This window comes from Carettochelys insculpta, chromosome 26 (genome assembly GCF_033958435.1).
Source record: "Carettochelys insculpta isolate YL-2023 chromosome 26, ASM3395843v1, whole genome shotgun sequence".
In the NCBI taxonomy this organism is placed as follows: Eukaryota; Metazoa; Chordata; order Testudines; family Carettochelyidae; genus Carettochelys; species Carettochelys insculpta.
Window position 1 is genome coordinate 12,340,649 of NC_134162.1, and position 288,358 is coordinate 12,629,006.

General features: G+C 45.9%; 2 protein-coding genes across 4 annotated transcripts; one reads left to right on the top strand and one right to left on the bottom strand.

Moving 5' to 3' along the window:
- Positions 1-4,125: 4,125 nt before the first annotated feature.
- On the top strand, positions 4,126-126,584 carry LOC142001740 (complement receptor type 1-like). The gene is made up of 36 exons (XM_074977262.1): positions 4,126-4,256; positions 9,822-9,915; positions 15,610-15,695; positions 20,482-20,673; positions 20,917-21,013; positions 22,274-22,359; positions 23,837-24,031; positions 24,990-25,169; positions 25,964-26,146; positions 26,267-26,449; positions 30,853-30,882; positions 32,354-32,423; positions 34,527-34,591; positions 36,464-37,946; positions 51,079-51,641; positions 52,233-52,418; positions 55,186-55,279; positions 61,919-62,004; positions 62,874-63,068; positions 63,414-63,593; positions 72,680-72,776; positions 74,971-75,056; positions 76,880-77,059; positions 77,705-77,887; positions 83,684-83,713; positions 84,789-84,858; positions 90,337-90,399; positions 98,756-98,883; positions 103,894-103,987; positions 110,695-110,780; positions 111,654-111,848; positions 112,861-113,040; positions 118,746-118,931; positions 119,346-119,372; positions 120,471-120,537; positions 124,120-126,584. The coding sequence occupies exons 1-36, from the start codon at positions 4,181-4,183 to the stop codon at positions 124,169-124,171; spliced, it is 6,048 nt and encodes a 2,015-aa protein (XP_074833363.1). The 5' UTR covers positions 4,126-4,180; the 3' UTR covers positions 124,172-126,584.
- Positions 126,585-209,281: 82,697 nt separating this feature from the next.
- On the bottom strand, positions 209,282-233,738 carry CD34 (CD34 molecule). Of its 3 annotated transcripts, XM_074977452.1 has the most exons (9): positions 233,467-233,738; positions 223,099-223,260; positions 221,892-222,121; positions 220,157-220,237; positions 217,132-217,273; positions 216,479-216,528; positions 213,973-214,137; positions 213,704-213,759; positions 211,899-213,602 (listed from the first exon to the last, which is right to left on the bottom strand). In XM_074977452.1, the coding sequence occupies exons 1-9, from the start codon at positions 233,543-233,545 to the stop codon at positions 213,539-213,541; spliced, it is 1,029 nt and encodes a 342-aa protein (XP_074833553.1). In that variant the 5' UTR covers positions 233,546-233,738; the 3' UTR covers positions 211,899-213,538. The 3 variants fall into 3 exon arrangements, with proteins under 3 accessions (XP_074833552.1, XP_074833553.1, XP_074833554.1); XM_074977451.1 differs by lacking the exon at positions 213,704-213,759 and having other exon boundaries at positions 209,282-212,041; positions 233,467-233,737; XM_074977453.1 differs by lacking the exon at positions 213,704-213,759.
- Between the last annotated feature and the right edge of the window lie 54,620 nt (positions 233,739-288,358).

The window sequence follows — 288,358 nt, forward strand, 5'->3', positions numbered from 1 at the left end:
CCCCTTCTTTGTGGGTATTCCCATTCTTGCAATGAAGTTCTTGAGGGGAAAATGCAAAGCCATAGCATACTGCAGCTGCTTCCATTAGATCCCTATAGCAGTTTACTTCATCAAATTGCTCTTCACACAGCACCAGACTGTAGCTTTTAGATCTCCTGTCTTCCTGCCCTTCTGCTGTTTGTCTATGAAAACACCTTGCCTGTTGATTTCTGAGAGAAGCAAGACACAATGCTGCATCAAGGATGCTTACTCTTGAGATTATGGTCTGTCCTTCTTTTACTTTCATGGAACCTCTTGTGATGAGCAGCTGACTAAACATGCTGTTGTTTGGAAGAGATGGACACACAAGCTGCAGAATCTGCCTTGACAAGAAACCGCAAGAACAAGACCCAGAATTTCCTCCTGACCATGCTGCATTAACTAACTGCCTCAGCTATCTTCTTGAAAACTCTGTGGCTATGTCTACACTAGCATTCCTCTTTCAAAAGAGGCATGCAAATGAAGGAAATTGAAAATGCAAATAAGGTGCAGACTTACGTAATAAGCACCTCATTTACATATTCTTCTTTCAAAAGAAGAAAAGCCATGCAGACAGCTCTTTTGAAAGTAACCCCCATCTTCAAAAGAACCATTCTTCCTATTGTTTTAGGATGAAGGGTTCTTTCGAAGATGGGGTGTACTTTCAAAAGAGCCGCGTCTACAGTGCATTCTTTTTTTGAAAGAAGCTCTTTCAAAAGACAAATATGCAAATGAGGTGCCAGATAGTAAATCTGTTAGTGTAAACGTAGCCTCTGTGTGTGTGAGAGAGAGAGAGAGAGAGAGGGAGGGGGGGGGAGTCATCTTTAATTTTGAAGAGTTGCTGCTTTATAAAAGGACTTCACAACTCTTCAAAGACAGCACTTGATATTGCTAGCACGAGATCAGAGAGGTAATCAGCTTCTTTTTCAGCTCTTTTATTTTCAGAAGGGTTAAAAATTACAGACTAGGATGATTTTTTGTCTTTGATATTTAATTTTTTTCTTCTTGGATGACTATGGATCTGATGCTATGGATTAACTTGTTAAATCAAAAGGTTTGTTTAAAAATTTGTCTGGAATTTATTATATATTACAATCTCAGGGAAATAAATATTTATTTAGAAAAGACATTTGTGAATTTTTGCAACAGATTTTTAAATCAATCATGTTACCTTTGTGCTGCAGAAACTGACAATGTCTATTTTGGAGACCATGCCCTACTTTTCTGGATGCTGAATGTCTGATCTTCACTACAGTTAAAAGAATTTGTATACGAAGAAGCAAATGCGTCCCTTAACCCAACTAAAGGAATGATCATGCAGTTGTTCAGAAGAATCAGTTATGCATCAACTGAAGGCCTTTGTGAATTTCAGCTACAGTACTAAGAAGGTGTTATGATTATTCGTGTCCTTAAGCCAGGGATTAACCAACTGGCAGTTCCAAAAAACGTGCCAATTTGAGACCTCTTATGTTACCAAAGAAAGATTTGTAACAATTATAATGGGTTTGTCTGATATCAGTAAATAGTCTAATGGGTATTGTACATGGGGAAACTGACTGACTATAGCAAAATACCTGTTCTGGAACAAAACAAAGAGCGGGTAGCTCTTTGAAGACTAATACTAACTGGGCTTGTCTACACTAGCACCCTACTTCGAAGGGAGCATGGTAAGGTGTTGGGAGATTATTCATGAAGTGCTGCGCTGCATATGTAGCAATTAATTAAGCTAATTCTCCCCTGCAACAACTTCGAAGCGTTAAACTGCATATGCAGCACTTCATTAATAATCTTCTGACCCCCCACTTACAATGCCCACTATGTAGCAATTTAAAGACTAATATTTTGTTAGTCTTTAAAGTGCTACATTTCTGCTCTTTTGTTTTGTTGGAGACAGACTAACATGGCTACCTCTTTGTTACTGTTCTGGAACTATTCACATTCTGGTATGAGTCTCTCATGGATTTTCTACTTTGGGGTTGTCCATCTGTGACTTAAGGCCTCGCTATTCCTGTGGTGTTTACACTGCGTCCTAGGTATGTGTGATTCTTTGACTAAGTAAAACAGATTTTCTCTTCAACTAAGAGCTTTCAGATTAAGATGTGCTACAGGGAGATGTCATCAGACAAGAGAGTCTGCAGTCAAGAACCTTTTCTTCTTGGCTTTTAGTTACTTACATTTGCCTTATTGACTATGGGTTCTGTATTTTTTCAGTCATCTTGTAAGAGTATTAAGTTGGAGTAGGGGTCAGCATTGGTGTGAAGTTTAGTAACTGACAGGCAGGTGGAAAGATCAGACAAATATGTAGCAACTTACATTTTCAAAAAAGTTAGAGGATATATAAAACAAATAAAATGGGAGTTGGTAGATACTGAAACATATACACTCCCTTATAGGGGGGTCCTCTTTTTTGAAAGTTCAAATATGTTAACCCTAGAAAATGGCCAAGGTGAACAATACAGCCTGAGCCTTTCACTTATCTGACTAATGAACTCATCTTTCTCCATCTTTGTATTTTAAATGTGGTTTTATAATTTCTCTGTTAGCTGGGAAGGTAAGTCAGCTCAGCTGCTGTCTGACTCAAGCATTCTTACTCTATATGTCAATTGGCTACCCTGTGGCATTAGGTTTATTTTTTGTTTTTGTTTTTTTTTAAAGAGGAAACAAAAGCCATACTTGCTTGTTTCCTGAATGGGTATGACATTCGTTTTTGTTTTTTGTGTTTTTTTTTTTTTTATAACTGAACAAGCCAGGTTCGAGTTAGTAAGGATTCTGATAATCAAAACTAAGAGTGTTTTCAATATAATAGCTGTCCTGTGAACAAACTCCAAGTAAGTGCCTTGATTAAAGTTGGACAGTGGGGAGAAGGGATTAAGAGTAGGAATGAGGAAAGAAACAGATATCAAAGTGTCTTTTAAGAGTTGGTTGTTCTGTACTTAAATGAGCCCTTCTGCATATCAGTGCCATTTCAACCATCAGTATTACCTAAAACGGCCTCACTACTGTAAATTAATTGCTGTATCGACGACTAGAAATTTACCTAACTTTGCTTAGGCCCTTAACTCATTTTGGGGTGTTTTGGAAAATAAAATGAAAATGTACATGCTTCATTCAAATCAATGCTCTGGGATGGAGCTGTGGATACAGAGGACAGGGGCCAGGCGGCTGGGGAAAGACTACGCCAGCCCTCTCTCACAAGAGCAACTTGCAAGCAAGTGAAAAGTGCATCTTCAAGGCTGCTGCAGTGCCAGGGCATACATGTCCCCTGACTGAGGCACGTCTAGGTTCCTCTACCTCCTACCTTCCCCAAGCAGGGTGAGAAATGCAGCACATTACACAATCTGCCTTGGCAGAGAAGCAAAAGCCAGCAAGGTTCCTGCACAAATGGCAGTCGGGGCAGCCGGGGGAAGAGGAGAGCACATCCCGTGTGCCCTTGCCCTCGGTCAGTGGCTCGTGGGCGTGTGAGACTGTGGCCTAGGGCAGTCTGGGCCGAAGACGTGGGTTCCTAGCCAGCCTTCTTCACCTCCGTCTCCTTTCTGTAGACATTTGTGAGATGCAATCTCATCTGCTGGCCACAACCCGCCCCCCACCTTCCTTTCAATCCCGGGTGCGCAAAGTCTGGGGCAGGCCCGGGGGGGGGGGTGGCGTGAAATTTCACGTTTCTCATTCAACACGTTGAAATCGGAGACAGTTTTATGTGCGTGTATTCACCTTTGTGCACCGACCCACGCTGGCTCCTTCCGCAGACGTACTGCCTGACGCGTGCCAGAAGGGTTTGTGTTTGTCAGGTGAACGTAACCCACAGGTCCCCCACCAGGCGGGAGGGGGGGAGAAGGGGCAAAAAGTGAGTCCCGGAGTAAAAAGTTTGCTCGCCCGCTTTAAGTTAGAAGAAGCAAATCTCCTCCCCGCCCCTTCTTCCGGCCCTTGAGGCAGGGCAGCGACGCGCGCCCCAGGCCCTCTACGCACGAGCGCGCACACTCACACTCCGCCCCCTCTCTGCCCCTTAAAGTCTGAGGCGGCGCCCGAGCGCGAAGGCCTCGCCCTCCAGCGCCGCAAAGCGGATACCCAACGCACTCCTCAGCCAATCAGCGGAGGCGCTTCCTGGCGCGGCGCAGGCGCAGTGGGAGGCACAGAGCAGCCGCGGTCGGGTAGGGGCCTCGGCGCGATGCTGCTGCGTCGCTCTGGCGGGGCTCCGCTTCTGGTGGCGCTGCTGCTGCTGCCGCTGCCCAGAGGAGCGCTGGGTGAGTGCCGCGTGCGGGGGTGTTGTTGGCTCTCCGTTCCCCGGTTTTCGCTCCTCTTCTAGCTCCTCCCTTTTGCCCTGCCCTAGCCCCTCCCCCGATCTCCGGCCCTCTTCATTCCCCGGCTTCCTGCTGTTCTCCCAGCCGCAGTCACGCCGCTTTCCCCACCGCGGCGGGAGAGGCCCGTTTCCACGGTTACAGCAAGAACGGGGCTGAGGGCTTGGAGTCCCGGGTACCTATGGGCGGGTGTGGGGGAGCGACACTGAATCCGGCCGGGGGAGGCCGGGCTCTGGTCCCGTTTGCTGGGGAGCTGTTGCCCGTTGACACATGCCTCGGTGCCCCCTGAGTCTGCCCGCCAGGATTACAGAGGGGCCTCCGAAACGAGTGGTGGGGTCCTTTGGCAATCCGTCATCTCTGTCATTTCCGTCGGGGGTCTGGCGGGCGTCGCCTGGGTGTCTGTGGAGGCTGAAAGTGGTGTCAGTTGTTTTGCACTCTGAAATGTTTAAATCCTATGGGCATCCTTCTTGCCTAAATGATAGAATCACAGACAGGGGCCAGATCTCATAGACACATAGTTTAACATTGGACCAGGGTCAGTCGGCGATATTTATTTTATGTCTTTTCATCTAGTGTTTTGCCTTTGTAAGCAAGTAAGGGTATAAGTGTAAATAAGTAAAGGTTATTAGTCAGAGGACAGCATGAGATGAAACAAAATATTAATTGGGCCCAAGTTCTGTGTAGTCTAAAGGGTAGATTATTCATGCAGCATGGCTCATTTTCTCCTACCTGACAGAGAGGGAGATTTGGAAATGTCCCATGTTTCAATTTTTTTGTTTCAGGTTGTTTCTAATTCAGTATGAATTGGACCAAAGATGTAATATGAATCTCTGAGTTTTGGTGGGTTGTGTAGCTACCTTAGGTATTTGTTGCACACCCTTGTTCAGTGCTTGCCTGCAGAGAAGAAGGGATTTAGTCACCAAAAATGCAAATTGCTCTTCTTCATGTCTTAGGTCAGGCTGTGGGAGTCCCCAGTTCAAATCCATGATCTTCAAAGGGCTTTGAACAGGGGTGTCCCGTCTTAGAGGGATCTCTTGTAGTTGCTCTGTTCCTAATAATGGAATACAGAACTCAATTATAATTAATTGATTATATGAAAAGTAAACCTACTAATAACAGCATCAGAGAGGTAGCCGTGTTAGTCTGTATCTTGAAAAACAAAAAGAAGTCCTGTGGCACCTTGTAGACTGAGATGTTTTGGAGCAAAGACCCCCTTTGTCAGATGCATGAGTATGGGGAGTAAATCCTCCTCTGAAACCTCCCCACTCGTGCATCTGATGAAATGGGTCTTTGCCCATGAAAGCTTATCCTCCAAAATACCTGTTAGAATAGTAACAGTGTCTATTATGGACTTCTTTCGTAAGGCTGTATACACTGTATTTGAAGCAGTAGTCCATAGTAAATCAGAACGAGAAAGGATAGGTACAGTTGGATGCTTATGAGCTTAACTTTGCCTAACATACAGATGGAACATTCTTGAATGTCCTTATTTTCACAAGGCAGCATGCCCAAGTAAGTGAAGCTATTTTATGTACAAATCCAGATTTAGTAAAGCACTTAGGGAGTTCTTAAGATTCAGTCACTTCAGTCGGACTTGATTTTTTGAATTCACCAAACCTGAGTAAACAGGTTGCAATTTTTACATGACTTGTCTGCATTGACATATTTTACCATCATTCACTGAGGTCTTTTGTTCCCATAAAACTTTTTAAATTTCATAATTTATGCCATCTATATTTTTATTCCACATAATGTTTTTTTTTTTTAATTTGTAATTGCCACCCACTGAGGTCAGTGGGTCTTCGCACATGAATATGCACCTGAGTTTTCCGGATCTGGGCCTTACAATGTACAATATGAATATTTGCGCTTACAGTAAATCTGCTAAGGAATCTTGATTCTCTTGTTTAGGAATACAGTAGACCCTCACTTTGCATGGACTTGACTTACACGTTTCATATTAACATGAGTTGAGTCCGGGGGGGCACCCTACTTTTCCTGTATCCCACCTCTCCACTTACCTCTGTGCTGCTGGCTGGCTCAGGGGCTCCTGAGGAGGCAGCTCCTGCCTTAGGGCTGCCTGGCACTGCCTCATCAGGTGTGTAGAGGGGCAGGCAGAGCTGGAGCTCCCCAGGGCCAAGCTGCAGAGCAGCTGGAGCAGCCCAAGGCTCCAGCAGTGCAGCTGGAGCTGCCGCTACCCAAGTAGCCCTGGGGCCAAGCTGTGCCGTGGCTAGGGGGCGGCAGGGGTACCATGTCTGGCAGCTGGAGCAGGAGGTGCCCTGTCCCGAACCTAGCCCCTGCCCACCCTTGGGGGAGCCAGAGCCACTGGCTGGAGGAGAGGCTCCAGCCACCTGCTTCCCCCAACCAGGGGAATTCCAGGGATCTTCCAAACTTCTCCCCCTGCCCAATTTATGCAAAATTTGATGTGGAGGTTGCCCAGGATGCAACCACTGTGTAAACTGAGGGTTTACTGTAGAGGAATTGTGGTGGGAAAATACATGTGATTGGAATGTTGGTATTGAAGGGTACAGCCTGCTTAGGAAGGATACACAGGGAAGAAAAGTGGGAGGTGTTGCCTTACATATTAAAAATGTACACTCTTGGACTGAGGTGGAGATGGACGTAGGAGATGCACATGTTGAGAGTCTCTGGGTTAGACTAAGAGGGGTACAAAACAAGGGTGATGTCCTGCTAGGCGTCTACTGCAGGCCACCTAGCCAGGTGGAAGAGGTGGATGAGGCTTTTTTTAAACAACTAACAGAGTCAAGCAGGGCCCCAGATTTGGTGGTGGTGGGGGACTTCAGCTATCCAGATGTATGTTGGGAAACTAATACAGAGGGGCACAGATTATCCAGTAAATTCTTGGATTGTATTGGAGACAATTTTTTATTCCAAAAGGTTGAAAAAGCTACCTGGGGGATTTGATTTTAACAAATAGGGAGGAATTGGTAGAGAACTTGAAGGTGGAAGGCAGCTTTGGTGAAAGTGATGATGAAATCATGGAGTTCACAGTCCTAAGGAAGGGTACAACAGAAAACAGCAAAATAGAGATAATGGATTTCAGGAGGGCAGATTCTGGTAAACTCAGAGAGCTGGTAGATAAGGTCCCATGGGAAGCAAAACTGGGGGGAAAAACAGCTGAGGAGAGTTGGCAGTTTTTCAAAGGGACATTAAGGGCCCAAAAGCAAGCTATCCCGCTGTGTAGGAAAGATAGAAAATATGGGAGAAGACCACCTTGACTTAACCAGGAGATCTTTCATGATTTGAAAATAAAAAAGGAATGGTATAAAAAATGGAAACAAGGAAAAATTACAAAGGATGAATATAGGCAAACAACACAAGAATGCAGGAGAAAGATTAGAAAGGCCAAGGCACAAAATGAGCTCAAACTAGCTACAGGCATGAAGGGAAACAAGAAGGCTTTTTATAAATATATTAGAAACAAGAGGAAGACCAGGGACGGGGTAGGGCCATTGCTCAGTGAGGAGGGAGAAACAGTAACAGGGAACTTGGAAATGTTAGAGATGCTTAATGATTTCTTTGTTTCAGTCTTCACTGAGAAGTCTGATGAAGGAATGCCCAACATCGTGAATGGTAGTGGGAAAGGGGTAAGGTTAGAAGTTGAAATAAAAAAAAGAACAAGTTAAAAATCACTTCGGAAAATTAGATGTCTGCAAGTCACCAGGGCCTGATGAAATGCAACCTAGAATACTCAAGGAGCTGATAGAGGAGGTATCTGAGCCTTTAGCTATCATCTTTGGAAAATCATGGGAGACAGGAGAGATTCCAGAAGAATGGAAAAGGGCAAATATAGTGCCCATCTGTAAAAAGGGGAATAAGAATAATCCAGGAAACTACAGGCCAGTCAGCTTAACTTCTGTGCCAGGAAAGATATTGGAGCAGGTAATTAAAGAAATCATCTGCAAGCACTTGGAAGGTGGTAAGGAAATAAGAAACAGCCAGCATGGGTTTGTAAAGAATAAATCTTGTCAAACTAATCTGATAGCTTTCTTTGATAGGGTAGTGAGCCTTGTGGATAGGGGAGAAGCGGTCGATGTGGTATACCTAGACTTTAGTAAAGCATTTCATATGGTCTCTCATGATATTCTTATAAAAAAAACAACTAGGCAAATGCAATTTAGATGAGGCTACTATAAGGTGGGTGCTGGATAACCGTACCCAGAGAGTATTCTTAATGGTTCTCGATCCTGCTGGAAAAGTATAACAAGTGGGGTTCCACAGGGGTCTGTGTTAGGACCGGTTCTGTTCAATGTCTTCATCAATGATTTAGATATTGGCATAGAAAGTACGCTTATTAAGTTTGCAGATGGTACCAAGTTGGGAGGGGTTGCAACTGCTTTGGAGGATAGGGTCATAATTCAAAATGATCTGGATAAATTGGAGAAATGGTCTGAGGTAAACAGGATGAAGTTTAATAAGGACAAATGCAAAGTGCTCCACTTGGGAAGGAACAATCAGTTTCACGCATACAGAATGGGGAGAGACTATCTAGGAACGATGACAGCAGAAAGGGATCTAGGGATTATAGTGGACCACAAGCTAAATATGAGTCAACAGTGTGATGCTGTAGCAAAAAAAGCAAACATGATTGTGGGATGCATTAACAGGTGTGTTGTGAACAAGACACGAGAAGTCATTCTTCCACTCTACTCTGCTCTGGTTAGGCCTCAGCTGGAGTAGTGTGTCCAGTTCTGGGCAGCGCAGTTCAGGAAGGATGTGGAGAAACTAGAGAGGGTCTAGAAAAGAGCGACAAGAACGATTAAAGGTCTAGAGAATGCGACCTATGAAAAAAGGTTGAAAGAATTGGGCTTGTTGTGTTTGGAAAAGAGAAGATTGAGGGGAGACAGGAAAGCGGTTTTCAGGTACCTAAAAGGGAGTCATAAGGAGGAAGGAGAGAACTTGTTCTTCTTGGCCTCTGAGGATAGAACAAGAGGCAACAGGCTTAGCAAGGGAGGTTTAGGTTGGGCATTAGGAAAAAGTTCCTAACTGTCAGGGTGGTCAAACAGTGGAATAAATTGCCAAGGGAGATTGTGGAATCTCCATCGCTGGAGGTATTTAAGAACAGGTTAGATAGATAGTACTTGGTCCTGCCATTGTGGCAGGGGGCTGGACTCGATGGCCTCTCGAGGTCCCTTCCAGTCCTAGTGTTCTATGATTCTATGATTGTGTTGGATGAGAAAGCATCATCCTTCTTCCTGTTCACCTCACTTTTCCTGGGCTTATTACAAAATTATCCATCATATGGGTTTTCAGCTTTCCTCTGTAGCCTTTGGTGCTGACCTCTGGATAGATCTTGGATTCAAAGATCTTTGGTTTGATCTGCATTTATGATGTCAGGAGGTGCAAGCTATTCCCTTTTTCTCTTACAGGCAGTGGTGGGTACTGAGGTGAAGAAGGTTCACCCATATGGCTCAGTCACAATTATTGGTTGTCCATCCCTGCATTGAAGTATTATGAGGTAACGCTAATATTAGTCTTGCTCTCTTTTAGGAGGACAATGTACAGCACCAGAAATAGAAAACGGCAAGGCTGAGTTCACCAGTCTCCAGGTTGGTGCAACAGCCAGCTTCTCCTGTGATGAAGGGTGAGTGGCAAGTTGCTGCGTTTAACTAATTAACAGAACCTAGACTGGTGTAAAACTGCTGGTGAAGTCTGGCAAAATGAGATTAAAAAGCCTGCTTTAACTTGAAGAACATAAGTGAGGTTTTTTTTCCCATAAATTGTGAGCCCTGGCCTAGGCTCTTGCGAAGAGTTACGCCTGCAATTTTCAAAAGAGTCTGTAGGGTGAAAATTCCTGCACTAAAGACCCCCTATTAAATTTTTAAAGTCTGGAGTAGGCCTATAAAATAAGAAACCCAGCTAGCATGAGTGGAAAAATACCTCACTGGGACCCCTTCTCCCTTATCTCCCTCACAATACCCAGAGAAGGGCAGGAAGGGCCTTTAAGTCTGAAGGGAGGAATAGCTGCCTGAGCAGCTACATTCCAAGGAGAGGCCCTGCATGTGGAAACCAGTTGTTGGTGCTGTTAATGATTTGTGCTTTAAATCGTCTGTGTAAACCCTCTGGTGCACCAGTGTGGAGGCATCACCACATCCCCTATTCTATCTAGACATGAACTGGTCATTGTGTAGCTGTTTTGTTTACCATGTAGAGGAAACCACTTCTACTAGAGATAAGATGCTGTATAAGCTATAGGGGGGATACCCTGCAACCTTTTTAGATTATTGGCTTACTGTGCTCATTTCATCTTGTTGCTCGAACCTATCCAGGCGTGAGTGACCCCCATGTCGTAGTTTTTCTCCCACCCATCAATAATCTATATAATCAATTGTAATCTGTTGTCTGGCAGTGTTTCACTGAGTCCTGATGGGCGAAGCGGCACTCCACCAGTGCCATGCGAAATAAACCTTCCTGCTTGATTCATACATGGTGTCCAGACTTTGTTGCAACAGAGTCAAAGGAAGAGAGCTACCCAGCTACAGTTGTCATTCAGTGGGAGACAAGCACCTGACTTGCTCAGGTGGTTCTGACAATCCGAGCTTAGAGCCCCCAGATGTTCGTACAGCAGGTGTTGGATCATGTGTCATGAGTCCCATTTTTGGGTATTGTGGCACTTGTTGACTCGTGCCATCTTTCCCTTGTTAAATGGGGTTGTGTCTGGGGGCTGGGAGCTGATGGCAGGTTATTGCCATAAGATGCAACACCAGCTAGAAGCAGATCTCTTCCTGCTCCATGATAGCAAATCTTTGTCCCTTCCTTACAGATGTCAGTATTACCCAGGATAACATTGAGTGCGGTGGTTGTTGTATCCATAGGGGTTCTGCTGCCAAGCCTTGGAGAATCAAAAATTGCTTGTGGCTTCATTGCACTGAGCATATGGCTGTTTGGATTTTGATTTGCCAAGTTTAAGGCCAGAAGGGGCCACCAGATCATCCTGTCTGACTTCTTGCATGTCACAGGCCCCCAACACTGCCCAGGGACCTACATACTTAAACTCAACAAAAATTAGTCCAAAATAATACAGCTCACAGGGGGTTAGACCATAAATGTGCCATGAATAGAGAATAGAAGGGCCTTCAGGGCCCCAAATCCTCAGGCCCCTTTCATGGCAGGGAAATGATAAAGTGAGATAGGCAAATTTAATCCTGCCAAGTGACCTCCATTCACACCTACAGAGGAAGGCAACCTCTTCTGCCTCTCCTCTCCCACAACATCTTAGCCACTCTGACCTGTGAGGAAATTTCTCACCAATCTTACATACTAGAGCCTGAGCATAAAAGCAGAAACCAACAACAAGCTAAGTACTGTGGTGAGGGTGCTTGGTGCCAGCTCCGAGTCCTGGCCCTCTCCATTCAGTGTCCTATTTTCAGCCATGTTCATCCCCAGTAGTTCAAAGGAAGGAGATAAAGGAAACCAACTCAGAATACCCCAAGTGAGAGTGGGTAATAGCTTCCTGACTGCTGCTTCTATGACGAGGTAACAAGCTCTGTGGACATGAGGAAGTCAGTGGATGTGATATACCTTGACTTCAGCAAGGCTTTTGATACGGTCTCCCACAACATTCTTGTCCATAAGTTAAGGAAATATGGATTGGATCCTTGGACTATAAGATGGAGAGAAAGCTGGCTTGAGGGTCAGGCCCAACGGGTAGTGGTCAATGGCTCAATATGTGGATCGTCGTCTGTTTCAAGCGGAGTGCCGCAAGGCTCAGTTCTGGGGTTGGTGTTGTTCAACATCTTTATTAATGACCTGGATGAGGGACTGGGTTGCACCCTCAGCAAGTTTGTGGATGACACAAAACTAGGGGGAGAGGAAGATATGTTGGAGGGTAGAGAGAGAATCCAGAGGGACCTGCATAAATTGGAGGATTGGGCCAAAAGACATCTGATGTGGTTCAATAAGGAGAAGTGTAGAGTCCCGCACCTGGGGCGGAAGAATCCCAAGCATTGTTACAGGCTGGGGACCGACTGGCTCAGCAGCAGTACGATGGAAAGGGACCTAGGGGTTATGGTGGATGAAAGGCTGGATATGAGTAAACAGTGTGCTCTTGTAGCCAAGAAGGCTAATGGCATATTAGGGTGCATTAGGAGGAACATTTCAAGCAGATCTAGAGAAGTAATTATTCCTCTTTATTCGGCACTGGTGAGGCCACATCTGGAATATTGTGTCCAGTTTTGGGCCCCCCAGTATGAAAAGGATGTGGATTTGCTAGATCAGGTTCAGCAAAGGGCAACAAAAATGATTAAGGGTCTGGAGCACAAGACCTATGAGGATAGGCTGAGGGATTTGGCTTGTTTAGCTTATAGAAGAGAAGACTTAAAGGTGATTTAATAGCAGCCTTCACTTTCCTGAAGGGGAGCTCTAAAAAGGAGAGTGAGAAACTGTTCTCAGTGGTGTCAGGTGGCAGAACAAGGAGTAATGGCCAGAAGTTGAAGAGGGAAAGGTGTAGGTTAGATAGGAGGAAAAACTTCTTCATCAGGTGGGTGGTGAAGCATTGGAATGTGTTCCCTAGAGAGGTGGTGGATTCTCCATCCCTTGAGGTTTTCAAGTCCCGGCTGGACAAGGTCCTGGCTGGGATGACTTAGGAGGGGTTGATCCTGCTTGAAGCAGGGGGCTGGACTAGATGACCTCCTGAGGTCCCTTCCAGCCCTGGGATTCTGTGACTGGCTGAGATCCTGCAGTGTGAGCCATTAGAAATGCATAAACAGGAAACAAATACCAGGGTGTCTGAGCCTTCCCGTCACAAGCAACCCTTCCTACAGTTGCTCTCATAAACTTGTCCAGCTGTCCCTCACATTACTTGAGTTGTCCTCACAACTACTGTTGGGTGACTGTTCCTGGGCCTAACCCTTCCCGTGGTTAGAAACCTTCCCAATTCCAGCCTGAAGTTGCTCCTGGCCAATTTTTACCATTTCTTCTTGTGGCAGCACTATACATAGTTTAAATGCTGTTATCCCTCCCTGCTAATTTTTTGGGTTGCATTGCATGGGCCTACAAGAGACATGACTGCTGATGTTGTGCAGAGTTTTGTTTTCCTGTGTCCCAATTTAGGTGGCTTGTCCCAGCATCAGAGATAGGAATTCCAAGGGACGCTCAGGGTGAGGGGGAGATGTTAAGACCAAGTCTCAAATAGATGTATATGGGGGTGAGGAGGTAATTTTCTGGGGTAAGGCTGGATCTCCAACTCCACAAAGGTGGGAGTAAAATCCTTTATCCCATAGACTGACCATCATCCTGCCTTCTGAATGAAGTGGGCTTGATCCACAGAAGCGTCTGAGCTCTTGCTGAAGGACTTGGTGCTCTTTGTGTGGTATCTTAGAGGGGGGCCCAAGCTTTTGAAATGTGGAGAGCTATGAGGTCTCTGGGCTTAAAGAGCAAAGGTGAGCTTGTGAATAGTTAAGATGCTTGAATTTTGAATACGGAACAGGGAGGTGGCAAGTGTGTGACTGCTCGTGGCAGCCATCTTGTCTCCCACTGTTGGTGTAAGCAGGCAGGAAAAGGTTACAAGAGCTGCTTAAGCTGAGCCAGCATGACACAACTGGGCATTCAGAGAAGAGATTTTTAGTACGTGCAGAAAAGCATGGCAATTCTCAGGTGTAGAGTGGCAACGGCTCAAGCACTTCCTCCTATGTGTTAGAAACAGGATGAGACGCAGGCTCCTGCTCAGCAAACGCAAACACCTTTTGCATGAGAAACCAATGTGAGCAATGATCTGTAAAATTACTGATTTTCTTGCCATTTGAAGAGTTCTGTTGCAGCGGTGGTAGGGCCTTCTGTCGCTTATTGGTGGCGGGAGTGCACAAATCTCAAACTGAGAAGAGAGGTAATTTATTGCTGTTTTCAGAGGATGAAGGTGCACTCTCAAACATCTGATAAGCATAGCCCAAAAATGAGGTGTCTCTCCTGCTTGCACTTTGGGGAGCTATATACCATGGCTTGTAGCTGTTAATTGCCTTTAACTACACGGGGCTTGACTCCCATGTACAGTGTGGTATACCTTGGTTGCTGTACAGTTGTAAATCAGGATACCCCTCTAATAATGGGAGTGCCTCTCCATCAGCATAGCAAATCTAGCTGTTCAAGAGTGCTAGATGTTTTGGAAAGTGATGCTCTTGGTATGCTTTAAATGAAGCACACGAGATCTTTTACAGGGGAAAAGGCAGTACACCGCATTCATTGAGAATATAACAGTAGCATATGCTTTTCAGTCACACACACACACCATGCGCACAGTCCCGCCAAACGATGTGGTAGGTACCAATCCAGAGCCTGGATCAATCTCGTGGCCAGCGAGATTGATCACAGAGGGAGAGCAGGGCCTTGTTTGTTGCGATGTGATGCTCTCCTGGAGTTGGTGGCAAGACAAATCCAAAGTCCCATGGCAAAGCACCCTGCTTTTATAATCCTTTCCTTCGTTGAAGTCTGCTGTGTCAGTCTGTGGCTGGTATGTTATCTTTTGATACCAGTCATTCTCAAAACATCTGCAAAAGTGTCATCCTGTAATCAGTTGTCCTTAGGGATGCCTGCTCCATGCTTTAGAGTCATCAATCTGCTAGTCCAATCACATCTTGACTGTGGGTATGCACTGATGGTCCTTCTCTGACGCTGTGAAGTCTGTTGTCACCCATGCTTCGCCCCTCCTGTCTTGGCCATCTGGCTCTGGGCTCTTCGCACCTTCATCTCAACACAGACATACCACTTTCACATGAAAACAATTCTTACAAGGGATCTCAGAAAAAAGCAGAGCAAAAGGCATTGTAAATCGAACAATTAAGGTTTCAGCCTTCAGCATCATCCTGTAATCTTATTAACATAGACATAATGCCAAAACTGTCTCTTATTTACAAAATGCACTGAACTCGAAAACAGGAGACATATATTCAATTAAAGAACTTAATCAATAAAATTTTGCATGTGTTAATATGTTACCTTACATTGCTGCCTTGTTAAGCTTAAAATTAAAACTTTAAGAGGGCATATAAGAGAATAAAACCTGCAACTCCAACACTCTCTTGTTGGCATAGTACTGTCTATATGGGGGGTGGGGGTAGTAGTCCAGTATAACTCCCTCAGAGGGATGATGTTTTCACACCCGTGAGCAACATAGTGTGTAGCGTAGACCTGCCCTCAAGTCTTCATTGGTCTTCTGATGTTAGAGGTGTCCCTTGTTAATGGTTTGTCTCTACCTACTGGCTGAAAGAAACCATGTTCCATCTTTCTGGACTGTTAACTAGTTCTTTGATTACTTGAGTAACAAACTTGAATCTTTTTTCTTTAGGTACAGATTAATTGGACCGACTTCTGTCCAATGTGTGCGTGTGGAAAATGGAGTTGATTGGAACGAGAATTTTCCACACTGCCAAGGTAAACTAATTGAATGGTTTTAAGAACAGTTCACATCTTGAACTGTATTTTCCATTTGTGCATCGCGAAGCTGCATATTTTGTGTGAGTCAGGGGAGGTCTCTGTCTGAGAAGAATGAATAAGAATTGTGCAAATAAAAGCATCTACTCATAACAGGAAATCTTTTTACAGAGGATTTTATCTATCGGTTCTTGATTCCGTCATATGTCTCTGGCTGCATCTACACGATGAGATAAATTCAAATTTCAGGCATTTAGCTCGATATTCTCACATGACTGTCTTCACTGTAAATACTATTAGCTCGATTTAGGGAGCACTAATATTGAGATTACAATATTGCAGTTCCCTGACAGGTAGACTGTCAAGCTCGAATTCATGAGTTTGAATTCATGAGTTCGCCACATGTTAAAATCTAATTTATTAACCTCCAGAGGTGTCCCATATGTAACCCACAATGCCCCTCACTGCTCCACTCTGGCTGCTGCTCTCCAGTTGATTAAGTAACAAGAAGACTGTGAATTTCAAAGTGGGAGCAGCAAGGCTGTGGGCTCATGAGAGTCTGAGAAATGTCTTTTTTTGCTGTGAGTGCATCTCCCCATTACCAATAGTCCTGCAGGGAGTTTGTGGTTCTGTCTCTACACTTATTTGAATCTGCACTGCCTGACACCGGTGGCTTCTTCACCCCACTACATCGCAACAAGGCTGTTATGGGGGTCATGCTTGCATAAGACTCCGAGAAACTTCTTCTCAGTGGTTCACATTTGTGCACGAGCTTCCTTCCCTCCCCGACAGGCACCATGCAGTGTGGGTCTTTCCCGCACTCAGCCACTCACCTGGGTAGCCCCCAACCCAACAACAGGACGTGCCTGCTGTTCGGTACTGACCATCCTGCCAGGCAGCACCATGTCTAGATTACACGTGTTTAGGGCTCCAAGGGTGGGTAAAGATATTCGGGGGCTTGCTGCTACCGGGGAAGTCTCCCCTGGCAGCTAAGATATTTGGGGGCTTGCTGCCACTAGAGGGAAGTCTTCCCGGTGGCTTAGATACTTGGGGAGTACCACCTTAACTGGCCCCCCACTGAACCCTCCCATGCTCATTGCATGGGACCATTGGGGCTTGCAGCCCCTGGGGGGAAGTCTCCAGCAGCTAGGATATTGGGGGCTTGCTGCCACTGGGGGGAAGTCTCCTCTGGCGGCTAAGATATTTGGGGAAGACAACTTCATCTGGCTCCCCCACTGGCTTCCCCCCCCCCCCCCCCGACCTATAGGGTGGGACCACTGGGGCTTGCAGCCGCCAGGGGGAAGTCTCCCCCTGTGGCGAAGGTAGTCAGGGGAACTACTTCAACGACTTCAGCATTCCAAGCGGCTCTGCAGCTGCAGACCACAGCACCCTCCCGTGCCCCACCAAAAATATTTTCGGGAGCTTGTGGTCCATTGAAGACACCGTCTGGTTTTATATTTCACTTGTAAAATCTTTTTAGTAACCTCTCCTATCTGTCTTCATGCTTTGACCCCCTCAGAAACACAGGTGGTGGTGATGGTGGTTTGAGGATGGGGGAGCTAGTTGAAATTCCTGTTTGTGTTATAAGTTCAGTGTATGATATTTCACTGCCATCACCCCTGTTGGCAATATCTGTGTGGTGAAGGGGAAGATCAAAAATTCTTTTTTCCTAGACTTTTCTGTCCTCTTTCGTCTAACTTTGAGAATACACTCAGGGCCCCTGTATTCTTTTCAGGGATCTGATGCAATCACAGGAGGGGGGACACTCAGTGGATGGTCAGCTGAGAATTCAGTTACAGAAGAAAGACATTTCTACAAACATTTTTGTCAGCTGTATGGATGTCCTACTTTTCTTTCCTTTCAATGGGGAAAAATAGATGTTTGCTTAGCACAGGAGGGGAATGAGGAAAATTCAGTGTGGGAAGATGTCAAAGACCAGCGAGTATATCCAAAATGCTATGGGGATGAGAGAGCTGTGGGATAGGTTCCCACCATGCACTACTGCAGTCATTGATGTTTGCCAATTTGAGTGTGGCAGCAATGAGTCGACTGTGTGAGGAGCACGTGGGAGGTGGGGATGGTCATATTTGAACTTATGAATTCCAGAATTATAAAATCGATATTAATAAAGTTGAATTTATCTCATAGTGTAGACCTAGACTATTACAACTTATGTGTAGTAGAACACCTGGAAAAGGAGCCTTCTTCCAATGTTGGGTTATCTTGGGGTAACCCATGGTGTCCAGTGTGCCTTATAAATGCTGTCATTTGCATGATTATTTTAATTAACTATTTTTATTTGATTTACGGTCTGCCCTAAGGTACAAAATGTTGTTGTACCATTATGAATGAGATGGCTGTAGTTTGCTGGTATTCATAAATCTTCACACTTCATTTCTCTTCCTATTATTCCTTTCTGGAGATGAACACTGGTACCGTTATTTCTGTTGCTGGGTGACTAAACATTTTTAAAATTATTCAGTGAGCACAGATCTTATAAAGTAATATACTGGAATAGCTTAAGGTATTTACTGTTGATATGGTTCATCTTATGCCATGTCCTCTTTCTCCCCACATCTTCTGCTTTACTAAGTGTTGAAAACTGTTTGGGAAACTCGAGCTTTTCTGTTACTGTCAGTGGTGCCATGTAAAAAATTATCTTCATGAGGCTGATACTTGACTTAAATAGTCAAAGAAATGTAGTTAATGTCATCCCCTGGTTACTGTTGCTTTTTTTTCATCAAGAATTTTTTGGTGGTGTACTGGTGGCTCCTGGAATTTTTTCCATTGTGACATACAAAGCTTGCTCTGAGGAAAAAGTGGTGAGCCAAAATGAGAGACAAAAGATGTTTTGCTGATTCTTCAAAGTAGTCTTTCATTTCTTTCTTGCAGTCCTTCAGTTGCTGAGTGAGCTAATATCTGCTGAGGGTTTACCCGAGTTTTTACTGATGTTTAGCAGCCTACATCTTTTCTTATATATACTGGAATACCAGGAGAAAGCAAGTTCATGGGCTCTCCAAAACAAGAGTAGTATGCAAATCTGAAGCTATCGTTTGCTGGGCTCGTTCAGTTTAGTGGGCTAGTGGTTTCATAGCTAGGACAGATGGTTTTCTTTAAAATCTAAGCAAGTTGCGAGTGAGTGACTGAGTGACCTGTTTCAGGGAACGCATCACCCCAGATGCCTCCCTGGCCCTCCCCTCTCTGGCCCTAGATGTGGAACAGCACCACTATTGTGGGAGACTGACATCTTCTGTACCTTTTCAGTTTTAGAGGTTTTTTCATGTTGCCACAGAAATCCAGAATGCAAGACACGTAGCTGGACATGGCCCTGTCTGTAGACCCAGGGATGGGGTTAGGTTTGAATGTGATCCTCACTACGCTCTGAGTGGTAGTTGTCAGATTGAGTGCTGAGATTATGTAACCTGGGATTCCCCCCTCTACCAGTCTCTGTACAGGCTACTCATGAATCAAGGGTGACTCCTGGGAAACTGATGGTCATTATTTGATAGGGATGTGCTTGGAGGCTAAAATGTGTGTCCCTGCAGTCAATTTTCAGCTGTGAACAGAAAAAATACAAAAATTCTTCTACCACCTAGTTTTGTGAGAGTATTTGCACTATGCTAGCTGATCGTTTGCATCCCGCCCTGTCCTGCTGACAGAGATCTGGCAAGAATCTGTCTCTCTGCATGACCCATAGGTATGAACAGAAACACAAATCTGCAGAACTTGTTCCTCTCTCAGCAGATGATTTTTTGGCTTCTTTAGGAGGTGGAGGGACATTTCTGTAGACAGAAAAGTAACAGAACTGGACTATCTTGAGTACTGGAGTGAAAAGGAATCTAGGTTGGTGATTTGTAATCTTTTCAGTGTGTGTTGCATCCTTGGTTCACTGGTATTTTGACTGAACACATGTAGCCTGGGTTTTCCCCCTCCCATAGATCCGCCTATTTTAAGCTCATTTTGAACAAGATTGATTTTCCCTCTAATAGTCTTCTTCCGTTCTCCCACTTTTAGCATTGCTACATCTGCCACCGTTTGCCATTTCCAACGGGAAGCACAATTTTAAGCCTTTGGCAGCTTTCCCCAGTAGAACATACGTTAATTGCATCTGTGAATTCAACTACAGTCTTGGTGGAGAGGCTTCTGTATATGTTACCACATATGGAACTCAGTTGACATCTGAAACTCTAACATAGGTTAAATTGCGTTTTTTTTAAGTGAAACTGTGCGTGCTTAGAGCATAGAGAAGCTGGCTCTGAAGGCTGCAAGACACGATTATCTTAAAAAGGATTTATCAAAGTGTCTGCAGGAAGATGGAACAGAAATGGTAGAAATACTAATGAAAGTTAACATTTTGGAAAAGAAATGGTCTCTCTATATAAACTCCCCATGATACTCTCAGGGCATGAGTACATGTACATATTAGAGCAGTTTTAGTAATGGTGCAGACCCAGAAAGTTGATACTGTAACAATACAAAGGTGTCTTTATGGGGCAGTTGCATATGAAGATTTAGGTGAAAGAAATGACACTGAATGCAGTCATCAGAATGGGTTTGAAAGCTCATGGGGTGCGACTCGGGTTGTGTATAAACTACTAGGTATAATGAGAAGACTGTTCTCATGGTGTAGGTGGTATGATGAGTGGTTGCTTATGTTCCTCTGTCTGCCATAGGTGAGGTGTGCATGTGTTAGCCTCAGCCTACAACTGACATGTTACATACCATGACCAGTACCGTACCAGTAGGTAGGTAGTTATTTTTTCTCATGTGTTTCTTTTCTTGCTAGGTGGCTGTAATGTCCCACCGAGGTTAAGGTTTGCTGAGCTGAAGGATGAGTATAAAAATCAGTCATACTTCCCTGTTGGGAAGACTGTAAAGTATACTTGCCTACCTGGATACAGAGGAAACCCCCAGATTCAACACACTATTACATGCCTTGAAACGCAAACATGGTCTGAAGCCCTGGAGTTCTGTGAAAGTAAGGATCTTCATGGATTTTGATTCTGTTAGAGAAACATTTTAATGGCAAGAGGTTGTGTCCACAGTGCAAAATCTAGCATGTCTTTAAGTAGCTAAAAGTGACTCGTAAAACTCTCTATTTTTGCCCATTATGGGCCCTTCTAAATGCTGTCTTTCCAAGGCATGTTAAATAGGGACAGGTCCCCAGGATAATTCCTGCATTGAAAGACAGAAACCTAACCTCAGCTTTATTCTCTACCAGGGAAATCATGTGGTCATCCAGGAGAGCTAGAGAATGGAGGAATTATTGAAACAGATTTCTTGTTTGGGTCAACTGTCCATTTCACATGTGATGAAGGGTAAGTTTCTGACCTACTGAGCTGACTACTTGTGTGTAGCTTGCAGAGGTGCAACATGAGTGGTTATCCTTGTATTCCTTCAAATCCTGTAAGCAGATCACTGTTTCATAATAAGCCAGCACTTCTGATTGGCTCAGTGAATGTGACTTTGACAAGAAAAGAAAGCTGGATTGGTGTAAGTCTCTGTTTCCCTTGTTCATGCTTTTCACAAACTATTGTTGCAGTTTGGCCACCAGAAAGGTCTGTCTGCAAGTGCTGGGTGAACACAGACATCTCTTAAGGAGAGTAGGAGCCAAGTGAGCAGGGCAGACCTTGGAATGTCTTTTTTAATCTGCTGCGGCCTGGGAAGAGTAGTTCTTCCGAATGATTTGAAATGGCTGCCTTTCCTAAGGACCATGTAGAGAAGGGGCCTAATGCCTAACTTCCCATCTGTCTGCAAGGACAAGCCCAGCATGGAGGGCTATGAGTTACAGTTGTAGGGGTAGGGTGGTAGAAGGGCTGTTGTCTCCCCTCTCACTTGACAGTTTAGGGTTGTTCTTTGATGACCTGGTAGGTGAAGTATGCAGTTGCAGTACTAGCTGCAAGGTTTGTGAGATGTCTCCTGTTTGGATTGGAAAAGGAGGAATCTCTTCTTGCATCAAGTCCCATTTCATAGAAAATGGCCATAATGTCTACTGGTGCTGAACTCTAGACCCAGTCGGTGCTGGATTATTCAACAATATCTGTACATATGGACCTCCTATAATCTCATTGCTTATAGCACCTGCATGGGTTAAGAGTCACCTGATGAATTATCTTTCATTATTTAGACTCCAGCTTGGTCTGCCTGCCCTCTTTCTATAAAACCAATCTATGCATATATGAAAAATGTAGAACCACTGAGGAGCAGGCATAACAACAACCTCCCAGCAGTCTTACCAAAAGTGCAGATGTTAGCAATTTGGCTGTGGCTTATGATTCCCTGTCTAGGAATGATCCTGCTAATGTGGTGTTGAGGAGTAGATGGCATAGGACCAAAGTATGGATCCTCTTTTTCAAAAAATACAGCTCATTTGGCCTGCATGGGATTCCATGGTTTAATTCTAGGGGAGACTGGGGAGTTCTGAGATGTCCAAGGACTTTCTCCTATGATTATCAATCAAAAGTCAGTTGTGTTTATTCCCATCTGCTGTGACTGAGGAGAGGAGCTTCCCAAATAACTGATGTTCTCAAACTCCAGAGGAACAAGTAACAGCTGTTAACGCCTTTGCCTAACTCCAGGTACCGGTTGATTGGACGGCATTACAGACAATGTGAAATATCTGACACACGAGTTGCATGGAGTGGTGATGTGCCTATTTGTGAGCGTGAGTAAATTACGAATGTCTGCTCAGCTGTTTACATGGCCACTTCTGTCTCTTATCTGCTTGCGTCTCAAATGTTAATACCTAGGTAAGGAAGCATTACAGTCCCTGCCTGAGAGAGGGAGAACTAAGAGACAGAGATTGTGACTTGTCCAGGGTGATATAGGGAGTAGGTCAGAAGTAGATCCAAAAATTTATCCAAATCTCCAAGTCCTGGGTGGATACCTTAACAAAAAACAGCATCTTGTTTGAAAGATGCATGGGAAGGGGCTTTGACCCCAGAGAGAAATGTCATGTTGCTGACAATGAGAGTTTGTACTTTCTTTGACAACTAATTGAAAAATACAGTGAGCTTGATACGGTAGCACTGTTCTGCCACTGTGGTTATTGGCCATTGTGGGTTTTTGGTTTTTGTTTTTTTTTTTTCTTTAAAGTAACAGTTGTACCTCATAGGTATTAATCCAAAACCATAGAGAGAATTTATTAGCTGCATGTCAAGGCACAGTTGTGCTCTGGTAATGGGCATGCCTGCTTGTGCTGCAGGAAGATTGTGTATTTTCTGTTCCAGATGGGTATGGAAAAGCTTGATATTCAACCAGTGCATATGGAAGTCCCTTCCTTAATAGAGTACTATATTATAATTTCTCTAGAAAACATGGAGATGGAACATTGTGTGTTAACTAGGCCAGTGGTTCTCAACCTTTATATACTACTGTACTCCTTTCAGAAGTCTAATTTTTCTTGCATATCGGACACGACATCTGTCATAAAAATCAACTTCATTACAAAATCAGGCATAAAAATACGAAAATGTTGTAGCACGCAACTTTTGAGAAATTGTTTCCTTTATTATGTTTACCATATAATAAATCCAGTAAACTGGAATATTCACATTGTTCTTACATTTCAGTGTCCTAGTATGAACAAGTTACTGTATGAAATTTTCAGTACTTACTGAGTTTGGTAGTGCTTTTCATGTAGCCCATTGTAACACTAGGATATTTAGAGGAGTAGATTTGTTCCCCTGAAGATTTCTGTGTACTCCCTGGTGTACACATACCCGTGTCTGAGAACCACTGTACTATGTAATCTTAATTGCTAAGACACACTGGTCTATCCCAGCAAGTGAAGCAGAAATAGCTCATGACAGAGCCACCCCAAGCTATAGGTAGAGAATAGTAGCAAGATTTGTTCCCTTATTTCTGTGAATAGCTTCTATTCTTAATCACCTATGAATCTGGAAACCAGTCTGTGTGCCAGGAAGATACTACAATTAGCAATTGTCTTAATTAGTGAGTTTGCTGATTTATATAACATCAGTTCCCAAGCTATTCAGGAACCCTGGGCCATCACCTGTTGGGCTACTTTATTTTTTGGCTTCATAGGTAGGACAGATACCTGATCTGCTAAAGAAAACTAACTACAACTGCTTCTTTACCAGGTAGGGATTCTCAAACACTCTCATCCTGTCTCTGTCCAGGTATTCCATGTCTCCCCCCTCCAGACATCTTCAACGGAAGGATCACTGGGTTGTTGGTCAGTGACTTCTCTTATGGGTCATCTGCAACTTACACATGTGACAGAGGTTACCATCTCATTGGAGAGGCCTCTATTCACTGCACAACGAAGGATGGGCTAAATGGAGAGTGGAATGCATCTCCCCCTCAGTGTGAAGGTGGGGTATTGTTTGTGCAAAACCCCTTCCAACTCTGGTGTGTCATGTAGAGAGAGTCCAGGTTCAGATAAACCCAGAAAAGTAAGACTCCATTTAAATCCCTGCACTTCGTATGTCTACCCTTAGCAATATCTCCACAGGGTTTTCCAGGATTCAGTTAGAGACTGAAAAGCACTAGAGCAGAACTCAAGTTTTGAGATGGAAACTGGTGCCACTGGCAGGGCCACCCTGAGTGGGAGCTAGGGCAACCCCACTCTGTCCCATTCTGCATCACCCCACCCCTGCTCCACTACCACTATGCCTAGTCCTCCAAATCCCATCCCTGCTCCACCTTCTCCCATGTCTGTTGCATCCTCTTGGAGGAGTGACATGGGTTGGAGCCGAGTCACTCCACTTACTCTTTACATAATAAAGCAGCGGGGAGATAGTATCCAAGTGGGGCAGGCTTCTGGACACTCTCTGATTCTCTCTCACTGCCATGGTGTGTGTGGGGAGACTGACTTTGGCTGGGTGCTGGGCCCCACAATAATCCCATAGTCCACCCTCGGAGCCATGGGCTAAGTTTAGCATGGGGGACTGTCCTGATGTTGGATCAGACTGTCAGATTGCTGAGTTCCTTCAATGTCTGATGTCAATGGCTGTGAGGGGGGTACACAGTTCCTCCTAAGACTGAGCTTCTTACTCTTAGTGTGGATTGCTCACATGACTTGGCGATTAGTGCCCAAGACACATCTTGAGTAGAGAACCGTTAAAAAGTTTCTAAGAAGGGAGCTATGCTGTTACCAGTGTACCTCTCCTCCTCCCAACATAGCTTTCCACATTTCTCACAACAATCCGTATTTGGAAGTGGGAATATTATAGACTAGTGCAACAAGGGATGTGGAAAAAGGCTGTGTAGGCTGCGGAGATTTTCCTTCCTATCTGGCCCTGCGATTCAGCCAAAGCTTTCTTTTTTCAGAGGATGGATGCCGAGCTCCACAAATCCTGAATGGAAGAGTATCTGGTCACAGACTTATATATTCACATAAAGACAGCATCACTTTCGAATGTGATCCTGGCTACTCCATGAAGGGTCACAGACTAAGTCAGTGCCAAAATGATCACACGTGGCATCCACCTGTGCCAGCCTGTGAGCCAGGCAAGTGTCAAAACTAATTTGTTCATATTATTCATTCACAGACAGGTGTCCTCTGCTGCCTCGCCCTTCAGCACCTCAAACATGAACCCAGGCTGGATCTGTGCTACCCATTGTTTACCTAAAATCAAGAAAGTTGACAGACAGGATTCAGGGGAGAGGTGGACAGTCCCAGCAGAAAAAATAAACCATGTTGGGAGTGGTGCTTGAGGAGGTCTGAGAGACAAGGGGGTCCTAGCTGAGAAATTGTCACTCTTCTTTGCTGCAATTCTTGTATTTTTCCCCAGTGTATTTGGGGTTCATGATTCCTCAGACTGCAAGCTGTGAGACCCAGGGTGGCAAAAGCAATGGGAGCCACTTTCAGAAATGTATTGTTGAGCAACCAACATATGTAGTTCATCTGAAAAATGCAGGCCTAGACTTTAAACTTGCCAGATGCCTTGTCTTTGAGAGCAACAGTCACAGTTCCTACAGGTTAGGTGTAAATATGATTAGCAAGTGAGCGGGACCATTGTATTCACACCTGACTTTAATAAGCTGTAGTAGAAAATGTTCTTTGTTCCCTGTCTATACTTGGGCAAAATGGCTTGTTTCCTGGTATAGGTAACTAGTACCTGAATTGATCGTATTTATTATCAAGAGAAACTGAAGAATATGTTTCCTAGAATTATTTGTATTGGTCATAGAGCTGTGGGTTTTGGTTCATTGGCCACTTGATATTTAATGGGGAGTCCTAGGTGTTTTGTATTTACTTCCTATTCATACTTATGCCTATGCAATGTTCCTTCTTCCTTTAGTGAAGCAATGCCCCTCTCCTCCAGCCATCGCTCATGGAAGACCCAGCATCCAGGGCGTGGATGTGTTCAGGAGTGGGATATCTGTAAATTACAATTGTGATCCAGGTTATTCTGTTCATGGGGAGGTGACGCTTCTTTGTACAACCTCGGGAGAATGGAGCAGCACCCCTCCTCAATGCAAACGTGTGTTTTCGTTCTGTCCACTGCTTCCCTTTGCCTCCCTCAGTGTGTAGTGTGTCCGAGGTGTTTTATATCCACTTTCTATTGATATTTATGCTCATAGAGTGTTTCTTCTTCCTTTAGTGCAGCAGTGCCCCTCTCCTCCAGCCATCACTCATGGAAGACCCATCACCCTGGGTGTGGATGTCTTTATCAGTGGGATGTCTGTAAATTTCAGTTGTGACCCTGGTTATTCCCTTCATGGGGAGGCGATGCTTCTTTGTACAGCCTCGGGAGAATGGAGCAACGCCCCTCCTCAATGCAAAGGTATGTTTTTGTTCTGTCCACTGCTTCCCTTTGCTTCATCTTGTGCATGAGACACACATGCATGTTTATATTGAGACCAAGAGAACTTTGAGGCTAGTCACCAAACCAACAAATTCCACAACTAGGGACTAAAGCTCCAGTGAGACATATGGCTAAATTCCCTGCTGGCACAAGGAGCTTCTCTACTTTCAGGGGCATTGCATCCAGTTGTACCAGCAGTGACAGGTTCTATGAGTGCACAGGGGTAACTTTCATGCTGAAAGAACTGATAAAGGTGACAAGAGGACATCATAATGTACAAATATTTATGAAATGAAACTAAGACATGACTCAGTGGGCATACTGTCCATTCCATCCCATGCCTGCATTGGATCCTAAAGTGTTTCTTTTAGGATCATCAGACTTAAAGGAACCTCAAGAGGTCATCAGTCCAGTCTCCTGCAGACGTGGAAGAACAAGGCATCACCTGGACACTGTCTAACTGATGTTTGTCTAACTGTCTTTTAACAATATCTCCTCAAATGTAGATTCCCCAACCTGCAAAAGCAATTTATGCCAGTGTTTTACCAACCAAACCTCCTTGGCAGCCATTTAAGTTCATTGCACATTGTTGTATCATCAGAAATTAGGGACAACAATTCTTCTCCTCCTCCCTTGTAACAATCTTTTAAAATACTTGAAAGCTGTTTCCATATCTCTTCTTCGGGTTCTTCTCTTTTTTCCAAACTCAACAAATAAAAGTTCTTTCAATCTTTCCTCATCGGTCATATTTTTTTCATGTTTTTCAGTGGAACTTCTCCAGTTTGTCCACATATTTCCTTAAATGTGGCATTCAGCACAGGACACAGTACTCTAATTGAGGCCTGATGAGCTTTCCATGGGATCTTACCTACCAGTTCCCTGAGTTTGCTATAGTCTGCCTTCTTGAAATGCACTGTCTTTCTTTTGCTATTCTCCCTCCTACCATTCCTTCAGAATTGTGAACTCCAGCATTTCATAATCTTTCCCCAAAGCTGCCTTCCACTTTCAAATTCTCATTCAATTCCTCACTGTTTGTGTAAATCATATCTAGAACAGCCTCCCACCCACTGATGTTCTCCACTTTCTGAAGTTTAAAAAAAAACAACCCTGTCTCAAATACATTCCAAGGACCTGTTTGATAAGACTAAGCATCTTTGTACTGCGACAAAAATCAGGCAACATCATGCTAGCATTTCATGTCTCCTCCTGAGTAGTTCCCATGAATGCATGAAATGAAGCCCTCGTCAAGTTCATTGCATTCCAAAAGCCCTAGTAAATAACTAGGCCTTGAAAAAGAGGAGACCTACGTTCTGTGGGTCAAGATGGATTGAAGGGGGGTTAATTCAGAATGTGAGGGTGCTCCCAGAAAATGCTTCAGTGCCAAGTATGTTTTGTTCTGAGAGTTCCAGTTTGAGCAGCTCTTTCGGTGCTGCAATACAGAAGAAGAACCCATGTTTCTGCCAGGCAAGTTTTAACAATTTGGAGCTTGCTGTATTAGAACCAACACCATAAACTGGAGCTTGCAAACAGTATACAGTGCAGAGCACTGGGTCCTGTACTCCTGTTGTGTGGGTCCTTTTTACAAAGCAAGCATGAGCTTCACTGTGTCACACTGTCTTTGAGCAAGTGTCTGCACAAACTCATTAGTTCTCCAGCGCATGACTAACTGAATCTGGACATGTGTGGTAGCCTAAGAGACATGGTCAGGTTTCAGTGTGATGCTGGCTACACCCTGAATGGCAGTCATGAGACTCAGTGCAAGCCAGTGGGAGCTTGGATCCTCCTGTCCCCACATGTGAATGTGGCATGTATGAAATGGACCAGGATGTATGGTTAACTTTCATCCCATTGGGATGCATAATAATCCAAAGGGTTCTGAGGAAAAGCTAATAAAGACATTTGGGTTGCTTGGCAATCCAGGAGCCAGCTTTCTGATCTGAAAGTCGGAAAGTAAAATAACTAGACAAAGACTTATAGTAGTACCCCATTAATTTGTGTATCAAACTATTGAAGATCCATTTCTGTAAGGACTTAGAGTTAAACACACATTTTCTCTTTTCCTGTAGAACTTGTGTCCTCCATCTCCCCCATCACCTGTCAGGACCCAGTGGACAGGATTTAGAATTCTTCCCCACTGGAACAGCTTCAGATTAGATGTGTGCTGGGTTACTGTGTTTATTGTGTAGCATCTGGAGCTTGGAGCTTTCCCTTCCCTTTATATGAAACATCCTTTATTTTCTGTTAACTAGAGTGAAAAGGAAGAAGTTTAGACCCCCAATTTTTAACTTGACACAATCTCACCAATGCAGCAGAATTAATGGTAACAGCCTTTCATGATTAGACACAAACTGGAAGAAATGCATTTGAAAATAAAGTTAAGGATGCTCAAATGGAAATAAGTCAGTGGGCAAATTCCTCAGTCCACCAAATACTTGCTTTTTATAGTCAAAATCTTTGACGTTTTTAAAAATGATTTTAAAGGTTCCTTTTTTGGAACTTTCTTTTAAAGAGAGGTACTGTGTTTGCCCTTCACCAGCTCTCTGTGACCACATCCATGCCTTTGGACTTCTTGAATATAATTGCTAAGAGAGCTTATGTGAGTTTCCTATTCACTCTAAGATGAATTTCATGAAGCCCTTCTGACTTGAATATGTGTAACTTCTCCAAGTATTCTTTATTCTGTTTTGGCATCTATTCCTTCCATCTTCCTGCTAAAATTGAGTATCTGGTCATTGTGAACCTTTTCAGTGAAGAAAGAAGCCAAACAGGCATTAAGCATCTCACCAGATTTAGCCATACTAGTGCAGCTTTGAGTGTGAGTGCTCAGAGCAATTCCAACCTGCCTTATATCAGCTTAGTCTAAAATATATATATAATAAGTGCAAGCTAAAATGTTAAGAATTTTAATTAAGCGTGTCCATGCATGGGCTTACACAAGGTTAACCAAATTGATTTGAAGACTGATTTGATTTAAACCAGCGTGATTTGTGTGTGTGTAGATGGTCCCTAAATATGGAAGGATAAAAAGCAAGCACTCAGTTTTTGAGGCCTGTCTAAAATGTCCTATGGTGTCTTGCTATGGTTTGGGTTTTGAATATACAGACTACTAGTCAGCATTATCACTGAGCATATTATTTTACTGTGCAGACTGGCTCCATAAGGCAGTTTCTCATGAGAAGTTATGCGTGTTCTGTGTAAAATTCATTGCATTTAGTTGGATGTTTCAAAATATCCCTAAGGGAGTAGGTATTCTCTCAGGCACTTTTGGAAAATGCCCTTAACATGTTTCTCCCTATCAGGAAAAGGCAGTTCATCATTGTTTTCATGCCATAAGTTTCCCTGCTGAAAGGGAACCAGGTAGATGAAAAGTGCTGGTTTGTGTACTCAATTAAGGTCACAGGGCTCAGGGTGAATTTACCTTTGAAGCACTTACATCCTGAATGCAAACAGTGTCATGAGGGCAACTACCCCACAGTGCAGCTTCTAATGGGAGAGAAGGACGATCACAAGGCATACGGGGTCACTGCACAGCCTTCTCTCCTCAAATATGGGTTACATGCAATAGGTCAGCATTGCTGCAAGCTAAGAATTATTTGCTCCATGGAGCAGATATTGTCACCTGGCCACGTGAAAAGTGGGCACTTGCCGAGAAAATCAAAAAGGAAGTTTCAAAGTTCCTGGGGCTTTACACGGGGAGGGGCAGATGTCTGCTTACCTGGTGTTGGAGCAGCAAAGGTGCTGGCTAGAATGGTCATCTAGGCACTGAGAGTTATCTTCAATAGGCTAAAACTTCTGTAGACAGCAAGAATGTGCCTTCACTTTCACATCACTGTAAAAGCATCACAGGTAAGAGCTGTAGGTCCCTCATGGAGCTTGTTTTCTTTTTGGGATGAAACTTCAGAGTTTCACCACAAAAAGTCATTGGCACCTTTAGACACTACCACAGTTTTTATTTAAAAAAGCAGAGAGATGCTGTGAGCAACAACTTCATTCTTCTAGCTTAACTCATCCAGTGTGTGATGTGCTCCCAAAAACTGTTGACGAGTGATTGATGTAGCAGGTGAACTGAAAGAGCTTCTTTCTGGCTCAGCCACTGAGAACAGTGCTGAGCTCTCTCATCTGCCGAAAGAGACTATTATGTTACAGTGCTTGATATCCTTTCAAAAGTTGGAAGGGCCTTTCTGTAGAGCTGGCAGTACAGGGAGCACTGTTCATACATTTTCCTTTCTAACTCTAACCTGTAAAATCTGTAACATGCCTGAGATACAGAAGAATGTATGGATCAGTATTTTTGAAGAAATCCTGTGGCTGTGATTCTTCTTTCTTTTTAAAATAGTTGAATTATTTTGTTTTTTTTTTCTCCCCTCTCTCACAAATTCTAGATACAATTATCATCATCGCAGCGATCCTCGGTAAGTAGTATACTAAAAGGACTGTCAGTAAGAGTCACAGCTTGGGGAGATAGGAACAGCTTCATTGACTTCAGGGGAGCTATGCTGATTTACCGTAGTTGAAACTCTGACCTGCTGTAGCTAAAACTTCTCTGTAGTGTCAGTTGCCCACCTTTCAAACCTTTGATTCTTCACAGAGCTGCATTTAATCCAGGAGAAGTACAGTGTTTCCATAATTAGACTCTTCGAAAAACAGTGGTCCCTGGTGGAGTTCCATAAGGCTTGAGTTTCCATTGTTGAGGTCCGTGCAACTATTTTACGTGCAAACAATATGTAACAAACCACTTGAGCCAAGATTTTTGTCATATTTGTTAGCATTCTTCAATTTTGCTGTACAACTTCCTGTAGAGCACCTGGCTTAGGTCTGGTCTAAGCTAAAAAATTAGCTCAGTTTCACCTGTGTCAGTAAGGGATGTGAAATATCCGTACTTGTGGCGTTGTTAAGCAGACAGAATCAAGTTCAATAGATCGGAGGGGTAGCCGTGTTAGTCTGGATCTGTAACAGCAACGAAGGGTCCCGTGGCACCTTATAGAAGAACAGAAAAGTTTTGAGCATGAGCTTTCGTGAGTGCAGACTCACTTCATCAGATGAAGTGAGTCTGCGCTCACAAAAGCTCATGCTCAAAACTTTTCTGTTAGTCTATAAGGTACCACAGGACCCTTCGTTGCTGTTAAGTTCAACAGAAGAATTCTGCTGATGTAGCTAATGCCTCTTCGCAGGCAAATTACTTACACCATTGGTGGTAATAGGTAGCGTATACACTGAAGCCTAGAGCAGCACTGTAGCTTGTCTTGTATTTTTGATATACTAGAACACAGAGCACTTCAAACTGCTTGAAATTATGGGACTAAGTTTTGGATCATGGGTTGTGAATAGTGAACCATTTGTACATGATGTAAAATACATTTTCCTTATGCTAACATGAATACACATTAATACATGGACACTGATGCCCTTCCTCCCAATAGGAGAGGGAGACCCCACAGAGTATGGGTAGATGATATAGTAGGTTGTTGTGGAGCTAGTCTACAGAAACTAAGCCACTCCTCACTGGACAGTAAAAGACGAAAGGAAATGGGGAGGGAGGCGTTGGACACCAGTGGGCATTGAGCCCATGGTGGTGGTTGATGATCGAGATGCTGGTCTTACTGACAGTGAACTTTTTGAAGGCACTAATGCTATACGTTTGTCTAAAGATCAAATCCTGAGGAGGGTATGCTATGATACGTTAAACTATGTAAATACAGGCAGTGGCTCAGAATTCAGAAACTCTTCCTGCACAGATGGAGGAATGCCCATCACTTCTGGTCAGTTTTATCCCAGGTTTGTTTGGGATTTATTGAGTTAGTAATAGCAGCCTTTGCAGATGACTTATGTCTGTGTGTCATAGTCCCATTTGTAAGACTAATGCAAATCTCTCCTTGTTCTTAGGGAGCATAGGCGGAGTGCTGCTTCTGTTTCTTGTGATCATCTGGAGACATACAAGGAAAAAGAAAGCAGGGTGAGGGATTTTTCTAAACTTCCATTCATTTCAGTGTGTATGGTTGATTGGTTCCACTGTTTAGTGCTGGCAAAACATTTCAGTAAATGAATCACCATCTCCATATGCAACAGTGGGGCAAAATAAATTGGTAATCACAAGCATAGTGTGAATTTGCAGCTGGAAAATTCTTAGTGTATGTTACATACCAATCGTAAAATCATTGGGTTGAAGAGACCTAAGGAGGTGGTCATCAGGTCCAACCCTGTGCTCAAAGCAGGATGAATCCAGCTGAATCATCCCAGCCAGAGCTTTCTCAAGATGGGATTTAAAACTTGTAGGGATTGAGATTGCATCAGCTCTCAAGTTAATCTATTTCAGTTCTTCACCATCCTCCTAGTGAAATAGTTTTTCCTGCCATCCAACCTATAATATCTAACCAATATTTTTATACCGTTAAAAATAAAGATTTCTCTCCTCATTAACCTCTTTGCTTATGAAAATGCATAATAATGTAGTTTCACAAACGTAAACCCAAAACATTCCTTTCTGTATGCATGATACAGAGAAATAAGGCTCATGATGGATTTGTCACATCCAGATCTGAATGTTTCGTGGTTTTTGGCATCTTTGTAATATGCTAAGACTTGAAAAAGTTGGGGAAAGATAAAATGTGTGTTTTCCCTTTCTATTTTTATGCATTTGAAATGTCAGTGATATAAGTGGTCTCGCCAGGTTTTATTGGAGGATTCTCTGGGATTTAAGGGAGATCTCTCTGAAAATGTGTATTTTTGAACACTTGTATTTTAATTGCAGGAGCAAGTGCTGTTTAAATATTTCACCTCCCCCCAACCCCTGAATAAGAGGATTTCAAAAGGTGCGGGGTCCTTTTGAAAAGGACCCCCTGTATAGCCATGCTGAGCTGCATGCATTCGAAAGCGGCACTTCCGAAGCGCTGTGGCTGGAAGCATCATCATGCTAATGGATGCTGAATATTCAATTTAGTGCCTCATTAGTAATCTTCAAAATGGCCATTAGCATGACCATTTCAAAGATTTGTGCCTGTGTAGACACCCTTTATGTAACAAAAGCACGTGCCCTCTTTTTCTTTCTTTGCTTGTCATCTTTAAATGAAGATTTCCCTCCCCACCCACACCATCTCTCTTGAATCAGAAGCTTTGAGATTGGAACATTCTAGGTTTCTAGGCCTGGTAAATTTATCTGTCTTGGGGTCCTCTGATGCTATCAGTGAGACTTCATATACCTTTAAATCAACTTTCCAAACATCACCAGGTGTAAAACTCTGAAGTTAATTTTGAGTCTGAATTTAAATTTATTTCCAGCCTGCCCTTTTAACACAGGGATGGGTGACCTATGGCCTGCAGACTGGATCCGTCTCTCCCAGCATTTCTGTCCAGCCCACTCAGCTGATTAGCAGAGTGTGCCAGCTGTGTGCCCCCTCAGGTGTCCCTTCCCACACCTTGCTCCATCTTGTAGTGGAGCTGTTCCCAGGACCCTCCTGTTAGTTGTGCAGATGGGCAAGGGAGGGAATGGAGAGGGGAATGCTGAAGTAAGGGTGATCCCCTACGCCAGTAGTGCCTCTGCAGAGCTGGGGTTGGCAGGAGGGGGACACAACAGCTGCTCCCATCAGAAGTATGGTGAGTGACTGAGATGAGTGCCTGTCTTAAGTGGCAGCACTCTGTTTTATAGATTTATTCAGCAGCCAGTACTCTCACACACACTTTCGCAATTTCCCCATCCCATACCTCATCTTTGCAGGGGTGAGATGAGGAAAAACCACACAGCAGCACGGCTTTCCCTGTCTTAAAAGCAAGTATGCATGGTATCTCTCAGAAATAATTTTAGTAGCAGCCAGCACACGCTGTTACACCCTCTCCCAATCTCTGCACCACAGAGTCTGTTTCTGAAATACCCAGTCCCTTCTACTTTCCAGCCCTGCTCTTTCTGCCCAAGACCCCTCCCTTTCTAGGAGCCCAAAAGAGACCTCTGATGATTAACTAAAATTCGTGGAGGCCCACCTGAGAAAATTATTGCCCACCTCTCTTTGAACACAGAAAGTAGAGCTTTCCTTTGAAACTTTTTATTTTTCCTCTCCACCTTCAGCTATTCCTGTACAAATGAAAATGAGGAGTACCAAATAGCTATGAACCGTGTAAATGAAAACACTTGACTTGCACTCTGGTAGGTAAGGGCTTTAGAACACTTTTTTTTTTTTTTCAGCCTAAAAATGTCAAAATTCTGGTGAATAATGTCAGATCTCATTTACTGTAATGCAGTGATCCTCAGACTGAGGCTTGAGAGTTGCAAGTGGCTCTCTGGTTCATAACTTTCATGTGTGCAATCAGAATACTTTGACTATTGTAACCAGTTACCAAGTTGGATTAAGTTATGAACTTGTTGTCGGAGAAAATAATTATTTCTCCACAACTGGGGCTCGTTTGGGTCAAACTGATAGCTCATTTGGGTCCTGAACCACAGAGGCACTGTTGCATCTCGTGAAGTGGGTCTGAACACAAAAGTTTATGCTCCATTAAATCTGTTAGTGTGTAAGGTACCTGCGGACTTCTTGTTGTTTTTGGAAAAATGAAGACTAACATGACTACCCCTCTAATACTTGTCACAGAGGCACTGTATGTCAATTGGAAGATGACTATTATTCTCCCTTCTGGGGTTACTTGAATAAAAACAGTGTGTGCTGTAACCCCAGATACTTCTGGTTTGGCTAAGCTTTCATTTGTAGCAAACAAGCAGATCACATTTGCAATGTCATACCACTCTTGGAAGCTGGAACAGAACCAGTCTAAAGCCTTACTTCCATACAAGTATTTTTCCATCTAATACAGAGGAAGATGGAAATCATAGACCAAATGTTACCTGCCATATTTTGTTTGTATAGTTGTGGGGAAACCTGCCCTCTATACATTTTTATTTCTAACCAGCAAGTTCTTCTTCGAGTGATTGTTCATTTGCATTCCAGTTTGGGTGTGCGCCGTGGGCATGCCCAGTTGTCGGAAACCTTTTGCCTTAGCCGGTAGCCTTAGGGTCAGTGCAGCGCCCCCTGGAGTGGCGCCTGTTTGGCCACCCATGTATGCACCGCCCAACCTGTCCCCCAGTCAGTTCCTTCTCACCGCACTGTTGGTTGCTGGAGCTTACCTCTTCTTGAGAGTTCACTGGTGGCCTTTGTTGTTTTAATTAGTTGTGAATAGTTTAGTTTGTTATCTCTGTAGGAAATTAGCACTTCGTAAGCTGAGGTGGGTCTTTAACCCCCTTGGCGCCTTGCCGCCAGGCAATGCCTTGATCTCCGGGTTTTAAAAACTGTTCTAAATGTGGCAAACGTATGCCCAAGAGTGACCCGCATAAAGCTTATCTGGGCTGCCTCGGTGAGGTTTATCTCCGAGAGCGTTGCTCCATCTGCAAGGCCTTCAAATCAAGGACTCTAAAAGATAGAGGTCAAAGACTAAAAGTTCTTCTGATGGAGTCAGCCTTGCTCCCGGAGGGTTCCTCGGCGGGAATGCAGAGCGCTGCATCTTTGGTGCAGAGCGCTCCGGCACCGTTGGTGCCGTCAGAGGGCTCCTGGTGCCAAGAGTTGGACTCAGCACCTTGTGCCTCCCGGCACCACAAGAGCCACTCTCCAGTGCCTCACAAGACAACGAGACGGGACTGGGGCTGTTCACAGGAGAGAAGAGGGCGAAGACAGGCGTCGGGAGAGTCCGCCAAATTGCACTGTGAGCGGGGTCACGAAGTGCTGGCGTCGACTTCAGCGCGAGGCAGGAGCCTGTGCTCTCCCAGACTGCCCTCGATGCTGGAGGCCTTTAGTGCTGCTCAAGGTCTCCTGCAATTTACGGTGCCGCTACAAACGCTGCACCGGGAGCCTTCGTCACCCTTGCTCCGGACACTGGGTCAGGCTCCAGGGAACCTGGCACAGCTCCCGACGCTGGGGAGACCTCAACAATCCATTGGCACTGTGTAGATGGCACAGAGCATGCAGGAACCAATGAGAAGTATGGGACCTTTGGCACCACCATGGTCGTTGGTTTCAGGGTCCGTGTTGGAATCGGACTCCCTTTACTCCAGCTCGGTGAGGAGTGAGAGTACAAGGTCATCCCGATGTAGCGGGCACCAGTGCCACTCCCGACGCTCCCTGGAAGGAGAGTGGCAAAGGCACCATCAGGGGGCACCACAATGGCCCTTCTGGACCCCGTGGGCAATCCACAAGGAGCAAGGGCGAGTTGCTGGACTCCTGTTCAGGGTGCCAGGCACTCCCCAGGTGCTGAGCTTGGCGCTGACAGCATCTCTGGGAGCCCTGCCGAAGGAGCAGGGGGAGTCATCGGCACTGGCTCCGATGGCGGTACCGGCACCATCATCGGCGTCGACATTGGCACCGGGTCAGTTAGAAGCAACCCAAGCATGGGTGCCGCCCGTACAGGCACCGGGAACTGTGGTGCAGTGGATACCGGCACTGATTGAACTGGTGCCGTCCCAGGTGCAGGGTGGCCCTGATTTGATAGCACCACACCAGGGACCACTAGGGGGCCCTCCACCCCGGGCACTGAGCATGGCGCCACAAATTGTGGCGCCGGGGACTCAAGTAGCAGTGCCAGAATCCTCTCTAACAGATTTGGAGGGTATGTTGACCTCATCTTCGTCTTCTCCAGATGAGGCATTAGCTGGGTCCTCTGCATCCCCAGTATTGGAGGATGGAGGCGCGTACCAGCAGCTGTTGAGGAGGGTCACCCAGAGCCTGGGGGTACAGGCTGAAGAGGTCAGGGATGAAGTAGACCCGGTCACAAACATCCTCTCAACCTCTGGACCGTCTAAGGTGGCACTGGCTATTATAAAGACAATTGCCAACACAGCTAAGACAGCGTGGCAAATCCCGGCCTCAGCCTTGCCCACGGCTAGGAAAAACGAATGCCGGTATTTTGTCCCAGCGTGGGGAAATGAGCATCTGTTCACCCATCCTTCCCCCGACTCCCTTGTCGTGGATGTGGTGAACAACAGGGAGAGACAGGGGCTTCAGGGGTCCTCCCCAAAGAACAAGGATGCCAAAAGACTAGACCTGTATGGTAGAAAAGTTTACTCCACAGGTGGTCTGCAGTTGAGAATTGCTAACCAGCAGGCCATGGTTAGCAGATATGCATATAATACGGCCAGTGCCATGGACCGTTTCACTGAACTGCTTCCACCGGATGCCAAGACATACTTTACGACCCTGGTAGCGGAGCAGAGGCTCATATCCAGAGCAGCGCTGCAGGCCGCCCTAGATGCAGCTGATGCAGCCACTAGGGTCATGGCCTCAGGTATTGCCATGCGAAGGGGAGCATGGCTTCAGGTCTTGGGACTCTCACAAGAGGTGCAGCAGTCCATTCAAGACCTCCCTTTTGAAGGCCCCTGTCTATTTTCAGAGAAAACGGATAAGAGACTTCATGGCATGAAAGACTCTCGATCCACGTTACGCTCACTGGGTCTATACGCACCAGCGACCCAAACAAGGCAGTTTAACCCTAGGCCCCAGTTCAGACAGTACCCCCAGCAGCAATGGGAGGGGAACAGAAGAAGGGGCTGCCATAATAGGAGGCATCAGGGTCGCCAAACACAGGACCAGGGCCACACTAAAACCCTTCCTGGGCCTAGACACCAGTTTTGACGGGGCGGTCGAGAGCGTTGTACCATCCACTCCCATAGTTCCAGCCCAAGGTTTATTTTCACTCCGCTTATCTCCATTCTACCGGGCATGGTGCAGTATAACTTCAGACCAGTGGGTCCTCTGCGCGGTAGAAAAGGGATATGCTATCCAGTTTTCTTCTTACCCCCCTTTGCAACTGCCTTCCCTGTCCCTCTTCAGGGACCCCTCTCATGAGATAGTTCTGAGACAGGAGGTAGGAATCCTCCTCCAAAAGGGGGCTATAGCGGAAGTTTCCCAGGAATTCCGGGGACAGGGATTTTATTCCCGCTATTTCCTCATTCCGAAAGCGAAAGGGGGTCTGAGGGCCATCTTGGACCTATGAAATCTCAACAAATGTGGAAAAAAGATAATTATTCCCAGGGATATCATACGAAACTATCCCACTGCTGGAACGAGGGGATTGGTTCACCACTCTCGACTTACAGGACACACATTTCCATGTAGCAATTTATCCACCTCACAGTAGGTTCCTCAGATTTGTGCAAGGGAATGACCATTATCAATTTACTGTCTTCCCGTTTGTACTCTCCTCAGCCCCAAGAGTCTTTACCAAATGCACGTCGGTAGTGGCAGCCATCCTACGCAGGTGCATCTGTTCTTGTACCTAGACGACTGGCTGATCAAGGGTCGGTCACAAGGACAGGTGTCGAAACATGCACAGCTAATAAGAGCAACATGCGACATATTAGGCCTCCTAGTAAATGAGGCGAAGTCTGTATTAGTCCCGACTCAGGTCATAGAGTTCGTAGGCGCTCGTCTAGACGCAGAGCAGGCCAGAGCATTTCTGCCACACAGCAGGGTCCAGGCAGTGGCGGCTTGCATACAAGTCCTAATAAGGTTCCCAACCACAACAGCCAGGGGATGCCTCAGATGGTTCGGACACATGGCGGCGTGCATGTTCGTAGTCCAGCATGCCAGGTTACGAATGCGCCCCTTTCAAATGTGGCTTGCCTCAGTATACAGACCTGTCAGGGACAGCGTAGACATGTTTGTCACAGTCGTCTACCCCCCCGCCCCCCCCGAAGTGTTGATGATGCTACACTGGTGGCTTGAGGATGGGTCAGTCTGCATGGGGGTACCCTTCAATCCCCCACAACCTTCCCTCTCCCTGGTCATGGGCGCATCGGACCTGGGCTGGGGAACACACTTGGGGGACCGCCAGACGCAGGCCCTGTGGGGCAAAACGGACGCTCGTCTCCACATATATGTGAGAGAGCTCAGTGCAGTTCATCTGGAGTGCTAAGTATTTCAGCATGAGTTGAAGGGGCACTGTGTAGCAGTCAGCACAGACAACACCTCAGCAATGTACTATATAAACAAACAAGGGGTACACGCTCGTCACCCCTATGTCTAGAGGCCCTCGCGCTTTGAGATTTCTGCACCCAGCCCCAGATTCTCCTGAGGGCGTTCTACCTGCCTGGGATTCACAACTCTCTGGCGGACCACCTCACAGGTCCTTCATGGACAACGAGTGGTCATTACACACAAGTACTGCATTCAGTTTTCCAGAGGTGGGGGCATTCCCAGGTACACCTCTTCGCCACGCATCTTAATGTGAAGTGCAGGACATTCTGCTCTTACCAGAACCAAAGTCCAGGTTCTTGGGCAGATGCCTTCAGCATCCGTTGGTCGGGCCCATTGCTGTACACCTTTCCACCGATGCCGCTCATCCACCAAACGCTGCTGAAAATTCGGTCGGATGGAGTGTCAGTAATCCTGGTGGCCCCGGCCTGGGCTTGACAACATTGGTACTCGGCCCTCTTGGAGATGTCCACTCATGCTCCGGAGACACTCCCGCTGCACCTGGACCTGCTGACACAGGAGGAGGGGAGACTGCGGCAACCCAATCTCCAAGCGCTGCACCTGACAGCATGGAGGCTCCATGGCTGAGACCGGTTGAGCTGGCCTGCTCCGAACCTGTCAGGGAAGTGTTGCTGAACAGCAGGAAAGCCTCTACAAGGGTAGCATATGTAGCCAAATGGAAAAGATTTACCATGTGGGCCACCTAAAAGGTGATGTCCCTGGGAGAGGCCACAATACCAAGTGTCCTAGATTACTTGCTGGCTCTGAGCCAGGCGGGGCTGTCAGTATCCTTCCTAAAGGTGCACCTGGCAGCCATTTTGGCGTTCCACCCAGGGGACGGGAGGTTTTAGGTCTTCTCAGACCTGGTGGTAAAAAGGTTTATGAAGGGGATGGAGAGAGTTAGACCACAGGTTTGGGCCTCCCTGCCAATGTGGGACTTTAATTTGGTTTTGTCTAAGCTGATGGCTCCCCCTTTTGAACCTCTCGCTTCTTGTTCTATGTTTCTTTCTTATAAGGTGGCATTCCTGGTGGCCGTTACCTCAGCCAGAAGGGTGTCAGACCTAAGGGCCCTGATAGTGGACCCAATTTATACGGTGTTCCACAAGGACAAGGTAGAACTAAGACCCCACCCGCCATTTCAGCCTAAGGTGGTCTCCCCTTTCCATATTAACCAAGACATCACCTTACCAGTGTTTTACCCAAAGCCCCAAGCTTCCCCTAGGGAACAGAGTCTACATAGTTCGGATGTACGGAGGGCACTGGCCTATTATATGGATAGGACCAGACCCATCCGGAAGTCGCCGCAGCTGTTTGTGGCAGTAGCAGACAGGATGAAGGAGCATCCAGTCTCCTCTCAGCGGATCTCCTCCTGGATAGTAGCCTGTATCAGTGAGTGTTACAAACTGGCGGGTGTTCCCCCTCTGCCAATCAGGGTGCACTCCACAAGGGTCCTCTGCGGCGTTCTTAGCCAAAGTCCCTATCCAGGACATCTGCAGAGCGGCCACTTGGTCCTCCATTCACACGTTCACAGCGCATTATGCAGTTACACAGCACGCTGGGGAAGACGCTGCAGTGGGCAGGGCTGTCCTGCACTCCTTTTGGGGCTCGGGCTCCGACCCCACCTCCTAGGCACTGGTTTGCATTCACCCAAATTGGAATGCACGTGAGCAATCACTCGAAGAAGAAAAGACCGTTACCTGTTCCGTAACTGGTGTTCTTCAAGATGTGTTGCTCATGTCCATTCGAAAACCCTCCCGCCTTCCCCTGTGTCGGAGTAGTCGGCAAGAAGGAACTGAGCGGGGGGGGGGTGGGGGGCGGTGCATATATGGGTGGCCATACGGGCGCCACACCGACCCTAAGGCTACCAGCTAGGGCAAAAAGCTTCCAGCAACTGGGCGTGCGCATGGCACACACCCATATTGGAATGGACATGAGCAACACATCTCGAAGAACTCCAGTTATGGAACAGGTAACTGTCTTTTCTTACACTAGCTAGAATAAGGCCCAAACAGTTCTTCGCCTCTGTGTGCTTAAAGGTGTTGCAGAAGCTGCTTTGCTTAGAGATAATCTGCATTTAGTCCCATGGCTGTACATGACTATGATGTAAATCAGCTTTGGCTGTCATTGCTTCTCTTCAGAATTTTGACACTGAATTGTTGGTGAAATTATCTGCCTTATATGTCAGAAATGCCTGCTGCTTCATGTATGTGCATTTTTATACAGCACACAATATAAAGTCCCTGACATGAACAAGTGGACAATGTGGTAATTATTTTTACTTGTAAATTATATTTTAAAAAGTAGGCTGAGCTGACAGTCTTTCCCTGTTGAATACAAAAATGTCCAAAATTATATTTTTCCAAGTGAAAGCAATAAAAATGCAATAAAATGTTTCTAAAGATTGCTAGAAAAACAGAGGAGGTTAGTTTTAGCATTGGTATATCCCTTCCTACAGGCAGGAAACAGCTTTTGTGCTTTTGTCTTCTTTTGTGTGAAGAACATGAATGTATTTCCTTCACCACCTCTGTAGGTATTTTACATTTTTGTAATGATATTCTCCAGGGGATGCTAGACTGTAACTTTTAAACTGTCGTCCTTATGTTTTGTGCATAAAAATGGCTTGCCTGCAGTCTTGTGCCATGAACAAGACACTGCAGAATCAAAGATGTTTACTACTCAGATTTATGCTCTAGCCTTCTTTCCCTTTCATGGACCTCCTAGACCCTGAGCATTTAACTAAGCAATCTGTGACCTGGAAGAGATGGACACAAGTGCTGCTGAGCCTGCCTTGACTACAGACTACAAGAACAAGACCCTAACTTTCTTCCTGAGCATGCTTCATTGACCAGTTGTTACAGCTCTCTTCTTGAAAACTTGAAGAGGCTGTTTGTGTGAAAGGGGCCTTTAATTTTAAGAGTTGCTTGATTTGTAAAAGGGCTGCATGGTTACCAACTGTATGTCTTTAGTTTTACGTGCTCTTTAAATGGACACTATCCTTACACTGGAGTAGAAAGACCATCAGCTTCTTTAACAGCCATCTTATTTTTAGAGGGGTTAAAATTTACAGGCTACGATGAAACTATGCCTCTAATTTTTCTTTGATCACTTATTTTAAAGTGACTTATGGGCCTGATACTACAGATTAACTTGTTAAATCAAAAGCTTTGTTAAAAATTTTGTTTAGATTTATAATATTGCTATCTGGGGGAAATAAATACTTGTTTAGAAAAGAGATTTGTGAATGTACAGCAACATATTTTTAAAAGCAACCATGATACCTTTTGTGAGGCAGAAACTGCTGATAGCTCCATCTTTGGAGACCTTGCCTTATTTTTGTGAAGAGGTTCCTATGCTGAACTTAAACTCTTTACTACAGTTAAAAGGACCTGCTCTAGCCAGACAGAACCCTCCCTCTTTGCTCTACTCCATCTTGCCTTCCCTAGGTGCTTCAGAGCACGAAAGGGTTAAAAGAAACAGCCCAGCCCTGGAATGCCCGAGAGCGCAGATGTGCTTATCTTAGCCACAGTCTTTGATGCTCCGGAGCAAAGCTGACAAGAACACTGGGCTAATAAACAGCCGGGCCTCAGACTGCCCTTGGCTAATTACCATCAGTTGATTCGCCTGCACACTTGGTCCCAGATGGAGGAAAATCTCCAGCCCGTTAAGAAACAGATGCCCTCAATTGTCTCTGTTTGGCAGGTGTGAACTAAGCCCTTGAACTCCCTGTGAGAATCAGCATCACAAGACAGTTGAATACAATTGGCACTTTTTAAAATAAGGAAGAAGCATATGTGACCCAATGGGTATAAAAGAGGGGTCTGGCAGACCCCCTATTTGAGCTCCAGTTACCTTTGCCTGCCAGACAGGAGGGTCATTGTCTGCCGAGGTCCAAGGGGATGCCTATTTCCTGGCTGAAAAAAAAAGGCTTCTTCCCAAGGGATTGAGAGCAGATGCTGGTCACACCATGTTGGTAATGCAGGGATGAGAATAAGACCTGCTGGGTAACTTAACTTTAGATATTTTACCTTTTATTTTTCCTTTGCGCGCATTTAACAATAGATCTATGACCTTTCTTGAAGTACTTCTTTAATACACATATGCTAGCTATTTGTAACTAAATATAAACATTGTAACCTTTTGTAACCATAAGAGTTAAGTATCCTTAGTCAATAAATAAGTAATGGATTAAGTGGTAACCTGACTCTTCCTGTTACTGTGCAAACGCAACACAAAATAAAGAACCCAGCTGTTTTCAGCTGCTCTAAGCCTGGTCACTGGTGAAACGTGCTGAGAGCCAAGCGTTGAGTCGTGCTGCCTCCACAGAGCAGGCTCTTGGGGCACCTATCAGCCAACCCTGGCTGCCTGCTGCAAAGAGATTTTATCCTAGCAGTTAAAGTCTTGGGTGTAGGAGGCTCTCAGTGCATCCTTGGGGCACCCGTCAGTCAACCCCGGCTGCCCACTGTGAAGGAACTCTGTTCTATCAGTAAAAGACTTGGGTGTTTAGGACCCTGGGGCATCCGTCAGCCTGCCCAGGCTGCCTGCTGTGAAGGGGCTTTTGTCCTAGCAGTTAAAATCTCGGATGAAAACAAGGGCATAGTTGGTATTTCACCCAACCATCGGCTAACACCTGCATATTGTGATACAATCCCAGGCTTGTCCCCAGGGGTCCCTGCACTAAGTGGTGGTTTAAAGGTAGCTTCAGAGGCCCACTGTGTCCCTCACCCTGCCTCCTGTATTTGCAAGGGCTCGGTTCACAGCATCACTGAGCCGTTCTCCTCATTGGCCAGTCCAAAAATGCAGTCTTCTCAGGGAGGAGGCCTGCGCCTTGCCTCCTGCCTGTCTAGGGCTGGCCTGATGCATAGGGTGGTCTGGGGGGAACCTCGTCCCCTCCCACATGACTCAGGTTCCAGCCCGAGGTCCCTAGGCAGCTGTGGTAGGAGGGGCTTACCTTCCTGGACCCTCCTAGAGCCACAGTCTGCCTCCCTGTAACACAACCCCAGTACCTTCTTCCAACAACTTTCAAGGGCTCCACAGGCCTTGATGGGCTGCAGCTGCTTAATTAGTCCCAGGTGTTGACTTACCCTGGTGTTGCAGGCTGCTCCTTCCTGGGCCTTAGTCCTTGGGGAACAAGAAAGGACATACCCAGCTGCCTGTATATTTTCCATCCCACAAGGTGCTGCAGCCAGTTGCGGACCTGGGTCTGTCACAATACAAAGAAAGTGATGCCTTCCTTAAACCATATAAAGGGACTGATCATGCAGTTTTGTTGAAGGCTCCCTGAATTACACATTGACTGACGGTATTTGTGAGTGCCAGCTGCTGAACTAAAATGGTGTCTTGACTCCTTGTGCCCTAGATCCAGGAATTAAGCATTGACCATTCTACAAACCGTATATAAACTCCAGGCCTTTTAGGATACCAGGAAGAGATGATTTTGGGAGTGTCTGATACTGGCAAGTAATCTCATGGGTTGTCTGCTGGGGAAACTGACTAAAGCAGAATAACTGTTCTGGAGCACTTATGTTCCAGTATGAATCCATCACATAGACACTCTGTTGTGGAATAAGAGTGACTGTATTCTAGAATTATTTACTTTCAAAGTAATTTTTTTGAAATAAGAGTACTCTTTCACAGTGAGTGTCCTCAAAAGAATTATACGAGAATTCCATCACATCTATGCAAATCAGCTTACATAAGCAAGCTCTAAATGCAGTCTTTCTCTGAATTAAAAATGAACCCCAAAAACAGACTGTTGAAACTAAAGGCAGTAGATTTATGTCTCAATTCTGGTGCCAATGGTGTTCTTGGCAGAACTGTCATTGATTTCACTGGGCTAAAGATTTAGCCTTCACTGTGCAGACTTTCCTTTCTATGCTTTGTTGGCTACTGTAGGTTCTCCAAAAATGTGTAGCATTAAAACAATTAAGGCATCTATTTTCCAAGCATCTGGATGCATTTAAGAAAGGGGTGGAGAACCTATGGCTTGGGGTTGAGCCCACCTTCATCCCACATGGCATGAACTGACCCTGGCTCTCGGGCCAAGTGGGCCCAACTTGTGCAGGCCAGGGTCAAGACTGCTTGCAGGCTCTGCCTGGTAGGAGGATGAAATAGCTTTGTACATGGAAGTGCTCCTTCTATCCCCACATCAATCCCATTGGCTGAACTGTGGCCACTGGGAGAGGTGGGAGGCATTGTGGCTCACCACCCTGTTGCTACACTCTCCCCCACACTGCTTCTGCACTCTACTTCCTGGCCAGACCCCACGCCCCAAGTTCACTTCTATACCCTATCTCCTTCCCAGACTTAACGTTCCCACCGCAGCCCATTCCTGGCAGCCTCCTTCCATGCACTGAACCCCTCATTTTGTCCCCATCCCAGAGAGACTATGGGGACCCACACAAAATCTAGTTCTTGTCCTCCAAGGCTCCTTTCTGTGACTCCCGACTGATGTTTCTGTGTCAATGTTTCCCAATCCAAAAAAGGTTCTCCACCCTTGGTTTAAGACCTTACTGTTCTTGTGGTGTTTGCACCTATAATTGAGTGATTCTGTAGATAAATAAAAGAACAGGTAAAGGAATAGGTCTTCTGTACACTGAACCAGACTGAGGAGCTTGCAGATTAAGACGCTGCAGAGAAATGTCATCAGGCAAGCAGTGAATGTAGGTGAGAGCCTTTTAAGTCTTCTGCTACTTATTTTTTGCCTTACAGATGAGTCACTCCATATTTTTGAGTATCTTTTAACAGTATAAAGCTGTAGTGTGGGTCAGCACTGATTAAAAGTATCTTTGTAAATGTAAAGAAGATTGGAAAGATCAGACAAATGTGCAGTGACTTACATTTAAATGAACTTGTGGAGAAAAAGGCTAAGTGACAGGCCCATTCTGAACAGAGAAGTGAACAGACTAACTCATCTGACATCTTTTTTTTCCTTACATCTGAATTCAGACTGCCATTTTTAACTTAGATGGTAAGTCTTCTCTCTGACACAAGCATTCTGCTATATACTTCAGTGTACATTTGTGTGGCATTAGTGTTTAAGACAAACATATCCTAAATGGATGTAACATTCTATCTTTCATCCCTTTTGCAAGAACGGCTACTGTTTAATAAAACAAAAAAAGAGCTTGGAACAAGCTCGTAGGAAGGAGCTTTTTGGTTGACGAGCATTCTGAAAAGTAGAACGAAAAGATGGGTTTCAATATCGTTGCTGTGCTTTTGCCAAATCACAACTAAGTATTGTGGTAAGAGTTGGACAATGGGAGCTTAAGGGTATGGAACAAAAAAGACAGTTTCATATTTTGCTTCTTGTGCATGTTCAGTGTCTAGAGCAGCAATATTCAGCGCTCAGGAGTGGAGGAGCCAACTTCATCATCATCATCAATAACTGTGGGCCCAGCGCCCGTTGGTATCTGATGCTTCTCTCACTATTTCCTTCCATCTTTCCCTATGCAGTGCAGAGTGGCTTAGTTTTTGTAGACTAGCTCCGCACCAATCTACTACATCATCTATCCATTCCCTGTGGAGTCTGCCTCTCCTTTTCGAACCATCCATTATGCCAAATACTAGGGTCTTGATTTTTCATTTGTCGTTCATTCTGCAAATATGTCCAAATAGTTGTAACTTCCGTTTTATAACCTTCTGCAGCAAGTTCTTTTGGCTGTATCTTCCTATATAATTCCTGACCTTCTGCATCCATCCTACTCTCAGAATCTTTCTACAACAACTCCTTTTGAATGCAAATATTCTTCTTTTTTCGAATCTTTCGTTATCACCCATGTCTCACATCTGTGCAATATGCTGCTGAATACACATTTTCAAGATGCCCAGCTTCGTTCTTAAGCTAATTGCTTTGCTTTTCCAGATCTTATCCATCGCCTTCAAACTCACTCTCGCTTTTGCTATTCTAGTCTATATTTCCTTCTTACAGTCTAGATCATGTTATGTTGCTCCCCAGATATGTGAACTTTTCTACATTTTCTAGTTCAATACCATCAACACTGATCTTCCTTCCTATTTCCTTATCTCCAAATACCATTGTTTTTGTTTTATCGATGTTCATAATCAGTCCATACCACTTCCCTTCTTTAACACCCACACCATTTTCTCTAGCTTCTCCTCATCTTCCTCAATGATAACTATAATATCCGCGAACCTCAAGTTGTTAATTCTTGTCCTGTGCACAGATAATCCCTTCTACCTCTTCCTTATCTTGTCCATCACTCTCTCCATGTGTGCAATGAAGATACTTGTCTATATTGGATCTCCTTGTCTCATACCTCTACTTGTTTTAAACCAACTTCCCAACTCCTCACATGTTCTCACTGCTGCCTCCACGTTATCACTGGATATGTTTCAACAACTGTATCTGTCTGCTATCCACTCAGTATGACTCCAACACCGCCCAAGTCACTTTCTGATCTATACCGTCAAATGCCTTTTGAAAATGGAGGACGCAAGTGTATATGTTTTTTTTTTTCTTTTGTCGAGCTTTCTCTGCTATCAGTCTTAGTGCCAATATCTGCTGTATGGTATTTCTATCTTTTCTGAACCCCGTTTGCTCATCTGCTATATGTTCTTCTATCTGCGATCTTAATCTCTCAGTCAGTATCGTCATCATCATCAGCAGCAGCAGCACCTGACCTAGATGACTCGTTAGGGCAATCGTTCTGTAGTTCTTGCACTCCATTGTACTTCCTTCCTTGGGTATTGTCACTAGTACAGATCTTGTCCATTCCTTAGGCACCATCCCTTCTTTCCATGCTATATTACATAGTTGGTGTATTTCCTGAATTATGCTTTCTTTGCCGTGTTTGATCATCTCTCCTGTGATCTTATCATTTCTAGGGCTCTTGTTCTTTAGTCCTTTGACTGCTTTTTCTACTTCCTCCTTCGAAATATCGGTCTCGCTCTCAGTGCTCGGGGGAGATATCTCTTTGGTTCTTCAATCAGTGTCTCTGAGACGCTTGGGTCCAACTGTGCTTTGTATAGATCGGTGCAATATCTCGTCCATCGCTGCATAATCTTCTCCCTGTTCATGAGCACTTCTTCATTCTCATGTTTGATCGCCATCTGCTTTGGTTGCCATTTCCTCTTAATATTCCAAATTGTCTTATACACCTTCCTGGTCTTACATTCGCCATAATGCCTCTCTGTCTTTACATTGCTCCTCTAACCATTTCTGCTTATCCTTTCCAGCTGCTTTCCTTACCTCATTGCATTTCATCCTATACTGCTGTTCTGCCATCTCAGAAACATCTTTTCTGATCTTCAATGCTCTTTTGTTTTGAACCAACTTCAGTATCTTCTGGGTAATCCACTTCTTATTGATTTTTTTCTTCTTCTGGAACAGTCGGCTCAATTGCCTCTTCTATAGCGATGGCTATCCTTGCAACTCTTATCTAGGTCTTTCTCTGTGGTGATATTCTTAATCTTCTCTTTGAACGCTGTTCTGTATGCATTCCCTGTTTCTTCCTCACATAGCCTCACCACATCTCTTCTTTTCTTAAATTGTTTCTTACATTTTCTTTTGAGTTTTATCTTGATGTTTGCGATCCCTAGATTGTGGTCTGAGTCTATATCTGCTCCTTGGACAGTTTGGCACTGCTGTACTGATGTTATCCATCTTCTTATCAAAATCATATCTATCAGGTTCTTGGACTTGCCATCATACGATCGCCACGTCCACTTCCTTCAGTCCTTTTGTTGGAATCTCGTGTTGTAGATCACCATCTCATGCTCTGTAGCAAACTCTAACAGTTTCTCACCTCGTTCGTTACTTTCTGCATATCCAAACCTTCCCATGACTCTCTCCCAGCCTTCATTATCTGTTCCAACCTTCATGTTCCAATCTCCTCTGATGATCAACACATCTTTCTTTGGTATCTCCTCCACCGTCTTTGTCAAGTCTTTATAGAATAGCTCAGTCTCTTCATCTGTACTTTCCAACCTGGATGCATACACTTGAATGACTGAGATGTTGAATGGTTTTGCTTTGAATTGCGTGACCATCATTCTTGCTCTTCTAGCTGCTCTTCTAAGAAGGAATCCAACTCCTACTTCATGCTTCGTTTTGTTTCCTGCCCAAATGACTTCGCAACCGCATCTCTCTCCTGATCCGGTCTGACCCATCTCTGCCAGTCCAAGTATATCACATTGGTATCTCTCCATCTCCTTCCAAAGCAGCTCTAATTTTCTAGTTGCCCACAGTGTTTGGACATTCCATGTTCCAATGGACAGCATATGTGCTAGGTGTAACTTTCTTTCGGTAGCCACCTTATCGACCCAACCTCGATCGCTCGATTGGTATCACAGACGTTGTTTTTCTGGGTGACATCTGAGTTAGCATCTTTTAACATTTAGTTTTACTAGCATCAGATTTCATTTGTATTGTTGTTTGACCTTCAGCACATCAACACACATCTGACCAACCCTCCTCCTTCATCTAGGCTTTGGACTGGCATGGAGCTCTCAGTGGCTTCTTGGCAGAGTTAGAAGCCAACTTCGTTATTCTTATACACAAGAGCCATAGTAATGTGAATTCATGGCTCCATGAATTTATAACCCTATGTTCATATATAAACATGAGAAATAGTGTTTTTAAAATATTGTCACAGAAAGTTGACAGATGAAGTAGTGTTATTTTATTAACTACCATTAACAAAGCACGCTGTCTAAGGGGTTAGTTATTTAATCACAGTGTTCAAACATATGCTTCAAAGAGCTGCTAGTGCTATATCTAAGAGCTGCTTCCAGTTCACCACATTCAGTTGGAGTATCAGTCATAACCTGTTAACGCACTACTCCAGAAGATGGATCCACTCAGGATCGATTTTTTCATGATTTTGTTTCATGTGTGCTTGAAGGTGTGTTTTCCAGGATGGACATAGACCCCCCCAGAACACTTCACGAGCAGCGAGGATTAAGAAGGGGCGATGGGAGAAATGGTCCTGTTGACCTCCTTCCATAAGGACAGCTGTAACAGTTTACTACTGCTGAATCAATTTTTAGCCATGCAATGGGCCTAGCTAAAATTGTGTATCAGTGGTTGACTGCTATGTCAACTATAGATATAACTTCAGAGCTATGGGATTCTGCGCTCCAAGAAAGGCAGAGGTCAGGAAGGGGCAACTTAGGTTAGGGAGTATGCTGAATGTTTGCTCTGTCTCAGAATGTCTGGTTGTAGCCAAGAGGGTGTCTCAGGAGAGGATACTTTTGCTAACTGCTTGCATACCGACACTTTCTGGGATGTGATGATTGAACTCAAGCAACACTTTTGTATGCATGTTTGCAGGTCATGGCTGGCAGTAAATATTATTGTGTGTAATCAGCATGCACCTCGCTTCATGTGCTCTTGCTTGATGAGGGTGACACTTTGGTAATCTCAATAGGAAAAATCTCAAGTGGAGAGAAACAAGTGAAATGAGGCAACCCTGCACCTGAGCAATGGTAACTGAAAGGCCTGGTGGATGTATTTAGAAGCAGGGCGGGCCGTATGTTGTCCTTCAGCGGTCTACGGACTGACTGCAAGTGAAAGTAGGCACCTATGTCCCACCACGCCACCTGGCTAAGAGCGGGCCAGGGCACGGCTCTGCACTGCAGGTGCAAGCAAGCCACCCGCGTTGCAGGGCGCTCTCCCGTTCTGGGTTCCTGCTGGCACCCCTGTGTCAGAGAGGTAGCAGTGTTTGTACCGCCACAGTGCAGAAAACCAGCCCCCCAGCACTTTGAGGCTGACGATATAATTTATGAGGCGATGGGCTCGGGGGAGACAGCCCCACCTCTTCGGCGCTGGAGCTACGTCATTGCTTCCCTGTTCCTCCGGCAGCAGCCCACAGCTGGGAGGGGCCAGCGGGGCGGGCGCGGTCGCAGGCGGGCGGGCTCCCCTCCGGGCTCTCTTGGTGCATGTTCTGCTGCTCTCTCCCCCGCCTCCCCATCCCAGCCTGGGGGACAGGGCACGTTCAGCGCCTGGCGCGCAGCGCTGGCGGAAGGAGCGGGAGGCCGGACGCGTTCTCACACCACACCGCCCGCGCCAACGGCCGCTCCCAGCCCTGAAGAACCGGCAGCGGCGCGCGCCCTTCCGCCAATCGGCGGCGGCCACGCCCCTCCGTGCAGCACAGGCGCAGTGGGAGGCGAGGAGCGGGCGAGGTTCGGCGACATGGAGCTGCTTCGGCTTCTTGGGGCTCCGCCTCTGGTACCTCTGCTGGTTCTCGCGCTGCTCGCCAGGGCAGTGCTGGGTGAGTGTCGCGGGCGGGGGTGCCCGGACCCCGTTCCTGCGTGTCCCTTTCCTGCCGCCCCGCCCCTGTGCGGCCTTGTCTGCCCGCCGCTGAGCAGCGCCCGCTCCCGGGGCCCGACGGCGGGGTCGGTTCGGTTGCCGACCCCGTGCGGTGTAGAAGAAATATGAGTCCCCATCTCCAGCTGTGGTGCTTGTTTTTACCGCCCCCTGCGTCGTGTGCTACGGGGAGGTGATTCCTTCGTGCCTTCGCCATGTTTGCCGCTTTCACGTAATTCTGTGTGCTTGCGACAACCTCTGATTACAGCTGCGGGGAGGTGGAGTCCCGTCCTTTGCTCACTGTAGTCGCCTTACATTGCCGTGTGTATTTCAGGTGATGTAAACATGGTAAATTAGGTAAAACCTTAATGTACTGCCGTTTGGTATCAAGCTCATTCAGTAAACTAGGTTCAAGGCTCCAGTGAAAACAAGTACGTCCAAATTGTTCCTAATACAATAATTTATGGCTTTTCAAAAATGAGTATTTTGTTACAGCAGATTACTGCATAAATTTCAGGGTTAACTTTTTCTCCTTGTTGTCTGTCTCTGCTGCTAGGAGACTGTGGTCTTCCTCCAAGGTTCCCTTTTGCTGAGCTCTCTGAGGCAGAAACTGATTTCTCTCCTGTTGGGACCAAACTGAAATATTCTTGTCGCTCAGGATATTCTCCGAACAGTGGAAGGTCTCCTTATGTTACGTGTCTTGCAGATTCAAGGTGGTCATCGGACCCTGACTTTTGTATTGGTGAGTGTTGTTGCTTTTCCATTGTAGTTGCTGGGCAAAGCCCCTTGACACAGTTAGGCATCTATTTTATTGTGTAAGTGAGTCACAGTTTAACATGGGTATCCACAAACACTTTTTAAATATTTTTGGACAGTTCTTTGTTTATATTAGAAGTTCACTTTAAAAAAAAAAATGGCAGAATGCTTCCCTAACTTTGGAGTCTATTTTAACAGCAGCTAAAATACAAAATTGCGATAACTTCAGGCTTCTGTGCTGTATACTGTCAGGATTAATATAAGGGATAGGTTTACCATGTTTCTCTTGATTTTTTTTTTTTTTTTTTTTTCATTAATGTCAGGTGTTCCATACCTGGTTTACTAGAATGTGAACGTCTTGTTATCTAGTAGTAGATGTAAACTGAAGGCTAGTGCGGCTCTTGTGAACTAGAGATCCCCGTGTCCACACTGTTACTGTGACTGAGAGGCATTCAGTGCACACCAATTCAGTTACAGGAGTTTGTGTGGGTCAGCTTAGAATTGGAAGTATAAAATAAAGGATAAACTTTAGCTCTTTTTAGTTTCTGTAATGCTGTTAGTTCTTACCTTGTCATATCTTTTAACTTCATTAACGTGGTTGCTACAGAACATTGGAGAACTACAGGTTGCTGAAATTGAATTAATAGTCTCAGAGGGGTAACTGTTAGACTGCAGCTTCACTAATAAGCGGTTTTGTAGCACTTTAACAAATTTATTAGGTCATGAGCTTTTGTAGGTAGGACCCACTTCTACAGATGAGGAAGTGAGTCTTACTCATGGAAGCTCGTGACCTAATAAACTTGTTAGTCTTTAAAGTGCTACAGGATTGCTTGTTGTTAAGTCAATTATGTTAATATTTGCTGTTGATAGTATAGGTAGCATCAAAAATATTTTGATACGCTAATGCACTTTGGTATGGTGTCTGTCTGTCTTGGAAAGTTCTAGTTCTTCTATCATTAATAATGAAACACAGGAGTCAACCTTCCCTCTGAATTCACTGTGTTAAAAGCAAACCAAGTATTGAATATTTCTTGTTTTTCAAGTTTAGTCAAAGTACTAGCACATAATGAAACTTAAAAGAATGGTTTGCAATACATGTACAAAACGTATAAGAAATTCATGGAATATACTGAAAGCAGGGGCCCACTGCCCCCCCCCCCCCAAGTGGTGCACAGATAAACATTTACCAACAGCAGCTATCAGCATGTGCGCTCCATCAGCACATACAGTTAGCTTCCCCGCAGAAGTTTCTTGTTGCTACATTGACGGGGAACTGCCAATGGTAAGTGCTTCCCAGCCTGAGCCTGTATCTTGTACTACCCCTCACACTCCCCCTGCCCACACCTTAACACCCTGCTGCAGACCCAGTACCCGTCCCAGACCCCATGCCTTCACAGACTCTGCACATCCTCCTATGTGTCTGGCCCACATCACATCTGCCTACTGCGCCAAAACTCTGCACCACACCAGATATCCCTTCCTTTACTGTAGCAAAAAAACTGCTGGTGGGAGCTGACAGATTTTACTGGGGTCAGGGATAGAGTAGCACAATTTCTCAGCTCCCATTGGCTAGTTTCTGGTGAGTGGGCACTGAGAGATTTTGCTGTGGGTGGGGGCAGTGCCCAAAGCCTCCCCTCACAATGCAGAGTCATGTGGAACAGCCACCCATTTTGAGTGGTCTGAGGCAGGCCCAAGGGAAGCATGCCTGAGATGCTGCTTGCCATGAGCTGTGTGGTTAAGTGCTTCCTCCATGCATCGCACCCCAACTCCCTCCCAAACCATGCATCCCTCCCACATCCCACTCCTAAAGCAATAGACCCATCTGGACTCTGCACGCCAGTACCCTGCCTCAGGGCACAACCTCCTCCTTCACCCAACCTCCCTCCCAGACCCAACCCCCGGTCCCCTGCCCTGAGCTCACTTCTGCACCCAACCTCAATTCCAGAACCCATGCCCCCCCTCCATTGAAATGTGTAGCCCTTGACCACTGGCCAGAATCTTGGAGTGCTCCCTCCCCCACCAAAAATCATTGGTCACCCCTACTCTAGGTTGTGGGTATGGGTACATTCTTTTATGCTAGAATTATTTTTGTTCTTATGAACTTTAAGAAGCATCTCCTTTATTGTCTGTAGCTTTCCCAGTTGTGATACTTAACTGATGACTTGAGCTTCTCATATCACTTTTTGCTTTTCATAACATCTAATTTATGTCACGTATCCTTTTATTCCATGTATTATGTGACTTTTGAGTTGTAATTGCTGCCTGTTGTGGTCAGTGAGTCTCCCCACATGAATTCAATATGAACATTTGAAATTACACTAGTTCTTCAAAGGGATCTAAATTTTCTTGCTTCAGGATGCAAGACAGCCACCCTCAGTGTGGGACGAAGAAGCATCATTCACCTCACCCCACTTAGAATCATAGAATACTAGGACTGGAAGGGACCTTGAGAGGCCATAGAGTCCAGCCCCCTGCCCCAGTGGCAGGACCAAGTACTGTCTTAACCATCCCTGATAGACATCTATCTAACTCTCATGGTTATATTACAGAATTATCCGTGATGAGGGTTGTAAGCTTTCCTCCATAGCCCTTGGTGCTGACCTCTGTATTCCAGGGCAGATGCAGGACTCGCACATCATTTGCTTTCATCTGCTGTCGTATTTTATTATGGTAGTGGATGCGAGTTAGCATATCCCTTTTTTCTTTTTTCATTAACACAATGAGTTAATGGTATTACATTTGTCCTCTTTTAGGAAGACCATGTAAAGTACTAGAACTAGCAAATGGCAGGGTTGGTTACACTGATATCCGGTTTGGTGCAACGGCCAACTTCTCCTGCGATGAAGGGTGAGTACCAAATTGCTGCTTGTGACTAATTAATAGAGTTTAGAAGAGAGTAAAGCAGCTGATGTCTGGCAGAATGGTTCTAGAAAGTTTGTTTAAACTTCAAGAATATATAAGTGAGTGCACATCTTCAGCAATAGGGTAAGCCCTTGTTAACAATTAAATGTGCCAGTATTTTTTCCCCTAAAGGAGGTGAAAGAAAAAAGCCAGCCAGCCACCGTTGTTCAGTTGCTCAGGTTCTTTTGCAATCCCAACCTTGAGCCTTCAGGAGATGATCCAGTTGGATCATGAGTCATGAGAAAGAGGGTCCCTCGTCAGGTGTAATGTGGCACTCAGTGAGTTTTGCCATCTCTCCCTTTGTGGAGGGGTTTCTGTCTGAATGCAGAGAGCTAATGGCAGAACGTTGCCCCTAAAATGCAGGACAAGGTAGCAGCAGATCTCCTCCTGCTTCACAAAGCAAATAGTTGTCTCTTCCGTATTGATGTCAGAATAACCCAGGATAATACCAAGTGCAGCTGTTGTTTTTTATCCATAGGGGTTCTGTTGCCAGGCCTTGGGGTATCAAAAATAGCTTCTGGCTTCATGACACTCGGCTGGTGTTCTTTTGGATATTGAGGTCTCGGAGTTTAAGGCTGGAAGTGGCCACCATATCATCCAGTTTGGCCTAGGGATGTAACAGAGTATCCAGTTAATGGACTAACCAATAAGCATCTGCTTAGTTTAAATATGCTTTCTTATAGTTACTTCTGCTGGTTACTTGCACTCCCTCCTCCCTGAGTAAGTAGGGAGGGGCTGGCTTAGCCTCAGTCCCAGTTTGTTGGAATCCAACAGGTTCCCTTGCTGTTCTACATTTAAAAGGCAAAACTGGCTCGCAGGCTGGGTCAGCTTCTGTTCCCATCTTTGGGAGCAGGCTCTTCTGCCCTCTGTAACAGGCGAAAGCCTGATGCCCACGGCTTTGGAACTGTGCCGGCTTATGGGGTTTCAGAGTTTAAAGAGCAGTTCTCAGATCTTGGTTAATAAGGATGCATGAATTTCATATATGGCACAGAGAGATGCAAAGTGGGTGTCAGCGCAGAGCAACCATTTTATCTCCCATTCCTGGTGTTGGTTGCTTGCCTTTTTTTAAATAAAGGATGAGCTGCTTGGTCAGCATTTGTTTTTCTGCTCACTGTTCCCTGTCTTCACAGGAGATTGAAGGGATAGAATTTGCAGAAGTGAATGTAACTGAATGCTTAGTGTGTTTGATAGTGAAGACCAAGTGTCAGCTTTGCCAATATGTTTGCAGCTTTGTGTGCTGGGTTTAGCTGGTTACTGAGGTAGTTGGATGAAGAAGTGCAGTGCTTCTGAGTGTCCAGCACTGACAGAATTGGTAAAAGCAGGAGTAACAAGAGCTGCTTAAGCTGAGCCAGCATCACACACCCGGACATTCAGAGGGGAGATTTTTAGTTCAAATTAGGACTGTGGATTGATTAACCCACTGAATCGTGCAATTAAACAAGGATACAATACCATTGATTTATGTATTTTAGATGTTTTCTAGCTTTCCTAATATTTTCACTTGTTACTATGCAGTATGCAAAAGTTATGGTGATCACTTTATATTTTCATTACAAATATTTGTGGTGATAAAAGGTTTTTCCATTTCCTCATTACACGTACCCCAATATCTTTTATCGTGAGAGTTAAACGTACAAATGTTGAACATTTATTTAAAAAAAACCCTGCATTTTAAAATAGAACAGTGTAAAACTTTAGAACCTGATAGTGCATTCAATCCTACTTCTTGTCCACTCAGAAGTACAAGTTTATTTATATTTGTTTACCTGAAAGTGAAGCCAGTTGTTTTGTATGGTATGGTTGTAGTCAGCATTACAAAATATTAAAAACCGGATGCACTAAAAATTTGTATGTCTTACCCAGGGTGTACTGATTTAAATCAAGAGAATTTAAATCCATTGATTTAAATTAGTTTAAATGACCAAAAAGAATAATTGATTTAAACTATGTTACCAACAAACCTAAGACTGACTGTGCTTAGAATACACTTAGTTTTGGAGTAATCCCTCCTATTGAACTCACTGTCATTTCTGTATTTTGAGAATTGAAGTATAGAATAAGGTTCGCTTGGAAACTTGTTATGCTGAAGTAAAATAGACCGAGAGCATACCGTTATTGTATATGTCCAGGGTGTTAGGAAATAAGGGGCGTGTATTATGTAATATGAAACAAGAATGTGGCACGCCGTGGCAGCAGCCAATTCCAGATTTCTCTTATGGCAGCTTTCTGTTTTGTATGCTTGAGTGATAGATTCTAAACCTAGTTAACTAATAAAACAAGCCATAAAATTTAACAAAGTTAAATTATTTTTTCTAATGACATCCAACACAGCAAACAGCTTGGGAATTTAGTTGTCAAATCACACTTACACCGAAAGGCACTGAGAAGGTATTGAAAAAGATGCATTGCAAAGTGACTTAAGTTACTAACCAGTTGGTCCAGTCAGCCATATCCACATCATTTTCTCCCAATAAGGAATTTTCCTTGTGATTTTCCCCCCCCGCCCCCAATACTTGAAACTTGGTCCTGGATCATCTTTCTTCACTACCTACACTTGACATGTTTTTCTTTTTTTTACCTGTGGAACAAATTTCTTTAAAGTATTCCCAGACAGTGTCTTTCTTATGCCCAAAATCCATGGCAGTCTTTCTCTTTCTAGTTCCCTCCACTGTTCCTTTCTGTGCTGCCTCTGTTTTTCCCTATATATTGTCTGTCTGAAAACAATGTCTTAACAAACTCCTCTGCCATGCTTGGCCAAGGTCTACCACCGTATAAGCACAGGAAAAAAAATGTCCTGTGTAGCTTGTGTCTGTCTTAGCACATGTTACTTTTTAGTTTGTTTGAGAAGCAGCAATGGAAAGCCCAGAATTTTGAAGAAGGGGAGAGCTACTAGGTAGGCTGAACTGAGTAGAGCCATTGATTAATTTTTTTTCTGAGACTAAATGTAGATGTAACACTTTTATGATTGGATTTAACTACCGTATTTAAAAATAAGTTGAGTATTTTAATTGTTTAAAAATTAAGTGGAAAATTTGATTACATCTAGAATGAGTTTTTCTCCCCGGTCTCAACCACTACAGCAGAACAGAGGTCCATATAGCTAATGAGGTCTGCTTGATAATGATCAAAAGCAGTGCAGAACATGACATGTTGATTTTCAGTTTCTGAGCCAAATGCCACCAACAGAGGGCTGATTTTGTTTTTGGTTGTTCAAGTTGTGTGGTTTCTGAATTAGTATTGCTTGTTGAAGACTTCAGAAAGCATGTTCCTTGCCTTGTCCCTTTGATTTTGGTAGTCAGTTCTTATCTTTAAATCTTGGGTCAAGTGCTGTAGGTATCTTAAGAAATCTCATATTGATGCCATTTTGCCTTTTGTCAAATCTGCAGTGAAGATATTTTTAAAACCAATGTGTGCTGGGTCATCATCTGAGATTGGTATAACATGAAATATATGGTGGAATGCAGGTAAATGCAGAGCAGGAGACACACAATTCTCCTTCAAGAAATTTTAAGGAGATTAAATAATGCACTGGTGTGTCTGTGTTTTCCGAAGCCTTAGCGTCATGGAAGCATATCTTGTGGAATGGCAGCGGAAGCACAAAGGCTGTATGAATGATAGGCTTATCTGACATGTAAATGCCTTGTGCTGGCTGCTATAGAAATATGATGGGAACACCTGTTCTCACTTTGAGGCTTGGTTATTCACCCTTTGCACAAGATGATGTCTGTTACTTATTTACACACTGGTTTCTCTTAGCGATGGGCTGAACATTAAAAGGAACTGAGTGGACTTTGAGGCTATAAAGTTGTATATTGATTTTTTTTTAGTGTATTTATGTAATAATCTACATTTGTAAGTTGTAGTTTCACTGTAGACACATCACACTACAGGACTTAGGTGAGGTAAATAGAAAAATACCTTGTCTGGTATATAATTTTTACTGTTCAGATATTTGCAAATATTTAAACTCTATTAAATGTATTTTGTGTTGTAATTGAAAGTGTGGTAACAATCCAGTTGTTCTTTTGAGTAGTGCAATTGAAACGCATGAATTGCCATGAATTTTTTGTTAGTAGTGTCGGTTACCTGCAATTAATCAACAGCCATCGCACTTAGACAGAGGAAAGCATAGTAATTTTTAAGGTGGAGAATGCCTGCTGCTCAAACGCTTCCAGCTGTATGTTAGAAACGTAGGATGAGGATCAGCAAGTTCAATCCCCTTTTTCCATGAGAGAGCACTGAGCAGTGTTGTGTAAAATAACTAGTTTTTTTGGTCATTTGAAGAGTTCTGTTGCAAAAGTGGCAGGGCCTTCGGTCACATCAGAGTGCTCCAATCTCTAATTTTGAAGAGGGGTAATTTTGTTCTCCTTTTCACGGGATTATTAAATATTTCTAAACATATGATAAGCAGAGCTCATAAAGGTGGGCTCTCTTCTTTGTTTGTAACTCTGTTGCCTTTAACTATACAAGTCTTGGTCATCTTTGGCCACACTGCAGTGATTCACCTGTTGCATCATATGGCTGTAAATGAAGATGCTCCTCTAGGAAAGGGAGATGCTTTCTAGTCAGTACAGCTAGTGCATCTCTCCAAGAGGCACCAGGTCTGTTGGCAGGAGAACTTCTCCTGCCAGCATAGCTTTGTCTACATCAGGGGACTGCTTGAGGGGTGCGGGGGAGGGCAGGAGTTAGTCAAGTACAACGGTCACTAAGGGAGATGGATTTTTCACACCTTTGTACAGTGACTTTATACTGATCTAGTACCAGAGGTGTAGCTCTGTTGCTCTGTGTCCGCAAAAACAAGGAGAAGTCCTGTGGTATCTTTTATGCTCTAAAATATCTGTTAGTCAATAAGCTTGCCATGGGCAAATACCCACTTCATCAGACATGGATCTGGCCAAGTGGGTGTTTTCCCATGGTAGCTTATTCTTTAAAATATCTGTTAATCTATAAGATACTGAACTAGGTGTGTAGGGTAGACCTGACCTTAGTATTCCTTTGTCTTGTGGTGTTTGACAGTTCTCAAACTGTGCCTTACAGGTGAGTTGAAAGGCTTGGGGTACACCTCCCAACCCTTGGTGGTGAGCCCATAATGGAGTTTCAGTTCTGCGGTACCCCCTCCCCTCATGCGGTTCGTGCCCAGCATCAGATATCTGCTGCAGGGGATAGTTGGGGCAGGCTTGTGCCCTGCAGGCTGGCTCCAGCTTACAGGGTAAAGAAGATGCTGTTTCCCCCAACCAATGGTTTCCATTGCACCAATGAAAATGACTTGTGGGAAGGTTTCCCAGCTGCTCCCATAGGCCATATTTCAGGACCAATGGGGGGACCACAGGTCAGGTAAACAGCCCCCCAGTCCCCTCTGTACTTCCATTTTCCTCACATACCACCCTGCTGCCCAGCTCTCCCAGAACCAGTTTTCTCCTGGATTCCCTAATCCCCTAGTTCCTGGACCTCCAGTCCCACCTTTACCTGCCCACCTAGCCAGATACTCTACCCACAACCTGCTTTTGCACACTCCTGTTCCTGCACTCTCCCTCCTGGCCAGACATCCCATCTCCAGCTCACTCCTGCACCCTCCCATATTTCCAAACACGCTGCCCTTGACCCGCTCCAGCATCCTCCCTCCCTGGCCGGATGTCCACTCCCAGCCTAATTTTTCCATAGATCGTGACTGACTCCTGGCCCAAAAAGGGTTCCCTACCGCTGCCATAAGTAAAGACAACATGGAAACTTTCTTTGACCATAAATTAATATTTAGTTTTATTTGAAACCAAGTTTGGTAAACTAACATGATGTTAAAGCGCTTAATTTGTTTAATTTTGATTTTGGTTATTAATATTTATTTTCTTACCACATATGTATGCTCCTGTATGGCATATCTCCAGTAGCCTAATACGAATTATTTAGTATATAAGGTAGTTAGAGGTAAATTAAGGCATTTTATCATCATGGGTGGTCGGCTGGTGGTCCACAGACAGCTTTGTGTTGAGTGTGGTGGTCCATGGACCAAAAACATTGAGACTCACTGCCTATGTCTACACTTGCCCCCTTCTTCAAAAGGGGCATGCTAATCAGGGTGATGCGAGATTACTAATGAAGTGCTGTAATGAATATGCACCACTTTATTAGGCAAATTCTCCCCCACAGCAACTTAGAAGTGACAAACTTCAAAGTGCCGTCATGAGGTGTAGCCGCGGGTGCTTTGAAGTGCCTGCAGTACTTCCAAATGTCTTCATTCATCAAAAATTTGGGGAGTAAAGCCACATTGAAGTAGTGCTGGCACTTGGACGTTCCAGCAGCTACGCTGCATGCCGGCACTTTGAAGTTTGATAGTTTGAAGCTGTTGCTGGGGAGAATGTGCCTAATGAAGTGCTGCATGTTCATTGCAGCACTTCATTAGTAATCTCCCATTGCCCTGATGACGATGTCTCCTTCAAAGAAGGGGGCAGGTGCAGACGTAGGCACTGTGTTAATGTATCTGTTATTCAGTGGTTACCACCTACTAGCAGAAAGAACGAGGTTCCATCTTTCTGCTGTTGACTAGTTCTTTGCTTGTGTAAGTAACAGACTTGAGCCTGTTTTCTTTAGGTACAGATTACATGGGTCAGCTTCGGCCAAATGTGTACTTGTGGGAAAAGAAGTCGATTGGGATGCGAGCGTTCCATTTTGTGAAGGTAAACTAATTTATTTTAAGAATTCACCTCTGGAGATGGCGCCGCAGAGCTGGCGCTACAGTGGAGTCAGTCTATTCTTTCTTTGGCATTCAGTCCAAATTAGAGTAAAATTTGAGTATGGTGGGAGAGAGGAACAAACTCATTCTGCAATTCCCTCTGATGTTTGGATGACTCCTACAGAAGAGATGTTTTTAAAGAGACCCTTTGTAGTGTTAACCTGGCGTTGTTCAACATGCATTATCCAACAGGCCTTGGGATGCCTCTTGGCTCCTGTGCCTGTGTAATCCCTGCTGTTCACTAAGCAAAAGTCACGATCACGACCTCTTAGGAGGCTTGACTCTTCCCAGATCTGACAGTCCAATTACAACGTGAGCCTCGTTTGGCATGAATCACGATTAATTTGCCTGTATGTTAATTTGATCTCTTGGATGCTTTCAGTGCATCAGTCGTGCTGCTGATGTGCAGACCAGAATCTGGTGCTGCCTCAAAAGAGATTCTTAGTTTTCCTCTGGTGGAACAAAAATGCCCCACAAGATGCCGTGCAAGAGGCTCTTGTTCCCTGAGGGTGAACTTGGTGGCAAGCCTGCTCTGTTCAGGTTATCCTTCGGGGCTGGTGGTGTATGAAACATCCTCCTAAAGCAATGGCTGGACTGGGCTGGGTCAAGTCTAAAAGCAGACAACCTCCATGATCTGGAAGAAGTTCTGTTTTGTGTTGTTAAAACACAATGTTAAGTGTTCTTCCAAATGGCTAAATTGCCTTTTTGGGGAAGCACGTGTGGGGGAGGAACTGAGACAAGTTTCTAGGTGCAAACTCTTCAGTTCATATTCAGTGCAGACTTAAATTTTCATATTGACGTTCTTTGCTTCAGCAATACCTTGTGATCAACCTCCTGATATTGCCCATGGATCACATAATCGTCTGGGTGAAGAAGAGTTTGTTGTTTCTTCAGGAGTTACTTACAGCTGTGATCAAGGCTTCTCCCTCATTGGAGAGGCTTCAATTCATTGTACAACAATAGATGAAGTCAATGGAGTGTGGAGTGGACCAGCACCTGAATGCAAAGGTGGTTATCACTAGTTTTTTATCCCCTTTTTATTCTACTATCTTCTCCCAGGAAAAAATGTATTTTGATTGCTAAGCAACCCAGAAACCTGAGGAAATACATGTAGCACTTTAATAGGCCTAAATGTCTATCATGAAAACTAGTTATTGTTGGAAACTTAATTTCTGAAGAATAACTGACCCTTCATACACGCGTCATTCTTGGAAACGATTTTGCCTCTAATATGCACAGTATTTTTGTCTCCCTTCAGCGTTTCAAGACAATAGTTAATTGTTGTATTGCAAACAGTTGCTTTTTTTGGTGGAGATTAAAAAAAGTTCTTACGCTGGTACATTTAATTTTCAGTGGTCAAGTGTCAAGAGCCGGAAGTCGCAAATGGTAAAATGCGATCTGGATTTGGATCTCACTATTCTTATGGACATGCAGTGACATTTGAATGTGATTCCGGGTACGCCCTGAGTGGCAGCAGCTCAGTTAAATGCGAAGCTAATAATTCATGGGTTCCGTCTTTACCCACCTGTTCAAGTAAGTATAAGCAGTTGTGTGGAATGTATACGTGCTAATGTGTAGGAAGGTCACTGCTTTTGAGTAGCCACATTAGAACGATGTGAAGTTGCACTATGTCTGTGTCCCTTTTTTTGTCATAGGCATAACACACACTACGCCTATACCTTCTCTGGGAGGAAAAAAATTACCTCAGGGACATTGAAGGAGCTTTTGGCTACTTAAAACTGAGAGATTTTTAGCGTGTAGTTTCTACACGACTGAAAAGTAAAGTGTGAAGTTCACACAGTATATTTCATATCCAAGTTCTTGAGTTTAGCCAGTCAAAATTGATCATATAAACTCTGTTTTCTTCCTCAAGTTGTAGAGCTATGTATATTTCTTTATCCACTCGGTGACAGGATCCCTGTGGTGCAGCCTAGGACTGTGGGACTGCTGTGCCCCCTCATTTTTGCTGGTTAGGCTCTTTCTCTCAATGCTTTGCTAGTGACTAGCAGCAAACGGCATCAGGAGCCCTGATCACTCAGCACTTGAAGTCCCACGCCCACCTAGATTGCTTGAATGCTTTCAGTGGCTCTCACGAATCCCACAGGGGGAGGCACCATGTAAATCCTCTCAGCTCCCAGCACTGTACTTCAGGAATATACCCTCTTGCACTGCTTAGGATAAGCAATGAAGATTTATTAATTATACAGCCACTTCATCAATGGAGAGCCTACACCCACCAGATTTTGGAAAATATGAGCAGATTGACCAGGTACTTCAGGCAAACTCGCTGGTACAGATGAACAGTCAAACGTTATTTAGACTATAAAAGCGAGTTTTAAGTGACTGTAAGTGATAGGAAATGAAGTATAAGCATGCATTCGAAACTCTCCAGACTGACAAGTAGTGTTTCTCATCTTCACTGGATGTTGTAGTCCCTAATACACAGTCTTAAAACCACATCAGAAGGGTAGCCAAGTTAGTCTGTATCTTCAAAAACGACAAGATGTACTGTGGCACATTATAGACTAATAGATGTTTTGGAGCATAAACTTTCATGGGCAAAGACCCGCTTTGTCAGATGCAAACCAGGCCAGCCTCCTCTGTTGTATTCTTCTTTTTTCTCGGTGGCCCCCTTGTGGGCCAGATCGGCAGCAGGCAGGAGAAAAGACCAAGCATGGGCGACCCCTCTTGTGTTTTTTTTGCACCCTCAGTGTCTCATGCGTGCAGAATGCAAGTATAGTCATGTCTAGTGGGCACTGCTGAGTCCCCAGGTCAGCCTGAGCAATTCTGCTGATGTGGTCTGATTAAATTGTTCCTCTGTTGCTGGAGAATTGCTGTGGATTGTTGTTTGGACACCTGCCTGTAGTTTGGTTATTTTCCTCGTTATCCTGGGGTGCTAATGTCCAGCCGATTCCCCAACTTACTGCATGCTTTAGTAACAACCCTACAACACAGTCTCATAACTTGGTATGTAGTAAAGAAGTACATCAGGACTGGCCATCTACAGCTCTTCATCCACAAATGGCTCTGAGTGAAGAAATGCAACTTGTGCTCCAAGCCACACGCCAGGAGTACTCAACACCAGTCTGTGCATGTGCCCCTCACTTGGAGGGAGAAGCATGTGTTGGCTCCAGTGAGTCATTGGGTTTGGGGGGACCAGGAGGTGCCTGGCTCTGGGGATGGGTTAGAGTCAAAGCAGGGGGACCCTGGGAGTGCCTCGCTCTGGAGGAAGGGAGAGGATTTGGGTTAGAGCAGAGGGCTAGGGGTGCTTGGCTCTGGGGGAGTGGATCAGGTTTGTGTTAAAATGGGGGGTTGTGGGGACCTGGCTCTCGGGGAGGGGAGTGAGAATGAGTTAGAGCGGAGGTATTGGGGGGTGGGGGGGGCGAGAGGACACTGAGCCACCTATTACATATTTCTTCTTCGAGTGATTGCTCATGTCCATTCCAATTTGGGTGTGCACCGTGCGCATGCCTAGCTGCTGGAAGGTTTTTGCCCTTGCTGGTAGCCTTAGGGTGGGTGTGGCGCCCCCTGGAGTGACGACCATATGTCCACCCATATATGCACCCCGTACTGCCTCCGCGCCCCCCCCCCCCCCCCCCCACCCGCTCAGTTCCTTCTCGCTATGCTGTTGGTTGCTGGAGCTAGTTCGCTGATAGCTTTTATTGTTTTAATTTGTTGTAAATAGTTTAGATTGTTATCTTTGTCGGAGAGTAGTGCCTTTAGCACTTAGTTAGCTGAGGTGGGTCTTTAACCTCCTCCACGCCAGGTGATGCCTGGCTCTCCAGGTTTTAAAAACTGTTCTAAATGTGGCAAACGTATGCCCAAAAGTGACCCTCATAAAGCTTGTCTGGGCTGCCTCGGTAAGACTCATCTCTGAGAGCGCTGCTCTATCTGCAAGTCCTTCAAACCCAGGACTCTAAAAGATAGAGCTCAAAGACTGCAAGTTCTCCTGATGGAGTCAGCCTTGTACGCAGAGGGTTCCTCAACGGGGACGCAGAGCGCCGCATCTTTGGTGCAGAGTGCTCCGGTGCCATCGGAGGGCTTCTGGGGCCGAGAGCTGGACCCAGTGCCATAAGAGCCAGTCCCCGGTGCCTCGTAAGAAGAGGAGATGGAACCGGGGCCGTTTCCAAGAAGGAAGAGGGCAAAGACAGGCATGAAGAGAGTCTGCCAAATTGCCCTGTGAGTGAGGTCACGAAGTGCAGGCGTCAACTCCAACGCGAGGCAGGAGCCTGCGCTCTCCCAGGCTGCTGTCAATGCCGGAGGCCTTTAGTGCTGCACAAGGCCGCCTGCAATTTATGGTGCCGCTACAAATGCTGCACTGGGAGCCTTCATCACCCTTGCTCCAGACACCAGGTCAGGCTCCAGGGGACCCTGGCACGGTTCCCAATGCCAGTGGGATGCCAACAAACAATTGGCACTGTGCGAACAGGACAGAGCCCACAGGTGCCAGTGAGAGGTACGGGACTCTCAGCACCACCAGGGTCATTGGCGTCCAGGTCTGCGTCGGAATCGGACTCCCTTTACTCCAGTGAGAGGAGTGAGAGTACAATATTATCCTGATGGAGCAGGCACCAGCGCCACTCCTGATACTCCCTGGAAGGAGAGTGGCAAGGCCCCATCAGGGGGCACCGCAATGGCCCCTCTGGACCCTGTGGGTGATCCATGAGGAGCAAGGGCGAGATGCAGGACTCCTGTTTAGGGCGCCGGGCACTCCCCAGGTGCTGAGATCAGTGCCGACAGCATCTCTGGGAGCCCCGCCGAAGGAGCAGGCGAAGTCGTCGGCACAGATGGCAGCACTGGCACTGTCGTCGGCCTCGACATCGGCACTGGGACAGAAGCGACCCAAACGTGGGTGCCGCCCATACAGGCACCAGGAACTGTGGTGCAGTGGGCACCAGCGCCAACTGAACTGGTGCCGTCCCAGGTGCAGAGTGGCCCTGGCTTCATAGCATCATACCAAGGACTGCTGGGGGTCCTCCACCCCAGGCACCGAGCATGGCACCACACATCGTGGTGCCGGGGACTCAAGTAGCACTGCCAGAATCCTCCGCACCAGCGGGTTTGGAAGGCATGTTGATCTCATCTTCATCCTCTCCGAATGAGGCATTAGCTGGAGCCTCTGCATCCCTAGTATTGGAGGATGGAGGCGCGTACCAGCAGCTGTTGAGGAGGGTCACCCAGAGCCTGGGGGTACAGGCTGAAGAGGTCAGGGATGAAGTAGACCCAGTCACAAACATCCTCTCAAACTCTGGACTGTCCAAGGTGGCACTGCCTATTATGAAGACAATAGCCAACACTGCTAAGACAGCGTGGCAAACCCCGGCCTCAGCCTTGCTCATGGCTAGGAAAAACGAACACCAGTATTTTGTCCCAGCACAGGGAAATGAACATCTGTTCACCCATCCTCCCCCTGACTCCCTTGTTGTGGATGTGGTGAACAATAGGGAGAGGGGGCGGGGTGGGGCGCGGTTCAAGGGCCCTCCCCGAAGAACAAAGATGCCAAAAGACTGGACCTGTATGGTAGAGAAGTTTACTCCACAGGTGGTCTATAGTTGAGAATTGCTAACCAGCAGGCCATGGTTAGCAGGTATGCGTACAATACGGCCAGCTCCGTGGACTGTTTTGCTGAACTGCTTCCACCAGACACCAAGACAGAATTTATGGCCCTGGTAGCGGAGCAGAGGCTCATATCCAGAGTAGCACTGCAGGCCGCCCTAGATGCAGCTGATGCAGCCACTAGGGTCATGGCCTCGGGTATTGCCATGAGGAGGGGAGCATGGCTTCAGGTCTCAGGACTCTCACAAGAGGTGCAGCAGTCCATTCAAGACCTCACTTTTGAAGGCCCCTGTCTATTTTCAGAGAAAACGGATAAGAGACTTCATGGCATGAAAGACTCTTGGTCCACGCTACGCTCACTGGGTCTATGTACACTGGCGATGCAGAGAAGACAGTTTAACCCTAGACCCCGGTTCAGGCAGTTCCCCCAGCAGCAACAGGATGGGAACAGGAGAAGGGGCCACCATAATAGGAGGCGTCAGGGTCGCCAAACACAGGACCAGGGCCAGGCTAAACCCCCCCCCCCCCCCCCCCCCCCCCCCCCCCCCCCCCCCCCACACACACACACACACACACACACACACACACACACACACACACACACACACACACACACACACACACACACACACACACACACACACACACACACACACCCCCCCTGGGGACCAGACACCAATTTTGATGGGGCAGTTGGGAGCGATCCACCGTCCACTCTCATAGTTCCAGCCCAGGGTTTATTTTCACTCTGCCTATCCCTATTCTACCATGCATGGTGCAGCGTAACTTCAGACCAGTGGGTCCTCCTCACAGTAGAAAAGGGACATGCTATCCAATTTTATTCTTACCCCCCTTCCCCGTCCCTCTTCAGGGACCCCTCTCACAAGAGAGTTCTCAGACAGGAGGTAGGAATCCCCCTCCAAAAGGGGGCTATAGAGGAAGTTCCCCAGGAATTCTGTTCCCTCTGTTTCATAATCCCAAAAGTGAAAGCGGGGCTGACGCCCGTCTTGGATCTGCAAAATCTGAACAAATTTGTAAAAAAGATAGTTTCATATGATATCCCTGGGAATAATTATCCCAATCCTGGAACGAAGGGACTGGTTTTCCACTCTCGACTTACAGGATGCATATTTCCATATAGCAATTTATCTGCCTCACAGGAGGTTCCTCATATTTGTGCTAGGGAAGGACCATTATCAATTCAGTCCCCCCATTCGGACTCTTCTCACCCCCGAGAGTCTTAACCAAGTGTATGTCAGTAGTGGCAGTCTTCCTACGCAGGCGGGGGGTGCATCTGTTCCCTTACCTAGACGACTGGCTAATCAGGGGTCGGTCACAAGGACAGGTGTTGAAACATTTAGTCTGAACCGGTGTATTAACATGCAGAAGTTGCTTGGTTTTAAACACTGCTGCTTAGGCAGGATAGTAATACTAATTTGTTACCTGTATTCTCGGGAGAGGGTCACGTTAGGTAAAAGTGGCAGCTATGCAGTTCTTTGAAAAACAGGACCCAAAAATGGACATGAGGCTGCTGGGTTTCCTGAAGAGTCCTTTGAAACCTACCTCGGTTCAGAGTTGTCTGGTATTTTTATCTGAGACATGCAACCCAGAGAGTTGTTGAATTCAGTACTAGCCACTGTAGTGTTGATACCAATGCAGTTACTGTTTTGGGCTGGGAATCACCTCCACTTTGGCACTGCTGTGTATTGAGATTCAGTCAGTGCTGTTGATACTGAAGGCAAGTCCTGCAATTATATAGAAAAGGAGGAATCTCCTGTGCAATTTGCTGTCATAATCTCTGTTCTTCCAGTCTGCCATACCAGTTGCTACCCTGGTTCTATGCACAGAGCTTTCTGGGCACTTGTCTTGATACCATCTTTGGTGCAGTTGGCCTTTGCAGTACTTGCCTCAGTATAATCAATATAGAAACCACTATTGCTCTGCAAGCTTCCAGTTCCTCCATGGGTACTGGGGTCCAGGCACTTCTCTCATTCTGTGTTCAGTTGCTGCTCCTGCTACTGCATCAACGTGGGCAAGTGATTATGCCTTCTCACCATCTAAATCACAGCATATTTCGTGGCTTGCTTTTAATGTATAGGAGAACTTGAGCCTCTCCTACTCCTTCAAGAACATTTTTAGAACTAGTCGCATCAAAAGAGTGGGTTGTAAGCACCATGGGATTGTTCATGGTCTTCGGTTCCCCATGCAGCCCCATTCACTAGTCCTTTTTCCATGGACTACTTTCATAAGTGTCCTCATGCAAGAGAGAGGCAAAGAAGACAATGGGAGCAATGGAAGAAGTAACTCCATGCTTTCAGAGTAAGCAATTTTATTTCTTGGTATTTCCTTATACCTATATTTAAAGGGGGCCTGAGGCGCTTGTCTTAGACCTGAGAAAGTTGAACAACTTCATAAAGAGAACCAAGTTTCTTGCTGTTTCTCTCTTCTAGCATGCTTCCCCTAGATCCTGATTGATAGGTTCTTTTTGACTTACAGTCTGTTCCATTTGGCTAGCCAGGCAGGTCATAGCAAATTCATCATGTTTAGGATAGGAGGCAAATTCACATATTTTCCACAGTCTTCCCTTTTGACTTGTCATCAGCTCTCAGGATATTTACAATGTGCATGGGCAGAGGATTGGCTTCACTCAGGAGAATCAGTGATTGGTCCTTGCTGTATCTGGACACCTGGTTGAGTAGAGGCAATTTCAGGCAATTTGAGAGATCCGGTTGCTATTTGACATTTCAGGCCTCTTGCTGACACAGTGAATCTATCCTTTCTACAGTGCAAAGAATAGCATTCATGGGGGCACTTTTCTCAGGGATGTTGGCATTAGCCTGTCTCCCCCAGACCAGATTTCAAGCACTTCTAGATCTCCATATTATGATATACGCTTATCATCATGTCAGTCTAAGACTTTGTCTACGATTGTTGGGACATATGAACTCCTGCACTTAAATCATCCTTGCATGTGCCTCACGTGAAGTGTGTCAACAAATAAAACATGCCCTGTGCATGCTGATAAACATATTTGTCAGGTTTCTAAGAAGTAGAGGGTGACCCTTTCAGGTGTCTACAAAGAAGTGATTTTCTTGCTTCCACTTAACCACCATGAGGCTGTTAACTACATCATTCTGTAGGCTTGGGAGCTCAGCTGGGGAATCTTCTGTCCTGAAGATTGTAATGGATTTAACAGTTGAGCCTGCATAGAAATGTACTGGAACGTGAGGCAGTGTCCAGAGCTTATCAGTGCTCCTAGCCTATATCCAAGGCAAGATGGTTCAAGGCCCATTGGACATCATTGCAGCAGCCTTGTACTTAAACAACCTGCTCTGCTGGGAAGCAGTCAGTCTTTGGAATTTGTCTAGAATGCATTATCATCTAACGCCTCCTGTCTTTTGGGAGTACAAAACTTTTCTAGCAGAATATCTTGTCAAATCATTGAGGATGGATGGCAAATAATCCCTGAAAAGTAAGCTATATCACTATTCCTGTCTGAGGCCCACCCGGGGAATTTGCCTTGTGCCGCAGAACAGAAAGTTCCATTGGTTCTATTCCAGAGTGCATTATGGTCTGGGATCTCTCCCAGGTGCACTTCTTTTCTAGGGACCATCCAATTTGCTCTATCTACTTCTCTAGCCTTGTAGAGCAACGAAGGGTCCTGTGGCACCTTATAGACTAACAGAAAAGTTTAGAGCATGAGCTTTCGTGAGTTAACTCACTTCTTCAGATGCTGGTCATTACTAGTGTAAATCTCTTGTCTTATTTTAGTAAAGTTCAGCGGCGTGGAAGTTTGTGTTGAAGGTTGGTTATTGATGAAAGACTCCAGATTAGAGAGCTCTTTTTTTGATGTTCTCCTGTTTGTTGTACAGGACGCTGATCAGGTGGTTCCTCAGTTTCTTTGAGAGTGTGTGGCATAATCTCTCACTGTAGTCTGTGCAGTATGTAGATTGCAAAGGATTTTTCACCTTCAGTCCATTCGGTATGATGTCCATTCGTTTGCATTTGGAGAGAAAGATGATGTCTGTCTGAATTTGTGCAAGCTTCCTCGTGAGATTGATAGATTTCCATTCCATACGGCTAAATGCAGTGCCTTGCATGTTGTCAAGTATCAGAGGGGTAGCCGTGTTAGTCTGGATCTGTAGAGCAACGAAGGGTCCTGTGGCACCTTATAGACTAACAGAAAAGTTTTGAGCATGAGCTTTCGTGAGTTAACTCACTTCTTCAGATGCTGGTCAGCATCTGAAGAAGTGAGTTAACTCACGAAAGCTCATGCTCAAAACTTTTCTGTTAGTCTATAAGGTGCCACAGGACCCTTCGTTGCTCTACAGATCCAGACTAACACGGCTACCCCTCTGATACTTCTCTAGCCTTGTGCATCTGAACTTTCTCAACTTCGACATGCTGTGGAGCAACAAGAAAAGCATCCACCAAATCCGTATCCCTTATGAAATTTTTCTCCCTGGTTGTGAAGATAGAAACATCTCTTCATTTGCTGTTTAGAATTGTGCATGTTTTGGGGTATGTATTCCACCTAATGGAATCAGAACTTGGAGTTCGTTCCATTGAAGTGTGATTGGCTGTAATTTCAAACCGCCCCCCCAGGCAGGGTGGCTTAACTTTTGTGTAAGCCAACAATCAGGCTTCTAAATGGTATCAGTCAGTTAGGGACCCAGCTCTGCCCTAAGCTTCGAATCTGGTGATGGTAATGTTCATATATACACACTGAGCCCTTAGCTGGCAGCTCATTTCTACATCTTTAAACTAGAGTAGCTGCCTTAGCAGTTACCCCATCAGCTCGGAGGGTTGGAGAGCTGCAGGCTATTTTTCACTTTTCATCTATGTTTTTAAATTAAACGTGTTTTCTCCGCAACCTCACCCCAAATTTTACACAAAAGTGAAAACTTCTCCATCTGACAGCTTATTTATCTTTATAATATCACAAGCTTCACAGTCATCGCTCTTTATCTGTGCCCATCCGGGAATGTTAAATATAAATGTAAGCTTGGAATGATTTGTTGCTTTGAAAAACGAGAAGCCTAACACTAGCCTTTCTCTACCAGGGAGATCATGTGGTCATCCAGGAAAGCTGCAGAATGGCAGCGTTACTGAAACAGATTACCTATTTGGGTCGATGGTCTACTTCACATGTGATGAAGGGTAAGTTTCTAACTGCTTGTGCATAGCTTGCAGCTGTGTAACATAAAAGGATACCTTCATATTTCCCCAACTCCTGTAAGCAGATGACTGTTTCATAATCAGCCAGCACTCTTCCTCCTTAGCAAAATGAATTTTACTTTGACAAGAAAGCAAAGCTGAATTGATGTAAGTCTCTCTGTTTGCCTTGTTCATGCTCTGTTGTGTATTTCACCAACTGTAGTTGCAGTTTGGGCAGCGGAAAGCTCTGTCTACAAGTGCTGGGTGGTCACAGCCATCTCTGAAGGAGAGTAGGAACCAAGTGAGCAGCGCAAACCTTCAAGTATATCTTGGTATTAAAATCTGCTGTGGCCTGGGAACAGTTCTTCTGAATGATTTGAAATGGCTGCCTTTCCCAAGGGCCATATAGAGAAGGGGCTTCATAGCTAACTTCCCATCTGTCTGCAAGGACAAGCCTAGCTCTGAGGGCCGTTTTGAGTTAGAGCTGTAAGGATATGGTAGAAGAAGGGCTGTTGCCTCCCATCTCCTTTGGAAAAAGTAGGGTGGTTCTTCAATGGCCTGAATAACCAAGGTCTGCCATGGCAGTACTGGCTGGGAGGTTTGTAGGGCTCTTTGTGCCTATTGGAAAAGGAAGAATCTCTTTTTTTTGCATCGTCTTATTTCACAGAAAATGGTCATTGCTTTGACCCAAATCCAGCTCTGCATTGGTTTACTCAGCAATATCTGTACATCTTGTTACGCCTAAACGAAGCACACAAGGTCTTTTGTAGGAGAAAAGATAGTATGCGTTTATTGAAAATACCTCAGTAACATATGCTTTTTAGGTACTTGCGCACACACACAGGCACCATACACATACATGCAGTTTTGCTCGACAATGTTGTAGTTACCAGTTTAGAATCTGGATCAATGTAGTGGCTAGCTTGAGCGATCACAGAGGGGGAGCAGGGCCTTGTCAGTCGCGATCTGATGCTCTCCTCAAGTTGATGGCAAGACAAACCCAAAGTTGCATGGCAAAGCACCCTACTTTCATCATCCTCTTTTTTGTTGAAGTCTATGGATTTGGCTGTGTCAATCTGTGACCAGTGTGTTGTTTCTTTGATGTCAGTCATTCCCAAAACATCTCCAAAAGGCTCATTTTGTAATTAATCATCTTTAGGGGTGCCTGCTCCATGCTTTAGAGTTGTTAATCTGCCAATCTGAACACTTCTTATACTGATGGTTTTTCTCTGATGCCGTTAAGTTTGTCTTTACCCATGCTTCGCCCCTCTTTTTTGGCCTTCTGTCTCTGAGGATAACCTTTTGCACCTTTATCTTGACACAGACATACCAGTTCTACACGTAAACACAATTTTTACAAGGACTTTGGAAGAAAAGCATTGTACCACAGTATCATATTGGGCAAAGCAAAAGGCATTATAAATCAAACAATTGAGACTTCAGCCTTCAACATTCCTCTAATTTTATTAACATAGACACAATACCAAAACTTTATCCCTTTACTTACTAAACTTGAAGCCAAAGAGGCGTATATTAAAGAACTTAATTGTGAAATGTTAAACTGTTAACATGTTACCTTACCTTGCTACATTATTAAACCTAAAATAGGAATATAAAAGAATAAAAACTTAAAACTTCAGCAATATGGCCGCTCTGTGGTGTGGTGACTAACAGCAACTGCATGGGTTAGGACTGTCCTGATTATCTTTAGCTAGCCAGATCCCCCCACCCCCAGCTGAGTCTGTCTGCCTCCCTCCCATTTAAAACTGTCTGCTTAATGGCAAAATTGTAAAACCAGTACGGAGCCGCCAACCCCCACACTCTATCTTCCCACCACCCTGCCCGAAAATACAGTTGTCACTAGTTTGCCTGTGGCTTGTGATCCCCTGGGGGAGAATGACCCTGCTAATGTGGTGAGGAGGAGTAGAGGGCACAAAAATATAGATGCCCTGGTTCCAAAAAATACCAACTCCATTGGGCCTGTGTAGGATTCCAGGTTTTAATTATAGTGGGGCTGGGGAGTTCTGAGTTGGCGAAGGAGTCTGTTCTCCTATGATCATATCTCAAAAGTCACTGACCTTGATAACCACTAGCTGTGACTGGAGAGAAATAATAGACAGTTAATTGAGCTTTTCAGGAAGGCTTATACACCAAAGGGACGTGTAACAAACTGATAACCTGCTCTGCCTGACTCCAGATACCAGTTGATCGGGCCTCGTTACAGACGATGTGAGATTTCTGGCACACATGTTGCATGGAGTGGTGACATGCCCTTCTGTGAACGTAAGTAAATTAGTGTCTGTTCAGGTGCTTACGTGGGCACTTCTGCCTCTTCTCTGCTTGCCTAAGAAATGTTAGTAAACAAGTAGGGAAGCAGTGTGATCACTGCTGAAGAACTGAGACACAGATGAGGTGATCTAAGGAGTTGGTTAGGAAAGCCAAAATATAATCTGAATCTCCAAGTCCTGTGTGGGTACCTTAACCACAAGAGCATCTGAGAAGAGTGTTTTGTCATGTTCTTGACCATGACAGTTTGCACTTTGACAACTGACTAATCGTGGAAGACGCGGGGTTGTTGTGGCAGCAGATTTCCACCAAGATGGTTTTTGGCCAAAATGCAGTTTTTAGAAAAGTGAAAAGTATGCCTGATAGGTATGTGTATTAATCCAAAAGCACACCATAAGCTTATTACCTCGACTTCAAAGCATGAGTGTGCCTTGGTAATGTACACACCAGCTATTATGAAGGAGGCCAGTAATGCATTTTATCAGTAATTTATAGCTTGATATGAAAACATTGCATGTTTAAGTCCCTTCCTCAGTAGAGGGCTGTGTAAAGCATGGAGATGCCACATTTTGTGTGTACCAGACCAGTGACACTCAGCCTTTCCATACTACCATACGTCTTTCAGGAGTCTGATTTTTCTCATGCATATCACAAGCTGCATCTCACTTAAAATGAACTTGCTTATGATATCAGCCATTAAAAATACAGAAGTATTCAGATCCTCAACATATTTATACTTCAGTGTCTGCAGCAGTGTAAATAAGTTATTGTCCGCATGTACTGGTTTCGCTAGTGCTTTTTTGTAGCCTTTTGTTATACGAGGAGAATAGCTAGAGGTGTTGATTTACCTGTTCCTGAATATCTGTGTACCCCTGGGTTGAGAACAACTCTGCTAGGCAGTCTGTTTCTTAGTTGCTCTGTCTGCTGGCAGAAAGAAGCACAAGTATCCAAGACAGGGCAGCCTTGCACTACAGATGTAGAATAGTAATAAAATTTGTGGCTACCTGCTCACTGGAGAGGCCTCTATTCACTGCCTAATGAACAACAGGCTGAATGGAGAGTGCAATGCACAGCTCCCTTGGTGAAGATGTGTGATCTGTGAATATGCAAAACTCCTCCTGTAGTTGTGCTCTATTTTCCATTAGTATGGGAATTTCTGTTCTTAGCATTTTGAAGGGACAACTGAATCCACATGAGAAAAATCTTAAAGTTAATCTTCCAAGATTTCTGTATGCAGAACTCTCTGAGCATTCAGTTGGAGTTCCTTCAGTCGGAAGGCAAAATGTGCCCTGTGAGTGAAAGGGACAGCTTTGCTGGGGAATTGGATAAGCCAGACTGAGTTTTATATATGGATGATTTTAGTATTATGAAGGTTGAAAGTCCCTGGCACTTGTAACTATAACGTGGAAAGGGTGTGTGATGGGATCAGCTAGTTTGCTGAACCATCGTGAGCCAGACTGTGCAGATTGCTGAGCTCCCTCCATATCTGATATCAAAAACTTCGGCTCGTGATAGGACTGAGGTTCTTGGCTTTCCATGGGTTGCTTCCATCAACTGGAAGTTGATGATACACAAGATCCTCCTTGAAGAGAACCATTGAGAAGATTCTGTGAAAGGACTTAGGCTGTTACCTCTGTATGTCGATCTCCGAATATAGCCCTTCACATTTCCCACAAGAATCTGTATTTGCAAGTAGGATTGTTGATACTAGTGCAACAACTGATATGGAAAATGTTGATGGCCTAAAAAACGCTGCATAGACTGCAGAGATTTTTGTTCCTACCTGGCCCTGTAGTTTAGCTTAACCTTTCCCTTTTCAGAGACCGGATGCCCAGCTCCACAAATTCCAAATGGAAGAGTATCTGGTCACAGACGTATCTATTCACATGAACACAGTATTACATTTGAATGTGATCCTGGCTACACCATGAAGGGTGACAAAATGAGTCGGTGCCAAACTGATAATATGTGGCATCCAGCTGTGCCAGTCTGTGAGCAAGGCAAGTGTCAAAATTTCTCTGTAGTTTTCTATAATGGGACAGGAACAAGAGTTGTTACACGTGAGTACAAGATTAAAAAAAGGAGCAGGCCTTTAGCATTTACAATATACCTAAGTGTGCCTAAATTGTCTTATAATTTAGATAACTCAACTTCAGACACTTAAAGGTGCATGGCAGTACTGAGTCATTTAGCTAATGAAGCCACTTTCAGAAGTCTTTCTTTGAGCAACTAACACCTGTAGTCACTCTGAAAAATGAAGGCCTAGACTTTAAACTTGTCAGAGCCCTTCTGTGTGAGAGCACCAGTCACAGTTCACGGTGGGTGTGTGTAAATATGATTACCAAGTGAAAGAGACCATTGGGGTCACCCGATTTTGATAAGCCATAATAGAAAATGTCCTTTGTTCCCTGTCTTTACTTGGTGCACAGAATGGTTTGTTTCATGGTGTAGGTAACTAGTATCTGAATTGATCATATTTATTATCAAGAGAAACTGAAGAATATTTTTCCGGCATTTATCTGTATCAGTCATAGAGCTGTGGGTTTTGGTTCATTTGCCACTTCCTATTTAATAGGGAGTCCTAGGTGTTCTGTATTTGTTTTCAGTTGATACTTATTCTCATGTAACGTTTCCTCTTTCTTTAGTGAAACAATGCCCCTCTCCTCCAGCCATCTCTCATGGAAGGCCGAGTACCCAGAGCGTGGATATCTTCACAAGTGGGATGTCTGTGAATTACGATTGTGATCCAGGTCATTCCCTTCATGGGGAGGCGACACTGCTTTGTACAGCCTCGGGAGAATGGAGCAACGACCTTCCTCAATGCAAACGTACGTTTCTGTTCGGTTCACGGCTTCCCTTTGCCTCCCTCAGTGTGTAGTGTGTCCTATGTATGTTACATCCACTTTCTATTGATAGTTATGTTCAAGTAATGTTTCCTCTTCCTTTAGTGAATCAGTGCCCCTCTCCTCCAGCAATCGATCATGGAAGGCTCAGCACCCAGGGTGTGCATGTCTTTACCGCACGCACGCACGCACGCACACTCTTTTTTAAATCTAGACCAAGAGAACGTTCAGGATAGCCACCTAATCGGCAGATTTCACATCTGGAGACCAAAGCACCAATGGGAAAAGCCAAATTCCCTGCTAGCACAAGGAGCTCCTTCAACTTCGGGGGCATTGTATCCAGTTGTACTAGCAGTGAATACTTGTGTGAGTACAGGGTGTAACGTTCATACTGAAAGCATTGATGAAGATGACAAGAGGACATCATAGTGTAAAAATACTTATGAGATGAAAGTAAAAGACATGACTCAGTGGGCATACTGTCCATTCCATCCCATGCATGCTTTGGAGTCCAAAGTGTCCGTTATCATAAGACTGAAACGAACCTCAATCCTGTCTCCTGTAGACATGGCAGTACCAAGCATCAGCTCCACCTTCGCTAACTGATCTTCTCTTAAAAAATATCTCCTCCAGTGGAGATTTCCCAACTCATGTAGGCAATTTATTCCAGTGTTTTACCAACCAAACCTCCCTTGGCAGCAATTTAAGTCCATTGGTTTTTGTCCTATCATCAGAAATTAAAGACAGCAATTAATCTCCTTCCTCCTTGAAACGTTTTTAAGTTACTTGAAATATTTGAAAGCTATTATCATGTCTCAGAGTTCTTCTTTTTCCAAACTGAACAGGTACATGTCTTTCAGTCATCCCTGAGAGGTCATGTTTTCCTAGACCTTTAATCATTTTTGTTGCTCTTCTCTAGAACTTCTCCAGTTTGTCCATGTTTTCTTGAATGTGGTACCCAGAACAGGACACAGTACTCTAGTTGAGGCATGATGAGCTTTCCATAGGATCTTAACAACCAATTCCCTGAATTTGCAAAAGTCTGCCTTCTTGAAATGCACTCTTTCTTTTGCTGTTTTCCCTCCACCATTCCTTCAGAATCATGAACTCCAGCATTTCATTATCTATCTTTCACTGAAACTGCCTTCCACTTCTCATTCAAGTCCTCACTATTTGTGTAAAGCATATCTATAACAGCCTCCCCACTAGTGGTGTTTTCACCCTCTGAAGTACACAGTTGTCCCCTATACATTCCAGGGACTTGTTTGCTAATACTAGGCACCTTCATAACAAGGCATAAAACCAAGCAACATCAAACTAGTAAACTCAATGCTGCAAGGCAAAAACGTTTTTTGTCAGTCAAGTTTTAACTGTTTGGGGCCTGCTGGATTAGAACCAACACCATCAACTGCATCTTGCAACCAGCATGCAGTGCAGAGCTCTGTTTTGTGCCCCTGCTCCGTGGCTACCAGTAAAAAAAGCAAGCATGAGCTTCAGTGTGTCTCACTGTCATTTCAGCAAGTATCTGCACAAACTCATTAGTCCTCCAGTGCATGACTACTTGAATCTGGACATGTCTGTAACCTGAGACACGTGGCCAAGTTTGAATGTGATCCTGGCTACATCTTGAATGGCAGTCATGCGACTCGGTGAAAAGCCGATCGGAGCGGTGATTCTCCCATCCCCACATGTGAATGGGGAATGCATGAAATGGACTAGCATGAATGGTTAACTTTGATCCCATTTTGGATGTAATAATCCAAAGAGCTTTGAAGGGAAAACGAATAAAGACATCTGGGTTGCTGAGCAATCTAGGAGCCAGCTTTCTGATCTGAAAGCTGGAAAGTAAAATAACTAGAGGGAGGCTTCTAAAGGTGTGAGTCTTGCCTGCCCCCCCCCCCGACACACACACGCGCACGCTCTGTCTCCACCCCTCCCCACCCCCAGCTCCACTGATGTTTCTGAACTCCCTTGACACACAAAAAAAATACTGACATCACCACCTCCCAAGTTATAATAGGTGAGTGAATAGTAACAGAGAGCCGTACTAGTCTTCTTACAATCAAAACAAAAAAGCAGTCCAGTAGCACTTCAAAGACTAACAGAATAATTTATTAGGTGATGAGCTTTTGTGGGACCGACCCATTTTTCAGACTGTAGCCATACCAGAACAGACTCAATATTTAAGGTGCAGAGAACCAAAAATAGTCATCAAGATTGTCAAATCAGAAAAATTATCGTAAAGGTGAGCAAGTCACAGAGCAGACATTCATAAACCTGAATTACCCACCAAGAGAAATAAAAAAACAAATTGACAGGGCCAGATGAATACCCAGAGACCAGCTCCTCCAAGATAGGCCCAGAAAAGCCAATAACAGAACAGACAACCTCCCACCCTTATGAGGATTCTTACCAACAGTCACAGACTACACCACAGGAATACCAATCCTGGAACTTTTCCTTGCAAAAGGCCCATTGCCAGCTTTGTCCACATCTGTTCTGGAAATAACCATCACTGGACCTAACCAGGTTATTCACAGGATCCCAGGCACATCTCGTGTTCCTCAACTAACATCATATATGCCATCATGTGCCAACAATGTCCACATGCTTTGTATATTGGATAGACTTCAGACTCTCTTGGACAAAGAATTAATGGGCATAAAACACAAACACTCCTGATTCACAAACCTGTCAGCCAGCACTTTAATGTAGTGGGCCATTCTATTAATGACCTGAAAGTCTGTGTTTTACTGAAAAGCAACTTTCACAGCCATTTGGAAAGAGAGGCTGCTGAACTCTTCTTTTTTTATATTCAAATTTGGCACATTAACATGTGGTTTGAAGGGGGATGGTGTTTTTCTAGCTCATTATAGGGGCTCTTTCACATACTTTGCTTTATCTAATTCTTGTTCCCCCCCCCCCCCCCCCCCACACACACTCTGCTCTCTAATTTGTCAACCTTGATTACTATTTTTGGTTTTCTGTGCCTTAAATATTGCTTCTGTTCTGGTTTCAATATAATCTGAAGAAGTGGGTCTGTCCCACGAAAGCTCATCACCTAATAAATTATTTTGTTAGTCTTCAAAGTGCTACTGGACTGCTTTTTTGTTTTGGTAGGTGAGTGAGGTGCATCAAGTTATTTAAGATCCTGTTTGGTAAGAACTTAACGGTTAAAGACACATTTTCCCAGTTCCTCTAGAGATTCAGTATCCTCCTGCTAATACCAGTCAGGAACACAGCAGACAGGATATATAATTCTGCCCCACTGGAACATCTTCAGATTATGGCTGTGAGATAGGTTACTGTATTCTAAAGAAGAAATGTATTTATTGTGCAGCATCTGGAACTTAGAGCTTCCTTTCCCTCTATATGAAGCATGTTTATTTTCTGTTAACTACAGCCAAAAGGAACGGGGTCAGACACCCACCCCCCAACCCCATGCAGCAAAATTAATAGCAACAGCTTTATATGATTAGACACAGCATGGAGTAAATACAAATGAAAATAAAGCGAAAGGTTCTCAAGTGGAAATAACTCAGCAGCCAAATTCCTCAGTCCACCAAACATATGCATTCTATAGTCAAAATTTTTCTAACAATTATTTTTAAAGGCTCTTTTCTGGTACCGTCTTTTAAAAAGAGGAGAACTCACCCATCCCCTTGGACTTCTTCAATACAGTTGCTTATATTTCTTAGAGGGCTTGTGGTAGTTTCCTGTTTATTCTAGGGTGAAATTCATCAAGCCCTGCTGACTTGAATACATGTAACTTATCCAAGTATTCTTTATTCTATTCTGTCCCTGTTTTGGCTTCTGTTCCTTCCCTCTTCCTGTTCACGATGCAAGATACTCAAAATTAACCTTTTCACTGAAGACTGAAGCAAACAAGGCATGCAGCACCTCACGAGATTTAGGCCAGGTCTACACTAGGAAAATAAGTCTATTTTGATATGCAATTCTAGCTAAGGCAGTGGTGTAGCTAGAACTGACTTTTATCTGAAATCAACTTTCCTGGCCATTCTTTCTGAGGATAGAGATAGCGAGGAGTACAGGGGTTGAGTTCCGATCCCTGGTAGGTTGATTGTACACACCCCTACCAGATGAGCTAAATGAAACGCCAGAAGATCAACCCAGAGCAGGTTGGTGTTGTGTAATGTAAATATGGTCTTCATCATACTTGTGCAGCTTTGTGTGTGGGTGCTCAGAGCAATTCTAATGTGGTTAATATCCATTTAGTCTGAACATACATATAAGTGAAAGCTAAAATGTAAGAATTTTTAAACAGGTGTAAGTGTGTCCGTGAATGGGTTTCCATCAAGTTAACCAAACTGATTTGAAGTCTGATTTATCTTAAACCAATGTAATTTGTGGTTCTGAAAGACCCTACATATGGAAAAGTAAAAGGTAAAGTTCCTCTATTTGAGTCCTGTCTAAAATGTAATATGATTTGCTGTGGTTTGGGTTTTGGATATACAGAGGCCACCAGTCAGCATTATCACTGTGTATTGTACCACCAGTCAGCACTATCACTGTTTGTTGTTCTGCTGTGCAGACTGGCCCCATGAGGCAGCTTCTCATGACAAGTTACATGTGTTCTGTATACAAGTCATTGCATTTTGTTGGATGTTTCAAAATATCCCTAAGGGAGTAGATATTCTCTTGGGCATCTTTGAAAATTTCAACTAATGTTTTTCCCTTTTAGGAAAATACAGTTATCTATGATGGTCTTTCCACTTGTAGTGTTTTCATGCCATCAGTTTCACTGGTGAGAGGGAACACATGCACAAAAAGCGCTGGTTTGTGTATTCAAGGTTACTGTACTTATGGCTTCAGAGTGAATTTACCTTTGCAGCACTTGCATCCTGGATGAGAGCAGTGCCCTGAGGGCAGCTATCCCAGAGGGCACCTCTAGTGGGAAGGATGGAGGTGATCACAGGGTATCCTGGGTCCCTGCACATCTTCCTCTCTTCAAACACAGGTTAGCTCCAATAGCTCAGCATTGCTGTAAACAGAGGATTATTTGCTCCATGGAGCAGGCATTGTCACCTGGCCAGCTGATAAGTGTGCACTTGCTAAGAAAATCAAAAAGGAAGTTTCAAAGTTCCTGGAGCTTTGCAGGGGGAAGGGTGGATGTCTGTTTGTCTTGTGTCAGAGCAGCAGAGGTGCTGGCTAGCATGGCCATCTTGGTACAGTGGGTATTCTCAGGATGCTAAATTCTGTAAACAGCAAGAATACGTCTTCACTTTTACATCACTGGGAAAGCATCATAGATGAGAGCTGTAGGCCTCTCATGGATTTTTCTCTCTTTATAGGGGGGAAGTTTCATCTCAAAGTCTTGGCAAACATAGATACTTTTGAGGTTTTTATGCAAAAAAGCAGAGAAGTGCTATGAACAACAGCATTGTCCTACTCGCTTAACTCACCTGGTGTGTGATGTGCTCCCAAAACACTCTTTTGGCATGTGGTTGATTTTAGCAGGTGAACTGAAAGGGCTCTTGTTTCTGGCTCAGCCATTCACAACAGTGCTGAGCTCTCTCCTCTGCTGAAAGAGACTATTGTGTTAAAGTGCTTGATATCTCTTGAAAAGATTGAAGGGCCATTTTATATACATGACAGTACATGGAGCACTTTTCATATGTTTTCCTAACTCTTACCTGTAAAATCTTTAACATGTCTGAGATACACAAATTATATGAATGAGTATTTTTGAAGTGATTCCTGTTTCATTTTGTAATAGTTGAATTATTTTGTTTTCTTTCTCCCCTTTCCCATAAATTCTAGGTTCCTTTAATGTCATTGGAGCAAGCCTTGGTAAGTAATATACTAAAAGGACTGTGAGTCAGTCACAGCTTGGGGAGAGAGAAGTAGCTCCAGTGACTTCAGGGGAGCTATGTTGATTTACCATGGTTCAACTTCTGACCCACTGTAGCTAAGCCTTATGTATAGTGTCAGTTTCCCAGCTTTCAAAACTTTGCTTCTTCACCAGACTGCACGAGAGCCAGGAAGAATACAGTATTTCCATAGTCAGACTCTTCACCAAAAGAAAAAAAGTGCTTCCTGTCATAGTTCCGTACAGCTTGAGTTTCCATTGTGAAGAGCCATACAGCTATTTTATGTCTAAACAGTATGCACCAAACCACTTGGGCCAAGATGTTTGTCACCATTGTTAGCATTCTTCAATTTTGCTGCACAGCCTCTTGTAGAGCACCTTGTTCAGGTCTGGTCTAAGGTAAAATTTGGCTCAGTTTCACCTGTGTCAGTAAGAGGTGTGAAATATCCATACCTAAGTGGCATTGTTAAGCTGACCAAAGTGTAGATGGCACAAGATCAATGGAAGAGTTCAAGTGACATAAGTGAAGCCTTTTGCGAGGCAAGTTACTTACAGCAATTTGATAAGTAGTGTATACACTGACACATTAGAGCAGCATTCTAGCCTGGGTCTTGGATTTTTCGTATACTAGAACAGAGTCCCATCATTTCAAGCAGCTGGAAGTGCTTTGTGTTTTAGATAGTGGATTGTGACCCATTTGTACAGGATGTGAATCACATTTTGCTTATGTCAAGATGAATTCACATTAATACGTATACACTGATGGCTTTACTTACAGTGAACTTGTTGAAAGCACTAATGCTGCACTTTTGCCTAAAGATCAAAAACTGAGGAGGGTGGAATATGACATGTTTTAAAATGTGTGAGTACAGATAGCGGCTCAGGATTCAGAAACTCCTCTTCTACAGATAGAGGAAGGCCCATCATTTCTGTTGAGTTTCATCCTTAAGTTTGTTAGGGATTTAATGAGTTACTAATAGCAGCCTTTGTAGATTAAATATGTCTGTGTCATAGGCCTATTTGTAAGACTAATGCAGCTCTCCCCTTGTGTCTCAGGGATCACAGCCGTGGTGATGCTGACTGTGTTTGGCATCTGCATGATCATTAGGTGGAGGAGACGACAGAGGTATATGTGTAAAAAATGCAGAATCTTGGACTTTCTAAATTTCCATTCGTTTAAATGTATGTTGCCCATTTTGGTTCTACAATTCAATGCTAGCAAAATATTTCATTACGTGACTATCAATCTCCATATGCAACAGTAGGGGAAAATAAATAGATAATCATTTGCCTAGTCTTGTGAGATTGCAGCTGGAAAAATCTTAGTGTATATCAAATACCAATCATGGGGTTGAAAGACCTCTGGGCAGGACTAATCCCAATTATATCATCCTAGCCAGGGCTTTTTGAAGCTGGGGCTTCAAAACTTTTAGGGATGGAGATTCCATCACCTCTCCAGGTAGCCTATTACAGTGCTTCATCACACTCCTAGTTACATAAAAACAAAAAAGGCAGTCAAGTAGCAGTTTAAAGACTAACAAAATAATTTATTAGGTGAACTTTTGTGGGACAGACCCACTTCTTCAGACCATAGCCAGACCAGAACAGATTCAATATTTAAGGCACAGAGAACCAAAAACAGTAACCAAGGTGGACAAATGAGGAAAAAAAAATTATCAAGGTGAGCAGAGAGTAGAGGGGCGGGGGTTGGGGGGGGGGGGAAACAAGAATTAAATAAAGCCGACTATGCAAACGAGCCCCTATAGCGACTCAGAAAATTCCCATCCCGGTTCAAACCACGTGTTAATGTGTCGAACATTTCAATTTTGAAAAAATTGCCAGCTTTGTCCACATATCTGTTCTGGAGATACCATCACTGGACCTGACCAGGTTATTCACAGAATCACGGGCACATTCTCATGTTCCTCAACTGACATCATATATGCCATCATGTGCCAACAATGCCCAGATACTATGTATATTGAACAGATTTCAAACTCTTAGACAAAGAGTTAATGGGCACAAAACACATACACAAAAACATGCCTGATCCACAAACCTGTCAGCCAGCAATTTAATGGAGTGGGCCATTCTATTAATGACTTGAGAGTCTGCGTCTTACTGAAGAGGAATTTTCACAACAGTCTAGAAAGTGAGGCTGCTGAGCTCTCTTATATTCAAGTTCGACACATTAACACGTGGTTTGAACTGGGATGGGAATTTTCTGAGTCACTATAGGGGCTCGTTTGCATAGTTGGCTTAATCTAATTCTTGATTATCCCCCACCCCCCTGCTTCCTCCCCTCTACTCTCTGATCTGCTCACCTTGATAAATTTTTTTCTGATTTAACATAACATAAGAATGGCCATACTGGGTCAGACCAAAGGTCCATCCAGCCCAGTATCCCGTCTGCTGACAGTGACCAATGCCAGGTGCCCCAGAGAAGGAGAACAGAAGACAATGATCAAGTGATTTATCTCCTGCCATCCATCTCCTGCCCTTGTACTGAAGGCTAGGGCACCATACTTTACCCCTGGCTAATAGCCATTTATGGACCTAACTTGCAAAAATTTATCGAGCTCTTTTTAAAACCCTAATAGAGTCCTGGCCTTCACGGCCTCCTCCGGCAAGGAGTTCCACAGGTTGACTGTGCTGTGTGAAGAAAAATTTCCTTTTATTAGTTTTGAACCTACCACCCATCAATTTCATTTGGTGTCCCCTAGTTCTTGTATTATGGGAAAAGGTAATTAATTTTTCTATATTCACTTTCTCCACACCATTCATGATTTTATATATCTCTATCATATCGCCCCTCAATCGCCTCTTTTCCAGACTGAAAAGTCCCAGTCTCTCTAGCCTCTCCCCATATGGGACCCGTTCCAAACCCTAATCATCTTAGTCGCTGTTTTCTGAACCTTTTCTAATGCCAATATATCTTTTTTGAGGTGAGGAGGCCACATCTCCACGCAGTACTCAAGATGTGGGTGTACTATAGTTTTATATAGGGGAGATATGATATCTTTAGTCTTATTATCTATCCCTTTTTTAATTCCTAACATCCTATTTGCTTTACTAACTGCCGCTGCACACTGCGTGGATGTCTTCAGAGAACTATCCACTATAACTCCAAAATCCCTTTCCTGATCTGTCGTAGCTAAATTTGACCCCATCATGTTGTACGTGTAATTTGGGTTATTTTTTCCAACATGCATTACCTTACACTTACCCACATTAAATTTCATTTGCCATTTTGTGGCCCAGTCACTCAGTTTGCTGAGATCTTTTTGTAGTTCTTCACAATCCCTTTGGTTTTGACTGTCCTGAACAACTTGGTGTCATCTGCAAACTTTGCCACCTCACTGCTTACCTCATTTTCTAGATCATTGATGAACAAGTTGAACAGGATCAGTCTCAGGACTGACCCCTGTGGAACACCACTAGTTACCCCACTCCATTGTGAAAATTTACCGTTTATTCCAACCCTTTGTTTTCTGTCTTTTAACCAATTCCCGATCCATGAAAGGATCTTTCTTCCTATCCCATGACCGCCTAATTTACATAAAAGCCTTTGGTGTGGGACCGTGTCAAAGGCTTTCTGGAAATCTAGGTATATTATGTCCACTGGGTGCCCCTTGTCCGCATGTTTATTAACCCCTTCAAAGAATTCTAATAGATTAGACACGACTTCCCTCTGCAGAAACCATGCTGACTTTTGCCCAACAATTCGTGCTCTTCTACGTGCCTTGCAATTTCATTCTTTACTAGTGTTTCTACTAATTTGCCTGGTACTGATGTTAGACTTATCGGTCTATAATTGCCAGGGTCTCCTCTAGAGCCTTTTTTAAATATTGGCGTTATATTGGCCGTCTTCCAGTCATTGAGTACCGAAGCGGATTTAAAGGATAGGTTACAAACCACTGTTAATAACTCCGCAATTTCACCTTTGAGTTCTTTCAGAACCCTTGGGTGAATACCGTCTGGTTCTGGAGACTTGTTACTATTCAGCTTATCAATTAACTCCATAACCTCCTCTAATGTCACTTCAATCTGGGAGAGTCCTCAGATTTGTCACCTAAAAAGGCTGGCTCAGATTTAGGAACCTCTAACATCCTCAGCCGTGAAGACTGAAGCAAAGAAGTCATTTAATCGCTCCGCAATGGCACTGTCTTCTTTGATCGCTCCTTTTATATCTTTGTCGTCCAAGGGCCCCCACTGCTTTTTTAGCGGGCTTCCTGCTTCTGATGTATTTAAAAAACATTTTACTATCATTTTTTTGCATTTTTGGCTAGCTGTTCCTCAATCTTTTTTGGCTTTTCTTACTACATTATGACACTTAATTTGGGAGTGTTTGTGTTCCTTTCTATTTTCCTCACTAGGATTTGACTTCCACTTTTTAAAAGCTGCCCTTTTCTCTCTCTCTGCCTTTTTAACATGGCTGTTAAGCCATGGTGGTTCTTTGTTAGGTCTCCTACTGGTGTTTTTTTTATTTGGGGTATACATTTAAGTTGGGCCTTTAGTATGGTGTCTTTAAACAGTTTCCATGCAGCTTCCAGGGATTTTAGTTTAGTTACTCTACCTTTTTAGTTTCTGTTTAATTAGCTTCCTCATTTTACTGTAATTCCCCTTTTTGAAATTAAATTTGTCCACCTTGATTCCTGTTTTTTGGTTCTCTGTGCTCTAAATATTGAGTCTGTTCTGGTATGACTATGGTCTGAAGAAGTGGGTCTGTCCCATGAAAGCTCACCTAATAATAAATTACTTTGTTAATCTTTAAAGTGCTACTTGACTGCTTCTTTTGTTTTAATAGTATATAGACTAGCACGACTTCCTCTCTGTTACTGTCATAGTCAAATAGTTTTCCCTAATGTCCAACCTATAATAGCCAAACCATATTTTTATATAACTTAAAAATAAAAAACCTCTCCTCTAAACTATTTGACAGTGAAAAACCATAATAGTGATGTTTCACAAAAATAAACCAAAACATTCTTCTCTGTCTGCATGATACAGAAAAGTAAGGGTCATGATGTATTTATCCTCTCTAGATTGGAAAGTGGTTGTTTCTTATATCACTGTACTATGCTAAGATTTGAAAAGAGGGAGGGAAAAGATAAAAGGTTTTCCTTTGTTTTGTTTTATTCCCCTTTTTTTATATTTGAAATGTCAGTGATCTAAATAAGAAGTGGTTTTGCCAGATTTTGTTGGAGGACTGTCTGTGATTAGTAAGGGAGACCTCATTTTTGGGGGGGAATTTTTTTTCCAACCCTTAAATTTTAATTTTGGGGCAATTGATGATGTTTAAAAATTATTCCCCTTCCCTTCCCTTCCCTTCCCTTCCCTTCTCCCACACCCCCCAAAATCTTCTCTTCTCCACACTGTTTGCCAATGGCCTTAAATAGTTGTAAATAGTGTCTTGAACAGTCTGTTCCAAAATATTTTCCACTCTCTCACCTGCTAGGGGAAAGTTGAGTCTCCTTCAAATGTCCTACTGCAACCTTACTAATTTTGCAGTTGCAGATAATGGGTTTTCTAATATCATTCAGGCTGCTCTTAGATGTCACAAAAGAGTATTGCAGCGTATATGCCATCTTTTTTCCTATTTTGCATGTCACCTTTAAATGAAGATGACGCTCCCAGCCAACACCATCCCTCTTGAATCAGCTTTTTGATTCAAACCCTCCAATTCTCTTGGCCTGGTAAATTTATGTATCTTGGGGTTCTCTGATGCTATCATGAGACCTCAGCTATCTTCGGATCAACTTTCCAAGCTTCAACAGCTGTAAAACTCTCAAGTTAGTTTTGAACCTTAATGTAAATTTATTTCTAGTTTTTTCTTTTAGCACAAAGCTGGGTGAAGTAAAGCCTGCAGACTGGATCTGGCTTGCCTACCATTTCTGTCTGGCCCGCTCATCTGATTAGCAGACTGTGCAGGCTGTGTGCACTCAGGTGCCCATCTTGCTCCATTTTGCAGCGGAGCTGTTCCCAGGACCCTATTAGCTGTGCAGATGGGAGAGGGAGGGAATGGAGAGGCGAATGCTGAAGTAAGGGTGTCCCCCTTGTGCCAGTAGTGCCTCTGCAGAGCTGGAGTTGGGGGGGCACACACAACAGAGCTGCTGTTGTCTGACGTATGGTGAGTGACTGAGATGAGTGCCTGTCTTAAGAGGCAGTGCTCTGTTTTTTTTAGATTTCTCAAGTAACAAGCACACTGTCACACTTTTGCATGTCCTCTCCCCTGTACCTCATCTCTGCATTGGGGGAGGGTAGGGAAGGGGAGATGACGACAGAGCAGTACCGCTTTCCATATCTTAGAAAAGAGTGTGCATGGTATCTCTCAGAAACTGACCCAGCAACAGCCCGCACATGGTTACACACCCACACACTAGTCTATGCCACATATCCTCTTCCAGTCTCTGTGCTACAGTGTCTCTTCCTCTCTCACAGTGTCTTCTAGTCCCCAGCTCTGCTTTCTGCCCAAGACCCCTCCCTTTCAAAGGGCCTGAAAGAGGCCCCTGGTGGCTTACCCACGTAAGAAAATTGTTGCCCTCCTCTGTTTTAAGAAAAACTAAGTTCTCCTTTCAAACTTACTGTCTTTTCCACCATTCAGCTCTTCCTATAAACATGAAAGCAAGAAGTACGAAAAAGCTTTGAACCAAGTAAATGAAATATCTTGAATTGCACCCTTGCAGGTAAGGGCTTTAGAGCACTTTTCTCAGCATAAAAATGTCAAAGTTGTGGTGAATAATGTCATATCTCACTTACTGTATAATGCAGCAATAGTCAGACTGAGGCTTGAGAGTTGTAAGTAGCTCTTTAGTTAAGTACTCTTGTGTGCAATCACAATGTTTTTTCTCAGGTAACCTGCTACCAAGTTGGACTAAATTATGAACTTGTTTGCTGAGAAAAGAATTATTTCTCCAAACTGTCGCTCATTTGGGTAACGTTGATTGTTCATTTAGCTCTTGAACCTCAGAGGCACTGTATGTCAAGTGGATAATGGCTGCTATTCTTCCTCCAGGGGTTACTTAAATAAAAACAGTGCGGCTTATAACGCAAAACACTTCTGGTTTGGCTAAGCTTTTATTTGCAAATCTGATCTGCTTGTTAGTTACAATGACATATCACTTGTGGAAGCTGAAATAGAACCACTTTTGAAGCCTTACTTGTAGGTATTTTTCCATATAACACAAAGGAAGATGGAAATCATGGACCAAACGTTACCTACCCTGTTTTAAGTTGTGGGAAAACCTTCCTATACAATTTACGTTCACCAGCAAGTTCTTAGACTAACTAGAATAAGGCCCAAACAGTTCTTCGTCTTTGTGCTTACAGATATTGCAGAAACTTGTTTGCTTAGAGATTATCTACATTTTAATCTTGTGACTGTAACTGTCCATAATGTCAATCAGCTTTGTCTGACACTGAGTTGTAGGTGGTGTTATATTATCTGCCTTTATATGTCAGATGTACCTACCACTTCATGTATGTGCATTTTTATAGAGCACACAATGCTGACATGAAAAAGTGGACAACGTGGTATTTATTTTGACTTGTAACTAGATTTTTAAAAAGTAGGCCAATCTGAAGTCTCTCCCTATGAAATATAAAAATGTCCAAAAGTTACACTTTTTCCAAGTAGTAAAAAAAAAAAAAAAAAAGGGGGGGGGGGGGGGCGGGCAATAAAATGTTTATAAAGATTGGTAAGAAAATAGAAGAACCAAGTTTTATTTTACCATTGTATACCCCTTTCTGCTGGCAGGAAACTACTTCACCTCCTGGTTTTGCAGTTTGCTTTTTTTGTAGGAAGACTATTTAAGCATTTCCTTCACCTTGTCTGTGAATAGTTTACGTTCTTGCAGTGACCTTCTCGAGGGGAAAATGCAAATCTGTAGCATACTGCAGCTGCGTCCATCAGATCCTTACAGCAGTCCAGTTCATCATGTTCAAATTTTAGATTTCCTGTCTTCATGCTGTCTTGCTGTTACTCTGTGAAAATGCTTGATGAGATGAGTAAGACACCCTGCAGCATCAAGGATGCTTACTCCTCAAATTACACTCTGGCCTTCTTGAACTTTCTGTGGAACTTCTTGTTCATGAGCAGTGTGTCACCTGGAAGAGATTGACGCAAGTGCTGCTGAGCCTGCCCTTGACTAGAAGCTGCAAGACCAAGACCCTGAACTTCCTCCTAAGCATGCTATCTGCTTGAAAACTTAAGTACTGCCAGTCCTACTCTCTTTCTTTTACTTGCTTTTCAAAGACACAGCACTTAATATGCTCAAACTGGTATAAAGAGACATTCAGCTACTTTCACAGCACTTTTTATGCTTAGAGGACTTAAAAATTACAGACTACAATGAAATCATACCTTCTATATAAATTTGAGAGCTTTTTTTTTTTTAAGATGACTATTGGATTCATGAGTTAATCCTAAAATTTGGTTATAATTTTGTCTGGAATTTATAATATATTACTATTTGGGGGGAAATAAATTTATTTACAACAGACATTTGTGAATTTGTAGCAACACAATTTTAAAATCAATCGATACACCATCATGCGGCAGAAACTGATGACACCTCCATTTTTGGAGTCCAAGCTCTATTTTTGTGCTGATGTTCCTAGGTTGAACTGCTAATTTTCACGACAGTTAAGAGAACCTGCATTCAAAGAAGCAGAAGCCTCTTTTAAATTGGGTAAAAATCCCTTGGCAGCAGAATTCAGTCTTTAGATTTCGGGTTTCATTTGTGATTCCCTTCCCATCCCATTGTCAGTCTCTCCCCCCACCCCCACACTGCAAAACTCACATTGATTTCAGTGGGCTGAAGATTTGGCCTTCATTGTGCTGCCTCTTCTTTTTGTGTGTCATATTGGCTGCTGCAGGGTCTCCCAAGAAATACATACTGTAATGTAAAACAATTAAGGGCTCTAAAATGCAGCACATTTTCCAAGCATGTGGACTTGTGTAAGACCTTTACTGTTCTTGTGGTGTGTTACGTGTAATCTTGGGTGTGCACTTGATTCTCCTTCTCCAGTGCCTTAAAAAACAAACCCCAATTTTCATAGAAAAGTCGCTGGAGCCCTAGAATTCAGTCTCTAAGGATTTTCAGCAAGGGTTGTACAGGGTCATCCTTCACACTGTCAGGTCTTAAGAGAAACTAAAGAAATGAATTTAATCAGATTAACTTGGTAAAAATCTCATGATGAAGAAACAAACTAATTTTTACAAACATAAGAATGGTCTGACCCTGTATGCCCAATGGTCCACGTAGCCCAGTATCCTGTCTTCCAACAGACTAATGCCTGATGCCCCAGAGGAAGAGAACGGAACAGGTAATTAAGAAAATTATCTTTATGCTTAAAAAACAAAAGAACAGTCCAGTAGCACTTTAAAGACTAACAAAATAACTTATTAGGTGATGAGCTTCCGTGGGACAGACCCACTTCAGATCAGAGCCATACCAGAACAGACTCTTGCATTTGGAGAGAAAGAAGATGTCTGTCTGGATCTGGGCAAGTTTTGTCATGTAGTTGATGGATCTCCATTCCAAACAGCTGAATGTAGTGCCTTGCATGTTGACTAGTGATAGAGATAGCGGTGTTCATCTGTATTCTATCAAAACAAAAAAGCAGTTAAGTAGCACTTTAAACACTAACAAAACAATTTATTAGGTGATGAGCTTCTGTGGGACAGACCCACAGAAGCTCACCTAATGAATTATTTTGCTAGTCTTTAAAGTGCTACTTGACTGCTTTTTTTTTGTTAGGCTGTATTCTATCTCTGCCCCACTGCCTTGTGGGTTATCCTGGGAAGGAGCAAGACTAAGGGACTAAACCCTGACAGAAAATCCGGAGGGGAGTCCTAAGGCGGTTCTGTGCCAACTTCTGGCATTGACCTGGCAACTGCTGCAGCTGAGCTGGTACCAGATGCAGAGGTTATCCTCTCCTTTGGAATATATCAGTAAAGCTGAGAGGAAACACTGGCGTCTGGGCAGCCCAGGGTCCCGAAAAATTACCCAGGCTCGCGCCTGGAGAGGTACTCCAGCATCGCTTAACAGCGTTGAACCAACACAGGAGGCAACAGATACCGGTTATAAGCTCTTGCTCGATTGGTGTAGAGAACAAGCGCTAGGGGTTGCCTTTGATGGTGGGAGAGATGGTTGCATCTCACTGGACAGTCACTGCCTGCCTCAAGCTGGGCAGCCCCCAGCCAGTAGGGTACTGTCCTGCCACAGTTCACCTGCCTCACTGCATGCGTGAAGCTTAAGGTTCCCAAACCTGACAAGTGACTGAAATTTGAGCACCAGGCAAACCAATAGGAAAATCAACAAGAAAAGGAAACCATCAAAGTTTTAAGCTTGCTTGCTGGAGTGTGCGGACCATGCTTGCTGGAGTGTGCGGACCATGCTGACTGGTTTGACTGAATATCTTCAGGACATCAGTGACACCCAAAAGACTGCTGTCGTCAATGAGGAACTGAAGAGGCTCCAAGTTGACGTTGCTGCTCTGCAAGAGACGCGACTTGCAGATTCGGGATCTCTAAAGGAAAAGGACTACACCTTTTCCTGGCAGGGTGAAGCCAAAGAAGAACCCAGGGAGCATGGTGTTGGCTTCGCCATCAGAAACACCCTTCTACAAATGGTGGAGTTAGTCATGGGTGGATCAGAAAGACTCCTTCAGGTCACACTTCAAACTTGCACCGGTCCTGTCCACCTGATCAGCGCTTATGCCCCAACCCTGTATGCCACACGGCAAGTACAAGACAAGTTCTGTGACATGCTTAGTGCTGCCATAGCGCAAATACCTGCTCGTGAACAACTGTATATTTTGGGTGACTTCAGTGTGAGAGTTGGAGCCGATCATGACTCATGGCCTTCCTGCTTAGGCCACTTGGATGTGGGAAAAAATGAATGAAAACAGACAGCGTCTTGAACTTTGCATGTACCACAAGCTGTGCATCACAAACACATTTTTCCAAACCAAGCCACAGGCCAGAATGTCATGGAGACACCCATGCTCAAAACACTGGCATCAACTAGACATGGTCATCGCTAGACGTGATAACCTCAAAAACATTCTTCTGACACACAGCTATCATAGTGCTGACTGTGATACAGATTGCTCGTTAGTTTGCTCCAAACTCAAGGTGATTCCCATGAAGCTGTACCACTCTATACCAACTGGAAGGCCCCGCATTGATGTCAGAAAGACGGCAAACTCAGAGCCGAAAAGTTCAGAGACACCCCCGAGGAGAATCTGCGCAGCAGCCCTGGGGGTGCCAATGTGACATCCAGATGGCAGCATCTGAGGGATACAATTTACAACACAGCCTTGTCGGTGTTTGGAAGAAGAGCTAGAAACACAAATGACTTGTTGGAAGCTAACTCCAATGAAATGATTCCAGCCATCGAAAAGAAGCGCGCTGCACTCTTGGAGTACAGACGTTCGCTGAGCCTGAGTACCCTGCAAGCGCTCAGGGCAGCCAGAAAAACAGTACAGCAGACGGCCAGGTGCTGTGCCAACTACTACTGACTCGAGCAATGCAGCAGCATCCAGACCAGTGCTGACTTTGGTAATCTCAGGGGAATGTACGAGGGCATCAAGAAGGCATTCGGACCCACCCAGAACAAGATGGCACCTCTGAAATCCAAATCTGATGAAGTCGTCGTTGACAAAGTCAAACAGATGGAGTGCTGGGCCGAGCACTACTTTGAGCTGTACTCATGTGAGAACATTGTGGTTGATACAGCCCTCGATGCTGTCGAGCTCCTACCAGTAATGGATGAACTGGACCAGGAACCAACTGTAGATGAACTACTGAAAGCCATCGACAGCATTGCAGTAGAAAAGGCCCTGGGCCAGGATGGTATACCACCAGAGGCAATCAGGTGTGCCACAGCCTCTCTCCTGGAACCCCTACATGAGCTACTGTGCCTGTGCTGGAGAGAGGGAGAGGTTCCACAGGATATACGCGACGCTAACATCGTAACCTTGTATAAGAACAAAGCAGACAGAAGCGACTGCAACAATTTACCGTGGAATCTCCCTCCTAATCATCACTGGTAAACTGTTCGCTCGCGTCATCCTTGGCAGACTCCCGGCATATTGCTGAGAGGGTGTATCCTGAATCAGTGTGGATTCTGCACAGCGAGATCTACTGTCGACATGGTCTTCTCTCTGAGGCAGCTGCAGGAGAAATACAGGAAGCAGAGGAAGGCACTGTGTGTGTGTTGCCTTCATTGACCTGACCAAGGCCTTCAACTTGGTCAGCAGGGATGGACTGTTCAAACTGCTCCACAAGATAGGCTGTCCACTACGATTACTCAAGATGATCCAGTTTTTCCACGAAGATTTGAGGAACCATCCAATATGATGGCACATGATCGGATGCTTTCAGAATCAGGAGCGGCATCAAACAAGGATGCGTCCTTGCTCCGACATGGTTTGGGATCTTTACGCTCCTCCTGAAGCACGCCTTTGGATCTTCAACAGAGGGCATCTTTTTGCACACAAGATCTGATGGGAAACTAAATCTTGGAAGGCTGACAGCTAAATCTAAACCTTAGCTTTCAGAGAGCAGAGAGATGCTGTTGGCAGGTGACACTGCTGTAGTGTGTCACATAGAAGACGAGCTTCAGAAACTGCTTGATCGGTTCTCTGAAGCATGCAAGGACTTTGGGCTTTCCATCAGCCTAAAGACGACAAATGTACTTGTTCAGGATGTTGCTGAACCTCCATCAATCAGCATTGACAACTGTATGCTAGAGGTCGTCCACGAGTTCTTTTACCTCGGGTCCACCATCACTGAAACCCTGTCATTGGAGTCTGAGCTAAATCGGAGGATCGGAAAAGCAGCCACAACTCTGTCCAGACTCAGTGAGTGTGTGTGGAATAACATCAAGTTGTACACCCACACCAAAACACAAGTCTACAGAGCCTGCATCCTCAGCACCCTCCTTTACGGCAGTGAGTCTTGGGCCCTGTACACCTTTCAGGAAAAGAGGCTGAACGTCTTCCACTTGTGCTGCCTCAGGCACATCCTTAGAATATGGCGGAAGGACAGTGTGTCCAACACTCCCATCCTTGAGCAAGCTCGAATCCCAACCATGCACACCCTCCTCAGGCAGTGGCAGCTCCGCTGGCTTGGCCATGTCCAGAGGATGAATGATGGAAGGATTCCAAAAGACATCCTGCATGGTGAGCTAGCCTCTGGTAAAAGACGTCCTAGATGCCCCCCATGACATTACAGATATGTTTGCAGGAGGGACCTCAGGGAGGTAGATATTGAGCCGCACAGCTGGGAGGAGCTGGCACATGGAGGCAGGAACTACACAAGGGCCTTCAGAAGGGGTGAGATGAGGATCAGACAGCTAGAAGAGGAGAAGCGAGCCCACAGAAAGCACAGTAAGGACCTGCCAGACTCCATTACGCAGGCAACAGATGCAGCAAGGACTGTCACTCCTGGGGGGTGGGGGGGGGCTTCACAGTCAGTGCTGCAAATGATGATCCCAAATGGAACTACGAATAGCGCGATCCATAGCCTATGTAGACTGAAAGATGCTACTATTATTCTGTCTGTCACTGATCTTTATGCTGACATTTATTTCCAACTTCTGACAGAGAGAGGCAAAGGACACCATTCTTACCTATTGTGGCTGACAGCCCTTGATGGACCTATGTACAAAACATAACTCTTAGAAAACCAGACATTATTTTGACAGCTACAATACACAAAAAAGGAAAACAAGAAATGGTGAGCTCTGTTTTGGTTTAGTTCACGTCACACTCTTCGATCATCAAATGTGTGCAATTTGCTGAGTTTGAACCATCCGCGCTCTCCTTCCCTATATGAATGCAGGTAGATTTTCCTTCCCTGTGGATCACTGCTGTACAGCCTACAGATTTGACTGAGGGGTTAGTTCCAAGTTTACAAAAAAATACAAAAACTGAGAATAACTAAATAAAAGTGACTCTTTCCCTATTGCTTTAGTAACACTGCCCCTTCTCAGTTATAAGGTTAACATCAGTAACTGCTGCAAACCACTTTGAAATGAGAAATACCAGGATCCTGTTTTGATCCTGAGCTCAGTTCCTCCCTCTCAGACAAGACCCAGGCCCTTAGAAGCACAGCTGCCTTCTCTCCTTTTCCTCGTGGAGAATGACCCTCCCAGCACACAGGGCCTACTGAAGTACCTTTGCCTGCTTTTTTTTCTGTTTGTTTCTTAAGAGCTGGTCTTGTTTTTCTTTAGGAGTGTGTAAAAGAGCTGTTTCACTCCTGCAGTGTTTCCCGAAGTGTGGTGTAGGTGTAAGGATTGTAGGCCCTACCAACAGAAAATAAATTACTAAAAATGGATGCAGATGGGCACTGGGAGCAGCGGGATGATGACAAGATGAAAGTGCCACAACAGGTACATGAATGTTCAGGGGAAACTGCGCTCTCCGCTATTCCCACGCTCCTGGTTGGGGGGGTAAGCTGAGGAACAGACCTTCACCCTGAGGGGTGACAGCGCAGCTGGCAGGTGCAGACACGCTGCGGAGGACTGTCACGAGGAGAGCCTTACAAGCTTTCCTCCGGCTCCTTATTTTGCCTCAAGTCTCGCGCTAATGGTGCCCGTGGAGTATGGGCGCTGTCTTTCCTCCCGACTCGTAAGAGCGCGCAGCTGGCGCGTGGGCCGCTCTGGAAAGCGACGCGGGATGGCCAGATCAGCCCGGGCTGCGGCGACGCCACTGTGCAGGAACGCGTGGAGAAAAGGACCCGTGGCAGGCCCGCTGTGTGCAGGGAAGTGACCCGACTCAGCGCCTCCCTCGTCTCGTTTTCCCGTCCCTCGGGCTGCCGGCTCTTCGGACCATCTTCGAAAGCGGGGCGGCGGCGCTGGCTACTGTGCGGCCGGCGCTGCTCCCCGCTCTCTCTGCGGGAGGTAGCGCGGTCGCGCGCCAGTGGTCACACCCGGCCCCGGAGAAGCCGCAGGGGCGCGCGCGTCCAACGGACCCTCCCGTCCCCCCCCCCCCCGGGGTCCGGGGCCGCGCAGGCGCAGTGAGAGACAGGAAGCGGCCGCAGCCAAGCGGGGGCTCGGCGCGATGCAGCTGCGTCGGGCCGGGGGGGCTCCGCCTCTGGTGGCGCTGCTGGCGCTCGCGCTGCTGTCCCGGGGAGCGCTGGGTGAGTGCCGCGTGCGGGGGCGGGGGGAGGTGCCCGAACCCCGTTACTCCGTGTCCCTTCCCCCTTCCGGCCCGTAGTCCCGCCCCTCCCCTTCGCTCTCCCACTGGTGTCCCACTTCCTTCACTGGCTTCTCGTGGGCGGCGGCGCCCGCTCCCCGGGACCGGCCTGCGAGGTTGGCTCGGCCGTCGGGCGCGTCCGCTACCCGGCCGCCCCTCTGCCAGCCTCGAGCCCCGCCCGGGGGAGCCTGGCTGGGGGCGTGTGAACTCCGCTCCCGCCCGAGCCCTGTGCCTCCCCGGCGTGGGGGCTCGCTGCGGCCCGCCCGTAGTGGCGCGGGGCTGAGGAGGGACAAAGCCGCCGCTGCCTGCCAGTGTCCGTGAAACCAGCGGCGGGGATGAGACTGACAGATGCGAAGAGGGGCCGCTGCTGGGACTGTGCCCTCCGGTTGTGACCCCACAGAAATAGATCCGAGGGCCGTAGAAACATGACAGTCCCCGTCTGCCTGAGAGCGCGCCAGTCCTTCGTCTGTGCTTATTTCTAACTCCCCTGTTTCATGCCGTGGCGGGAGATGAGTCCTTGGTGCCTTGTAATCCTGTGCGCTTGCGGCCCTCTCTCTGAGCCGGTGCTATCTTAAATCAAAAAGTTGTAAGGTGGACTCACTTCCTTTGCACAATGTACTTATCTTGCATGACAGTCTGTATTCCGTGTGATGTGAGCACAGTAAATAAGGTAAAATTCTAATGTTGTGCCGTTTGATATTAACCTCATTAAGTAGATTAGACTCAAGGCTCTAATGAAAGCAAGTACAGGCAAACCCCAGTTATCCGGCCCCCCAGTTATCCAACAGTCTGTTTCATGCAACACTGCCTGAGACGGTGGGGGATGAAACAGAACGTTGGATAGTCTCCCCCAGCAGTGCGCACCCCATCCTGGGCAGCCCGCAGCTCCACTGGGACTGGCTGGAGCTACTCGCCTAGTGACGGCTGGGGCTCTGGGCCAGTGGTGGGGATGGCTGCCCAGCTGGGGTGGCAAAGGCTGCTCACCCAGGGAGCCAGCCTGGAGAGATGGCACTGGGGCTGCTGGCAGCTCTGCACACCTGGGGTCGGCAGCAGCTCCAGTCCTGGGAGAAGCTGGGACTTGGCCCTGGGACCAGATGGGTTCTCAAAGCCCCGAACGGGAGGGAGCTGACTGCTCGGGGAACTATCCCCAGGGAACTGGTCCATGATGGCTGGCATGCTGTAGCCCACCTCAAGAAGCCAGCTGCCAGCTCTTCAGAATGGGCCCATGTAGGCCCCGGCTCCAGCCTCCTGCTCCACGATGTCCCACCCCAACTCTGATTATCTTACATTTTCGGGTATCTGACCATCTGCTCCCATTTATGCTGGATAACTGGGGTTTTATTGTACATCGAAATTGTTCTCAGTAAAATAATTTGTGGATTCTCAAAAGTATTTTGTTACAGCAGACTACTGAGTATCTTTCAAAGTTAACTTTTTCTCTTTGTTGTCTGTCTCCATTGCTCTTCCTCCAAGGTTCCCTTTTGCTGATCTGTCTGAGACAGCAACTGCTTCCTCTCCTGTTGGGACCAAACTGAAATAAACCTGTAGCTCAGGATACATTCTGAACAGTGGAAAGTCTTCTTAAGTTACATGTCTTATAGATTCAACGTGGTCATCAGACCTTGACTTTTATATAAGTTAGTGTTGCTTTTGCATTTTAGTTTCTGGGCAAACCAGTTTGACAAAGTAAGGAGTCTCAATTGCACGAGTATTTCACAGATCAACAGTGGTATCGGCAAACATTTTCTAAATACTTTTTGGACAGTTTGTTGTTCATATTAGCTGACTTTAAAAAAAAAAGTAGCAGGATGCTTTTTTATCTTTGTAGGTTTCTTTAACAGCAGCTGAAATACAAAACTGATAACTTCAGGCTTTTACTCCAAATACTCTCAGATAGGAATAAGATGGAGGATAGGCTTACCACATATCTTTTTGATTTTTAGGGCATACGTTGAATAACTCTTTTTTTAGAACATCAACATCTTGTTATGTAGTAGTAGATGTAAATTGAAGGATAGTGCAGTTCTTGCATACCTTGTCCACGTTATGTTGCTGTGACTGGGAGACATTCAGTGCACACCAGTTCAATTACTGGAATTTGTGCTCTACCTGTGTGAGTCAGCTTTGAAATGAAAGTATAAAAAGTAGGATAAGCTTTAACTCTTTTTAGTTTCTCTAATTTTATTGGTTCTTACCATGTTACATCTTTTTACGAGAGAACTACAACTTGCTTCAGTTAAAATAATCGTCTCAGAGGGGTGGTTGCGTTAGTCTGTAGCTACCGTAATAACAAGCAGTCCTGTAGCATCTGAAAGACTAACACATTTATTAGGTCATGTGCCTTCCTGGGTAAGACCCACTTCTCCAGTCTTTAAGGTGCTACTGGACTGCTTGTTATTTATTACATTAATCATCTTCGTAATATTTCCTGATGATAGTATAGGAAGCATCAAAAATACTTCAGTAAAGTAACAGACTCTGGTATGTTGCCTGTCTTTCCTGAAAAGTTGTAGTTCTGTCCCTAATAATGAAATACAGGATTCAGCCTTTCCTCTGAATTAACTGTACTAAAAGTAAGCCAAATATCAAATATTAGTTGTTTTCCGAGTTTGGTCAAAGAACTTGCTCACAACAAAACTTAGAGAAAAGTCTGTAACACATTTACAATATGCGTAACAAATAGTAGTAGTAGGCATCCTTCAGTCTACGTAGACTATGGATCGCGCCCTTTATAGTTTCAATTTAGAACTTCATTTACAGCGTCTACTGTGACTATGAAGACCCACACGAGAGTGACAGTCCTTGCTGCATCTCTTGCAGATGTGGTGGGTGTCTGGCAAGTCCTTAGTGTACTTTCTGTGCGCTCGCTTCTCCTCTGCTAGCTGTCTGATCTTCATCTCGCCCTTCTGAAGGCCCTTGTGTAACCCCTGCCTCCATCTGCTGCGGTCGTCTGCTAGTTCTTCCCAGTTGTCCAGCTCGATGTCACAAATCGTAACAAATACATGGACTGTATAGCTACAAAACGAAAGCCAGCCTACAAGAGATGTGAATGCAGGCACCATACAGAGGCCTACTGCCCTCTTCCCCCCAAAAGGTGCACAGAGACACGTTTTCCTACAAAGGCTTTGAGTGACATTTGCGTCATTAGCAAATGCATGTAGCCTGCCTGCAGAACTGCCCTGTCGCTCTGTTGACTGGGAGTTGCCAATGGTAAGCGTTTCCCAGCCAGAGCCTGTATCTTGAACCACTCCTCTACACCTTTAATGCCCTACCACAGACCCTGTACCCCCGCATACCCAGTCCCTTTCCAAACTCTGCACAACCTCCTACATTACCTGCCATGTCAGCCCCTTCTCGTGCACACAAACTGCCAGTGAGAGCTGAGAGATTTTTTACTTGGGGCAGAGGCAGTGTGCAAAACGTCTCCTCAACGGAGAGAGCCAAGTGGAGCAGCCAGCTGTTTTGAGCGGTCTGAGGCTGCTGGCAGGCAGGGAAGCATGCCTGAGAATGCTGCTGGCCATGAGCTGTTTAGGTAAGTGCCTCCAGGCCAGAGGATGCCCCTGACACCCCATCCCAATTCCGTTGTAGACCCTGCGCACCTACATCCCACCACCCAGACTACAGTTTTCTCTGGCAGCAATATTCCCTCGTGGATTGTGCACCCCATTACCCTGCCTCAGGTCACAACCCCCACCTTCACCCAAACTCACTCCCAGACCCCACACCCAAATCCCTTACCCTGAGCTCCCCCTCTGTAACGAACCTCTGTCCCTCAACCATTGAAATGCACCGCACTTGACCACGTCCAAAATCTTGGAGTGCCCCCCATCAAAAATCATTGCCCTCCCTTGCTCTAGGGTGTGGTTATGGGTACATTCTATTATGCTAGGATTTCTTTTGTTCCTAATGACATTCAAAAAGCTTCTTATTGTCCATAGCCTTCTCAGTTGTGAGTCTTTCCCTGATGACTTTAGCTCCTCATATCATTTTTTACTTTTCATAACCTCTGATTTTTGTCATCTAGCCTTTTATTCCATGTGTTATGTTACTTTTTATTTGTAATTGTTGCCTGCTAAGGTCAATGGGTCTCCCCACATGGATATATTTGAGTTGTCAGGATATGGCCCTTAGAGTGGGTAATATGAATATTTGCACTTTAAATAACTCTGCAAGGGAATTTTAATTCTCTTGCTTCAGGGTACAAGGCAACCACTGTCCATGTTGGATGAGGAAGCGTCGTTCACCTCACTTCATTCTCCCTTCTGCACCCAACCTCTAATGCAGAACTCATGGCCCCTCCATTGAAATGTGCGGCCCTTGACCGCTGGCCAGAATCTTGGAGCGCCACCTCCCCCTATCAGAAATCACTGGCCACCCCTGCTCTAGGTTGTGAGTATGGGTACATTCTTTTATGTTAGAATTACTTTTGTTCTAATGAACTTCAAAAGGCATTTCCTTTATTGTCTCTAGCCTTCCCAGTTGTGACTCTTACTGATGACTTGAGCTTCTCATATCACTTTTTACTTGTAATTGCTACCTGTTGCGATCAGTGAGTCCCCCTACATGCATTCAGTTATGAATATGAGTTTTCAGGATATGGACCCTCATATCTGCAATATGAACATTTGAAATTATACTATCTCTTCAAAGGGATCTTAATTCTCTTGCTTCAGGATACAAGGCAACCACTCTTAGTGTGGAATGAAGAAGCATCATTCACCTCACCTCAATTCTCATTGTTATATTACAAAATTATCCATAATGACGGTTTTAAGCTTTCCTCCATAGCCTTGGGTGCTGACCTCTGGTCTTCCAGGATAGATGCAGGACTCACATATCATTGGCTTTCATCTGCTGTTGTATTTGCTATGGTAATGGGTGCAAGTTAGCATATCCCTTTTTTCTTTTTTCATTAACACAATGAGTTAATGGAATTACATTTGTCCCGTTTTAGGAAAACCATGTAAAGCACTAGAACTAGCAAATGGCAGGGTTGATTACACTGATATCCAACTTGGTGCAACAGTCAACTTCTCCTGCAATGAAGGGTGAGTACCAAATTGCTGCTTGTGACTAATTAATGGAGTTTAGAAGAGTGTAAAGCAGCTGACGTCTGGCAGAATGGTTCTAGAAAGTTTGTTTAAACTTGAAGAATATATAAGTGAGTGCTGTGGTACACATCTTTAGCCACAAGGTAAGCCCTTATTAACAATTAAACCTGCCGTTATTTTTTTCCCCTAAAGGAGGTGAAAGAAAAAAGTCAGCCAGCCACCGTTGTTGTTCAGTGGGAGATAGGAAGCGAACTTTTTCAGGTTCTTTTGCAATCCCAACCTTGGGCCTTCAGGAGATGATCCAGTTGGATCATGAGTCATGAGAAAGAGGGTCCCTCGTCAGGTGTAATGTGGCACTTAGTGAGTTTTGCCATCTCTCCCTTTTTGCAGGGGTTTCTGTCTGAATGCAGAGAGCTAATGGCAGAACATTGCCCCTAAAATGCAGGACAAAGTGGAAGCCGATCTCCTGCTTCACAAAGCAAATAGTTGTCTGTCCCTGCCATATAGATGTCAGAATAACCCAGGACAATATCAAGTGCAGTTGTTGTTTTTTATCCATAGGGGTTCTGTTGCCAGGCCTCGGGGGATCAAAAATAGCTTGTGGCTTCATGACACTCAGTGGTTGTTCTTTTGGATGCTGAGGTCTTGGAGTTTAAGGCCAGAATTGCCACCAGGTCATCTGGTCTGAGCTAGGGATGTAATAGAGTATCCGGTTACTGGACTAACCCATAAGTGTCTGCTTATTAGTTACTGCTTCTGGTTACTCGCATCTCCTCCTCTGCATCTAAGTAGGGAGTGGCTGGTGTAGCCTTTATCCCTGCTTCTGACAGAATCCAGCAGTTTCCTTGCTGTTGTTCTGCATTTAAAAGGCTGAGCAAGCACATAGGAAGGAAAAAATACCCCTGTTTCCCTGCTGATTGTATCTGGGGGGGGACTCTTCTTTCAAAGTCACAGATTAAACCTTGAGTAAGAACTAGCAAAAGCCAAGCTGGTAGATGGCCTATCTTATGCCATGACCACCACCCCGATACTTCAAAGGAAGGAGATAAAAGAAATAAACCCAGAATACAATCGGTGAAGGTGGAGAATATCTTCCTGAATGCTACAGGTGATTGGCTGTGCCCCTGAAGTGTGAGCCTTTGCGAATACAACGCAAACTCCAAATGCACCCCAGCCACCCCATCACAAGCAGCCCTGTCATACAGCTGCACTCATGAACTTGGCCAGATCTCTCACGTTAATTTAGTTGTCCAGAGAAGTATTGTGGGATACTGGACCTCATCCTTTGGTTGACTAGAAACCTTATGCTAAGCCTGAAATGGGTCTGGGCTAGTTTTTACCTTTTTTTGTTTGGCAATGTTGTACTTAGTTCAAATACTCTTCATCCTCCCTGGTAATTGAATGGATTGAATTGTCTGGGCACACAAATGGAATGCAGGTATTTTGCAGAATTCTGGTTTTCGGTATCCTAGTGCGAGGTGGCTTGGCCCAGCAGCAGAGATTGGAGTTCCAATGGATGTTCAGGATGGGGAGAGATATCAAGGCCCACTGTCAGTTACATGGATATGCGGGTGCTTATGTAAGTCCGTGAGACAGCTCTGGTTCTCTAGATCTCCCAGACATGGGAGTTAAATTCCTAATTCTGTAGATTGCCTGTCATCCTGCTTTTGGTTGATGGGATTGAATCCACAGAACTGTCTTAGCTCTTGTTGAAGGACTCTGTCGCTCTCTATGCAGTAGCTCAGCATGCCTCAGGCTTTGGAATTGTGCTGGCCTATGGGGTTTCTGAGTTTAAAGAGAAGTTATTAGATTTTAGTTTGAAAAGATGTGTGACATTCACATATGGAACAGGGAGATGGCAAGTGGGTGACAGCTCAGGGCACCCGTTTTATTTCCCATTCCTGGTGTTGTCCGGTTGCCTTTTTTTTTTTTTTTTTTTTTTTGTTTGTTTGTTTAAATAAATGATGATCTGTTTGGCCAGCATTTGTTTTTTTCCTCCTCACTGTTCCCTGTCTTCACTGGAGGCAGAAGGGAGAGAACTTGCAGAAATGAATGTAATCGAATGCTTAGTGTGTTCTGTAGTGAAGATGGAGCATCAGCTTTGCCAATATATTTGCAGCTTTGTGTGCTGGCTTTAGCTGGACATTGAGGTAACTGGATGCAGAAATGCAGTGCTTCTGGTGTCCAGCACTGGTAGAATTGGTAAAAGCAGGAGGAAAGGTAACAAGCTGCTTAAGCAGAGCCAGCATCACACAACTAGATGTTAAGATTTTTAGTACCGGTTTGGGCTGATGTCTCATTAACCCTGTTAATAGTGCAACTAAACAATAATAGAGTACCATTGATTTACATGTTTTGGATGTTTTCTAGCTTTTCGAATATTTTCACTTTAATTATAGCACATAATGCAAAATGTACAGCAGTCACTTTACATTTTCTTTACAAATATTTGTGACTTTTTCAAAAGTTTTTCAGTTCCCTTATTACAAGTATTGCAGTGCCCCCTTATCATGACAATGCAACATACAAATGTTGAATTGTACAAAAAAAACCCTGCATTTCAACATCAAACAGTGCAAACCTTTGGAGCGTACAAGTCCACTCAATCCTACTTATTGTCCACTGAGACAAACATTTGCTCATATTTGCTGGAAATAATACTGCCCCTTTCTTGTGTACCTGAAAGTATGACCAGTTGTTTGCGTGACATTGTGATCAGCATCACAAATTCAAAGCAAGATGCACTAAAGATTTGTATGTCCCTTCTAGGGTGCTTTGATTTAAATCAAGGGTATTTCATTAAACAGTTAACTAAACTAAATCGTTAAACCAGCTATTTAAATGACCAAAAAAAAAAAAAAAGAAAACTGATTTAAATCAAGTTACCAACAAAGCTAACGTTGATTGTGCTTAGAGTGGACTTAATATTGAAGTAAGTCTCATTGCGCTCACTGGGAGTTCTGTTTTTCGTTACTTCATCCACATCATTTTCTCCCAATAAGCAGTTTGCCTTATCATGTTTACTTCTTGCAGGTGGGCCCTGTGTCGTCATCTTGAACTGCTTACATTGGACACGTTTTTCTTTTTTTTCCCCATGGAACAAATTTCTTCAAAATATTCCCAAACAGCGTGTCTCTTATGCCCAGAGTCTGAGAATCTTTCTCCACTGTTCCTTTCTACGCTGCCTCCGTCCTTTCCTATATATTGTCTCGCTGTCTTGAAAACAATGTCTTAAGTAACTCTTCTGCTGTGCTTGGCCAAGGTCCACCACCATATAAGCACAGGAGAAATACCAGTCCTGTCCAGCTTGTGTCTGTCTTTGTATGTGTTACTTTTTTGTTTGTTGGAGAAACAGCGATTGAAAGCCCATAATTTTAAAGAAGACGGAGCAAGTAGGTAGGCTGGACTGACTAGAACCATTAATTGATTTTTCTGAGACTGTAAGTTTAGATGTAGCATTTTTGTGATTAGATTTAACTGTATCTTTTTTTTAAATGAGAAGTTTAATTTTTTAGTCATGATTGAAATTAAAAAAAAAACTGATTTAAATCAAAAATTGGTTTTTATCCCCCTGGTTCTTTCATGCTTCAAACAGTATAGTAGAGAACAATTCAGCTAACGGGGTCTGCTCAATAATGATCCAACCAGTGCAAACCAACACATGTTAATTTTTGTTGTCTGAGTCAGATGTCATCAACAGAAGGTTGATATTCTTTTTTGGTTGTCAAAATACAGTTTCCACATCAAACTGTTGCTTGTTAAAGACTTCTGAAAGCATGTCCCTCACCTTCTCCCTCAGATTTTGGTAGGCACTTCTGATCCTTAAATCGGGTCAAAGTGGTGTTGCTATGTCAAGAAATCTCATATTGGTGCCCACGTAGCTTTTTGTCAGATCTTCAGTAGAAGTATTCTTAAAATGAATGTGTGCTGGGTCATCATCTGAGATTGCTAGAACATGAAATAGATGGTGGAAAGCAGATAAATACAGAGCAGGAGACATAGAATTCTCCCTCAAGAAGTTGTCACAGATTTAAACAATGCATTGTTGTTTTTTTTAGCAAGTCTCATCGTCATGGAAACATGTCTTCTGGAATGGTGGCGTAAGCACAAAGTGTATATGAATGCTTAGCTTATCTGGAAGGTAAATACCTTACGCTGGCTGCTACAGAAGTCCCATGGGAACACCTGTTCTCACTTTGAGGTTCATTTTTCACCTTTGCACAAGATGCTTCTGCCCATTTCTTGTTTACACACTGGTTTGTCTTAGCGATGGGCTGAACAATAAAAAGGACTGAGTGGACTTTGATGCTATAAAGTTGTATATTGTTTAGGTTTTTTGCGTGTATTTATGTAATCTACTTTTGTAGATTTGTAAGTTGCACTTTCACAGTAGACAGATCACACTACAGGACTTCTGCAGGTAAACAGAAAAATACTCTATTTTAGTTATCATTTTGATTGCTTGGATATTTGTAAATATTTAAATAATATATTATAAAGTGAGCACTTTGTATTTTGTGTTGTAATTGAAAATGTGGAAACAATCCAAAACTACTTCATCTATTTCAGTTGTTGTTCTGTTGAGCAGTGCAGTTAAAACTGATGAATTCCAGTTAATTTTTGAGCTAATCACACCCATGAACTGCAATTAATTGACAGCCTTTGCTCTTAGGCAGAGAAAAGCATAGTCATTTTATGGTGTAGAATGCCAGCTGCTCAGACTCATACTCCTACATATTAGAAACATAAAGAATGAGACACAGCCTCCTACTCAGCAAGTCAAGTTCCTTTTTTGATGAGAAAGCACTGTGAGCAGTGTTCTGTAAAGGATCTAGGATTTTTTGGTCATTTGAAAAATTCTGTTGTAAAGGTGGCAGAGCCTTCTGACATCTTTTAGATGTAGGAGTGCCCAAATCTCTAATTTAGAAGAGAGGTAACGTGTTCCCCTTTGCAGCAGATTATCAAATATTCCCAAGTATCTGATCAGCAGAGCCCGGAAATGTGGACTCTCCAATTAACACTTTGGAAGCTATCTCCCAGGAGTCAGCAACCCCTGGCATGGGTGCCAATAGTGGCATGCAAGCTGATTTTCATTGGCACACAAGGCAGGAGCTGGTGATCCCTGCCCCTCTTCTCCTATGCAGCCAGGAGCTTGCTCAAAGCCATGCTGCCTGTGGGCTCACAAAAGACCAGCTCGTGCTACCCAACCATCACCTACACATTAAACCTCTGCATCTTAACTCCTTTAGTAATGAAGCTGTTGTAAGTAGAACTATTAGTGACTTAAAATGTTATCACCAGCACACAGAAGGTGCATAGAGGTCAAAAGGTCAAATTTTTGTTTGTAATTCTGTTGCTTTCAACTACACAAGGCTTAGTCTTCATGAAGCACACTGCAGAAATCGACTTGTTCCAGCATATGGTCGGATATGCAGATGCTCCTCTAACAAAGGCAGAGACCCTTTCCAGTCAACATAGCTAATGCATCTCTCCAGGAGGCACTATCTGTATTGGTGAGAGTAGTTCTCCTGTTGACATAGCTGTATTTACATCAGGAGAATTGGAGGGTGGGAGGTGGAGGGGGAATAAGGCAAGTACATCTGTCACTCAGAGAGATGGATTTTTCACACCTCTGTGCAGTGACCTTACACTGACCTATTTGTATAGTGTAGACCCGATCTTAGTATTCCTTAGTCATAGGGTGTGAAATCAGTAGTTCTCAAAATGTGCCATGCAGGTGAGCCTTCTAGGCTCAGGGCTCACTCCTTCTACGCCCCTGCCCCTGCCCCTGGAAGTTGGGAACCATGCTGGCATTTCAGCTCTGTGGCACCCCCTTCCCCCACGAGTTTCTTGTCCAGCACAAGCTTCCTGCTGCAAGGGTAAAAGGTGGCAGGCTCAAGCTCTGTGAGCTGGCACTGGCTCATAGGGTGAAGAACCTGCCACTCCCCCATGCAGCACCATGAATGCTTGTTGAAAGGTTTTCCCGCTGCTCCCTTAGGCTATAGTTTGGGAGTGTGGTTAGGTAAATGCCCCTACATTCCCCTCATGGCCAGACCTGCACCCTCATCCCTGTCCAGCTCTCCCAGCCTGAGTTTGCTATAGTGCCAGGGGAGTGAAGTGTCTCAGTTGGGGGCCATGTCTGTGACGGGTGGCTCTTTTTTTTTTTGGCAGGAGAGGAGCTGCCACTCAGTTGTATGGCCCATGACTGAGTTTTCTGTAGATTAGTGAACCCTGGCCCAAGAAAGGTTCCCTACTCCTGCCATAAGTAAAAATAACATTGAAACTTCTTTTGAACATAAACTTTTTGCTTTATTTGAAACCAAGTTGTGTAAACTAACATGATAAAGTTAAAATGCTTAATCTGTTTAATTATTTTGATTTTGAATATGAATATTTCTTTTTTACCAGCTATATATGCTCCCATACAATATAGCTCCAGTATCCTAATATGGATAATTTAGTATTTAAGGTATTTATAGATAAAATAAAAGCATTTTGTCATCATGGGTGTTTGGCTGATGGTCCACAGAAAGCTTTGAGTTGAGCAGGGTGGGCCATGGGCTTAAAACATTGAGACTCACTGTGTTAGAGCTATCCGTTATTCAGCAGTTGCCATGTACTGGCAGAAAAAACGTTCCATCTTTCTGGACTATTAACTAGTTCTTTGCTTGTGTAAGTAACAAACTTGAGCCTGTTTTCTTTAGGTACAGATTACATGGGTCAGCTTCGGCCAAATGTGTACTTGTGGGAAAAGAAGTCGATTGGGATGCGAGCGTTCCATTTTGTGAAGGTAAACTAATTTATTTTAAGAAGAGTTCACCTCTGGAGATGGCGCTGCAGAGCTGGCGCTACAGTGGAGTCAGTCTATTCTTTCTTTGGCATTCAATCCAAATTAGAGTAAAATTTGAGTATGGTGGGAGAGAGGAACAAACTCATTCTGCAATTCCCTCTGATGTTTGGATGACTCCTACAGAAATGATGTTTTTAAAGAGACCCTTTGTAGTGTTAACCTGGCGTTGTTCAACATGCATTATCCAACAGGCCTTGGGATGCCTCTTGGCTCCTGTGCCTGTGCAATCCCTGCTGTTCACTAAGCAAAAGTCACGATCACGACCTCTTAGGAGGCTTGACTCTTCCCAGATCTGACAGTCCAATTACAATGTGAGCCTCGTTTGGCATGAATCACGATTAATTTGCCTGTATGTTAATTTGATCTCTTGGATGCTTTCAGTGCATCAGTCGTGCTGCTGATGTGCAGACCAGAATCTGGTGCTGCCTCAAAAGAGATTCTTAGTTTTCCGCTGGTGGAACAAAAATGCCCCACAAGATGCCGTGCAAGAGGCTCTTGTTCCCTGAGGGTGAACTTGGTGGCAAGCCTGCTCTGTTCAGGTTATCCTTCGGGGCTGGTGGTGTATGAAACATCCTCCTAAAGCAATGGCTGGACTGGGCTGGGTCAAGTCTAAAAGCAGACAACCTCCATGATCTGGAAGAAGTTCTGCTGCACTGTTATTGAAACACAATGTTAAGTGTTCTTCCAAATGGCTAAATTGCCTTTTTGGGGGAGCACGTGTGGGGGAGGAACTGAGACAAGCTTCTAGGTGCAAACTCTTCAGTTCATATTCAGTGCAGACTTAAATTTTCATATTGACGTTCTTTGCTTCAGCAATACCTTGTGATCAACCTCCTGATATTGCCCATGGATCACATAATCGTCTGGGTGAAGAAGAGTTTGTTGTTTCTTCAGGAGTTACTTACAGCTGTGATCAAGGCTTCTCTCTCATTGGAGAGGCTTCAATTCATTGTACAACAATAGATGAAGTCAATGGAGTGTGGAGTGGACCAGCACCTGAATGCAAAGGTGGTTATCACTAGTTTTTTATCCCCTTTTTATTCTACTATCTTCTCCCAGGAAAAAATGTATTTTGATTGCTAAGCAACCCAGAAACCTGAGGAAATACATGTAGCACTTTAATAGGCCTAAATGTCTATCATGAAAACTAGTTATTGTTGGAAACTTAATTTCTGAAGAATAACTGACCCTTCATACACGTGTCATTCTTGGAAACGATTTTGCCTCTAATATGCACAGTATTTTTGTCTCCCTTCAGCGTTTCAAGACAATAGTTAATTGTTGTATTGCAAACAGTTGCTTTTGTGGTGGAGATAAACTCTTAATGTAAGGTTTTGGGTTTTTTTGCCAGTACCCTAATATTAAAGTGCTAAAGCAGGGGAGAGAGAGTCAGGCAAACAGGATTCTTTGGCCACCATTTTTTTCAGACTCCTCTGGGAGCGCTCTATGGCAGTGAAAGCTCATGCTTGTGCAAGCTCATATAACAGCTGTAAAGTTGTTAGTTGTGGTAACCAAAGTGCAGTGTTTGCACACCCTGTTGCATGTAACAAATAATGCATTTATATATCAAAAAGCGTCGGCAGCTTGGTTGTACCCTTGGTGAGTTTCCCAGCCTAGCAGCATCAATTGTGAGGCTTTTTCAGAGGCTTTAGGCAGTTTGGTTGCCTTGCTGGTCAACATATCTGCCCTCACCTCAGAACGCAGGGAAGTTCAGTCCCAGAATGTTATGACACGTGAATCTCTTACAGCTTGTTCCAAATTCCAGATGTCTTTTACAACAATGATGATAAGCTCAAGCAGTATTCTGGGTTAGGGGGGCATGGAGGGCTGATAACCATATGATTTTGATACTGAGCTGCATTTGGAGGACCTTTTAAAGAAAGAGTAAAATCCATTGTGGCATAACTTTTAGTTTAATATACATGTTGTTATCTCCTGCAGTAAAGTATCAGGACTTTTTTCTGTTCCCACTCATTGCTTCCTGTGAAAAAGTTCTTACGCTGGTACATTTAATTTTCAGTGGTCAAGTGTCAAGAGCCGGAAGTCTCAAATGGTAAAATGCGATCTGGATTTGGATCTCACTATTCTTATGGACATGCAGTGACATTTGAATGTGATTCCGGGTACGCCCTGAGTGGCAGCAGCTCAGTTAAATGCGAAGCTAATAATTCATGGGTTCCGTCTTTACCCACCTGTTCAAGTAAGTATAAGCAGTTGTGTGGAATGTATACGTGCTAATGTGTAGGAAGGTCACTGCTTTTGAGTAGCCACATTAGAACGATGTGAAGTTGCACTATGTCTGTGTCCCTTTTTTTGTCATAGGCATAACACACACTACGCCTATACCTTCTCTGGGAGGAAAAAAATTACCTCAGGGACATTGAAGGAGCTTTTGGCTACTTAAAACTGAGAGATTTTTAGCATGTAGTTTCTACACGACTGAAAAGTAAAGTGTGAAGTTCACACAGTATATTTCATATCCAAGTTCTTGAGTTTAGCCAGTCAAAATTGATCATATAAGCTCTGTTTTCTTCCTCAAGTTGTAGAGCTATGTATATTTCTTTATCCACTCGGTGACAGGATCCCTGTGGTGCAGCCTAGGACTGTGGGACTGCTGTGCCCCCTCATTTTTCCTGGTTAGGCTCTTTCTCTCAATGCTTTGCTAGTGACTAGCAGCAAACGGCATCAGGAGCCCTGATCACTCAGCACTTGAAGTCCCACGCCCACCTAGATTGCTTGAATGCTTTCAGTGGCTCTCACGAATCCCACAGGGGGAGGCACCATGTAAATCCTCTCAGCTCCCAGCACTGTACTTCAGGAATATACCCTCTTGCACTGCTTAGGATAAGCAATGAAGATTTATTAATTATACAGCCACTTCATCAATGGAGAGCCTACACCCACCAGATTTTGGAAAATATGAGCAGATTGACCAGGTACTTCAGGCAAACTCGCTGGTACAGATGAATAGTCAAACGTTATTTAGACTATAAAAGCGAGTTTTAAGTGACTGTAAGTGATAGGAAATGAAGTATAAGCATGCATTCGAAACTCTCCAGACTGACAAGTAGTGTTTCTCATCTCCACTGGATGTTGTAGTCCCTAATACACAGTCTTAAAACCACATCAGAAGGGTAGCCAAGTTAGTCTGTATCTTCAAAAACGACAAGATGTACTGTGGCACATTATAGACTAATAGATGTTTTGGAGCATAAACTTTCATGGGCAAAGACCCGCTTTGTCAGATGCAAACCAGGCCAGCCTCCTCTGTTGTATTCTTCATTTTTCTCGGTGGCCCCCTTGTGGGCCAGATCGGCAGCAGGCAGGAGAAAAGACCAAGCATGGGCGACCCCTCTTGTGTTTTTTTGCACCCTCAGTGTCTCATGCGTGCACAATGCAAATATAGTCTTGTCTAGTGGGCACTGCTGAGTCCCCAGGTCAGCCTGAACAATTCTGCTGATGTGGTCTGATTAAATTGTTCCTCTGTTGCTGGAGAATTGCTGTGGATTGTTGTTTGGACACCTGCCTGTAGCTTGGTTATTTTCCTCGTTATCCTGGGGTGCTAATGTCTAGCCGATTCCCCAACTTACTGCATGCTTTAGTAACAACCCTACAACACAGTCTCATAACTTGGTATGTAGTAAAGAAGTACATCAGGACTGGCCATCTATAGCCCTTCATCCACAAACGGCTCTGAGTGAAGAAATGCAACTTGTGCTCCAAGCCACACACCAGGAGTACTCAACACCAGTCTGTGCACGTGCCCCTCACTTGGAGGGAGAAGCATGTGTTGTCTCCAGTGAGTCGCTGGCGTTGGGTTTGGGGGGACCAGGAGGTGCCTGGCTCTGGGGATGGGTTAGAGTCAAAGCGGGGGGACCTTCGGAAGTGCCTGGCTCTGGGGGAGGGGAATTGGGTTAGAGCAGAGGGCTAGGGGTGCTTGGCTCTGGGGGAGGGGAGCGGGATTGCGTTAAAATGGGGGGGGGGTGCGGAGGCCTGGCTCTCGGGGAGGGGAGTGAGAATGAGTTAGAGTGGAGGGATTAAGGGGGCTTGACTGGGGGAGGGGGAGGGCACTGAGCCATCTGTTGTATATTTATTCTTAGATATCTGTATATAACTCGGTATAATATATATCGTTATGTATATATTATAGATATTTAATATATAACTATGTATCTATAGAGCGATATACAAAAATATATAATACATGGCCCTTTACATTCTATCAACAGCTATTTTGATTCTTTGACTTTAACTGGTTGACCACCCCCATGTACATATTTAGACGGAGCAGTGGGTTTCAGCAGTTTGTGAAAACTAGTTTTTGTTGGAAACTTAATTTCTAAATAATGACTGACCCTTCATACACGCGTCATTCTTGGAAACAGTTTTGCCTCTAATATGTCCGGTATGTTTGTCTCCCTTCAGTGTTTCAAGATGACAGTTAATTCTCAATTCACAAACAGTTGCTTTTTTGACGAAGATAAACTCTTAATGTAAGGGGTTCTTTTTGCACCAGTACCCTAATCCTGCAGTGCTAAATTGGGAGAGAGAGTCTAACAACCAGGATTCTTTGACAACCATCTTTTTCACACTTCTCTGTGAGGGCTCCTTGGCAGTGAAGGCTAATGCTGGCAGGAGCTCATATCACAGCTATAAAGTTTAGTCACAGGAAATGATGGTCATATACAATTCTCATTTTGGGGACCGCCGTGCAGTGTTCACACACCCTGTTGCATGTAACTAACAATGCATTTATGTACTTGGTAATCAAAGTGTTTCAGCAAATTGGTTGTACCCTTGATGGGTTGTCCAGCCAAGTAGCATCAACTGTGAGGCTTTTTCAGAGGCATTAGGCCGGTTGGTTGCCTCGCTTGTCAGTAGATCTCCTCTCCCCTCAGAAAGAAGTAAAGTTCAGTCCCAGAATGTTATCACATGTGGATCTACAGCTTGTTTCAAATTCCATATGTCTTCAGACAATGACGTTGATTAGCTCAAGCAGTGTTCTGGGTTAGGGTGACACGGAGGGCTGATAACCACACACATTTTGGTTGTGAGCTGCATTTGGAAAACCTACTTTAAAAAAAGAGTAAGATCCAATATGGCATAACTTTTAGTTTAAAATACATGTTGCTATCTCCTGAGGGCATGTATCAGGATGTTTTTCTGTTCCCATTCATTTCATTCTGTGCAAAATGTTCTTATGCTGGTACTTTTCAGTGGTCAAGTGTCAAGAGCCAGAAGTCAGAAATGGAAAAATGCAATCTGGATTTGGCTCTCACTATTTTTATGGACATGTTGTAACATTTGAATGTGATTCTGGGTATTCCCTGAGTGGTAGTAGCTCAGTTAAATGTGAAGCTCATAATTCCTGGGTTCCATCTTTACCCGTCTGTGTATGTAAGTATAAGCATTTGTGTGGAATATGTACATGCTAATGTTTCGGTAGTTATTGCTTTTGAGTAGCCACATTAGACTGATGTCAAGATGGCATATGTCTGTGACCCCTTTTTTGTCAGAGGCATAACACGTGCTACATCTACACCTTCTTCTCCGGGAGAGGAAAAAAAGATACTCCCAGGAAGTTGCAAGAGCTTTTGTCTACTTAAAGCTTAGTGTTCTTCTTCAAGTGGTTATTCATGTGCATTCTAAATTAGGTGCTTGTGCATATACTTCCACAGCATCAGGAAGATTTTTCCCCTAACAGTTAGCCATAGGGTTGGTCCGGACGTCCCCTGGAGAGGCATCTCCTGGCACTCAATGTAGGACCCTACCAACCCACTAACCCCTTCAGTTCCTTCTTTCAGCAGTGACAGAGGGAACTTTCCTATGCTTTTATTATGCTATTGCCATAGCTGTTCTTACTTTAGCATAAATAGTTCGCTTTCTTATTATAAATAGTTCTTTTGTTGTGTTCCTTAGATTTGTTGTTGAAAGTCCTGCAAGAGTTGTTCTCCCCTCCCTTGAGGTTTCCTCATCGGGGTGCCAACCTAGCTTGCAGGCCTTCAGAACCTGGGCTGATTGTGGTAAATGCATGCCTAGGAGTGCCCTCTATTCTTCATGTTTAAAGCGTTTGAGGGAATCTCATCAGAATCACTGTTCTATCTGCAAAACTTTTAAACCAAGGACCTTAAAAGACAGAGCCCAGCACTTAAAAATTCTTCTAATGGAAGCAGCACTCCAGCTTGGGAGGGTCTCGTTGGATCCTGCACCATGTTGATCATCCTCTGTGTGGAGTGCACAGAGAGACCGTGCACCCCATGAGCTCCCAATGCCTGAAAGGCAAAAGTGTAAATCACCTGGGCTGCATAAAAGATGAAGTAGGACCCAGGCAGATCTCCTTCTGATAGAGGGAGCACTGGTGGCGAGATGTGAGCAGGGGCACCACACCATTCTGATCATGTGTTGACTCCCACGAGGTGGTAGAGTCCACACTGTCAGTCCCCTCCCAGGAGATCCAGTGTGCCTCAAACCCAGAAGCTTTTTAGCCAGCTCAGGCCTTGAAGCAGGTGATGGGCACCATTCTCTCCACCAAGAAGGGAATCTTCTGTGCGTCTAGTCATCCAGCCCCCTTCCAGAGGGAAGCCGATACGCTATTGAGACCACCACCATTGACACTTGGCACAGTGCAACAGGCCTGTTCATTAGCTGGCATTGAATGTCAAGCAACCTCCCATGGCATGGAGAGGCACAGTGCCACTATGGTCCTCGGCACTGGAATCTAAGTGGGACTCTTTTTACTCCAGTAGGAGCGTGAGGCCCTCTTCATGATGCTGCTAACGCTGCCTCCCAGCCCAGTGTCCAGTTCATTGGCAACCACCTCACAGTGGCCCTTTTGGATATCTTTTGCCTATCACGAGAGGTTGGGCAGTTGCATGTATCTCATTCCACGGCTCCTTCAGTTGCTTCAGCCTTGTTCATCTCTCCAGCACCAGTGACAACACCTTCGGCATGGGTAGCCCCGACATCAGTACTTACTTCTACCCTGGCACCAGTACCTCTGGCACTGCTACCAGACATGTTGGCACATTACCCCAACTCCCACAGATGACATCCCTTTTGGCAGCAATCTTGGTGGCACTGACACTAGCCACTTCCCAGATGGTGGCACCATGGGAAGTTTTTCATCAAACTCTGCCAGTCCCAGACCCCTAGAAACCCATAGGGAGTTGAGGGCACCAGCCAGCCACACCTGACTGTTACATCTTTGTCTTCATGTGCTGGCAGGCATGACCATGGCACCTGCACAAGAGGACAATAGAGCTCTACAGCAGCTCCTACACAGGGTGCCTCAAGGGTTGGGGTGTAAGCAGAGGAGATCTCATAAGAGACTGAGCCCACAGTGGCTATTCTTAATAAACCTCCCCCATATGTGGTGTTACCCTTCATTAAAACCATTTCAGACAATGCCAAAATGTTTTGGCAAATGCCAGCCTCATTGCTTCCCCCAGCCAGGAAAAATGAGAGGAGGTACTTTGTACCATTGAAGGGGCATGAACACCCATATGCCCACCCTCCTCCAGACTCCCTTGTCGTTGGTGCTGCCAACCAGAGGCAGTGGCGGGGTTACTCAGGTCATTCCCTGAAAAACAGGCAGGTAAAAGATTAGACTTGTTGGTGGGAAAATTAATTTGACAGGAAGCTTACAACTCCATATTTCAAACCAACAGGCTCTAGTAAGCAGATATTCTTTAAATGCTTTGTCCTTGTTTGTGAAGTTCAGAGTTTCTTCTGCAGGCCTCTAGGGTGGGGTTTGTGGCCTGGGTTGAGAAGGGCAAACTTGTATCTCATACAGCCCTTCAAGGAGCCTTGGATGCCACAGAGGTGGCAGTGTGGGTTATGCCCTGTATTCACTTGTGAGTTTGTATTCCTTTGGTTTATTGAGTGTTTTTCCCCATGGGTTTACAGCTTTCCCCTTTTGTCCACATCCGGTCATCAAGAACGGAAGGGTAATGCCTGAAGCAAAACTTCATTATCATGTTGGAGAGTCTGTTTACTTTGAGTGTTACAGAGGCAACACCTTGTATGGGGAAACTAATGCTTCGTGCAGTGCTGAACTTGCCTGGGAGCCTGGAATTCCAGAATGTACATTAGGTAAGTAATTATTTTGATAGTTTCAATTTTTTTTTAATGTGTATTCTATATGGTGGCACCCAACTGGTATCTGAGGTTTAGGAAGTTTTGTCACTCGACACATTTTCCCATTTAAGATACACTATAAAGTGCTTTAACCAAGTACTGGGAGCAGACACAGCTAGTCCCTTCCTATTTGAAAGATTTTATTAGCCTGTTAGGTGTTTTTTTTTTATCTAGACAGTTCCTAGAAGAACGTCCAATATGTCTTTTGATATTATTAAACTGCTTCTTTTCCTGATTTAATACTTTTCCTGGATTTTCTTGGAGACAATCACATCAAGATTAATTCATGGAAACTACCTCTAGGCTTGTATAATTTCCATGTATATTCTCCTTTGTGAAGTTGAATTCACCTCTTTTTGTTTACTTTAGCACTGTATGTCAAGATTATCATTATTGGTAAGTAATAAAACTACCTTCACTTTCTCCTTTGGATTTTATTTCTTCATGTGTAGATTCAGTGTTTTACTTCAATGTCAGTTCACTGTATGTGACTATGGGTACCTACAGTGTTGTGGGAGGCTTTTTGGTACTGAATTACCCTTAACAATGCTGTTAAAAGGTCCTGAAAAAACTGATTAGCTGGGTTAGCATTAACAGTTATAAATCAGACTTTTAATGTAAAGTGTGAGGGAATTTTATTTTGATCAATTCCTCAAAAGAATTGAAAGCATATATCTAGTTTTGTGTGGGAGTGCACTGGGTGGTGTTGGAAATATAACGAGGCAGTAACAGATCCACATTCAACCAGCTATGCCTTCTCATCTTCCAGAAAGTGTTTCCCCTTTCGGCATTGGATTTCAACTTTATTTTAAACTTTGGACTGCTTAAAAGAGAGATTTTCTTCTGGACTCTTTCCTATTTTTACTTGAATTCCACAGCTTTCTGGCAATTGTAGAGCATGGTTGTTTTAACAAGCAGCACAAGGCTTAGGCACAGAGTTTACTTGCCACTGGAACAACCCCTTGTGGGTGCATCCAGGGTGTTAACTCTGCCTTGACTGACATCTCCTTCAGTCATGCCACAGTTCCTCTTGGTCTCCTGGCTTTATACAAGCTCCACCTCCTCCTGTCCAGAGGAGCACCATCTTCAACTGGTACTAGTCAATTAAATTCTATTCCACTTATCAGGTTTTATTAATCCGTTGTGACTCATCTTGAACCCTCTCACATTCTTTAAAAGAAAATGAGCTGTATACTTTAATGCAGTGGGTACAGCTTATTTTGTTACCAGTTGGGGTCCACTTTTTCTCTCTCCTGAGATTATTGGTTCGCTGTCTTAGTGTGCCATTGGACAGGGAATGTGTATTTAATTATTTTAAAGGTTCAGAGCAGAGGGAGATTATATTGTAGTTGAACACTTAATGTGTGTGGGGGGGTTGGTTTAGTTTAGTAACGTGAATTTCATTTCTCAACCTGTGGAGCTTGTTATTCATGGGTGCATGTTCTTGGACAAACTGACTGAGCACCAGACTAATGATACTTTTTTCCTTTCAAGCCATTGCAATCATAGCACTGGTGCTGGTAGCTATTTGGATCTATAAGAAGTACATTACACAAAAAGGGTAAGCCATAAACTTCTCCTGCTTGTATGTGTCAGCTTCCTGATTTTTTTGCATGAGCAAATTCTGCAGCTTCTATTTTTGCCTTTGTATTCACTACCATTTAGGAAGAAGTTGCTTTTCCAAGTATTTTTAACCTATTCTGACTTGTCTGATCACTACACTCAAATGCTGTGTTTTAACTTTAAAAACTGCCTGACTACACAGAAGGATTAGGTGGATTTAAGCTCCTAATGCCACTACATCAATTCACCATAAACCCACACCTTGAATGGTCCATGCAATTCTGATTGCCCCATCTCAGAGATAATTGAAGACATATATAGAGAAGTATGGAACAGCTCCTCTGAAGAAAGACCGGGACTGTTTCTTAGAAACACAGCTAAGGTGGAGTGGGTTGGGGGAGAATGATTGTCTACAAATATCTTAAGTGGCAAGGACAAAGTGGTTTTACCCCTTTCCGTAAGAAAACAACTTGAGCTCACGTAGTTAATAGGCAGCAGGATTGGAGAAAGCTAAAAAAGGAGTACTTCACACAATGCTTACAACATATGCTACTTCTTGCCACTATCATAAAGGTCAAAAGCATAATTGACCCCAAAGCTCACGGAGAAGACATCTATCAATGCCTGTTAGCTGAAATAGTTAGGGTTATGAACCCATCCTCTGTGTTCCCTACACTTTCAGTTTCCACAAGCTGGGACTGAAGGGATGGATCACTCAAACTGCCCTGTTCTGTTCATTCCCCCTAAAGCATTTGGCCCTGGCCACACTTAGACAGGAGTCTGAGCTAGATGGACTGCCAGTATGTCCAAGTGTGGCCATTCTGAGGTAGGCTTAGATTTGACAGTATTTTCTTGTGAAACAAATGTGCTTGTCTACTCAGCACACCCATTCCCCCCACCAGCTTGTGCCAGCCTGTTTTTGTTACAGTAGACCTGCAAATTACACGAGGGTTCCATTCCAGTCACCCTTGTGTAACCCAGATTTTGTATAAGTGGGGGGTCTGAATTTTTCCCTGGCAGAACACACGTTCTGCAGCCAGGGAAGCACCAGAAAGGTAAGTCCCGGGGTTGGGGGGCCGGAGGGGACAGCGAAGCCTAGCAGTGGGTTGGGCCTAGGGGAGGTGGGTGGGGTTGAGCCAAAGCCCTGCCTGGGTGGTGAGCTGGGCTGCAGGGGGTTTGAACCAGGGCCAGCGGGAGGAGAGTGAATTGGAGCTTATGCATAGGGGTTTGAACCAGGGTGGTGGTGGTGGTGGTGAGGGCTGAGCTGGCAGAGTGTCGAACCGGGGCTGGGGAGGTTAAGCCACAGTTGCCCCTGAGGGGTAGTCAGCTAGAGCCAGAGGAAGGGGTAGGGGGCCTGAGCCAGGGCAGCGAGGAACCAGGGCCCAGGGGAGCGAGTTCAGCCCACCCTGGAAATGTGCTTTTTCCAGTTGCACTTTAGGAAGTGGGGGTCAGCCGCCTAAGAGCAGGGTCAGGTACTCTGAGACTTGACTGTACTTTGCTGCTGCCATGGTAGGTGAGGTCTTAGGGAAGAATCTGTGCTGTTCCTCCACACACTAAAAGACCAGACACTATGTTAATTGTCATGTCTGTCTACTTCCTCAAAAGTATCTTACCTTTCATCTCAAGAAGCCCTTGGAATAGTTTGTCACGTGTTAACCCCTTGTTCCCCTCAACACGCCCCTAAAGGCAAAGCTAAAACAGCATGTTACTTGTATGTGATGTTCAATTTTATACAAATATTTGTAATACAAAATATGAGGGTGTATAGAAAAAATTGGGTGCAGCATTTAAATTTTGAAACTACCCAGACAAATACAGGTGTGTGGCATTGTTTAGACTTTTGGCAAACCTGTATTATGACACTTAATTTTTTAAGATAGTGAACATTAGAACCTGCATCCATGTAGTTCTCAAGAAAGGATTAGAGTCCAACTTCTAAGAAAACAGCTTATGGATTCTTTATAATACCTTTGTATTATTTATTTCATGGGGTTCACTTTAAGGGATAAGTAAGCTTTCACTTATTTTTACTAGCAGTTAAAATCTTAGGGAGGATGTGGAGGAGGCAGAACACTTGAAAAATATTTAGTATAGAGAAATTCAAAGCTATGTAAAGAACAAAATAGAGAGCTTATGCCTTCCTTTAGTGAAGCACTTTCCCAGCATTTAAGCTGCTGGATAGTATGCTTAGGTTTTTCACTTCAGAAATTACCTTTGAATACTTTGCTGGAGCCCAGTTTAAAAAAAAAAAAAAACAACCACCCACCAACCAAAATGAGGTTTAGGCACCACCCCACCATCCATTAAAAAAATTTAGCTTTCATCCACTGTTCTTACGTATTGTCAGTGTTTTTTTTTTTTAACCTATTCTGACCCGACGGATCCCTACCCTCAAAAAAAGCTGTGAATTAACCTTTAAAGGCTGCCTGACTATATACAGGGAAATGGGTGGATTTAGGTTCATAATGCCATTACATCAATTCGTGGTAAACCCATACTTTAAAGAATCCATGCAATTCTGATTGCCCATCTCAGAGAAGATGTAATTGTAAATTTTATTTATATATAAGAAGGGCAACAAAAATGATTAGGGGTATGAACAACTTCTCTTGTGAAGAGGGGATTTTGAAACTGAGCCTTCAGACTCTTGGTTCCAATTTGGACTAGATCTGATTTCAGAAACTGCATGCACTAACCTCAGTGTTCTGTTTCTAAACTTTTTGGGGCTCTCTTACAAATGAAACCCACCTGCTAGTTCCCTCTTTCTTCCGGCTTAATGTACCATGCATAGAGACTATTGTTCAATTAAACTCTGCCATCCTCTCTCAATCCTGCCTGTTCCCTAAGGTTTATTGGAAGGGTATTTAAAAAGTTGTAGTGTTAAACGGTTGCATGCATTGCAACTTTGGTGAAGTTTTAGGTCTGACAAGTTGAACAGTTTGGGCTACAAGTTACATCCCTTACAGTCCATGTACTCTATGGGACAGTCCTGGCTACTTTAGAATGGTGCTTCTTATTGAGAGTGTAGAAAAGCCTGACTCTTCTTGTGGGAAGAGGCAGGTGCTTTGATCCTCTTTTGTTGTGTCCAACATAGAAACAGGTAGTTGTCATTTCTGTATCTCCTTGGCATGACACAAATAAGTAACAGTCATAAATAGGGATTACAGTGGTAACTTTTCAATTCCAGTTTGCAGGAGTCAGATAGGAACAAAGGACAAACACCACACTGTTGAACCCTGAACTATCTTCACCGTCTCAAAAGGAAAAACCTGTAGATGGAAAGGATTGTTAACTTTTGAATGGTCAGAGAAGTCTCATTTAGTTTAATAATCCTTTAAATATTTATATTCTAAATACTTAATCAGTTGTTGGGTAACATTAGGGTTTAGAGCCTTGTGCTTTGAATGTTAACCAGAACATCATTGTATCACATGTAAGAAAACTTGCTTGGGGGCAGTTTTGGTTAATTTACGCCACTGGCTCACATACCTGTAACAATCTTAAGAAAAAAAAATGCTAAATTACATGTCATGTTAATTTAAATTGGTAAAATCTAAATGGTAACTCCTTGTTTTTGCAGGAAACGCGTCTCCAAGTCCTGTACTGCTGAATACTCTTCATGTAAAGCCTGATTATTTGCAGGGGAAACTACTATGGTGAAAGAATTAAAAGTTAAAGGAGTCTTTCATGGGGGCAGGACAGGGGACACTATACTTTGTCATGGACTATTTTGCCCCTTTTCACTGCAAATAGAACATGTTTAGATTTTTCTCTTTCATGATTGACTGCTGTAAGCATCTTTTAAGACACAAAGCTAGAATGGCTATCAGTGCTTGTAGCTCACTGGTTGGCTTTGTGTGAAATTAACTTATCGTTGTGCCTCCAGCTATCTCAGCACAGCCTGGACTACTAAGAGTATGCATTCTTGCTGTCATGTCAGCTTCCTTCTTTCTCTGCCTTGCAGCATCCTACTTACAGGAGAGACTGCAATGAGTGTACTAGTAGATTCTCAATGTAATTTATCAAGTTAGTGGTCATATTACTAAATAATAATTTGAAACACCTCTTATTGGAAGGTAACTGCCTAGTGAAAGATAACATGTCTGATATTCATAATTAAGTTTTGTACAGTGTTGCCTTGAAGTTTGCTAAGGGGCAAATACAAACACTGTTACTTGTGCACTGCTTTTAGGGTTATGGTGCATCTAAGTTAGGTTGTTTGTAGCATTCCTGTTAAGGTAATTGGTCTCTGTGTGCTATGTTTGGGAGCCTGGGTGATTGTGTCAGTTAAGACTGCAGAGGATCATCTAGCAGGGGGAAAACCAAGAATCGACATCCAAAATATTTGCATTTCAGACGTGTTAGATAATGAAGGGGGGGATACTTGATTGGATCACGTACTGGCAGATGCACTATACATACAAACAAAAAAGTAATTCCAAATCTTCCAGTGGGCAGATGATTACATGATCCAGTTTACCATCAAACAGTTTTACAGACTGGCTCAACTTTGAGTACATACATCTGTGTCCGTAGTGCAGCTCCATCATCCTGGTGAAAGGATTATATATGCTTATGGAGAAATGCTAAAATGTGGGCTAGGAAACTTTTGTTGAAAATGCACAACAAAAGCTACAGTAGGGATCTTGGTGTCCTTGTGGAAGTGAATCCTTCATGCATATTTGAATCTTACTTAAATGTGGTTCCTTCCTCAAGAACTGGCTGTGAATTAAAACTTGGATTGAATTCAGCACCCCTATCTTGAAATTTGTCATATTGTGGCCATCTGCTTATTAATCTCATGCAACTTGTAACTAAGATACCCCCACATACATCTGTGGGTCAGACCCCAGATAATTAAAGTAGGTCATTTACATGTTCACTTTGGTACAGAAGGCAGAGGGTTTGTCTGTTGGTTCTGTGTGATATACAAATACATTTGTATTAGCACTTAAACATTTCTGATCACAAGTTTGAGTAAACACTTTGGGAATGATTGATTACGGGCTAGATTCACATAAAAGCCTGAAATTTACTTGGTTACCTGTACAATGAATGGGAGGAATCAGGACTCAGAACCAGATTCACATAAAACCAGGAGGGTGCTCTTTTCGAACGGTATCCACCAGGCCCTACAGAGCCAAGGACACCATGCTAAGCTTTGCCCCCTTTGATGATAGGTAATTTAGGGCACTTGCATCTCAGCTATGTCCTATGGTGGAAGGCACCTTCACTGTTTTTGCAAGAAGCCTGCTTCAGGGTGAGGGAGTTGCCAAAGTTTCATTGCCATGTAACAACATCTACACTGGGCTAGCACAAATTAACATTACTCTAAGCAGCTGATTAAGCCCTGCAGCTGGGAGATTTGGGCCAGTGATTAAGTTATTCAGTGGAACATTAACATGCTCAGAGTTCTACATCAGACATCACATGACTAGGGCACTCCATGAGGAATGGTAGATCCGGTTCAAATCCATTCCTGAGGTGGAGAGGGAACTTGAGCTAGAGTCTCAGCCAATTGGGGCTAAAGCTTGGAGGAATGTCTGTTCTCTTCCCCACCCGCTTCTCATTTGTGCTTTATCAAGCAAGCCAAACTTGAGTATGCTTACCATATAGGGCTCCACCGGGGATTGAGAGAATCTTTTCCTAGTTTAGGCATTGCCTAGGATTTAGGTATGTATCCTTTCAACTAACCAAAGAGTTGTGAATCTAGCCCACAATGTCATCTTTAAAGCTATTCTGATAAGCAAGATTAACAGCTAGGACCCTGGTCGTGCAAAGACTTGCATAGTTAGACTCCTATGTGTAATTAACAGCAGAACCTTTTGGACCAGAGGTCAAGGGTGCATAAAAAAAAAAGTCTTGAAACAAGCAAATTAAGTACATAGTATAATAGAAATTGCATTGTCTTTTGCTGTTAACGGGTTGGGGGAAGCTATTTATAATGCAAGGAAATTGTGAAATGCTGCAGAATGATTTTAACTACCTTCCTTAGTTAATACTATTTGTGTTCCATTTATAAATGCAAGCATCTTTTGTCTCACAGTCTAGTATTGATTTGTATTCTTACTGGTAAAGTCATGGTGAGTTTGGTGTTATTCTGGTTTTGAGTTTAATGAAAAGGAGCATGGCTGGAGCTAACAGTTGAACTTTAGAATTTCACTCCATTTTTTTAAAGTCATTTGGCTGGACAAGGAGTTATTGTATTGGACAATCAGTAGTTGCATGGCCCTACTATGTAGATGTTTGCACCGTGCTCACTTTCCAATTGGGTGTAATCACCCACTAACAGGTATAAAGCATGAAGTCATTCAGTCTCAACCCACTCTTGAGTGTTAATAATTCACTGGGGTGCTATAGTCAGCTGCAAAATCAGCTTAAAGAAAGTAGACTTGGACTGAAAAAACTTTTTTTTTTACATACTATGAGCCTTTGTCTGAGACAGAGGGCAATACCCTATTTAAAGAAAAAGTAGGTTACCCAGATTCTAAAAAGACCGCTATTTTACTACTTTGTCGAACAAGTCACCAAGGTGCATGTTCTTTATTATACATAAGTGAACTACTGCAGCATTTTGATAATGGCTGTCATCTGTTAACCAAACACAGGACTCTTCACTGAGACTATTCCTACTTGTTCAACAGAATACAAGCATAAATATTACATTAATATACACATTCGTGTAGCAAGATTGCTTTTGCTGACAGCATTGTGGAACCCCCAGGCTGTGAATATAGGTTCTTGTGGGGAGGAAAAAAAAAACAAACCAAAAACCACAGTTTCCATTACAGTTGCTTTTCCCCCTACATCATAACCGATTTCAAATGGTGCTAGACAAAAACTGACTCTGAACACCAAGAGAGATCGGTCAGCCTGTGTAAGAGATTTTTCCCAGCTCAATGAAGGGAGTTCCTCTGGCCCATAGCTATAGATCCGTTTCAGGGGAAAGTGGGAGGCGATGCTTCTGGACACCATAAAAACCTACAAAAAAAAGTCATTTTACTTAGTTAAAGATGGAAATAGTCCAGCTTTACTTGTAAACAAGAACTATTGGAAGCAAACCAATTTGCTAGTCTGACAGATTAAGAAAATAGCTTGATATTCCTCCACAAGAGCTTTCACTTGAGAAGGGGTCGGATTGTCAGAGGTGCTAAGTACCTGCAATTCCAGATAAAGAGTGGGAATTGCAGGTGCTTTTGTCACTACTGAAAAGCAAGCCCTAACACTCAGTGACTTCTTGTGGCACTGGTTGGCATTCTGTTTTACCAAATCAGTCCAGTCACATTAGCAATCCATAGTTTTATAATGAGAGACTGTCCTCTGAAACCATTTTCCTTATCTAGGTACAGTAGTACTAATAGCTCTTCAGTGTTCTCACAACCTGCTGAGAGGGTCTTTTGACCACTGACATTTGAAAGAATGGGGCTCACAAAAAACGTACTTTAGTACCTAATGCCTACTGAAATCAGTAGGTATTCTTTGTGGATCTCACTCATTCTGCTCATCCTCAGTTGAGTTTTATTTAGGTCAAAAAGGGATTCCAAAAACTCTTGCTCACAACAACCCTAAAATGTGACTGTTAGAAATTCAATACATAACATACACGGAATGCTTTAAAACTTGCCAGTCAGTTAGCTAACACAATTTTTTTTTGTAACCAGACTAAAACCAACCTGAAGAGTTGACCCTTTTTGTGAAGCAAGCAAGCTGGTTCTTGGATCTTGCTTTCCCACGTTGTAATTCTTGCTCCTAGAACACTGATTTCAAATGGTGCTAGATACAAAGATGGGAAAATCTAAGCCACCATGTGAAACCAGCTTCCAGAAGAAGACATCTCATTGTATGGCTACCATCTAAGATAAAAAAACAGCTGTGTTTTGTTTTAAATTGCTCCTATAGTTGTGACCAATCTGATGTAAACTTATGGCAGGTGCTGACAAACTTAATAGCATTAGTCTAGGTAATTGATGAAAGACTGGACACCTTAAAATATCAAAATAGTAAGCTAGTTTGAGAAAACCCAAGTGGAATTATAGCAAATAATTTCAAATATATACATAGTTCAAGAATTAATAATGCATAACTTAGCAAGTTAACACTGTCATGCAATGTAAATATTAACATTTAATTGGAAAAAGAATTCTTGTTCCACTTCAGACGCCACCCAACTTGAGCGGAGGCATTCTAGCCCTCCGGTTCCATTTGTCCTTTATTTCAGACTGAGGCTTGGTCTACATGTCATGCTTAGGCCAACCTAGGTACATCACTCAAAGGTGTAAAAAAGCCACACCCCTGAGAGACATAGTCAAGCTGACCAAAGCCTCTCTAGACACTGAAGAGGATAGATTTCCTACAGAGACAGGAAAAAGCCTTGAATCCCTGTAGCAAGTGTTTACACTGCAGAAGGCTAGCCAACACATGCAGGGTAAACATAGCCTCAGTCTCATTTGGATATCCCATGGCATGTATCGTAATAGTGAAAATATGCAGATTACAGTAGGCTCTTTTTAAGATCACACTTTTCACAGTTTTTTTTTTAAATGAACTTAATAAAAAAGCCTGCTTAATGCCAATCTTAGTATTTGTAGGTTATGCCGTTTTTGTAAAAAGAAAGCTATAGATTTACCATTTCTGCATAATATTTGCATTTCTGGCAAAAAAATTAACAGGGTTTGACAGCTTCCATAGTGGCCAACCATGCAAGATTTTTCAACAATCAAGTTTTTAAAATTACAGTTCACTGTTCAACTTGGGTAGCCTTCCTGGGCCCCATCCCAAAAATAATGTTTCTAAGCAGTCCAAAAGTTTCGAATCAGGGATAGCCTAGACTTCTAGAAGAGTTGCTAGTATTTTACCTAAATCTGCAAAGATGAGTGCATCACTCACTATTGTATGCATGCAGGTAAACGAAATACTTTTAGTAATCAGGCCCAAATTTTATTCCATTCTTCTAGGGTTTTTCTTTCCTGGAACTTCACCAGCCCCTTCTACTCCATTAGACACACCTCCTGAAGTGAGGATTAAACCAATGAATGGTAAAACTCAATGAAGATTTGTCAGTAAAAAAAATATCACCCCCACTCAAAGTTCACTAAATCAATCCTGAACTAGGACTGTTAAGTAAAATAAGTTAGTCCTGTTAAATACCTCTTACCCAAATATTTTTGGGTTTCCTACAATTCAGATGTGTATCAGTCAATATGACTACAGCATATAAAATGCAGTGCTCACTTTATTACAAATAATTGCACTATGTAAGTATAGTAATTCAGCAGTACAAATACTCCAGTGCAATCTTACCATGAAAGTTCAACTCAGTGTAGATTTCTTTACAAAAATGCATTCTAAAATAGAATGTAGGCTCTAAAATTTTACAAGTCCACTGGGACTAACAAGTTAGTTTTTATATTTGCAGGAAATAATGCTGCCCATTTCTTGTTTAATGTCATCTTAAAGTAATGGAGGAAAAGCCTGATACTTACCTTTTCTAAGCATTGTCCTTCAAGATGCATTGTTGATTTCCCATGCCAAAGTATGTATATCCAGAGACTCAACAAGTCTGTCTCCTATGGCCATCTCAGCCTCAGGCCAAGTAGATACAGATTTTAACAAGACAAAACCTCCTCCCCCTTTTTCCCTACCTATTCTTCCTCAGCCAGTTGTACTCTTCTGTACCAGTAATCGTGTATTATCCCAAGTCTCCCATTACCAACAATACCATAGCTGTGTTTATTTACTAGTATTTCTTCTTGCTTAGTCCCCAAATTTCCTGCATTTGTAGACATTTAAGATAGTGATTTGATTCCCCCCACCCCGTTTTGCTTTGTTTCTCCTGTCTTGGCTGTTACAAGCCGTGTTCAGCCCCCCACCCCCCATTTCTGACCCATCTCACAGGTTCTTCATGTTTTTTACTTGCCTGTGGGCTTTGGTCACCTACCCAGGTTGAACATAGTTTAAAGCCCACCTCACTTGCCTCTGTATCCAAATAGTCTTCCCACGGTGAACCCTGAGTGCCATTAGCAGTCCTTCCTCTTAGAAGAGCATCCTGTAGCCAAGGAAGCCAGACCCCTCCTGGTCACATCATTTTTGCAGCCTCACCTCAAAGATGTGCCTGTCTCTGCCTGGGCCTCTACCTTTGACTGGAAAAATTGGAGAATACCACCTGTATACCCATAGCTCTACACTCACCTATGATCTCACAGTCACACCTTGCAGCATCATTAGAGCCCACATGGATGAGTAGCATGGGGAAGTAGTCAAAGGGTCACATAGGCCCGGACAATCGCTCCATCATGTCTCTGATATGGGCCCTGGCAAGCAGCACACCTCCTGGGATGTCATGTCAGGATTATAGGTGGGTGCTTCCAGAGCCCTCAGAAAAGAGTCTCTAAACACCACTATCTTCTGTTTCCTACTGGAAATAGTGGCTGTAGACTGCCAAGCTGTGAGATACAGGACTTTCTGATTCCTTTTCTCTCTTATTTAGGGCAGCTTAACAGTTCTATAAAACCAGGGTGGGCTGTTTGGGAGCAGGGATCCAGTATTGCTTGCTACCAGAAGTAACTAGCTACCAGTGTCATCCCTAAGTCATAGTCATCTCCTCCTCCCCCAGTAGCATGCTGGTAGCCTTCTGTACCTGGATAGCTTCCTCAGACTTAGAGGTCTCCACAACACCACTCTCAAGACTTCTTCCAGGGCCTCACATGTGCCTCATCCCTAGCCACTTCCTTGCAGCTTTTGCACCTGCTTCTTAAAGAGATTCCACTAGCAGACACCTTTCATGCTAGATAGTCCCCACCCAGCCTCAATTTCTGTAAGTAGGAAATGCAAGCCATAGTCTCTACAGCAGTATCTGAGTAAGAGTTTCAGTGCTCAAGTAGTCTTGTCTAGCTACAGGCAGAAAAGACTAAAACAGCATTAGCAGAGGTGGTGCGGCCCTTCCTCACCACAGTGGTTGTACTACAGGATTCCCCCTAAAAACTCCCCTGCTAGTTTAAGCCTCTGGCTTTTAAGACTCTCTCCCTAGGTCAACTCAGCTCCCTTATTAAACACACATGGGGTGAGTAGGCATAAGGCTGATTGAAGATAATCAAAGGCACAGATTCAAACAGCCCCAAACTGACACAGCAACTGAAATAACTGGAATCACCTGAAAGAGAAGCAAAGTCAAGCAAACTCACCCCACAATTAGTAGTCTCAGCCTGTTCATTCAGGAGGGGATCTTTCTCTCCTTCAGACTCTTGTTTTTTGTAGGCTCCTGGTCACTTTGGCTCTGGCTTTTAAGGCCTTCACTCCTAGGTCAGCCCTGCTCCCTCATTAGACACTGTGACTCACCAACAGTTTGGGTGGGGGGTGGTGTTTAATGGATAGGAGGGCTACTCTTTTTTCTGGGCATCCCAGCATTCAGTTAATTACATTTCTTGTAAAAAGTTAAACCCCAGAAATAGTGGGTGCTCTGAAAACATCCAAAAAGTGTTGTTAGGGACCAGGTGAGCTAATGAGAACAGGGAGTGATAGCTGAATTGAAGCAGTGATTTGCCTGCTGCAGTATTTTGTTTGAGCAAAGGTGAGCTGGAAGAGATGGAAGCAGGCATGAACATTTTCAGTAACATCTACACCTAAAAAGGAATCTGGGAGCAGCAGATAAGTGAGTAGAAAGAGGCTGTTTAGTCAGATGGGATCCGGTTGTTTTGTGGGAGCCACTGTAACTCTTAAACTGTAACCCAAGGAAGCAATTTCATACGTTCTAATCAACCCTTTTCAATTGCTCTGTAACACCTAGCAATCAAGTAGACTTACTGAGTATGCCTTTCTAGCTCTGTTAATGAAATCACCTCTAAGACTATGATCTGATTCCTATGTCCTAAAACAGGGGTGAGCAAACTTTTTACATGGGGTGGGCCCACTTTTTGTCCTTGACATTAGCAGGCCTCCCCCACCCAACCTGTCTAATTCAAATGGACAGAAATTTCAGTTATGTTCATATGAGAAAAACCCCTTTTAGCACATGTAAAAAAAATAAATGAGTAGAATGTAAAAACTTTATTAATTGGTATAGAAATGTGAATATACATAAAAACAATAACATATTTCAACATTTTAATGAGATGGAGGAACCTGACACATAGCAACCAACTGTTCTGTGACACACACCCCCCCCACGTTGACATTTCATGCCTCCCTAGCCCCATTTGCTCACCCCTGTCCTAAAGGGCAGGTGGTTCTGTCTGCATATGCCTGTGACTGAAAGGACTGCCATTAAGTAACTAGAGTTTGTTTTCAAGCTCTCTCCTCAGGAGGGTTAAGATCTTGGGGTTACCCCCACAGGGAGACATCCCAAGGGTGTTACCCTAGGGTCTCAGGGGGGGTTTTGAACTGGGGTGGTGGCAGCAGATCACTCAGACTCAGGGAATCTTTGATCTTGGGGCGATGCTGCTGAGTGCAGGACAGCTCTCCCAGCCACAGCAGCATCCCGTACCTGCTGGGTGATGGGGTAATGTGCTGTAAAGGGCTGTCACTTCGGCTAGATCATAGCAAAGGCTGATACATGCAGTAATCTAGAGGAGAGGCGCTGGGACGTAATCAGGAAGCCCTTCATATGCTCTGTGACAGAGAACTAGAGCTGTGTTGGTTTACAGAAAGGTTTGGTATGCTGAATATAGACAGCTAGGGCATGTCTTGTGTCCTGTCCCTGTCTGTAGCATGGGATTTTGTGAAGGAGACAGGCAAAAAGATATCCTGATTGACGGGAAGTGGTGACACCACCTTTGGCAGAAAGATGGGCTGGCGCATAGCTGTACTTGATAAAAGCCTATATACAGGGGCTCAGAGGTAAGGGCCCATAACTGACATGCTTTGGGTAGAAATGATAGCTACCAGGAAGGCCCCTTTATATGAGAGGTAGGTTAGAGGCCAGGTAGCTAGGTGCTCAAATGGGTGGGGGTGCTATGAGTGGCCAGAGGACCAAATTCAAGTCCCAAGACAGCAGTGAGTGCCTTACTTGAGGGTAGAGCCAGTCCAACCTTTTAAGGAAATGACCCATCACCAATTGGGGACTTGACTCCAAAGCGGTATGGAGGGCTGAAATCGCAGCCAAGTGGACCATAATGGACAACACAGCCAGACCTTGGTGTTTGAGGAGGTAATCCAGCAGCAAGAGTGCAGTGGTGAGCTGAGCAGGTGTGCCCTTATCGAGGCACCAAAGGGAGAATCTCTTCTCTTTTGGGAGGTAAGGAGCCCGGGTAGAAGATAGAGGGCTTAGGGCTGTCCAGTACAGACTGTTCTAATCAAGCCCACACACTGGAGCTCAAGGCATGTCCAGGTGCTACAGTTGGCTGTAATCCTGTGTTGTGATTTCGGGAGCAGAGGGAGTGTCAGTGGCCTGGCCACTGTCAGGAACAGCAGTGTGGTGAAGCAATGCTATCTGGGCCACATAGGCTACCATTTTCAGACTGCCAAATCTTGAGGAGGACCCTGGATATTAAGGGGAATGGGGGAAACTGGGGCTGTTAACGTGCATGACAGGCTGTGGGTCCCAAGAGCATCCAGGTGCCCTCCCCAACCCATGTCTGAGGCATCCCCCAAATATGCCACTTGGGGGTTGGAGCCACCAATTGAGGGAATGCAGAGCTGTCAGCAGCAGCATTCACAGCAGGTTGAGAGTCTTGGGTGGGACTGAATACCAGTGCCAGCCATTGCCTACAGCAAGGACTATGATGTACAAATGGATTTCGGTTGCAAACTCAAGCACCTGCAACATAGGAAATACCAGCGATAAGGGCTGCCACTGCATAAAACAACCCACTTGCAGTCTTTTGCTGCATGTCCTACATTTACTGTGGCAACCATGGTATGTAGTATAGGGGCATGAGCAATTATGTTCAGTTTTTCTCTGGGCCTCACAAGAAGGGAGCTGAACAGTGGCAACCCTGAGACTTGCCTATTGCATCTGTTCCACTTTAATTAGTTGGTCCAAAGTAACACTCCAAGATAGGAGGCCCTCTATCAAGTTGTGGTTGGGGTCCTTGCCTCTGATGCCAAGTATCCTGGTGCAGTCTGCCTGCCTGCTAGCTAGTGTTTTAAACAGGCCGTTGCATTTGATTTTCTATTGATGAGGCTGTATTTTAATTAACACTTGATTAGGCCAGAAGGTCTCAAACTGTGGGTTGCATTGTGATTTTAATGGGGGTCACCAGGACTGTTGTTAGATTTGTTAGGCACAGGGCTCAAGCCCCACTACCTGAAGCAAAAGCCATGGCTGGTAGGACTGAGGTTCCTGGCTCCCTCTCTAGGACGGAAGCTCTTGGGCTTTGCCCCCCCGAACCCTCCCCCATCTAGGACAGTGGGGTTCAAGCTATGACTTCCCTCACCTGGGGCAACAGAGCTTTTATGGGCTCAGACTTGGTTGTCTGAAGATGGCCCTGGCAGACTGAGGTTTGAGAATCTCTGGATTTGACTAAGGCACTAATCAAGATGAAGAAGCCTTCTGCAGTACAGGGGCTGTAGTAAGCCTGTGGGCTCTGAGAGATCTTGGTTAGATTAGGTTTTTCTTTGGTTAGATTAGGCAAGCAGGACCCCTTCAGTATTTTCTGTTGAAGATGTTCCACTTTAAGTACTGAGGCAAAGCCAGACTCAAGCCAAAGCTGCCTTATCTATATCATGGCCAGGGTAAGTGCCAAAGTTGGTTAAGACCTGCTTTGAGTCTTGGCCGAGCATGGTAAGAAGGGATCTGCACGGGGATAACACTGGGGCTTTCCTATTGGAGGGTCCACTTTAATTATCAGTTAATTGGGCCAAAGTAAAGGGCCAAGTTGAAAGTCCTTTCTCAGGCAAGGCTTATTAGGTGGCTTGGCCTCTTGGATTAGGTATGTGGGTTCTTTCCCCTTGCTTGCTGGGTAGTGCTTTGAACAAGGAGCTGCTGTTGATTTCCCATTGAAGCAGGGTGGCACTTCAATTAATGATTATCAGAGCAAAGCAAGAGTGAAAAACATGAAACCCTTTGTAGGAGAATGGCTGCAGTAAGCATGTGCTGTATTAAGGGGACTAGAAAAGCAGGCACCTGCCCCCCAGCTCTCTCTGTTGAGGGTCTACTTTAACTAACTAGTGACTGAGTCAAAGTTAAGAATCATGCACAAGAAATGCCCTATAGTGTAATGGCCAGAGTAACTATCTAATCTAGCATATTGGAAGGCTGGTTGCAGGGGTCTTGAAATGAAAGTCAGCAATAAGCTGCCTGAAGAGTTTCTGTTCCACTGTAATTATCTGCTAAATGGGTCAAACCACCAATGGTTTCCTAGAAGCTCTCTGTAGTGTAGTGGCTACAGTAGCTACTTGCAATGTGGGCTTCCTTGGTTTGAATCCCTTCTGCCCCTGGATTATTAGAACAGGGACTATCTTCACTCTTACCTGTTGGCACTGCTTCCCTTTACTTAAGTAGGAACCGGGGCAGTAGCACAGTTAGGATCACTCTCTAGCCTGGTGGTTGTGGTGCTTGCTGAGGAGGTAGGAGATTCCTGGGTTTCCTAGTTCAAATCCTGCCTCTGCCCCTTTAGGAGGGGTTTGACCAGAGGAAATCCTCTCTCCCAGGTGACTGGGGAGGTGGCAGACTCCTGTTTAGGCCCCCTCTCCTTTGCAGAAGCCATTGCCCTCCTGCAAAAAGGAGGGGACTTGAACAGGGGGCTCTCACCTCTCAAGGGGGGAGGTGGGGAGGGGGGTTGGGTGGGTGGGAGGGAGGGAGGGAGGGAAGGGGGGGGAGGGCAGTCCCTGGGAGGCAGGAGATCCCTGCTCCAGTCCCTTGGCAGAGAAGGGATGAGAACTGGGATCTCCTGCCTCCAAGGTGAGCGCCCCCCACAGAGGGGCAAGAGAGTGAACCGCATTTTATTAAAAGAGTAGAGAGGTAGCAAATATTTTTGCAAAACCCTTTGTCTGACCAGGGAAGAGGGGACTAGAACTCACCACTCTGCAGATCTAGGGGACTAGAACTCACCACTACACCACAGAGGGTTTCCCAGGCTGAGGGCTTGTTTGTGCCTAATCAAAAGTCAGGTAAAAGGGAAAGACTCATAAACAGGAAAACTTCAAGGCACAGGCTATGCTAAAAGAGACCAGCTAAGACTTGAACCACGTCTCCACCAGCCCAATGAGTTTACCTTGGCCATTAAGCTACTGTGGATTCACTATGCTCGAATCTTGCTTTGACTCCATCAGTAGTCAATTAAAGTTGAATAGCAATTAGAAAGACTAGGTGTGTCCATTCTTCTAAGCCAACCCAGAGAAGAACTAAAGCAAGGGCTCCATATCCCAGGGGCTGACTGTAGTCACTCTGCTACAAGGGGCTTCTTTCTTGCTTTAGCTGAATCAATAGGTAATTAAAGAGAAACCACTAGGGCCACTTACTGTTCAAAGTTTTTCCCCATAGTAGGTAGCTAGAGAACTCAAAACACTAGCCCTAAAAACCCTCTACCCCAGCATACTAGAGAAGGCTTCCTGTTGCAAGTGTTGCCCAATTAGTATCAAAGTATGACAGCTTCAGCAGGTGAGAGACGAAAAGCACTGTTTACATGTTATCTGGCACAAGGACGAATTCAACACATCTTTTTAACCTCACCAGACAGAGTACTCTGGGCGACAGAGAACGTCCAAGTTTTAAATCTTGCTTTGACCCAATGAATGAAAGAAACAGCTTCAAGAGGAACGCCTGAGGAGGGCCCACCCTCAGAACACCTAAAAGTCCAGCACTCCAGCTGTGTTCGCCTCTATCTCAAATGAAAATCCTAAGGCCAGCTCTACATGGCAAATTGAGGGCAGTAACTCAGCTCCCAACCCTGTGGCTTTCGAGGTGCCCATGCTGGCAAGGCACTTGGTGTGCACTAGCTCGGCTGTTGCTGCACTCTAAGCAAACCACCTCAATGAGAAGTATAGAGCTTGCTAAGCACTACAGACAGCGCTCAAGGGCCAGTGTGGACTCCGTGGTGTACTACAGTGCTGTGAAAGGCCTCTGATATCCGTCCCCCAATGCTGGTTCTCACCTCTCTGATCATCGGTTTGAATGCCACTGCCCTACCCTCTGGCCAGCTCTCAGACGTGCCCTTTGCTTTCCTCTGGAACTTTGAAAGTCCTCTTCCTGTTTGACTGACAATGCAGAGAGAGCTCTCGGCACATCTTTCCAGGTGACCATGCTGCTCCACACACCAGATCATCTATCTGAAGCCATGCTGAGGTGTTTTGTTTTACAACAGCATTTATAAATGGAACAAGGAACACCTGAAGACTAATGCTATTTCATAATCTTTCATCATGCATTGCATTTAATTTGATGGCCAAAGTCCATTCAAAGACAAGAATGAACAGGGAAATAGCGCAGAGCAGCATGGAATAGAAAAGAATTCCAGTTTTAGTCTCTGAAAAAAAATAATCGACAGGAAGTGAGTGTGATTCATGCACTACAGGTGACAAGATGCAGTATTCAAAAAGCATTCTGAGGAACAAGCAGCCATTTTGGGTACAGGGGAATCACTCCACTGCTTCAATAAGAGCACCTCAGCCTCCAGAGAGATGCTCTCTCCTACTAGATTAGTCCGGTAAGGAGAGGTGTGTGTACATACATGGCCAACTCTTCTGCTGGTGTAAACCAATATACTTCTGTGCCAGCAGTACTGAGGGTCTGGCTTACATACCCACCCCATGATCAATGATATCCTTTGTATGAACTAGGAGTCGGCACATTTCTTTGAAGTCATTTCAGTTAAACACAGACACTAAAAAGTGGAGAATTTGGTGTACACTAGCACTTAATGTTGGTAAAATTTTTGTCAGTGAGGGGTGTGAAAAAACACACCCCAGCTGACAAAAGCTTTACCGACAACAAGCACCAGTGTGGACAGCGCTTTGCTAATGGGTGACGCTCTCCTGCCAACAAGGCTATCACCTCTTGGTGGGGGTTGGCATTATTTAGTCAGGAGGCGAGAGCGCTGCCAATACACAGCTACACTGTGTACCTTACATTGGTGCAGCTGTACTGCTGCGGAGTACACAGAGTAGACACAGCCTAAGAGGTGTTTCCCCCTGCTTTCAGGGGCAGCTGCTTTCAAATGAGCAGGGCTCCTGCTCTTGGAGCACCTGGAGTAATGTGGGAGATGCCCACAGAGGCCTGCCATTTGATTAGAGCCCTACAGACAGCACTAGAAATCAGATTGGAAATACATAAGCACAGGTTAAAGCAACAGCAGGTATATCAGGTAAACAGCACAACCTTCTCACAGTCATGGTCCTCTCTCCACTTTTCTCCTGCTTCACATACCTTGTTGGTTGGAAACTGCTCCAGACTCTTTAGTAACATACACAGTCTCATGTACTGCAGGCTTATAATGGGTCACCACATACTGTATATACACAGCATCAGAGCCCAAACTCAGTTTTTTGCTACAATGGATGTAATGAGCTCATTAAGATCTGCTTTATCTAGCAGTAGGAGTAGGTCCCTTCAGCTTTTTTCAGCCCCATCCACTACAACGGTCACATACTGGACTACCTCAACCTTAACATCAGCCAAGAACCATCCCCTACTATGGCAGGATGATATGGAAGCAGCTACACAGACTTGGGCAGGGAGAGAGGACACCATTTCATTTTGTTCAGTCTCCTGCCTCCCAGCTGTGTCTCCGCTGTTAGAGGTTCCAAACCAGAATTCACTTGAAAGGAAGTTGGAGATGAGCAATGATCATGCTTGATCTATCTATCCTACATGGAAAGTCTAACCCAGCAGCATCAAAACAGAATCGATCTTTCATGCTCTGAAGACTGGGTTCCACACAGGCTCACTGGCATAGAGGTCTTCCAGGAAAGTTACGAAACAACTTGTGTGCACTCCTTCTGGAAACCAATGATTATATAAAACTTTTGTAAGAGCAGGTTTGCAGCTTTGGCCCACAGTTAAGATAGAAATTTTATCCAGGTGTCAGCTGCCTTTCATCACAGAAGTGATTGCACTTCAGTGGCAAAAACGTCTTGTGATTCCTTGCTGATGGAATTAAATTTTTATGTTCTTCCTACAACAGGTTGAACCTCTCTAGTCCAGTACCTTTGGGACCTGACCAGCATCAAATGAGCAAATTGGTCAGACCATGTGAAGTCAATATTGTCTAACAGTTTTGCCAGAACTTCCACTGCTTATAGGGCTCTAAATTACAGCTAAATAACAGCACAGAACACTGAGAGCCAGGACTGCTGGCTGTCTACAAACCTCACAGGACCAAAGGAAACTTGGCCACACCCATGGTAACTGATCGTCCAGCTTAGTAAAATCATGCCAGATTATGGATGTTGCCTGACAAGAGTGCCAATTTAGAGAGTTTCAACCTGTACCCCCTAATCTAAACCAATCACTGCAAAATGATAATCTGTATGAGCAAAGGAATACTCTTTAGCCACAGCTTGACTAGTGTTTGCCTTTGATAGGAGGCTCTGGTGTTAGAACCACATGGATGTGCTTTGGTTTAACAATCTTAGCCATAGTTAGCCAGATCTTTTGCAGAATGCTATCATGGAGCTTCTTCTGCTTATCCTGAACTTAGAAAGACAAGTGGACATAGCACCCAGGACCCTGTATGTCTCTCAGCCAATTCCCTAGTATCTTCACTAAATAACCACATTGCATATTCAAGGTGACATTTAAGGGAGTCAGTGAAGCCTTAGGCAAACATCAGCACCATCACATTTTGATTTTGCCTTCCAGCAATTCATTTGACTCAGCTACTGGATTAAGGGGGGGCGGGGGGAAAAAAAAAGAAAACAGACGACTTTGTCATTGGCTTACCTAAGCAAAAATATCCCAGAGCAAAGAGACTCCAGAACTCCTGTTCCGCCTTGTGGGCAACTCTTCATTCCCACCAGTTATGACCTTCTCTTGGACATCTTCCAAGGATGATGTTGGATCTGTGAGTTAGACTCCAGGCTGACTGAAAGGGCCAGTGAGGGTATGCCACTTTCATCAGGGATAACTGGAGTGTGTCCTTTAGGTCTCTGGTATCCTAATTTCAATGGGTGAAATAATTGTATATTGTTTATGGTATCACAGTACTTTTCCCAAAACTGCAAAATATTCTGCTGCCCAAAACATTATTTTTTAATATTTCCCATTATACTCATTCACTTTTCACAGGGCTAATACACATATTTTGAAGGTGCAACTTAGGCAATAGTGTTTGAAAACGTGGCTCTGCATACACACACAGACAATAAGTAAACATCAGAAAATGGATTACTTCCAATATCCAGAAAACTTAACATCTTGTCTGGCTTTGGCTACTTGACTGAACGTTAGCTATATTTTTGGCAAGAGAAACCACGGGGCTATCCACCACACTGTCACTACAAAACTGTTTCCTAGTGGTGGTAGTCAGAAATATCAGTTACTCTTAATATGGTGGAAGAATGATACAATTGCATAAAAAATTTCAGCGGCTCTGTGTCCTTGTAGGCTGCCCAATGGACACTTCATGGTTCAATAACATGGCCTCCAGGCACTTGGATAAGGAAGGACAGTTCATATGAATGACTTTTCCTGTTACTCTCGTGTGTATTACTGAAAGAGACGTCTGTATGGCAGGAAGGAAATGCACTTTGAGGGACTTTACATTTGCAAGTACTTGCTGGAGAGTGGTTTGAGGCACAGGTCCAACTTGACATTCTTCTGTGGAACTGCTAGTGATATCACTCACCTTTCCTTCTCAGTTAGCAACCCCTCACCTCCACTGGATGGAAAAGGGAAACCATGGAGCACAGAACAACTCACCCACGAAAACTATACAAATTCAATTCAGGCAATTACAGCATAAACTTCCACATACCCTGAAATCACTCTGCTGGAAAACATCTTGCTGCATCTGTAATATATCAAGGGGATGCTACTTCCCTAACTCCTCACATTGTCCCTGGGGGAGAGGCAGCATTAGACAGCCTGCAGGACCTTTCTGGATGGTGGGAAGCTGTCAACAGAGGCATGGAGGCATCAGTGCTGTCAACTTCACAGGGCTGACACAGGTATGGATAAGATTTATCTTTGACTTCAAAGCTCCCGGCAGCAAGGTTTAGTTTTCCTGTTTTAAATTTGCAAAGCATCAACACAGTCATAAGAACAGCCCATCATTTATAAACCTTATGTTCCAAGGGAAGTCGCAAGCTTCCAAACAACAAAAAAGAAGAAATGTGCATTAAGTATTTGAATTCCTTGACTATTCAACAACTTACAGCCTTGACAGCAAAACAGGAAGTGGCAAGGTAGACAAACAGTGGGTGTGACTCTGAACCAGTGAACGTATGTTCACAGTGAGGAGAGATGGAAAGCCCCAAACTGTAGCAATGCGTCAAAACATGCAAATCATACTCTTGGTTACAGCCAACCCCCTACTGAAAGGGAAGTTCCTTTATTAAACAAACAGCACTAGCTGTGGTTTCCACTGCACTGACTTAAGTATTATTTACTTTATTAAACTGTTCAATGATGACATATTTAGATATCTCCACTCCTCCTCACTGACCAATCTTGGAACAGGAATTCTTAAAACTTTTATTTCTGTTATAACTATTCAGATCTATTTTGTCTCAACACACAGTGCACCTTGCAGAACTCCTACATTTTAAAGGCTTCATCTGCATTTGTTGACCGATTCCGTCAGCTTCTATTTGATATTATGCCAGCTATTCAAAGCTGCTGCAAGCAAAGAGAGAACCGAAAAACATAAAAAACACACACCACCACCAAAAACACAAACAAAAACAAACAGTTGCCTTGGCTAGGCAGCAGCTAGTTTCAGCTAAGAGAGGCAAGGTCTGTCTTCCCACCCCCCAAGTTTCAATCTTTCTTTCTCCTATTATACCATTCAGCATAGATTCCATGCTAACTTGGTCAGAGAGCCAGACTTCACAATATCAGAGAGGTAGCCATGTTAGTCTGTATCTTCGAGAACAAGAAGAAGTCCTGTGGCAACTTACAGACTAACAGATATTTTGGAGCATGCAATTTCATGGGCATAGACCCACTTCATCAGATGCACGAGTGGGGGAGGGGTTCAGAGGGGTATTTAAAGAGTGGGGTCCCAGTAAAAGGGAGGGCCAGAGCTGACAAGGTCTATTCAGTCAGGATGGAAATGGCCCATTATCAGTAGTATACATCAAGAGAGGAGAAAAAACAAGTCAGATCAGTCGGTGGGGGGTGTGGCCCATTGTCAGATTCTAATGTGGAAGTATGAACTCACAATAGTGTCAAACTAGGATCAAGTAAGAGAAGCAATCCCACTTTCACACTGAAGGGTGGGGTGTGTCCGTGTCTGTGGCTTATCCACCTCACTGCAGGCTTCACAGCATAAAAAGCCACCTGAACTGAACAACATAGCCAAACTGGACTGAGCAGCTCAGAGCACAAGCAAAATAATAGCACAAGAGAAAAATATCAAAACAAAAAGCAGTCTAGTAGCACTTTAAAGACTAGCAAAATAGTTTATTAGGTGAGCTTTCGTGGGACAGACCCACTGCTTCAGACCATAACCAGACCAGAACAGACTCAATATTTCAGGCACAGAGAACCAAAAACAGTAAGCAAGGAGGACAAACCAGAAAAAGATAAGCAAGGTGAGCAAATCAGAGAGTGGAGGGGTGCGGGGAAGGTTAAGAATTAGATTGAGCCAAGTATGCAGACGAGCCCCTATAGTGACTCAAAGTTCCCATCACGATTTAAACCATGTCTTAATGTGCCGAATTTGAATATAAAAGCCAGCTCGCCTGTTTCCCTTTCCAGAATGGTGCAATAATTCCTTTTCAGTAACAAACATACCTTGGTCATTGACAGAATGCCCCATTCCATTAAAATGTTAAAAGAGAAAAGAGAAAAAGTTAAAAGAGAAAAATATAACTTGGATGGGACTTTTCAGGGGAGACAAGCATCAGAACAGAACAGGAAGCCATGGTTGCGGGTGTGAACAAGAGACATTTGAAACAATTTAAAAAGCTACACATCCTCTCCCCCCCAAAAATGAAAAGCATCTCGTATTAGGAAGGATCACTAACAACAGTGAAACCAACCTTTACTCCCCTACCCCAATCCCTTACAGTGGGAATCGACTATGTGAAAGCATTTTTTAGAGTTAATAAAGCAATCATGTACATCCCATTCCTGCTGCTCCTTAGGTATGAGTCACATCTGCTGATCTTTAATACTGTTAACGCTGGTGAAATCGGGGAGAGACAGCTATGGGAGACAGATCTCACACTTTTATTCTGCCTGCACCCCATGCACCTACAAACACCAAGGGTGTACATCTGTTCACCTTGATACCATTCTGTGACTGCCTGCATCTTGGCCAAAAATGGTCACACAGCAGAAAGTTTATACCTCACCAGTTATCACCTACGTTTTGCTTCTTAAATGGCAAAAGTATGGGGGGACCAATTTTCGTCTCGACATCACTGATGATTCATACACAGGCCGATTAGCTGCATGACTTTTGGCTGTCAATTCTTAGGTGGTAAAAATAATTTGCATCTTGCCTGACATAAAATTATTGCCCACTAATCCAGAAAATTGCCAGAGAAAAGGCTGGGTCAGTATCCAACACTGTCTATGAGTCCAAGCAATACAGTTCTAAAGTGAGTTGAGGTTTCATACTGTGGGCCTCAGTTTTACTTGGCCTAGGCTGCTAACTCTACTGCCAGATTTTGTAAGAGATATTTAAAAGGCTGTTCAAGTTATGTTCAAAGGAAGAGAGGACTGGCACTGTTTGTCTTTTAAAAAAATCCCACAATAGCTTGCCCAAAGTGACACTCTTTTTTTCAAACACATCTCAAATTCTCTACCTCCACAAAGGAACTGGGAAGGCAGATGCAAGTAGGACTGCCTCCTCAGAGCATCATTGTTTTAAGTTAACATTTAAATCAGCAGAAGCTGCTGAATAAAATGCATCTATGAATGTGCCCAGCTGGCTTTGACTGAGAGAAGTTACCATCTAATGCAGAGGTCCTTAAGTCTGTGGACTGGCCTATGCTGACCCCAGTGCAAGATACAGATTTACATCACTGGAGAATTAGCAGAACTTCATCTTGCCCTGACACATCACCTCCTATGCCACTGTGGCTACAGCGACCTAGCCCAGGGCCTGTTCTGCTGGCTTTATGCAAGCAGATATTTCCTAACTACCACAGGAATTATCAGCGGCATAGCTAGAGACCGAGTCCAGCTTACAGTCTTCCTGTTCTCTTAACCACTGCATACAGCGTTCGCTACTTGAAGTAGTCTTATCTAAGCCAATGGGGATTTACATAGTAAGATTTAAGAATCAGAAGCCTGCGCTTTCAAATATGGCTTTTAACTTTTGGGTGTTGAACTCAACACATTTTAAATGGGCTTGGTTTTTACTGGCCAAGTGATCACTACTTCCTGAATTTTGGGCCCTTTTCAAGCCATCTCAGGTTAAGCACCCAAAAAACAGGGGCAATGAAAATCACTAGTCACATTCAAAAATTTAGGTCAATAGCTTCTGCAGGATCTGTTCTGAAAATCACAAAAACTACTGTAGACCTGAACTCACTGATACCCAGTCTCAGCAAAGCCACCAAGCATAGAAATGGACCTTAAAGGCTGAACTCCCCCTCTGACAGATGGAGGGAGCTGCCATCTATCTGGGAGGCTAGAGGATGGGGAGGGAACCTGTGCCTACACCTGCTCCTTTCCTATGGGCTATCAGTTCTGCACTTTTCATTCTCACTAAATTATATATTCTCTGTGTAAATGCAGGCAACCAAAATATTACAGTTACCAGAAGAAACACATCTTAAAGAAAGGGAAAATATGATGCAGTATAGAACAACACTGTTTTCTGACTACAAAAGAGTTAACTGAAACAGTCACATTAAAGTTTGGAAACTTGGCATTACTCTTTTTTTTTCCCCTACTCATTTATTCCAAAGAGCCCTCCTCCTCCTCCTCCACAGTGCTACTCATGTCTCATTAAGTTCATAGCTACTAACTGTCACACCTAGCAACCATTCCCTCGCCATGAACTAGTATTTGGTTCAGATTGTTCATCTCTTTCAAAATGGCCAGTTCTTACTGCAAGATTTCCCCATCACTTAATTTAAGGAAAAAAGAAAATCCCCCTTATAACAGCTATCTCCCCAATATTTCCAAATCATCCTTTTACAAAACAATTTGTGACAAAATATACCCAGGTGGTATATCATAAGCCAGTCTTTTAAAAAAGAAATCATTTAATACATTCTAGTCTCTAAGAAAGTAACTAGCATACAGAATTACTAATGATGGTAAAATGCAATTACTGAAGGTTAACACTGACACGTGAATTTCAGATTTCCATAGCATGCAATAAAATGACTTCTAACCCCATCTAAATGCCATCAGACTTACTTTGCTCTCACACTTGCTGTTCTTGATGCTTTAACTAGTTCCTTTTCTCACCAATCACAATCAGGAGGGCTGATTCTTCCTGCCACAAACCTTGCCCAGTCATCTGTATCAGGGCAGAGTGAAAGTAAAAACAGAGTAATAGTGTCTGACTATGCACAGAAGTAAATAATGACACAAGGGGAACGCAGAGGATAATCAATCTCAAGGGTTTTCAGAAAGCAGGCAAAAAAGCAACTTATTTTCAGCCCTTCTTGCATCTATTAACTCTGAATATCCTTGCTAGTTTTACATATTGTGTACCTCAGTCAAACTCCACCTAAAAGCGTAAGGGGAATAGAAATATTAGAAGACAAAAAAAGTAGGAGGAGCAGGAAGAGATCATATCAGGACAATCCTTGTGAACAAACAAGTGAGGACTGGAGAATGAAAAAAGGGTTTGTAAGTTAAATTTGCATGTTGGCTTGAGATCATATTCTAATTCAGACATCTAAGTAATTCAGTGTCTGAAAATCTTATGCATACTTTTTTCACTCCAAGGCTTTCATCTAAAGAAATCTTTCTCCCACAAAGTGTGTTAAGGTCAAGAATTATTTCTTACATCCTCAAGTGCTGGAACTTTGTTGGGGCCCATTTCTTACCTCATTAAATCTTGCATCTGAAATATGACAGAGGAAACCATGTTGAATGAAATATGGACTCAAGCCTGTTAAGAACACAGAAGCTGCACACTCAGACACTAAAGATTAGAGGGCCCTTAAATCAATCTTGTTCCATTCGTGTTCCAAAGTCTCTGACCACAACCAACTATAGACCCACAGAAAAGGAACAGAGCCAAAATGAATTCACAAAGCAGCAACTTCAGTTAGTTAATGTATTAATCAAAATACATCAAAATCACACACAGCACTGTCGTCAGAGCAGGGACAGTACAAGGGGAAGAGGGACATCAAGGAAACATACTAAATATTTACAAAAAAATAAGGAAGCCATAGAAAATTGTAATAACAGTGAAAAGTCCTGTTGCACCTTGAAGACCAACAGATAGAAAAGTGCAATGGTTCATTTGTTTTCAGTCTCAGCTGAATTACCAGAATCCTTTGCAGGTTCCTAATGTCATAAAATACAGTAGTCAACTGTTTCAAACCAGGAATTAATTCAGTATATAGATGCTGCTCAGAGTCAGAGGCTGATGCGCATTCCTGTATCTTACCAAGTTTCCTTTCAGGAAAGATGAGTCTCTGATAGCTTTGGCATCTTGTACAGGATGTCCATGAGATCAGTCAGCATGGGGAAGGGGAAATATAAAAAAGGAAAAAAAAATCAGAACAGTTCATGATTCTGCAATAGGTTAACAGTTGCCGGGGAAACAGAAACTACACGTAGGCAGAACTCACCCTAACAAAGTAAATGTGCCACACACAGCATCCCCACACCCCTCCCTGTGAAATAAATAACCAATTAGATCCATCTGGAACATTTTTTATCAAAATATTTCAGCAGAAAACGGGGTGGGCGTGGAACTTCCACAAATGTTTTTTTCACGCTTTTCAGAACCAATAATGCTCTTCAAGTACACAGCCTCTTTCAGCACCTAAGGGATTCATGGACATTAAGGCCCCTTTGCAACAGTTTGATAGCATGAAGGTTCCTCAAATTGGGCAGAACCCTCCCTAAGAATTACCCCTGCACATGGGCCATCCTCGCTGGCATAAAGACTCTGCTGGCTCAGAACAGATGGCAGACTGGAGGCAGGACCAGAGTCCACCATTTTTCAACTTCCCAAAGCCCATGGTGTTCCATGGAAAACAGATTACACATCAAAGTACCCTCAGGCTGCTGTAATTTACACTGGGATCCACCTACTCTCCTAAATGATTCCAGAATACAGGGACAAAGGTGGCTTTTTAAGCACCCACCCTCCATTCTCTCCCAGAGTGTTAACTGAGGATCAAACCCTGATCTTCCCAACACCACCAAGAGGAAATACTCCCATTTTACAGGGGGAGACGAACACAGAGTTAAATATGATTTATGCCAAGGGTAACATAATGAGTTAATAGCAGAGCCAGGCCTGGGACCCAGAGGTTTGATGTAGCAAGTGGCACTGCATAGCGAGAACTGAACTGTGTGCCTTCTGAAGTGTGGCTTGAGATTTACATGCAAGGTGATGTGTAATTCATGCCCACTCAGTGTAGCACCTGTCCTCTGCCAGCAGCCAGGGCTCAACTACTTTGTGACCTGACTCTGGGTCTTCCCTTCTACTTCAGTCACACTGCCTCTCTTAGGCTATGTCTATACAAGACTAAGAAAGTTGACTGCGTATATGCAATTCTTAATATGTCAACTGTGTAGCTAAAATTGACATATCTGCACTTGGCTAACTTGTCTGTGTACACAGAGGAAGATCAATGGGAGACATTTTCCCTTCGACCTCCCTTATTCCTTGTGTCTCATGAGGAGCACTGGGGTCGAATGCAACCTTGGAGTGCTTGATTTCACATCCCCATATTAAACACACGAAACTTAATCCTGGAAAATTGACCCTGAGCAGGTCGATCTTCTGTGGCAGTGTAGCTGCAGCCTTAGGGAGCAGCCTCATCACTTAGGCTGACTATCAAAAGGAAAAGACAGGATAGCCGTTACTAGCTTTGTTTCAGTGAATTAATGCTGGCCAAAGATAACATTCTTCGATATTCCAGAACTGCCAGGAGAGGAACAGGCTGGGACAACGGAATCTTCCTTTTGGTTCCAAAGGTTGCAGCAGGACTATTGCTTGAGTAAGAACTGACTGAAAAAAAGAGAGACCGTGCCCTTAATTATTACAACCCTGACAGTGCCCTACACTTACATTCATAGCCCTCCTTCTCTGATACAGCTAAGGAAGTAAAATAATATGTAGCTCTGATCTTGCAAACCTTACTCAAATAGCAATCCTGGATGCCAGTGAGACTTCCCATGAACCTGGGCTGTCAGGCTTTTTGTTCCATTCTATGCTAACAAAATAACCAAAGAGCCAAAATTTCTGTCCCAAATAGACCATCAGTTTAAATTCCTGCTTAAGTGAAGGTCTCCAAAATGCCAGCATACTCACACATATTTACCTTGGAAATATTTCAATGGGCAGAAAGAACAAGACGCAGATTTATTTTAACTGAGCAGCAGACAAGGGTTAGGTTTGGCCACTGGCTAGATTTTTTTAAGAAATATTTCAAAATATATTTAAAAACCATGAAGCGGATTGAATAAAGTTTGGTATTTTGAGGCAGAAAGGATGGGAAGATTTTTTTTGAAATCAAGAAAGTAATTGCTACACAAATGTTGCAGTGTCACTTCAAAGCAATTTCTCTAAGGTGTAACTACTGCATTGAACCCATGTTACTGCACGATTAACTCTTGCTACTCCAAGTAGCTTAATATGGCTAGTGATGTCAATTCATGTCAACTTTTGTTGGGAAGGTCAATTTTAAACACAAGAGCAGCTTTTGAATGATCAGAGAGCCATACAAAAGCCTTGCCAAATAGAATGTTTAGCTTGTACAGAATTTTTCCTCCACACCAGATGAAAGTCCTGTTTCCTCCACCAGACCAAGACTGTCTGGCTTAGCACAGAAGAGCCTTCCATGGTTTGCAATCCTACTGCCTGGGCTGCAGATCGGCAGTAGATTTGCCAAAGCTGGCATGGTGGAAAATCTGCAGGAAGCTATGCGGTTGCAGTTGCATTTGTGCCTGCTCCGCCCCATCTCTGCAGCAACCTGGAAAGAGCATCCACAGAGCACGGCTCTGCGGCACATCCATCTGCAGCCTCCTAATACCCTCCCAGTCCTCTCATGCAGGAGTCAAATGAGCAGTTAATGTGGACCACTACGCTTTTTATTGGAGAGGACAATCAGGAAGAAAACTATGTTCCACTGGTCGTAGATCCCAACAATATCATTCTTATTTGTCTCAGAGCAAGCCGAGAAAGAACAAATAACTCAATATGCAACTGCAAGCCAATACTAACTTGCTTCTCTGCATTTAGACACACCAACTCATACGGCATGCAAGTCTGTCCTACATTTTATGGCCTTGGCATACAAGGCCACATTAACTTCTATGTCTAGACAAAATGGAGCGGGTTAAAGAAGGCGTGACTATCTTTACATTAGTGAGTCAAACTCTAAGGAGTCAAAGTCAGAGGTGGTCTGTGAGGATGAAATTCCATTGAAGTCAATGACTCACCACAGGCTTTGAAAGGAACGATGGGGGAAAATAAACAAAGGGAAATGTCAGCTGTTGAGGAGAAATGCCTACCAGTTAGTTCTAATAGACTGTGGATGTGCAGCCCAAGAAAAGCCTGGCAAGACTCATTGCTTCAACCATTTAAAGTTAGCCTGAACAACACAGTAAATAACATACTGCAGCGAATAACCCTCCGCTGGATTAGCTGGAACCCCATGTGTCTTTTTCCAGTTGCTAACATTGATGAAATGTCTATTTCTAAGCATTAGCAAGGGAACCCAAGCCTTTCCCTGTGCCCTTGAAGGGAGGATGGGTATCTTGCATATTACCAATAACTAACCTGGCACAGAAGGTTCTAGGACATAGGTACTGGAGGCAAGGCCGTATAGGAGCATGCTCTCTGTAGTCTGAAGCATATTAGAGCCTCTCGCCCCATCCCTCTTGGCTTTACTTTCCAGATCTTTCAGTTGAAACTGCTGACTAAAGAATCTCAGAACTCCCATCTTCTGCCCATAAGTCTCATCCTTCTGAACTGTGTGGTCTGTAGATGATCCTCAAACCATTACAATTTCCTTTCCTCCACAAAAACTATCCTTACACTCCTTAAAGCCAGTGCTTTACATATGGATGGCCTGCAAGAATACAAGCAGGGTTGACTGCACATAAATGGATCCCACCTGCTGGATGGGAGATGGGGGAGCCAAGCTGCTCATGTCTAACACATATGTCAATTGTTCAGTGGAGCTCTGAAGTGAATTAATTTCATAATTAATAATCAGATATGAAGCCCATGGCTGCATGAAGACAAACCTTCTAATTCATTTGCCCTATATACAAAGTTTTGTGCTTGGAATGAAGGGATGTATTTAACTAGCAAAAATCTGCTTCTTGGAAAGTTTAAGGTCTGAATCATGCTGTGTTGGCTTGGTTTTTCAGGCAACCAACTACCACATAGGTTTTCTTCTGGGTGGAGAGGCAGCAGCACTGCCATCAGAATTAGCAGCTGGATTCCTAAGTAACAATGCTAACACACACTATTGGCCCACAGTAACCTTAAAATATCGTTGTCTTGTGCAAATGGAAACACCTGCACCAAATCAGGAACCTGCTGGTCAGGCATCAGAACAGCTAAAGGAAGAGAAGCCAGTGATAAGAGATTACTAGCACTGCAAGTATACAAGGGACTGTGCTAACTTAATGGTCAATGGGAAAAGCAGAGTTAGCAACTGAAGGAAATTGGAAGTGACAACAAATATGTGAACAAAGATGAATGGCTTTTATTTACGCCTTTTTGGCAAAGGTACAAATTAGATGCCTGTGTTTGAAATTTCACTCCCTCTCACCTACCAGTCCAGGAAAATGCTGTTACCAGCTCTGAAATTCAGCTCAGCACATAAAAGTCAGATCTGGAAATACTCCCTAGTTTGACAACTATTTAGATTTAAGATTTTGGATTAGCCCAAGATAAAAGTAGGGATCATTTGCAAAACTCAGAGACAGGTGCAGAGCTTGATCATCATGAAAATTTAAGGACATTTAGTTCTGGTACCTGTTAGTGGCTCGTGATGAGACAGCAGAATGATCCCGAAGGAACCGGTCCGACGGTCCACCCTGTCATGGAAGGTACCTCTCTCTGAGCATGAGCACAGTTATTTCGAGATATATCACTGTATAAATTATATAAACATAATCAGCTTTTCTTAACACTAGTAAAACAATCCCGTGAGCCATCATAAGTATCCACCGTTCTTTTCCTTTTCCAGCAAACCCTTGAAGAGGCAAGAGGAAGGAATAGATTTTACCTTCTGTAAACCAGGGCATCAATGCAACTCAGAATTAGCATTTAATACAGAAAACCTGTAATCAGGCAGATATCCATCCCAAACATCAGCTATCGCTGACCACTGCGGCATACGTCCCAACCCCCAGCACGAAAGACTGGTAATCCCTGACTGCACCCATGTGAACTACAAATGAACACAATGCATAGGGTTTAAAAGAAAGCAAGATTTCTTTTTTTCCGTATGGGGTGATTTCTGGTTAGCCGGGAAAGAGATAAAAATCTAGTATTGGTATGTTTTAATGGATTTCTCCAAATAACCAAAAAAGCATTCGCTGAAAGAAAGTAACCTTCTCACAGCATCAGCAAAGCTTCTGACACAGAGACCAACACTTTATGTATACAACATGGAAATTAACAACAGCACCACTGCAGGCTTACCATCTACTCTGCAAGCGTCAAAATGGCTATCAGTGCTGTCGCCGCCATTTGAATTCCTTGCTGCTTATGAAGGGTGAAAATGACGGATGCTGATATCATTACTGATTTGGTTACGGTTAGAAAGGTTTACTACTACTGTTAAATTCATGTTTCAAGGAATCTCCATTCTAACCTTTACCACCCTGCTCCACAAAAAAGAGAATCCCCGATAACCAACAAAATAGAATGCGTCACAAATGTAACGCGGCCATGAGCAAAACAAGTGCAGGAAGAAATCATGGCCGCCTCTTCAGTCAGAGCCCTGCAAAAAAATAATACTTGACGTTTCATGGCCTATGTTATATAGGAGAACATGCTGGGTGATAATCACGATGGTCCCTTCTGGCCTTGGAATCCAAGACAAACATTAAGGTAATGTTTTCAAATGCAGAATCCCATCCATTGGAGGTCTGAACATGTTTTACCACAGGGTTCCAAATTGTGACTCTGCCTGGTGAATATCGCTATGGAAATCATTAAGGGTTTTGTCTGAATAAAAACTAAACAATTCAGATCATTAATGACCAAAGCGTCACAATACCCCTCGGAAGTAGGTATGATAAATCGCATTTCACAGAGGAGGAAGCCAAGGCACAAGGAGATAAAATGACATGACAAATGGCACACAAGCAAGTAACTGGCAAAGCCAGGAACAGAAACAAACATTCCTGACTCCTGTTCAGGACTTAACTACTAGACCCCTTTTGACCAATCAATTGTTCATCCCTCTAACACACTTACATTCGTAACTCCAGCCACGCTACCTGAATGAATCAATTTTCCCCATCACCCTGTAGAAAAATGCCATGTCTCTGCCACTGCCTTATTTCAGATGATCCCTTGAGTCCCATATATTTAGATGTGGCAGGTAACCTCAATTCCCAAAGAGCATGTGTTTAGCAGTGCAGTTAAAGTCTAAAATAACACAGCAAAATGATTCAACCAATTCAAACATCTCCATAAGTATCTGGGAAATGAGAAAGGAAATATAAATGAACCACACTCTGTGCTGAAACACGGGCACTCCGAAAAGACTCTTGCTCTTTGTTCAGTGGGAGACCCCAAATATTATGACAAATGCCATTACTGGGCACTGTCCATTGCAAATGAATACAGAGCTCCCAGCAACAATAGGTGGGAAATACAACAGGCACCCATATACACAGCATTAACAAACTGGACTTAACCCACCATTCACCCAAGCAGCAACTCTTAAACCAGCTGCTGTCTGCACCGCATTCTCTCAGATGCTGTTTTGCACAAATGCAACTGCAGAATCATGCCTTTATGTGTGTGTATATGTGTCTGCTTGTCTTATTGCAGAGAACACCATTGTTAATGCCGCTGCTGCCGTTCCACTGCTCTGCGGAATTGGCACTGCAGGAAGCAAGGAGACTCCAAGGGAGCCAAATCCACAGGGTGAGGGACCAGCAAGTCAGCAGGTGCAGCGGCAACTGCAGTAAGAGAATTCTAAATTCACCATGAACCTTGGCAGAGAGGGAGAGATGAAAAAGGTAGAGCTGGAAACAAGGGGAGCAGATCTGGGCTAACTGAGCCCTCCCCATTTAGAGCTTGTTATTTTCCCTCCTCCTCTCTCCTACCACATCCCTCTCTTTAAAAATGGTCTCCTCCCTCTTTACTGCCCCAAGACATTGAGCAACAGGTAAGTGTGCAAGGCAAGGTGCCTTTTAAGATCCGATGAAATCAGTGCTGGAAAGGCTTGTGAGCATGTATCTACATCATATAAAAAATCAGGACACACTTCAGGAGACAAACCACTATAAAAGAAAGCGAACGCAATACATTCAGTGTGGTTCTAAGCCCTGTGATTGTTGCTAAGTCACCGTACTTGGCTCTTTCACTGTTGGTGAGTGAGTTATACATTAAATGTTTATACCGCCCATATTATGGAAGTTACTTCACTCAAAAAAGGATAAGAAATTACTCTTCCTGATGAACAATCAAGAAAGTTACTACTACTGTGCAGAATCTTGATGGCTTCCTGACCCAGGAGACCTAAACTCAAGTAGTTTGTTAGCCTCCATAGAACTTCAGGGTAGAACTGAAAATTTCATTGTCAATCGATACAGAGAGGCGAGAGAGGATGAGAGAATAGCAAACAATAGTTAGAAAAAATCCTCCCATTTGACTTGACTTTCTCACTCTCTTTTCCAGGTCCCTCCCAGGTCTGTGCTGCTGGTCAATAACAAGAACTTAATATCCTTATAAGGCAGAGAAAGATACACAAAAGTCTATCATTTTCATCTGGCCTGTAATACTGACACATCACTGAGGGTTATTTTACAGCAACAGGAAACTCACCTGTCACTGAAGTAATTGAAGGTATGAAACACTGGGTTCTAGCTGTATGATTTGCATAAATAACATACCAAACCTCCTCCGAGAGTTTGTCATGTTCTTCCTTGCTTTGCATAACTGACACTGCAAAAGATAGATGTTATTTCAAATGCCTGTCTTTAAAAAACAGAAAGAAAAGAAGAGAAAACCCAGCTGATTTCACTCAAAGTGTTTGGAACTGCTTTGAGGTAAGTGAAATCAACATTTAGATTTGACACCCTGCCCTCAGCCAATCCAAGAGAGCTTTTCACCTGCCATCACCCCTTCTACCAATAGGAGCAAGTGTTTAGACTCAGAACCCTCCCCAGCCAATCGTGTGCAAGCTCAGCCACTTAGTTAATGATGCAGCAGTACAGGGAAGACTATCACATGTGAGCTGGAAGGCTGCCAACATGGAGACACGGAGAGAGCAAGGTAAACAACTTTCCAACGCCAAAATGATGACATTTAATCTCTAAACCCTAGCTTCCCTTCTCAACTCATCCTTAACCCCTTTCATCTGATCTGGAAGCTTCTGAAAGGCACGGTGTACCTGTCCCCCGGACGCTTTTATAAACTGGACGACATGCCCTGCAATGATCACTGCGTCACCATTTACCACTTTCTGAACTACGCAGTGACAAACCTTCAAGCTTTACAATGCAGAGTGTCTGTTAATCCTTGCCCCAAGCCCTTGTCGACGTGCCAGCCTTTACATAGGTGGGAGGGAGGAATTAAAAAAAAATTAAATGGTAGCCTCTGCAAAGTTGTCATCTCCCCCTACGACCACCACCCCCATCTGCATAACAGCACGACAAGCAAGAGTGACATTAGTACCACCTGTGCCATCGTTCCATTCAGAAAACGGCTCTGACGCAGAACAGTGCAGCAACAGCCAGCCAAAATAATAATAAAACCACTCCAGGGTCTGAACTTAGGAGTAGTGGGGAAGAACCTATAAATAAATAAAATAAGATGCAGTTCGAACCCAACCCCAATGAAAGAGTACATACGTGAGAAGAACGGACCCCGAGACGAAGACCTCTGCCCGTTAAACATCTGCGCAGTCCGTAGCCCTTCACTCTCTCGCTGTGCAGCGCCGCAGAATAGAATGTTCCAGAATTTTCCTCCCGTTAACCCTTCGGATGTCTGCCCACCCTCCCTCCTCGCGGGATTAAACGTTTCGTGTCTCCAGCATCGTCAATGGACGAACCCTACACTATTAATTAAGCCAAAATAAATTTTTAAAAAATTAAGCTGACCGGTTGCTGGAGCCTGGTCCATGGTGCTGTTATTACTTCTGGCTCTCTCGCTCTTGCTGCCTCTCTCTCCCCCCTCTTGCTGCAGCAGGGCTGTTGCTAGTAGCCTATCCAGGGAGCTTGCTCTCTCCCTCTCTCTCTCACTCTCTCACACTCACTCTCTCTCTCTCTCTCTCTCAGAGCTCTGTGACGCAGCTCAAAATTCTCCAGGCTGCTCCCTGTGTTATAACAGCGGAACTGCAGCTTTCCCAGGAGACCTGATGCCAACAATGCCAGGGCCAGTCAAATCAAGAAAGTCAGTCACTGCTGGACTCTGCACCTCTGTCTTTTTTCCCCTATTAATGTTCCTCACCTCAGTTTCTTTGCTTTGGTTCCAAAACTCTCACACTTGCATCTTGGATCTCTCTGCTGCTTAGTCAGTCCTACTCCGTTAACTCTTTTGGGATTGGGCGTCAGCAATACAGATCTCAAACAAGGGCACCTGATGTCACGGTCAACTTTGTGGGGGTTTTCTTTTGAAATGAAGGTATATCCTCATCCGTTCCTAAAAGAAAACAACAACAACATTCCAATGGCATATTAATACTGTTTGATTAACTCTTTCAGGAATAGGAAACAATGTCTGACTTTGGGAAGTAACATGTCCAGGCCCAGAGGCCACAAATATTCACTCGTGTTTACACACAATGGGATTTCAAAGGGAATACTCACTTGAATAAAGCTAAGCATGCATTTAACCATTTGTAGAATGGAGCGATAAAATAATGTCACTGCATGGGTTGGTTTTTGGAAGCAAGGACGAAACTTTGGACCTCTGGATCTGAAAACATGAGCCTCAAATGCCTGAGCCAAAAGACTGTAACAAACTCACCTGTCCCTATGTATTATAACAGCAGAACTCCTAGCCACTTAAGGGAGACAGAGACAGAGACAAACTTCATGAGTGTAGGTTTCTCTAAGTACTGGAAAATCGTAAACTTTTTTCTGTCCATTCACATATCTTTAAAAAATGTATTAACTAGATAAAATGAAGGCTTTTTCCGAGAGTGAAGATTTTGATGCTCATGACCCCATTGCCTGGATCACCTGCACTACTGGTGTTAAGCCAAGAATCTTCATAACAGCTAAAATCATCATCAGAACTCTGCATGGATAAGACAAGCAATACATTCCCGAGCTCTTGGACACAGCTCCCAAGACAGCAGGCTTAAGGTCAATCCTATCCAGTCATAGCTAGATCCAACACGGAGCAAAGAAAATTGGGTTCTCAGATTATTCATCCTCAAGACTAGGGAAATCCAGAGGAGAAGCAAAAGAAGGTACAGCATCAGAACAAGCAAAAAGCAGTGTGGAGACTAGTGAAAAGCGAAGAGCACATTAAAGAATCCATGTGCAAAAAAGAGCATATGTATGGTAAATAATAAATAAAGATGAACACGACAAAATCAATAAGCCTGCCGAATTAATACCAGAACAGGCTGGGAGCTTTAAGTTTTCAGTACAACTGAGGCTGAAATAACCAATATTTTTTCCTTCAGATTCAGAGCTATTTTGGGATTCTTCTGTACTACAGTGAAAGTGACACCTGTTGCAAACAAACATGAACAAGAATCACTGCAAGCTCCCAATTTATAAAATAAAGCAAGGCACAGAAACTGTCTTTTAGTGGGGGAAAGACAGTGACTTTGGGTGAGGAGCACAGCCCTTCCAGATCACTGAACAGCCAGAGGCCAATACAAGAAATAGAGGTGGTGTTCTGGAACTGCTGTAAAGAAAAACTGATCATCCTGATCTTTGTACTGACCAAACAAGGCCCCTTTTCATCTACTAGATGCAATGAAACTTGGCTGCAAATGTAGACAGACAGACACTTGGTGTCACCCATGGGGACTGAACTTAAGACAGTCACCACCAAAGCCACAAGTTTCTACCACTTGAGCAAAAGGAGATATAAGAGAGCAGCCTGTACTATAGATGCATGAACCAGTCACTTGAAGGGAACACTGCTACACGGACATTATCGCTTGTGGTAAAATCATGACAGGTATGGAGAAACTGAATAAGGAAAAGTTATTTACTTGTTTCCATAACACAAAAACTAGGTCACCAAATGAAATTAATAGGTAGCAGGTTTAAAACAAACAAAAGGAATATTTTCTTCACACTGCACACAGTCAACCCATGGAACTTGTTGCCAGGAAATGTTAACAAGACCAGGACTTTATCAAGGTTCAAAAAAGAACAACATAAATTTATGGATTTTAAGGCCAGCAGAACTTATTAGCTAGGATGGGTAGGAATGGTGTCCCTCACCTCTGTTCGTCAGAGGCTGGAAATGAATGACAGGAGAGTTATCACTCAGTGATTACCTGTTCTGTTCACTCCCTCTGAGGCAGCTGGCATTTGTCACTGTGGGAAGACAGGATACTGCGCTAGATGGACCTGCACTCTGACTTCGTATGGTCTGAGGTAAATAGGATGAAGTTTAATAAAGGACAAATGCGAAGTACTCCACTTGGGAAGGAACAATCAGATTCATACACGCAGAATGGGAAGTGATTGTCTAGGAAGGAGTACTGCAGAAAGGGATCTAGGGGTCATAATGGACCACAAGATAAATATGAGTCAACATTGTGATGTTGTTGCACAAAAAAGCAAACATGATTCTGGGATACATTAACAAGTGTGTTGTGAGCAACACACGAGAAGTCATTCTCCCACTCCACTCAGTGCTGATTAGGCCTCAGCTGGAGTAGTGTGTCCAGTTCTGGGCACCACATTTCAAGAAAGATGTGCAGAAATTGGAGAAGGTCCAAAGAAGAGCAAGAAGAATGATTAAAGGTCCAGAGAACATGAGCTATGAGGGAAGACTGAAAGAAGTGGGCTTATTTAGTTTAGAAAAGAGAAGACTTAGAGGAGACATGACAGCAGTTTTCAAGTACCCAAAACACGGTTACACAGAGGGAGAAAAATTGTTCTCCTTGGCCTCTGAGGATTGGAAAAGGAGCAATGGGCAGCACAGGAGGTTTAGGTTGGACATGAGGAAAAACTTCCTAACTGTCAGGGTGGTTACACACTGGAATAAGTTACCTGGGGAGGCTGTGGAATCTCCATCACTGGAGATATTTAAGAGCAAGTTAGATCGACATCTATCAGGGACGGTCTAGATGGTGCTGCCGTGATGGCAGGGCACTGGACTCAATGACCTCCTGAGGTCCCTTCCAGTTCTAGTGTTCTATGATGCTTATGTTGTTATGGTACACATAATGTTACATGGAAAACCTAGCAGAACTTGCTAGGCTGGTTCCATCTACCTGTAAGTGTCTCTTGAAGCCCACTAGCTTCCAAGGTCAGATGCAGATCTCCCCACTCACTCTGCATCCTGCTTATTTACAGTAGTGCCAGTAGGTTGCCATGTCCTATACTAATGGGTAGGAAGACGAAAGTCCTTGTCCCAAAGTTTTTATAATTTCTATTTCTTCTATGGTAACACCTCTAAACCCCCACCAAAATAGAGATCTCATTGAGCTAGGCACTGTATTGAAGAAATCTAGGAAAAGGGCAGGTAGCAGAAGAAAGAAGGCAATATTATACTGCTCTTAGCACACAAAATTTAATTAGTGTCACAGGATTTAAAAGGCAGGGGCTTTTTGATGCATTTTTTAGTGTTTTACTTGGGGAGGACAGAGAGTACAGACTTCTTACTTGTGTCTCTGTGGGGATAAACCTTTCAAAGATATGGTGATGCACTAACACGCAGGTCACTTCAGGGAAGAGTCCCACCTTCCAAGCTTGTGCATCCAAGGGCACTCTACTTCGCAGACTAATAGCCCTGCTCATCATTCCGTCCTACACCTGGCCATGGTTTACACTCTGCAGCAGTCTGCAAAGGAAACCCTGCCAAGAGGTCAGGGACCCACGACTACTTCACGTGCCATGGAAGAATGAAAGGAAGCAGTATACCCTCCTGCTCACAGAGGCAGTCTAACATCCAAAACTAAGGAGCCAATGGGGCTGAGACAAACAGAATTACTTCATTTAGCTTCTAAGAACAGAGCCCACGAGAACAAGATACTCCTCACAACAGAGGTGCACTGACAGCACAGCTGGAGATAGCATGGGTTGCACTGGAAGCACAGAAATAGCCATTCTCTGCTCTTAGCACTTCACAGTTTCATGAGTCACTGACACAGACATGGCAGACTGCATGAGCCAATGGGGGGTACTCTGTGGTGAAGCAGCATGGTTGTGCTAAGGGGGAGCCTGCTTTTTGTTAACAAAAGTATGGGAGTTCTGACATACTCTCTTCTTGCCATGAGACTTCCACCTCCTCTGTTCCTGCCCATCAGGCCATAATGGTTCTCCAAAGGGAGATGTCCTACATACGCAGCCCATTCCTACAACTCAGAGATGGGACCTCCTCCACCAGCCATGAACATTCCTCTGCCTGAGCAAAGACCACTACAGACAAAAAGAAGATCCATAACTGGTAAGGCCAGAAGAAACCACTGTAGCCCTCCAGCCTCATCTAGTGCATCACACAGGCCAGTGAAGTCCACACAGTCATTCCTTCATCCAGCTGTTTGAACTGGGTATGGAAGGCGAGGGAAAAGAAACAGTGTTCCTCACCTCTGGAGGCATGGTGGATCTGTCCCTCTTCTTCTGACAGAGAGAACGTAGCAGAAAGGACCATGACCCCCGTATCTCCCGCTATACAGTCTCCACTTCTCTTCTGTTTAAGCACTGAGCCTCCCAAACCCTGTAAACAAGCTGGTGGCTGGAAATCTGTTTTGCTGTTTTTTTTTCCTAACACAAAAAATTCTTCATGAGAAGTTACTGTTTTCTGTGGAAAATGTTGATCTTTTGTTGAGAAGCTAAAGACCTAAAAATAAAAGTACTACTGCAGTGGGAGCTATAGTTTGATTGCCTTGTGTCATGGCAGGACTACACAGACTCATGGAATCCTAGGGCTCGAAGGGACCTCAGGAGGTCATCTAGTCCAGCCCCCTCCCCAAAGCAGGATCAACCCTAACTAAGTCATCCCAACCAGGACCTTCTCAAGCTGGGACTTAAAAACCTCGAGGGATGGAGAATCCACCACCTCTCTAGGCAATGCATTCCAGTGCTTCACCACCCTCCTGGTAAAGTAATTTTTCCTAATATCTAACCTACTCCTCTCCTTCTGTAACTTCAGACCATTGCTCCTTGTTCTGCTATCTGACACCACTGAAAACAGTTTCTCACCATCCTCCTTAGACGTCTCCTTCAGGAAGCTGAAGGCTGCTATTAAACCACCCCAAAGTCTTCTCTTCTGTAAACTAAACAGGCCCAAATCTCTCAGCCTCTCCTCACAGGTCATGTGCTCCAGCCCCTTAATCATTTTTGTTGCCCTCTGCTGAACCTGCTCCAGCACATCTACCTCCTTTGTATACCAGGGGGCCCAAAACTGGACACAGTATTCCAGATGTGGCCTCACCAGTGCCAAACGGAGGGGAACAATCACTTCTCTAGATCTGCTCGAAATGCTCTTCCTAATGCACCCTAATATGCCGTTAGCCTTCTTGGCTACAAGGTTACACTGTTTACTCATATCCAGCCTTCATCCACTGTAATCTCTAGGTCCCTTTCCTCTGCACTGCTGGTTAGCCAGCTGGTCCCCAGCCTATAACAATGCTTGGGATTCTTCTATACCAAGTGCAGGACTCTACACTTCTCCTTGTTGAACTGCATCCGATTTCTTTTGGCTCAATCCTCCAATTTATCCCGGTCACTCGGGATCCTATCTCTACCCTCCAATGTATCTACCTCTCTCCCTAGCTTAGTCTCGTCTGCAAACTTGCTGAGGGTGCAATCCAGTCCCTCATACAGGTCATTAATAAAGATGTTGAACAACACCATCCCCAGAACCAACCCTTGCGGCACTCCGCTTGAAACCGACTGCCATCCAGATATTGAGCCATTGACCACTACCGGTTAGGCCTGACCATCAAGCCAGCATTCTATCCATCTTTTAGTCCATGGATCCAATACATACTCCCAAGATACCCCATAGCTAGGGAATTTGATTATGTCCTGCTTCTCCCCAGCTCACAAGAGGAAGACTACAATGCATCATGGGAGATGCAGTCCCACCACCATGTGTGGCCCATAAAGGAGAGTAGGAACTTGAGGTGCTCAAACTTCAAAGCCCATGACTGCATGTGTCACTGGGCTGTACTCTGTGGTGAGGCAGCAGAGCTGTGTGGGCGAGGGAGTCTGCTTTCCCATAACAAAAGTATGGGAGCTCTGATGTACTTCCCTCTCACCATGAAACTCCCACTTCCAATCCTCCTGTCCCTCAGGCCATAATGATTCTCCCAAGGGAGGTGTCTACTCCAGATATAAATAAATTGAAATAATGTGGAATAAATTGCCTAGAGTGGTTACAGACTCTCCATCATTGGAGATACTTAAGAACAGGCTGGATACATATCTAACAGGAATGATATAGATGGTGTTTGGTCCTGCCATGAGGGCAGGGGATTGCACTTGATCACCTCTCAAGGGCCCTTCTACTTTTAGTGTTCTGTGATTCTATGAGGCACAGTACCAGTATTACCAACACAAAACACCATTTTTTGGATTTCTGCCCAAAATCAAACCTTTCCACAGAAAACTTAGACATAAATTGATCTGTTGGGTCAATATTCTTCAGGGAAGGCAATACCATTTTTGACCATCTCTATCTCCACTTACTGTTGCAGCAATGAGGATGGGAGGGGCATGATTAGGCCTGCCCGTCCTACACAGAGAAATGCAATTCTAGGCCTCGTTAAGTCCCCACTCCAGAGAGAAATATCTTTCATGAACAAGCAGAGCTCTGGAAAACTTATTTGCAGTGGTTCCCCAACAACATTCAACATGAATAAGGACCCAGCCCCACAGCCCTGAATAACCTAGTCCAGCATTCTCTCCCTAAACCCTCTGCATTTCAGAAGCACTGAAAAGGACTTCTATCAAGTATCTGCAAAACAATAAAGTATTGCCAGGAAATAAAACAAACCAAACAACCAACTCAGGATTAACCAGTCCTTATCCATATTCAATCCATTTTAGTTTCCATTGCCTTCTATTTGCAAACTTTCTACTGGTCACATTTTATATTAAGGTTACATTTAGAAATCCTTTAAAAAGGGTTAATACATAGGTAATAAAATGTTTTAATATATCTCTGATCAACTGCATGCCCAAGAGGTTAACAGGCTGCTTATTGCCAGAGTTTATAACCATCTATAAAATCTTATGTGCTTACAATTAGAGCTGGGAAAATTTTTTCAGGAAAAAAATGTAAATTTGGCAACACCAAAAACATTTCACAAGCTCCTGTTGATTTCACCGATTTGTTTGTTTAAAAAAAAATCCCCTCCCAAAACCAAAGTATTTCCATTTTCGGTTCAGAGCACTTACAAATTTTCTTTTCTTGTATTTTGAAAGTTAAAAAACATTTAAGAATGCTCAAAATGCTTTTCAATTTGCTGAAAATATTTTAAAATGTCATTGTTGGTGCAACCTGAAATCAATTCCCCCCCTCATTTTGCAATGGACAGCAAACTGAAAAATCCATTAGTCGTCTACTAAGCATGTCTATAATATGCTTATGACATAAATTAACTATGTATAAATGGATATTTCCTATAAAGCATACCCCTTTGACGCTTAGTTTTTAAAACTGCTGAGAGATCCAACACACAGAATTTAAATGAATAGGAATTAGGAATGATGGGAGGAGAGAGGATCAGACCCCATGTTTCCTCATCTGTCCTAAGAACCAAACCTACTTTGGGTACCCACAGTCTGATCTACACTGGAAAAGTTCCACTGACATAACGAGACTGATTTTAAACTGATTTAGTAGCATCCAAGCAGCTTTTCTAATAACAGACAAGCTATATGTTACTCTATTGCTGTATATTCTTGTGTGAAGCAGATGTGTTCACATATAAAGCCAATTTTTACATTAAAACAAACTTTAAAGGACATGGCAATCATCACACTATTTGCTACATTTGCAGAAAGAGTCAAAATAGACTTAAAACAACACCTCATCTGTGATATGGACAATGCACCAGGCATCTTGCTGATGTGCTAAAAATAGATTAATCCCAATTACAGCCACACTTCTACTTTTTCAGGGTTTCCTGTTTCACATCCTTAGATGAAAGCCTGTGAATGGATACGGTGGGATTATCAACCCACTGTGGCAGAAGGAAGGCGGGGCCTCAACAGACTCGTTCGTGTTGCATAACTCTGGGAACACGCAGTCCTTTAGTTGAACTAAACAGAACGACAACATACTTCCCTTGATCTGGCTGCATTTAGGTACCATAAACATTCTGATCTAATTGGACAGAACTCTCTTAATTTAATAACCAGGCTTTCAAATCCATCTTTCCCTAGTACTGAAAAACAAAAAGGTTCAAAATAAACCCCACTGAAAAGTAAGCTTGAAATGAGTGGTTTTCTGTTTGCTAGACCTTTGAAAAAATCATCTTTCTGGGGAGCTTTCTGAACCACCCTATATTCTATCTCTGCTATAGAAGTCCACGGGATGGTTCAAAAACACTCTAAAAATTCTCATTCTCTGTTATATTTTATAGGGCCTTATAGTAAGCACTCTTCAGTCTTATTAATTTAAAGAGGATCTTCACATTATTCAATACCCAGAATTTCTTAATGAAATACAATTGGTAACTACATAGATATTTAAATCCATGCTGTATACCTTAACAATTCATTTGTTTGGTCAAGTCCTTCACACTTATGAAGCATCTTTTTTTTACTCTGGGAAAGAGGCTGAGAAAATCTTTTTTAATTTTAAATAAAATCTTTAGTAATATTATTAAATATTATTTGTATTTAGGATCGTTTAGGGAATAAGTCAGTTTTGTAAAAATAACTTTGAGGTCTTAATATTTATATTCAATTCTCCATGGAATCAAATAAACCCTTTGAAATTTTTCATGAAAAAAGACACACTCAGTGCCACCCCAGAATAGCCAATAGCAGGTGATTAGGGTAGGGAGACCCTGGTATACCAGCTCCCTAGTTTGACTCACAGTCCCATATCCCAGGCAAGTGACACTGGGTCAATGGCTAATTTGGAAATCTCTCTCTCTCTCTGGACCTCAGAACTGTTATGCTGTCCATTTGATTAGTGTTTCTCGATAACTGCCCCGCAAAGGTTGAGAAACAGTGCACTAAACCATACAGACTCCATAAGGAAATCCCTCGGATGATTCTCTAGGGTCTGTTTGGGACAGGGGAGGGAGGCCTGAGACCACAAACAAAGACGACGAGGGCTTTGTTCCTTTATCCATTTAAAAGATGGCACTGTAGTAATTTAGCAAATATGCATCTTATCAGAAGGATTATGTTCACATTTGGAACTATATTTAAAAATAAATCTGTAGCAGCTGGTTTGGCAACATGGTAGCATTTATAAAATTACTTCACAATTCATGGATTATTGCCACCCTAGAATTAGCACAAACGCCCTGATCCTGCAAAGATTTATGCATGAGTTTGACTTTATGGACACAAACAGACCCAGAGTTAAGCATGTGTGTTAGCCTGCCGTGAACTATTAAAACCTTGGTATCTCAGGCAACTAGTTACCTTCTCCATATGAGATCACAGGAAAATTATACATTTCATATCTGAAATGGTGAGGGAAACTGCTATACAATCACGTTCACATCAACTAGTCCTTGTAAATATAAAATGGGAATGTTTTTTCTCTTTTTCTGGTGCACAAAATTCTCACGATATCATTCCCCCTTCTTATTGGAAAGTTTAAAATTTGGAAAGGTTTCACCACAGCTATAGTAACAATGAAGAGAACTTTTTCTCTGTCTCACCATCTGTCCATTTTATTCACCTCTTGTCTCTCACCATAAGCACTGACAGTTAATTAAATTAGGAATATACTTTATTTATTATATATTTGTATAGCACTTTTTTGTGTGCTTTTTTTGTGGAAAAAAAAGAGGAGTCAGTACACAGCTGGCTCTCTGCCATCCCCCTGCACTTCCCTGCCAATCCCTCAGCTGGGACTGCCAAAGTGCCGGAACTCAGTACTGGCAAATCCCAGCACAGAAAAGCACGGCACTTAGTACAAGTGATCCACAGACATTTCCAAAATACAACTGTTTCTAAATAAGGAATTGTTTTCTAAAAGGATGCTCTTTTAAAATTGGGCAGAGAAAAATCTTCCCTTTAATCCCCCTCAAAGCGTAATTTTTGAGTCAAATCTTTCCAGGCCAATTCCATCTCAGCCTTTAAAATACATAGGTAGCTAATGTACAGAAATGGGGTATAAATAATGATAAAAGAAAGGATAAAAATATTTGATTCTTCAGTAGCATCATTCATTTGAGGATGTCAAAGTAGTTGGTGGACTAAACATCATGGCTAAGAGGGATGCTGAATACAAAGCTGTAACTGATAAATGAAAATGTTATCAAAAGTTTTTTACCCTGGGTAAGATTTGGTCAGTTATCAAGATCAGAAGCTGTTGCAAATACACTTCCAGTATGGCTATGATCTGAAGAAGTGGGTCTGTCCCACGAAAGCTCATCACCTAATAAATTATTTTGTTAGTCTTTCAAGTGCTACTGGACTGCATTTTTGTTTAAATACACTTCAGTTTTTCTTAAAAGTTGTCCTGTTTCAAAAATATGATAGTATGTTTTAAAAAACAGAGAGGAAAAAAGTAGCCTCTTTGTCATACTTCCAAGTTTTTTGTTTTGTTTTGTTTTTCTGACTGATCGATTTAGTTACATGGATTTTTTTTCCTTTTCTCCCAGAATGAAAAAAACAAACATATTCTAAACAATTTCCTTGGAAAATTTAGAAAATAAAAAAACCCTACATATTTCAAAACAGAACAGAATCAGGAAGATTTTATATTTGCCAATATTTTGGCCAACTATGTTTCTGATTTGTTTTTCAACGAGCTCTGTTTCTCACAGAGCATGACTCAGCATCCCCTTGTCCCATTTACTGCTGGGAGAGCTGCAGATCACATTTCAGCCTGTTGAAAGGTTGACATCCAGGTCCTAGACAATGATCTGGCTGGAATTACACACATTCAGAACTTAATATTTCTGCCAATGTAAGAAAAGGAGAGAAAAAAACATACAGGGGCAGGGAAACACACTTATGAGACCATCTTTACACAACATAAAAGAACAAGCAAATAGCACTGATATTTGCAGTTCACTTTTAACAATATATACACACCACAGAAAATACAATTTTTCCATACCATAAACAATGGTGTGATTCTATTTGATCTGTCTAGTGAGGACCACCAAACAGAAACCATTGCTGCTTGAAGTTAAATTGACCTTATCACTGGGCTTTCCTGCTGCCTTGAAGGCAAAGCAGGGAAACTAAGCCATCCTCAAGAGACCAAGAGCTGATTTTCAGTGGAGGCTTTAATATGGACTTCACTTGTATCTGCATATGTAATATCTGTACACCAATACACATGTGGGCAGGTGACAGTCTCATGCTTGCACATACAAATCCCATTGTAAATAAATTGCCACAACAGCACGTAAAAATCTCAGTGCACAGGCCTCAATGCGTGCACATGCAGAACTGAATGTACTGAAACCTTTCTAACACTGGGTTTATACTGCCACCCATTTATACCAGCTGTGTGCCTTCCACATAAATTCAACAGCAAAATCCATAATGGACTTCTTAAAGTCTCTTGCATCTTTTGCGGAGCAAGAGAATTTATTTTTTTTTTTTTATTTTACTAATTTCCCTCTCCTTTCACTGAGGAGGGAAGTATGGGAACTTCCTGGATAGAATGGTGTTAATGTTATTCTTATAGTGGAGTCTTTTCCAAAAAGGAAGATTTTTCAGTATTTCCTAAAAACATACTCTGGATTCACTTAATCCCCTCCGAAAGATTGTTCCAAAGCTGGATCACCTTAACAGAAACTGCTTTTGTCCCCTACTTTTGCTAGTTTTGTCCTCAACTTTGAGATCTGCATTGTTCCAAAGGAATGCAGCTTTTCTGGTCATTCAGAGATTGAAATCTGGCCATTCATGCAGCTGATTGATTAACTACTTTAAAAATGAGAACCAAGGCTGTAAACTGGCATCAGAAGCTGACAAAAACAGTAGAAGGATTTGAGCATGATCTTGATATACTTGTGATGACCTGAGCCATGAAGTTGGAAAGCCACATTCTGTACCAGCTGGAGCCTGCAGATTGTCTTCATAACAGTATTACAGTTATCCACCCTGGAAGTAACAATGTATGGGTCACTGTGGACAGATCTCCTTGTCCAGAAGGAAAGGAGAAAGATTTTGGTGAACTGGAGGTGAAAGTAGGCATTTTCAGATACTGATGCTACCTGTTCATCTAAGTTAACCAAGAAGTCAAATGGGACTCCAAGCTTCACGCCATTCTGATGAATTGGATCAATGGAAGGTAAAGACAGCATCTTGACTCTTTCTTCACGAGCAGCAATAGTTGCATTTATTGAGATGAGATCAGAAACATGTTGTCAACAAACTGTCAGTAGCAGAGCCCATGGAGTCCAATCCTACAATCCCTTCCAGTTGTTTCACAGACACTGAAGAGAAGCAAACATGGTATGGATCCCGACAGAATGCTGCAGGTGGGGAGACTCCTCCAGAGCACTGGAGAGAATAATTGGAGTCACTGTACTGTTGGGCCATCTATCTGCTCCTGGTACATCACATTGATAGGTTATCACTTCCTTTGCAGTCCACTGTGCCAAAGGCTGTAGACAGATCCAGCAGCGTCAGTATGGAGATCTCAGCTGCATCCAGGCCCACAAAAGGTTTTACTTTAATGTCTCCAGAGGAAGGCTGGGGAGCCTCTGGCACCCACTTAATTTGAGGAAGCTCACAGGTGAGTGAGATAGGGTTTTTTGTTTCTCATTTGGGAGCGAGTGAGTGAAGACGGTCTTTTTTTTTCCTTCCTTTTTTACTTGAATGCGGTCCCTGACTGATTTTAATGTGGGTCAGAGTCCCTGACCAAAAAAAAAAAAAAAAGTTTCCCACTCTTGCTTTAGAGCCATCTTTGTGCTGTGCCATGATCCCTTACGCATCTGAGGTAGCCAGGATTGTTCCTGATATCAGGTGTTGTTTACGATCACAAGTATTTCACCTAAAAATGAGAGGGTGGCAATATATAGTTGGTGGACAGATCTTCAGGGCATGTCATGGCTTCTTGAGAGCAGGGCAAAGTATGATGTTTTTCAAAGAGTTGAATAGTGATTCTTCTCTGAAGGAGGCACTGATTATTTCCCATTAGTAATGGGCATAGTTTTTCTTCAGAAACTTTTACCAATCAGGAAGATCACAAATTCATTTCAAAAGCACTATCGCTACTATCTTTCAAAACAAAAAGCAGTCAAGTAGCACTTAAAAGACTAGCAAAATATTTATTAGGTGAGCTTTCGTGGGACAGACCTATTTCTTCAGACCATAGCCATACCAGAACAGACTCAATATTTAAGGCACAGAGAACCAAAAACAGTAATCAAGGAGGACAAATCAGAAAAAAATGATCAAGGTAAGTATTTGTCCTCCTTGATTACTGTTTTTGGTTCTCTGTGCCTTAAATATTGAGTCTTTTCTGGTATGGCTATGGTCTGAAGAAGTGGGTCTGTCCCACGAAAGCTCACCTAATAAATTATTTTGCTAGTCTTTAAAGTGCTACTTGACTGCTTTTTTGTTTTGATAGTATATAGACTAGCATGGCTCCCTCTCTTACTATTTTTCAGGGATTCCTCAGCTTTGGTGCTGTGTGCACAGATTTCAATGCATGTAAACACAGGCCTCAGCCTAAAGACACTGCAGGCACACAGGTCTCAACACAAAGACACTGCACACACAAATGAGGCAACCAGCCTCTGAAAAATCAGGTTTATGCTTTACATAGAGTCTCAGTCTTCAATATTCAGAACATGACAACTCCAAAAATCATAGGCTGCATAAGGAATTAAGATTTTGGGCACAATGATAAGTGATAATAGGTCAGACAGCAGTGACAGAATCTGTCTTTTGTATTCTTTCAGTTGGTTAATTTATACTGTCCCCAATTCTGTTCTTCAGACTGTTGCACATAATGGTTTCTATTTATTAAGTTTCAGGAAGTAAACCTAACAATAACATGCTGGAGGAGGAGTCGGGGATTTATGGTGGCCACCACTGTTTATTATTGTCTCAGGTGTCCATAAACTGATTTGAAATGCCGTATTTCATGTGACAGTGATCTGGGCTGACCTGACAACCTAGTTTCTATGTGTAACCAACATAAACTCAATCAACAGAACTGCCCAATAAACCAGTGATTTGTTCCTGCTGGAACTGAGAATCCCACCAACCTGGCAGTACCTGCACTTTTTAAAATGGGCCTACCAGCACTAGAGTCTCTTGTGAAAGGAGGATCTTGTTCAGGGTATTATCCTTTCTAATTTAAATTTTAAAATGATGGAGTTGGGGTGAGAGGGAAGAGGAAGCAATCAGAATGCCATTACAGTTCATACACAATACAAGCTCTCAGGAATATGGTTAGTTACTTGGCAACCAAAGAAAGGTGTGCCACTGTAAACAGGACACAAATATATGCACACTGGCTTTAGCAGCAGTTAGAAAACGGATGAGAGGCAGCTCACTGTTTGGCTCACACAATTTTGTTGTGAAACAGTTTTTAGAAAACGTACCTGGAAACAGCCTCTTGTTATTTTAATACAAAGCAGGATCCTTCCACACTGTTTCTGCGCATTTTCATGAATTAGCTTCATGTGATGCTGTCTTATCAAACAGCTATTTCAAAAACTGCATGACACAAGCTGGCAAGTTATGTGTATAGTGACCCTTCACTTAGATGGACTCTTTCCTGACCATGGAAGAAAGACGATATAAAATACTAGACAGATTGGACCAGCTTGATAGAATCTACTGTAGCAGAGATTCAAAGGACACTATCAATCAATGTGAGCCCAAAATTAAGGTTTTGCAAATAACAAAGGCCTTAGCTTTTGCTATACCTAAATCCTCAGAAATGTTTTTTCAGGAGTCAATTTTACTGTCCAGTTCCACCAAAGAAAGTTAAAAAGCATACACATTTTCCTCCACTGTGCTTCTATTCCAAAAATCTCAGTAAATCCAAAGGTAAAAACAATTTAGCTCATTCCCCTACTACAAACCCAAAATGTAATAACTAAACAAACACAAATATTGAAAAGGACATTAGATTTTTAAAATTCTTTGTTTTACTAATCTAAGCTATTAAGAGTCAAAGAAATTTCATTTTTTGGTAAATGATTTTTTTAAATCTGGCCATCTCCTTTTCACTGCAACCAGTCCTGTAATTCATGTGATGGACTTTCATTCCATTTCAATATTAATGAACTTCGGCTACACACTGACTCCACTACATAAATGTGTACAACATATTGTCTACTCTGTATCCCAGACTTAACTTCCTACATGTTGTAGCTGCCATTACTGGAATGCTGTTACTTCTAATCTTTGCAGCACTGAGGAAGTTCATATTGGTAAATATCGCTACTGGTGCAAACACGAGACTGTTACAATAAAAAGTACAGTTTTAGAATGCTATGGATCAACTCAAAAGAAAGCACAGCTTTTCAAAAACTGACCTCTGATACACCTTTTCTACAGCTTAAAGATAACCTTCACTTCAGTAGTAGATTTCATTCATGGGTCACAAACAACCAGACATCTATACAATCATAAATAAATTTCACACTGCTATCAAATAAATGCTCTTCTAACTACTTTATTGGAACATTGATGCAAAAATACAGGAAAAAAATAGCTTCCCCAACATCTCACAGAAATCTGTACAGGAACTGGAAACCCAAGCCAGTAGTTCTGAGTCCTTAGCTCTAACCATAGGCTACACTCGCCCTCTAACTAGATTTTACCATGAAATAGCTGATCTCTTCTGGGTCCTCTCCTACATCTTTTTTTTTCCCCACCCAACATATTTCTAAAACATACTTCATATACCAGAGAAGCAGTAATAGCTGAAAAGAAGTTGGCTGTACTGGAGCAGAGACATCAGTCAGAAACTAGCCAAGCTCTAATGAGAAGCAACATGTAGCATTTGCTGGACCTTTCAGATATACAGGACAGTCATTTGTCTACTGAGATTTGTCCTGCTGCCTTCCAAATATCACAACTTTTTGCTCCTAGATTCGGTTTCCCTCATCACATACCTCAGGGCTTCCAGCCTTGTCAAGGAACAACAATAATGTTTAAAGCAAACCTACAGGAACATGCTAATCACAGCTTAAATCTTTGATGTTTTTACTAAGTGACATTCATTCTTCATACAATATTGTACTAGCTTCCCTGTAAGTCATGGAATGAGATATTAGGCTGTGATTAAAAATTCCACAGGATATATGCACCTAACTCCCTTAGGTTCCCTCAAAAATCCCAACCAAATGTCTTATTATATTATGAACTAAAGGCACCAGGACATCACAGTCTTGCATTGTATCCTGATGAGATGGTTAGCTGAGTTTGCACAAACGACAGACCACGGATCCAATTTTCACTGTCCCTTATGTCTTGTTAATGTAAAGGGGATTTTAAAAAGTATACAATATGACTTACATCCAGCTTTAAGCCCCTTACCAATGCTGGAACAGTACGAAGATTCCTTAGTTCTGAGGAGAAACCAAGCCCAGAAAATGGAAACTTGTGCTGGACTGTCTTCCACCATTTAGCACCTCCAACCCTAAAAGTAAGAAATTATAAAACCAGGCTTTCTGGTGGAGCAGTGGAGTGGGAGGATAGGCAAGGGAAACTTAGAGAAGTCAATGAGACATGGCAGGTGAAAACACGACTGTTAGCTGTTCACGTCAACACAAAAATCACCAAGCAACTAAACGCTTGGTCTTTCCATTTGTGTATGATCTTTAATGATGGTTAATCAATGAGAACCCTAAGTTTTCCAGGATGGTCTCCCTTTTTCACTGTTAAAACTAAGACTCTACTGTTGTTATCCTCCCACTGCCACTTTTTCCAACAAATGCTTCTAAGGGCAGTTATTTAGGACAGACCACACAGAGTGACATGTGGGGGGGGGGACACAAGCAGTCCTGTAGCACCTTGAAGACTAACAATTTATTTATTAGGTAATGAACTTTTGTGTGTAAGACCCAATTCTTCAGATTCTCCAGGGCAGACTGCAAGAAACAAGGCAAACAATTACCGAAACTGATCATTATCCTATAACTAGATTCACCAAACCAGCAACAAAAGCACCACTCTGATAACCACAAAGCCAAACATGGTCCCCTTCATGCGTTCCAGCCCTGGGTTCCCATTCAGACAAACTGGTCTAATTTAATGAGCAGTTACTGAAAACCCAATTCACCATATCTGAGGTTTTACCAATGCTGAAGAACCAGACACTTACCCCAAGTCAACATATATCTCACATCTTACCCACAGATCATGAAGTCAAGCAAGCCTTAGTAAACTAACTAAATATTTATTCATTTTTAAAAAAGAGTTATTGAATGGTTAGTAAATCATACATACAAGAGACTGTCAGTGTTCATGATCAGGATCATAGCAATGATGGAACAGTTTCTGAGCTTGCAGAAGACTCTCTGGTAACTTCCAAATGATTGGTAGTTCCTCAGTTTATTGTTCAAAATACTTCTTTTAGTTGTAAATCCGCAGTCAAGAGAACTAAAGCAGGAAGGAGACAAAGTGGAGATGTCTCAGCTGTCTTTTATATCTTCTATCACATGCACTGAAATTTACTGTGCCAAACCAAGTTCACAGCCATGGTGCATATGGAAAGTTACTGGCCTAAGATGGAGTACAAGGTCACATTTCCTTACATTCTTTACTTACTCACAGCACCAGCCACTGCTCACATTCTTTCTGCAACATCCACAGGAAAGGCTTATTGGGAGGATGAGTTTCTTCAGTGCCCTGCTGTGAGAGTGGAGTGTGCTTAATAACCCATTAACACACAACTGTCTGGTCTCTCTCAATTCCTCCATTAGAAGATCTTCAAATCAGACCCCTGAAATTTTGCTGTTATCATATATTGAGACTATTAAAAGGCAGTGACTACTTATATCACTGTGGCTCTGTCTACACTAGCCCCCGCCTTTCAAAAGGGGGATGCCAATGAGACACTTCGGGATATCCTAATAAAGCACTACCATGAATATGCAGCACCTCATTAGCATAATAGCAGCCACAGCAATTCCAAAGTGCCACTTTCGAACAGCGCACCGCCTGTGTAGATGGGGGCCTTTTGAAAGGACTCCCTTGTCTTTGAAAGACCCTTATTCCTATTTGGTTTTAGAAATAAAGGGCTTTTAAAGACTGGGGGGTTCTTTCAAAAGGCACCGTCCACATGGGCAGCATGCGATTCGAAAGTGGCATTTCTGAATTGCTGTGGCTGCCATTATGCTAATGAGGCACTGCATATTTATGGCAGTGCCTCATTAGCATATCCGGAAGTATCTTATTAGCATCCCCCTTTTGAAAGGCAGGGGCTAGTGCAGACACACCATGTGTGTCTGGAGTGGAGCTGTTGTTGGAAGAGGAAAGTGACCCCATGGGATGGCAGATCTGTTGAAGACACCACACATTCCAAGTATGGACATTACAGATACTTTACAAACTACTATATTTATCCAAGATCCTAGAAAAATGATTGTACTGAAACTGCACAAAAAGAACAGACAGCAAGAGTGGGATTTTCAAAAGCACTGGCCTAATTTTTGCAAATACCAAACTAAAATGACTTCTCTGATTCACTGTACTCTGGATTTAGACATTGCTCCATACACGTGCCTTATTTATGCTGTAAACTCAACAGAGCATGGAACATGACTTAGTCCATGTTTACTAAGCACCCTAAGACTTTATGAGGCTGTATAAACACAGTAGAGAGAAGTTTTGTGCCCTGCTAAGCCAGAGTTCATATTAATTTTAGTCTGATACAGCCAACACTGAAAACTGATTACCCATGCACACTAATGTTTTTAAAGAGCACAAAACCCACATTATGTAGTAGGTTTATCCTTAACAGCCAGTGCATTATGAAAGCATCGTGCTGGTTTGTATGAGGGGAAAGACTACTGTAATAACTGGAACAAGATACGAAAGAGCAGTGTTGCGAAAAGAAACAATGAGCCATGCTTTAAAGGCACACATCTTAAGAACACTAACATAAAATTTAGAACATAAGGAACAGTGCTTTCTTCTGAAAATTGCTCTATGCAAAAAAAAAAAAAAAAAAAAAAATCAGAAAACTGCTGAATCAGTTTTGTTTACCAGGGTTCATGAGATGGAATAATCTGTCAACATTCAGGGAACGCATACATAAATCATAGGCCAACAGCATTCACAATGGCTTCCTCTAAAATGACAGTGATGCACATATTGGTGTTTTAGTCATTCCCACAGCTGAAACAAACTGCAAAGGAAAAGATCATTAAAATGATAGAGGTATGTGGGGTGTAATGCAATGTTGCTTTACTATTGTCCAGTCACAACAGACTAGCTTGACTTCCTTCTTAGAAAAAATACCTGACTTTTTAGATAAGGGAAGGACTACTAGAACTTCAGAAAAGCACTTACTGTAGAACCATATGGAAACCTGTTAGTTAAATCATAGAAGATAGGGATAAGTATTAGAATTAAAACGGATAAGTAACTAGCTACAGGGCAGAAGCCAGCTAGCTGTGCTGAAGAAATAATTATCAGAATGGACCCTGAGGGGTAGCCATGTTACTCTGTAGTTTCACAAATAAAAAGCAGTCCTGTAGCACCTTAACGACTAGCATATTTATTTATCAGGTAACGAGCTTTCGTGGGTAAGACCCAGAGAAATTACCAGTGGAACTCTTCAATGATCAGTCTTACTCTACATTTTTAACGGCCTTGTCACAAAAAATTAGCACATATTAATGAATTTTGCTGATGATACACTGTTGTGAATTTTGCTGATGATACACTGTGAATACAAAGGAGGGCTGAAATATTATTCAGGGAGCTCCAGGAAAATGTAAAGAGTAAAGTGACCCAAATGGGATGAGATTCAACAGTACCAAATGCAAGATGGTGATATTGGAGTCTAATAATAAAAATGGTGCCTTGGAGATCATAAGGTGGAAGCAACAGAGGAGAGAGATCTGGGTGGGTGGGCTGATCACGGAGTAAAAATATGAGCCACCAACGTGATATGTGTGTGAAAAAAGGAAAATGTGATCCTGGAGTGTAGCAAGTGAAATATTTTCAAATATTAAAGCCATTGTACAAGGCACTGGAAAGACCTCATGTGCAATACTGCATTCAACTCTGGACACCCATGTTCAAAAAAAGATTAAATTCAACTGGAGCAGGTGCAAAGAAGGGCTTCTAGGATGATCAAGAAAGAAGAGGATCTCTATTATGAGAAGAGCATAGAAGAGCTTGACTTGTTTCGTCAAGCAGAAAGAAGGCCAAGAAAATATACAATTGCTCTCTAGAAATATATAAAGCAGTAGATACCAGGGAGGGTACAGTACTATTTAAGCTAAAGGTTAATGTTGAACCCAGCAGAAAGAATAAGCTGGGCATGAATAAATTCGGGCTGGATATTAGAAGGTTTCTAACCATCAGGAGAGTGACATTCTGGAGTGGCCTCCCCATGGTAGTCGTGGGGCAAATGGCACAATTAAATGCTGAGAGCTAGATAAATTTAGGAGTGCAACTAACTGTGACAGTGTGCCTGTGATAAGGTGGTGGTGCTCAACAGCTCTGGAGTTCACTTCCAGTTCATGTCTTACGTTCCTAAAAGCACATGTTTCAGTGTTGCACATGGCCACCTGCAGACGTCAGGAAGGGCTTTGCCTCCCTCCTGTCCACTTTTTTGATCTCCTTCTGAAGGTTCCAGAATGGTCAGGAGTGGCAATGGGACATGGGGCAGTGTGGGCCAGGCCTCTGAGGTGGCACTCAGCATTTCTCTCAGTTGTTTGGCTGGCTGATTCTTGGTTAGATCCTGATCACATACTCAGGGTCTAATTTATTGCCAAAAAATGGGCTGCAGAAGGTATTTTCCCCTCTGATCATATTGGCAGTGACTGTGGGGTTTATTTACTTTCCTCTGCAGCACTGAGTATCTCTCACACACTTCTCTGACACTGCAGCAGCCTCTTCTTCTGGCATGTAACAGTCTTAGTCTCTTGTAGGCTGTAGTAGTTTGATCTAATTTCTGTTGGGTTTAGTGTGCAGATGCTGAGTGGGCTTGGTGATACAGAGGCGGCTATGATATAGAAGTGTCAGACTAGATCACGTGATGGCCCTGTCTAGCCTTAAACTCCTTGGGTACCTGGGTCTATACAGCCCACAGCAAGGAATCTCCAAGCTGGGGTTGACAGTTTCAGGTGTGTACTGTCATGCTAATTCCAGTTTGGGCTGGACCATGGGCTTTTAAGCTTAGGGTGGGGACTCAGCATTAGAAGCCATGCTCCAGCCTGACCCGCAATGTCTACAGAACTCTCTTTAGCACAGCAGTGCAAGCTCAAACATGTCAAGCCCGCTGCAGGCTGCAACTCAGTATATAGATGAACCTTATGTTTCTACGACATTATTTGTTAGATGATAATAAACTGTCAACACACACATGCCACAGAGCTTTGGAACACTGCAAAGGAGGAAGAGACCTGAATGAAGTCCTCGAAAACACAAGGAAAACCTTCACGCTTGTTTGAGAACTGAAAACCACTACCTTCTGATAGTGCATGAAAAAATACAGTACTTGACTTTCCATCTCCATGGTAACCTCCTTCCTCAAATTGCTCTGAACGTGATTTGTTTTTTTGACTCCTCTGGCTTCTTTGCTGGCCTTGGAATCCAGCAGTCAAGACTGACGTGCTGGTAGCCAAAAGACAGAAGAAGGTGGGCTTTGCAACAGAGCTTTGTTTTCAGCAGGAAGTGGTAATGGGGCTTGGGTTCCCCTTCCTCTCACAGAAATATCTGTGCCATCATCACCAAGAAAAATGCATGTGTTTTCTGTACTCGGAAGTGTCCATGAAGCAAGCCAAAGGCAAATCACCTAAACAGGATGACAGCAGGTGACATACATAGCTGCAAGCAGAGTAAAAGGGCTGTAAACAATGGACAAAGCTGTTAATAGTAGAGGCCAGGCCCTGACAACTTCTTCCAGCAGAAGACCTTCTGCTTCTGGAAGATTTATGTTGGCATTGGAAACCATGAACACATACCCACTCCAACATCCTGCAGTTTTAAAGATTCTTGGAAAATGTAAGTTAGACAACATGCTGAAATACACTATGAACAAAATTAAGATGGGATGGGAGAGTCACATAAAACTACAATAGAATTTAAGGAGAATACATTTCTTCAGTGAAATTTCTGATAAATTTCTCCAGAATCCATTCAACAGACACATATGTACTAAGGGAATTGGCAGAGGTCATTGCTGAACCTTTGGCCATTATCCTTGAAGACTCTTGGAGATCAAGGGAGATACTGGATGACTGGAAGAAGGCAAACATAGTGCCCATCTTTAAAAAAGGAAAGAAGGACAATCCAGGGAACAAGAAGGACAATAAGGAGAAGTGTAGAGTCCTGTACCTGGGGCGGAAGAATCCCAAGCATTGTTACAGGCTGGGGACCGACTGGCTCAGCAGCAGTACGATGGAAAGGGACCTAGGGGTTATGGTGAATGAAAGGCTGGATATGAGTAAACAGTGTGCCCTTGTAGCCAGGAAGGCTAATGGCATATTAGGGTGCATTAGGAGGAACATTTCGAGCAGATCTAGAGAAGTAGTTATTCCTCTTTATTCGGCACTGGTGAGGCCACATCTGGAATATTGTGTCCAGTTTTGGGCTCCCCAGTATAAAAAGGATGTGGATTTCCTGGAGCAGGTTCAGCGAAGGGCAACAAAAATGATTCAGGGTCTGGAGCACAAGACCTATGAGGACAGGCTGAGGGATTTGGGTTTCTTTAGTTTACAGAAGAGAAGACTTAGAGATGATTTAATAGCAGCCTTCAACTTCCCGAAGGGGAGCTCTAAAAAGGAGGGTGAGAAACTGTTCTCAGTGGTGTCAGATGGCAGAACAAAGAGTAATGGTCTGAAGTTGAAGAAGGAGAGGTGTAGGTTGGATATTAGCAAAAATTACTTCACTAGGTGGGTGGTGAAGCATCGGAATGCGTTGCCTAGAGAGGTGGTGGATTCTCCATCCCTTGAGGTGTTTAAGTCCAGGCTGGACAAGGTCCTGGCTGGGATGACTTAGTGGGGGTTGATCCTGCTTGAAGCAGGGGGCTGGACTAGATGACCTTCTGAGGTCCCTTCCAGCCCTGTGATTCTGTGATATGTACGTGTGTACGCACGCGGGCATATGAGGGTTGGAGGAAGATGCACACAGACATGAGGGGAGGAGGGAGACACATACCATAACACATTCCTTGAAGGGTCCTCCACTCTGGAACACTCAAGACTTCATGTTTTCATTATTATTTTCATAGCACTGTAATGCGGTGCACTCACCTCCTGCAAGTGCCCCCGCGCCTGTCAACTGTGTGAATCTGCAATTCTTCTCCATTTCTTTTCCTCATAGTGCCCATCGGCTGCTGTGCTCCGCAGATGGATCTTTGGTGACTTAGTCCTCCTGCAAAGTCACAATCTATTTGCGAAACAAGCAAATGCCTTCCAGGGTACACAACCCAAAATGTCCTCAATGTCCTGAAGCCTCCCCTGGGCTCAGCCTTTTAAAACAACCCAACAGGGCCCATCTTAGTACCCTCAGTGGTTATATCCTTCTCTGCATCCCTCCCTGGACTCAGTCTTTAACCAGTCGAACAGGGCCCCTCACTGTACTCTTGCTTGATCCAGCTACGTTGCAAGGCTCCTAATTTGCCTTGCCTCTCCTTGAGTCATCAATGACCCCCGACTTCCTGTTGAGCCACCCCTCTTGGATTCAGTTTGCTGACCACAACTCCCTATTGAGTCAGTCCCACTGACTACTTGCTTAGTCCTTTGCAGGTCCTCAGCCAGGCCTGCTAGCAGCTGCTCTGACCTGCAGCTCCTACAGTCAGCCAGGAGCTTTTCTGGCTCCCCAGGGCCTGTGAGCAAACTCAACTCACTGTTTCAGCAGCAAACTTTTATAGGAGTCTGCTGGCACTAACTGTCTGCGCCCTGCAACGCCTCTCATTGGCTGTGACCCACACAGTTCCTCTAGGAGGCTTGGAGGACCTCTCCATTGTTTTCTTTCTGGGTGAGGTAAGGCAGAGCTGTGAGGCCTCTAGCAGGGGGCCTAAAGCCCTACTCCACTGCACCACAAGCGTTCAAAATTGTACAAGGGGCCCTTTACCCATAAGACAGGGCTCTGTCCCTCAGTTACATATAAATCCTTCTGTTGCTTCCTTTTCAATCTGCAGTGTTTCACATGAGGCTGTTTATCTATTCTATGTTCCAGGTACGGTTGGGCATTGATCTCTCATGGTTTCAGATCTAAAGCATTTAGGCACGTTGCCCTGTTTAGGATCTCACATTCACACACTGCTTTTCACCCAGCTAGATCCCAATTTTTTCAGACTTTGCTGTTTAGAACAGGAATGAGAATAAGTGTTCTCAGTTGAGTGCACCCACTTCTGGGACAGAACACAGCAAGAGCAGACATAATGCCAGAATAATTCAGCCAAAAGAAACTACACAAGGAAATGTCTGGGTGCTACATAAATAAGAAAAACAACATGAGGTGGTCTGGAGTGTTTCCAAGTTGAGGGCCCTCTATAGAAAAAGTCCTGAATGTGTTAGGATGTGCATCTCTCTCACACATAGGTCAGGTATGGCTCCGTGTCTACATACAAACGGCCAATACAAAGATGCTGCTTTTGGTTTTTGTAAACTTAGTATCCTTTCCATCTACATAACTGCTCTAGGTAGAATGCAAGCCTCAGGATCACTGTAATGACAAAGAGAGATGAATGTTGTACAATGTGAACAAGGCATACCTGAAACCTTTCAAAGCGTGAGGCTGGCAGTGAAAATACCAAAAGAGACTGAAGTAGATGATATCACAGAACTCAGAGGGATATAGGCAGGGCAACAGCAATGAGCATTTACCTCACTCAAGTCAAAAGTAAGCCCCTTTCAGCTTCAGGCTTCAACAGGAGCACAGAGAAGATGGGTATAAATCACTGATTAGAAGAAAGAACGTCCTGTAGTAACTACAGCAGGAGAAACTGGTAGTTGAGAGTACTTTACTCTATTCCTTTCACTCTCCTTGGCCAAGACATTGCACCTCCATGACTCAGCGTCCATATTTGACAAACTGGAATAAAAAGATTTGTGTTTAAAAGCAACCTGAGACTCTTGGGTGAAAAGGTGCCAGGTACCTATTGTTACTTATTACAACAGAATAAATTCCACTGCTCAAAGCCCTCCACTGATAATATCCTATGTTTGCCATCATGGCTTCAAGATCTTTTCTGTTTTCAGCCACCTACAGAAGGCAGTTCTCCAATTCTTTTAAGTCTCTCTTTCCATCCATTTCAGGATTGGCCCCTTCAGTGTATTCCCAAGAGACGTGACTTGTAACAATAGCTGGATATTTTAGGTAACTGTCATGCCCAGGCTATACTGCTCTTTACGTCAATGCTGCTATTGTACAACTACGCTTCCCCTCCTCTTGAAAAGCATGTGGGAAGATACTAAGGGGATGCAGTAACCCTAACTCAGGAAGGCTAAAACAATGCCATTCTGTATAGACCAATGCATCAGAATTCTCTAACTGAAGAAACAAAAATAAAGTGAAATAAATGTTGCCTCCGTTACAAAGGCTCAATAAACTGAAGGTATTAGACCACCAGTGCAGCAGTATGACAGACACCTGGAAGAGATACTGTGTTAAACATGCCTTATGTGAACAAATCTGTTGATGTAAAAGAACCTTGAACTTCTTAAAGATTAAGTTCCTAAATTAATTACAACTACAATATGTGGGACCATGCAGTACTATACCAGAAGATGTGCCAAGAAATTCAGATGCCTTCTTTTAGGAAGGGCATCTAATCTCTTGCAATAGCATGAACTAGACAAGACAATCTGCCCCTGCAAGATTTATATTCTCCCACCCCATTAACATGCATACATGCCAGAACAACAAGAAGTCTTGTGGCACTTTATAGACTAGCAGATATTTTGGAGGATAAGCTTTCATGGGCAAAGACACATGTGGGCATCATGCATCTCACGAAGTAGGTCTTTGCCCACGAAAGCTTATCCTCCAAAATATCTTTTAGTCTATGAGGTGCCACAAGACTTCTTGTTGCTCTCGAAGCTACAGACTAACACGGCTACCTCTCTGATACATGCCAGAGTGGCTTAGCCTGCAGCTATATCAAGTGTAGGGATCCAGTCAGCTCCCAGCAGGGTCAGGCTGAATCACTATTTAAACAGGGAGAATGTTCTAGTGATTTAAGACATAGCATTTTACCTTTTGCAACTGCACTGAACCACTGCCCTAACAGTGATAACTACAAAATTGAAAGGCTGCTTTTGGATGACCCCTGAAATGGAGTTCTAACCCCTTCTGCTTAAGAAAAAATCCGATCCAGAGGTTTTGTTTATTTGCTTGCTTTGCAAAAGCAGGGTTAACAACACTGGTCTGGTAATATACGTAGCCCAAGTTTACCCTGCAATTTAAGTTGAGCAAAGGCAACATGAGCCTCAGTCCTCCATTGTTTTATTGTTGTAATGTTGTTCTGGGGAGTTTTTCAAAAGTAAAAGCACCTAGGTGTCAATCTCTCACTGAAAGTCAATGGGAGTTGAATGTAATACTCCTGTTTGAACCCTTGAAAGGCTCCTCTTGAAAACTAAGTTATCAAATATGCTTGGCTTAGGTCAGCAATGTTCCTGCAATCTGTACGCTTGTGCAGTCTGAGGTGAGATTTATATGCCGCCCAGCTGATTAGCACAGCACACATAGCTAGATTTTGTTTCTACTAGTGGTGCACATTCCCAGAAGCATCAGTGCACATAAAAACTTATTCTGCAAATGAATGGAAAAAATCTACATACAGATGGAAGAGATTAGAGGGAAATTAGTCAGAATCCTCTTCTATTTTATCATGCAACTATTTGATATTTAACCAGAAATTATTTTCAGCGTAAAGGGATTCTATCTTTTACATATAATTCAAATCCTCTTTCATGAAAAAACTATGAATGAAGACAAGAAGTTCCCAATATATCTAGACAAAAATAGAGTCATGGTTATGGTACACATGCAGAAAGATAGAAAGTTAGCAAACTGAAAGCAGCAGTCATATTTAATAACATAATAAAAAGATGAAAAGAAGTGAAGGAAATAATTCCATTGTTTTTTTCTTCTAGTTCCTCTTGCAGCAAAACCTGGCTTATTATTATTAAGTCAACCATACTGTTTCTATTTTAACATCAGTTTATTATGGTATCCTAACAATAGTCAAATAATCTTTTCTCATAAATTGGGAAGCCTCCCAACTTGGGCCTGATCCTTCTCCTTGTTCAATCTTAGATGTTTCCAACAGTCATCTTGGGTCATAACTAGGGGTCTCCTTGCATCTGATAGCAGCCTCTCTTGTTTGATTTCCCACCTCTGTATCCTCTTTGCCCAAGGCAGGAATTCTTTATGTTGAGTTCAAATTTCTCACCTTGAGTGGAAAAACACAGCATCCAAAATGGGTTCCAGAATCCCAGCCTCATAAAACTGTTTATCTGAGCTAAGGCAACTATGGCTGTGTCTGCACTAACTCCCTGCTTCGAAGGGAGGATGGTAAGTAGGGTGTTCGGAGTTTATTACTGAAGTGCTGCGGTTCATATGCAGCACTTTATTAAGCAAATTCCCCCCACGGCAACTCCGAAGTGTTAAACTTCTAAGTGCCAGCTCACGTGTAGCCGCAGCTAACCCAGAGGTACTTCGAAGTGCCTGGGCAACTTCTAAGTCTCTTTACTCCTCAAAATTTTGAGGAGTAAAAGGACTTGGACGTACCCCAGGCACTTCGAAGTACCTGCGGGTTAGCCGCAGCTACATGCGAGCTAGCACTTAGAAGTATAACACTTTGGAGTTGCCACAGAGTTCAAGAACTTGTGTCCCAACAACCTTTCTATCGCAATATTTTAAAAACAGAAACTGCATCATGTACAGTGGGACAGAAACAATACGTACAAGGGAGAAAACAATCCATTGCTGTAAAGTTGTTATTAAGTTCTATAAAATGATTGTTCTTAACATGCAAAGCTCTCACACACATTGCTATGAAGCATGAGGTCTCAACTTTCTCCCCATCACAACCTGATGTTAAAATAGAAACAAGCTTTGAGACATCCCCAACATGTTGTTATCTTGCCATAAACAAAGAACGCTTCTTATAAAGTAATAGTTACAAAAAAGGCAAGAGAAATTAACGGGAAAGCCAGGTTTTACAAAGTCACCATGTTTTTTTTATCAGGACAAAGTCAGTATAAGCTAATTCCGATTATTGTTAAAAGCTTGTTTTTCTCAATCTGGGACACACCTAGCTTACATGGAAACATGCTCAAACTGGGACAAATCCACAAAAGCACCCATACATGTGCTGAAGTGCACTGCTGAACATTGACAGACTTAGGCATGTGTTTAAGTGGTTTATTAGATGGGGATGGTTGTTAAACTTATCTGCTGCATTTTATGATTATCCAAGATCCCATGCATTTGAGGCTAGGCATTTCTTATTATCTTTGCACGTTTGTACAAAGCCCAACTTCAAGCTGTCCTGCTGAGGCTTCTAGGGGCTTTCACAATACAGAAAATAGACACTGAAATAATTAGTAAGTTTATCCATCTTTTGTGCCTTTGATGGTATCTCATGCAGTAAGGTAGGTGCTCTCTGCTCCAAGGAGCTAACGCTCTGAGCTTACAGATGGCATAAATGAGTGCAAACAAAAAATAAGGGAGACAGAAAATAGAGTTGGGGTAAGAGGACAAAGATAATAAAGATCACAGGGTTACTAAAGTTTGCCTCATGCATGTCAATTATTTGTATCTTTTGATCTAATTGCCGTATACTTCTGCCCTTGTCTTTCACTGGTCTGATAAAAGCAATGGATCTCTTAGATATTTGCAGGTGTAGAGTTGGAAGGGTGCTGAATGCTCTGAGATTATTCTGCCCCTAGGAGGTGACTCGGTAATAGGTATTGGAATGGAAATGCTTAGGGCACAAAGACTGGCATCACAAGAACAGGCGTATGTTTCCAAGAGAAGGATCAGAGCACAAAACATGAACAGCCTTTCACCAGGCCCACAAGCTGTTCTTAGCATCCTGGTAAACATCCAGCACCCTGTGACCCTGAGAGGATTTGGGGGAGGGAACTGAAGTAGAAGAATCATCTTTTTAACCTCTCACTAGCATTAACAACAGAAGCTTTGGCAGCCAGAATTACCATCCAGCCCTGACGGAAGCGAACAGCAGCCTCTGCTAATGTAGAGGAGCTGGGCTGGAGAGCCAGACCTCCTGACACAGCTCCATTCTGCAGCTAAGCTTCACAAGGAGGTGGCGCTTACTCCTCTGAACTGGAGGCATGATTTGCATCATCATTTCATGGCTGCTGTTGCCTCAGTAACAGTGACAGTGTGCGCACGCACACAACAGCGTAGAGCACAGAACAGAACGTTTCCCTCTCATATCTGATGTGCTTTTTTTTTTTTTCTAAAAAACAGGATGGCTCAGGCTGTTCCTGTTCTTTTAAGCAGCTCCGCTCATTCATCCGTTTTAACTGGGTCGCTGTTTGCATACGTTTAATGACCTCTAATTAGAAACAAAGCACATTCCATGTTGTTACTGCACCCCAACCTGCCGTTAATTTATATTTCCTTCCAGCTGCTTGGGTTATATTAATCATCTCAACTCTTATGAATATACAGGTGGACACAGCGGTCCTGGACACACCCAGGCATTTGAACTGTTATTCCTATATTGCTCCCCTGCCCTCCACCCCCACTGCCCCAACCTCTCACACACAGAATGCAAGTAACAAGGGAACCATTTCCACAGAACAGTTTGCTGGCTGAAAAATGTTTTCAACTCCAAGACTTATATCACAAATAATAACCCTTTACGCTCCCCCAGCACCTCTCGCCAACGATCTCGGAGTGTTTTACAAATATTAAGCCTCAAACTGCCCTAGTGAAACAAGGATAAGAAATTGGCACTAGCAACATGTGGCACACAGATGCACCGGGTGCAAGAGTCTCTCTTACTAAATGCTGCACTAGAATTTTTTTTTTACTTGCCTTATTTTCGACCCCATTTTAGCCGTGCTGGTGATGGGATGTCTCCGTCAGTATTGCAGTGTCAATCTCTGTTACATCAGCTAATCTCTCATCTTTAGCACAAACACCTCTCTTTATCTGGTCTTCACCCTGGAAGAATTTCTATGTAACAGCTAGCCTATCTACTGGTGTCACAAGGGGCTTGCTCCTGCCTTTTTAACATGTCGACATGTGAAGATGAGGGGCAGATCATGATGAAATCTGCAGCAAGCATCTTCCGACCTAAGCACAGAGCTTCCTTCCTCCCACCACTCCCTAAGCGTGTTTGTTTCAGGAATGAAAAAGTGCTGCAGAGGCTTCCAGCACTGCTATTGGCTCTGACAGATACACCTCCGCAATCTTATTTGCTGAGCAAAGAAAAGGAAAAGCAGTGGGGGGGTGTTGGTTCTGAATTAAAAAAGATACCATCGCTAAATGGTCTTAGAGTCAAAACAAACCCAGGTTCCAGAGAGTAGATATTCCCAAAGGCATCCATAGAGAACCTGGAACTAAAAATAAAGATACCCAAAAGATCTCTCTCTCTCTCAGACACACACACAAGAAAATAATCTCATCACAGGTCTATGCTCCTAAAATTATGTGTTTGTCGATTATGAAACTACTACTCCACACTGCAGGGAGGGCATGTTGTAAACTCTACCTGGATAGGCATTTCTACAAGTATTTTGGACATAAACTAACAGGACAACAGAAAAGAGTGGAAAGACATGAGCTGCCTCTCAGCAAATGCTGTCTAAATCAGTAGCTCTCAAGCTTTCCAAAGCCTCACTACTTGCTTACAAAAATCAGACATAAGAATACACGTCATAGTACACAAATACTGAAAACGACTTACCTTCCCATTTTTAACTTCTATAATTATGAACTACATCAATTTGAATACTAGGATTTTAGCTACATTTCAGTGCATAGTACATGGAGCAGTATAAACAAAACATTGTATGACATTTTAGTTCGTACTGACTTTGCTACCACATTTTATGTTTGCCTGTTGTAAAACTAGGCAAACAGCTATATGAGTTAGTGTACTCCTGGTTGAGAAACCATCCTCTGGAACCCACCACTCACCAGACAAAGCAGGTCTTTGCCCATGAAAGCTTATGATCCAAAATATGCGTTAGTTGATAAGGTGCCACAGGACTTCTTGTTTTTTTTTTATCTAAAACAGTGGCATACAATGACAGCAACTCTTAGCCTCTTTTAATTCCTACAGCTCAAAGTGCTTTACAAAGGAAGTTGTCATTACCCTGATTTACACATGGGAAAGACAAGGCCCAATCAAATGAACTGAGTTGCCCCAGGTCATTCAGTAAGTCAGGAAAAAGCTAGAAATGAAATCCAGGGCTCCTGGATTCACAACCAGTGGACTGCATTCGCTCCTAATTAAAGTGGAACCTCAGAGTTACCAACTAACCAATCAACCACACAATTCATTTGAAACTGGAAACATGCAATCAGGCAGCAGCTGAAACCAAAAAAAACAAAAAGCAAAAGCAAAGCAAGTACTATTCAGTACAGTGTTAAATGTAAACTACTAAAAAGAGGGAAAGTTTAAAAAAACATTGGGAAAGTTTAAAAATCATTTGAGTAAGGTAAGGAAACAGTTCCTGTGTATGATGGGTTTGGTCACAGAGATCTCCCTGGGACTGTCACTGATGGGCTGATATACCAGTGAGCCTGTCTACTTGCCCTGCTGAGCCAGATCTTCCATTCTCCTCCAACGATTGCAAAAAGCGGGGGTCACAGCCAACAGCAGAGCAACACAGACATTGAGATGAGCTCATCTCTGGGAAGGCTCAGTCACAGGGACTTGACAAAGCACATAAGTGTACAGCCCCAAAGGGATCAGAACCCCAAATAAATCAGCTTACTTTATATAAAGTTTTATAAGACCAAGCTCGTAAGTGTTCACCCTCTTTATAAATGAAACAGAGACATGCACAGCTGTTATCCCAACCAGGTAACCATTATTTACACTGGATTTATAAATAAGCAAAAGGATTTAAGTGGTTGCAAGTGGTTGCAGACAGACCAAAGTAAGTTACAAAGCAAAATATAACAAAACATGCCAGCTAAGCCTAGTACTGTAAAAATATGGCTACATGCAATTTCTTAGCCTAACAGTAGTCAAATAATCTTTTATCATAATTTGGGAAGCCTCCCAACTTGGGCCTGCTCTTAGGCAGTCATCTTGGGTGGTAACCAGGGGTCTCCTGGCATATGATAGCAGCATCTATTGTTTGATTTCCCATCTTTGTATCCCCTTTGCCCAAGGCAGGAATTCTTTATGCTGAGTTCAAACTTCTCACCTTGAGTGGAAAAACACAGCATCCAAAATGGGTTCCAGAATCAGATAACCCGGCCACAAGTCATGGCAGGACCAAACATATTCCAGGCTTACAGGAAAACCAAGATTATTCAAAGGTCATTGATCTGAGTATTGAGCCATTATGTTTCCAGAGCATCACTAATGGCCCTGATTAACACATCTACATTTATAAACAGAATCACACTTCATTTTTCTAACTTCATAAAAAATTATACATGCACAGAAATAGAATACACACAAAGAACAGATCATAATTTTAAAAATATATAACATAATGAATTTTGCCGAAAGCAAACTAAGGGGCTGCCTCCTTTGTGGAAAAGATGATTAGAACTATGCTTCAGGTAAGAATTTGCATGTAAGAAGTTTCTTAGTTTATGAGTTTCTTGCATACATGAGTTTCTTAGAGTATGAATGTAGTTGTTGGGAATCCAGGATCCTAAGTTGTATTCCTGGCTCCTTCCTGACCTACTGGATGATCCTGGATAAATCAATTCTTTTGACTGGGCCTTATCTTCCCATTTGTAAATGGGCATAATGATAATTAGCTTCCTTTGTAAAAGCACTTTGAGCTGTAGAAAAGGGAAGTGTTGTCATTGTATACCAGCATTTACATCAGCGCATTTTGTTTACTTTGTTTTAGTAATTTACTTTAATGCCTGTTTTCACTTGAAATCACTTAAATCCTACTTTTTATATTTAATAAAAACACTTTAGTTTATTAACAAGCCCACTGTAAATAACTGTTACTGGGAGGGAGGGGGAAGCCATAGGTATGCGCAGCTTACTTTCATTGATGAAGAGAGCATATCTTATGAGCTTTCTCTGTGTACAACTTTTATGCAGAGTAAGATGATTTATTTGTAGTTTTTGTCCCTTTTGAGGATTGTGTTCCTGCGTGCCATAAAGTCCCTGTAGAGGAACCCACCCAGGGGTGAGCTGTTATCAGTATCTGTGTTATTCTGCAGAGAGGAGTAACTCCAAATATGTGCTTTTGCTGGGGGGATACCAGAGCTTCTGACTCAGTGGGACAGGGTGGTTTGGAGGGTAGGAAGAACTTAGTGGCATGATCAGCACACCAGCTGACACCCCCAGGGGGACCTCTCTGATCCAATTAATCACAGTGCAAGTATGAGCTTCCCAACGACAACTCCTATTTGGAATGAACCATTAGAGGAAGAAGTTTACTATTGGTCTGACACGAAATATCACTTCAATAAACTAATGTGAAAAATTTCAATTTCTGAAACAGAAACTTTTCATCACCTGTGAATTTTTCTTTTAATTTCTTTTTTTTTTCAGAATGCCCTGATTGGGGATGAAAAGAAATGTTTAAATGTTATAATTCTGTCCCATGGGAAATTCTGATTTTTGCTCTGCTCTAGTGCCATGTGCCATCTGGTCCTGGTGACTTATTACTGCTTAATTTTTTGATTTGTTCTGAAACTTTCTCCAATCTGGGTCAGTTCTTTATTTGTTACCTAAGAAGAATGGCTTAGTTTTGGGAATCTCACCCCATTTCTCTCCTGTGACGACAGAGGCAAAGAATTATTTTAGTTTCTCTGCAATGGTCCTGTCATCCTTGAGTGCTTCTTTAACATCTCAGTCATCTAATGGTGCCACTGATCGTTTAGCAGGCTTCCTGCTTCTGAAGTACCTTTTATTTTTTTTTCATTATTTATTTATTTATTTATTTGCTATTGCTTTTTGACTCTTTGGCTAGTGGTTCCTCAAATTCGTTTTGGTCTTTCGAATTACATTTTTGAACTTCATTTGCCAGAGTTTATGCCCATTTCTATTTTCCAAACTAGTACTTAACTTCTACTTCCTAAGCAACGCTTTTTTGCCTCTCACTGCTTCTTTTACATTGTTGGTTAGGCACAGCGGCAACTGCGTTCTTTTTATGTTTTTTCTGAATTTGGGCATATACAATTAAGTTGAGTCTCTATTATCGTACTTTTAAAAAGTTCTCATGCAGCTTGTAGGGATTTCACCTTTGGCACTGGACTTTTGAATGTGTCTTTAACTAATCTCCTCTTTTTTGTGTAGCTCCCCATTCTGAAATTAATGCCACACTGTTATACTGCTGTGGTGTTTTTTCTGCCACAGGAACGTTAAATTTAATATTATAGTCATTACCACCAAATCATCAACATCAGCAACCATGGGCTCAGTGCCCGGTGGTGCCCAATGCCTCCCCCCCTGGCCCTGTCTACACTAGCCCCAAACTTCAAAATGGCCACGCAAATGGCCATTTCGAAGTTTACTAATGAAGCGCTGAAATGCATATTCAGCGCTTCATTAGCATGCGGGCGGCCGCAGCACTTCGAAATTGACGCGGCTCGCCCCGACGGGGCTCCTTTTCGAAAGGACCCTGCCTACTTTGAAGTCCCCTTATTCCCATCAGCTCATGGGAATAAGGGGACTTCAAAGTAGGTGGGGTCCTTTCGAAAAGGAGCCCCGTTGGGACAAGCTGCGCGGCGGCGAGCCGCGTCAATTTCGAAGTGCCGCGGCCGCCTGCATGCTAATGAAGCGCTGAATATGCACATCAGGGCTTCATTAGTAAACTTCGAAACGGCCATTTGCGTGGCCATTTCGAAGTTTGGGGCTAGTGTAGACGTAGCCACTATGTCCTATCCACTTTCCCTGTCCAATGAGGAGTGGCTTAGTTTCTGTAGACTAGCTCCGCACCAATCTACTATATCACCTACACATTCTCTGTGGGGTCTGCCTCTCTTATTGAGCCATCAATTATGCCAAATACCAGATCTTGACTTTTTATTCATTGTTCATTCTGCAGATATGTCCGAAGAGCTGTAATATCCATTGTATAACCTTCTGCAGTAGGTTCTCTTGTGGTTTTATCTTCCTACATAATTCCTCTTTGGTAACCTTTTGCAGCCATCCTACTCTCAGGATCTGCCTGTAACAACTGTCAAATGCCAACATCATTCTCTTCAAATCTTTTGTTATCACCGATGTCTCACATCCATACAACATGCTGCTGAATACACACGTTTTCAAGACGCTCAGCTTCATTCCTAAGTTAATCACTTTGATTTTTCAGATTTTATCCATCGCCCTCAAAGTCGCTCTTGCTTTCACTATTCTAGCCGTTATTTCCTCCTTACTGTCTAGATCATACGTTATGTTACTTCCCAGATACATGAACTTCTCTACATTCTTCAGTTCAATCCTGTCTACACTGATCTTCCTATCGAAGAACTGAAAGAGATATCTCCACTGAGCATCAGGAACGAGACCGATATTTTGAAGAAGGAAGTTAAAAGAGCAGTGAAACGAATAAACAACAAGAGCCCTGGAAATAATAAGATTACAGGAGAGATGATCAAATAAGGTGGAGAAAGTATGATTCAGGAAACAGACTGATTATGTAATATAGCATGGAAAGAAGGGACAGAACCTAAGGAATAGACAAGATCTGTACTAGTGACAATACACAAGAAGCACATTGGAGTGAAAGAACTACAGAACAACTGCCCTAACAAGTCACCTAGGCAAGGTGCTGATGATGATACTGATGGAGAGACTGAGATCACAGACAGAAGAACATCTAGAGGACGAGCAAGCAGGGTTCAGGAAATACAGAAGTACCATACAGCAGATATTGGCACTAAGACTGATAGCAGAGAAAGCTTGATGAATGAACAAGAACAACTACAATTACTTCATCAGTTTTCAGAAGGCATTTGACAGTACAGTCTTCCCCCGCCTTACGAGGGCAATTCGTTCCTGAAAAACCCCTCTTAGTGCAAATTCTCGTAAGTCAAAAATGTAATTACCATTCATTTCAATGAGAAAAAATTTTATGCATTCCTGAGCCCCAAAATGTACACCCATTTATGCTAAAACAAACACCAAATCCCATTAAATCCAGTGCAAGAGGGCGGGCAGGGCAGAGCAGAGCATGGGGAGGCAGCCCGGCCTGAATGGAGCTTCGGTTAAGTGGGCAGGGGGCGCTGCCAGGGGCTGGCTGCGTGGGGAGCTAGGCAGGCACAGGGGGCCCCTGGCTGGCGAGGGGCGATGCCTCTCTCGTGTGGGGCTGCACGGCGGAGAGGCCTTGCTGGCAGCAGCCAAGGTGGAAGCGGCGGGTGAGCCAGGTGCTAAATGGGAGGGAGCGCCACAGACGGCGAGTGGCGCCCAGGCACAGCTGCACAGGACAGGCGGCAGCGGCCCCCTAGCAGCCCAGGGGGTGAGTGGCAGCAGTGGGGCTGGGATGGACTGCACGCCCAGCATCCATGTCTCACAGAGCAGCGTGATCTACTGCCCGGACTCGGACAAGTCTACCTCCCTGTACCAGACTGCCGCCCTCTTGCAGGGCACTGCCGCCCCCCTGCACAGCCTCTTCATCAAGACCAACGCAGCAAACTCCCTCTCCTTGGTGCTTGCCTGCCAGAACCGCCAGCCTCCAAACTGGTCCTCGTAAATGCAAAGAAATGCCTCGTAAGCTGAGGTAGGGGGATTAAATGAAATTCCTCATAAAGTCGAATTCTTGTAACTCGAATGGGTGTATCTCGGGGTATGAGTGTATAGATCAGAAAGTGACCTGGGCAGTGTTGGAGTCGTATGGAGTGGATAGCAGACTGATATGGTTGTTGAAGGATATCAATGACAATGCGGAGGCAGCAGTGAGAACATGCGGAAAGTTGGAAAGCTGGTTTAGAATGAGCAGAGGTATGAGACAAGGAGATACGATATCACCAAACATCTTTGTGCACCTAGAGAGAGTGATGGGCAAGATCAAGGAAAAGGCAGAAGGGATATCTGCACACAGTATTACCAAATGCTCCAATATAGTCACCCACTGCACCAGATCATCTATTCCTTTTAGGATTAAATCAAGAATTGCCTCTCCTCTTGTTGGTTCTCAGAGCAGCTTCTCCAAGAAACAGTCATTTAAGGGATTAAGAAACTTACTCTGCATCCCTTCTTGCGATGTCTTGTCTCTAGTCAAAATGGAGTTTTTTGGAAACACCCCCCCATGCTTATTGAGTTTTTAAAAATTTGAATAGCCTCTCTAAATCCCCTGACTATGGTTACACTGGCGCAAACCTCCAGCAGCAATATGCAAATTGACAGTCTCCAAAATGCAAATACATATTTATTTGCATATTCGCTCACCGGTAGACGCTGCCAACGGCACAAAAAAGGTTGTATAAACAGAGTTCTGCTGGCGAAACCCCCCCTTTGTCGGCAGCCTCATATGCCTAATTTTTTCTAGGCATAAAACGCTGCCGACAAAGCGGGGGGCGCGGTTTGCCAGCAGAACCACGTTTACACAGCTTTTTTGGTGCCGGCGGCAGCATCTGCCAGTGAGCGACCATGCAAATGAGTGGCAATTTGCATTTTCTAGGCCACTCATTTGCATACTGCTGCTGGTGGTTCGCTTCAATGTAACCATAGCCCCTGATAATTTCACAGTCACCGTCACCATCCAGGTCAGATAGTTGGTAATATATCCATTCTGCTATATTCTAATTACTAGAGCATGGAATTACTATCTATAGAGATTCTATGGTCCAGTTGCAGTCTTTTAAGGTTTTCAGCTCGTGATTCTATGATTTTTTTCAAACATTGCACCACTCCCTGTTCTGTCCTTCCAGTATATTTTGTACTCTGGCATTGCTGTGTCCAACTGATAATTCTCATTCTGCCATGCTTCTGTGATGTCTATTACATCAATAACATTTAATATTATGCACTAGAGTTCACCCCTCTTATCATTTAGACTTCTAGCACTGGTATATAAGCACTTCAGAAACTTGTCACTTCGTAGCTGTTTGCCAATACATGATATAATTGAATGGGATTCTTTTTCATTTGTTTTTCATAAGATCCTGCCTATACTTTATCATTTTTCATCTTCTCCAACAGAATTTGGATTAGGTCCATGTGCCGGGAAAGTAGCATTTTAATTGGGCATTGTGAAGTTTCAAAGCTGTATCAAGTAACTGTTTAGTTGTAAACTTTGGAAAGATCACCATGTTTTGTTCAGAGTTATGAACAGTCTCCATTTCTGAGGTTCTACTGTACTCATTATAAACAGAAAGACTCCCACTACCTTTCATGACAAAGGGATGAGGCCTGACCAGAACAAAATAAAAATATATTTATTTAAGAACAGCTACAAGAGTTTGAGGCACTTTAAACTGGTTTTGGAAGGGCATATGGAAGGGTCCATTGCCTTGCAACATACTAATCTCAACAGTATAGTCTCAGATGGTAGAGACTGCCTAGGAAGTGTCATGCCCTCTGGGAAAAATCTAAGAAATCATAGATAAATTAATTTCTGAGATGTCACTGGACCTAAGTGACTTTGCCATGCAGAGTCAAAACAGCTTCACATTTCTCAACTCCATTTATGACTCATACTTTTCCTGTTTCAGGTAACTTTTACCAACCAAGGATATAAATTGAGATTAGTTCGCTAAATGATGGATAAAGAATTTGTAGAAATCAAGGATTCAATTCCAGTTTGTATGGTTCTATCTTTAACCTTTTAAATTATTCCTGATTGAGCTCCTTGATGACATCTTTCTGCTTACCTAACAACAAGAAGTCTTGTGGCTTCTCGTTGGTCTCAAAGCTACAGACTAACACGGCTACCTCTCGCTGATACTTATTCTTACATGCTACACATCCTTTGGAAATCCTGCTATAATTATATCTAATTCTATTAGCCTGGCCAAATTCCATTACATAAAACACATATAGTAACTGCCATTTTATTTTTAAATCAAGTTGCCTACTTATCCTTTATAGCCCTGTCTACAGTAGAACATTTTTTTCAAATATGTTAGCACTAGTTCGTTGCCATTGATGTTAATAAAGCTTGGAGCCCTTATATATTAGGACCACTAAGTACAGCACCACAATAACCCCCTCTGCTCAGAGCAGGGCTAATTGACCATCTTTTGTCCCTTCCAAGGAAGGCTAAGAAATCTCTTACTCCAGTCTCTAGACCTCCAAGGAGTCATTCAGAGAGAGAGGGGGGGGAAAAAAAAGGCAGGATAGGCAAGACTTGTCCGATATTTTTAAGGCAAAAAACCACCCTGGGAGGGGGGAAAAACCCTCTTTTTAAGCCTTTCTTCTGTATAGTAAAAAAGCAAAAAAAGAGACTCTTCTTTCTGCCTTTGTGGGTCACCTTTAAAGAATCTCTCCAGAGGATCCAAAATGAGGAGGGAAGGAGACTGCAGAGACTCCATGGCTCAGTTTAAGGGGAAAGGTCAAACCTGTTATAAGTGGAATGAAAGAAAATGCGCTGCAATGAGTGATGGAGATATAGCTGCTCAGGTCTCAAAGGCCTGGTCAGCATTAGGAAATTAGGTTAGTATAACTAGGTGGCTCAGAGGTGTGAAAAATTCATCCCACTGAGCAACATAGTTAAACTAACCTAACCCTTGATGCAGAGCAGAAGGTTGATGGGAGAATTCTCCCATCAGCAGAGCTATCGTCCCTCATGGAGGTGGAAACCCTCACTTCCTGCAAACAGTATTTCCAGTTGCTACAGTTGGAAATGTCTGATCCGTAATCTTTGTGTGTCTCCTATTTTCAAGGGATTTTCATGGGCCTAAATCCACAGCACCCAGGCCCACTGGCTCTCCCAACTTCGATAGGATCCCTCTATATACTCTTTCTTTAGGGCAGATTTAGATGAAGATGGCTTGTTCTTATACCTGAGAGAGGAGATTGTGTTCAGAGAGACACTGTCTGCATGTTGAAATTGATGTATGGGAGTAAGCCTTTGGCATGACAATGATAATCTGCAGATAATGAAAACAAATTTTAAATATCATTTTTGGGAGAGTGAGGAACCCTACACAAATGTTTCTGCCTTTTCTTGGAAACTAGAGAGGAACATATAATGACAAGTAGATTGGTCAAACACACACAACATCCTGTGCTTGTTCAACAGTTAAGAAACAGAGAGTAGGGAAAGATGCCCATTTTTGCTCATTATCAATTATGGTAGACATCATTCTACCCATTTAGATACTAAAGAGACTGTTGAATGATTCAATATAAAACATAATATTAGAGACATAAGAATACCGTTGGATGGATAAAGGGGGATTCAGTGTGGAAACTGTTCAAGCTTAAATTTATTGGCAGGCTTGCAAGCAGGGAAAATTCCCCAACCCAGCGAACAACTCACGCTGCAACATTGGTTTAGACAGCTTAACTTTTCTTTTCAGCACTCATACAGTGTCCAGGTTGTCTAATAAAAGTTGTCACCCTTCTTTTATGTGACTCTGTATTTCAATTTGATCAAAAGGAATAACTGTCCCTCAGAATGTAGAACAGATGGAAACATTCTATAATTGGCAGTTATATACACTAAGGCTGTGTCTACACAGGCACAAATCTTCGAAATAGCCATATTTTGAAGATTACTAATGAGGTGCTGAATTGAATATTCAGTGCCTCATTAGCATTAGGATGCTTCCGGCCGCAGCACTTCGAAAGTGCTGCTTTCAAAAACGCACGGCGCAGCTCAACGTGGCTACACGGGGGTCCTTTTTGAAAGGACCCGCACCTTTCGAAATCCCCTTATTCTGGAAGCATCTTAATGCTAATGAGGCACTGAATATCAATTCAGCGCCTCATTAGTAATCTTCGAAATGGCCATTAACATGGCTATTTCGAAGATTTGTGCCCGTGTACACACACCTAAAGGTATTCCTGGCCCTATGGAAATCTGTAGGAAAAGTTCCAATGATTTCACTGGACCAGGATTTCGCCACAAGAAGTCAGGATAATAAAACTTGATAGCAGGCTGGCACAAGGAAAGGAAAACACAGACTGACTGTTCGAAGACATGTGAGGCAGGTACTCCTACCTCAGAGGCTAAATGACTTGCCCAGTGTTACATAAATGACTTGCCCAGTGTTACACAGGGTCAGTCTTTGAGAACAGAAGAGTGAAATCCAGGCTTTGTTCAAGTCAATGGCTCTTGACTTCATTCAGGTCAGGATTTAACCCCAGGAGTACCACTTGCTCCCTCTTGTTCTGGTCTCCAAATGTATCCCCTCCCAAGTCACACACCAATATTCAGAAAAGAGAAGCTTTATAAGCAAATAAGAAGACGACTGAATGTTCCCCAGTCCCTGCTGTATGTATCACTAAGGCCCCTATGCTTACCACATATTTTAATATTTCCAACATTAGAGAGACATCTGTTGGCTCAGTTGCCATGGTCACTGAAATTTAACATTATACTGCCAATCAACATCTACCACATGAAATTCTGAAGCTGCTTCAGTTGGGGGTCACAGCCCTGTACCAATATTGTATTCTGAAGCAAATTATTAAATCTGTATTAGCTAAATATAACCAGCAGGTGGCAGCAATGTTACACATGTGCCATCCTGAACTACTCATGCTTCAAGGGTACACGGCTATCTGAACCTCCCTCCATTTTATTTTAAATAGCTGATTACCTAAGAAAATCAATTGCATAAAAGAGATGGTGCACATTATAGGGTGAACAAGTCTATTAACTTAGGTTGAGATGCCCAATGTAGACAAGGGCACTCAGACACATACCTGCTGTTACAGCTAAAATTTCCACTTTATTTCCATAACAAAATTCAAAGCAACATTAAGGTCTTTCCACTTTCACTGAATTTTTTCAAAGAATTTTTGGGAGCTTCATAAAGCACAAAAATCAGCTTTCTGTTGTTAAAAACCAAAACTTTTTGGCCGTTTTCTAAAATGAAAACAGATATTTTCTAATGAAAATTTCTATTAACTCAAAAAAAATTTTCAGGAAAATGTCTTGATGGAAATTTTAAGCCAGCTGTACTCTAGTAGGTGTTGGAAATATAAACCTTCATATTTATACACCATATTCCTTCTTTCTTGGGCTTTACAAATTAATTTGGCACTGAACTAAAATCTATCCTCTCCGATGGCTAAGTGTGAAATTACCAAATGGTCTAATTCCTAAACGACATATCTTGACATCATATTTGTCAACAGCAGGAATGGCACTAAGTGGCAACTTCTAAGGCATCATCAGAGATGCTGGGTATTAAATAGGCCATCAAGATTTTAGCATCACTCTACAGATGGCAAACTGAAGCTGGTGCTGCTATTCGAGTGCATCTCTTTGAAGGTCACTGAAAAATAGTTTGCTGCTAAACTAGACTGCATAAATCCTATATTTATACAATGCCAAAAACACTTTGCATCTAATAGAAAGGTGATTCACGAGCAAATCCACACACACCATCCACCCTCAAGTTTAGGAAAGTTTGGCAATTAACCCAATCTTTTCTAATTGGTGAACCAGTCTGTTTCCTCAAAAACTTTGAATCACTGCTCTAATTCATATTTGCCTACTGTAACTCCATCTCTTGTATGTTGTACATATCGATCACTCCACCCACCACTTAAATGCAGCCTCTTTGGGCTGGAGTATGACAGCTGATGAACAGCTTTTAGCAATAGTGTGTTTTATAAAATTATTGAACTTCTCTGGACCGCATAATGGCAAGAGAGCCACGCAGCTGACTGAGGCCAGACTGAAAACCTCTGACCTCGTATCTCAGTTGCAACATACCCCTTCATCTTGGGGCATTTCTTTATACCCTGCATTACTGCACTCCACTTTAGCTACTTAACTGCCTAGCAGACTAATTCACATGTAATTGATGCAATAAATGAGCTTCAGTTTTCTTAATTCATTACTGAATCTGAAACCATGCTCCCTGAAATTCACATCAAGGGTTCCAGTGGTTCTAAATGCCCAAGTGCTTTTAAATGGCACTCACAGACAGGACTGGTTGGAACATCTCATGAAGGACCAAGACAGGCCACTGGAACATCTGCTGCAGGATGAGCTCTCAGTTCACACTGGCATCTAAGAGAAAAAATAATGGTGATCAGTCATGCAGACACTGCCACAGGAGCCTTCAACTGCCACGCAAAATGTTTGATGCCTTCCAGCAATGAGACTATTGTGAGAGGCAGAAGTGGGAAGCATCTGGGGATCTCCAGGTGAAAAATGAGAGAGTTGATCCCACTCTCACAGCTGAGGCTGACCCAAGACTCGGTCTGTAAAAAGGGTACCCTTCATTTTATTATCAAATGAAGCATAAACAAGGGTCCCATACTTGCATCTCATCCCACTTGGACTGGTAAAGGAAGACCCATGGGAAATTGTCCACAAGAACAGTGGAGAGGGGAGGAGCAGAGAAGCCAAAAAGTGCTCAGGGACAGGGAGAAGATTCACTCTCCTTTAAAGTTAGGTGTCAGTCCCTCTTGCCAAAAGGCAGTAAAAACATCTACTAATTTCATCCATTCACTCTTTGGGTGGGCAGAATTGAATGGAGCCTTAAGGCAAAAATAAGAACTGCAGGCAGCATGGAAACATTTACAGACAGCTTATTATTTTCTTAAGGGAAACCTCATAACTTTTGAACAAAGCATTCAGGGGAAGGTTGTCTGTGGATGCATTAATGAGTTCCAGGCTCGAGAGAATGCAAAATATCATTTCGTCAGTGTCTCACAAATCCACACTGTTCTTATCCTGCCCCCTGTCACGGAACTCTTTCACACATAACTTCCACTGTCCTTAACTGACAAAAGAATGGTATTATTCTGGCCATAGAGGGCCCAATCTAAAGCTCACTGAAGCCAACAGAAAACCACCACAGGCTCCAACAGAATTTAGATCAGGCCAATGTAACAGGAAGCATAGCCTTAGTTTTACTCACTAGGTCATGGGTGGCGAACCCACTGCTCTCCAGCTGTAGGTGGCTCTTTGATGAATTAAATGAAGCTCCTGCTCAGAGCTGTGACTCAGACTGCTCACCGCGACTCTGCGCGCCCACCTCTGCACCTGAAGTGAGAAGCAGGTGCCTGCGGCAGCAACGATAACTCCAGTGAACCCCAGGCATTGGGTTAGAGTCAGGGGAGCTGGGGATGCCTGACTCTGGAGGAGAGGAGGGCGACTGTGTTAGAGCAAGATAGCTGGGAGTGCCTGGCTCTGGGGGAGAAGGGAAGGACTGGGTTAGAACGGGGGGGCTGAGGGTGCCTAGCTCTGGGGGAGTGGTGGGGAATTGGGTCGGGGGGGTGGGAGCTAGCTAGCTAGATAAAAATATATACTGCTTAGCTCTCTGCACTCTATCCACAGCTATTCTGGCTCTCAGTCATAACAGATTGGCCATCCCTGAACTAGGGAGTGTGCATTATAAGTTTCCCCTTCATGTCTGATCTACACAGGACATGACTCTGATAAGCTGCGTCTACACGTGCACGCTACTTCGAAGTAGCGGCACCAACTTCGAAATAGCGCCCGTTGCGTCTACACGCGTCGGGCGCTATTTCGAAGTTAACTTCGACGTTAGGCGGTGAGACGTCAAAGTCGCTAACCTCATGAGGAGATAGGAATAGCGCCCTACTTCGACGTTCAACGTCGAAGTAGGGACCGTGTAGACGATCCGCGTCCCGCAACGTCGAAATTGCTGGGTCCTCCATGGCGGCCATCAGCTGGGGGGTTGAGAGATGCTCTCTCTCCAGCCCCTGCGGGGCTCTATGGTCACCATGGGCAGCAACCCTTAGCCCAGGGCTTCTGGCTGCTTCTGCGGCAGCTGGGGATCTATGCTGCAGGCACAGGGTCTGCAACCAGTTGTCAGCTCTGTGTATCTTGTGTTGTTTAGTGCAACTGTGTCTGGGAGGGGCCCTTTAAGGGAGCGGCTGGCTATTGAGTCCGCCCTGTGACCCTGTCTGCAGCTGTGCCTGGCATCCCTATTTCGATGTGTGCTACTTTGACGTGTAGACATTCCCTCGCTGCGCCTATTTCGATGTTGGGCTGAGCAACGTCGAAGTTGAACATCGACGTTGCCGGCCCTGGAGGACGTGTAGACATTATTCATCGAAATAGACTATTTCGATGTTGGCTGCACGTGTAGACGTAGCCTTACAGTGCCAGCTATAGCACGTTGACTCTTTAGCTCAAGATGCTGCAGCTTATGCCGTTAGGTCTGCAGAAACCTGTGTCACTCTGGGCTTGTCTACACTAGCTCCCTTCTTTGAAGGGTGCATGGTAATCAGCCTGAGCCAGGAATAGCAAGCAATAAGGTGCTGTGATGCATATGAAGCACCCCATTAGACTAATTCTCACTGTGGGAACTTCGAAGTTAGCAATTTCAAAGTGCTGGCAAGCGGTATAGCCACAGGCATTCTGAAGTACCCACACAACTTCGAAGTGCGCTTACTCCCAACGTGATTGCCATGCCCCCTTTGAAGAAGGTGGCTACTGTAGACAAGCCCTCTGTGTGTCAACCAAGACTGTGGCCAGCGCATAAGGATAAAACTGCATACCAGGACCCCAAACTTCTAGTCCCAGATCTTCTGCAAATACAGGCAAATAATTTAAACCCTGCCTTAGTCAAATGGGTAGTAGTAATGCTGAGTTAACTAAATCCTCCTTGCTCCATCTCAGTTAACATTTATTTGATAGGCTTGTTATGTGTTTTATGTCTGACTGTAACAGTTTGTCCACAGAAGAGAATAATGTCAAGATGACAGAAGTCAAGGACACTGGGCAGTTGTCATTACAGAATATGGAAAGGTTGCCCCATTTTAAATTGCAATTTTCAGGAAATCAAAAACATGACTAGGGACACTGGCCCTACAATCCATGAGATTTTAAAATCAGCCTCAAAGACTTACAGTTTGGTCTGTCTTTCGGCTTTTAACTCTACTCTTCTGGCAGTCAGCGTGTCGAATAATTTGTGGTTGAAATGTCACCCTTTAATGTAGGAGAGCCAAAGAGGGTATGAAATTTTCTTAGGGGCTTGGGGGGGAGGAGGAACAGCATGATGTGGTGCTAGGTCTTGGCCTCCCCCTATTCATTAAAATGTTGAAATCTGTTAGTGTTTTTATGTATGTGTATTCACATTTATACACTGATTAATGAAGCTTTTACATTCTACACACTCATTTTCTTACACATGCCAAAAAGGGGTTTCTTTTTTCATATGAACATAACCAACATTTCTGTCGGTTTGGATTGCATTAGCTGGGGGGGGGGGGCTGCTAATCGCAGGGGGAAAAAGTGGGGCCCCATGTGAAAAGGTTGCTCACCTCTGCTTCAATGTGGACAAACAGGCAAGCCTCACCCCAGCCGCTCAGAAGGAGGCAGCACTTGTCTTCTCCTCAGTTCAGAGAGAAAGGGGAAGCCACCCACTTCTCGCATGACTGCCCCACTCCCCTGGTGTCTGCCCTCCTCTCCTTACCCACCCCTGCCAGACTGGGGTAGTTCCCATTATACTTCTTCGCTCTACCCCCGCTAAATACTGCTGCACCCCCCTCCCCCCCCCCACAGGCTGCTCTGACCCACTCTGCAACTCCCCTCAGACTCCCCAAGCACTCAAATGCCGCTGCACACCCCCACCTGCCCCATAGCCCCCTGCTCCTTTCAGCCTCCCTCTGTCCCTTCCCCTCATCGTCCCCAGCCACCTTTCACAGGGTCTCTGCTGCTCCTCACAGACCCTGACTCCTGTCCAGCCCCAAAAACCACATAGCGGCAGCCATGTTGCCTGGGGACTGACTTTCAAACACGTTGAGACAAGGGAAGTTGTCAGCCATCTTTATTAAGGGCAGCTTGCCGGCCTCTTCAAGAGACTGAGGGGAAAATGGCAGCCATCGTGCTAGCTTCAGCCCTGCTGCCAGTAATGGGCGATGGCGGCCATTTTGAATAAGGGAAAATTCCTGAGTGGGTGCCTTGCCTCCCGTTTACATGAGACACAAATGACAGTACTGTAATTAACACCACGCCTAAGGGCACAGTAATACTACCAGCTAAGGGACATTCTTCCTCTGCCTGAAGTAACTGAGGCTTATACTGTGGAGTGAGAGCTCCCATGAAGTAGGAGTTCCTACCAGCTAATGAGGAGGAGCAGCTATTTGTTAAAGTGCATTTAAGTTCCCTCATGCGTAAAATTAGTCTAATAATATTGATCCCCTTTTTACAGTATTCTGAAATCTGCAGGTAAAAAGCCCTATACAGAGCTAAGTGTTATTATTCAATTGCTAAGCAATATATGAGCCAACTATTCTTGCTGCTTGCTACCTAAGCTTTGCAAATATTGGATCACACTCCATTGTTCCATCTAACCCCATGCCCTGCTTCAAAATGCAGCCTATATCCTTCTGCTTAAGCAGAAGGCCAGAAGACCCGTAAATTAAGAGTGTGTGTCTGTGCTGCATACATGCGTGGGCATAAAACAAGCAGTACTGCTGTGTCCAGTGGCTGTCCTGCACAATGTCCTTCAGTTCATTTTGTCTTAGCTTGTGCATTTACTAAGATCCTGCTATGTTGCTGACCCTTTGATCAGGAGAAAGAACCCAGCCCTGCTGTTTCGAACAGCAGAAAGTGACGACTTTAGCATTAAAGGACCTACCACGTCATGCCCACGAGACACCCTTTCAGTAGGGCTGCCAATTTCTAATTGTGCAAAACTGAACACCTTGACCTCAACCTAATCCAGGGCCCGGCCTCTGCTCACCCATCCCCTCCCTCACTCATTCGGTCTCCTCCGCTTTCACTCGGCTAGGGCAGGGGTGCAGGAGGCAGTGAGGGCTCTGGCTGGGGGTGTGGGCTCTGCCGTGGGGCTGGGGATGAGGGGTTTGAGGTGCAAAATGGGGCTCCAGACATCACGGTGGGGGACTTGGAATGAAGAAGTGGGCTACAGGTTGAGGCAGAGGGTTGGGGAGCATAAAGGCTCCAGGATGAAGCCAAAACTGAGTGGCTCAGGGTGCAGAAGAGGGTTCCAACCTGCAACAAGGGGTTGGGGCATGGAACGAGGTGAGGGGTGCATCCTCCAGCCAGGCACCACTTACCTCAGAAGTGCCAACATGTGCCTGCGGCACGTAGGTGAAGAGGGCCGGGGGTTGTGTGCACTGCCTACAGGCACTGACCCAGCCACAGTTCCTAGCCAATGGGAGCTGTGGAGTCAGCTGAAGTACTGAGCAAAGCCTCATGGCTCACAGGGACATGCCAAGCACTTCCAGGAGCTGTGGAAGCAGTGTTGATTTGAGCTGGTAGGGTCCCTTTTCAACCAGACTTCCGGGTTGAAAACTGGAGGCCTGGCAACCCTACAAGGCAACACGGGATTTCTGGAGGCTGCAAGTGGTGAAATGGTTATTGGCAATGAGGTTCTCAAAAATAAGAGCCTGAGGTGGGATCTACAAGGAAGGAACTTACATCAGTTGCTAAAGAAGGAAAAAAAGAGCCTTTGTGTGGCCTGAATGGGACCTGCCTGTGTTGACAGACACAGGGGGGAAAAAAAAAAAAACACACCTTAAGCTCCAAGTACAGCCTTTTCCGTCCCAGATCTCACTGCAGTTCTGCACCCCCATCTTCCTGTGCTCTGCATTTCCTTTGGTCTTGGCTGCTTTGAAGACAGCTTTTATTTTGCCAGTGCAGTTTACACTATGGTTCTGTCATCTCAGTTTGTCTGCAGAAAGTGTCTTGGTGAGTGAGAAATGCATCCTGTATAAGATTAACTCTCAAACAAATTGGGACACGTGACACATGCTCTTTCCACAACTCAGCTGCTGTATAACATGTTTCACCTTTAATGTCTCTAAGAAAGATTTTCTTGCATCTGGGAAACATTAGCTGAGTCCCTTGTATGTGCCTAACTCCCACTCCAACACAAGAGGTCTGAATATCAGGGTTTAACTGATTTACCTTCTAATACCATACTGAAGAGGTGAATCCAAGAGAGATTATCTGAGCTTCTTGACCAAGGTCACCATGCAAATCCATGGCAGAGCTAGTGATAGCCACGTGGAAGTCTGAGTTGCCCTTTCCCTGTTCTGACAGCAATGCCCTCAAGCAAAGACAAGGCTTTGGCAATGAATATTTTTGAGGCACTGTAATACTAAATATAAATGACCCTTTCACAGTGCTTTTTGGCAGTAGATCTCAAGCAGGTCATATCATTATCCTCATTTTACTGAGGGTGAAACTGAGGAACAGGTTGGGGAAGTGATTTGCACCAGATTACCTACCTGGCCTGCACAGAGCTGGAAACGGAACCCAGATGTTCTAGGTCTCAACCAGCCCTGTGTGCGCTCTACCCACTAGGATGCATGGCCTCTCCATACCTTTCCTGCTCTCTACTGAGACTGCAGCAGCATCTAGAGTTGAGTTTCCACTCGCATTCCCACAACAAATACCCCTAACATTCACCTAATCACTTTTCCTGTCTCATCACACATAAAAAGGAACAAGATGTTTGTATTTGCCTTCCTTATATAAAACACTCTGACCCCTCCTTGCTGAGCCTGAGCAGTACAGCAGGCTGAGAGGGCACAGGGATCATTTCATTTTTCTCAGGCTCCTGCAGACAGCTTGGCACCAGTAAGCAACTCAAGGACTGAAAGATGGCTTAACTCTAAAATGCTTTATTTCTGTTGTTTTGAGCCAAAACCATGATCTATTTAGATAAGGCCACTAATACTTCAGTTGAACAGTCAACCATTTATTCTGACCACAGAGACAAAAAGCACAGAATGGAGGGTTGGGGGACTAGTTGATCAAAAACTAAATTAAGTCTCCATGAGATGGGGAAGGGAGGGGGAAAAAGTTACTTAATATTTTTAAACAATAGAAGTTTGTTCTCCTAAGCAGGGTTCCCTCTAACTTTTTCATTCATGGGCAGAATAAATTTTATTATGTGCACCAAGACATAAGGGGTTGTACACCACCAATAGAAACATATGCTCCCAGATGTGGGTGCTGTGCACACTCTGCTAATCAGCTGGGTGGCATCTGAAACTCTCCTGGATGGCTACTCAAGTGCTCAGCTTACAGGGAACACTACTTCTAAGGCAGGTTTAGAACTGTCCAGCAACCAACATTTGAATTAGATTTCTTAGACTACTTTACATGTCTAACTCCCTGTTGGCAGTTATCACTACAGAATATGGAAAGGCTGCCCCATTTTAAAACTAGACAGCACACTAGGAAATGTGCAGTAGAAACCAACACCTCAATGGTAAGAAGATGGGGCTATTGAGGATATGGTTCTTTTGCTGCTCAAGATTTCGTGACTCCATGCAGATGTTTTAGCCAATAACATGCTGTGCATTTCTATTGCTCCTGCAATCTAAGTGCGTGACAATCTCCTGGCACCCCTCTGCTCTGATTATTATAGCATCTACCTCATCGATGAGCAAACAAGAAGGGAAAGGTTCCATGAGCTAACTAAAAACTACCGTGTATAGCAAGCTGGAGGCACGGCCACAAATAAAACCCCAACGTCTGGACTAGCGGTCCTTTGCTCTAACCACCCATCCTCCATGAAACCCAGGAACAAGGCTCTACAAAGGGAAAGCTCCTAGGCAGCTTCTCAGCTCCTAGGCTCTCTCTGCCTGTGACTTATCCAGGCAGAGATAAACAATACTATTTGATTCATGCCCTTTGGGAAGACTCCAAAAGTTAAGCTCACTCTCTAGGCATGCCTATGCTGTGTGGTAATATTGTGCAAAAAAGAAGTACACTTTGTCCCAACCCTGTTGATTCAGGAACAGACATGGTGGCCCCACTGGCATAACAATCTGGACTGGAATGAGGCCTGTTCTTACCTTTCCTTTGAATTTCAGCCTTTTCTGAGCAGACACAGCAGCATTTCTGTCCTTCTGTACCGTGCTTTACTTGCCCAGAAAGAGAACATTTCAGCTATGGGGCAAGTCACAGGGTGGGACCCAACAACAGTTCTTTCTTTCTCAGAGATACTGTTTTGCTTCACCCACACGTGAGCACAGAAGGAGCCATGTTCACTGCCAGTCAAACCAGGGCAAACTGGAACCAGTCCTCACAAAGCTTCTGGTGCAGACACAACAACAGACATTTTACATGCTCTTGGGCTGGGTTTATTGTTGTGCAAAGAACACAGGAGAGAAGGAACACTTTGCAGACTATACCATGTGAGAATTGATGGGGCCCTCTACCACAAAGGCCAGCCTGTCCTACAGAGTTTGTTATCAGGATCCTTTGGGTGAAGCAGTTCAGAAATAAACAGAGTTGAATAATATTTCAATCCAAACCTGGGAATCCTGGCTGAAGTCCCTCAGGCAGCAGCTTCTCCTCATTACTCACCACAACCCATTCCACCTGTTTCTGAGTGGTCAGTAGCACAGCCTAGCAGAGATTAACTCCTTGCCCGCCAGTGCTGGGGCAGGCCTCTGCACCCTTAAAATAAATTCAGAAAGCACCAGCGTAGGTCATCAGATAGGTTTTCCATCAGCCCATGAGCTGGTGTTTCTGCAGAGGAAGACTTTAAAAACTCATCTGTCATCTTACCCATTTAGTGTCCCAATCTTTCAAATATTTACCCATCATCATGGGACATGCATAATTTTATACAGGTCAGCAGCTATTTAAGGATTACAGAATTGTGGCCTTGCTCTCTACTGTAGACAGACCCAAGCTAAAATGCTGTTTATTGTAATTCAGCTGGAAGCTGGCTTTTATCCCACCCCCACTCCACCCTCCCAAGCAGGGTAAACAATAGAGATTATGGAGTCACCCAGGCATGGCCCCAGGAATGGTGTTCCAAAGTATTTTTACTGGCATTTCATTTCTCCCACAGACATGATGATTTTTCAGCACAGATACATCCATATTCATTGTAACTGAAAATGCACAAGTCCCTGCATTGAATAAAATGTACATTTGATGATGAAACATGATGGTCCTTCCTACATATCTGTCATGCACATCAGGGCAGCTTGGTCCTGGGGATAGGACGAGGAGTCAGGAGCCCTGGATTCTATTTCAGGTGCCATCACTGACCTGCTGGGTGACTCTCAGGCAAGTCTTCACACTTCTCTGAGCCTCAATTTCCTCTCCAACTTTTTATCCGTCTTGCCTATATATGTCTTGCCTGTAAACTCTTTGCCTGTTCCCAATTATTGTTCAGTGCCTGGGATGAGGGGTTCCTAATCTCAGTGGGAGCCTCTGTGCTGTGCTGTATTACAAATAAATAATAATAATAATAATGGAAATGGCTACCTTTATGCAGCTTGAAATTAATCCTTAGCACAATGCCACCAGGTGCAATTACATCTGACTCTGATCTAAAGCCCCAGTCCTGCAAGTCAAAGGGGTACCCCAGAGGATCATCTTACAGCTTTCAGGCCTAAGACATTTATCAAGAAATAATATGCACATTGTAGACAGCAGATGATTAGCCAGTAAAAGGGTGTGAGAGTTGAATTCAGGGAGGAAGAAGGATTTTTGGAACACGATACGTTTTTACTTGCTCTGAACCCCTTTTCACTGAAAGAAAGAAAGACTGTGCGCAGGCAAGCAAAGAATAAGAAACATCTTTTACGTATGCTGTTTCTACTGGAAAGCAGCTTCTTAGAGGGCAGCACATTCTTTTCTTTGTCCAGGCGCTTAACTGAGCCAGAATCACAGCTGCCAATGAAATAAACAGTCCATTGTTTCAAGAATACAACTGAAAAGCTGGGTTCCATTCTCAGCTCTTTTTACTGACTGTATTTACAGATCTGTTTGTACAAAAGAAAACTTAAAACCAATACATTTTGCATTTTTTACATTACTTTAGTGCTGGTGAAAAGGGCCTGACTGACAGAAGTGGAAACTGAAATCCTTCTCAGAAATCATAGTATGAACTAGGCACAAAGCAACCCTTTCCCATGCCTCAGTGTCTTGTGTCTCTCAGTCTTGACAAAGAATGGGAATAACCTGCAGTTGCGAGAAGAGATGTCCAGGCCTATTCAGTCCTCAGCCCAAATGCTGAAGTTGCCAAGAATAGTCTTGTACTGCCAATGGCAATGATGGGTGCTCCACCCACTGTGCTACAAGCCCCCTAGTTATTGTACATTGACCACCAATATAGGGATCATACAGCAATGACTTTGGTCAGTCACCCACCAGGGCTTCATTGGAATCAGTATTTAAGAGGTAAATGCCCAGCTGAGCCAGATGGTCCCCTTTGTTCAATTAAATCTCTCTTCCCTTTACACATCTCTGGTCTCCCATCTCACAAGGCTGTGCCAGGGAAGGGTTGTAGCTACTATAATAATATTGGTCCCACTCACAGAGACGCCAAGTGACAGACTTCTGGAAGTCTCCATCTGCAGCTAGGCAAACTATGGCCTGTGCTGGCAGGAAACCAGGAACCAGAAGCACTACAGACAGCAAAGGGACAAGGGAACTGGCTCCATCCTACATAGTGAACCCACACGTAAGCAGGTCTGTTGGACTGTGCCCTTTACTGAATGATGTGTGATGCATGACCCATGCAGAGTGGGTTTGGCATAAACCACTTTTTCCAGGAAACAATCTCCAGCTCCTGAGGAAACAGAAATTGCTCCCAGCCTTAAAACTTCAGGGGTTGCTGAGAGACTTTTTCTTCATTCTGAAGAGTGAAAGTATTTCCCTTTTGTGTTTGGGCATTTTTATACACCACCCCCTTATTACTAGGGATGGACAATCATTGATGGCAGGACTGAGGTTTCTTTCCTGTACGGTAATTTGTGGCATTCTTTTAGGAACCCTTTCATACTGACATATTTCCAAAGTCTCCTGTTGGGTAACAATGTCAGCTCCTTCCAGGAGACCTGACCATACTGTTGTAAGTACTGGAGGTGGGATGAGTTGTCCAGAGCAATATCTTATACTCTCGTATGCACACAAACAGATTGATTGCTCTTCTCACCTTCAACTAGCGCCTCCAGTCCACGGGAGCAAGACTCCAGAAGGTTCACTGCAAACCAACTACACATCTGCAGGGAATGGTTGGGGGGAGTAATTCAACTCCTAGGCTATTCACATGTCAGCACCAGACGCCACCTGGAAAGCTTTATGTACAACTTCAGCAATTCCATAAGAGCATTAAACATTGAGAGGATATAAAAGCAAAAGACTGGGCATTAGCTTACTAATGCTGCTGAATAGTCTCAGAGGAGTAACCATGTTAGTCTGTAGCTTCACAAAAAACAAAACAAAACAAAAAACAACCAGTCTCATAGCACTCTAAAAACTAACACTTTTATTTTTTAGGTAATAACTTTTGTGGGTAGGACGCACCCATCAAATGAAGTGGGTCTCACCCACAAAACATTACCTAAGAAATAAAATTGTTTGTCATTAAGGTGCTGCAGGACTGCTTGTTTTGTTTTTGTGATGTTGCTGAGAGAGGAAAGAGCTGTGTTCAGACACACAGATGATGCTAAACCAAACCATCACAGCAACAGATATTATAACTTCAGAGGTGACTGTAATCAGAGCCCACTGGAATTTTATTTGTAATCTGCATGTGGGTTTTCCTGACTTGAGCTCCTGAGTCTCATAAGAAGCAATTTAGTTGCTAAATGGGACTTTTGAAAAACCAGTGAGAGCACAGAATTAAAGTGGTGGTAAATGAGTGAGACTTGCACTTTTGGGGCATTCAACTATTGTACTTCAGAGAAAAGTAAGGGGAGCCCAGTTACCCACTTTTTGCAAGAGTGTCTGGCAGACAGCCCTGATTCTCCACGGAGAAGCCTGGAAGCTAGGTTAATAGTGTGCATCTCTAACAAGAGACAGTAAAATGCTCCATCAGCTCATGACGGGTTAAACCCTTGTAAGGTCAGCAGCTTCCATCCTCTTCTCTCCGTGTTCCCTTCTCTTCCAAGTAAAATCAGTATCAAGCCAAATTTCTTACAAAGCTGACATCACTCTGAATTTATATCTTTACCATCTGTTGCTTGAGTGGTTTGGTTGCTGATCACACCCCATTCTCTTCTGCTAAAGGAAGAGCAAAGAAACCTAGCCCATGTTCCTAGCCCTGTATTAATCCTCAGAAGCACCTTGCTAGGGTAATTCAACACTGTACAACAAAACTATGCTAGTTCTGGGCTTAGTGTGCTCTAGAGTGGGACTTTGGAATTCTTCACATACAAAAAAAAAGGTTACAATTTCCCAGCCATCCAAGGGGTAATCTTCCCTTTACCCCAGCTACTGTTTCTTTTCTTCTTCAAAACCAAGCCCCCCTAAAATTCATGATAATAAGCCAGTCACCCTAGCAGATTTCACAGTTCAGTGTCAGCAACAATGCGCTGCCTGGCTGAATGTCCATTTTTTGAGGATGCCTGTCCAGTCCCATTCTTCTGAGCCCCTCCGTTGAGATTTGGCTTCTCCTGAGGCTCAGGCTGTTCTTGCGAGGCTATGGTGATCACAGTGTTTCCCTGGCTGTCATTCTCAGTGCTATAGGGGTCTTCACCCTAAATGGATACATAGATGATAAATGCAGAGTTAGAAAAAGGAAAGGATGCACAGCAACCAGCTTAGATGCCAAGCAGGAGCTGCAAGGCTGGGACCATCAGCATGGCACAAGATATCAGCAGACATGGATACCAGCTTCTGTCAACGGGAAGGAGGAAGGACACAGGCCTGAACTGTGGCATTGCAGTACTGAGGGTTAGGCCCAGTCAGTAAGTTATTTCTTCTCAATGACCTAAAAAACAGCACATCCTGGTTTTTGTACTGTTCAGACAAATAGGCCCAGGTTCTGCCTTGCTTAGGAGTTTGCACACCAAGGTCTGGTTTCCTCCGACTTTATTTTCCACATAGGTCAGGCAGGAAACATTTGGCATATACTCTTTCTTATCTTCAACCTGAAACTCAGATAAACAGCTTTCAGTAATGAGAGAACAGGGGCTTATGTCACATATTTGGCAGCTTACGTTTGGTTACCCAGGGTCGGTCGGTCTCTCTCTCTATTACCCAAGTAGTCACATGCATTAAGCAGGAGGTATGACACAGTGTTGTAGACCATACTAGATGGACCCCTGCTCTTCTTCTAATGTAACAACACTAGAGGCCCTAAATGCAACAGATCTGACCGTAAGCCCAACAAGAACCAAAGGCATGGGTCTGTCCATACTTGCCAGTACAATCTGTCAGGAAGGATATCCATGTTGATAGATTCTGAGGTCCTCAGTTTGCCCACAAAGCCACACACAGCATAGGTAGCTGGAAGGCAAACTCAATACCCACAGAGCATCCTCCAAATATTCCTCCATCCCGCCCTGGAATGGGCATCTCTTATACCTATATGGAGTTCAGGCTCTACAGCCCAATTTACTTTTTGGTTCTTTGTTGACACTGTCAGTTTTGTGATGGGGATGTTTGTGATGGAGATGCCTGTTTGCTGGAAAGTGGGTTAAGACAACCAGGTTTATTTAACATAAGGAACCGTATCACCATAAGATACCAGCGCCTTGCAGTCATGTTGCCAAGCTAGGGGAGGAGGTTTGAGAGGTGACAAGCTATGTATTCCATTACCAAGCCTCTGCCTGTACCATCCACGCCCCCCCTCCACACACACGCACACGCAGAGTCATTTGCATTCATGCATTTGGCAGGATCCACCCTAGAATATTGAACTCTCTTAGCCTCCTGCTGTATAACTGCACATGCACATCTGCCATTAGATGACCGTGTTCTGACTGTACTTCATAGAAAAAGGCAAGTCTCCATAAATCTGTGATAAAGAAGGGACCCCCAGAGCTCAGCAAAATCTGTAAGAGGAAAAATATATATATATATAGGAAAATATTTTCTTTCTTTCTTGATACTCTTTATTATCATTTGTTAAGTGGGGTGGTGGGGGAGAACAATCTTTATTACAGGATAGATACAAGTCAGATGTATAATTTGACTTTTAAATGCAATGACTGAAATAAGCATTACATTTTCAATGGCAAATTCACAAGCTTTCAATGTCTCTGGAGGAGTCTTCCCAGATGAGTTCTTACTGCCAGGCAAAAATAAGTGCTAGACCTGGAAGTGAACAGTCATAGAATATTTAATATTAGAGAGGAAGAGTTTACTTTTCCTCTTTGTGATCTGTGCTCTAGTACAGCTGTTTATACCTTTCTCACCTCCATTTCCCCATCCACAACTTCAGGCTCACCAAGTTTTCAGTTTTCCTGTTGGCCTGCCAGAGCAACAAGCCATCTTGTCACACATTCATAAGCTGTAGGCAACTTTTATAGACCATAAGCTCCCACTTATCTCTCCCACCCACCCAAACAGACTGTTAGTGGCGCTTAGAAGTCTTTGGCAGTGAATCTGTTGCATTCCCTCCTCCACATTCCTCCTGTATTTTCGTTTCTCTCTACTTGTTGTTTTGCCAGCTATAAGCACTAACCAGCCTTTCTCCCATCGGGCTCCAGCTCCAACGCTTCTTAAAGAAGTATCCAGCCAAACCCAGAAATGCCAGCAGGAGTCCAGATGTGACCAGGGCAATCAGTGTCTTCCGGGAAAATTGCTGGTGGCACTTGATACTCTCCAGTTTATGGGATTTTATTCCAAGCTGGAAATAATCCAAACAGAGCCAAGAGTCTCATAAACAGGAAACTTGTGCATGAACAGCATCTCCTGAGAGCATTTCATATCTTAAAGACACAAATGTCATTCCACTCCAAAGTTTTTCTTTTTTTAAATACTCTCTCTCCCTCTCTGTCTCTTGTAGGGCTTGACTCATCTCCCAAGGAAACCCATGGAAAGACTCACTATCTTCAGTGGAAGCTGAATCAGAGCTTTAGAGCCAGGCTGACAGCTTCCAAAACCAAGATTCTCCCTCCCCAGGTCAGCTACAGCATAGGCAGAAGCACTGCAAGCTTTTCCCACGCTGCCCCATCACTGTGCTTACCTCTGACCTGCAGGCATGAACTACAGGTTGAACCTCTGTAGATCGGCAACATCTGTAATCTGGCATGATTTTAGTTAGCCAGGTGACAATGTATCATGGGTGCGACCAAGTTTCCTGTGGTCCCACAACATTTTTTTATAGCCACCAGTCCTGTCTCTCAGTGTTCTGTGCTGTTATATAGCTGTAATGTAACCCTAAATGTCTTTTAAGAGCCAAGTAAGCAGTGGAAGTGTTGGTAATACTGCTGGACAGTATTGACCTTCTGTGGTCCAGCAAATTCTCTCATTCGGTACTGATCAGGTCCCGAGGGTGCCAGATGAGAGAAGTGCAACCTGTATAGGGTAACAAATCAACTGTGCATTCAGTCCTTGGGTCCTGTGCTGAGACTGACAACTTTTCTGGATGGGAAGCAACATAGAAGCACACAGAATTTTAGAATTATTATTTTCTCCTTCTCCTGGGCCCCAGGCTGTGTACTCAGCTGAGCATATACACCCAGGACTGAAGGATCTCACAGCTCACTTGCATGGTAAGCATCTCCCCAGCTCCCCATGTTTAACTCATCTATGATGAGAATACTATGTCCTTGAGACCTGGAGCACAGAGGTAGTAACAGTGTGTGTTTGACTGCTGGGTTCCATTTTATAGGTCTCTGGGATCCAGCTTTACAAGGTAACGGTGACCTCAGTGGTATATAGGGAAGATTAAAGTCAGAATGGAAGTTTGAAGGTGCAAAGTGCCAATTAAATGTTAATAGTTATTAGTGAGATCCAGCTTCTTATTTAAAAACCCCTACAGTATGTGACAGTAATTATCCAGAGCACTGAAGCATACAATAGTGATACTGGAAGACTAGGTGGCAATGGTTGTGAGTGCACACAAATGCTCACACACACATATCCTGAATTTTCAGAAGTGACAAGTGATTTTGGATGACCAGCTTGAGACACATTAAAAGATGCTGATTTCCAGAGGCTGTGTGCTCAGCTATTTCTAAAACTCAGGTTTCTCTGAGGAGTCTCAGGTTAGACATCCAAAAATCACTCACTACTTTTGAATACTTTTTCCCACTTTGGCAATGGGAACTTCCTACATATTTTGAAGTAAATAAAGCAATAAGAGATTCTGCTGCTGGGCTTAGACAACATTTGAAGGCAACTTCAAAAAGAGTATTGTCTTTCCAGAGGGAAAAGTGCTGAAGTAATTCTGGTTCCCAGATCCCTGGATAGATAAGGCTTCTGGGTATGTCTTCAAAACCACAGGAATACCCTGTGAGATTTCTAGAGGGTAATTGTAGGGCTGCCACCTGTTGCGGTTTTCCCAGGATCACCCTTTTTGAAGTAGCTTAGTACTCGCTGCCAGCTCCCCAGTTTTATGGGGTCAAGATCATCCCAAATCTGTCCTGTTTTTTGGTACCTCAGCGGTGGTGATCCTAACATGAATTGTTCATTCAACATCTTGAGCCCCTTTTGTGCCAATCTGTGTGGCAACAGAATAGGGCAACATTCGCTGAAGCGCTATCTTATTCATATCAGAGGACTTACAAGGCACCATTGCTCTTGTACCAGGGACACGAATTAAAGCTTAAATCAGAATATGCACAGAGCATGTAAACGATCTGATGAGTACAGTGAAAGATTCCCTATTTCTCCCCAGCAGAGGTACAGCCTAGCAAGTGTCCTCCACACATTGATTGATATCTGACCTGAAGGTACCACCTCTCAGGGATAAAGGGATTTGATATCTACAAGTGTCTGCCTCCTTGATTCCCAATCAGGATGCCCATTCAATTGGCTTGGTGCTGTGAATACCTATGCCCTGCTAGCTGGGCTAAAACCATCTTATTTACAGTTGGTTAGCACGCATCTCTGGGATAACAACAGTTTTCAGTTACCACCAACCTGGACTCGATTTGACCTATGTGCCTGAAAGCGAAAGCCTCCTTCCTCCCAGCTTGCAAACACATCCAGTCTCCCATGCTTAACTAGCTTAAAGCATTTACCTTAGCCAAATCATCCTCCTGTGCTTTCAGATCTTGTATTACGTCTGCACCTGCAGTTTTCAAAATAGAAAGGCTGTGACATGTACAGTATAAATGACAACAAGGCAATACCTGCTGGTTACATCAGTATTGATGAGACTAGCCAATCACTGACAAAGAAGCTTGTAACTCCCCATTAATTCTGCAGGAGATGCTGTAACTCAATATGAGCCAAATCTCTAGTAAAACTCATTAGAGACAGGAAAATAATAGTTACAGAGCTGATTAATTCTTTGAGATTTCTGCTGTCTCGTCTGTGCTTTAGTATTACGTTTTTTTCTAGCACATATTCAGATATCTGCAGCCCAGCCTTCACAACTAAGCCATGAATCCTCACCCTGCACCTAACAATTAACCTCTCTTTCTCTCTTCCCTTTACTCCCACAAGAGGTGGAAGTAAGCAGGTGCACCCTGGTGTGCAGATTCAGCAAGAGCTGGCTGATCTGTGGCAAAAGCCAGTGGGGAGCTCTGTAAAGAGCTGGCAGGGACCCAGGTTGCAATAGGACAGTACTTGTAAGAAATTTTATGTTACTTTCCCCCCTGCTACCCATACACAGACACAGTGAATTCCCTCATTGTCCACAACAAAATCCAGAGACATGGATTCCACTAACCTTTATCACCAGCCTGAAGGAGCAGCATGCAGGAGGGCTTCACCTCAGATTGGGCTAGTTTGATGGGGCATTGTTTAGGGATGCCGTTTGTACCACAGAGCACCCTACTTAACTCCACTCCCTTTCTCCATATAAACTCATTCTGCAAAATTCCCCAAAAGAAAGAGTTATTGAAAGAAACCAGGCAAGCCCACTCATTCTCTCCCTCAGGAATATCTGAAATATATCACTAGCTTATGTTATTGTTACCAATCTATCATTTATATTGCAGTAGTACCAAAGGCCTTCTTACCAGATCTGGCCCCATTGTATGAGGCATTGCACAAACAAATAGCCAATACCAGTCTAACCTCAGTTCAAAGGGGGAAGCAGTCTGATCTAATAGACTGAGCACTAGACTGGATACCAAAGACCACAAATACCAATTCTTCCTCCTCCACCAACTTAAATAACTGTGGGTTAGAAATTTCACTTCTCAGTGCCTCAGTTTCTCCATCTGCAAAATGGGAATTTTAATACTTACATACTTCCTTGAAGAATTTTGTGCTTTTCAAATAAATTTTAAATATAAACAACATTTTCAAATTTTATTTTTATCAAGCCAAAATGTGGGGTCTAAGGTGGTTAGGTATGTCCCTTTAACTTGAAGAATGAGAGAGGGAGCTTTTATAGTTTTGAAATTGCAGGCATAGTCTGTCCCATTGTCATCTAGGAGAAGAGGGAAATAACAAAGAAACATTTGGCCTTCCTGTTTAGGAAAGGCCTTTAGTATTTCTGATGGGTTGTTGACCAAAGACTGTGAAAATAATAAAATCGTCTCACTTTTAGCATTAAAACAATCCCTCTACTTAAAAATAACACCGACTCTTGGGTGGAGGAAGGCAAGAGTGGATTGCAGCTTTTTCCTCCTCTTGGCCAACTTGTACACTAAACAGGATGGACCATCTCCTGAAACCTGTGTACACGCATACTCTAGATTGGGGTCAGGGCTGGACTTTGCTAAAACAGGATCACAATTTCTTAAAATACACTAGCATGGAGAGGGAATGGACAGCTCAGGGTAGCTGTTTACAATTTTCTAAAAATCAGGCCCCTCTAATATGTCTCAGTTTGGGCACCCAGAAAATGTAAGCACTCAAAATCAGTAGCTCTGTGGTCTTTTCTGTGCATGGTCCCATTTTTAGATATTTTGCTATCTGCGACTCCAGACAGCATCTAGTACGTGATCTAATAATAATGGTGTCTTCCATGCAATGTGACTTTGCTTGCATTAGAGGTGGAGCATGTGTTTGTGCGCCCCCCACTTCCACCTGCAACCCCCCTGATATTCCCCCTCCACCCCGATGCTCCTACCTGGGAAAAGGGATTCGGGCACAGAGGCTTGCCCCACTCTGCCTGCCTGCCTGCCAACCCTTCTCCCTTGCAGGAGCACTGATCAGGTGGGTGCAGTTGGTCAGGACACGAATATGCCTATTATTCTGGGGCCCCTCAATTGGCCAGGGATCCTGGGCAAAGGCCTCATTGGCCCAGTGACTAATTCACCTCTGCTATACACATATTAGTGCAAGGCCATGTTGCACAGAGGGCAGGAATATATTGAGCAAAATAGCCTCCTCCATGTGGTGTGACCTTGCATGTATGGTGCATGTGATGTCCAGCTCTGTGGAGGACACTGTTTTGTAAAAGGAACATTTGAGATTGCTGCAACCCCATTTTTAGATGGAACAAACCCACTTGGAGCTGCAACCCCTCCCTGGCTGGGTACTGCTGTACCAGTCACTTTTAAAAAAATATTTGCCTGGCTAAGCGCTGAACAGTGCACCACTAAAACCATCTACACTGACTTGTTGTGAAACGGACAGTTTAAAATGATCAATTAGAACTATTTTAATGTAGTTTTTTGGTAAGGAAGAGGGGACTGAGATAAGAGGAAAGACCTGTGCGTACATTTCCTTTAGTCAGCTGTGGAAAGAATGTGTGAACTTGTTAGAGTTTCCTTTGCATTAAGCAGAGACTGACACCAACATACTGCATGGATGCGCTGGGAAAGGCCAGCAGAAGAAAGAAGAAAGGGCTTAGCACCTTCTATCTGTAACAGAGAGCTCTGCTCTCACACAGTTATCTGGTTCTCAGGTTCAGTAGCTAATCTGGCTGGGAGGACAAACATTTTTTTTCCAGGCAATGATAAGTTAACGTGGAGGCATGAGAAGACCCCCGCACCATGCAATAATGGAAAAGCCACTGTTAAAACTCATGTGGCTCTAAGTATTTCATATTTAATTTGGGAATTCCATGTGCACAAACAGTGAGATGTGAATCTGTAGAATAGCTGGTATTAAAAAGGCATAGGGTGTGTATCAAAGATATTGAGTGATTTGCCTGAGGTTACATAAATCTGTAGCAGAGGCAGGAATTGAATCCTGGATTCTAATCCAGTGTTTTAACTTCAATACCATGCTGTAAGATTTATTTTTATTATTTTTTCAGATTTGCTAGCATTTCATTCATTAACAAGGGTGACCACAAATAACAGGTCTCATTTACTAACTTACCTTTATGTAAATGTACCCAATGTCTTGGACAGTAAATCTCAACCAGAATATAGAAATACATGAAACTTCACATCTGACAACAATCTTTGTTTTCTGACCACTAGATGTCATCTGTATTTATGGTCACTGGTTTCCATAGGCATTTCAACACAAATTGTTGCCAAAATGCATTTATTGTGTGAAGGCAAATAGGCAGACATGCCAACTAGGAAGTAATTTACCAGTCAATAGAGTAAGAATCTAGTTTCCCCTCTCCCCAGCAAGTGATCTCAGTGTGACTGGCCAAAGGAGAAAAATTAATCACTGTAATTTTACACCACCTGGCTGGGCACGTTGGCAGTCCCACAAGACCATCTAGCATTTGTCTCAAGTTGCCACCTGCTGCACAAGGGATTTATTCCCCTCTTTCCCTGACTTCACCTTGGATGATCCTTTCCCATTAATCTCATCTCATTTGCACAGTTGTTACTTACGCATGTGATGGACTCACTGAGATATAAGCAGATCCCGTTGGGCCTTGTCACATGTTTAATATCCTGGCAAATGATGTTGTGCTAGAATGTGAAACAAAACATTGCTGTGTTTGTAAATCACACAAGTATGTAGAGACAGGGCAGGACACTTGACTGTAAGTCACTGAAGCTGCTATATAACAGACGTCTTTCTACTTCTATATTCAGAATGGTTGGGATTATGACCCTTGAGCCACACTGTCATGATATTAATAGGTAGCAGGTTTAAAACAAACAAAGAGAAGTTTTTCTTTATGCAGTGCACAGCTGGCTTGTGGAACTCCTTGCCAGAGGATGTTGTGAAGACCAGGACTTTAACAGGGTTCAAAAAAGAGCTAGATAAATTCATGGAAGTTAGGTCCATCAATGGATATTAGCCAGGATGGATAGGAATGGTGTCCCTAACCTCTGTTTGTCAGAAGCTGGTAATGGATGACAGGAGAGTGGTCACTTGATGGTTACCTGTTCTGTTCACTCCCTGTGGGGCACCTGGCATTGGCCACAGTCGGAAGACAGGCTACTGGGCTAGATAGACCTTTGGTCTGACCCAGTGTGGCCATTCTTACATCACCCTAACTCAATTTTACAGCGGAGATTTTTCAGGCCAACTCCTGTAATTAGGCTGCAGCAGAGTGGGCAGACAGTCTCAACAGAGCTGTGTTCTATATGACCTTAATGTATACAGGTTTCCCATATCTTGGCCCCTCACTGCAGCATAACTGCACTAGCTGTACTGTCTGCGATCTTCACATGGATTCAGCCCATTATGAATCACGTCCTTAGGGTGAAGCCGTGTGCTCTGCTCCCCAGCTGGTCCTTTAAAACTCTGCAGAGAAAGATTCCAACCCCACCCTTCTGGCAATTCTAGCGGTAGAACATCTATGGCCAAAATAGCCTTATGAAACCTATCTCATGGAACCTGCTTGTTTCCATTCAAAAAGTACCCACTGTGGTCCTAGACATGCCCTGTGTAAAGCTGTTTGCATGGAAAACTTCACTGTATCAAGAAGGAAGGACAGAGCAAATCAGAAACAGCCTGAATTGCAGCAGAGAAGATGTAGCCAAAGGACATGAGATCATCCTGGCTGCAGATCCTCCAGATGAAGCTAGAAATCCATCTATTAGAGATATAGTTTGAGGCCAGTGAAACAGCTGTGCACCAATGGCAGAGGCAGCCCAGCAGAGACCCCTTGCAGACTAAAGCAATCGACAACATGCAATGCCCTACAAGCCTTTCATCTAGAAATGGGCTTGTCTCTGTCACTGAGTCCCTTGTAAGGCACCGTCAGTCCATATAGCATGTTTTGAGGATGTGCTTTAACCTGGCATGCTGGCAAGGGGTCCCATAAAAGACAGTGCAAGCCTGTAACCCCTTGCAATTCTCTAATGTCTTCCAAGGGTCTCAGAACCATTAACAAATACAGTCTCACAGGACTGGTGAGATGGGGCATGCTCCTTATCCCCATTTCGCAGAGCGAGGGAAAATGACCTCCAAAGAAGTTTTGGGAGGTCTGAGAACAGAATCTAAGTCTGCTGTTTCCCTGTGCTCCAGCTACAACTATCTCCCACATCTGTGCTGCACCAGATCTGGTTTAACACATCCTGGTACAAACAAACCACAGCTTCTGAATAAAGTCTTCGAGAGCTGCATGCTTGGTGTTGTTCATCAAATGCACACTCAAGCACTTCCTCCTACCTCTGGGCTGCTAGTAGTGGGTCCTGCGGTAGCTGCGTAGGAAGTTTGCTCTGAGGTGAAAGTCGTGGCTCTCAAAGTCACTTCCTTGCCTATAAGCCTTTCTGATTCTGGCCACAAAGTGGAACTTGTATTCACAGACACATCTGACACATTTGTAGGCATTTGCTTGGGCTCCGTGGAAGTTACAGAGCTGGAGTCCTCAGTCATTGTGGTCATTTCAGCTGTACTTGCTGTTCATACATAGGAGAAAATAAAAAACGAAAAACAGGAATATAATTAAGGCTTCTCAAACTAAAGCTTGTACTTGTAGTGACTGAACTGCAATATTGATTTGTTGTAGCCAGTGGTACCACAATGTAGATTGCTGTGGAAAACATGCACATTTGATTTGCTTTAAATTACCTATTTATTACATGCCCTTGTAAGCACTTATAGCGGGCTAGTAATCAGTGTGTGTATTCTACAACAGTGTAAAGCTGTAATTGCCCGGCTCTCCCTCCAGCACTGGACTCTCCTCTGCTATCCTGGCCTTCTGATAATTTAATGGTAACAGAGAGATAGCTGTGCTAATCTATATACTATCAAAACAAAAAAGCAGTTCAGTAGCACTTTAAAGACTAACAAAATAACTTATTATGTGAAGCCCTTTAGTTGATCTGAAGAAGTGGGTCTGTCCCACAAAATCTCATCATCTAATAAAGTATTCTGTTAGTCTTTAAAGTGCTACTGGACTGCTTTTTTGTTTTGATAGGATAATTTAAGTGTGCCTGCTGTCCCAGATCGGGTGATTGGTCTGCTTATCTTCAGCAACCATTTTAAAGAAGAAATTGGTTCAAGCTATCAGTCTTGGATCTGAATCCCTACTTCCCAAAAGAACAGAAATGATGGGATTTGGGGTCTTCTTTGGATCCATCAAAAAGATAGGAACTAGAAGCAGAGTCTGGAACACCGAAGTATTTCAGGGACAAATTGGGTTTCACATCTATGGCTCTGTACTGGATTAATTTCTAAAATTTCACTTTAGTTTGACCACCAGTGAAAATCCCATTTTAATGAGGCAATGTATTTTAAGTCATCCTTTGGGTGGTGGTTTTAAGCAAACTTCACTTTCACATCTGGTAAAGTCAATTACTAAAGCACATCAGAACATGGAAACTGTAGAGATAGTGTGGAGAATAAATAACAAGTCCAAGTCAACTTCCTGTACCTGCTAGTGTTGCTGAACTACTTGCAGGCTCTGAGGCGATCATCAGTTCTGTGAGAATGGCAGTTGTCATAGCAGATGTTACATCGGTGATAGCAGCATATGACTCTGAAGGTGAGGTAGTAGTTGATGAGTTGGAAACATTTTGACCAGAAACTTTATTGTCTGTGGGGAGCGGGAAAAGGAGGTTAATGGATAGCTAAAAAGCACAGTACGGTATACAAGATACAGTCTAACAGGCCTCTGATATTTTAGTCACGTGCAAAATGAGTCTCTTTCTGAGAAGAAATAAATATGATTTTGGTAATGTTTCTTTTACTTATTATTCTGATAGCAAGTTGACCTGGGTATTTAAATTAAGTCAGTTTTTTATCCTGTTTGGAAAATGGAATAGCTGGGGAATCATGAAATATTCTCATTTAAAGGTTGGTATATTTCCTGTGGTAAGTGTGATGTGCTCCATGTGGTGCTGAGGCTGCCTGGGGGAAGGTAGCTCCAGCCCTGCCCCTTTTTGCTAGATTGGGCCCAGAGCAGTGTTCCCTGTAAGCTGGGTGCTTGGGTGAGCACCCAAGACACATTCAAATGCCACCCAGCTGATTTTCACAGTGCCCAAAGTGCCCATGGCCAGCAGCCTGTGTTTCTACTAGTGGTGCACATCCACATGTGCTTCAGTGCACATGACAAAATTTATTCCACACACAGATGGAAAAGGAGGAGGGAACACTGGCCCAGAGTGTTCATCCTGCTTCAGAACTGAACCCTAAATCACTCAAAATATTTTCTGGGCTTGATGACAAATGGCTTTAATTTGTGCTATTGTAAAACTAAATATAAAGGAAATACTTTACAATTCAGATTAGGGAAGAGACTTTTTAAGAAAGAAAACTGATCTTTGTCTTTCATTCGATGACAGTTGCCAGCTGTTGATACTAGAAATTAAAGGTCTGAAAAAAGGGCTATGCTGTGAAACATAATTTTGTTTGTGTGAGCAAACATGGGAGAAGAGTTTGGAGGATTTCACTCCTCTGTGATTTGTGTCTCATCAGAATCCTTCATAATCGTGCACAACACACAGCCAGACTCAGTTATGAGAACAACTCAAAGGATTTTGTCATGAGAGAATGAAGTAGTTGGAAACGCATGTAAAGAAGGCAGAGAAAGTCACTGTAAATAAGACTGATGCAAACGTTGCAAGGAACCCACTACAAGACAGGATTCAGGAGCAGATCTTTCCAGCCAGGGATAGTTCCACAGACCTTACAGCTATTTAGCCAAACAAAAAATAATCTAGAAAGCGGAGTGGGGAGAGAGGGCATCTCAGATCTTCATCATGGGGTGATGTAAGTACTAGTGTCAGGTTCATGTCTCTGTGAGGTTCCACCTATGTCTTCACCCTGCTATTGGAAATGAGAGGAGATAACACAATGAGGCCGTTTTTCACAATGTTCTCAAGAAGGGGAGCATGTGCCAAGCATACTACAACTCAGATGCAGGCAGTGGCACACTCAGTGCTATTTTTAGGCTTAGATATAAAATAGTAACATGACAAACCTACCCTGACAAGAAAAAAAAAATCCCAGCTGACAGTAGCACTCAGGAGCCCCAGCCACCAATCAGGGACCCATGGTGGTAGGCACTATACACACACAGTAAAATCACAGGCACTGATTTAAAGATATTATATGGAACTCACTCTGGAATAGGAGACTGAGACAGGAACCTTATTTCATCCAGCTCCTTGCTAAAATAATCAATAAAATAATGAAAAGGTTGATCTAAGACATGAGACTAATGGGATATATTAGTGTGATTTAGAAAAAAATACCACACTGCAGAACCTATCAGTGTCTCTCACACACAAATAACTGCCCTTAACTACCTAACTGAGAGACACATGGCAGCATTCAGGATTCAACACCAACCATCAGCTCCGTGAAAGTAACCTCAGCAGGCAGAGCCATCTTTGAGCCTTACAGAGCTTTAGTTTCCATTACTGCAGTTCAGTATAGGCAAAGTCCTGCAAGTCCGCATAGGCTCAAAATTCCCACTGGCATGAAAGGCAGCTTTGTTTGTATAGTGATGGCATGATTGGGCCTCATGCATTTAGCCAAAATGCTTTGTCAGAGTTATAATAAAATCCAAGGCCCATCTGGCAAAGAGAAATTCAGTTAGACCCTGGAATCCCTAATCAATAAAGTTGCAGGATTGGAGCTTAAATGTGTATGGATTTACTGCAGCCCTGTACTCACTAAAGAAAATGTACAAGCTACATTCCAAGGCATCAACAACACAGAGGAAACTCATGCTGAACCCACACCCTGCCAAATATTTCATTCACAGTCCATAGTCTTGCCAAGAAATAGAGGCAGCAGCAACATCTGAACACTTTGCACACCTTGTCCTCCTAATGCCTGTGTTCAGTTTCCTTCATGTTGGCAGACTTAGTATAGGCAAATGGCTACAATGAGGTAACTGTGAAGTCAACCCTCCATCCATAGCCCCGGAGGAGAGGGAGTACACATAGCATTAACATGCAGACCACAGAACAGCAGTACAATCTCCCTTCACCCCTTTCTGGCAGTAAAAAGGAAGCCTCCTTTATTCACCTGGGGCAGCAAAAAGCACCTGTGACATAGATTGCACCAAGTCAGCTGGTTGCATCTCTATAGTGCTTGTGTCACTGCTTTGCATGTGCTAGCATCATACTTTAAATATCAGTCAAAATGAGGCCTGAAAGGTGTGTGCCATTTCCAACTCTTTGGAAAGGGAAGCTCTTTCATAAACAGAAAGAGGTGTTTGTAATTGGAAATATATATCTCCTACAGCTGGAAGGGACCTCTGGAGGTCATCTAGTCCAGTCCTCTGCCCTCTTGGCAGGAGCTGGTAGTGTCCCTGACATCTATTTGCTCCAGTCCCTAAATGGCCTCCTCAGGGATTGAACTTGCAACTGTGGGTTTAGCATTCTTACTGCAACTAGTTATGTTCTCAAGGAAACATCTATCCTGCTTTCCTACTTGCTCCAGTTAAGAAGCGTAGATGACAAGTAATGCAAAGAAGTGTGAAAGATATTTATTAGAAAACACAATATTGACGGTTGTAGTGATGAAAAAAGCCAAACTGCCATTTTTGCTAAGTCTTTAGAAAAGATACAGCCTGGAAACGGGCACTGCGAGCTTTCTTCATGTACAACATTCCTCTAGAATGACTCCATCTAATGGTCTTCTCCTTGATCCATTCTGTGATGAATCTGTCTGTTAGCCTGGGGCCAGATTTTCTTAAGAGCTCACCTCTGGTTTAGTTACCAGAGCAAGTACCCAGATTTTCAGGAAAGGTCATTATGCTGCATGCATATTGGGTGCTGAGCACATTTTAAAGTCTCACCCCCAAAGAAGAAAACTGTGACAGTCATGTTTCTGTATCCCACCACCAGTTTCCAACTAACACTCTTCCTGCCCCCACCCCACAGTAGGAAGGGGGATGGTTTTCAAAGCTCACATCCAAAGCTGGATGGGGCAATTTGTTGTTGGTGGTGGGTTTCTTCTTAGACAAAAGAGAGCTCCGTTCCCAGAAGAAACCCAGTTCAAAAAAGAGTTAAATCACTGAGTTTTCCTGATAACAAATCAAAAGCAGGAGGCATGATTTCTTGCCCAGAATAATAATTAACGTAATGTTAAAACTCCCCTTTTCACAAGGCTTTGTGTTTACACGGATGCCAGCAGGAACCTTTACCTCATTAGAATGACATAATGCCTTCAGCTTGTCCTCCCAAAGTGCCATTATCATCCATACAAACACCTTTGAACTTTTCCAGATGTTTATAAAAATATCAGGCCTGTTGGCCAAAATCTTTGCATCAGCATGTATCGTGAAACTAGGACTAGATCTTCCTCCACTTCAACTGGCCTTTGGATTTACTCTGTTTTATTACAAAAAGACACCTTTCTCCTGTTTCCACCACGTGCAATCATTTTAATACAAGAAATATGAAAGTGTTTTGCAGCTGTAGGAGTTGCAAAATCTCTAATAATGCAGGTGGGAATTGGGATAGTACTCCTAAGTGGCACTTACTGCAAAAACCTCAGTTACTCATTGCATAGCATGTTCTTATTAGTTTTGCAAAATTTGTGCGACTTTATTAGTATTAAGAGCTTCAGAATATAAGCCAAATGAAACTTTAAACATAAAGCAAATCTGTGTTTAGAAAGGCCAGCAGGGAAGGGAGCAATAACTTACTCTGCATGAGAAATCACCTCCAAATTAATTGTGGGAGACATGATTTCAAAAATATTTATTTTATTCACCTACTTACTATATTACAACAAAAGTTATCCAATACTTTGGCCACCCTTGACAATCTTACAACATCGATCAGGAAATAGTCCTATCACTTATCCCAGATCAAATCAGAAAATCCAGCAACAACATAAACACAACAAAACTGAATCGACTTGCTCTTATCATCCACACTGGAGTTCTGCACCATATTTACCCAGCTCTATCCAACACACCTCTCCTTGCAGTATAGGAACAGACCCAGATCAACACTGGGAAAAGTCTCAGCCGTTCGTATCCCATTACATAGCATAAGGCCATTAAACAGAGGGTTTTCTTCCTCTCGTCTGCATCCTCACAATGATTAATGTGCAACCTGTGGAAGTAATTTTGTGTTTAGTATGACTGATATGAGAACTGGAAGGGACCTGGAGAGGTCATCAAGACCAGTTTCCTGCCCTCATGGCAGGACCAAGCTCCATCTATATCATCTCTGTTAGATATGTATCCAACCTGTTTTAAAATATCTCCAGTGAATTGAGATTCTACAATCATCATAGGCAATTTATTCCAGTAACTAACCACCCTGACAATTAGGATATTTTTCCTAACAACTAACTTAAACCTCCCTTGCTGCAATTTAAGCCCATGACAGTATCAATTAGACTTTACACAGTACACCATCTTCCAATCACTTATAATTTTGCAAATTCCACCTCTGCTTTGATACCTTTGACTTCCACTAACAAATGCTTACAAAAACCTAGTAGGGTAGGTATTCATCCAATTTTATGGGGAGACAAACTGAGGGAGAGCTCAAATGATGGGCAACTAATGCTACAATGGAAGAACTAAAGTAAGCACTTCGGAGTTCCTGGTCCTTTAAAGGTATATCCACACTACAATTAAACACCTGGGGCTGGTCCATGCCAGCTGACTTGGTCTCATGGGCTTGAGCTGAGGGGCAGTTTAACTGTGGTGTAGACTTCTGGCTTCTAACTGCTGCCTGAGCTCTGAGACCCAGACTCTGGGCTGCAGCCAACATCCAAATATCTTAGTCTGCATCCTGTGTGCATGAACCAGCTTGCATGGGCTAGCTCCATGTTTTAAATTGCAGGGTAGACACACGGCATAGACTACAGTTCTACACCCTACACTTCCAGTGTGTTGAGCAGAATGGGGGAGCAGTGAAGAGAGGACAGACCAGAACTACAACAGCATGAGGCAGATTTCAATGTTTGCTTTTCATTAAACCAACAGCTATAATAAGCAGCAGCTCTGGGGACTCTGAGCTGCATTACTCATAATACTGTAGTTTTACTCCTCTCCAGCCATGTGGCAGGAATTCAAGCGGGTGGAGCTCCATTTGCTCTGGAAATATCTGATAACTCCCCCTTCCCACTTTTCCATACAGTCCCAGACAGGATACGGGTGTGGGATCTACAGGCACGAATGACACAAAGAAAAGAGCAAAGTTAATGTGGAAAGGAGGAGGACTGACAACTCCAACCATTACATCACTGCAGTCAGCCCTGAGCGGAGTCACCCAATCAACACTTAACCCTGCTCGGTCAGGCCATGTCTACACAGCAGCATTATTTTGAAATAATCAATTCCAGAATAGTTATTCCAAAATAGCGTATTTCGAAATAACACAGCTTCACATGAGAATGCATTTCAAAATAGCATCCAGCTCTTTGGAAATGGCTCATGCATTGTGTAGATGCTCACAAAGTTATTGCAGACAAATACTTCCCACTTAGAAGGATCCCAAGGTGTAATACATGTTATATACAGCACCATCTGAAATGTAAACAGTTCCTGAGATGCACAGCACCCTTCCCACAGCACTGTGGGAAAAGGACAAACGTGAGAATAGTGGTTTTGTGGGGACTCAAGAGAAAAGGGTTCTATTCCTGTCTCTGCTATGCGCCTGCTCTTGGACTGTTGGTGAATTACTTCAGAATTAATTTTCAAAAGTGGTCAGGTAGCGTGGTTCCAAGGTTTTAAAATGCCATAGGTTGGCATGGTGCTGGGAATATACCCATCTAGCTTAGCTGTGAAATGTAGCCTAGCTGCTATTCATCAGCTCATCATAATATTAGTTAGCTCACAACGTGCTTTTTATGCACACACTTCCAAGGCTTTGCAAAAGGTGTCATTATCCTCATTTTACAAATGGGGAATTTGTGGCATCAAGTTGATATAACTTCCTCAAGGTAACAAAACAGGTTAATGGCAAAGCCAGGAACAGAACCCTAAGTACAATAATGAAAATGTAGTTCTTGGAAAAATTATAAATTGTTATAGGAATAAATCTGAATTATAATATAACATTTAGATTAAACAAATACTGAATCACTTCTAAGTAGCCTTTAGGTAATTTGTTTCATGATTCAGGATTTGCTTTTACCCTGAACCTTTCCTAATTTTACTTGAATCTAAAAATGTGTGTCAACAAATTTTCCTTTGATATAGCATAGAGCTTTTCTATTTCCACTTAACTATACATCAGTGGGAAAGAGGGAATCTTAGTTTGCTAGTTAAGTAATTTGTACATAGCTTTTGAAAGACAACCTTCTATTGTCTACCACTGAAGTGGAGAAATACTGCTGGGAAAATAAAATTTAAAGTGAAGGGAGAGATCAGAAAGGAAATAACTTAGGAAATGTTTGCTTTTCAACAATTGTGTGTCTGACCTGGGTTGTGACCTCAAGAAGTGCAGAACACCCACAACTCAGAGGTCAGTAACAGGTCGCAGGTCTTCAGCAGCATGCAGGGATCTCCACTTAACTATATGAAGTGACAAATAATTCTTTTAATTGTTAAAATTGAGTTTAATTAATTAAGTTGGAGACCTATCCCAGTGCCATAGTAGACAACAAAACAAGGTGATGGAAAATCTTCTAGTGGAATGTATGCCTTCAAATCACTACAGCACCTAACTCGTCTTTCTCTCTCCATTTAATAAATTTAGGTACCAATCTGGAAAAACAAGAATTCTGCATTATGTGCACAAGAGAATGTTCAGCTGTAAATGCACAACTGAAATTACTGTTTGCTTAGTCTCAGGAATTTGTGAACTGTTTCACTCTCATTTGATGACTTCAAAGATATTATGGCATCAAATCTCAGTTCTCTCTCCTTGGTAATGATCTTGCTGCAATACACCAAGAGATAACCAAGTAGTGCTAACTAATTTAGCAGCTTAAGAAAGGCACTCTGGTAAATCAGTTGGGCATGCAGTGCCACCTGCTGTTATGTTGTGTGATAACAGGGCCTGGCACTAAATTGGTAGGGGGCTCAGTGTTTCCAGTGGCTCCCAGATCACACTGCAGGGGTGACAACCTGTCAGAGGTTCCCAGACCACCCCCGCCATCTCCTTCCGGCCAAAAAACGTGGGTTCATACAAGTCCTTGTAAACAACCAAATTTGGCACAGCTCCCAAATGGGAGTACTGCTAAAAGGCCTCCACTTATTGTGGTAGCAAGTAAACAGAAGGGCTAAAAAGGAGGAAGGGAAAACAACTTGTATAGGTGTGCAATATAGCTTGTGCTTGCATGCTTAAAAATTGATGTCCAGCACCTCTTTTTTTGTCAAAACTGGTTTTTAACATCATGCCAGTGAGTTTATATAGTCTCTTAGGCGACATCTATACATCAGTGTTATTTCAAAATCATCCATTGCGGAATAGCTGTGCAGCTGTAGCTTAGTGTGCAGACCAGGTGTGGGCAGTAACTGGCCTGTGGGCCACATGTGGGTCAGCCTCTGGTGGGCTGCTGACGCTTTATTTACCTGTGCCTCCACAGGTATTGCTGCTTGAAACTCAAATTGGTTGTGGACCGATGTCCCGATCCGTGCCACTCCCCACAGCTCCCATTAGCTGGGAACAATGATCCACAGCCCATGGGAGCTTACAATGTCTGTACCTGTTGAAAAGCATACAAATAAAGTGGAGGCCCTGGTGAATTGTCTCCAGTTTATTTCCCACCTCTAGTGTAGACACCTGAAAGAGGCACAGTATGTGGGACCTGACAGCTCAATTATTTTGTTAGCCTTTAAAGTGCTACTGGACTGCTTTTTTGGTTTGATAGCAACCAAAAAGGCAACATTGCCCTGGGGTGAACGTAAGTAACTAGGATATAGAACTCAGGATTCTGTTTTCATTCATATAACTGATTCACTATGGAACATGTTGCAGGTGCTAGGCACACACAGTGCCAACAGAAATCAACAAGACATGCAGGTTTTCAGAACCACTGAAAATCATGTCCCTAATCTCTCTGAGTTTTATGTTACCCTTTTATGGAGTGGAAGTAATACTTTTCTACCTCACAGGAGTGTTCGTAGACTTATAGGCTTGATGGATAGAAGGGACTAGCATAATCATCTTGTCTTATCTCAGGCACGTTCTATACCCTAGTCCCTCACACAACCATTCCTGTAGTAATGGGCCTACAATCACTGGCTGAGTCACTGAAGTCATCAAATCTTGATTTAAAAACTTCACATGAGAATCCACCATTGACAGTAGTTCAGATTGGTAAGTGACCCATGCCCCTTGTTGCAGAGGAAGCAAACTGCCCCCAGGCTCTCTGTCTTCTGCTTTGGGAAAAATTCCTTCCTGACCCCAGGTATGACCATCAATATACAGGCAAAACCAACCAGCCAGCCAAATGGAAACTCATTAACTATTTGCAAAACATTGCAATAACCTGAAGAAGTGCAGACTATTGTCTAGCTTTATAGTTGCATTGTACTGTACAGTATGTTCATTTTCTCTCAAAGTCCATTACAGGTACAACATCAAAAAAATCTTCCCAAATTCTATTACTTGATAATTTTACCTTTACCTTTTTCATAGCACAAGGAACTCAGATTTCTAAGTCCAGACAAATGCTGTTGGACAAAACCTTTGCTCACCACACACCTCGGATAGTCATGCAATGCTGAAACACAATTTAAAGACTTCTTTGTACTGTTTTTTCTGTAAGTGCATAGTGGAAGATGAGATTAAATGGCTCAAATGAGCAATATGTTGTGCAAGCTTGATAGTGGAGTGAACTTGGTCCTTTCTGAAATATTAGTGGCAAAATAAGATATAGAAGAGCATAATGTACCTGACTATTTAAGAGGATGCACCATCTTGCATTTCATGGACAAAAGTGGAAAAAAAAGCAGGTTGGATGCCTAAAAGGTCTTGGATGTTATTCTAATACCGTGTAAAGAATATTCAAGCAAAAAAGTCTCCCTGTAATTTTTTATATCAATCTTACTTAGTATTAATTACAGTAGATTGGATTAAACATGAAAATCTGTCAAAAACTAAATATTGCTGAAACAAAAACTAAAAACCAACAAAACATGCCACACACAACAATGACCTATGCTCCAAAATTGTTATAATCTCTCTCTCCATTTTTGCCACCGGTGCGGAATGTTACTTGTGGGTGACTTAAGGTGAGTGAAGGATTCCCCATGGTCACAGGGGGTTCATTTGAGGAAACAAATACATTTTTGGAAGTAGGCAGATTTTTGATACTACCAGGTTTTGTAGTTACACTTATTTTGAAAGCTAGTGTTTGATTCCCATAATATAATCATCACAATTTAGAAACATTTATCATTTTCAACTAATGCAGAGCAACAAATGACATGAATTCATTAGGGGCATTCCATTCATTTACCTCTTTCTTATACCATCGTTTCTAATGGGATACTTTCAAAGCTTGGTTCCCAACTCCTTTTAAAGCAGTAATAATTCCTGTTCAGAACACTCATTTTTGGCTGTTTTGGTGACTACCTGCCCTTTCCTGGTTACTCTTCGCAGACAGCCCACAGTGAAGTCCAATAAAAGAAAAACAATTTGAAAATAATAATCTAAAATGATTAAATAATAAAATGACCTCCATATAATGCTCTCCACCTAATCTGTATTGAATATACGTTACACTTATAGTACATTGCTTTCTCTACCTAGCTAAGGAGCAGTAACAGAGAGATGTGTTTCCCTATTAGTTATCCTCCCCACCCCGTTATTTTATTTTGTGCTTCATGCATTTAGTAGCCATAAATGTAGCCTTTATGTTGAATACTCACACATCAAGCTCAGAATACAGAACAATGTCCAGAAAAGCTGCTTCCTCTTCATTGTTTTTAAACTCCTTAGTATCAACATCCCTGCGGATTGCTTACAAGAAGCAAAACTGGATAGTACTCGAGTATTCTTGGGTTTTCAAGTTCTGTTATAGGTCTGTTGAGGCTGTGTGCAGCTTCCCTTTAGTTCAAGTCTTTGAGGCCAGTAACATGTGGTGCAGAATAGCCTTGCATGGGTTGTGCTTATGGTTCCAAAATATGAGGTGGAGTTAGTCCAAAGCTGGATCTAGCTTTAAATAGTTCTTAGCAATCTCACTATCACATTGTTAACTTCTTCCCCTCCCACATATCCTTTAAAAAAGTTGACACCTGCTTAACCCTTTCTTGGAAGCTGGTTTATTTTATTTTAAAAATGGAGAGACACAATTTGCATCACTCTGAAAGTGAGCATAATATGATTTGTGTAGTGAAAGTAAAACTTCTCTTGTACCCTGAACCAATATTACTTAAAAACAGTGTAAAAATGTGGTATCACACACCCAACCCTGTATGGCCATAGCAGGAACTTTGAAGGCTTTTAGAATCCGGGGTTGTGTTAGTAACTAAAACAACAATGGATCTGTGGCCCACCACAGACCAAAACTGAAGCAATATCATTTACTTCCATACTGAATTCACTTAGACCAGCAGTGAATATAGTCCACTGACGAAAGAGTTTTGAAATTTTCAGTGTCTGGACTGAAAACCTTGCAGATAAAGACTAGTTTTAAAGCCTGGGAAGGAGGCCGGGAAGCAGAGCTGGCTTCTGTTGCTATAAATGCAATTAAAGGTGCAAATTGGTGAGATGGCATGTATTTTGCTGGTATTTTAATGAGACACAGGAACAAGTAATTTCTAATCAGAATGACTTAGCACTCACAGGGGAAAGGATGTCTGACATCAGTCAAGTAAATCCCTTCCTTACTTCTTTCAATTCAGACAGAGGTCAGGTTGCTTTTTCCTGCCCATGTTCTCTGTCACCTCATCTTCTCTATTTAGCTTGCTTCCTTTTCCTTTCCTTCCAGGCAAAAAATAACCCTAAAACAGGAACCCTCCCATTTTTCAAAATACAGGTCACATCATAATAAGGAATCTCACAGGGACTGCACTCCCTACAACACCATTCCCCAACCTGTTTGTGTTAAGTAGACATTATTCAGGTACAGTGGGGCCAACAACTGCCGTGGGCCCCAGGGCAAGGTGGTTGAGGGACCTGGTTCTGCATTTCAGAAAGTGTGTAGCCAAGGGTGGAAGGGGTGGGGCCTCGAGTAATGAACACTGAGCACCACCTGCACCATGGTGATGCAACCCCCAACTCCCTCCCAGCTGTGTGCAGAAGTGACACTTCAAAAGATCCCAGAGCTCCAGCCAATGCCACTGTCACATGGCAACCAGAATTCCCAGCCCCTTTGAAACACCAGGCCTGGGCATAATTGCGCCCTCTTCCCCTCCCCTCATTCCTATCAGTGGGCTGACTTAGGCAGAAATTTAGGATTAGGAAAACATTCACTGTACTTTTAGCTGCCTTCATGAGTTTTAGTAGGTGGGATGAGAGTCACCATCATTTAACCAGCAAAGCTGCAGTGGCTCAACAATCAGACGGGTTTGGAAACTTCATTCCAAGAACATACAATCTATAAGCTGGACAGGCAGCTCTCATAGTCATGCTGTGGCTGGTGAACTTCACTGAAACCACAAACTGACAGTTCCTGGCTATGTCACTGACATTGTGATATCCTCAAAGTCACTGATACTCAGACTCTATTTCCTCAGCTGAGAACTAAGTCTGAAAATAACCATTTCCTTTGTAAGGAACTTTGAGATCTTCAGTTAAAAAATACTTCATAAATGCCAGATATTGTTCTAATGTCATGTTGGTGAATATCAAAAGTAAAATCCATCAGAATCAATGGAGCAGTCCCAAGAGCACAATTTGGAGGTTTGTCAAAAGGTCCAATTTTCCCATTCATATTACAAATCTTAACAGTAAATGTAATCCCACCCCCTCCACACACTCTTATCCTGGCTTTATTGTTGCAGGTATGCAAACAACAACAATAAAAGTTTCATTTCTCAAAAAATCTATGTAATACCCCAAAAGTAAAAAATATGGCAGTTTAAGAAATATTCATTTTTTTCAGAGTGACAAACTACAGAAAAATAGATGGGGTTCAACTTCTCTAGTCCTGTACTCTCAGAACCTAAACAGTGCTGAAGCCAGAGAATTTGTTGAAACATGGGAGGTCAGCATTGTCTAGCAACATTACCAACACTTCCATTGCTTTCTTGTATCTTAGAAGACATTTAGGGGTAAATTAGAGCTAAATAACTGCACAGAATGCAGAGCCAGGGCTCATGGATGAAAACAAATTTTATGGGATCAGTGGAAACTTGGCCACACCCCTGACAAATGGATGTCTGGAATACTACAATATTGCCAAAACACAGATGTTGCCAGACCAGAGAGTTCCAGATTAGAGAGGTTCAGCCTGTACCGAATTGATCTTAAATTTGTTTTGATGCTATATTTAAATATATATTTGAAACATTTATTTTAACAAAGAAGTCAGCCTTATCAAGGTACCTATCGAACAGGGTGTGTAGCAAATAAATAAAAAAAGGAAAGAGAACAATAAAGGCATCCTCCCCAAAGAAATAATATTTCACTCTTGTTCTGTCCCCAACTACACTGCTGTCATATGTGGGACTCTTCAATCTGTTATGGAAATACCATGTGAAATGAGATCCTCTCAGTCCATTGTGTTTTAATTATGTGTGTTTACTGGTATGATAAAGTTGTAATGGCATTTAATGAAGGACAGGAAAATGTCTTTGGAAAGGAAACATCTGTTGGTAAACTATTTATTCCAAGTTTTATATATAGGCTCCTTTTATGTTGTTTTAACATATTTTTAAAAAGTTAGCAGGCACAGTTCCACAGCTGTGATAAAAAGGCCATATAATGACCCAGGGAAAGATAGTTTATAAATATATACACATGCACACGCTTTACACCTTGAGATGAATCTTAAATGCGTACCCTTGCACAAAGTAAGCTGGGAATGAAGGACTAAAAAAAGTTGATAGGAGTGCTAGGCCTTATTTTCAGTAGTAAGACAGTGAACTGGTTTTATGAAAATAAGAAGTAAGCCTGAAAGGCAACATTGAAATCCAAGCTTAAACAGATATCAGTGTGCTCAAATCTAGGCCATGCTGTGGCCTGTTGTAGAGCCAGGGGTATTCTTAATGTTTAGATCTGGATAAGAACATACGAACAGACATGCTGGGTCAGACCAAAGGTACATCTGACCTAGTACCCTATTTCCCAGCAGTGGCTAATGCCGGATGCCCAAGAAGACACAAACGTCACAAGTAATCATCAAGTGATCCATCCCTTGTCACCCATTCACAACTTGTAACAAATAGGCTGGGGACACCATTCCTACCCATTCCTACCCATCCATTGATGGTCCGAAACTCCGTGAACTTTTCTGGCTCTTTTTGAGACCTGAATAAGTCTGGCCTTCATACAAACCTCTGATAAGGAGTTGCACAGGTTCACTGTGCATTGATTGAACAAATACTTCCTTTGCTTCTTCTAAAACTGGTGCATATTAATTTCATTTGGTGACACCTAAGTTCTTTTGTTACAGAAACAGGTAAATAACTTTTCTTAATTTACTTTCTTCACACCAATCGTGATTTTATAGGCCTTGTCATATCCTTCCAGATGTCTTTTTCCAAGATGAAAACACCTAGTCTTATTAATCTTATTATCGTATGTTTGAAGTTCCTTATGGCTCAGACATTCCATACCCCAAAATAATTTTTGTTGTACTTTTCTGAACTTCTCAATTACTCAGAGAAAGGAGATAGATTTGGGATAATGTTGAATTAAAATGTTTTTGGAGCATAAGCTTTCGTGGGCAAGACCCACTTCGCCAGATACATCAGACAAAATGGGTCTTTGCCCACAAAAGCTTATGTGCTTTTCATCGACGAGGTGCCACAGGACTTCTCGTTGTTTTTGCAGGTACTGACAAATATTGCCACATGTCTGATACTTGTAAAAATGTGAATCCATTGAGCAGCCGCCATAATTTAAACCTGGCCTGAACATTTCCTCAACACACAATAATGAAAGAATATATCTGGAGATAGAAATAAGCAAAAAATATTTTTACAGTTGTACTTCAAATTCTCTTTTACTTAGAAAACGTACAAATACTTATTAATCACAAGCATTTGGACTACCATGCATACCACTTAACAGTGTATGATCAGCCCTTTTCTAGACAACATAAAAGGGTCTGATGCTGGAGATCAGGAAATGCACTGGCATTTGCACATTCCAAATACTATATAAAATAAGTTCAAAAAGCAGAACATGTTTGTTTCCAAATCTATTTTCTGAAGATGTCCACAGGGAAGATTAAAGGACTATGGAAACAGCTGAATACAATCACATCTGGTAACTATCCTGAAGAGTTGAAATTCCAGTGTGAAAAGATAAAAGAGTAACAAGCAGTAAGAAAAAAGAGAAAGTGACACTCTGAAACAACACAAAGGAATACAAAATTTGTACGTTGAAATCATATGACAAAGATTCCCTGAGAAGTATTATAATTCCACTTACTCAGTCAATTCTTCATAAAGATAGTTGAGGAGTTAGAATTTAGACATTAATTTTTTCTGATGACACACAAAATTGCCAAATTTTAAAATTTTCATGATGACAAAAAGATATTTAAGACAAGCATGGCACTGGAAAAAAAAGAAAAACAATATGATGGACAATTTCAAAAAAAAAAGGAAGACAAAATCACTCTCAGGTCATTTATTATGCATAAAAAAGACAGAGAATCTCCACACAATTTAAAAAGAGTCCGTCAGCCACAGGACCCAAAAGGGCAAGAAGAAAGGAAGAAGGACGCCGTGGATGGGAGGAACTCAAAGGAGCCCCTTGCCTCACCTCTTCCTTTCCAGACCTGGGAACATTTGCATTGCTCGGGGAGAGTTCTCGGCTTTTTTGGAAAAAGGGTCCAATTTCTCACGGCCTCCACCATCCCCTCACAGCCGCCCCTGCGCCACGCCAGGTTCCATCAGACCCCGGCTTGAGCCAAAGAGGTCACCCGTACCATTTGACTGCCAATTTCCAAAAAAGCCAAGGGGCAATCATTTCTCGGGCCGTTTGCTAGGGCTAAGACAGCGAGAGACTCTCAACCCTTTTTAAAGGGCGAGTCCCTCGGCCACAGGCCCCTAAAGGCCCGACTGGTTTAGGAGAAGAAAGGAGTGGCACCAGGTGACGGAGAAGACATTTGGCCTGGCGATGCAAAGTCACCTGTGGCTAAAGCCGCACGGCAAAGGAGACCCAAACCCTCCTTACAGGGTGCTCCTTAAGCCGGCCTAGTCCGACGGGCCAGAGCCAAAAGCGCTGAAAAGGAGAGACACCTCCATTCCCCTCGGTAGAGGGGGGCGTGCTTTGCCCAAAAGGCTTCAGGAGAAAAGCGCTTAAAAGGAGAGACACCTCCATTCCCCTCGGGAGAGGGGGGTGTGCTTTGGCCAGCGAGTGCCCGCCGCCCCAAACAGGCTAGAAAGGGGAGACCCGCACCCTTCTGACAGGGACAGGTCAACGGCACAGGGCATGTTAAAGCTTAGGGGACCGCTACCCTTCTTAAAGGGGGGCCCTGTAGACACAGGCTGGCAAAGGCCCTGCTAGTTGAGGAGGGAGAGGGAAAAGACCTTACACCCTGTTTACAGGGCAGTCCTTTAGTTTGGCACCTCCAAGTCATCGGGGGCTAAAGTAGCCTGGCAAGGCAGACCCAAAGCACCCGCCTTTGCAGGGTGCTCAATAAGCATGGGCCAGAGCCTAGAGTGGACCAAAGGGCAGACCTCCATTCCCTCAGGAGAGGGTGGTCTTTTTCGCTGGCAAGTACTTGTGGGCCAAGACAAGCTAAAAAGGGGAGACCTGCGCCCCTCTTACGGGGAGAGGTCGACGGCACCGGGCATTTGAAAGGGTAGCTCCTGAAGAGCTGAAAGCTCCTGAGAGACCTCCACCCTTCTTAGAGAGGGGGTCGCGCCGCCAGAGCTCCCTAGCGGGTCCTGAATGCCTTTGTCTTAGCGAGGGGTGGACCTTGATCCCTGCTTACAGAGAGGTCCTTTCAACTGCCACCTCAAGGGGGTTGAGGCTTATCTGCAAGTCCCGTCTCCTCACTGCACCGAGGCCCTGGCGTGCAAGGTGTGCGTCCTTTTCCGGTGGCTTCCGCTTCCAACTCCTGTTTCCGGCCTTTTGTGGGCAGCTTCTGTCTTTGGGTCCTTCTTTTCTCTTCCGAGTTGCTGAAGAGAGAAAAGAGGAGAAGCAAGGTGAGGCGCGGGCTCCCTACCCAAAACTGCAACTTCAATTCCCGATCAAGGGAGCAGGCCCCTGGCTTGAAATGAGCCCAAGTCCCAGTCTTCGGCACCAACCTGTAGCTGACCGCAGGAGACCCCCGTGCAGCAGCAGCAGCAGCAGCCTTAGCAGCAGCCTTAGCAGCAGGAGCAAGTCGGGGCCGGCTGGGTGCACAGTTGACTCGGCGTGGACTTGCTTGTGAGTGTGAGTAGGGCCCGGTGAGGGGACAGCTAGCAGGACAAGCCCCTACCTCCCCAGAGAGGCTGGTTTCTAGAACCACCTTTCCGATGGGTGAGGAAGCTGGCGGGGAAAGTGAGGGAAGGTGCACACCCTAGTTAGAGGGAGCTCACTCGGGGCCCGTGCAGAAAGGGCAAAAAGGAAAGAGACCCGAACCCTGACGACAGGGCGGTCACCCTTCCTTCAGGAACATCCTACTTCCTTTAACCCAGGGCAAAGAAGTCACAAAGCGTGACGGGGTCTGGAAAGGAACAGGTGAGGGAGTCTCCCAATCTTAAGAAATGCTCCATCCCGCACCCACGCCTTTCCCCACTTACCTGGCTACCCCACCCAGAACATTTCAGCTTTGGGCCTCTCTCCTCTGCCAAGACACAGACAGCCCTTACACCTTCCCCTGTGCTGTTAATAAGGTTAGCTGCAGCCACGTGCAAGAACCAACACCACGACACGGGTCCCTATGCCACCGCATCACCACACCTGTTGTGAAGGACAGCTCTCCCAGGCATTGCAAAGACAGTCGAAACAAAAGCCTCAGCCTACCAGCAAAAACACCAAAGGCCCACAAGCGAGACACAAGCCACACAACGAACCCAACTATAGCCAGCCATGGGAGACCTGCGCAGAAGAAGGGAAAGGGTCAAAGCTGAGGTCGGTGGGGCAGTGCCACTTGGGCAGGGCAAGAGGAAACGAGGAAGGACGCCGTGGATGGGAGGAGCTCAAAGGAGCCCCTTGCCTCACCTCTTCCTTTCCAGACCTGGGAACATTTGCATTGCTCGGGGAGAGTTCTCGTCTTTTTTGGAAAAAGGGTCCAATTTCTCACGGCCTCCACCATCCCCTTACAGCCGCCCCTGCGCCACGCCAGGTTCCATCAGACCCCGGCTTGAGCCAAAGAGGTCACCCGTACCATTTGACTGCCAATTTCCAAAAAAGCCAAGGGGCAATCATTTCTCGGGCCATTTGGTAGGGCTAAGACAGCGAGAGACTCTCAACCCTTTTTAAAGGGCGAGTCCCTCGGCCACAGGCCCCTAAAGGCCCGACTGGTTTAGGAGAAGAAAGGAGTGGCACCAGGTGACGGAGAAGACATTTGGCCTGGCGATGCAAAGTCACCTGTGGCTAAAGCAGCACGGCAAAGGAGACCCAAACCCTCCTTACAGGGTGCTCCTTAAGCCGGCCTAATCCGACGGGCCAGAGCCAAAAGCGCTGAAAAGGAGAGACACCTCCATTCCCCTCGGTAGAGGGGGGCGTGCTTTGCCCAAAAGGCTTCAGGAGAAAAGCGCTTAAAAGGAGAGACACCTCCATTCCCCTCGGGAGAGGGGGGTGTGCTTTGGCCAGCGAGTGCCCGCCGCCCCAAACAGGCTAGAAAGGGGAGACCCGCACCCTTCTGACAGGGACAGGTCAACGGCACAGGGCATGTTAAAGCTTAGGGGACCGCTACCCTTCTTAAAGGGGGGCCCTGTAGACACAGGCTGGCAAAGGCCCTGCTAGTTGAGGAGGGAGAGGGAAAAGACCTTACACCCTGTTTACAGGGCAGTCCTTTAGTTTGGCACCTCCAAGTCATCGGGGGCTAAAGTAGCCTGGCAAGGCAGACCCAAAGCACCCGCCTTTGCAGGGTGCTCAATAAGCATGGGCCAGAGCCTAGAGTGGACGAAAGGGCAGACCTCCATTCCCTCAGGAGAGGGTGGTCTTTTTCACTGGCAAGGACTTGTGGGCCAAGACAAGCTAAAAAGGGGAGACCTGCGCCCTTCTTACGGGGAGAGGTCGACGGCACCGGGCATTTGAAAGGGTAGCTCCTGAAGAGCTGAAAGCTCCTGAGAGCCCTCCACCCTTCTTAGAGAGGGGGTCGTGCCACCAGAGCTCCCTAGCGGGTCCTGAATGCCTTTGTCTTAGCGAGGGGTGGACCTTGATCCCTGCTTACAGAGAGGTCCTTTCAACTGCCACCTCAAGGGGGTTGAGGCTTATCTGCAAGTCCCGTCTCCTCACTGCACCGAGGCCCTGGCGTGCAAGGTGTGCGTCCTTTTCCGGTGGCTTCCGCTTCCAACTCCTGTTTCCGGCCTTTTGTGGGCAGCTTCTGTCTTTGGGTCCTTCTTTTCTCTTCCGAGTTGCTGAAGAGAGAAAAGAGGAGAAGCAAGGTGAGGCGCGGGCTCCCTACCCAAAACTGCAACTTCAGTTCCCGATCAAGGGAGCAGGCCCCTGGCTTGAAATGAGCCCAAGTCCCAGTCTTCGGCACCAACCTGTAGCTGACCGCAGGAGACCCCCGTGCAGCAGCAGCAGCAGCAGCAACAGCAGCAGCAGCCTTAGCAGCGGCCTTAGCAGCAGGAGCAAGTCGGGGCCGGCTGGGTGCACAGTTGACTCGGCGTGGACTTGCTTGTGAGTGTGAGTAGGGCCCGGTGAGGGGACAGCTAGCAGGACAAGCCCCTACCTCCCCAGAGAGGCTGGTTTCTAGAACCACCTTTCCGATGGGTGAGGAAGCTGGCGGGGAAAGTGAGGGAAGGTGCACACCCTAGTTAGAGGGAGCTCACTCGGGGCCCGTGCAGAAAGGGCAAAAAGGAAAGAGACCCGAACCCTGACGACAGGGCGGTCACCCTTCCTTCAGGAACATCCTACTTCCTTTAACCCAGGGCAAAGAAGTCACAAAGCGTGACGGGGTCTGGAAAGGAACAGGTGAGGGAGTCTCCCAATCTTAAGAAATGCTCCATCCCGCACCCACGCCTTTCCCCACTTACCTGGCTACCCCACCCAGAACATTTCAGCTTTGGGCCTCTCTCCTCTGCCAAGACACAGACAGCCCTTACACCTTCCCCTGTGCTGTTAATAAGGTTAGCTGCAGCCACGTGCAAGAACCAACTCCACGACACGGGTCCCTATGCCACCGCATCACCACACCTGTTGTGAAGGACAGCTCTCCCAGGCATTGCAAAGACAGTCCAAACAAAAGCCTCAGCCTACCAGCAAAAACACCAAAGGCCCACAAGCGAGACACAAGCCACACAACGAACCCAACTATAGCCAGCCATGGGAGACCTGCGCAGAAGAAGGGAAAGGGTCAAAGCTGAGGTCGGTGGGGCAGTGCCACTTGGGCAGGGCAAGAGGAAACGAGGAAGGACGCCGTGGATGGGAGGAGCTCAAAGGAGCCCCTTGCCTCACCTCTTCCTTTCCAGACCTGGGAACATTTGCATTGGTCGGGGAGAGTTCTCGTCTTTTTTGGAAAAAGGGTCCAATTTCTCACGGCCTCCACCATCCCCTTACAGCCGCCCCTGCGCCACGCCAGGTTCCATCAGACCCCGGCTTGAGCCAAAGAGGTCACCCGTACCATTTGACTGCCAATTTCCAAAAAAGCCAAGGGGCAATCATTTCTCGGGCCATTTGGTAGGGCTAAGACAGCGAGAGACTCTCAACCCTTTTTAAAGGGCGAGTCCCTCGGCCACAGGCCCCTAAAGGCCCGACTGGTTTAGGAGAAGAAAGGAGTGGCACCAGGTGACGGAGAAGACATTTGGCCTGGCGATGCAAAGTCACCTGTGGCTAAAGCAGCACGGCAAAGGAGACCCAAACCCTCCTTACAGGGTGCTCCTTAAGCCGGCCTAATCCGACGGGCCAGAGCCAAAAGCGCTGAAAAGGAGAGACACCTCCATTCCCCTCGGTAGAGGGGGGCGTGCTTTGCCCAAAAGGCTTCAGGAGAAAAGCGCTTAAAAGGAGAGACACCTCCATTCCCCTCGGGAGAGGGGGGTGTGCTTTGGCCAGCGAGTGCCCGCCGCCCCAAACAGGCTAGAAAGGGGAGACCCGCACCCTTCTGACAGGGACAGGTCAACGGCACAGGGCATGTTAAAGCTTAGGGGACCGCTACCCTTCTTAAAGGGGGGCCCTGTAGACACAGGCTGGCAAAGGCCCTGCTAGTTGAGGAGGGAGAGGGAAAAGACCTTACACCCTGTTTACAGGGCAGTCCTTTAGTTTGGCACCTCCAAGTCATCGGGGGCTAAAGTAGCCTGGCAAGGCAGACCCAAAGCACCCGCCTTTGCAGGGTGCTCAATAAGCATGGGCCAGAGCCTAGAGTGGACGAAAGGGCAGACCTCCATTCCCTCAGGAGAGGGTGGTCTTTTTCACTGGCAAGGACTTGTGGGCCAAGACAAGCTAAAAAGGGGAGACCTGCGCCCCTCTTACGGGGAGAGGTCGACGGCACCGGGCATTTGAAAGGGTAGCTCCTGAAGAGCTGAAAGCTCCTGAGAGACCTCCACCCTTCTTAGAGAGGGGGTCGCGCCGCCAGAGCTCCCTAGCGGGTCCTGAATGCCTTTGTCTTAGCGAGGGGTGGACCTTGATCCCTGCTTACAGAGAGGTCCTTTCAACTGCCACCTCAAGGGGGTTGAGGCTTATCTGCAAGTCCCGTCTCCTCACTGCACCGAGGCCCTGGCGTGCAAGGTGTGCGTCCTTTTCCGGTGGCTTCCGCTTCCAACTCCTGTTTCCGGCCTTTTGTGGGCAGCTTCTGTCTTTGGGTCCTTCTTTTCTCTTCCGAGTTGCTGAAGAGAGAAAAGAGGAGAAGCAAGGTGAGGCGCGGGCTCCCTACCCAAAACTGCAACTTCAGTTCCCGATCAAGGGAGCAGGCCCCTGGCTTGAAATGAGCCCAAGTCCCAGCCTTCGGCACCAACCTGTAGCTGACCGCAGGAGACCCCCGTGCAGCAGCAGCAGCAGCAGCAGCAGCAGCCTTAGCAGCGGCCTTAGCAGCAGGAGCAAGTCGGGGCCGGCTGGGTGCACAGTTGACTCGGCGTGGACTTGCTTGTGAGTGTGAGTAGGGCCCGGTGAGGGGACAGCTAGCAGGACAAGCCCCTACCTCCCCAGAGAGGCTGGTTTCTAGAACCACCTTTCCGATGGTTGAGGAAGCTGGTGGGGAAAGTGAGGGAAGGTGCACACCCTAGTTAGAGGGAGCTCACTCGGGGCCCGTGCAGAAAGGGCAAAAAGGAAAGAGACCCGAACCCTGACGACAGGGCGGTCACCCTTCCTTCAGGAACATCCTACTTCCTTTAACCCAGGGCAAAGAAGTCACAAAGCGTGACGGGGTCTGGAAAGGAACAGGTGAGGGAGTCTCCCAATCTTAAGAAATGCTCCATCCCGCACCCACGCCTTTCCCCACTTACCTGGCTACCCCACCCAGAACATTTCAGCTTTGGGCCTCTCTCCTCTGCCAAGACACAGACAGCCCTTACACCTTCCCCTGTGCTGTTAATAAGGTTAGCTGCAGCCACGTGCAAGAACCAACACCACGACACGGGTCCCTATGCCACCGCATCACCACACCTGTTGTGAAGGACAGCTCTCCCAGGCATTGCAAAGACAGTCGAAACAAAAGCCTCAGCCTACCAGCAAAAACACCAAAGGCCCACAAGCGAGACACAAGCCACACAACGAACCCAACTATAGCCAGCCATGGGAGACCTGCGCAGAAGAAGGGAAAGGGTCAAAGCTGAGGTCGGTGGGGCAGTGCCACTTGGGCAGGGCAAGAGGAAACGAGGAAGGACGCCGTGGATGGGAGGAGCTCAAAGGAGCCCCTTGCCTCACCTCTTCCTTTCCAGACCTGGGAACATTTGCATTGCTCGGGGAGAGTTCTCGTCTTTTTTGGAAAAAGGGTCCAATTTCTCACGGCCTCCACCATCCCCTTACAGCCGCCCCTGCGCCACGCCAGGTTCCATCAGACCCCGGCTTGAGCCAAAGAGGTCACCCGTACCATTTGACTGCCAATTTCCAAAAAAGCCAAGGGGCAATCATTTCTCGGGCCATTTGGTAGGGCTAAGACAGCGAGAGACTCTCAACCCTTTTTAAAGGGCGAGTCCCTCGGCCACAGGCCCCTAAAGGCCCGACTGGTTTAGGAGAAGAAAGGAGTGGCACCAGGTGACGGAGAAGACATTTGGCCTGGCGATGCAAAGTCACCTGTGGCTAAAGCAGCACGGCAAAGGAGACCCAAACCCTCCTTACAGGGTGCTCCTTAAGCCGGCCTAATCCGACGGGCCAGAGCCAAAAGCGCTGAAAAGGAGAGACACCTCCATTCCCCTCGGTAGAGGGGGGCGTGCTTTGCCCAAAAGGCTTCAGGAGAAAAGCGCTTAAAAGGAGAGACACCTCCATTCCCCTCGGGAGAGGGGGGTGTGCTTTGGCCAGCGAGTGCCCGCCGCCCCAAACAGGCTAGAAAGGGGAGACCCGCACCCTTCTGACAGGGACAGGTCAACGGCACAGGGCATGTTAAAGCTTAGGGGACCGCTACCCTTCTTAAAGGGGGGCCCTGTAGACACAGGCTGGCAAAGGCCCTGCTAGTTGAGGAGGGAGAGGGAAAAGACCTTACACCCTGTTTACAGGGCAGTCCTTTAGTTTGGCACCTCCAAGTCATCGGGGGCTAAAGTAGCCTGGCAAGGCAGACCCAAAGCACCCGCCTTTGCAGGGTGCTCAATAAGCATGGGCCAGAGCCTAGAGTGGACGAAAGGGCAGACCTCCATTCCCTCAGGAGAGGGTGGTCTTTTTCACTGGCAAGGACTTGTGGGCCAAGACAAGCTAAAAAGGGGAGACCTGCGCCCTTCTTACGGGGAGAGGTCGACGGCACCGGGCATTTGAAAGGGTAGCTCCTGAAGAGCTGAAAGCTCCTGAGAGCCCTCCACCCTTCTTAGAGAGGGGGTCGTGCCACCAGAGCTCCCTAGCGGGTCCTGAATGCCTTTGTCTTAGCGAGGGGTGGACCTTGATCCCTGCTTACAGAGAGGTCCTTTCAACTGCCACCTCAAGGGGGTTGAGGCTTATCTGCAAGTCCCGTCTCCTCACTGCACCGAGGCCCTGGCGTGCAAGGTGTGCGTCCTTTTCCGGTGGCTTCCGCTTCCAACTCCTGTTTCCGGCCTTTTGTGGGCAGCTTCTGTCTTTGGGTCCTTCTTTTCTCTTCCGAGTTGCTGAAGAGAGAAAAGAGGAGAAGCAAGGTGAGGCGCGGGCTCCCTACCCAAAACTGCAACTTCAGTTCCCGATCAAGGGAGCAGGCCCCTGGCTTGAAATGAGCCCAAGTCCCAGTCTTCGGCACCAACCTGTAGCTGACCGCAGGAGACCCCCGTGCAGCAGCAGCAGCAGCAGCAACAGCAGCAGCAGCCTTAGCAGCGGCCTTAGCAGCAGGAGCAAGTCGGGGCCGGCTGGGTGCACAGTTGACTCGGCGTGGACTTGCTTGTGAGTGTGAGTAGGGCCCGGTGAGGGGACAGCTAGCAGGACAAGCCCCTACCTCCCCAGAGAGGCTGGTTTCTAGAACCACCTTTCCGATGGGTGAGGAAGCTGGCGGGGAAAGTGAGGGAAGGTGCACACCCTAGTTAGAGGGAGCTCACTCGGGGCCCGTGCAGAAAGGGCAAAAAGGAAAGAGACCCGAACCCTGACGACAGGGCGGTCACCCTTCCTTCAGGAACATCCTACTTCCTTTAACCCAGGGCAAAGAAGTCACAAAGCGTGACGGGGTCTGGAAAGGAACAGGTGAGGGAGTCTCCCAATCTTAAGAAATGCTCCATCCCGCACCCACGCCTTTCCCCACTTACCTGGCTACCCCACCCAGAACATTTCAGCTTTGGGCCTCTCTCCTCTGCCAAGACACAGACAGCCCTTACACCTTCCCCTGTGCTGTTAATAAGGTTAGCTGCAGCCACGTGCAAGAACCAACACCACGACACGGGTCCCTATGCCACCGCATCACCACACCTGTTGTGAAGGACAGCTCTCCCAGGCATTGCAAAGACAGTCGAAACAAAAGCCTCAGCCTACCAGCAAAAACACCAAAGGCCCACAAGCGAGACACAAGCCACACAACGAACCCAACTATAGCCAGCCATGGGAGACCTGCGCAGAAGAAGGGAAAGGGTCAAAGCTGAGGTCGGTGGGGCAGTGCCACTTGGGCAGGGCAAGAGGAAACGAGGAAGGACGCCGTGGATGGGAGGAGCTCAAAGGAGCCCCTTGCCTCACCTCTTCCTTTCCAGACCTGGGAACATTTGCATTGCTCGGGGAGAGTTCTCGTCTTTTTTGGAAAAAGGGTCCAATTTCTCACGGCCTCCACCATCCCCTTACAGCCGCCCCTGCGCCACGCCAGGTTCCATCAGACCCCGGCTTGAGCCAAAGAGGTCACCCGTACCATTTGACTGCCAATTTCCAAAAAAGCCAAGGGGCAATCATTTCTCGGGCCATTTGGTAGGGCTAAGACAGCGAGAGACTCTCAACCCTTTTTAAAGGGCGAGTCCCTCGGCCACAGGCCCCTAAAGGCCCGACTGGTTTAGGAGAAGAAAGGAGTGGCACCAGGTGACGGAGAAGACATTTGGCCTGGCGATGCAAAGTCACCTGTGGCTAAAGCAGCACGGCAAAGGAGACCCAAACCCTCCTTACAGGGTGCTCCTTAAGCCGGCCTAATCCGACGGGCCAGAGCCAAAAGCGCTGAAAAGGAGAGACACCTCCATTCCCCTCGGTAGAGGGGGGCGTGCTTTGCCCAAAAGGCTTCAGGAGAAAAGCGCTTAAAAGGAGAGACACCTCCATTCCCCTCGGGAGAGGGGGGTGTGCTTTGGCCAGCGAGTGCCCGCCGCCCCAAACAGGCTAGAAAGGGGAGACCCGCACCCTTCTGACAGGGACAGGTCAACGGCACAGGGCATGTTAAAGCTTAGGGGACCGCTACCCTTCTTAAAGGGGGGCCCTGTAGACACAGGCTGGCAAAGGCCCTGCTAGTTGAGGAGGGAGAGGGAAAAGACCTTACACCCTGTTTACAGGGCAGTCCTTTAGTTTGGCACCTCCAAGTCATCGGGGGCTAAAGTAGCCTGGCAAGGCAGACCCAAAGCACCCGCCTTTGCAGGGTGCTCAATAAGCATGGGCCAGAGCCTAGAGTGGACGAAAGGGCAGACCTCCATTCCCTCAGGAGAGGGTGGTCTTTTTCACTGGCAAGGACTTGTGGGCCAAGACAAGCTAAAAAGGGGAGACCTGCGCCCCTCTTACGGGGAGAGGTCGACGGCACCGGGCATTTGAAAGGGTAGCTCCTGAAGAGCTGAAAGCTCCTGAGAGACCTCCACCCTTCTTAGAGAGGGGGTCGCGCCGCCAGAGCTCCCTAGCGGGTCCTGAATGCCTTTGTCTTAGCGAGGGGTGGACCTTGATCCCTGCTTACAGAGAGGTCCTTTCAACTGCCACCTCAAGGGGGTTGAGGCTTATCTGCAAGTCCCGTCTCCTCACTGCACCGAGGCCCTGGCGTGCAAGGTGTGCGTCCTTTTCCGGTGGCTTCCGCTTCCAACTCCTGTTTCCGGCCTTTTGTGGGCAGCTTCTGTCTTTGGGTCCTTCTTTTCTCTTCCGAGTTGCTGAAGAGAGAAAAGAGGAGAAGCAAGGTGAGGCGCGGGCTCCCTACCCAAAACTGCAACTTCAATTCCCGATCAAGGGAGCAGGCCCCTGGCTTGAAATGAGCCCAAGTCCCAGTCTTCGGCACCAACCTGTAGCTGACCGCAGGAGACCCCCGTGCAGCAGCAGCAGCAGCAGCAGCCTTAGCAGCGGCCTTAGCAGCAGGAGCAAGTCGGGGCCGGCTGGGTGCACAGTTGACTCGGCGTGGACTTGCTTGTGAGTGTGAGTAGGGCCCGGTGAGGGGACAGCTAGCAGGACAAGCCCCTACCTCCCCAGAGAGGCTGGTTTCTAGAACCACCTTTCCGATGGGTGAGGAAGCTGGCGGGGAAAGTGAGGGAAGGTGCACACCCTAGTTAGAGGGAGCTCACTCGGGGTCCGTGCAGAAAGGGCAAAAAGGAAAGAGACCCGAACCCTGACGACAGGGCGGTCACCCTTCCTTCAGGAACATCCTACTTCCTTTAACCCAGGGCAAAGAAGTCACAAAGCGTGACGGGGTCTGGAAAGGAACAGGTGAGGGAGTCTCCCAATCTTAAGAAATGCTCCATCCCGCACCCACGCCTTTCCCCACTTACCTGGCTACCCCACCCAGAACATTTCAGCTTTGGGCCTCTCTCCTCTGCCAAGACACAGACAGCCCTTACACCTTCCCCTGTGCTGTTAATAAGGTTAGCTGCAGCCACGTGCAAGAACCAACACCACGACACAGGTCCCTATGCCACCGCATCACCACACCTGTTGTGAAGGACAGCTCTCCCAGGCATTGCAAAGACAGTCCAAACAAAAGCCTCAGCCTACCAGCAAAAACACCAAAGGCCCACAAGCGAGACACAAGCCACACAACGAACCCAACTATAGCCAGCCATGGGAGACCTGCGCAGAAGAAGGGAAAGGGTCAAAGCTGAGGTCGGTGGGGCAGTGCCACTTGGGCAGGGCAAGAGGAAACGAGGAAGGACGCCGTGGATGGGAGGAGCTCAAAGGAGCCCCTTGCCTCACCTCTTCCTTTCCAGACCTGGGAACATTTGCATTGGTCGGGGAGAGTTCTCGTCTTTTTTGGAAAAAGGGTCCAATTTCTCACGGCCTCCACCATCCCCTTACAGCCGCCCCTGCGCCACGCCAGGTTCCATCAGACCCCGGCTTGAGCCAAAGAGGTCACCCGTACCATTTGACTGCCAATTTCCAAAAAAGCCAAGGGGCAATCATTTCTCGGGCCATTTGGTAGGGCTAAGACAGCGAGAGACTCTCAACCCTTTTTAAAGGGCGAGTCCCTCGGCCACAGGCCCCTAAAGGCCCGACTGGTTTAGGAGAAGAAAGGAGTGGCACCAGGTGACGGAGAAGACATTTGGCCTGGCGATGCAAAGTCACCTGTGGCTAAAGCAGCACGGCAAAGGAGACCCAAACCCTCCTTACAGGGTGCTCCTTAAGCCGGCCTAATCCGACGGGCCAGAGCCAAAAGCGCTGAAAAGGAGAGACACCTCCATTCCCCTCGGTAGAGGGGGGCGTGCTTTGCCCAAAAGGCTTCAGGAGAAAAGCGCTTAAAAGGAGAGACACCTCCATTCCCCTCGGGAGAGGGGGGTGTGCTTTGGCCAGCGAGTGCCCGCCGCCCCAAACAGGCTAGAAAGGGGAGACCCGCACCCTTCTGACAGGGACAGGTCAACGGCACAGGGCATGTTAAAGCTTAGGGGACCGCTACCCTTCTTAAAGGGGGGCCCTGTAGACACAGGCTGGCAAAGGCCCTGCTAGTTGAGGAGGGAGAGGGAAAAGACCTTACACCCTGTTTACAGGGCAGTCCTTTAGTTTGGCACCTCCAAGTCATCGGGGGCTAAAGTAGCCTGGCAAGGCAGACCCAAAGCACCCGCCTTTGCAGGGTGCTCAATAAGCATGGGCCAGAGCCTAGAGTGGACGAAAGGGCAGACCTCCATTCCCTCAGGAGAGGGTGGTCTTTTTCACTGGCAAGGACTTGTGGGCCAAGACAAGCTAAAAAGGGGAGACCTGCGCCCCTCTTACGGGGAGAGGTCGACGGCACCGGGCATTTGAAAGGGTAGCTCCTGAAGAGCTGAAAGCTCCTGAGAGACCTCCACCCTTCTTAGAGAGGGGGTCGCGCCGCCAGAGCTCCCTAGCGGGTCCTGAATGCCTTTGTCTTAGCGAGGGGTGGACCTTGATCCCTGCTTACAGAGAGGTCCTTTCAACTGCCACCTCAAGGGGGTTGAGGCTTATCTGCAAGTCCCGTCTCCTCACTGCACCGAGGCCCTGGCGTGCAAGGTGTGCGTCCTTTTCCGGTGGCTTCCGCTTCCAACTCCTGTTTCCGGCCTTTTGTGGGCAGCTTCTGTCTTTGGGTCCTTCTTTTCTCTTCCGAGTTGCTGAAGAGAGAAAAGAGGAGAAGCAAGGTGAGGCGCGGGCTCCCTACCCAAAACTGCAACTTCAATTCCCGATCAAGGGAGCAGGCCCCTGGCTTGAAATGAGCCCAAGTCCCAGTCTTCGGCACCAACCTGTAGCTGACCGCAGGAGACCCCCGTGCAGCAGCAGCAGCAGCAGCCTTAGCAGCAGCCTTAGCAGCAGGAGCAAGTCGGGGCCGGCTGGGTGCACAGTTGACTCGGCGTGGACTTGCTTGTGAGTGTGAGTAGGGCCCGGTGAGGGGACAGCTAGCAGGACAAGCCCCTACCTCCCCAGAGAGGCTGGTTTCTAGAACCACCTTTCCGATGGGTGAGGAAGCTGGCGGGGAAAGTGAGGGAAGGTGCACACCCTAGTTAGAGGGAGCTCACTCGGGGCCCGTGCAGAAAGGGCAAAAAGGAAAGAGACCCGAACCCTGACGACAGGGCGGTCACCCTTCCTTCAGGAACATCCTACTTCCTTTAACCCAGGGCAAAGAAGTCACAAAGCGTGACGGGGTCTGGAAAGGAACAGGTGAGGGAGTCTCCCAATCTTAAGAAATGCTCCATCCCGCACCCAAGCCTTTCCCCACTTACCTGGCTACCCCACCCAGAACATTTCAGCTTTGGGCCTCTCTCCTCTGCCAAGACACAGACAGCCCTTACACCTTCCCCTGTGCTGTTAATAAGGTTAGCTGCAGCCACGTGCAAGAACCAACACCACGACACAGGTCCCTATGCCACCGCATCACCACACCTGTTGTGAAGGACAGCTCTCCCAGGCATTGCAAAGACAGTCCAAACAAAAGCCTCAGCCTACCAGCAAAAACACCAAAGGCCCACAAGCGAGACACAAGCCACACAACGAACCCAACTATAGCCAGCCATGGGAGACCTGCGCAGAAGAAGGGAAAGGGTCAAAGCTGAGGTCGGTGGGGCAGTGCCACTTGGGCAGGGCAAGAGGAAACGAGGAAGGACGCCGTGGATGGGAGGAGCTCAAAGGAGCCCCTTGCCTCACCTCTTCCTTTCCAGACCTGGGAACATTTGCATTGCTCGGGGAGAGTTCTCGGCTTTTTTGGAAAAAGGGTCCAATTTCTCACGGCCTCCACCATCCCCTTACAGCCGCCCCTGCGCCACGCCAGGTTCCATCAGACCCCGGCTTGAGCCAAAGAGGTCACCCGTACCATTTGACTGCCAATTTCCAAAAAAGCCAAGGGGCAATCATTTCTCGGGCCGTTTGCTAGGGCTAAGACAGCGAGAGACTCTCAACCTTTTTTAAAGGGCGAGTCCCTCGGCCACAGGCCCCTAAAGGCCCGACTGGTTTAGGAGAAGAAAGGAGTGGCACCAGGTGACGGAGAAGACATTTGGCCTGGCGATGCAAAGTCACCTGTGGCTAAAGCAGCACGGCAAAGGAGACCCAAACCCTCCTTACAGGGTGCTCCTTAAGCCGGCCTAGTCCGACGGGCCAGAGCCAAAAGCGCTGAAAAGGAGAGACACCTCCATTCCCCTCGGTAGAGGGGGGCGTGCTTTGCCCAAAAGGCTTCAGGAGAAAAGCGCTTAAAAGGAGAGACACCTCCATTCCCCTCGGGAGAGGGGGGTGTGCTTTGGCCAGCGAGTGCCCGCCGCCCCAAACAGGCTAGAAAGGGGAGACCCGCACCCTTCTGACAGGGACAGGTCAACGGCACAGGGCATGTTAAAGCTTAGGGGACCGCTACCCTTCTTAAAGGGGGGCCCTGTAGACACAGGCTGGCAAAGGCCCTGCTAGTTGAGGAGGGAGAGGGAAAAGACCTTACACCCTGTTTACAGGGCAGTCCTTTAGTTTGGCACCTCCAAGTCATCGGGGGCTAAAGTAGCCTGGCAAGGCAGACCCAAAGCACCCGCCTTTGCAGGGTGCTCAATAAGCATGGGCCAGAGCCTAGAGTGGACGAAAGGGCAGACCTCCATTCCCTCAGGAGAGGGTGGTCTTTTTCACTGGCAAGGACTTGTGGGCCAAGACAAGCTAAAAAGGGGAGACCTGCGCCCCTCTTACGGGGAGAGGTCGACGGCACCGGGCATTTGAAAGGGTAGCTCCTGAAGAGCTGAAAGCTCCTGAGAGACCTCCACCCTTCTTAGAGAGGGGGTCGCGCCGCCAGAGCTCCCTAGCGGGTCCTGAATGCCTTTGTCTTAGCGAGGGGTGGACCTTGATCCCTGCTTACAGAGAGGTCCTTTCAACTGCCACCTCAAGGGGGTTGAGGCTTATCTGCAAGTCCCGTCTCCTCACTGCACCGAGGCCCTGGCGTGCAAGGTGTGCGTCCTTTTCCGGTGGCTTCCGCTTCCAACTCCTGTTTCCGGCCTTTTGTGGGCAGCTTCTGTCTTTGGGTCCTTCTTTTCTCTTCCGAGTTGCTGAAGAGAGAAAAGAGGAGAAGCAAGGTGAGGCGCGGGCTCCCTACCCAAAACTGCAACTTCAATTCCCGATCAAGGGAGCAGGCCCCTGGCTTGAAATGAGCCCAAGTCCCAGTCTTCGGCACCAACCTGTAGCTGACCGCAGGAGACCCCCGTGCAGCAGCAGCAGCAGCAGCCTTAGCAGCAGCCTTAGCAGCAGGAGCAAGTCGGGGCCGGCTGGGTGCACAGTTGACTCGGCGTGGACTTGCTTGTGAGTGTGAGTAGGGCCCGGTGAGGGGACAGCTAGCAGGACAAGCCCCTACCTCCCCAGAGAGGCTGGTTTCTAGAACCACCTTTCCGATGGGTGAGGAAGCTGGCGGGGAAAGTGAGGGAAGGTGCACACCCTAGTTAGAGGGAGCTCACTCGGGGCCCGTGCAGAAAGGGCAAAAAGGAAAGAGACCCGAACCCTGACGACAGGGCGGTCACCCTTCCTTCAGGAACATCCTACTTCCTTTAACCCAGGGCAAAGAAGTCACAAAGCGTGACGGGGTCTGGAAAGGAACAGGTGAGGGAGTCTCCCAATCTTAAGAAATGCTCCATCCCGCACCCACGCCTTTCCCCACTTACCTGGCTACCCCACCCAGAACATTTCAGCTTTGGGCCTCTCTCCTCTGCCAAGACACAGACAGCCCTTACACCTTCCCCTGTGCTGTTAATAAGGTTAGCTGCAGCCACGTGCAAGAACCAACACCACGACACAGGTCCCTATGCCACCGCATCACCACACCTGTTGTGAAGGACAGCTCTCCCAGGCATTGCAAAGACAGTCCAAACAAAAGCCTCAGCCTACCAGCAAAAACACCAAAGGCCCACAAGCGAGACACAAGCCACACAACGAACCCAACTATAGCCAGCCATGGGAGACCTGCGCAGAAGAAGGGAAAGGGTCAAAGCTGAGGTCGGTGGGGCAGTGCCACTTGGGCAGGGCAAGAGGAAACGAGGAAGGACGCCGTGGATGGGAGGAGCTCAAAGGAGCCCCTTGCCTCACCTCTTCCTTTCCAGACCTGGGAACATTTGCATTGCTCGGGGAGAGTTCTCGGCTTTTTTGGAAAAAGGGTCCAATTTCTCACGGCCTCCACCATCCCCTTACAGCCGCCCCTGCGCCACGCCAGGTTCCATCAGACCCCGGCTTGAGCCAAAGAGGTCACCCGTACCATTTGACTGCCAATTTCCAAAAAAGCCAAGGGGCAATCATTTCTCGGGCCGTTTGCTAGGGCTAAGACAGCGAGAGACTCTCAACCCTTTTTAAAGGGCGAGTCCCTCGGCCACAGGCCCCTAAAGGCCCGACTGGTTTAGGAGAAGAAAGGAGTGGCACCAGGTGACGGAGAAGACATTTGGCCTGGCGATGCAAAGTCACCTGTGGCTAAAGCAGCACGGCAAAGGAGACCCAATCCCTCCTTACAGGGTGCTCCTTAAGCCGGCCTAATCCGACGGGCCAGAGCCAAAAGCGCTGAAAAGGAGAGACACCTCCATTCCCCTCGGTAGAGGGGGGCGTGCTTTGCCCAAAAGGCTTCAGGAGAAAAGCACTTAAAAGGAGAGACACCTCCATTCCCCTCGGGAGAGGGGGGTGTGCTTTGGCCAGCGAGTGCCCGCCGCCCCAAACAGGCTAGAAAGGGGAGACCCGCACCCTTCTGACAGGGACAGGTCAACGGCACAGGGCATGTTAAAGCTTAGGGGACCGCTACCCTTCTTAAAGGGGGGCCCTGTAGACACAGGCTGGCAAAGGCCCTGCTAGTTGAGGAGGGAGAGGGAAAAGACCTTACACCCTGTTTACAGGGCAGTCCTTTAGTTTGGCACCTCCAAGTCATCGGGGGCTAAAGTAGCCTGGCAAGGCAGACCCAAAGCACCCGCCTTTGCAGGGTGCTCAATAAGCATGGGCCAGAGCCTAGAGTGGACGAAAGGGCAGACCTCCATTCCCTCAGGAGAGGGTGGTCTTTTTCACTGGCAAGGACTTGTGGGTCAAGACAAGCTAAAAAGGGGAGACCTGCGCCCCTCTTACGGGGAGAGGTCGACGGCACCGGGCATTTGAAAGGGTAGCTCCTGAAGAGCTGAAAGCTCCTGAGAGACCTCCACCCTTCTTAGAGAGGGGGTCGCGCCGCCAGAGCTCCCTAGCGGGTCCTGAATGCCTTTGTCTTAGCGAGGGGTGGACCTTGATCCCTGCTTACAGAGAGGTCCTTTCAACTGCCACCTCAAGGGGGTTGAGGCTTATCTGCAAGTCCCGTCTCCTCACTGCACCGAGGCCCTGGCGTGCAAGGTGTGCGTCCTTTTCCGGTGGCTTCCGCTTCCAACTCCTGTTTCCGGCCTTTTGTGGGCAGCTTCTGTCTTTGGGTCCTTCTTTTCTCTTCCGAGTTGCTGAAGAGAGAAAAGAGGAGAAGCAAGGTGAGGCGCGGGCTCCCTACCCAAAACTGCAACTTCAATTCCCGATCAAGGGAGCAGGCCCCTGGCTTGAAATGAGCCCAAGTCCCAGTCTTCGGCACCAACCTGTAGCTGACCACAGGAGACCCCCGTGCAGCAGCAGCAGCAGCAGCAGCCTTAGCAGCGGCCTTAGCAGCAGGAGCAAGTCGGGGCCGGCTGGGTGCACAGTTGACTCGGCGTGGACTTGCTTGTGAGTGTGAGTAGGGCCCGGTGAGGGGACAGCTAGCAGGACAAGCCCCTACCTCCCCAGAGAGGCTGGTTTCTAGAACCACCTTTCCGATGGGTGAGGAAGCTGGCGGGGAAAGTGAGGGAAGGTGCACACCCTAGTTAGAGGGAGCTCACTCGGGGCCCGTGCAGAAAGGGCAAAAAGGAAAGAGACCCGAACCCTGACGACAGGGCGGTCACCCTTCCTTCAGGAACATCCTACTTCCTTTAACCCAGGGCAAAGAAGTCACAAAGCGTGACGGGGTCTGGAAAGGAACAGGTGAGGGAGTCTCCCAATCTTAAGAAATGCTCCATCCCGCACCCACGCCTTTCCCCACTTACCTGGCTACCCCACCCAGAACATTTCAGCTTTGGGCCTCTCTCCTCTGCCAAGACACAGACAGCCCTTACACCTTCCCCTGTGCTGTTAATAAGGTTAGCTGCAGCCACGTGCAAGAACCAACTCCACGACACGGGTCCCTATGCCACCGCATCACCACACCTGTTGTGAAGGACAGCTCTCCCAGGCATTGCAAAGACAGTCCAAACAAAAGCCTCAGCCTACCAGCAAAAACACCAAAGGCCCACAAGCGAGACACAAGCCACACAACGAACCCAACTATAGCCAGCCATGGGAGACCTGCGCAGAAGAAGGGAAAGGGTCAAAGCTGAGGTCGGTGGGGCAGTGCCACTTGGGCAGGGCAAGAGGAAACGAGGAAGGACGCCGTGGATGGGAGGAGCTCAAAGGAGCCCCTTGCCTCACCTCTTCCTTTCCAGACCTGGGAACATTTGCATTGGTCGGGGAGAGTTCTCGTCTTTTTTGGAAAAAGGGTCCAATTTCTCACGGCCTCCACCATCCCCTTACAGCCGCCCCTGCGCCACGCCAGGTTCCATCAGACCCCGGCTTGAGCCAAAGAGGTCACCCGTACCATTTGACTGCCAATTTCCAAAAAAGCCAAGGGGCAATCATTTCTCGGGCCATTTGGTAGGGCTAAGACAGCGAGAGACTCTCAACCCTTTTTAAAGGGCGAGTCCCTCGGCCACAGGCCCCTAAAGGCCCGACTGGTTTAGGAGAAGAAAGGAGTGGCACCAGGTGACGGAGAAGACATTTGGCCTGGCGATGCAAAGTCACCTGTGGCTAAAGCAGCACGGCAAAGGAGACCCAAACCCTCCTTACAGGGTGCTCCTTAAGCCGGCCTAATCCGACGGGCCAGAGCCAAAAGCGCTGAAAAGGAGAGACACCTCCATTCCCCTCGGTAGAGGGGGGCGTGCTTTGCCCAAAAGGCTTCAGGAGAAAAGCGCTTAAAAGGAGAGACACCTCCATTCCCCTCGGGAGAGGGGGGTGTGCTTTGGCCAGCGAGTGCCCGCCGCCCCAAACAGGCTAGAAAGGGGAGACCCGCACCCTTCTGACAGGGACAGGTCAACGGCACAGGGCATGTTAAAGCTTAGGGGACCGCTACCCTTCTTAAAGGGGGGCCCTGTAGACACAGGCTGGCAAAGGCCCTGCTAGTTGAGGAGGGAGAGGGAAAAGACCTTACACCCTGTTTACAGGGCAGTCCTTTAGTTTGGCACCTCCAAGTCATCGGGGGCTAAAGTAGCCTGGCAAGGCAGACCCAAAGCACCCGCCTTTGCAGGGTGCTCAATAAGCATGGGCCAGAGCCTAGAGTGGACGAAAGGGCAGACCTCCATTCCCTCAGGAGAGGGTGGTCTTTTTCACTGGCAAGGACTTGTGGGCCAAGACAAGCTAAAAAGGGGAGACCTGCGCCCCTCTTACGGGGAGAGGTCGACGGCACCGGGCATTTGAAAGGGTAGCTCCTGAAGAGCTGAAAGCTCCTGAGAGACCTCCACCCTTCTTAGAGAGGGGGTCGCGCCGCCAGAGCTCCCTAGCGGGTCCTGAATGCCTTTGTCTTAGCGAGGGGTGGACCTTGATCCCTGCTTACAGAGAGGTCCTTTCAACTGCCACCTCAAGGGGGTTGAGGCTTATCTGCAAGTCCCGTCTCCTCACTGCACCGAGGCCCTGGCGTGCAAGGTGTGCGTCCTTTTCCGGTGGCTTCCGCTTCCAACTCCTGTTTCCGGCCTTTTGTGGGCAGCTTCTGTCTTTGGGTCCTTCTTTTCTCTTCCGAGTTGCTGAAGAGAGAAAAGAGGAGAAGCAAGGTGAGGCGCGGGCTCCCTACCCAAAACTGCAACTTCAATTCCCGATCAAGGGAGCAGGCCCCTGGCTTGAAATGAGCCCAAGTCCCAGTCTTCGGCACCAACCTGTAGCTGACCACAGGAGACCCCCGTGCAGCAGCAGCAGCAGCAGCAGCCTTAGCAGCGGCCTTAGCAGCAGGAGCAAGTCGGGGCCGGCTGGGTGCACAGTTGACTCGGCGTGGACTTGCTTGTGAGTGTGAGTAGGGCCCGGTGAGGGGACAGCTAGCAGGACAAGCCCCTACCTCCCCAGAGAGGCTGGTTTCTAGAACCACCTTTCCGATGGGTGAGGAAGCTGGCGGGGAAAGTGAGGGAAGGTGCACACCCTAGTTAGAGGGAGCTCACTCGGGGCCCGTGCAGAAAGGGCAAAAAGGAAAGAGACCCGAACCCTGACGACAGGGCGGTCACCCTTCCTTCAGGAACATCCTACTTCCTTTAACCCAGGGCAAAGAAGTCACAAAGCGTGACGGGGTCTGGAAAGGAACAGGTGAGGGAGTCTCCCAATCTTAAGAAATGCTCCATCCCGCACCCACGCCTTTCCCCACTTACCTGGCTACCCCACCCAGAACATTTCAGCTTTGGGCCTCTCTCCTCTGCCAAGACACAGACAGCCCTTACACCTTCCCCTGTGCTGTTAATAAGGTTAGCTGCAGCCACGTGCAAGAACCAACTCCACGACACGGGTCCCTATGCCACCGCATCACCACACCTGTTGTGAAGGACAGCTCTCCCAGGCATTGCAAAGACAGTCGAAACAAAAGCCTCAGCCTACCAGCAAAAACACCAAAGGCCCACAAGCGAGACACAAGCCACACAACGAACCCAACTATAGCCAGCCATGGGAGACCTGCGCAGAAGAAGGGAAAGGGTCAAAGCTGAGGTCGGTGGGGCAGTGCCACTTGGGCAGGGCAAGAGGAAACGAGGAAGGACGCCGTGGATGGGAGGAGCTCAAAGGAGCCCCTTGCCTCACCTCTTCCTTTCCAGACCTGGGAACATTTGCATTGGTCGGGGAGAGTTCTCGTCTTTTTTGGAAAAAGGGTCCAATTTCTCACGGCCTCCACCATCCCCTTACAGCCGCCCCTGCGCCACGCCAGGTTCCATCAGACCCCGGCTTGAGCCAAAGAGGTCACCCGTACCATTTGACTGCCAATTTCCAAAAAAGCCAAGGGGCAATCATTTCTCGGGCCATTTGGTAGGGCTAAGACAGCGAGAGACTCTCAACCCTTTTTAAAGGGCGAGTCCCTCGGCCACAGGCCCCTAAAGGCCCGACTGGTTTAGGAGAAGAAAGGAGTGGCACCAGGTGACGGAGAAGACATTTGGCCTGGCGATGCAAAGTCACCTGTGGCTAAAGCAGCACGGCAAAGGAGACCCAAACCCTCCTTACAGGGTGCTCCTTAAGCCGGCCTAATCCGACGGGCCAGAGCCAAAAGCGCTGAAAAGGAGAGACACCTCCATTCCCCTCGGTAGAGGGGGGCGTGCTTTGCCCAAAAGGCTTCAGGAGAAAAGCGCTTAAAAGGAGAGACACCTCCATTCCCCTCGGGAGAGGGGGGTGTGCTTTGGCCAGCGAGTGCCCGCCGCCCCAAACAGGCTAGAAAGGGGAGACCCGCACCCTTCTGACAGGGACAGGTCAACGGCACAGGGCATGTTAAAGCTTAGGGGACCGCTACCCTTCTTAAAGGGGGGCCCTGTAGACACAGGCTGGCAAAGGCCCTGCTAGTTGAGGAGGGAGAGGGAAAAGACCTTACACCCTGTTTACAGGGCAGTCCTTTAGTTTGGCACCTCCAAGTCATCGGGGGCTAAAGTAGCCTGGCAAGGCAGACCCAAAGCACCCGCCTTTGCAGGGTGCTCAATAAGCATGGGCCAGAGCCTAGAGTGGACGAAAGGGCAGACCTCCATTCCCTCAGGAGAGGGTGGTCTTTTTCACTGGCAAGGACTTGTGGGCCAAGACAAGCTAAAAAGGGGAGACCTGCGCCCCTCTTACGGGGAGAGGTCGACGGCACCGGGCATTTGAAAGGGTAGCTCCTGAAGAGCTGAAAGCTCCTGAGAGACCTCCACCCTTCTTAGAGAGGGGGTCGCGCCGCCAGAGCTCCCTAGCGGGTCCTGAATGCCTTTGTCTTAGCGAGGGGTGGACCTTGATCCCTGCTTACAGAGAGGTCCTTTCAACTGCCACCTCAAGGGGGTTGAGGCTTATCTGCAAGTCCCGTCTCCTCACTGCACCGAGGCCCTGGCGTGCAAGGTGTGCGTCCTTTTCCGGTGGCTTCCGCTTCCAACTCCTGTTTCCGGCCTTTTGTGGGCAGCTTCTGTCTTTGGGTCCTTCTTTTCTCTTCCGAGTTGCTGAAGAGAGAAAAGAGGAGAAGCAAGGTGAGGCGCGGGCTCCCTACCCAAAACTGCAACTTCAGTTCCCGATCAAGGGAGCAGGCCCCTGGCTTGAAATGAGCCCAAGTCCCAGTCTTCGGCACCAACCTGTAGCTGACCGCAGGAGACCCCCGTGCAGCAGCAGCAGCAGCAGCCTTAGCAGCAGCCTTAGCAGCAGGAGCAAGTCGGGGCCGGCTGGGTGCACAGTTGACTCGGCGTGGACTTGCTTGTGAGTGTGAGTAGGGCCCGGTGAGGGGACAGCTAGCAGGACAAGCCCCTACCTCCCCAGAGAGGCTGGTTTCTAGAACCACCTTTCCGATGGGTGAGGAAGCTGGCGGGGAAAGTGAGGGAAGGTGCACACCCTAGTTAGAGGGAGCTCACTCGGGGCCCGTGCAGAAAGGGCAAAAAGGAAAGAGACCCGAACCCTGACGACAGGGCGGTCACCCTTCCTTCAGGAACATCCTACTTCCTTTAACCCAGGGCAAAGAAGTCACAAAGCGTGACGGGGTCTGGAAAGGAACAGGTGAGGGAGTCTCCCAATCTTAAGAAATGCTCCATCCCGCACCCACGCCTTTCCCCACTTACCTGGCTACCCCACCCAGAACATTTCAGCTTTGGGCCTCTCTCCTCTGCCAAGACACAGACAGCCCTTACACCTTCCCCTGTGCTGTTAATAAGGTTAGCTGCAGCCACGTGCAAGAACCAACACCACGACACAGGTCCCTATGCCACCGCATCACCACACCTGTTGTGAAGGACAGCTCTCCCAGGCATTGCAAAGACAGTCCAAACAAAAGCCTCAGCCTACCAGCAAAAACACCAAAGGCCCACAAGCGAGACACAAGCCACACAACGAACCCAACTATAGCCAGCCATGGGAGACCTGCGCAGAAGAAGGGAAAGGGTCAAAGCTGAGGTCGGTGGGGCAGTGCCACTTGGGCAGGGCAAGAGGAAACGAGGAAGGACGCCGTGGATGGGAGGAGCTCAAAGGAGCCCCTTGCCTCACCTCTTCCTTTCCAGACCTGGGAACATTTGCATTGCTCGGGGAGAGTTCTCGGCTTTTTTGGAAAAAGGGTCCAATTTCTCACGGCCTCCACCATCCCCTTACAGCCGCCCCTGCGCCACGCCAGGTTCCATCAGACCCCGGGGCTTGAGCCAAAGAGGTCACCCGTACCATTTGACTGCCAATTTCCAAAAAAGCCAAGGGGCAATCATTTCTCGTGCCGTTTGCTAGGGCTAAGACAGCGAGAGACTCTCAACCCTTTTTAAAGGGCGAGTCCCTCGGCCACAGGCCCCTAAAGGCCCGACTGGTTTAGGAGAAGAAAGGAGTGGCACCAGGTGACGGAGAAGACATTTGGCCTGGCGATGCAAAGTCACCTGTGGCTAAAGCAGCACGGCAAAGGAGACCCAAACCCTCCTTACAGGGTGCTCCTTAAGCCGGCCTAGTCCGACGGGCCAGAGCCAAAAGCGCTGAAAAGGAGAGACACCTCCATTCCCCTCGGTAGAGGGGGGCGTGCTTTGCCCAAAAGGCTTCAGGAGAAAAGCGCTTAAAAGGAGAGACACCTCCATTCCCCTCGGGAGAGGGGGGTGTGCTTTGGCCAGCGAGTGCCCGCCGCCCCAAACAGGCTAGAAAGGGGAGACCCGCACCCTTCTGACAGGGACAGGTCAACGGCACAGGGCATGTTAAAGCTTAGGGGACCGCTACCCTTCTTAAAGGGGGGCCCTGTAGACACAGGCTGGCAAAGGCCCTGCTAGTTGAGGAGGGAGAGGGAAAAGACCTTACACCCTGTTTACAGGGCAGTCCTTTAGTTTGGCACCTCCAAGTCATCGGGGGCTAAAGTAGCCTGGCAAGGCAGACCCAAAGCACCCGCCTTTGCAGGGTGCTCAATAAGCATGGGCCAGAGCCTAGAGTGGACGAAAGGGCAGACCTCCATTCCCTCAGGAGAGGGTGGTCTTTTTCACTGGCAAGGACTTGTGGGCCAAGACAAGCTAAAAAGGGGAGACCTGCGCCCCTCTTACGGGGAGAGGTCGACGGCACCGGGCATTTGAAAGGGTAGCTCCTGAAGAGCTGAAAGCTCCTGAGAGACCTCCACCCTTCTTAGAGAGGGGGTCGCGCCGCCAGAGCTCCCTAGCGGGTCCTGAATGCCTTTGTCTTAGCGAGGGGTGGACCTTGATCCCTGCTTACAGAGAGGTCCTTTCAACTGCCACCTCAAGGGGGTTGAGGCTTATCTGCAAGTCCCGTCTCCTCACTGCACCGAGGCCCTGGCGTGCAAGGTGTGCGTCCTTTTCCGGTGGCTTCCGCTTCCAACTCCTGTTTCCGGCCTTTTGTGGGCAGCTTCTGTCTTTGGGTCCTTCTTTTCTCTTCCGAGTTGCTGAAGAGAGAAAAGAGGAGAAGCAAGGTGAGGCGCGGGCTCCCTACCCAAAACTGCAACTTCAATTCCCGATCAAGGGAGCAGGCCCCTGGCTTGAAATGAGCCCAAGTCCCAGTCTTCGGCACCAACCTGTAGCTGACCGCAGGAGACCCCCGTGCAGCAGCAGCAGCAGCAGCCTTAGCAGCAGCCTTAGCAGCAGGAGCAAGTCGGGGCCGGCTGGGTGCACAGTTGACTCGGCGTGGACTTGCTTGTGAGTGTGAGTAGGGCCCGGTGAGGGGACAGCTAGCAGGACAAGCCCCTACCTCCCCAGAGAGGCTGGTTTCTAGAACCACCTTTCCGATGGGTGAGGAAGCTGGCGGGGAAAGTGAGGGAAGGTGCACACCCTAGTTAGAGGGAGCTCACTCGGGGCCCGTGCAGAAAGGGCAAAAAGGAAAGAGACCCGAACCCTGACGACAGGGCGGTCACCCTTCCTTCAGGAACATCCTACTTCCTTTAACCCAGGGCAAAGAAGTCACAAAGCGTGACGGGGTCTGGAAAGGAACAGGTGAGGGAGTCTCCCAATCTTAAGAAATGCTCCATCCCGCACCCACGCCTTTCCCCACTTACCTGGCTACCCCACCCAGAACATTTCAGCTTTGGGCCTCTCTCCTCTGCCAAGACACAGACAGCCCTTACACCTTCCCCTGTGCTGTTAATAAGGTTAGCTGCAGCCACGTGCAAGAACCAACACCACGACACAGGTCCCTATGCCACCGCATCACCACACCTGTTGTGAAGGACAGCTCTCCCAGGCATTGCAAAGACAGTCCAAACAAAAGCCTCAGCCTACCAGCAAAAACACCAAAGGCCCACAAGCGAGACACAAGCCACACAACGAACCCAACTATAGCCAGCCATGGGAGACCTGCGCAGAAGAAGGGAAAGGGTCAAAGCTGAGGTCGGTGGGGCAGTGCCACTTGGGCAGGGCAAGAGGAAACGAGGAAGGACGCCGTGGATGGGAGGAGCTCAAAGGAGCCCCTTGCCTCACCTCTTCCTTTCCAGACCTGGGAACATTTGCATTGCTCGGGGAGAGTTCTCGGCTTTTTTGGAAAAAGGGTCCAATTTCTCACGGCCTCCACCATCCCCTTACAGCCGCCCCTGCGCCACGCCAGGTTCCATCAGACCCCGGCTTGAGCCAAAGAGGTCACCCGTACCATTTGACTGCCAATTTCCAAAAAAGCCAAGGGGCAATCATTTCTCGGGCCGTTTGCTAGGGCTAAGACAGCGAGAGACTCTCAACCCTTTTTAAAGGGCGAGTCCCTCGGCCACAGGCCCCTAAAGGCCCGACTGGTTTAGGAGAAGAAAGGAGTGGCACCAGGTGACGGAGAAGACATTTGGCCTGGCGATGCAAAGTCACCTGTGGCTAAAGCAGCACGGCAAAGGAGACCCAAACCCTCCTTACAGGGTGCTCCTTAAGCCGGCCTAGTCCGACGGGCCAGAGCCAAAAGCGCTGAAAAGGAGAGACACCTCCATTCCCCTCGGTAGAGGGGGGCGTGCTTTGCCCAAAAGGCTTCAGGAGAAAAGCGCTTAAAAGGAGAGACACCTCCATTCCCCTCGGGAGAGGGGGGTGTGCTTTGGCCAGCGAGTGCCCGCCGCCCCATACAGGCTAGAAAGGGGAGACCCGCACCCTTCTGACAGGGACAGGTCAACGGCACAGGGCATGTTAAAGCTTAGGGGACCGCTACCCTTCTTAAAGGGGGGCCCTGTAGACACAGGCTGGCAAAGGCCCTGCTAGTTGAGGAGGGAGAGGGAAAAGACCTTACACCCTGTTTACAGGGCAGTCCTTTAGTTTGGCACCTCCAAGTCATCGGGGGCTAAAGTAGCCTGGCAAGGCAGACCCAAAGCACCCGCCTTTGCAGGGTGCTCAATAAGCATGGGCCAGAGCCTAGAGTGGACGAAAGGGCAGACCTCCATTCCCTCAGGAGAGGGTGGTCTTTTTCACTGGCAAGGACTTGTGGGCCAAGACAAGCTAAAAAGGGGAGACCTGCGCCCCTCTTACGGGGAGAGGTCGACGGCACCGGGCATTTGAAAGGGTAGCTCCTGAAGAGCTGAAAGCTCCTGAGAGACCTCCACCCTTCTTAGAGAGGGGGTCGCGCCGCCAGAGCTCCCTAGCGGGTCCTGAATGCCTTTGTCTTAGCGAGGGGTGGACCTTGATCCCTGCTTACAGAGAGGTCCTTTCAACTGCCACCTCAAGGGGGTTGAGGCTTATCTGCAAGTCCCGTCTCCTCACTGCACCGAGGCCCTGGCGTGCAAGGTGTGCGTCCTTTTCCGGTGGCTTCCGCTTCCAACTCCTGTTTCCGGCCTTTTGTGGGCAGCTTCTGTCTTTGGGTCCTTCTTTTCTCTTCCGAGTTGCTGAAAAGAGAAAAGAGGAGAAGCAAGGTGAGGCGCGGGCTCCCTACCCAAAACTGCAACTTCAATTCCCGATCAAGGGAGCAGGCCCCTGGCTTGAAATGAGCCCAAGTCCCAGTCTTCGGCACCAACCTGTAGCTGACCGCAGGAGACCCCCGTGCAGCAGCAGCAGCAGCAGCCTTAGCAGCAGCCTTAGCAGCAGGAGCAAGTCGGGGCCGGCTGGGTGCACAGTTGACTCGGCGTGGACTTGCTTGTGAGTGTGAGTAGGGCCCGGTGAGGGGACAGCTAGCAGGACAAGCCCCTACCTCCCCAGAGAGGCTGGTTTCTAGAACCACCTTTCCGATGGGTGAGGAAGCTGGCGGGGAAAGTGAGGGAAGGTGCACACCCTAGTTAGAGGGAGCTCACTCGGGGCCCGTGCAGAAAGGGCAAAAAGGAAAGAGACCCGAACCCTGACGACAGGGCGGTCACCCTTCCTTCAGGAACATCCTACTTCCTTTAACCCAGGGCAAAGAAGTCACAAAGCGTGACGGGGTCTGGAAAGGAACAGGTGAGGGAGTCTCCCAATCTTAAGAAATGCTCCATCCCGCACCCACGCCTTTCCCCACTTACCTGGCTACCCCACCCAGAACATTTCAGCTTTGGGCCTCTCTCCTCTGCCAAGACACAGACAGCCCTTACACCTTCCCCTGTGCTGTTAATAAGGTTAGCTGCAGCCACGTGCAAGAACCAACACCACGACACAGGTCCCTATGCCACCGCATCACCACACCTGTTGTGAAGGACAGCTCTCCCAGGCATTGCAAAGACAGTCCAAACAAAAGCCTCAGCCTACCAGCAAAAACACCAAAGGCCCACAAGCGAGACACAAGCCACACAACGAACCCAACTATAGCCAGCCATGGGAGACCTGCGCAGAAGAAGGGAAAGGGTCAAAGCTGAGGTCGGTGGGGCAGTGCCACTTGGGCAGGGCAAGAGGAAACGAGGAAGGACGCCGTGGATGGGAGGAGCTCAAAGGAGCCCCTTGCCTCACCTCTTCCTTTCCAGACCTGGGAACATTTGCATTGCTCGGGGAGAGTTCTCGGCTTTTTTGGAAAAAGGGTCCAATTTCTCACGGCCTCCACCATCCCCTTACAGCCGCCCCTGCGCCACGCCAGGTTCCATCAGACCCCGGGGCTTGAGCCAAAGAGGTCACCCGTACCATTTGACTGCCAATTTCCAAAAAAGCCAAGGGGCAATCATTTCTCGGGCCGTTTGCTAGGGCTAAGACAGCGAGAGACTCTCAACCCTTTTTAAAGGGCGAGTCCCTCGGCCACAGGCCCCTAAAGGCCCGACTGGTTTAGGAGAAGAAAGGAGTGGCACCAGGTGACGGAGAAGACATTTGGCCTGGCGATGCAAAGTCACCTGTGGCTAAAGCAGCACGGCAAAGGAGACCCAAACCCTCCTTACAGGGTGCTCCTTAAGCCGGCCTAGTCCGACGGGCCAGAGCCAAAAGCGCTGAAAAGGAGAGACACCTCCATTCCCCTCGGTAGAGGGGGGCGTGCTTTGCCCAAAAGGCTTCAGGAGAAAAGCGCTTAAAAGGAGAGACACCTCCATTCCCCTCGGGAGAGGGGTGTGTGCTTTGGCCAGCGAGTGCCCGCCGCCCCAAACAGGCTAGAAAGGGGAGACCCGCACCCTTCTGACAGGGACAGGTCAACGGCACAGGGCATGTTAAAGCTTAGGGGACCGCTACCCTTCTTAAAGGGGGGCCCTGTAGACACAGGCTGGCAAAGGCCCTGCTAGTTGAGGAGGGAGAGGGAAAAGACCTTACACCCTGTTTACAGGGCAGTCCTTTAGTTTGGCACCTCCAAGTCATCGGGGGCTAAAGTAGCCTGGCAAGGCAGACCCAAAGCACCCGCCTTTGCAGGGTGCTCAATAAGCATGGGCCAGAGCCTAGAGTGGACGAAAGGGCAGACCTCCATTCCCTCAGGAGAGGGTGGTCTTTTTCACTGGCAAGGACTTGTGGGCCAAGACAAGCTAAAAAGGGGAGACCTGCGCCCCTCTTACGGGGAGAGGTCGACGGCACCGGGCATTTGAAAGGGTAGCTCCTGAAGAGCTGAAAGCTCCTGAGAGACCTCCACCCTTCTTAGAGAGGGGGTCGCGCCGCCAGAGCTCCCTAGCGGGTCCTGAATGCCTTTGTCTTAGCGAGGGGTGGACCTTGATCCCTGCTTACAGAGAGGTCCTTTCAACTGCCACCTCAAGGGGGTTGAGGCTTATCTGCAAGTCCCGTCTCCTCACTGCACCGAGGCCCTGGCGTGCAAGGTGTGCGTCCTTTTCCGGTGGCTTCCGCTTCCAACTCCTGTTTCCGGCCTTTTGTGGGCAGCTTCTGTCTTTGGGTCCTTCTTTTCTCTTCCGAGTTGCTGAAGAGAGAAAAGAGGAGAAGCAAGGTGAGGCGCGGGCTCCCTACCCAAAACTGCAACTTCAATTCCCGATCAAGGGAGCAGGCCCCTGGCTTGAAATGAGCCCAAGTCCCAGTCTTCGGCACCAACCTGTAGCTGACCGCAGGAGACCCCCGTGCAGCAGCAGCAGCAGCAGCCTTAGCAGCAGCCTTAGCAGCAGGAGCAAGTCGGGGCCGGCTGGGTGCACAGTTGACTCGGCGTGGACTTGCTTGTGAGTGTGAGTAGGGCCCGGTGAGGGGACAGCTAGCAGGACAAGCCCCTACCTCCCCAGAGAGGCTGGTTTCTAGAACCACCTTTCCGATTGGTGAGGAAGCTGGCGGGGAAAGTGAGGGAAGGTGCACACCCTAGTTAGAGGGAGCTCACTCGGGGCCCGTGCAGAAAGGGCAAAAAGGAAAGAGACCCGAACCCTGACGACAGGGCGGTCACCCTTCCTTCAGGAACATCCTACTTCCTTTAACCCAGGGCAAAGAAGTCACAAAGCGTGACGGGGTCTGGAAAGGAACAGGTGAGGGAGTCTCCCAATCTTAAGAAATGCTCCATCCCGCACCCACGCCTTTCCCCACTTACCTGGCTACCCCACCCAGAACATTTCAGCTTTGGGCCTCTCTCCTCTGCCAAGACACAGACAGCCCTTACACCTTCCCCTGTGCTGTTAATAAGGTTAGCTGCAGCCACGTGCAAGAACCAACTCCACGACACGGGTCCCTATGCCACCGCATCACCACACCTGTTGTGAAGGACAGCTCTCCCAGGCATTGCAAAGACAGTCCAAACAAAAGCCTCAGCCTACCAGCAAAAACACCAAAGGCCCACAAGCGAGACACAAGCCACACAACGAACCCAACTATAGCCAGCCATGGGAGACCTGCGCAGAAGAAGGGAAAGGGTCAAAGCTGAGGTCGGTGGGGCAGTGCCACTTGGGCAGGGCAAGAGGAAACGAGGAAGGACGCCGTGGATGGGAGGAGCTCAAAGGAGCCCCTTGCCTCACCTCTTCCTTTCCAGACCTGGGAACATTTGCATTGCTCGGGGAGAGTTCTCGGCTTTTTTGGAAAAAGGGTCCAATTTCTCACGGCCTCCACCATCCCCTTACAGCCGCCCCTGCGCCACGCCAGGTTCCATCAGACCCCGGCTTGAGCCAAAGAGGTCACCCGTACCATTTGACTGCCAATTTCCAAAAAAGCCAAGGGGCAATCATTTCTCGGGCCGTTTGCTAGGGCTAAGACAGCGAGAGACTCTCAACCCTTTTTAAAGGGCGAGTCCCTCGGCCACAGGCCCCTAAAGGCCCGACTGGTTTAGGAGAAGAAAGGAGTGGCACCAGGTGACGGAGAAGACATTTGGCCTGGCGATGCAAAGTCACCTGTGGCTAAAGCAGCACGGCAAAGGAGACCCAAACCCTCCTTACAGGGTGCTCCTTAAGCCGGCCTAGTCCGACGGGCCAGAGCCAAAAGCGCTGAAAAGGAGAGACACCTCCATTCCCCTCGGTAGAGGGGGGCGTGCTTTGCCCAAAAGGCTTCAGGAGAAAAGCGCTTAAAAGGAGAGACACCTCCATTCCCCTCGGGAGAGGGGGGTGTGCTTTGGCCAGCGAGTGCCCGCCGCCCCATACAGGCTAGAAAGGGGAGACCCGCACCCTTCTGACAGGGACAGGTCAACGGCACAGGGCATGTTAAAGCTTAGGGGACCGCTACCCTTCTTAAAGGGGGGCCCTGTAGACACAGGCTGGCAAAGGCCCTGCTAGTTGAGGAGGGAGAGGGAAAAGACCTTACACCCTGTTTACAGGGCAGTCCTTTAGTTTGGCACCTCCAAGTCATCGGGGGCTAAAGTAGCCTGGCAAGGCAGACCCAAAGCACCCGCCTTTGCAGGGTGCTCAATAAGCATGGGCCAGAGCCTAGAGTGGACGAAAGGGCAGACCTCCATTCCCTCAGGAGAGGGTGGTCTTTTTCACTGGCAAGGACTTGTGGGTCAAGACAAGCTAAAAAGGGGAGACCTGCGCCCCTCTTACGGGGAGAGGTCGACGGCACCGGGCATTTGAAAGGGTAGCTCCTGAAGAGCTGAAAGCTCCTGAGAGACCTCCACCCTTCTTAGAGAGGGGGTCGCGCCGCCAGAGCTCCCTAGCGGGTCCTGAATGCCTTTGTCTTAGCGAGGGGTGGACCTTGATCCCTGCTTACAGAGAGGTCCTTTCAACTGCCACCTCAAGGGGGTTGAGGCTTATCTGCAAGTCCCGTCTCCTCACTGCACCGAGGCCCTGGCGTGCAAGGTGTGCGTCCTTTTCCGGTGGCTTCCGCTTCCAACTCCTGTTTCCGGCCTTTTGTGGGCAGCTTCTGTCTTTGGGTCCTTCTTTTCTCTTCCGAGTTGCTGAAGAGAGAAAAGAGGAGAAGCAAGGTGAGGCGCGGGCTCCCTACCCAAAACTGCAACTTCAATTCCCGATCAAGGGAGCAGGCCCCTGGCTTGAAATGAGCCCAAGTCCCAGTCTTCGGCACCAACCTGTAGCTGACCGCAGGAGACCCCCGTGCAGCAGCAGCAGCAGCAGCAGCCTTAGCAGCGGCCTTAGCAGCAGGAGAAAGTCGGGGCCGGCTGGGTGCACAGTTGACTCGGCGTGGACTTGCTTGTGAGTGTGAGTAGGGCCCGGTGAGGGGACAGCTAGCAGGACAAGCCCCTACCTCCCCAGAGAGGCTGGTTTCTAGAACCACCTTTCCGATGGGTGAGGAAGCTGGCGGGGAAAGTGAGGGAAGGTGCACACCCTAGTTAGAGGGAGCTCACTCGGGGCCCGTGCAGAAAGGGCAAAAAGGAAAGAGACCCGAACCCTGACGACAGGGCGGTCACCCTTCCTTCAGGAACATCCTACTTCCTTTAACCCAGGGCAAAGAAGTCACAAAGCGTGACGGGGTCTGGAAAGGAACAGGTGAGGGAGTCTCCCAATCTTAAGAAATGCTCCATCCCGCACCCACGCCTTTCCCCACTTACCTGGCTACCCCACCCAGAACATTTCAGCTTTGGGCCTCTCTCCTCTGCCAAGACACAGACAGCCCTTACACCTTCCCCTGTGCTGTTAATAAGGTTAGCTGCAGCCACGTGCAAGAACCAACTCCACGACACGGGTCCCTATGCCACCGCATCACCACACCTGTTGTGAAGGACAGCTCTCCCAGGCATTGCAAAGACAGTCCAAACAAAAGCCTCAGCCTACCAGCAAAAACACCAAAGGCCCACAAGCGAGACACAAGCCACACAACGAACCCAACTATAGCCAGCCATGGGAGACCTGCGCAGAAGAAGGGAAAGGGTCAAAGCTGAGGTCGGTGGGGCAGTGCCACTTGGGCAGGGCAAGAGGAAACGAGGAAGGACGCCGTGGATGGGAGGAGCTCAAAGGAGCCCCTTGCCTCACCTCTTCCTTTCCAGACCTGGGAACATTTGCATTGCTCGGGGAGAGTTCTCGGCTTTTTTGGAAAAAGGGTCCAATTTCTCACGGCCTCCACCATCCCCTTACAGCCGCCCCTGCGCCACGCCAGGTTCCATCAGACCCCGGCTTGAGCCAAAGAGGTCACCCGTACCATTTGACTGCCAATTTCCAAAAAAGCCAAGGGGCAATCATTTCTCGGGCCGTTTGCTAGGGCTAAGACAGCGAGAGACTCTCAACCCTTTTTAAAGGGCGAGTCCCTCGGCCACAGGCCCCTAAAGGCCCGACTGGTTTAGGAGAAGAAAGGAGTGGCACCAGGTGACGGAGAAGACATTTGGCCTGGCGATGCAAAGTCACCTGTGGCTAAAGCAGCACGGCAAAGGAGACCCAAACCCTCCTTACAGGGTGCTCCTTAAGCCGGCCTAGTCCGACGGGCCAGAGCCAAAAGCGCTGAAAAGGAGAGACACCTCCATTCCCCTCGGTAGAGGGGGGCGTGCTTTGCCCAAAAGGCTTCAGGAGAAAAGCGCTTAAAAGGAGAGACACCTCCATTCCCCTCGGGAGAGGGGGGTGTGCTTTGGCCAGCGAGTGCCCGCCGCCCCAAACAGGCTAGAAAGGGGAGACCCGCACCCTTCTGACAGGGACAGGTCAACGGCACAGGGCATGTTAAAGCTTAGGGGACCGCTACCCTTCTTAAAGGGGGGCCCTGTAGACACAGGCTGGCAAAGGCCCTGCTAGTTGAGGAGGGAGAGGGAAAAGACCTTACACCCTGTTTACAGGGCAGTCCTTTAGTTTGGCACCTCCAAGTCATCGGGGGCTAAAGTAGCCTGGCAAGGCAGACCCAAAGCACCCGCCTTTGCAGGGTGCTCAATAAGCATGGGCCAGAGCCTAGAGTGGACGAAAGGGCAGACCTCCATTCCCTCAGGAGAGGGTGGTCTTTTTCACTGGCAAGGACTTGTGGGTCAAGACAAGCTAAAAAGGGGAGACCTGCGCCCCTCTTACGGGGAGAGGTCGACGGCACCGGGCATTTGAAAGGGTAGCTCCTGAAGAGCTGAAAGCTCCTGAGAGACCTCCACCCTTCTTAGAGAGGGGGTCGCGCCGCCAGAGCTCCCTAGCGGGTCCTGAATGCCTTTGTCTTAGCGAGGGGTGGACCTTGATCCCTGCTTACAGAGAGGTCCTTTCAACTGCCACCTCAAGGGGGTTGAGGCTTATCTGCAAGTCCCGTCTCCTCACTGCACCGAGGCCCTGGCGTGCAAGGTGTGCGTCCTTTTCCGGTGGCTTCCGCTTCCAACTCCTGTTTCCGGCCTTTTGTGGGCAGCTTCTGTCTTTGGGTCCTTCTTTTCTCTTCCGAGTTGCTGAAGAGAGAAAAGAGGAGAAGCAAGGTGAGGCGCGGGCTCCCTACCCAAAACTGCAACTTCAATTCCCGATCAAGGGAGCAGGCCCCTGGCTTGAAATGAGCCCAAGTCCCAGTCTTCGGCACCAACCTGTAGCTGACCGCAGGAGACCCCCGTGCAGCAGCAGCAGCAGCAGCAGCCTTAGCAGCGGCCTTAGCAGCAGGAGAAAGTCGGGGCCGGCTGGGTGCACAGTTGACTCGGCGTGGACTTGCTTGTGAGTGTGAGTAGGGCCCGGTGAGGGGACAGCTAGCAGGACAAGCCCCTACCTCCCCAGAGAGGCTGGTTTCTAGAACCACCTTTCCGATGGGTGAGGAAGCTGGCGGGGAAAGTGAGGGAAGGTGCACACCCTAGTTAGAGGGAGCTCACTCGGGGCCCGTGCAGAAAGGGCAAAAAGGAAAGAGACCCGAACCCTGACGACAGGGCGGTCACCCTTCCTTCAGGAACATCCTACTTCCTTTAACCCAGGGCAAAGAAGTCACAAAGCGTGACGGGGTCTGGAAAGGAACAGGTGAGGGAGTCTCCCAATCTTAAGAAATGCTCCATCCCGCACCCACGCCTTTCCCCACTTACCTGGCTACCCCACCCAGAACATTTCAGCTTTGGGCCTCTCTCCTCTGCCAAGACACAGACAGCCCTTACACCTTCCCCTGTGCTGTTAATAAGGTTAGCTGCAGCCACGTGCAAGAACCAACTCCACGACACGGGTCCCTATGCCACCGCATCACCACACCTGTTGTGAAGGACAGCTCTCCCAGGCATTGCAAAGACAGTCCAAACAAAAGCCTCAGCCTACCAGCAAAAACACCAAAGGCCCACAAGCGAGACACAAGCCACACAACGAACCCAACTATAGCCAGCCATGGGAGACCTGCGCAGAAGAAGGGAAAGGGTCAAAGCTGAGGTCGGTGGGGCAGTGCCACTTGGGCAGGGCAAGAGGAAACGAGGAAGGACGCCGTGGATGGGAGGAGCTCAAAGGAGCCCCTTGCCTCACCTCTTCCTTTCCAGACCTGGGAACATTTGCATTGCTCGGGGAGAGTTCTCGGCTTTTTTGGAAAAAGGGTCCAATTTCTCACGGCCTCCACCATCCCCTTACAGCCGCCCCTGCGCCACGCCAGGTTCCATCAGACCCCGGCTTGAGCCAAAGAGGTCACCCGTACCATTTGACTGCCAATTTCCAAAAAAGCCAAGGGGCAATCATTTCTCGGGCCGTTTGCTAGGGCTAAGACAGCGAGAGACTCTCAACCCTTTTTAAAGGGCGAGTCCCTCGGCCACAGGCCCCTAAAGGCCCGACTGGTTTAGGAGAAGAAAGGAGTGGCACCAGGTGACGGAGAAGACATTTGGCCTGGCGATGCAAAGTCACCTGTGGCTAAAGCAGCACGGCAAAGGAGACCCAAACCCTCCTTACAGGGTGCTCCTTAAGCCGGCCTAGTCCGACGGGCCAGAGCCAAAAGCGCTGAAAAGGAGAGACACCTCCATTCCCCTCGGTAGAGGGGGGCGTGCTTTGCCCAAAAGGCTTCAGGAGAAAAGCGCTTAAAAGGAGAGACACCTCCATTCCCCTCGGGAGAGGGGGGTGTGCTTTGGCCAGCGAGTGCCCGCCGCCCCAAACAGGCTAGAAAGGGGAGACCCGCACCCTTCTGACAGGGACAGGTCAACGGCACAGGGCATGTTAAAGCTTAGGGGACCGCTACCCTTCTTAAAGGGGGGCCCTGTAGACACAGGCTGGCAAAGGCCCTGCTAGTTGAGGAGGGAGAGGGAAAAGACCTTACACCCTGTTTACAGGGCAGTCCTTTAGTTTGGCACCTCCAAGTCATCGGGGGCTAAAGTAGCCTGGCAAGGCAGACCCAAAGCACCCGCCTTTGCAGGGTGCTCAATAAGCATGGGCCAGAGCCTAGAGTGGACGAAAGGGCAGACCTCCATTCCCTCAGGAGAGGGTGGTCTTTTTCACTGGCAAGGACTTGTGGGCCAAGACAAGCTAAAAAGGGGAGACCTGCGCCCCTCTTACGGGGAGAGGTCGACGGCACCGGGCATTTGAAAGGGTAGCTCCTGAAGAGCTGAAAGCTCCTGAGAGACCTCCACCCTTCTTAGAGAGGGGGTCGCGCCGCCAGAGCTCCCTAGCGGGTCCTGAATGCCTTTGTCTTAGCGAGGGGTGGACCTTGATCCCTGCTTACAGAGAGGTCCTTTCAACTGCCACCTCAAGGGGGTTGAGGCTTATCTGCAAGTCCCGTCTCCTCACTGCACCGAGGCCCTGGCGTGCAAGGTGTGCGTCCTTTTCCGGTGGCTTCCGCTTCCAACTCCTGTTTCCGGCCTTTTGTGGGCAGCTTCTGTCTTTGGGTCCTTCTTTTCTCTTCCGAGTTGCTGAAGAGAGAAAAGAGGAGAAGCAAGGTGAGGCGCGGGCTCCCTACCCAAAACTGCAACTTCAATTCCCGATCAAGGGAGCAGGCCCCTGGCTTGAAATGAGCCCAAGTCCCAGTCTTCGGCACCAACCTGTAGCTGACCGCAGGAGACCCCCGTGCAGCAGCAGCAGCAGCAGCCTTAGCAGCAGCCTTAGCAGCAGGAGCAAGTCGGGGCCGGCTGGGTGCACAGTTGACTCGGCGTGGACTTGCTTGTGAGTGTGAGTAGGGCCCGGTGAGGGGACAGCTAGCAGGACAAGCCCCTACCTCCCCAGAGAGGCTGGTTTCTAGAACCACCTTTCCGATGGGTGAGGAAGCTGGCGGGGAAAGTGAGGGAAGGTGCACACCCTAGTTAGAGGGAGCTCACTCGGGGCCCGTGCAGAAAGGGCAAAAAGGAAAGAGACCCGAACCCTGACGACAGGGCGGTCACCCTTCCTTCAGGAACATCCTACTTCCTTTAACCCAGGGCAAAGAAGTCACAAAGCGTGACGGGGTCTGGAAAGGAACAGGTGAGGGAGTCTCCCAATCTTAAGAAATGCTCCATCCCGCACCCACGCCTTTCCCCACTTACCTGGCTACCCCACCCAGAACATTTCAGCTTTGGGCCTCTCTCCTCTGCCAAGACACAGACAGCCCTTACACCTTCCCCTGTGCTGTTAATAAGGTTAGCTGCAGCCACGTGCAAGAACCAACACCACGACACGGGTCCCTATGCCACCGCATCACCACACCTGTTGTGAAGGACAGCTCTCCCAGGCATTGCAAAGACAGTCCAAACAAAAGCCTCAGCCTACCAGCAAAAACACCAAAGGCCCACAAGCGAGACACAAGCCACACAACGAACCCAACTATAGCCAGCCATGGGAGACCTGCGCAGAAGAAGGGAAAGGGTCAAAGCTGAGGTCGGTGGGGCAGTGCCACTTGGGCAGGGCAAGAGGAAACGAGGAAGGACGCCGTGGATGGGAGGAGCTCAAAGGAGCCCCTTGCCTCACCTCTTCCTTTCCAGACCTGGGAACATTTGCATTGCTCGGGGAGAGTTCTCGGCTTTTTTGGAAAAAGGGTCCAATTTCTCACGGCCTCCACCATCCCCTTACAGCCGCCCCTGCGCCACGCCAGGTTCCATCAGACCCCGGCTTGAGCCAAAGAGGTCACCCGTACCATTTGACTGCCAATTTCCAAAAAAGCCAAGGGGCAATCATTTCTCGGGCCGTTTGCTAGGGCTAAGACAGCGAGAGACTCTCAACCCTTTTTAAAGGGCGAGTCCCTCGGCCACAGGCCCCTAAAGGCCCGACTGGTTTAGGAGAAGAAAGGAGTGGCACCAGGTGACGGAGAAGACATTTGGCCTGGCGATGCAAAGTCACCTGTGGCTAAAGCAGCACGGCAAAGGAGACCCAAACCCTCCTTACAGGGTGCTCCTTAAGCCGGCCTAATCCGACGGGCCAGAGCCAAAAGCGCTGAAAAGGAGAGACACCTCCATTCCCCTCGGTAGAGGGGGGCGTGCTTTGCCCAAAAGGCTTCAGGAGAAAAGCGCTTAAAAGGAGAGACACCTCCATTCCCCTCGGGAGAGGGGGGTGTGCTTTGGCCAGCGAGTGCCCGCCGCCCCAAACAGGCTAGAAAGGGGAGACCCGCACCCTTCTGACAGGGACAGGTCAACGGCACAGGGCATGTTAAAGCTTAGGGGACCGCTACCCTTCTTAAAGGGGGGCCCTGTAGACACAGGCTGGCAAAGGCCCTGCTAGTTGAGGAGGGAGAGGGAAAAGACCTTACACCCTGTTTACAGGGCAGTCCTTTAGTTTGGCACCTCCAAGTCATCGGGGGCTAAAGTAGCCTGGCAAGGCAGACCCAAAGCACCCGCCTTTGCAGGGTGCTCAATAAGCATGGGCCAGAGCCTAGAGTGGACGAAAGGGCAGACCTCCATTCCCTCAGGAGAGGGTGGTCTTTTTCACTGGCAAGGACTTGTGGGCCAAGACAAGCTAAAAAGGGGAGACCTGCGCCCCTCTTACGGGGAGAGGTCGACGGCACCGGGCATTTGAAAGGGTAGCTCCTGAAGAGCTGAAAGCTCCTGAGAGACCTCCACCCTTCTTAGAGAGGGGGTCGCGCCGCCAGAGCTCCCTAGCGGGTCCTGAATGCCTTTGTCTTAGCGAGGGGTGGACCTTGATCCCTGCTTACAGAGAGGTCCTTTCAACTGCCACCTCAAGGGGGTTGAGGCTTATCTGCAAGTCCCGTCTCCTCACTGCACCGAGGCCCTGGCGTGCAAGGTGTGCGTCCTTTTCCGGTGGCTTCCGCTTCCAACTCCTGTTTCCGGCCTTTTGTGGGCAGCTTCTGTCTTTGGGTCCTTCTTTTCTCTTCCGAGTTGCTGAAGAGAGAAAAGAGGAGAAGCAAGGTGAGGCGCGGGCTCCCTACCCAAAACTGCAACTTCAATTCCCGATCAAGGGAGCAGGCCCCTGGCTTGAAATGAGCCCAAGTCCCAGTCTTCGGCACCAACCTGTAGCTGACCGCAGGAGACCCCCGTGCAGCAGCAGCAGCAGCAGCAGCCTTAGCAGCGGCCTTAGCAGCAGGAGCAAGTCGGGGCCGGCTGGGTGCACAGTTGACTCGGCGTGGACTTGCTTGTGAGTGTGAGTAGGGCCCGGTGAGGGGACAGCTAGCAGGACAAGCCCCTACCTCCCCAGAGAGGCTGGTTTCTAGAACCACCTTTCCGATGGGTGAGGAAGCTGGCGGGGAAAGTGAGGGAAGGTGCACACCCTAGTTAGAGGGAGCTCACTCGGGGCCCGTGCAGAAAGGGCAAAAAGGAAAGAGACCCGAACCCTGACGACAGGGCGGTCACCCTTCCTTCAGGAACATCCTACTTCCTTTAACCCAGGGCAAAGAAGTCACAAAGCGTGACGGGGTCTGGAAAGGAACAGGTGAGGGAGTCTCCCAATCTTAAGAAATGCTCCATCCCGCACCCACGCCTTTCCCCACTTACCTGGCTACCCCACCCAGAACATTTCAGCTTTGGGCCTCTCTCCTCTGCCAAGACACAGACAGCCCTTACACCTTCCCCTGTGCTGTTAATAAGGTTAGCTGCAGCCACGTGCAAGAACCAACTCCACGACACGGGTCCCTATGCCACCGCATCACCACACCTGTTGTGAAGGACAGCTCTCCCAGGCATTGCAAAGACAGTCCAAACAAAAGCCTCAGCCTACCAGCAAAAACACCAAAGGCCCACAAGCGAGACACAAGCCACACAACGAACCCAACTATAGCCAGCCATGGGAGACCTGCGCAGAAGAAGGGAAAGGGTCAAAGCTGAGGTCGGTGGGGCAGTGCCACTTGGGCAGGGCAAGAGGAAACGAGGAAGGACGCCGTGGATGGGAGGAGCTCAAAGGAGCCCCTTGCCTCACCTCTTCCTTTCCAGACCTGGGAACATTTGCATTGCTCGGGGAGAGTTCTCGGCTTTTTTGGAAAAAGGGTCCAATTTCTCACGGCCTCCACCATCCCCTTACAGCCGCCCCTGCGCCACGCCAGGTTCCATCAGACCCCGGCTTGAGCCAAAGAGGTCACCCGTACCATTTGACTGCCAATTTCCAAAAAAGCCAAGGGGCAATCATTTCTCGGGCCGTTTGCTAGGGCTAAGACAGCGAGAGACTCTCAACCCTTTTTAAAGGGCGAGTCCCTCGGCCACAGGCCCCTAAAGGCCCGACTGGTTTAGGAGAAGAAAGGAGTGGCACCAGGTGACGGAGAAGACATTTGGCCTGGCGATGCAAAGTCACCTGTGGCTAAAGCAGCACGGCAAAGGAGACCCAAACCCTCCTTACAGGGTGCTCCTTAAGCCGGCCTAGTCCGACGGGCCAGAGCCAAAAGCGCTGAAAAGGAGAGACACCTCCATTCCCCTCGGTAGAGGGGGGCGTGCTTTGCCCAAAAGGCTTCAGGAGAAAAGCGCTTAAAAGGAGAGACACCTCCATTCCCCTCGGGAGAGGGGGGTGTGCTTTGGCCAGCGAGTGCCCGCCGCCCCAAACAGGCTAGAAAGGGGAGACCCGCACCCTTCTGACAGGGACAGGTCAACGGCACAGGGCATGTTAAAGCTTAGGGGACCGCTACCCTTCTTAAAGGGGGGCCCTGTAGACACAGGCTGGCAAAGGCCCTGCTAGTTGAGGAGGGAGAGGGAAAAGACCTTACACCCTGTTTACAGGGCAGTCCTTTAGTTTGGCACCTCCAAGTCATCGGGGGCTAAAGTAGCCTGGCAAGGCAGACCCAAAGCACCCGCCTTTGCAGGGTGCTCAATAAGCATGGGCCAGAGCCTAGAGTGGACGAAAGGGCAGACCTCCATTCCCTCAGGAGAGGGTGGTCTTTTTCACTGGCAAGGACTTGTGGGCCAAGACAAGCTAAAAAGGGGAGACCTGCGCCCCTCTTACGGGGAGAGGTCGACGGCACCGGGCATTTGAAAGGGTAGCTCCTGAAGAGCTGAAAGCTCCTGAGAGACCTCCACCCTTCTTAGAGAGGGGGTCGCGCCGCCAGAGCTCCCTAGCGGGTCCTGAATGCCTTTGTCTTAGCGAGGGGTGGACCTTGATCCCTGCTTACAGAGAGGTCCTTTCAACTGCCACCTCAAGGGGGTTGAGGCTTATCTGCAAGTCCCGTCTCCTCACTGCACCGAGGCCCTGGCGTGCAAGGTGTGCGTCCTTTTCCGGTGGCTTCCGCTTCCAACTCCTGTTTCCGGCCTTTTGTGGGCAGCTTCTGTCTTTGGGTCCTTCTTTTCTCTTCCGAGTTGCTGAAGAGAGAAAAGAGGAGAAGCAAGGTGAGGCGCGGGCTCCCTACCCAAAACTGCAACTTCAATTCCCGATCAAGGGAGCAGGCCCCTGGCTTGAAATGAGCCCAAGTCCCAGTCTTCGGCACCAACCTGTAGCTGACCGCAGGAGACCCCCGTGCAGCAGCAGCAGCAGCAGCCTTAGCAGCAGCCTTAGCAGCAGGAGGAAGTCGGGGCCGGCTGGGTGCACAGTTGACTCGGCGTGGACTTGCTTGTGAGTGTGAGTAGGGCCCGGTGAGGGGACAGCTAGCAGGACAAGCCCCTACCTCCCCAGAGAGGCTGGTTTCTAGAACCACCTTTCCGATGGGTGAGGAAGCTGGCGGGGAAAGTGAGGGAAGGTGCACACCCTAGTTAGAGGGAGCTCACTCGGGGCCCGTGCAGAAAGGGCAAAAAGGAAAGAGACCCGAACCCTGACGACAGGGCGGTCACCCTTCCTTCAGGAACATCCTACTTCCTTTAACCCAGGGCAAAGAAGTCACAAAGCGTGACGGGGTCTGGAAAGGAACAGGTGAGGGAGTCTCCCAATCTTAAGAAATGCTCCATCCCGCACCCACGCCTTTCCCCACTTACCTGGCTACCCCACCCAGAACATTTCAGCTTTGGGCCTCTCTCCTCTGCCAAGACACAGACAGCCCTTACACCTTCCCCTGTGCTGTTAATAAGGTTAGCTGCAGCCACGTGCAAGAACCAACACCACGACACGGGTCCCTATGCCACCGCATCACCACACCTGTTGTGAAGGACAGCTCTCCCAGGCATTGCAAAGACAGTCCAAACAAAAGCCTCAGCCTACCAGCAAAAACACCAAAGGCCCACAAGCGAGACACAAGCCACACAACGAACCCAACTATAGCCAGCCATGGGAGACCTGCGCAGAAGAAGGGAAAGGGTCAAAGCTGAGGTCGGTGGGGCAGTGCCACTTGGGCAGGGCAAGAGGAAACGAGGAAGGACGCCGTGGATGGGAGGAGCTCAAAGGAGCCCCTTGCCTCACCTCTTCCTTTCCAGACCTGGGAACATTTGCATTGCTCGGGGAGAGTTCTCGGCTTTTTTGGAAAAAGGGTCCAATTTCTCACGGCCTCCACCATCCCCTTACAGCCGCCCCTGCGCCACGCCAGGTTCCATCAGACCCCGGCTTGAGCCAAAGAGGTCACCCGTACCATTTGACTGCCAATTTCCAAAAAAGCCAAGGGGCAATCATTTCTCGGGCCGTTTGCTAGGGCTAAGACAGCGAGAGACTCTCAACCCTTTTTAAAGGGCGAGTCCCTCGGCCACAGGCCCCTAAAGGCCCGACTGGTTTAGGAGAAGAAAGGAGTGGCACCAGGTGACGGAGAAGACATTTGGCCTGGCGATGCAAAGTCACCTGTGGCTAAAGCAGCACGGCAAAGGAGACCCAAACCCTCCTTACAGGGTGCTCCTTAAGCCGGCCTAGTCCGACGGGCCAGAGCCAAAAGCGCTGAAAAGGAGAGACACCTCCATTCCCCTCGGTAGAGGGGGGCGTGCTTTGCCCAAAAGGCTTCAGGAGAAAAGCGCTTAAAAGGAGAGACACCTCCATTCCCCTCGGGAGAGGGGGGTGTGCTTTGGCCAGCGAGTGCCCGCCGCCCCAAACAGGCTAGAAAGGGGAGACCCGCACCCTTCTGACAGGGACAGGTCAACGGCACAGGGCATGTTAAAGCTTAGGGGACCGCTACCCTTCTTAAAGGGGGGCCCTGTAGACACAGGCTGGCAAAGGCCCTGCTAGTTGAGGAGGGAGAGGGAAAAGACCTTACACCCTGTTTACAGGGCAGTCCTTTAGTTTGGCACCTCCAAGTCATCGGGGGCTAAAGTAGCCTGGCAAGGCAGACCCAAAGCACCCGCCTTTGCAGGGTGCTCAATAAGCATGGGCCAGAGCCTAGAGTGGACGAAAGGGCAGACCTCCATTCCCTCAGGAGAGGGTGGTCTTTTTCACTGGCAAGGACTTGTGGGCCAAGACAAGCTAAAAAGGGGAGACCTGCGCCCCTCTTACGGGGAGAGGTCGACGGCACCGGGCATTTGAAAGGGTAGCTCCTGAAGAGCTGAAAGCTCCTGAGAGACCTCCACCCTTCTTAGAGAGGGGGTCGCGCCGCCAGAGCTCCCTAGCGGGTCCTGAATGCCTTTGTCTTAGCGAGGGGTGGACCTTGATCCCTGCTTACAGAGAGGTCCTTTCAACTGCCACCTCAAGGGGGTTGAGGCTTATCTGCAAGTCCCGTCTCCTCACTGCACCGAGGCCCTGGCGTGCAAGGTGTGCGTCCTTTTCCGGTGGCTTCCGCTTCCAACTCCTGTTTCCGGCCTTTTGTGGGCAGCTTCTGTCTTTGGGTCCTTCTTTTCTCTTCCGAGTTGCTGAAGAGAGAAAAGAGGAGAAGCAAGGTGAGGCGCGGGCTCCCTACCCAAAACTGCAACTTCAATTCCCGATCAAGGGAGCAGGCCCCTGGCTTGAAATGAGCCCAAGTCCCAGTCTTCGGCACCAACCTGTAGCTGACCGCAGGAGACCCCCGTGCAGCAGCAGCAGCAGCAGCAGCCTTAGCAGCGGCCTTAGCAGCAGGAGCAAGTCGGGGCCGGCTGGGTGCACAGTTGACTCGGCGTGGACTTGCTTGTGAGTGTGAGTAGGGCCCGGTGAGGGGACAGCTAGCAGGACAAGCCCCTACCTCCCCAGAGAGGCTGGTTTCTAGAACCACCTTTCCGATGGGTGAGGAAGCTGGCGGGGAAAGTGAGGGAAGGTGCACACCCTAGTTAGAGGGAGCTCACTCGGGGCCCGTGCAGAAAGGGCAAAAAGGAAAGAGACCCGAACCCTGACGACAGGGCGGTCACCCTTCCTTCACGAACATCCTACTTCCTTTAACCCAGGGCAAAGAAGTCACAAAGCGTGACGGGGTCTGGAAAGGAACAGGTGAGGGAGTCTCCCAATCTTAAGAAATGCTCCATCCCGCACCCACGCCTTTCCCCACTTACCTGGCTACCCCACCCAGAACATTTCAGCTTTGGGCCTCTCTCCTCTGCCAAGACACAGACAGCCCTTACACCTTCCCCTGTGCTGTTAATAAGGTTAGCTGCAGCCACGTGCAAGAACCAACTCCACGACACGGGTCCCTATGCCACCGCATCACCACACCTGTTGTGAAGGACAGCTCTCCCAGGCATTGCAAAGACAGTCCAAACAAAAGCCTCAGCCTACCAGCAAAAACACCAAAGGCCCACAAGCGAGACACAAGCCACACAACGAACCCAACTATAGCCAGCCATGGGAGACCTGCGCAGAAGAAGGGAAAGGGTCAAAGCTGAGGTCGGTGGGGCAGTGCCACTTGGGCAGGGCAAGAGGAAACGAGGAAGGACGCCGTGGATGGGAGGAGCTCAAAGGAGCCCCTTGCCTCACCTCTTCCTTTCCAGACCTGGGAACATTTGCATTGCTCGGGGAGAGTTCTCGGCTTTTTTGGAAAAAGGGTCCAATTTCTCACGGCCTCCACCATCCCCTTACAGCCGCCCCTGCGCCACGCCAGGTTCCATCAGACCCCGGCTTGAGCCAAAGAGGTCACCCGTACCATTTGACTGCCAATTTCCAAAAAAGCCAAGGGGCAATCATTTCTCGGGCCGTTTGCTAGGGCTAAGACAGCGAGAGACTCTCAACCCTTTTTAAAGGGCGAGTCCCTCGGCCACAGGCCCCTAAAGGCCCGACTGGTTTAGGAGAAGAAAGGAGTGGCACCAGGTGACGGAGAAGACATTTGGCCTGGCGATGCAAAGTCACCTGTGGCTAAAGCAGCACGGCAAAGGAGACCCAAACCCTCCTTACAGGGTGCTCCTTAAGCCGGCCTAGTCCGACGGGCCAGAGCCAAAAGCGCTGAAAAGGAGAGACACCTCCATTCCCCTCGGTAGAGGGGGGCGTGCTTTGCCCAAAAGGCTTCAGGAGAAAAGCGCTTAAAAGGAGAGACACCTCCATTCCCCTCGGGAGAGGGGGGTGTGCTTTGGCCAGCGAGTGCCCGCCGCCCCAAACAGGCTAGAAAGGGGAGACCCGCACCCTTCTGACAGGGACAGGTCAACGGCACAGGGCATGTTAAAGCTTAGGGGACCGCTACCCTTCTTAAAGGGGGGCCCTGTAGACACAGGCTGGCAAAGGCCCTGCTAGTTGAGGAGGGAGAGGGAAAAGACCTTACACCCTGTTTACAGGGCAGTCCTTTAGTTTGGCACCTCCAAGTCATCGGGGGCTAAAGTAGCCTGGCAAGGCAGACCCAAAGCACCCGCCTTTGCAGGGTGCTCAATAAGCATGGGCCAGAGCCTAGAGTGGACGAAAGGGCAGACCTCCATTCCCTCAGGAGAGGGTGGTCTTTTTCACTGGCAAGGACTTGTGGGCCAAGACAAGCTAAAAAGGGGAGACCTGCGCCCCTCTTACGGGGAGAGGTCGACGGCACCGGGCATTTGAAAGGGTAGCTCCTGAAGAGCTGAAAGCTCCTGAGAGACCTCCACCCTTCTTAGAGAGGGGGTCGCGCCGCCAGAGCTCCCTAGCGGGTCCTGAATGCCTTTGTCTTAGCGAGGGGTGGACCTTGATCCCTGCTTACAGAGAGGTCCTTTCAACTGCCACCTCAAGGGGGTTGAGGCTTATCTGCAAGTCCCGTCTCCTCACTGCACCGAGGCCCTGGCGTGCAAGGTGTGCGTCCTTTTCCGGTGGCTTCCGCTTCCAACTCCTGTTTCCGGCCTTTTGTGGGCAGCTTCTGTCTTTGGGTCCTTCTTTTCTCTTCCGAGTTGCTGAAGAGAGAAAAGAGGAGAAGCAAGGTGAGGCGCGGGCTCCCTACCCAAAACTGCAACTTCAATTCCCGATCAAGGGAGCAGGCCCCTGGCTTGAAATGAGCCCAAGTCCCAGTCTTCGGCACCAACCTGTAGCTGACCGCAGGAGACCCCCGTGCAGCAGCAGCAGCAGCAGCCTTAGCAGCAGCCTTAGCAGCAGGAGGAAGTCGGGGCCGGCTGGGTGCACAGTTGACTCGGCGTGGACTTGCTTGTGAGTGTGAGTAGGGCCCGGTGAGGGGACAGCTAGCAGGACAAGCCCCTACCTCCCCAGAGAGGCTGGTTTCTAGAACCACCTTTCCGATGGGTGAGGAAGCTGGCGGGGAAAGTGAGGGAAGGTGCACACCCTAGTTAGAGGGAGCTCACTCGGGGCCTGTGCAGAAAGGGCAAAAAGGAAAGAGACCCGAACCCTGACGACAGGGCGGTCACCCTTCCTTCAGGAACATCCTACTTCCTTTAACCCAGGGCAAAGAAGTCACAAAGCGTGACGGGGTCTGGAAAGGAACAGGTGAGGGAGTCTCCCAATCTTAAGAAATGCTCCATCCCGCACCCACGCCTTTCCCCACTTACCTGGCTACCCCACCCAGAACATTTCAGCTTTGGGCCTCTCTCCTCTGCCAAGACACAGACAGCCCTTACACCTTCCCCTGTGCTGTTAATAAGGTTAGCTGCAGCCACGTGCAAGAACCAACACCACGACACGGGTCCCTATGCCACCGCATCACCACACCTGTTGTGAAGGACAGCTCTCCCAGGCATTGCAAAGACAGTCCAAACAAAAGCCTCAGCCTACCAGCAAAAACACCAAAGGCCCACAAGCGAGACACAAGCCACACAACGAACCCAACTATAGCCAGCCATGGGAGACCTGCGCAGAAGAAGGGAAAGGGTCAAAGCTGAGGTCGGTGGGGCAGTGCCACTTGGGCAGGGCAAGAGGAAACGAGGAAGGACGCCGTGGATGGGAGGAGCTCAAAGGAGCCCCTTGCCTCACCTCTTCCTTTCCAGACCTGGGAACATTTGCATTGCTCGGGGAGAGTTCTCGGCTTTTTTGGAAAAAGGGTCCAATTTCTCACGGCCTCCACCATCCCCTTACAGCCGCCCCTGCGCCACGCCAGGTTCCATCAGACCCCGGCTTGAGCCAAAGAGGTCACCCGTACCATTTGACTGCCAATTTCCAAAAAAGCCAAGGGGCAATCATTTCTCGGGCCGTTTGCTAGGGCTAAGACAGCGAGAGACTCTCAACCCTTTTTAAAGGGCGAGTCCCTCGGCCACAGGCCCCTAAAGGCCCGACTGGTTTAGGAGAAGAAAGGAGTGGCACCAGGTGACGGAGAAGACATTTGGCCTGGCGATGCAAAGTCACCTGTGGCTAAAGCAGCACGGCAAAGGAGACCCAAACCCTCCTTACAGGGTGCTCCTTAAGCCGGCCTAGTCCGACGGGCCAGAGCCAAAAGCGCTGAAAAGGAGAGACACCTCCATTCCCCTCGGTAGAGGGGGGCGTGCTTTGCCCAAAAGGCTTCAGGAGAAAAGCGCTTAAAAGGAGAGACACCTCCATTCCCCTCGGGAGAGGGGGGTGTGCTTTGGCCAGCGAGTGCCCGCCGCCCCAAACAGGCTAGAAAGGGGAGACCCGCACCCTTCTGACAGGGACAGGTCAACGGCACAGGGCATGTTAAAGCTTAGGGGACCGCTACCCTTCTTAAAGGGGGGCCCTGTAGACACAGGCTGGCAAAGGCCCTGCTAGTTGAGGAGGGAGAGGGAAAAGACCTTACACCCTGTTTACAGGGCAGTCCTTTAGTTTGGCACCTCCAAGTCATCGGGGGCTAAAGTAGCCTGGCAAGGCAGACCCAAAGCACCCGCCTTTGCAGGGTGCTCAATAAGCATGGGCCAGAGCCTAGAGTGGACGAAAGGGCAGACCTCCATTCCCTCAGGAGAGGGTGGTCTTTTTCACTGGCAAGGACTTGTGGGCCAAGACAAGCTAAAAAGGGGAGACCTGCGCCCCTCTTACGGGGAGAGGTCGACGGCACCGGGCATTTGAAAGGGTAGCTCCTGAAGAGCTGAAAGCTCCTGAGAGACCTCCACCCTTCTTAGAGAGGGGGTCGCGCCGCCAGAGCTCCCTAGCGGGTCCTGAATGCCTTTGTCTTAGCGAGGGGTGGACCTTGATCCCTGCTTACAGAGAGGTCCTTTCAACTGCCACCTCAAGGGGGTTGAGGCTTATCTGCAAGTCCCGTCTCCTCACTGCACCGAGGCCCTGGCGTGCAAGGTGTGCGTCCTTTTCCGGTGGCTTCCGCTTCCAACTCCTGTTTCCGGCCTTTTGTGGGCAGCTTCTGTCTTTGGGTCCTTCTTTTCTCTTCCGAGTTGCTGAAGAGAGAAAAGAGGAGAAGCAAGGTGAGGCGCGGGCTCCCTACCCAAAACTGCAACTTCAATTCCCGATCAAGGGAGCAGGCCCCTGGCTTGAAATGAGCCCAAGTCCCAGTCTTCGGCACCAACCTGTAGCTGACCGCAGGAGACCCCCGTGCAGCAGCAGCAGCAGCAGCAGCCTTAGCAGCGGCCTTAGCAGCAGGAGCAAGTCGGGGCCGGCTGGGTGCACAGTTGACTCGGCGTGGACTTGCTTGTGAGTGTGAGTAGGGCCCGGTGAGGGGACAGCTAGCAGGACAAGCCCCTACCTCCCCAGAGAGGCTGGTTTCTAGAACCACCTTTCCGATGGGTGAGGAAGCTGGCGGGGAAAGTGAGGGAAGGTGCACACCCTAGTTAGAGGGAGCTCACTCGGGGCCCGTGCAGAAAGGGCAAAAAGGAAAGAGACCCGAACCCTGACGACAGGGCGGTCACCCTTCCTTCACGAACATCCTACTTCCTTTAACCCAGGGCAAAGAAGTCACAAAGCGTGACGGGGTCTGGAAAGGAACAGGTGAGGGAGTCTCCCAATCTTAAGAAATGCTCCATCCCGCACCCACGCCTTTCCCCACTTACCTGGCTACCCCACCCAGAACATTTCAG

What these genes read in the sequence shown, in the direction of transcription:
- LOC142001740 (XM_074977262.1), top strand. Translation starts at nt 4,181, where the DNA reads ATGCTGCTGCGTCGCTCTGGCGGGGCTCCGCTTCTGGTGGCGCTGCTG. An exon ending in GAGCGTTCCATTTTGTGAAG is followed by an intron (nt 110,781 to 111,653) that starts GTAAACTAATTT and finishes TCTTTGCTTCAG; the next exon opens with CAATACCTTGTGATCAACCT. An exon ending in GTCTTTACCCACCTGTTCAA is followed by an intron (nt 113,041 to 118,745) that starts GTAAGTATAAGC and finishes ATGGGTTTACAG; the next exon opens with CTTTCCCCTTTTGTCCACAT.
- CD34 (XM_074977451.1), bottom strand. Translation starts at nt 233,545, where the DNA reads ATGTTGATACTAAGGAGTTTAAAAACAATGAAGAGGAAGCAGCTTTTC. An exon ending in CTGTATTCTGAGCTTGATGT is followed by an intron (nt 223,261 to 233,466) that starts GTGAGTATTCAA and finishes CGCTCCCCACAG; the next exon opens with ACAATAAAGTTTCTGGTCAA. An exon ending in TAGTTCAGCAACACTAGCAG is followed by an intron (nt 222,122 to 223,098) that starts GTACAGGAAGTT and finishes ATGTATGAACAG; the next exon opens with CAAGTACAGCTGAAATGACC.